Source organism: Falco cherrug, chromosome 18, assembly GCF_023634085.1.
Source record: "Falco cherrug isolate bFalChe1 chromosome 18, bFalChe1.pri, whole genome shotgun sequence".
In the NCBI taxonomy this organism is placed as follows: Eukaryota; Metazoa; Chordata; class Aves; order Falconiformes; family Falconidae; genus Falco; species Falco cherrug.
In genome coordinates, this window is record NC_073714.1 from 5,537,778 (window position 1) to 5,820,677 (window position 282,900).

The 282,900-nt window shown below is 50.9% G+C and overlaps 3 protein-coding genes and 1 long non-coding RNA gene across 4 annotated transcripts; all 4 read left to right on the plus strand.

Annotated features, from left to right (window-relative positions):
* The first annotated feature begins 963 nt into the window (after positions 1–963).
* LOC114015998 (uncharacterized) lies at positions 964–228,721 on the plus strand. Its single transcript, XR_008729814.1, has 5 exons — positions 964–1,610; positions 1,812–1,962; positions 94,278–95,117; positions 149,408–149,562; positions 226,531–228,721. It is a non-coding gene; the product is annotated as an uncharacterized LOC114015998 (long non-coding RNA).
* Positions 228,722–267,276: 38,555 nt separating this feature from the next.
* TGFA (transforming growth factor alpha) lies at positions 267,277–273,688 on the plus strand. Its single transcript, XM_055696383.1, is given in 7 exon segments — positions 267,277–267,380; positions 270,261–270,314; positions 272,126–272,249; positions 272,366–272,471; positions 272,474–272,517; positions 272,647–272,756; positions 272,846–273,688. Coding segments are annotated over 7 exon segments (480 nt in total). The 5' UTR covers positions 267,277–267,346; the 3' UTR covers positions 272,854–273,688.
* A 3,549-nt stretch (positions 273,689–277,237) lies between these two features.
* FAM136A (family with sequence similarity 136 member A) lies at positions 277,238–278,927 on the plus strand. Its single transcript, XM_055696378.1, has 3 exons — positions 277,238–277,504; positions 278,471–278,611; positions 278,739–278,927. The coding sequence occupies exons 1-3, from the start codon at positions 277,418–277,420 to the stop codon at positions 278,925–278,927; spliced, it is 417 nt and encodes a 138-aa protein (XP_055552353.1). The 5' UTR covers positions 277,238–277,417.
* A 956-nt stretch (positions 278,928–279,883) lies between these two features.
* Positions 279,884–281,291, plus strand: SNRPG (small nuclear ribonucleoprotein polypeptide G). Its single transcript, XM_055696379.1, has 4 exons — positions 279,884–279,981; positions 280,202–280,224; positions 280,680–280,804; positions 281,100–281,291. The coding sequence occupies exons 1-4, from the start codon at positions 279,950–279,952 to the stop codon at positions 281,148–281,150; spliced, it is 231 nt and encodes a 76-aa protein (XP_055552354.1). The 5' UTR covers positions 279,884–279,949; the 3' UTR covers positions 281,151–281,291.
* Positions 281,292–282,900: the final 1,609 nt, after the last annotated feature.

The following is a 282,900-nucleotide window of genomic DNA, read 5'->3' on the forward strand; positions in this document are numbered from 1 at the left end:
GGACTCATTCCTGAATGCTGGCGTGTGATGGCATCTTTATGGTTGTAGCACATTGTCTGAGCACCACTCTGCTCCCAGAGAAGGCTGCTGTCTGGCTGCCAGAGCTCGCGGGTGTGCAGTATCCAGACAAGCAAAAAAAAAAAAAATTAAAAAAAAAAATAAAAATTCAGGCTGACCTTGAGACCAAAGCTGTTGAACTTTGTGCTGTGCAAAAGACAACAACTGATGCGACCAAATAACAGGTTCTGGAAGACTTCGGGAAAAATTGACTGCTGCCTGTCTCACTAGCTAATAATTGTCTTGCAAATGTCAGCAGGGCACTGAAATTATACTGTCCTGATAATGCTGTGGGTAGGATCTGCAACCAAGGAGAAAGAGCCTGTAAAAGCAGCCTGCTGCTCGGAATTATTTCCAAGGCTGGCAATATTTTGCTCTGAGATTTAGAAATCTTTTGGAATAAGCTGCCCTTTTCTGTAATGAATTGGATGTCTTCCGAAGATTGATAAACACAATTTTATCTTGACTCTCCATTGGAAAAAGTCCCTGGAGGAATTTGGCACATTGTACATGGGAAAGCTTGTGCTTTTACAGATATTTTTAAGCTGCATGAAGATTTAAGGGTCTAACGTACTGCATATTGAAGGTTATTAATTTTTAGGTCGTTCTTGCCACTGGGCTCCTTTAAATGTCACTAGTCACTTTTTTTAAAACCTATATAAAGGAAAGGGGGTTAAAGATAAGGCTGTAAGTCCATCAAGCTGGAAACTTGCCTTAAATTAAGAAAAAGAAATTACCTGTCTGATACTATTGCCCATGCACAAGCATGCCTTCCTCATAATATTAAGAGCAATAACGAAGGCTCTGACAGACTTTGTTGAGTTCGGGCTTGTTAGAGGACAAGAATTAAATTCTCTCCTTGCTCTGCAGAAAAGAGGAAAGACGGATTTCAGGGATACACAGCACCCTGCGGGAGCAGAGAATCTTCTTCCTGATCACCCCGGAGTCCTCCTCATCCCTGGAACGATGAGATTTGAGTATCATTGTTCCAGCAAGTGTTGTTATCAATGGCAGATCAGAATAAATCAGCAGGTCCCTTAAAAATCTAGCCAGCCTGACTCCGTCCTGGTAAAAAAGTAAAACAGAAAGACTGAAGTGGATGGGTCAAATGCAGAGCAAGGAAACCCAGACCCGCAGCAGTTTTGGGTCCTGAGTGGTGCAGCAGTACCAAATACTCCTTCATCTGTTTCTCATGCGCTTATCTCACCAGTGCTTAATGCCCATTATTTGCTTTGATGCCCTGGTGGCTGGCATTTTAATAATACGGAGGCAGGTTAAAGTAAATTGGGCTACAGAGGAGAATTATATCTGTCATTACTGGAGTCGAGGGATGCATTACACCTTTGCCATTACTATGCTAAGTCATATTCTAGTATGGCAAAAATAAAACTACATTTGAGGCAGACAGATCACAGGGTTCTCTCCCACAAAGTCGCTGCCAAGCAGCCCTCCAGTGCTGGCTCAGCACTTCTGGGGTCTTCAGCGAACCGCAGAGATGGATGTGAACATTATCGCCTGGCATCGAAGACATGATGAGCTTCAGTGGCTTTAAGGTACATCACCCTAGGCAATTATTTAGGTGACTTTAAAAATAAAGCGTGCAATACATATATCTATAATTTCTCGTTTATTTTTGTTGTATGGTTGAGCTACAGGTAAGACAAGTTTTCTAAATAGCGACAGATAAGCTGCTAAATGCGTTCATCCTTTTTTTTTTTTTTTTCCCGGTAATTTTTGTATTTCTTTCCCTCTAGGAAGTATCAAAATTTGGCAGAAAAGGAAGAGAGTCTTTCCAAACTCCATAGTAGCTGAAACACCGTGCATCTGCAAGGCAGCCTTGAGTAACTCAGGAGTTACTGCCTCTCACGGAGGCAAGATGCAGCTGATCAGCTGCCATCTGGCCAGGTAGTAGATCTTATTCCTGTTGCATTGCTATGGAGACGATGGAGAAAATGGGTGGCCTCGGTGGTGGTGAAGCCATGACCTTTAAGACAGCTGATTGCATTAGTGACCGCAGGAGCTCCCGGGGGGGACCTGCTGCCTCAGCTGCGTGGAGTCCAGGTGTTTCTGACTCTGCTCCTGCTTTACTAGAGCACCTTGGGAATACCACTTTACTTTTTTAATTCCTTCCCAGATGTTAGCATGTCTCATTTCAATTGAGAGCTCGCTGGGAATGGAGCCTGCATCTTACGCCCAGCATTTTGCACCGGTGCTGCCTTGGTCGCAGTGATAACTTTTGGTGCAAGTGAAACAGAAATAATGAAGTCAAACAAGCCCTCCGTATCTCCCCCCCTTCCCCATCACCCCCCAGTGATACTTTGCATATTAAAAAGGCAAGTAAAATCAATTTGATAATGCAAGAACTATGGTAGCTCGTGACTTTCAATCAGTGCTTTGGGCTCCCCAGTGATCTGAAGCACTCTTACTTGCTAAAAGTGAATTCTCAGAACAGCAGGAACGGGGGGATCTTGATAGGCTGATGAAGAAGGAAAAAGCATTTTCCTCCAAAGTCCTCGTGGGATTTAGAGCTGAAAAAAGAGAGCAGGCTAACATATACAGTGATGTTAGTGTTCTGCTGAAAAACAAATGCGTGTCCCAACAATTCAGGGCAAAATTTATCTTAAGTCACCATCTTGTGACTTGCTTGTTTACTCAGGCTGAATTTTCAGGGAAAGATTGAATTTAACTGCAAGTGGACATTTCATTCATTAAAAGAAAAGGGCTGGCCAAATTAAATCGTAGAATAGTAGGAAAACATGGGTTGGAAAGGTCTTCTGGAGGTCATCTAGATCAGCGTCCTGCTGAGCACGGAGTTCACTTCGTAACGAGATCGGTGGCTCCCAGCCGGCGTTTCTGGCTGTGCCCGGCTGTGGTTTCGGTGGCCGCGGGATCGCAGGTTGGTGAGCGCTGCTGGCCTGCCTGGGGCGGGAGGTTACTGAGCACAGCAGCACGTTCTGCTCTTAAAACCTTGGGAGTAGTGATTTCTCCACGATACATGCGTACCTACAGGATGCAGGTAGGACCTTCTTGAGGTTATGGTAGACACCAAGAAATTTTGGCTGCTTTAGGCGTATTTCTCTTGTATTCTTTTTAGAGCTGGACAAGTTGGAGCACCGGGCATTTAAAAGATGTAGTAAGAAAATCAGACCTTGTGGTAAAAAGACATTGTAATAATAATTAGACCTTGTTTGAGTTAATATTTGTGTTTACCCCACCCCAGTCCTGGATCCAGGGTCCATAGTCCCAGCTGCTGTAGAGAATTTAAGAAAAAAATAATCCTTGCCTGAAGAACATTTTATCTGAGGATCATCCCAGGGAAAGCAGATGCATGCAGATGTACAAAAGAGCCCGTGAACAGAGTATTGGCTGTAAGAATTGTTGGAAATAGAAATGTTTGGTCCTTAGTAGTTAGTTAAAAAGAAAGCGCCATCCCCGAAGCGCTCTCAGCAATGTCAAGGAGCTTTTTTTCTCTTAAACTCAGGTGGCGGAGCCTATAGATCGTGTGTGTTTATGGGAAACTCCTCCGAGGCTTCGAGAAAGGCACAGCAGGAAGAACAAACACGCTTGGCTGATAACAAGAGCAGAGATGTAGGAGAGACTAGCGCCCGTGAATAATCAGAGGCAAGGCTTGTATTTCATGCATCCCAAGCGTGGGGCCAGATTCCTTTTTAAATTCCTCTTACTGGGCAAAGGAATGAACATTTCTATAAACTGCAGTTGATGGTACACAGGTTGTCATTTATAAACAGCCTACTCAAACATTGCAGTATTTGCAATGTATTTATATCATATTATGAAAGATAAATTGTTGGCAAACATTCATAAAGTATTTATTGGACGTGCCACTGTTTGTTCAGTGATTTATAAATCAATGCTATAAAGTGTAAAGTGGTGACAGACTTTCAGATAAATTCTTTGCAAAATATTTGCTGTGCATCAATAATTCTGATATTAATTAGTTTACAGTTTATCCACAAGTGCTTTGGGGATGATTTATAGTTCACTTTCTCACTAGCCCAAGTCGCAAAGGGTCTGGCTCGGGGTGTGTGCTAGACCTGCTGGTTGGTCGCGTTCGTAGTTCAGCCTAGAGCTGAATCTGGCCCTGTTTGGTGCATCTTCTTTGCAAACTCATTGCCAGGAGGCAACAGCAAATGGAAGCAGCTAGAGGTGCTGAGGAAGGCAGGACAACCCCGAGCCTTTGGCAGCAGCAAGCTGCTTTAGCAGCCTGCCAGCAGCACTGAGCAACCCGGCCTCCGCCAGGAGCTTTCTCCCTGCTCCACTTTTTCTCCACCTTCCCATCTGAGGCAACGTCTTCCACCTTTTATCACCCCTTGGTTGTCAGCCCATTTCCATTAAATACTTAGAAACTTCGTTGGAGTGATGCATTTCCCATTGTTTGGCTGATGTTTGAGACCTAAAAGGTTTCTGGTGCTTTTCATGCAGGGAGGGAAGAAAAACCCAAACCCACAAACCAAAAATCACAACAGGATTCTCACTTTACGAGTTCCTAATAGCCAAGTTGACTTCTGTATCCCCTCCTCCACTCTCCCTGCAAAGCATTAAATGACTCAGAAGAGCTGGAAAAACTTAGGGTGAAACCCTCAAGGTTAAAACAGCAGAGGTGCTAAGCCTTCTGAACAGCATGGGGGGTGGTAAGCCTGTCCTGTGCTCTCTAGAGCACCCAAAAATCTTAGAAAACATTCTGTAGAAACGGTGAGTTATTAATATGTGCTTGAAAGAAAGGTCACTTGTTGCCTTAGCAAAAGGTTTTCACATTGATGAATGGAATGCCCGAATGTGCAGCAGGTGGGAGGCAGGACGGGGCTGAGCGGAGGGCTGGCTTAGCTGGGGTGCTTGATTCCCTTCACCTGGAGGTTGCACATGCTCCTTAATCTGCCTGGGGGGCTTTGCTGGCCACGTTCTCCTTCAGTTGCTCTGTGGGGCTCGGTAACAGCAGATGAACAGCCATGGTGTTCCTTCCACAAGCTTAGAGGTACCTAACTCTTAAAAGACACCAAAATACGAAGGCTTTCGTCTTTAAAGGACCGAAGCTGCACCTGTTGAGATGCAAATGCACGGTAGGTTATATTTATCTATGCAAATGAGTTTTGAAGTAGTGCTTGAAATTCATTCTGGTTAGTGTGCGGTCATCTTTTGCTTAAACTCACTGAGGTTGAAATCTTAGTCGGTTTTAGAACTGTAGAAATTAGAATGACTAGTACTAATAGAGCGTTTGTGAAGTGCGCGTCGCTATCTACTCATGTGCTTGTTTACACAGACAAAACAGCCTTCTTGTGGTATAAGGAGCTATTCTTAAATAAGTGCGGAGTTAGCTTTTGGTGATGGATGTCCTCGCTGAGGTGGTAGAAACGTTTAGACCTGTGTTAATGTCCTAGTGAAGATGAATGAAGAGCAGTTAATATGTTTGTTCCATCAACAAGAGGATAGTAAGAGTACGTAGCTGCATGCCTAGACACTCCAGTATCTTTTGCCTGATGGCAGTTAGTTGGTATGTTTTATTCCCATTTGATGAAGTTTTTGGTGAATAATTACAGCCCACTGAAACAGCTCTGAGTAAAGGCCCCCTAATTGCCCTCCCTTGGGAAGTTTCAGGCAGGATTTTTGTAGCTTTGTTTTGCTCTGACTTTCCTTTTGAAAACAGACTTCTGGGGAACAGCTCTGTAGAGGTGGAACTGCGTTTGAGCTAAATGGGGCTATCTAAATGCATTACAGCTTATTGTGCTTGCACTTCCTTAGCTACATTACTACTAAGAGCAACCTTTAGACAACTGAATGAAGCAGGGATAGCAACGTGCAAGAGTCGTGTGATTGGTGTGCATTATCAGGCTCCTGCTGGCAAGAGCCATCAAAAGAAAATGTGGGAGTGATAGCCCTGGATAGTACACCAGGAAATGTCAGGTATTTCAGGCAAGGAAAATTGGTTTGAAATCTGGATGCACTACCAGGTGAAGCTTCAGGAAGCACTGCAGGGAGCCATCCCTTCTTTGTGAGCATCCCTGACCCTCCCCTCAGATCTCAGGTTATTAGTATGATACATTTAGGCTTATCGATTCAAAGGGAGTGAATTTGTCTTGTCCGGTACCTTTTGAGAGATGTTCCGTGGCACACCTGACTTTCCTCTCGTGTCATACCTTGTACCTTTTAGCTGATAAGCTTATCTGGCCAAGGCCTTGCTGGTTTAGCGTATGTTTTTGGTGGAGCACCATGCATGCTGTCAGACTTTGATAAATACTGTAAATAGCAGGCGGTTAAGATGGGTCAATAGAGATGGAGATGAACTAGCAGAAGTCTGCGCTGTGGCACCTGGAAGTTCGGAGTTAAATTAACTGAAGTACGCGATGGAGAGGGATGCTTGTTAAAGCTGGGCAGAACGTGGTCTCTGTGAACTTCTCATTAAGGTTTCAGCAACGCAGTTCTAGAGACCTGCGCTCAGATCTGCCATGCACAGTAAATTTCTGCCTGTATCTCCACCAGCATTAAATAAAGCTTAATAAAGACATGAAGATACACGCACAGACCTGCGCTTGGCAACCAGATGCAGCGTGCATCAGCTTCTTGCATCTGCTACGGAGAGGAAAGCCGAGCGAGGGCGAGCAGCAACAGTCCGGATCTCTAAAAAAGAAATCCCTGACTGGCTCTGCGTTGAGAGGGCTTTTACGCAGGTGGTGTTTTGGGAGCAAAGTCGGAGGAGGGATGTGAGATCCCACCCTCGCGGGAACCTTATGTGGTGCTTCTGCTCTTCCTTCCTAGACAGAGTTGATTTGAGGTAGCAGGCAAAGCAGGGTGTGCGGTGCTGGGCAGGAACAGGCCCGGGGCTGTGTGGAGGTGTGTCTGTTTAAATGCAAAGTCATGCTTTTCCACGTTATTTTACTCGCCAGGTGAGTAAATTCCTGCTGGGGAGACCAGCAGGTGTTTGGTATCAGCCTTCCACAGGTGCCTGTGATTGCACTGGTAACAAGCAGTGAGCAAGTGCTCTTGAAACTGAACTGGTACCAGTCGTTACCGGTGGCTAAAATAAACCTTCTTAATAGTTGTGGTGGGCTAATTAGGTGGACAAGGTAGAAGGCAGCTGTTAGGTTTGTTGCTTCATCTTCTCTTCCCCCTTTTTCTTCTATAGACTGAACCCATCAAGGTTGCAAGTGGTTTTTTTTTTTCTCTCTGAGTTCTGCCTTTGGCGCTGCCGTTCCAGCCCTCCGTGCCTCGGTTTCCCTTCTGTAGCTGCCTGCCTGGGTGAAATCGCTCTGGAAAACATCACTCTGGTAACATCGAAAGCTTTTACCTCTGGTTTGCGTTAACCCAGCCCGCAGAACCTTCGCGTGTTTTCAGTGTTGCTCTCAAACTGCGTGTAGAAAAGCCTTTAAGAACTACTGATCGGTAATACCGTTGGGCAGAGATTGTCTTTAAATTCAAATGCTTTGTAATTTAATACACTGAGCCTGCTGCTCAGGGGCTCCCCGGCGCTGTGGAGCGCGTGAGCAGTTGGAGCGAGGCCGGGATGTCACAGGGAACCCCCAGGAGAGCTTGTGAGCTCCCCACCCCCACTCTCTGATCTAGATTTGTCTTCTCTCTTGTGAATCTCGACCGTATAATGATGCGGTGTCTGGCTGGGAGGGTAGGGAAGACTGGCACGCTGGCTATGAATATTTATGTTGAAATATTAGTGGTTGGTTTTAGTGTAAATAACAACAGCGCGGTTGAATTCTTCCCAACAAAAACATCTATATCCCTGTCAAGATATGTAAATATTGTAAAAGCCTTTTAGACTCCATAGGGTAGGCTGACTACTTATCTGCGAAAATTATTTCATACTTGTTTATACCAAACTTTCTTCCTGTATTCTCTCAAGTAATTGATTTTTTTGGCTGTAGCAGGAGCAATGTTGCTAAATTAAAACGGCTGCTGGCCTCGTGTGAAAGTTTTTGAACTTGCAAGCGATGACGTTTTGGAAACGAGAACAAATCCGTTTTGAACAAGGAAAAGAAAAAGTAGTTGGGGTTTTTTTTTGTACGGAGAAGCAAAGCACGATGAATGTCAGTTTTTAAAAACCAGAAAGAGCACCCCGTTGATTAAGAAAAATATTTGGGTTTTGCCTTTGTATGGTTAGGCTCCAAGATTTTAGGCTTTGTACATGGAATTGAGGTTTTCAGTAGAGGTTTCAACCTTCTAAAAGGCATCAATATTTCAAAAGCACAAGAAAGTTGGTTTACAGACTGCTCGGTTGTATTAAATAATGTATATATACTTGTGAAGAAAACAAAAAATCAATAGCTATTGCAAATTTAGCTCTGAAAGAATCCTAAGGAAATGTCAACAGTTCTTTTCTGTGCTGTTTCTGCTCATCAAATGGCTTGGGCTCTCCTTTGAAATGATTTTTCAATATTGGCTTTTACTTTGTGGTGAACTTCATGCTGAACATTCTTGGAGAAGCCTAAATTTTCCTCCTCAGTAATGACTTCACAGAGACCCGTAAACATTCCTCAGCGAAGTGGCAACGAGGTGACGGGCAGTGAAGTGTTTTGCCCTCTGTGTGCCACAGGGAGCAGAAATCCCGACCGTTCCCTCACATTGTCCTTATTTGATCTAGGGATGCTGCTTCCCGATAAATGCGTGTGCCGGAGCCTGGTTTCACGTGGTCCCTTAGGATGAGCTCAGGGATGGGTGTGCTAATAGAGGATTATTTCTCCTTGGGTTCCTAGTTCTCTTGCAGAACAGAAGTGTTCCTTTCTCATTTGAGTTCTCTGTTCTGAGTTGCGGTCCACTTTGAGTTGCGGTCTACTTTAGAACTTACGTAGATAGACCCTTACCATGGGGGCGTTGAGTGTGTGCGACGACAGTGATGGCAGGGAGCGTGTGTAGCTTGTGATTCTCTGCTTCGTGCCAGGCTATCCAAAGGTGGCCAAAAGATTAAGTAATAGGTTTAAATGCGTTTCAAAATTCACCTTTGTACAAACCTACATCGGTTTGGTTAAGCAACCGTTAAGATTTTAGGGTGCCGTGTGGTGTACGGTGGCATGACTATTTCTTTTTCTGATGCCAGGTTGCAGGGTTTACAGTTGCTTTTGCATCTAAAAAAGTAGCAATTATTTCAGAAAGAATGGCTAACACTGAGTATTTTATTCAATAATATATTTAAGTCAATAATATTGTTAAAGATCCTCTGACCTTTGGGGATTTAAGAGCATCTGCAATGTTTCATACTGATCCACAGTGGATGCTCTCCTCCTCCCCACCCCCCCACCCCCCACCCCAATAAAACCAGTTTATAAATGAGCAAGGGATACCACTTGTGACTGTACAAGCGCTCTCAGTGAAACTAGTTGGAGTATGTTAGAAGTCAGGAGCTACTTCTGGTGAGCAAGGGCATCCTGACCTTCCTGCAGGAGCGAGTAGATATGGTATCCCTCAAAGTAACATATTCAGGGGCCCTTCTGCAGCATCGTTGGTACTTGAATTCCCTCTGGCATCAGTGTGATTAACACAGACCTACGAGTTTCAATAGCCGTATCTTGCTTGAATGAGACCCACGGTGGGAGTACGCGGCTAGTAGAGGCAGAGCAGCTGGTGGCCCGTGTGCTTGGGCGTAGCTTGGACACTCCGTGGTGGCATATTCATTTGCTTTGCGGTTTGTTGCCTCGGGGTACCCGTTTGTGTGGCCAGGTGGTAAATCCAGCTATAAATGACTCTGCAAAATGGTCAGGAACAGGAAGGAGCAGCTGCTCTTGGAAGGAAAGCAGGGAAGAGCAGCAGTGTAACCGGGAACGATGAGTGCTGCCGGTGGATCTTCATTTTAGTATCGATACCCACCTGCCTTGGGAATTTGAACAAGGAATGACGAATGATGGGGAGCTCCAGCTCCTTTGCTACCCGATAACACCTAATATCACTGTATGAAAAGTGAAGTTGGTGTAAACTGGTAGTTTCCAAATGATTTGTTAAGTATGTAGTCTAATGACTGAGTAAGAGCTTTGTAAATATTTGCAGACAGGGATGTGGAATTAGCTTGTGTAATGCATGCAAGCGATGTAATTTTCAATTTACTTATCAATGTAAACATTAATTTAAACCTGATGCTAGTGCTGGTTCACATAACTTTCTGGGAAAGCCGTGACATTTCTAATTTGCCTGCATCTTCAAAGTGGGGTCTGGGTGCCGGTATCCAAATCGGAGCTGGAGGCTGGAGATGGTGTGGCCAGCTCTGCGGGATCCCGCTGGCCTGCGTGATCCGGGATGAGGGAATAACGCATCAGTACGTTGCTTGATGGCAGAGGGATTGAGGCAGCGTGACCTGTCGGACAGTGCTTTAAACACGAGCTGGGGGAAGCTGGGTGCTCTTCGTACCCCGCTCCAAGCCGTGTGCGCTGACGGTTCCTTCTCCTCGGTGTTTTATCTGTGCAGAGTTTACAACCCAACCACGCCAGAAAGGCAAGGACTTCTGCTGGTCGCATGTATAGCGCCTTACGTAATTCACCGCAGCTTTGCTTGGACTCTTTGGGCATTACTGTCGTACAAATAATATTAACCACTTTATTTTAATGCTTTGTTTTGCTGTGCAGAACTCCGGTCTTTCAGAAATACTAAATCAGGTTCTTGTATCCCAGTGGAAAAAAAATTGACATGTTATTCCAAGCAGTTGTGGTTTTTTTTCTTGTACAGCATCTGCTTTTTCTTGGAGAACAGAAAGAAATCTTTCACAGAGCAAATCTTTTTGTCGCCTTTCTTTTTCTCCATTATTGTTTAGCAGATCACAATCTTATACATAATGTATATGTGACTGAAATATTCAAGGTAGTTAACATTTACCATTGTTGCCAAGGGAAGTAATTCTCTTCCAAAGATACAACTTTAATATAAAAGAGTAATAGCTGATATTACAGTGTTCAGATACAAAAACTGATAATGGAGCCCTGTTGATATTTAATATCAGCTGGATTCAATGAATTTTACATTACGATACTTTTTGAAGGTTGGATTTGTGGTTCTGTGATGAATAGCTAGAATAATTACATCCATATAAAATATAGTGCCCGAGAACTGTATGTCATGAAAATACACCTCTGATAGACTTGCTTTTCAATGTTAATAAAATTGAAGAAATACGACTTAAATTTAACTTAACCTGGCAGAGAAGTTCAGTTTATCCAGAAGTTATTAATGCAGAAGAACAGAAGGATTTGGTGGTTTGTTGGGTTTGTTTGGGTTGGTTTTTTTTTTTTTGATTGCTGCTTAAATCAACATTCCTTCTTTGTATCTCAGTTAATATTCTCCCAGGAAAGAGAAAAAATCGCTCCCATCAAAGTACGTTATCACTTGGGTACCATAGTGTGAAGCCTTTCTGATTGGGCCTGACGGGGAGAGGGGAATTATCTCACGTCTTGCTCTGCAGCGCAGACGCCACCGCACCATTTCTCATCTTATTCCTTGCTGGGTTCCCCATAGCTTTTGTTTTATGGAAGTAACTGGCATGCTGGTGTTACGCCGAATCTCAGCCCTGATTAGATTTTACTCCACACGAGTGCATCAAAATCTGCGGAAATCGTTCCTCCGCACCCTCGCCGTGGGGGTGGACTTAATGGTGGGAGCTGGAGGCTGCGGCGTGCTGCTGGTGGGGACAGTCGTAGGCTCGGGCACAAAGAAGTCCAGAGCCAGAGAAAGGAGGAAAATAACCTTGTTTTTCAAGGTTTTTGCAGTTAACGTGAGAGGTGAAGGGTTCCAGCGATCCCAGGTGAGAAGGCAGGAGAGCAGCAAGCCGTTCCCCTGCCTGGCGCAGACGGGCGAGCCGGGGGAAGGATGCCGGTCTCGGGGGACCAGCTGCTGCAGCAAGGCACTCGAGAAAGTAAGCAGGCATCAGAGTTAAACATCTGTGCAGCATTAAACATCTGCGCGGGGGGGGGGGAAGGAGCTGGCAGCGACCCAAGATCGAGGCACCACTCTGGCAGAAACAACTGTTCCTTTTTGTGCCCACATTCATGTCCGTTCCACGGTGCGAGCGAAGCAGCAGGGGCAGCGGTGGAGGGTTGCGAGTGAGCTGAGCATCAGGTGGCGGAACTTGCCGGCGAAAAAAACGTTTCTGAGAGCAACAGGAGGTGGCTTGCAGGCTGCCAGCCGGTGTGGTAGCGAAGGCTGAAGTTCTTGCCACAGGCTTTGCAGCAGGTTTCTGAAAACATTCTGGAAATGTGCTCTGCAACGTGCTTTTCTGCTCGTCTGATCTAAGAAATCTATTTCTTTTTGTGACTGTGGTTTTTTCCCCCTTCCCAGCAGCCGTGGATGTTTCCCCTTTGCTGTTTCATTCAAGCTGCAAGAGGTCATTTGTCCCCATCTTCAGGTGTGAGACTGTTCCTTGATCTTTAAATCCTTTCCCTGGACTTGATGCTTATCAAGCTGTCTTGAGAGGTTCTCGGCTTGATTTTTGGGAGCAGAGCGGTGGATTGCTGCCTGTTGCTGTTTGATCAGCAAGTCTTAGCTTTATTTCCCTAAAGTATTTGGAACCAAACATATTAAACCGTTGAGGTGTCACCGAGAAAGGGCCCAGCACCCTCTAAAATTGCTTCTAGCGAGACCTTCGGGTACGATGTCCCCAGGCGCACAGCTCGCTGTGTAACCTCAGTGCTGTGAGTCTTCCCTGCTGAGGTGGTTTCCATCCAGGACATGTGAAATATTCCACGTTTGCTTGGAGCAGAGAGGAGTCTGTTGGCTGCCCCAGTGGTGTTGCCCGTTGGGGAGGTTTGTCTGAAAGGCTCTCCCCCACCCAACCCCTACTTTGCTTCCCGCTGGCGCACAGTGATCTCGTTGTAAGGCGATAAACGTGTCCGAGTGATTATTTATTCAAGCGTGTTGCCCACCAGTCCCTTGCGAGATCAGCGTGGGGTGACCAGCTTTGGTTTTTACATGAAGGAGCTGGTTTCATCCTTTATTTCTTCCCTGTGTTTGACAGAGAGACGGGACAGAAAAACCTTTTTTGTTGTCACTCTCCCGTTCTGGCGCTTCTCCAGAGGAGACGCCAGGTGTGCAGCGCGCCGGTGTCAGAGCCTCGGTGGAATAGATGCTGTAGGAGAGACATTGCGGAGTGGAGCTGCTGGAGGAGGGAAGCTCTGCTTGTCACAGGTCACGATGGCAGTCCGATGGCCTCCTGGTGGGTTGTGACAGTGACCTCTGTCACTCACTAAATGAGTCAAACCGAAATGGAGAGACCCGAGCCGTTGCAGAGCATCCGTATCCTGCCCTGGCTGGCTGCGTCGGCTGCGCCGTGGTTAGCTGGTGGCTTCCCTTCCCCTCCCAGGGCACTAGTGAATTTTGATTTCACATTCCATAAATCCGTGGGCTGAGAAGCAGGGCGCAGGATTTTTGTCACAGAAAAGTGAGCCACGCTCCTTGCGACAACGTTATCCCGACGAAAAAGCCTACATCACTTTTCAAAACTCCTTACAGCACTCGGGAACTTCACCCGAGAGCTACAGACACTGAAGGTCCTGCTGTATTTTACAAATCGAAGGTGGCTTCTAAGCCGTGTAGGTGGGCTTGGAAAGTATTGTTCTTTGTTCTTTTTATTTATTTATTTTATTGAAGTCTGTAACTGTGTCTGCAGGTACAGATGGTCCTTTACCAGGAGGCGAAGGGTCATGTGCTCTGTCCAGCTGGTACTCGCTGCAAGATGTGCACTGAAGTTGCGTGATGTAGTGGCAGGTACACAGGCACGTCCGCTTCCCCGTCAGAAGGAATTTAGTGAATCATCCATCTGTGATAAGAGCAGTGGATAAACCCCTCCCTCGCAATACCGGCAATTTTCCAGTTGGGAAAACCAGCCACCGTTGCTGGTTTTGCTTTAGCCGTGTTTGGTCTGAGCTTTTGGGGCATCCCTGGGCAGCACGGACGCTGTTGTCAGATGCTTTCATCGGAGAGGCCGCGCTGCTCTTTTCTGTCTCCTGTAGAAGTTTTGAAGATTCTTCAGTGTTTCTTTAGAGAGAAAACCTTGAGGTTTTCTCCCATCGCTAATTGTATGGCCAAGAAGGGAATAACAAATTAGCTGTTTCAGATTTGTCAATTTTAAAATGCTATTAAGCTGCTCCAGTTTAATTTTGGTTAAGAGCTGTTTCATTATTAATGCGGAGAGGAAGTCATCTCTAATGACCCTTGGGACATGCCAAAGTGCTTTAAGATCAGTTTGGGTAGTCAGAGATGTGTGAGTAATAAAGCGTCTGCTCTTGCAGGGCCTTTGCCCACCTTTGGCAAGGGAAGCTGGCAAGATGGGCTCTGCCACGTTGCTTGCTGATCGCTCCCAACCTGCTGCCTCCTTGAAGAGCCCCCTCCGTCTCTTCATCTCTGCTACTGCTTCCCTGGTTGATATATATAAGTTGTTTTTTTGGTTTTATTGGTTTTTTTGGTTTTTTTTTTTTGCTTTCCCAGCACAGAAACCTGAAAAGTTAAGGCACCACAAGATGCAATATGACATAATCGATACAGTAACTTTTCAAGCTTGCCAAGGCTTTGATTTATTTTTTTTTTTTTCCGAGTGTCTTGCTATCTGTCAGCATGTGCTAATTGAGCCTACATACCCATATGGCATCTGCTCTCTGGAGGAAAGTGTTTCAATAGTCCTGTGGAGTACAGCAAATAGTGGTTGATGTGTAGGGAAGCGTTTGCCTGTGAATATCGTGTTCTGGTAAAACAAACTGGGGCTGCTCTCCGCGAAGCGTACACCCGGGTCCAAGCCTGAGTCGGAGCCGCCAGTGCCGTTGCTGTATTGCAGAGGAGTCTCAGGGCACGGTGCTGGGTGGATTGTGTTAGATACCGCGCCGAGGTAGAAATATTGACGATTTTAGTTGGGAGGAGGGTGGGACAGATGACAGCGGGTGATTGCTGAGAAGCACAAACGTGTGGCCCGTGGAAATGAGGCAGCAGCTCTGTTAGACGTGAGGCATGGTGGTGGTACTTCAGCCGTCGCCCCAGAGCGATGGGAATGCTCCTCGAGTGGCTTGATAACAAATGCGTCTGCTTCACTGGACTGAAGTCCACTGGGATTTTGTGTTCCTATACCCCTCTGTGTGCCGCTATGCGCACGCCGCTTGCGTTTCCCTGAAACCCTTGGAACAGGGTGCAAGTGCTTTTGTGCCCCGTGCTGCTGGCTGCAAAGGGGTGAATTTCACCCTTTGAATTAATTAAGCATCTGTCACGGTGGGGAAGGTAGGTGCTTTCACATTCACAGATGGATAAACAGAGGGAGAATGGGTTGCCTGAAGCTACGCGCTAAGAGGAAGCATTAAAAAAAAAAATACATAGTCGTGTGTTTTGCTTTTTGAAGGGACCGAGAGGTACGCAAGCAGGTTGGGTGTGCCTGGGTGGAACCAGAGCGCTGTGGACCCGGTGACCAGTTTCAGTCAGACACAAGAGTCCTGCAAATGTGGGCATCTGGGTGCCGTGTGCCGCGTGACAAGCACCGAGCGTGCGGTGCTGTTGCAGCCAGAGGTTTGGGCTCGGCGGGGCTGACACGAGGCTGTTCCGCGGGTCCTGGAAGCGGCGAGCGCCGCGACGAGCACTCGCTCCCTCCCCAGCGCCCGGGAGCGCAAGTGCAGCGGCTGAAGGCAGGAAACCAGCTTCGATCGGGGCCCAGTTTCTGGGACTGAATTGCTGTGCCACTTGTGCTGCGTGACGTTGCATAAATCATACCGTGGTTACGGGCTTTCCCTCTACCCGTCTTGCTTTGCAGCCCTAATTTACTCTACTTGAAAGCCATCAGGTGAGGGAGGGGAGTCGCTCCAGCCGGCCTGAGGGCTCGATTCGGGTCTGAGCGGAGGCGCTGGGCGCCATCCCCTCGCCATGTCCTTCCCTGCTCTCTCCGCACAACGGTGTCAGGAGGAAAAAATGCGTGACTGTGATCTGAAAAAGCAAAACCGTGGGGCGTCCGTTGAGAAATGTGGAAGGAAAGGGCTGACAGGGATGCCAACTGCCCCATTTTGGCTACTAATATCCATGATTATCAATATTTAACAGATCATATCCCAACCTCCAGGTACCCTGCAAAGGGGAGAGTTGTGAGTTCTTGGTTTGGGGTTGGTTGGTTTGGTTTTGTGTTGGGTTTTTTTTTTCTTTCTGCCAGGTCTGTTGCTGACTGACTTTGCTGGATGCCATATGGAAGTGTATGGAACATGGGTTATTTCTTGTGTGTCTAGAGAAGCATTTGTGTGTCCAGGGTCATCAAACTGACTTTTGAGGAATCTTGATGACATAACCATATAGATTTGACTCTTAAAATCACTGGGTTCCTCTAAAAAGGAGAGCTTAGACTGGGCCTAGGTCTTTACTTGTTCCTTATACTGCGTTGAATATTTGCTTGGTGCTTATTGAGTGATGCAGAGAAATTATATGGATGTGCCAAAAGCAACGTCTTTGTATAAGAATTGCTGTACTTGCAGTGATTCCAACTGTGCCTTCAGTCCTTCAGGTCCGTTTTGCTGAAGAAATGGCACTTTCTAAAGTGTGTGTAACGATGTGCTTATGTTTGATGCTGTAATTTGAAAGATTAAGGATTATTGCTGGCTTGCGTTGCCCGAAAAGCTCAGGCTTTTTGTTGGCTGAGCACAACGAAGAGCTGCGTGTGAGCAGCAGCGTGCAGGAACCGCTGTGTTTGCCGCGATCCGACATCTGTCTGATCTTTGATGTTGACCAGGGCCAACGCATAAACCTGCAACAGGCAGGTGAAATGAAATAATCCATCCCACGCAACAGAACTCGCTGTAACCAGCCTGAGAATAGCTTAACCCCTGAAGGCGAAGGCTTAATAATGTTATTCTGTAATAACTTCAGATCTACTCAAAATCCATTTAGTTCTCCCATGTCCCATTATATTTTTTGCCGGGCCAATTTGTGTAAGGGCGAGGTCTGCACTTGTAGGTATTGTTCGAAATGAATGTCCGTGGCCGCTGGTTTTCAGTGTGTTTCGACTGTTACTGAGCGGACTGCTGTGGTTTTTAGGTGAGGTTTCCCACAGAAGTTGTGGGTTGACCGTAATAAAATATGCTGTGAAGTATCTATATCGCTTGCTGCAATAATCGAGACCAAAAAAACCCAAACAACCCAGCTGATGAAAAGTATCCGCACATACGTGCGTAAAACACAGATTAATAAAATGCACCCACCGCTCTGTGGAATGGATTGTCATCTGAAAATCTGTCGATCCTGGTGTTGGGGTAGTGAAGTCCTGTGACGCTGCTCTGACATGAGCGCTGATCTCCCTCTGGCTCTGAGGGCGGGTGGAAATAATCTGGCTGCCTGGACGTTTGTATGGTTAGGGCCACGCATTCATATCAAGAGTCTTTGTTTCCCTCCGGAGCTCGATCCTAAAAGGCCCCTGATGCTTGTGCTGGCCCAGCCGAGGGGCTTTAGGGCAGCATTATCCTTTCAGCTTCATCGGGAATATCGACGCCGAGACGTGCGGGGTCCTCGGCTCAACCCCTGCTCTGCCTCCTAGGACCAGGCGCTTTGCTGTGCTGCGCGCGGACTCGCAGGCGATCGATCTGCCTGCTGCCCTTCCCTCGTCCTGCCGCAGCCTCTGGTGTCTGACACGCTGCAGCTGTGACGGGACCCAGCTCTGCAGCCTTTCGGAAGAGGAGGCTTGTGTGTAAAAGAGGAGGGCAAATGTCTTATTGAAACCAGTGGGAGTTTTGTTTGATGATTATTATTCACAGCAGCACTAGGAGCAATCACTGCTTGCTCCTGCAAAGTTGCCGGTTCCTCTTCAGCCTTCTGTAACACTCTGGCTTTCCTCTTCCCCCCCCACTTGCCTGAGCAGCGGAGGAGTTTGCCGTTGGCTTCTTCCCCAGCCTGCTTTCTCATGCAGATACGTAGCCTCTCTTGCATATGCCCTCGACGGGGTTTAATCTATACAAATTCCATCCCCCAAAATCCGTCTGGTTTGAATAGCCCCTCCTGACTCATCACCTTCGCCTTCCCGCGTGCTTTGCGGTCAGCAAAGCCTCACGTACCCCAGAAAGGACCGTTGGGTTAATTGAGTTAGTAGGGACCTGTGTTTTGTCTGCGGGGGATGAGATATGCAGTGTGCTGCACGTGTGATAAGTAGCCTTGTTTAAAGTCATCAATTAACTCATTCTGTGGGGCAAATTTGGACAGACTTGGCGGCTGGAGCATCTTCCCTGGGAAGAGAGTGACCTGAGAGCTGGTGCTGATTTGAAGTGATGCTTCCAGCTGGTGGGGACCGGGGGAAACCCCCCAGGGCGAAGCTGGCATCGCTCTTCACATGGGTCTACTCGCTGCTGCTTGAAACCGAGCTAAGTTTCCTCTCTGCAATTTGGTGGCTTTAAGCATCGTGGCATCTTACCCGGTTCAGATGGCAGCACCGCTCTTTCCAGGCGCCGCTGGCTCTAACTGGGGTAAATCTCCAGGGAGGAGCGATGCGTCAAGGCGAGCCGTGGGTTATGGAACTGAGAGCTGTGTAAACCGAGAGTACGAACTCTGTGCTCAGACGTAGGAGAATCTCTGCTCCTGTAAGGGCTGCACGCACGCGTTGGACCGAAGTGGTGATTCACTGGAGCTGTTGGCTGCCGTCGGCTCGTTGTGTGTATCCTACAGCGCAAAACAGAGGGGCCCAACGCTGCTTCCCTCTGCTCCAGCGTTTGCCGCACCTGGCAGGGTGTATCCAGATGTGCAACACCCATGCTTAGTGGGATATAAGCAGCCGAAGTGCAGAGATGGTAGGAAAAATAAGTAAGTAAGCCCCAGCCCTAGAAACTTTGCTTTGCTCTCGGAAGTTTATTTAGGAAGGCAAACGGCCGTGACCAGATGTGTGTGGGTGCAGGGAGAAGACGCTGTAGGTTTGCAGAACTGATGGCAAACAGAGAGTGGGCCTAATCAGATTGGAGTAACTTGGATGCCTCTGTGCCCAAGGGGGTGTTTGCTTGCGGATAAAGCTTTGGAAAAACCCCGGGACTTGGGATAGGAGCATCCCAAGCGCCTTTGTGGCCAAAGTTCAGCGGTATCTGCTCGGTGTCTGATGTGCTTCGGTTAGGGCACATCCTCCCTACGCAAGAACGGCACTTGGATGGAAGCACGGATGTTTGCTCGCCGCTCCGTGTGGGTGTAACTTGGTAGACGGCGATCCTCAGGTGGGGAAGGGGGAGCAGGCGCCTGGGGTAGAGCGAATGTGCTAAACTCGGGTACTAATGTGGAACCGTGGCCTCAGCCTGGCTATAAATTGCCACCTTGCAAAGCAATTTCAGTTTTTCCTGTCTTCTCACTTGTGATATATTTGCTGGGAGCTGTAGGTGTCTCGCCCGTGATTCCCTGTGCTGCTCTTTGAGTCTTTTCCAGGGTTTGGAGAGGGTATTTGTCTGTTTTCTGTGCACGTGTACCCTGCGCATCTCAGACCCGGGGAGGCGGTTTCCTTAGGAAAATCTGCAGGTTGCAGTGTATTTGTCTTTCAGAAACAAAGCTTTTCGGGGATGCGCGTTGTTTATGCCTTGGAAAGTTTTCTGGACCAAATTTACAGCCTGATGCAGGAGGCAGTCTTGCTGCAGAACAGCCGGTCGTCGTTCGAGTATTCCCTGGACTAGGGAAGAGCCGGGTACCCAAGAGCTGCATCCTCTGGGCTGGGTGGGTGGTTTGTTGGTTTTTTTAAAAAAAAACCTTTCATAAGGTCTTGTTTTGTTCTGCTGTGCTACGAAAACAAGTTGCAAACCATGACTTTTTTTTTTTTTTTTTTTTTTGTGAAATGTAACTTGTTTTTTTCCAGCCAGCCCACAGGGAAGACGTTCAGCACCCCAAAGAGTCGAACTGCCATCCTCACTGCCAGAAAGGCAGGCTATCAGTTTAAGTGACAGCTTTGTTTTGCATTTTAGCATCTCTCCAAGGATGACTGACTATCCTAGGGAGAAAGTGTCACCTGATTTGAAGCCTCCCTGTGCGTGGATGCAGGTAGGCGCGAGATGATATCTGAGCTAGCTATGAAGACATATCCTTTGCAAGGAAAATGTTTGTTCTCGGCTGTAATCAGACATGCTGGTTTCCTTTGCTGATGAGGTTCCTTCAACTATATTAAATAGCAGGGCACTTTATTTTTCTAGGGTCTTGCTGTTTATTTTATTTCGGCACGCTTCCCCGTCTTACAGAGTGGCTGCCTGTGCAGTTGGACTGGAAGATATTGGAAGGGGAATAGGAACAATAAAAGAGCTATGGACGGGCCAGGAGAAACAGCCTTTCCGTGCATCTTTTCTGATGCCGTTGTTCCTGGGTTGGCACATCTCATGACAACTTCAGAGAAACCTCTTTTAGTCCCACTAGTCCTGTCCACTAATGGGCCTGAAAAACTTCCGTGTTGAGTAATGGGAACACCAAAAACAGGCTTACCTTGTTGCTGTTGAGTTTGCCCTTGCACCCGTGTCCCTTGGCTGAGCTGGAACTGTCCTACCCCAGCGTACCGTGAAGATGTCACAGTTCCCGGCCATCCGCCGGGATGTCCTCGGATGCTGGCTGGCTTTAATATGCTGGGCTGAATGGTGGTGCTTGAGGAACTGAGTCAGGAGGAGAGGAGAGGCCCCTGCTCTTCAGAGCTGAAGGCTTTCATCCATGCCACGTGGTGAGGGCAGCGCTACTGGTTTAAGCTGGTGAACTGGAAGTTGATTATAGTGCCGGCTGGAGCGTATTTTCTGCCCGTTGATGGTGTATCTTGGCAGCTGGGTGAATGCAAAGGAGTAAAGCAAGGCTCTGCTCTTGGCTGCTCTCTCTATCTAGTGGGTGGTGTAAGTGCTGCGTGGGTGTTTAAAAATGCTGCTGAACTGGTACAGTCTGGTGCGAAGGGAGAGGTGCAAGGCAATCCGTTGGGCACAGGGTACACGGGCTCTCTCTCCGCGGCGGACCTGTTCTCAGCCACTTTGTTTCTGGTTTTGACAACAAGATTTGTTTCTGGCTCTGAGCAGTAAGCGTGAGCAAGCAGCTCTAGCTGGATAAAGTTTTGGTTTCTTGCTTAGTATCTTTCTTCCAATGCTCTTTGTAGCCTTTGGGTGATGCGTCGCCGATGCACAGGCTCTTTCTGAAGGCTGGCGGAAGCAGCTGGAGAGATGGAACCAGTAGAACTGATGGGCTGATGCAGCAGCAACCCTTGCTCCGACAGCTCCTTACAGCATTTATTCATCAACAACAAAAAAACCTAAAAATTCAATTTTCATACCAGGAATCTGACCCAGTGGCCACTTGAAACCAGTAGATTATCTTGCGAAGTGTCAGGGAGGCTGGGTTAGGATCCAAGTATGTAGGCTCTGCTTAGGAGCCATCACCTAGATGGTAGGTAGGTAGGTAGAACAGAGGGAGCTGGGGAACCAGAGCTTTTAAGGCACAAAAATACAAGCATTAGTAACATTCTACAGTTTGAAGCTGGTTTGTTTTTTCCTAAAGGTCACTGGGTTTGAAAACAAAATCCCTTAAGAAATCGGACAGGATCTTTGGTGCTGTGCTGTTAGCTTGAATCCCCGGCAGGAGTAGCAGGGCACGGAGACGCTGGAGCCTGCGAAGAGAAGCTGCCAGGCAGACACGCAAACATCCGAATACATTCAAGAGGCTGTGGACAAAGCAAACGCCTGCGTTCACCGCAAAACCTTGCAGTGAGAGGTACCAGTCGAGAATTTTAGTTGACAAAATAGCAGCGTTTTGTTTGCAATAGCAAAAGAAAAAAAACAACAACGAAACAAACAAGGGGGCTTGTCACGTTCACCTGAAGCCCACAAGAGGTGAGGACCCCCCGTTGGGGAGTCTTGTGAAGGAGGAGGTAGATGTAATGACTCAGCTCACCGCGCTCCTGGAGCTCGGAATGGCTGATGCCAGTAGAAGCAGATGGTTTTATGCTTAATTGTGGTTCAAATTAAGCACTTGTGTCCGTGATTCAGGCTAAGAGTAGGATGGGCTTCAGAATTAGGCTCTAAGAAATCGGAGAGGAACTGGGAGCAAACAGTTCCCCTTCCCTTCTCGGCTTCACGTCGCCATCTCGATCTACCGATGTGCCTTCCAGCTGCCGTGCCAGGTTTAGTTGTCGGGAAATCTCCTTCAAATCCCAAAGCACGGAAAAGCAACTCGTGAGGCGGCAGCAGCAGCAGCAGATGCCTGGATGTTGGTAGCATCTGCTGAAGGCAGGGCAGGGAAGAGGAGTTGGGTAGAGCATGTGTGATGTGGGTGCTCCCAAGATTTACACGCCCTGTTGAGCATATGGAGAACTCGAATAGCTTTTCTTTAGCGCTTAGTAAGTGCGGAGTTCAGATGTGTCCAGATAAATGTGATGATTCTCCACGCTAAAACAGAAGGGGTTTGGTTGTTTGTTTTTTTCGTTTTGGTGGTTTTTGGTTTGTTTTTTTCCACCAGGCTAACAGGTCTTGATGGAAGAACAGTGAGCAGGTGTGAACTTGGCTTTCAGTGGTAGGAAGAAAAAAATGTAACTCTAAATGCTTGGCTGCTTGGTTTTGTGTTTTCTGGGGGAAGGGTGGGAATCTGTTTTGAAACTACGTAGGAAGTCTCAAAGTAAAGATGGCAGATCTATAAAATATTTTGATTCTAGGACTCATTTGAGACCAAGAGGTTCATAAATCCAGCACCTGGTGCCCAGTTCTCCTTTGAGCTTGACTGGAAACTCTGCTTAAGGAGTGGCAAATATTTTTCTGAATACATTTTGGGAGGAAACCTGAGAAATACTTATTTTTCTGCATTATTCAATATATTTTTGGAAGTATTTGCCTGTCTATATGTTTGGCATTGGAAAGTCCTCTGTATAATCCAAGCAATGTAGATGAAAACTTCTGAAATAAGAGGCTGTGTGCAAATTGATTAGCTCGGTCTCCAAAATCCCGTCTGAAGCCAGCAAGATATCCATCAGCAGCAGAACTGTATGAGTGAAAAGATAAACACGCGCTTTGTTTTGCCAGTAGTTTCAGAAGAGGCACACAGTTGCTTTGATTCAAAAGGTTTATTTTATTTTCACATAGATCAGATTGTTTTTGAATTTCTTAGTGCGCTCTTTTTTTTACATTTGTAATAAAAATATTCGAATAATTAAAATTGAAATGTATTTTGACATTTTGAAGTTATACATTTTACCGTCCCGTTTCCTTGAACCTCCTCACCCCCAACCCATTAAAGAAATGAAATTACAGAAATCAATGGCTCTTTCACCAGTGATAGCTGTTTTTTCAGTCCCCATTTGGCTCTTCTTTCCCTACGCCTTCTGCGCCGAAAGGTTTGAAGGTAAATTTTGCCAAAGTGCTTCATCTTATCCATGATGCCATGATGTTTTAAAATTTTATTATTTTTTTAATGGGGGAAAATAATCCTGCTTTTACGGAGCGCCGTAGGAGGTGTACACGGCGTTCCCACCTAACCCAAGTTGTCGCTTGCCCCGATGCTCGGGGAGAGCTCACCTCCGTGCACGCTGCCGACGGGCTCCGAATCCCCCGCCTGACTCACCTCCTGCTAATTGGCACCCTGATTAGCGCTCTGGAGAGCAGGGAGCTGGATGTGTCGCAGGCAGCTGCCCTCGGGACAGATCATGAGCGGTCCTGGCGAGCCGCGGTCTTGCGCTGTCAGTCCGGGATGCGGCAGCAGCACCGGCCTCGCTAATGCGAGAAGACAGCGCGCGCGGGGAGCCGGGCTCTGGAGTGGCACCAGCTAAAAGTCAATCTGAGTTTTCCAGTGGAACTAAGAAATAGGCTCCTTGGCTTCCCAACAACGCGCGGAGCAGCAGTCAGGGACCCTCTTTGCTTTTTCTTGACTGCCCTGCCCTGACTTGTTTGAAAACTTGTCCCCCCCATCCCGCATCAGGAGACGGGGTCTCAGCATCAGACGGAAATCAGAGCTGGGGTTTGCGGTGTCGTCCTGAGCTGGAAGTGCCACGCGAGGTCCCACGCCTGCTGCGCCCAGAGCTTTTTGCCTTGATCCAACGGGGGATCCGCGTCCCGTGGCAGCCCAGATCTGTGCCCCGCGCTGATAAAGAACGCTTTCGTGACGGATTAATTTTACGTCAACAGAGAAATAGGCTCCTGCTGACGTGGCGACGGCAACACACCGCTTATTTCCTTCTTTACTTCAACCCTTGGGATGCTGCTTTTCCCCCTCCCTCTCCCTCCTTGCTTTTCCTCCTCCCCCTCCCTCTCCCTCCTTGCTTTTCCTCCTCCCCCTCCCTCTCCCTCCTTGCTTTTCCTCCTCCCCCTCCCTCTCCCTCCTTGCTTTTCCTCCTCCCCCTCCCTCTCCCTCCTTGCTTTTCCTCCTTTTTCTTTCAAACTTCTGCCATTTTTTGGCAAAAAGTTTATGCTCCAGCCAGCGCACTCTGGGCTGCCTCACGCTGCGCTCTTTAGAGGTACCGCGTTCCCGCAGGAAGCATCACGCGTGCTCAGACAGTATTGGTGATGCTGTCAAGCTCACTCCTGTCATCTAGCTGCCTCCACCTACGGGAACGCTTCAGTAAGCAGGCAGAAGCGATCTATTAATACACAGCATGGAAAATTGGTGCCTGTTAACGTATCATCTAAATTTAACTCCGAGAGCCATGTTCATCCTTGGGCTGGAAGCTGGGTGACGTCAGTGGTCTTCTAGAAGTCAGGCGTCGGTTCTGCTGCTCTCAGGCCCGATTGAGGTTTATACCAATTCAGAGTACTTTTGAGTATGTGTGTAATGGATTAAATTAAATCACTGATACGCTCTTTTGTTGGCCTGTGGGTTGTGCGCTCCCATAAATAGTGGAGGGGGGGTACCACGGTTTGTGGTGGGATGCTCTGCCGAGGCGGTGTGCTCCGTAATCATGGATCTCTTCCATTTGAGAATGACCATCTACTCTCTTCCTTCTGTTTTGAATTAGAGTTCTCTTGCAAACCGCTCTGATTCTTACAGAGCTGCGTCTTTCACCAGAATGACATTTTCCAGCAACACAATTTACGCCCTGCCCGTCGACTGGCTCTTGGTGTTGCACATCTTCGACCTTGGTCCGTGGGAAGGGACAGACCTCGGGGCTGCGTCAGGTCGTCCGGCAAGCAGATAGGAGATGTTGATCACGTTTCAATTTCCGTGTGGTCAGGTATCTGTGCTTTTCCTACAGGATTAAAATGTGCATACCAGGCGCCCGTTTTATTCCTTTTCTCTATGTATCTGCCTTGCCAGTAGGTGTAAGTGGCTGCAGTCAGTGGGCTCCGTGTGTTGCGAACTGGGGGTCGATAGAATTTTAAAGCCGCGTTCTCTTCTCTGTTGGGTGTTCAGGGCTTGATTTGCCAAATTGCTCCGCCTGTTGCCTGCACTTTGCATTTGGTCCGTGAACAACGTTGTCAAAAGCATTTGGTGTCAACGTGCTGAGCGGTGCTGAAAATCTGGACTTTTATCTGCCCTTACACGGGTTGTGGTTACACATCTTGGAAACAACTATTAGAGAAAATATGTTCCCCATATTCCAGCTGCCTTAAAACTCCTGCTGCCTTAGAGGACGAGCACATTTTTCATTTCCTGAGAGCTTAGTGAAGCTCTTCATGTTTTGGTTTTGACAGAGCAGTAGAAGGCTCTTTGTGGTACCACTGATCCTTTCTTCTCCAAAGAGGTTATTTTGGGTCTTTTCTTTCCCAAACTTGCAAATTAGTACAGGGCTAACAGGATGCTGCTGCTGACACTTCATCAATTTCTTTTTCTTCAAAGTATACATTAAAGGGGATGGGAGCTATAGGAGCCTTTGAAACTTAATTGCATTTGAGAGGAACCACTGAATTTGGAAGTTACTGAGCAACTTCAGGTAACACTAACAAACACTGTAAATAATTTATCCCCATTACCTACCCTCTGGCTGAGGATCTATTCATTTTAATATTGTTTTCCGATGACGCAGAGCTAAGGAGTACAAAAATAAAGGAGGAATACACTTTTAGCATGCTTTGGGATTTTCTGTATAGCTGGATATATTCTGATTTTCTGTATAGCTGGATATATTCTGAAGTTGCCCGTTGGGTTAAGGCTGTGTTCAGCCTTAGGGATCCAAGGACCTCAGCTGCCTGGAGAACGGACTGCATGACAGAAACACCCCGTGTGAGACGTGCCCCCTCTCTGGGGGCTGTCTGTAATGCTGGACATGCAGAAAAGAGCAAGAAAAAAACCCCACAAAAATAGAAAGCAGGAGCAGGGCTGCCCAACAGACCGCAAATAAATATAAATGAGATGCAGAACTCCTGGTTTCTGTGCTTGGCTGTTGTGGTTAGAGCTGTGGTTCATGGGCAGTGGCGGTGCTGGTGGGTGGTTTTTTTCTTTTCCTAGTTGTTTGCAACCTGGGAGAGCAGAGCAAGCGCGATGCCTCCACCAACTGTGCTCCTGGGCACTCTCCTACCATCGGCCTCGCTGTGCCTGGTCCCCCTGTCCGCCGCCCCCCAGAGCCCCAGCTCTTGGCGTTTCGCAGCCCGTGGGCCATCTCCGCCGTGCCGTTGTGTCGCATCCACCGCGCAGCTGTCACGGAGGCAGCGAGCCCTCGCCTCTGCCGCGCTGGCGGAGCAGCCTCTCCACAGGCTCCCGGGTCGCCTCCCCCTCTTCTCATCCCGGCAGGGGGAGGGGGAGGCTTTAAGATGAGAGGGAGGGAGCCAGATGACCTTTACATGGTGGTTATGATGGCGAGCAGCATCTGTCTATTTAAATTTATACATTATGAGTATTGTGCTTTCTCTAACAGTCTGCAAGTGTTGTACAAGCATGTTAAAAAAACAACCCCCAAACAACAAACCCGCTGACCTCAAACGACTTGGCAATTGCTGCAGGGTTTTAGCACAGATTTTTAGACGCCTTTAAAACCACCCCAACGCTCAGCTTTATTAATCGCATTGTACATGGGATGTGCAGATTGGGGGGTTACCTTTTAGGTTGCTTTAATTTAAAGACCATAGCTCTCGTGAAAGGGCCTTTGACAAAGCGGAATCTTTACCTGACCCCGCACTTGATAGATACACGGCGTAATATACGGTGTAGGGTAACACTTTCAAAACCATCTCTGAGTTTTTTAAATGTTGGAAGTTTTACCATATCTAAGGGGAATCCAGACTGTTTTGAATACTTGACCCGTGTGTTCTCCTTTTATACAGCCTGTAGTTGTACCGGTGTAGCGAAAAGCTGCCTCCCGAGGTGGGAGCTGCCCACCTCATAGCGCTGCCCACCTCATAGCAGCAGAGCGTTCAGGGCACTGAGGGGTCCAGCTGGAGTAGTGATCGTGAGGAATTTTGAGTTAGCGTGATATGAAGGCCTGCTCTGTTCTGTGTTCAATCCTAGCTTGTGCTTAAACATCTTTGGACTAGGCAGGTGTGTAAATACAGCCAAACCTCACCTACGTGGTGGTAGTTAGACGTGAGTAAAGGGAGTTCTGTGATTCTTCAGCCTTCTGGAAGTTGAATTCTTGACGAAGTCGTGTCACCTGCTCTGCTGGTGCTGTGGTTCACCCACGTGATGCGCTACTTTTGGGTTTGGCCACATTTGTCTCCTACCGCAGCTGGAGATGTTGTGCCTGGCCCGTTGCTGTTGGCAACTGTTAGAAGCTGGTTATTCCTGAATCGCTGCCCATATCAAAATCCTGATAATTTAATTCAGCCTAATAAGGTCCGTCTGGTTTAGACAGTGGAGGATCTGCACATCTATATTCCTTTTCATGCTTTTGCATCCTTTACCAAACCCATGGTGTTCTTGAGGCTTGTCATTGATGTGGGAACATGCGTACCCCGTTCTGGTACAGCCAGTCCGAGCGTCTCCCTCGTGACCTTTGAATTGAGCACTTTGTAATGCAAGGAGAAGTTAAAAATAAAGCTGTGGCATGGCGACTGCTGCAGATGGTTTCACTCTTGGACAGTGCTAGAAGCAAACGGGTTTTTATCCCCTCCTGTGCTAGTCATGGAGAGAACTTCTGTTAGAGCATGGCCAACAAGGCTAGCAGCAGATGGGTTGACTGTAGCTCCTGTTTATGAACGAACCTTTCTCCTGCCTCCCCGCTTTCGCTATCGCTGGCCATGGGGAGAGAAGCAAATGCCCCACCGTGGCTAAGATTGAAGTTAAACCTGCGAGTAGGATCTTCACAGTGTAATCTGTGTGCTGGTACAGATTGATTTTTTTGCCTCCCCCGCTGCCTACTTGCTCCCCTCCTACCTGCATCTAACATTTCAAAATCCATCTCTGTCGTGCTGCTGATGCAGCGTTGCAAAGGCAAGCAGTGTTCCCTGCTGGACATCGGTGCCTGGGGCGGTCATCCCTGCCGTGCCAGCCTGGGCTCCTCGTCCCTTCCAGAGCAGGAGCTCTTGATCCTTCTCGTTCAGAGTCTCTCCGAAGCCTGCGAGAACCAAGTGTCTGTGAGCATTAACATTCAGCGGAGATGCTGAAGTGACATGAAAAGAATAAAGTGACCTCTTGCCTTCCACAAAACCCTGAAAAGAGGGGATTCTTGCAGGGGCGGTTAAACCAGTTCCAACATGGAACAGCTCTGGCTTGCTGGAGGAGATGAATTCATCTTGATGTTCAAGCCCTTTAGCAACGGTCCTCTCGTGGTGTAACCTGTGCGGAACGTTCAGTCTTTACAAGCGAGGCGCTCCCGTGACCAGATTGCCATAAACGCTGTCCGTTTGCAGTGCAGCCGGAGTTCAACAGAGGGTGGGACAGCCTGTGCCTCAACGGCCACGTTCAGGGAATGTAAATTCTTTCTGATCTGCCCGAGCCACCGACCTCGGGCTTGGGCAAAGCCTGGAGAAACACCTCGGTGCTTCAGGAAGGCACCAGGCAGAGAGCTGCCCAGCGCAAGCTAATAGGAAATAGGAAATAAGTTTCTGCACTTGGTTTGTAGTGATTTTATATTATTTTTTGGTTTTTATTAAGGTGCCTGAACTAATAGCATGCAAGTACAAGGATAGGGATGGTGAAGGAACAAGCTTATTTTAGAGCTGGGGGGCAACGTTCATGCAATTACCGCTGTGGATTTCCAATCTCATTTGGCGCTGTGGACGGTCAGCGTGCTTTTTGCCGCATCCCAACACACAGCATCCTCTGATCTGTTTACGCAGCATCCTCAGGTCTGTTTACGAGGTTCTTGTATTTATATTCTTTTGTGCAGAGCTCTGTTGTTGGAGGTCACATTGGCGGGTTGGGTTACTAACTTTTAGTCCAAACTCCCGCTAATGGTAGGACAAGGATTTGCCTTCTGGTTGTGGAGTGCTAATGCAATTGCAGGTAGTTTCAACGGGCCTCGTACTAAAAAGTTACTGCGACCGCTGGGTAAGTGTAGAGAGTTTTATCCTGTAATGTTTCTTTCCCCCATGCGTCTTTGTGAACACTAATTTCTATCTTGGGGAGGTTAGGGGTTTTTTTTCTTGGACCTTTTTCTTAACCTCCTGACCTGCCTGACAAACCTGGGTGCTGTGCGGCTGTTAAAGCCACAATAAATGAAACGGAGCCGAGGTGCAGAACAACTGAGCTTTGCCTCCTGTTACAACAACGTGTTCAAAGCTACCCAAGAAAGAAGATGTGACTGTGGGACTTGGATGAAAAGGCTTGGCGAGGGGCCTTGAAGAGGCCACTACAGAGAGAACCTAAAAGTCAGCGTTGTGAAAGGCTCAGAAGCCAGCGCTGCAGAGAGTGAGGGCACGGCACGCCCGGCGCCAGGCTCGGGCTGCCTTTGTACCGGTGGAGAAGCTGCGGCAAGCCACAACAAGGAGAACCTGGCTGACCTCGGGAGCCTTGGAGGGCAGGAGATGTGAGCGGCGGGTACAATAATGAGCCTTGACCCGATTGTCAGATCCTGCCCGTCAGCAGCAGGCGGCACGCGCGCGCGGGGCCCTTGGCTGAGGATCAGGTAGTGGCAGAGCAAAGGTTGGCGAGACTGTCGTAACTTGGTAGGACTTCTTCTTTTTTTTTTTTTTTTTTTTTCTTTCCCCCCTCATCACAGTTGTACGGGGAGCTCAAAGCTTTTTGATCCCCTCGAGGGCGAGTCTTGGATCTGATGCATCGGCAGCAACTCACCGCCGAGCTAGCTGAAACGCTTGGACGGCTCGTCTTTAATCCAGCAAAAGGTGGATTTTTTTTTTTTTTTTTTTACTTAAGCCTGCATCAGGATGGAACCGGAGATTAAACATGAGACCAGCAGTATCCTTTAGCCAAATTAACGTAAAATTAGTGAGTTACAGGGCAGTCGTTTTAATATAAAGCTTAATTACCTTGTAGGTGTTGCCTGCTGCTGTGCACTCCAGCAGCATCCTCTCCAGAAAGAGCCCATGGCAGTGCCTGAACGAGAGCAAAGGAGCGGGAGAGGAGATGTTTACCTCATAGGACAGGTTCACCTTGACTTGCTTTTGCTATGTGGGTTTAGGTGGAAACACAGCTGTTAAGCATTAATTTTATATTTAGTGTTTGTGCACTCCATTTGTTTGTGCAGCCAGTTGCAATTTAGCTCAGGTTTTACTTCTGGCTGATGTGCTCCTGGAAGCTCCGGTCTGACCTTTACAATTTTTATGAGCTTGTCGTGTCCCAGCACTACAGCAACAACCGGAGGAGGAACGGGCCTTTGGAGGGAACGCTGAGATCAGTCCCCAGCATTTGACCGGGGCACTGACAAAGGACAGTGTCAGCAGAAGGTAATATTTTACAAAAACACTTTTTACGACCTCCGTAACGGTCATTACGTTTTGTGACAGAATTGCGGCTTAAGATGACTTTTTAAGCCTGGGAACCAGCATAGCTCGGCGGTGATGTCTCCTGGATGTTAATGGACTCGGTGAACTCTTAAATGAGTAAGGCTGATGATGCCAGTCGGTGCTTCACCCTCCTCCTGGGTGTAAGGCGCTCGGGAGCGTGGATTCAGCCCTGGTCTCTCTTGACTTACGCAAGCGAGGGGGTCTCAGTTCTGGTCTCGTTTTTATCCTTAGCGGTTGATATCATGCCCTTTGTAGGATGGCAAAGGAATGACCACAGCCCAGAAGTGGGCCCAAGTGTAGGGAAGCATCTGTTGCTTAAAAAAAATCTCGCATGGGAATTAATGTTGGTCAAAATCTCATGGACCCCAGCCCGAGAGCTTGGTTCATGGGAATGGGTGTGGGAGGTAATTTGTTTTTCTTGGGTGTCTTCTGGAAAGAATGGGTTAGGGACCCATAAGGTAAAAAGTAGTGAAAATCAATTTGACTGTGTTCAGTTTCCTGAAAATTCCTCTGTACTCTCAGGAGCCTGGGCAGCCGGTGATGCTCAGCAGTAAACTTGTAAGGTGATATTTAAAAGGTTCAGTTTACCTAGGGTATTACTCTTTCTTTACACCGTAAACTTCTGAGAGGTGTCTGTCTGTCTTTCAGAGGTGGGTTACACCATGTGTAGCTGGTCTATGGAGCAGTGGATGCGCTTGGTACATCGTCACACCAAACACTGAGGGTTTGTGGAAGGGAAAAGCTCGTGAGCTGCCGGGCAAAATTCTGCTTTTAGTAAAACCAGTGCTTGGTTAAAGTTAGGGTTTAACAAAGTAAACGAAATTGTCCTGAATTTACATTGATGTGACAGTGCAGATGGGTCCGTTATCAGTTTTTCCTTATGGATACGGTACTTGGGGAAAAATTACATCGGTGCAGCTTCATGGTAGCGCTGGTGGAAACAAAGTCTGAACTGAAGCGACTCGAGTGAAGCCTGCGGGTAGGAGGGATGATTTACCACTTATTTCTCTTTCAAACTTAAGAGCATCTGCAGGGTATCCTGCAGCGGTCTTTTAGAATTCATCAGCCGGTTTAAAAAAACAAAAGGAAGTTTTGGGTTTGGTTTCTACCACACCACCACCCCCCCCCCAGCAAGTTATCCAGTGGTGGAACTCGTGGCCATGGGCTGTTTTGGAGGACAGCATTTCGTATGAGGCCGGAGAGAAGAGAAGGTATCCTTACAAAAGAGCAGCCTCTAGGGACCAGTAAACAAAGATAATACTGGAAATACTTCTGGCTTGGAAAATCCCCAAATTGCTGTTCCCGTGGAAATTGGAAGAGTATAGGAAAAGAAGGGATCGTGAGCTGTCAGTGTTTCCTACACGCGTTTACTGAGCATCCCCCAGGATCAGGGAAGGGACCTTGGGACCTCTAGCCCTTCACCCTGGCCCACGACAGCCGTGCTGGTTTGCTGCCATCAGCGAGGCTAAGTAGAAAATTTTAGCGAAAAAATAGAAGACTCAGACCGAGTAAAATCCATGTTTAGGTAACGCTAAATGTTTTTCATGCAAGGGGAAAGAAAATACGTATGTATATAAAAAAATACTAATTTTTTTGTGCACATTATCTGAAGGAAACTACTTGTGTGTGTTGGTGTCCATGTTTAATTTGGACTGGGTGAAATGCTGTAGCATCTTGGAGCTGCAACGTTCTCATTTGGGGAATGGAGGTGACTGATCTTTACTCTTTTTTCTCCAAAACTTTCAGTCAAGCCTTTTTTTTTTTTTTTTTTTTTTTTTTCTTTTACTATCCTTGAGCTTTCAGTGACCTTGGAAGACAATAAGAGGGTGTGGGGAGCTTTTTGTTCTTTGCCTTTTTTCTTTTCTTTCGGAGAAGGCCCGGTGGCTGATACCTTTCCAAACGACGGCCCTCCCTCCGTCTTGGTGCTGCGGCTCCCTCGGTCTCCATATGGCTCAGGATCAGCGGCTGAGCGTCGCTGTAACACACGTCATAAAAACAGGAGCTGAAATGGAAATTTGATTGATTTATTCTTGTGAGTGGCAAGGACTGGTCTCTCAAGAGCCGAAGTTCCCAGCGTTACTCCCTCGTACAGCCCTTAGCTTTTCACTGTTGCTGAACAAACTTACTTATTTTAAATGTAACAATATTGATGGTAACAGAGAACCCGTGTCCTTGGAAGATAAAAATTTTTCTATTTGCTCCTTGTGCTGTAGCTTCTCCTGGGGGTATTGTTCTGTGCCCCTCGCGGCTCGTGCGGTTGAGTCGCCTTTCAAGTTGATGAGTAGGTTCTGGAAGTAAGAAATGGTGCCTTTTGTAACGACTTTAATGCATCCTAATTAGAAATGGAAGCAATACCCCTGTTTCAGAGTGGCTTTTCTGCAAAAGGTTTACATTAAGAATCGAGGTATTTCGTTGTGACAATTTCTTGCTCTTTCTGTCCCTGATGTTCTCTGAACGGTGAGATTAAAGCGTTGGGATCATCGGAATTGTCTCCATTTATTCCGCCTCTATGAGGACTGACTTAATAACTCTCATGTAGCCAACTTGGATAACATGATAAATACCTGCGTTACCGAACTAGTGTTATTTCAGACCATTTATTTTCATTAACCCATCACTCACTTTTATGTTTTGCCTTCTACCAATGTTGCCCTGGAAATGAATTCCCGAGGTTGCTTGCAGCTATTGAAATCGGCAAAACTGCCGTTCTGCCAGGTAGTACGGGATGGGCTCCTCCCGGCACCCTTTTGCTTTTCTTTATCACATCCCTCTTCTCATTACTGCATCCCCACATGGCTTTTTAGTTTTGTAAACAATGCAAATGGAAAAAAGCTGTGAATTACAGAGTACCCTCCCCTCCCAGGGAAGCTTCTCAGCACTACGTAAGATGGGACCAAGTCTTGGCTTGGACGCTGATGTGATTCCGATTTCCATAGTCTGAGCGATTCCCAAAATATCGCATGTAACGACGAAAGCGTTGCTAGTGTTGTCGTCCTTCTAATCTTTATCTCTGTTGACTCTGGTCCCTGCTATTTTGATTTTATGCAAGGACATAACAAAAGCAATCGGCACCTGCGAATTCCCGTGTTTGATGCCAGTCGTGCTGTCCTTAGCGTTATTCTCCTTCCCCACCTTTGGGTTTGGATCCTGCTGGAATCCCTTGACTGTCGGAATCAGTCTGAAGTCTTTTTGCAACTGGAGGAGGCACCGCTTTGAGGTAAAGAATCAAAAGTAATGAAATGTATAAAAACACTTTGTTATCATTTTGACAATTTTGCGATCTTAAAAACGAAGAGAGGAAAGAAAGTCAAATACAGCGTTTGCGCATTTGCTGGAAAGGACAACTGTTTGCACCTAGATCTTACCAGAATTGACCCGTTTCCCGGAACAATTCCGTGCAATGTCATTTTTCTAGAGCAAAGGTATTTCAAAAGTGTTCTGATGAGTTCCGAGGGGGGGGTCATTTCTGAGCACTCTTTGCGTGTTCACCCCTTCGTTCTGTGGCACGTGTGTACCGCCAGGTGCCACCATCCGGGGCACGGTGAGCCCCTGCAGGTTAGGAAAAGCTGGGATCCAGATCGTAAACTCTCTGCAGCAAAAGAGAGACCCGGGAATGCCCAAGAGGTGGGGGCTGGAGTTCGAAAAACAGCAAAACAAAGAAACGGCAGCGCCGAGGATGTGAGCTTTTTTGAGTTCAAACAGCAAGTTGTGAGTGGTACGAGATGATTTTGTGGTCTTTTGTGAGCTGGGGTGATGGAAGGAGGAATTAGTTGGGAATTTCTTTTCATCTTTTATGGTCCTGGTAAAGAAATCATATCCCTAGCTGGTCTAAATCTGTTGTGGCTTTATTGATTTCAGTAGAGCAACTCCACATTGTTCTACCTGAGGTGCGGTCGACCTGCTCCTATTTCTGACCCTTGTAGCTAATTATTCATTGTCATAGTTGAACAAGCAATTCTGTCTAAACTTAAGGAGTTACTGAGGAGCATGTGAATGCTTCAGCAGGTGGAGTCTGATGGGAAGCAGCTCCCTGCCAGTAGGCTCAACTGAATCGGGTGGTTGAAGCATCTTATTGCATGGGCTAGAACCAGCTTGTGAGGTTTGAGCATCCTTCTGAGCGTTCTGTTGCCTAGTTCAGCACAGCAATCTGTTCAAAACAAGCTAATTTTAGCTTTTCGATGATGGAAGCGGGCCATTTTGTTCAGCTCAATTCAAAATTTTACACGTGGGTTGTGTGGAAGTCTGGGGTTGACCTGTCAAACATTTCACAGGATGGAAAATACACACATTTGTAAGATGCTCTTGGGCTTGTCCACTCGGAACTGGGTGGACTTCCACAGCATTGTTTGGTTTTGTTTTAAAACCCAACGGAACAGAGGACTGGCTTTAAAGAAGTACAGAATTGTTTGCACCAGCTGGGGTATTTGACAGCAATGGGGATAACTGGGTGGCTCAATGGGAGTGGCTGTATCATTCTTGAAAGGAACTATTTATTCCCCCCCCCTCCCCCCCACCCCCGTCATGAGCTGTAGGTGGAGCGAGTAGATTAACCTCACTAAGCCGGAGCTGGTGTTTGGGAATACCTCTCACAACAATGCAGGGGATGTTGTGCAAGCAAAATGATTTATTAGAATTTGATTTAAATGAGGGGGGAAAAAAAAAAGATATGTGTGTATTATGAAAAGGTTGGAACGCTCCTGAAGCAGCTGTGTGGTCCGGAGTGGAGTGTGCCTGCTGGGCAGGTATTTCTGCTGATGGTGGGAGATGGAGGGGGGGGGTCAGGTGTGGGAATTACGCAAGGATGCGGTGCCGTCACCTGCCTCCTGCTTCAGGGAGCGACTCCTAACACCGACTGCTCTTTGCTGACCTCCTTAGAGGTGTGAACAGTCCGGCGGCTGAGGAGACCGCGCGCAGTCTGCGATCCCAGGTCATGCATTTCAGTAGGTGGGTGTTCCTAACCAGTAATTATTAAAAAAAATGGAAAAAAAAAGCCTGCCCCCCCCCCCCCCCCCCCAATTTACATACCTTTTTTTCTTTGTCCCCTGCCTACATGCATCCATTTGCATTCCTACCGTCGCAAAAGCTGACACACGTTTCAGTTGCCATGGAGGGGTCATCAAGTCAAACCACATGGTGCATCTGGTCCCTTCTCAGCTAAATTGCAGTGGGCTGGAAATACAGAATGTAAAGGAGGGGGAAACAGTTTGGGTTGTCTTAAATTGATGGAGCTTGTACCTCTCAGGAATTCCAATGATACATAATGGAAACCTTTTGTGCCTGAGGGTCAGAAGTCTCTTCAGACGGGTTGATGCAAGAAACACTGTGAAAAGTAAGCGAAAAAATTTAGGATTTATTGGAATTTTGAGCGGTGGTTTTTTTCTGAGCGTGTGTCTTTTATGTCTGTTTCCCTGTTGCATTTTTCCCTCCAGCGGCTTCCCTAACGGATTTTGCAGGTGGATTTGGAAATTGCAGCATGACCCAAGCTAGATTGCTTGGAAGCTGTTGGGTACTTCCAAATTCCTCTGTGATCGTTGGGACGCGAAGATGCTTAGCGCTTGTGGAAGGCAGGGGGTTGCATTGCCAAGGGACGGTGTTGAAACTGGGCTTGAGAACTCTTCTTCGGTGTGGTGACTAATTAGGTTCCGTGAAGATGGCTTCAAGTGGTAGGTGACCCAGTAAAGGTCGAATCAATTGAGTCATGAATAAACCGGCCGATAAATTCTTGGAGAGGAACACTGCTCCTTCGTAAGATCAAACTTGTTACCCCGAAGGCAATTGAAAAAATGGAAAATAAATTGAAAATAAGAGAAATCGACACTGGCAAAACAAGGCTTTCGTTTTCATCCGTGGAACAGGTTCTGTAGGAATGTCGTTTATTCTCAATCGGTGAAAGTCTGTATGATATTGATGGTTTATGAAATGTTGTACTGCCGGCTGGTATAACCTGAATGGGGGAATGGCTAATTGCTCTCATTTGCATCATGGGGTTATTCCATAATTCGTTTAAAAAAAAAAAAAAAAAAAGGCTTGTCAATTGTTTAGGATCAAATATCCTTCAAAATACCAAGAAGTGGTGTGTAAAGAAACTTTTCATTAATTATGACCTGAAACATTCCTATACCTTTACTCCTCAGCTTAAAACCGGGCAGGAACCGAGACGCGGCTGCGGGGTTTGGTTTGCGGTACGGAGGAAGCCCCGTACGTTGGTTTGCAGCAGGCTTTGTGGTAAGCTCAGCTTACAACCCCTTAAAAAGGATCCCCGTTTCAGGGACGAGCATAGAGTATGAGTGTGAAAACTGGGTATAATTAAAGCGTTTCAGATGGGGGGCTTGAGCCTGGAGGCCCCCCGAAGTCACGTCTTTCTGGGATCCTCAGAAAAGTTCACCCAAACTGGGAAGTTCAGTCAATTTTTAGGTGAACACTTGATCAGTGGGTTCTCTCTGGTTTGTCCCATTTTGGTACATTGAGCATTAACCTCTGTGGTGTCTGGAGCCACGTTGCATATCGTCAGAGTCCCGGAGCACCGGTTCTCTTTCAAGAAAGCTGCTTTTTAGGTGTGTGGGCTGCATTCCGCAACTTCCCCAGTCCTCGGGGAACGATGAGTCCTTCCTTGCATGTTTTATACCCCGTTCATTTGTTGCTTGTCAGGATCCCTGGGGAAGTTGGCTCTTGCACTGCAGCATCGCCGATTCGTTTGAATTGTGACTTTTCAGCTTTATTATGCTTCAGGGGAGAGAAACGGAAGGGATGCGGGTGGGATGCGGGCAGGATGCGCAGGGATGCGGGTGAGCGGGTTGTGCAGGGATGTGGGTGGGCAGGATGCGCAGGGATGTGGGTGGGCGGGGTGCGCAGGGATGCGGGTGGGATGCCCAGGGATGCGGGTGGGCGGGATGCAGGTGGGATGCAGGTGGGCAGGATGCACGGGGATGCAGGTGGGATGCAGGTGGGCAGGGATGCAGGCGGGCGGGATGCGCGGGGATGCAGGTGGGATGCGGGTGGGCGGGATGTATTTGGCTCTTCAGCAGGTGCTGCTGGGTGTGACGGTCAGCATCCATCAGTGATGGTAGGTCAGGTTGTCTGTTTCCAAAAGTGGTTTTGATAGTGAATACGCGTTGTGGTCAAAATTGGGAGGAGCTGTTGTCTTTTCTGAAGCCTGACCCTGCTGTCACTTGCAATGGAAACCAAACCCAAATGACTGCAGGTGCAGCAGCAGATTTTTAAAAAGAGGATTTGGTATCTCGCAGGTCACACAGAAATGTCAGGGGGTTGTTACGGCTTTTGTCATTTTTGGAAGCGCAGGGGTGAGGTGCAAGGAGCCTCGGTGAAGCCTTCAGCATTTAGCAGTTGTTGCAGAATTCAGGGTAAAAAAATTACTGAGAACCGCCAATTTGTATTAAAAGCGACAGATGCAAAATTCTGTCTTTGGCTTAACCTGCCGCCTGGCTGGGCCAGCAGAAGTAACTAACGCCCGATGCAGGTGTTTCTGGAGCCTGGGCTGGGAATCATCTAGAAACCTAAAGGAAAAGCTGCAGTCTGTCCTGGTGATTTGCATGAAGCTTTTATTTTCCATCACGTTAGAGAAAGACTTGTTTCTTCTCTGCCAGCCAGCTGCTGTAAAAATAGCGGTGATGGAATCCCACTGATTCCACCTAAACCTTTGGTGTTCGTTTGTCGGGGTGTGCAGTGATGCTCTTCCTAATAGCAGCTGAACCCAGAAGAGAGAGCATTTAATCTTTGCTAAAAGCGGCAAAATTCACGGAGAATTCTTCTCCCCTCTGTGGTATGCATTAAACTCCATTAGATCCAAACTTCTTTTAACTGTTTGGTACAGCAGAGAGGGCTGTTTTCCTTTTCATCCTGGCTGAGGCTTTTGTTATTCTAGGCACCGTCTAAATCTGCTCCTGCCCTTAGGTGCTCGATTTAATTTTTTCCTTTTTCTGGTAAATACACAAACAGCGTTCTGCCCCCATTGGAAGCGGAAAATGAAGTAGCAGCAGACAAAATCTGTCACATGTCGAGCAACAGCCGTGGCACCTGTCCTTTAAGCACAGTGACAGAGCAGTGTTCTGGGGAGAGGAGAACCAGGGAGGAGAGAGGAGGTCACGGCAAGGTTTTCTCTTCTGGGTATTTATCAAAGGAGATTTGAAATTTGGAGGTATATTTCGGTCAGCGCTGTTTTCTGTGCAGACATCTACTAAATGGGTTGTTGTATTCTTTCAGGAAAACACATTGCTGTCGTTGTCCAAATGATGCTCAACAATCAATATTATCTTTTCGGGGGGGGAATAATAATAACATTTTGTGAATGTCTGGAGTCAAAGTGATTTTCAGCGCTTATCTACACTTTGTTTTCTCTCATCCTGAAGTAAATTCATTCGCTCTTTACAAGTGTACCAAATTGATCCATAAACATTTCATTACCAGTAAACATGTTGCTGCTTCCATCAAGTATTTTATTTCTATGATGTTAATTGCATCCAAAGCCGAACATGGGGATGGCAGATAATGAAACCAAAGCTGCTATTAACAGACAAAAATTGGAAACTGTATTTTCTTGCTAGTTTTTTTTTAATATATATATATATATATATATAAGTAGGTTTTTGCATATCATAGCAGTCTGCTGTGTCACATTTCAGCCCAACAAATCTTGTATAATTTTTGCTACTAAACAGCACAGGTCAGCCATGGGAGGGGGGAGTGCTTCTATCCGGAGGAGCTTAGTTTTATGGCTTTCCCTCTGGCAGACAAGGAAGAGGAGCTTTGATCTCCCACCTCTTTAAGCATGTGCCTTTACTACAAAGCTTTGCATAAAGAGGAGCAATCGCTGCCACTTCTGCCCTATCTTCAAAAGAAAAGGATGTCCACTGTGGCAGTGGAAGGGGAGAGCGTGTCTCGGTTGGTCTGTGCTGGGTTCGCTGCAGGAGCTCCCAGGCAGGTCACCGCTGCCCACCGTCCCGCGCAGACTTGCAGCTCAAAGCCTGCAGAGCTGGAATCCTGCTCCCTGCGGGAGCTGAGCTGGGGTGCAGGGTCACAGCTGTGATCTGGGGACCCGTCTTGGTTCTAAATGTTCTGGTGTGACATAACAGGTCACGTTAAGAGGTGCATAAGAGGTGCCACGTTAAGGCAGGAGGGAAGGAGCAGCCCCCCAGCACCTGAAGGGGCTGCAAGAAAGCTGGAGGGGGGCTGTGTGCAAGGGCGTGGGGGGGACAGGACGGGGGGGAAAGGGCTTTTAACTGGAACAGGGCAGGCTTAGGTGAGATTTTAGGAGAAATTCTGTGCTGTGAGGGCGGCGAGGGGCTGGCCCGGGCTGCCCAGAGCAGCTGTGGGTGCCCCATCCCTGGCAGTGCCCAGGGCCCGGCTGGACGGGGCTGGGGGCACCCTGGGCTGCTGGGAGGGGTCCCTGCCCCTGGCGGGGGGTGGCACTGGGTGGGCTTTAAGGTCCTTCCAACCCAAACCGTTCTGTGGCTCTATAATGATAACACTCAGCCTGCCTTTGAGCTCCACTCCTCTCCTCTGAGGTGCAACATTCAGCATTAACCTCCGCAGACGCTGCGGGGTTGGTTGAGGTGTGGGCGCTGCCGCAGGCGCGGTGCTGGGTGATGGAGCGGGTACCTCGCTTTGGGCGGCGTGGCAGAGGACTCTGAATAAGCTCCTTGAGGAACTGGCTTTGCAGAGCAGAACCAGGGCCCTGCACGGATGGAGAACAGCTCGGGAGCTGTGGAAGTACCCAGCTTTGAGACATAAATGAATAACTACCCTTGGAAAACAAGCTTGCTTTTTTTTTTTTTTTTTTTTAAGGATGGGGAGGGGTCGGGTGTTGCATTCAGCTGCAGTAAATTGTGATAAATGACCCTGGAAGTAACTACTGTGTTAGGCATGACATTATTATTAAGCATATGTTTGGATCAGCAAATTCCCCTTTCTCTTCGAGAGGTAAAGGACAACATGCGTTCGTTTTAGCTGCGTTTTCTGTGTGCTGATCATTAATGTTCTGCTCCCTTTTATTGTAGGTACTTGGCATTGTCCACATAAGAAATAGGAATTTGCATTATAGAACAGCAATGTCTGTTTTGATTAAGGACAACACTTACCCCTGCTATCCTGTTTCCCATGAATATTTAAATTAATTAAGCCCAGCAAAGATTTTATTTCAGCTTAATGACTTATAAATGTGACTTCTTACGTCTGTGGAAATGAGTGAAATGCAACAGACACAGCTCTTAATACACCTAATTACTGAATTGATGCATTCCAAGAAGATGGGGCAGGCAGCTTTTCTCCTTGGATGTTACATCTCTGAGCTTGCGGTCGTTGCTTGTAGCTGCTTGCCTGTCTCCCATCCGCCTCACTATTAGATTTAATATTGAAGAGTCTGCTTTGATATAAAAACTCTCATTTTAGAAAGAAGAGCCCTAAGGGAGGGATGCAGTCTGCGACAAAAGGTGGTTGACCAACTTGGAGCAACGTTACTGTAATCCTGAGGCCAGCCAGGGTTGGTTTTGAGGTGCTGAGCATCGCCTTGGTTAGCTGAATCTGGGGAGGGGGGAAGAGGTCAGAGATGTTCCAGAGATATTCTTATATTTCAATGATTTGTGGCAGAGCGGTTGCAGGTAACGGTATCGGCAGAGAAATTCTGGTTTGTAGCAAATAGGTGGAATTGCTTAGGGGGTTTTTTTGTTTGTTTTGTTTTTTGTTTGGGGTTTTGGGGTTTTTTTGGTCAGATAATTAAACGTCTAGTTTAACTTTCAACACTGACTGTGCATTCAGAATTAGAGCGAGAGCCTGATTTGGGAAATTGTTGGCTAGGCTTGAAAAACCAACCTCTTAAGGCTTCTGTGTTGGGGTACTTTATTTAAGAAAAAAATAAAAATAAACATAGATGTCTTTGTTGAAGGTCTTACTCCCACTTTTAGGCGCATGTGAACCTCAGACATCCATCGTTTAGAGAAGCTGGTCGTACTGGTGGTGTTAAATACAGAGCCTGTATTTATACGAGCGGTCACAGTGGCGTCGGAAGAACGGTACATACGTTCACCGCCCCTAGGAGTAACGAAGCGATGCCGTTAGGGACCGGGCAATCTGTGCTAGGTCCTGCACATACTGTTACATCGGTGTATCGAGACTTACCTGGCCCGGAGAGTTCCCGTTCAGTCGCTCCTGACAAATTCCTGCTGATGCTCTTCCTGGGGAGGACCCGAGTAACACCTGCTGGTGGCTGCCGTGCTGGGAAAGCAGTGGGGAGGTGGCACATACCGGTTCCTCGGCTGCTGTTTGCTTTAGAGGCTGGGAGGGTTTGTGTTTGGAAAATAATAGCTTGGAACGAGAAGTGTGTGGCGTTTTGTGGGCAGCAGGGAATTCGGGGGAATGCCTTTGGGTCTTCCCTTTCCCGCAGGAGCTCGGGCAAGGGTGCCCGTTCAGAACGGCACCAGCAGCGGGGGCTGAAGCAATAAAACCTTGTTCTGTGCTTGGGCGACGCTCGGGTTTGTTGACTGAGGTGGGGGAACGAACCCCTCATGCTCCGAATTGCTGAGCGTTCCCAGGCTGTACTAAAATTTGACCCTTTGGGGTTTTTTATTTCTTTCCCATCCTTATCCTTTCAGGTGCTGGGGGGCGCAGATCCCATTTCTGTCTTAAGCGGATCAGCCTTGACTCAGTTTAAATCCAGCTGAGATGCTAAATTGGCGTGTAAGTAGGTGAGTCAAGTGCTAACAGTCTCTTTCACAACAAGCTGTAGATGTGTTGTGATTCTAATTTATTTCTTTATAACTCTCCTAATGGAATAAAATGTAGGAGAGGGATATAAATACTTGGATGGCTAACAAGAAGGCCATGGGGTTTAGTTTTAAGTGAAGCCAGCATCTCCGGAGGTAAATGACAATGGAAATTAATGAAAGTTTTGCCGGGATGAAGGGTGGGATGGACCTTTGGGATTTACCAATATGTGTAAAAAATAATGGAAGACCTACGTATCATTTTTAGAAATGATGACAAAACATAGATACCCCCCCCCAATTGTTCTTTGGGTAAAGTAGATTTTTATTTCTTTGTGGATGGGTGGCTTAGGAAATAAGTCTTCCGAAGCATCTTCAGTATAAAAAATTAGAATTTGATACTTTGCCCATAAAAAAATCTTTTCAAGAGGCTGACTTTTTTCCCAACTGCTGGTTCTTAAAAATTCTTTATGGTCTCTGTAAGTCATATGTGCAAAATCCTGTCAGGTGTCAGTGAATAGCTGAAATCCCTCCCCCTGCGCGCCCCCCCCCCCCCCCTTTTTTTTTTTTAAAAAAAAAGGTATCTTTCTTTTTTTGGCTTAAAGGTATGAGGAAGATGAAAACCTGAAATATTATAAGCCTTTGTATGGAGAACTGTTTGATGAGGCAGCTTTATCTATAGCATTGAGCGGATTGGTCTGCAAATATACGTAGAAAAAACCTAAAATATGTCATTATTGCTAATCTGGTGTATTTGACCAAGCCAATCTTACAAGGACCGGGACCAATTGATGTATCAGGCTGTCTAGCCCTAATTTTGGCTGCTGTGCTACTATGGTGATGACCTCTGAGCTGGTGAGTTCAATTAACTGATTGAAGTTGTATTCTAGAAGTTCAGCAGAAAATGGTTTTAAGCTCCTATAGATTTTGTACTAATCTTACAGGAGTGCCTCGGATTATAATGAAATAAATGAAGGCTTTAAGAATCTTCTTCGTATTTCAAATTCATTTTACTGCCGGTGGGGAATACCACGTTGCAGACTTTATAGGCTTTCTCTTAAGATTATCTTGACGTGGTTTTAATTGCCTTTTGTAATATGTTTTCTATAACGATGGGGGAAAGGTGAGTGAATGAGACTTAGCTGTCGGCACGATTTATGCGGAGGGGGTGACTGGGGGTTGGGGTCCTGTTGTTAGTTTAAAATAAAGGGGGCGATAGGGGGGGACACTAAAAACAATTAATAAATGTGAGGTGGGTCAGAGGGAGCAGGGATTTACGTTCCTAAGAATGTCCCGCTTCAGTGTGCCATTTAAGCATCCGCAGGTACCGCTGAGCTTGCAGGCAGTGAGTTACACCTCTAAGCCCCTTGGCCCTTTCCTGGCAGCAGGACTGGGGTGTTGGGGACCCGCCGAAGGGGTGGCAGGCCGGAGGTCGGGCCACCGGGGATCTGCTTGAGGCTCTTCCCTGGACTGGGCTCTGCAAGTGCCGCGGTCTGCGCCCGTTTACACACCGCGGCTCCCGCAACGGAGCGGCTGTGACTTGGCGTGAGCTCCGTGCGGGTGTAAGGATGGCCCTGGCCTGGCTTTGTGGTCTGATAGACTGTTAGCGTGTGCGGTCCTGTGACTACAGGGATGAGCGTTACGCGTGTGAGCACCTGTAGGCGTGCAAAAGCTCTTGTGAGAACCTGGCTGGTTTCACCTGGAGCAGGGCGATGGGAAAAGCATCTGTGGGAAAATCACCTTGAGGTGGGCAATTAAAGGAAAATTGGGTCCTCGTAGAAGCATAGTATTACAAGAACCTTTTTAGCCCTTTAATGCAACAGCATCCCTTGTGAGAGAGAGATGCTGTGGCCGAGGCTTTGCTAAAGCTGCCCACACCAGTGTAGGTCAGGTCCATCGTGGTGGCATCTGCTTGTTCCTCCTCCGCTCTGCAGCCACACTGGGCTGGAAGGTGGCAAGAAACGGCCGTGGGAACTAGTATTTAAAAGCAAGTCCACAAGCTATTGCAGTGGGAAGGTGTTTTGGTGTTGGGTTTTTTTTCAGCCGAAGTCAACTGATGTTAAATCAGGTCTTGGTGTGGGAGCTTTTTATTTCTACCTGGTTGTCTGCTCAGAGATCTTCTGTCTGAATGCCATTTCCTTGCCTTTTCGTTATGAAATGTGATTTCTGTGGCTGGCTTTTTGTACTCTCAGTGAGAATAGTTGGATTTCCGTTGTTTGGAGGACACGGAAATACAGGGAAAATGCATTCTTTGGGGCCGACAAGAAAGTACGTTGCCACGTTGCTGTAGTTCTGCTCACAGCCTCGTGTGGCAAAGGCAAGGGCGCTCAGAGTTGTCTTAATGGCTTTTAAAGTAGTTCTATCCGAGTCCCCCTCTGTTTGCTCCCCAGCTGGGAGCTATTTGCTCCATGCTGCAGAAAGTGCGCGTTCCCTAGAGCCAGGCAGTGTGCAAACTCATCAGCTTGGCTCTTTAGATTATTACCTTCTTAGACAAATTCTTTACAAGGAGCTTGTGTATGATCAGACGCTCTTGTTCTGTTAGTTAGCGCTGTCAAAGGAGAGTGGATGGGCATAATTACCAAGTAGTTCTGGGCTGGTGAAGTGGATAATGAAAAGCGCCACTGACATAATCTTTGCATGCCATTAACAACGGTGCAGGTGATGATTCAACGCCCAGAGTTTCACCTGTGCTGCTGGTGGCAGCTCTTTCTTCTTTGCCGTCTTCCCCCAAGTTGACACCGTCCCCTTTGGGACAGCAAAAATACCCTCATCGCGGGGTGCCGTACCCTCAAGGAAGGGGTCACCGCCTCCATCGCTTCGTTAGAGGCGGCAGAAGGCGGGATGGGATTTGGAAAGTGGTTCGTTAGGGGTGGGGGGGGTTAATGCAATAATTCTGGGTGGGTTTGGCAGCCGGGTGGATGCCCGCTCCTGGTGTGACTTGGCTCAACACTTATCCTGGGATGATATCCTCGAGCCACGCGGGATTTGCTGTAGTTTACCAAGCATCCTATGCCAGTGCCCCGGGTATTTTAAAGCAAATTGCGTTCATCTAAGGGTAAAGGCTATTTCTCAGCCACTTCATAAAGTTCTTAACAGCTTGCACTCGCTGCACTTACCGGGGAAGGTATGACACGCTCGATACCTGCTTTCAATTTTGCGCATTAACGGAAAGAAAATGAAAGGGTTTATTTCAGAAGCAAGCCACGCACTGCTTTATGTAGGAAAACCATTTATTTTTTAATGATGCTAAAAATTTCCAGCTTATGTAGTAGCCAGTGGATGACTTGCACTCTTGGAACATTAAAAATTGAACGAGTACTTGGAAGTTATTTGGTCCGGAGTTAATGACACCTTTGCTGTTGACTTCTGCGGAAATGGGTGCAATCGTCTAGGCAATAAAAAAATCACAAACTCCAGTAAGAAATCAAAGGTTGCCTCAGAATCGCCTTTAGGTAGAACAAGATCTTCTCTCATGTTTATCAACTTAATTTACACCGAGAACTTGATTTATAGACTACCTTAGACTTTTCTTTTTTTCCCCCTGTACCTTTAAAAACTCCACAAATTCTTCATTAAATCCACTTCAAATCCAGTTCAAAACACTTAGAAATGCATGATTAATTTCTCTCCGGTTCTGTAGGGCTTTTACTGAATTGTTCATCCTTGACTAGGATGTCCTGGGAGACTTGTGACAGAATTACTCAGAAAATTTCATATTCAGGGAGATTTTATGCTGCATATCTTCTTGCTGTGAAACACTGCTCGGAGAATGATCATAAGGAGGGAGAATTGCACAGGGAGTGTTACACTGCAAACATCTTTTCACTGCTAATGTGATTAAATGCATTTTGTAATAGCTGATGAAGATCCATTGCATTCTGAAAATTAGCGAGGCTATGGATTAGGGTGACCAAAAAATTAAAATCCAGAATATTGCCTTGTAAAACAGCGAAACCACAGCCAAGTCAGAGCCTTTCCTCCTCCATGTGTTCATGTTGAAAGCTGCGCTTAATGAAGACTAAAATAAACCAAACTGACCGCAGGACATAAGTTTGGGAAGACAAAACACCTTCTCTTTCTTCATGGTCACCAAATCTTATTGTCCATCTCTGTGCAGCCGCATCCGTATCTGTCTCCTGGCAGGTTGGTGATGCTTGTTCTGGCCCAGCCAGTCCTCTCCTTATTTTCAGCCCAAGGCAGAGAGACGTGAATTATTTTCAGTGGGGGCAGGTTCTTGCAGCTCTTTCCCCTTCTATAAATCCCAGCCTCGGTGTGTCGGTCACATGAACACACCCTGTGTGCACCAGTTTGGCGTAAAACCGCTTGGTAGACTGGTAGCATGAAAGAACGTATTGGGGATGTGGTGATCGGCTGATATTTAATAAACTAGCTTATTTTATTTCTGGCATGTTGCGAAGATGTCCTCCATGGTTTCTTCATAGTGTTTACCTGTGCGTCTCTTGGGTGGGAGGAAGGGGGTGATGCTGAGGAGGTCTCCCAGTGGAGGGGGGAGATACACGGGTCATTCAAGCGGGTGCTGCAAGCAAGGCATGCCAAATTTTGGCAGCCAGTCTTCTTTGAGAACAGAGGACGTTTGGTTGGGTGTTTTTTTTTTTTCTCCTCTCTAATTAGAAAGCACTATATAATATTATGCATAATGACAAGGGCCAAATAAGTATCTGCAGTCAAGTCTAATAAGATTAAAGACTGCAGCAAGAAAAGCTGTTGTATATGGCGCTCACGTCCATAGCCAAGTACCACAGCATCTATAAAAGATTATGTTTGGTTCATGCAAAACAGTTTGACGTCGTGTTGTTGAATTTTTATACAGAAAACACTTCGGTCAGGTTCGAATTCCCCAAGGAGGCCTGCAACTTGGTGTTACGATGGTGCAGCTGTAAAAAATCCGCAGAAGGACAAGCAGCGCTGCTTCTGCCTTCGCCGCTCCCCCGGCCTCCCCACTCGCGCTGGCTGTCGCACCTGTCGCAGGGATCTCGGGTTTAGCAAACACCTCCAGGTCTTTATCAGCGCCGAGAGATTTATTGGCCTCCGTGTAACTCTTACTGCGTATGCTCTTCCGTAACGTCGGAGGCTGCCGTGCCGTGCGCTGTTTGAAGCAGCAGATTTACTTCTTATCGGAGGGGGATGATGTGCGCATTGTCCTGCTGCTCCGCTGCAGCAAAAGTAACTTCTGTCTGCCATGTGCGGATCAGAATGTGGCGGTGTTGTCAGGGCTCTGAATACCTCTTCAGCTGCTGCCTCTTGTAGGAAAGTTCTCACGTAAACCTCTTTCTCTCAACGCATGCAGTGAGTAAAAATTAATTATGAGGAAGCTGGGTTTTCCCGTAGCTGAAAGTTTGGACTGTGTTTGGAGCAAGGGCTGAATTTCAGCATGAAGCCCTCGGCCAGAAAATTTTTATTTAAAAAAGAAAAGGCAAAAAAAAAGCCCAGCCTGCTCGCTGTGCCTCCCATTGTGTTTGGGAGAGGAGGCTGGGGAGTAAATCAGACTGACACAACGGAGACGGTGAGCTTCCTTGATGTATTCATTGTGGAGGTTTAAAATCTGGTTTTTTTAAACAGATTTTAAAGTAGAACACGGCACAAGGTGGCAGTTGCCATGTAGAAAGCGAGACGCCTGTGCTGCTCTGACATCTGCCTGAATCCGGGATGATGGAGCAGCTGCGCAGGAGTTTCAGCCTCCTGAAGCTCAGTGTCCCTGCTCGGTCGTGGTGGTGGGGAGCAGCGCTGGCAGGAGACAGGGGTGGCACTTTGGGTTTCATCTGAACACGCGTGCAGTTACTTACCGGCTTCTTTCTTGGGGCTGGGTTGGGTTTTTGACGGCTTCAGCATCTGCAGTAATTTGCTTCTGTGGCTCAGGTCAAACACTTAAGGAAAGGCAGGTCTCTTGGACAGAAGGCATCTGCACACGCAGCATCAGCACCCTAAGGATCCTTTCTATCCCTTTTGCTAGAGGTTCGTAACAGGTTCCGCGGCCAGCTCGCGTGCCTGGCGAGAGCTTTGCACGCTCCAGGCTCTGCAAAACTCACTCCTTTTCTGTTTTGTGTTATTTGGGTGTCAGGGGCTTGCATACACGGGCCTTTATGGAAGGTGATCGGGGTGTCTGTAAATGAAACTCTGGTTTGGACTGGGATGCTCGCGCCAAAGAGATGGCGACTGATCTGTAAACATTTTCATCTCCATATGGATGCTCACATCTCTCCTTTAGACAGACCCGAATCACACGGATCTTCCAGGAGGGCTGAAGATCTTTGTGTTTCTCCGGTGTCATTAGGGGCTGCTGGTGCTCAGTATCCCTGAAAACCAGCCTGCTTCCACTGGGATTACTAGCTGCAAACCCAGGTGCCGAATTTGCTGAGGATTTTTTTTATCATTATTATTATTATTATCTTTTTTTATGTACCGTCCTTTGCTAGTAGCTCCTTGGCCCTATCCTGTAGATCCTGTATCACTTCTGATAAGTTGTATTTGCCTGCTTTGCTCCAGTGGAGCAAACAGCACTGTGAATGCTGGTGGAGTGTCTTCTCCAAGTGCTGTAGCTCAGAGGGATGTCACTTGAATGGCTCTTAAAATTAGGTCTGTCTGGGAGAGAATCATTGAAATTCCACAGTTAAAACTGGTGATGGAGAGCGGATGAAACGGCTCTGAAGGCTTCGGAAGCTGCTGCTAATGGCCAGAAGGAAGAGGGTCAGGGGTTTGTTGGGAATCACTTGGAAATGATGAGCCCCAAATCACCCAGCATCTCTCAATTGGTGAGACTCCCCCCCGACTTCTGACCGATGGGCGCTGCGTGCCACGCGATCCCGCGCTCCGCCTCGTGCCAGAGCATCTCCTAGGACAGCAATTCTGGCTGAAGAGCTCGCCAGCAGTATTTCTGTGCATGCTGGGAAGTTTTTTTTTCTGAAGAAACCCATTTTGGGACTTCCCGGATTAGAGGTGGGAGCAGCCTTCCAGCTGTAGGTGACCCGGTGTTCCGGCTGAGGGAGATCTCAGCTGCTGGGGCCGGGGTACCCGTGGGTAGGCAGCACCCTGAAAGCGTCAGCAGCGGCACAAAGTGCAGATAATTCAGATGGCATGGCACACGGGTGTGTGAGTTTTTGGTTGAGTCCATTGGAAAGTGATTCCAAGGCTGAGATTATTTGGGAAAGCGTGAGATAAGTGAGCCTGCTTGCACTGTGTTCTCCTTTTGCGCCATTTTTGCGCCCATGTGCCTCGGTGGTACCCAGCACCACAACTTGCCAGCTTCTTAAAGCTCCATCCTCACGGTCCCCGGGCGTACGCAGGGACCTCAGCTGGAGCCTGTAGCTCGAGGGAGCATCACCTTGCAAGGGGTAACCACCGAGTGCATGGTTGTAATTAGCAGAAAGCAAACCAGAAGCACTCGAAAGATACTGGTTTCCTTAGGGAACAATACTTGCAACGCGATGTGGGTTTTCGTAAACATTTATGGTGTTACCTGATAGTCTTTGGCGCGTTTGGAGCGCTGCTTTGGAGTCGTGATGTCTCTGGGTGCTGCGCAAGGGCAGGCGTGACCAGTGCCCCGAGGTGGTGGGAGGGTGGTGGGAGGGCGCAGACGCGCCTGCTGGGGTGCCCAATGGTGTTGGACGTGCCGGGTTTGCAGCCCCCCGTTTCTCACCCCGCTGGCAGAGCCTTGCTCTCACCAGCACACATCGGGATTTCCTGGAGGGGCAGGGTCGGTGGGTTTTGCCTTGAGCGGGTTTTGCGGCACGTGCCAGAGATGGGCTGTGCTCTCCGATGTGAGTGCGTGGAAAAGGGAGGGGAGGAGATTAATTCAGGATAAACCCTTGTCTCAGTGATTCCTGGCAAGCTGTGACTATCGATGTCAGCGGAGCAGTACCGGTTTCCATCTGCCAAGGATCCAGCCCATTAGAAGTGCAGCAAGCCCAATTCTCTGGGTAAAAATATATTCTTATGGAGAAGCTGGAACCCTCTGCAAACGTGCGTGGATTAAGCCTGGGGAATTCTTGCACAAACCAGAACAAGCCTGCGCTGTCTTGCGTCCCTCAAGACTGTGTGCAGCCATCTGCAGGCCTGGGGAATGTCCTTTTTTCCCACCCTCTCCTCTTCAACTGGTTCTAATTTTCTTTTTCCCGAGTGCTGTAGGCGCTTCCCTCATTTGTTACGCAGCTTTGAGCCAGTATTAGAGACGCACCGTGCGCTTTGGAGTAACCCTCAGAAAACCTGGGATAGAGAGGGGTGGGGGGGTGCGTGAGGTTTCACACCTTCATCTCCGCTGCTCCTTTCTCCTTTCCCTTTGGGGTCCAACCGGCTGACGTCAAGCAGCGGTTAAGGCGCTGGAAGGGGCGCAGTTTGGGAAGGTTATTAACGGCAGGGCAGCTGCTGGCGGGGAGGGAGAGCTCCTGACCTGGGCACCGCGGTGAGCCCCCTGGGGCAAGGGGGTGACGGCTCCCTGGTGTAAAGCCGGGAGCGGGTGGCGTTGCAGGAGGCTCAGCGAGCGGCGAAGGTGTTTATTCCCGTTGATGCCTCTTTCAGTGCGTGCCCTGGAGCCTGGCGGCCGGGGGGAACGCCGGGCTGGAAGGGAACATCTTGCCCGAGTCCCTGTTAGCTGTGCGAGGCGTGAGCAGGCGTCTCCCTCTTGCCCATCCCTGAATATCGTTCCCTCCTTACCTAACGAGACAGAGATAATATTTTTTTTTTCTGGAGCTTACCATACCAGCCATCCAGAGCCTTCCAAGCGGGCTGCGGCTGCCAGTCAAAAGACTTTTCTCCTTCCCCTTTTGAACTTGGACTTTATATGAACTTACAGAAGTCGTGTGTAAAGCGTTTGGGGTGATGCCTGTGTGATGGATTCTCCCTTTAGAGGAGATCATTTCGTGATGCTTTATACCCTGCTGTGACAGTTCAGATGTATTTCTGTGCGATGAGCGATATCTTCAGCTATCGAACAAGAATTTGGGACCCAAAATGAGGTTAAAAGCACAGTTTGAATTATTGAAAGTGGAAACGTTTGTCATTTGGGATTCTTATAGATCTCCTCTTTTCTTCTTCTTTTTTTTTTTTTTTTCTTTAATGAATTTGTTTGCTCGCAAATTCCTGCCAAGCCTAGTTCTCTTAAATAAAACTAAAATTTTGGCCACAGCACCACCTTCCTCTGGGTCTGAGCAGAGTACCGGTGGCCTCCGGCAATATTGTTTTATTCTGCTGAGCTGGGTCAGGAGTATTTGGAAATCGGATGGGAGACCTCCAGGGTCCTTCCCAGGGCATGTTGGTAGGTCAGTAAATGCTTCTTCTCCCAAACCTTGTTAATCACATTTATTGCAGCCGGCGAGAAGAGGCCTCCGTTGTGCTAGCTGCTGCGCAAATGAGAACACGCTGCAGGCGCACTGGCGAATTCATGCCGCGTAGGTTCCAGAAAGCTTTTAGAAGGAGAAAGCCGTGGCGTGGCTGATCAAAAAGAGGCGAGCGAGCTCCCTGTGCACGTCACATCCCGGTTAGATGAAGAGATTTGGGCTTCCTGAGAGTGCCACGGTGTCCGTAAGAGATGCGCTTTGCCCAAAGGCTGGAGAACGGCCCGATGAGCAGCAGGAGCGACGATCCTCCTGGTCCAGCAGCCGCAAGAAGGACGAGCTCTATGGGGCTGGAGAGCATCCATCAGTGACGCTCTCTGGCATTCCGCTGGCACCTGAACGCCACCCCCAAAAGGGCGCAGGCTCCTCAAAGGAACACGTAGGGCTGGTGCCCGTGTCCCTGTCAAACGCAGAGTCGTTTGTAGACTGTTTTTAATCAGGAGCTGCGTGTTGTAACCGTGTCTGTCGGTCTCATCTGATGAGCTGAGATCACACCTCTCGGCGTGATGGCGCGAAGCCTTTTTCCTTTGTTTGGATTGCAATGCACTTGTTCCGAAGTGTCGGGTGAAAAAGAATACCTTGATTAGGCTGCTTCGCTTTTGTTCCTAATGACGATGCTCGCTCTTGGCAGAGCCGACTTGATTTGATTCCCATTTAAATTGCAGCTGAGGGCCCAATCATAAAGAATAGCTTCTGAGTCGGTTGGGTTTCTGGGTTCGATCGAAATCAAGATTAAAATTGTGGTGTATGTTATGGAAATGTTAACATTCTGAGGACTGCTTTCGGGAGGAGCTGCCTCAAGTGATAAACCTGCCGACCTAGAAGATCTGCACGTAGTCTAGGTGGCACGTGGGATTTTTGGACTGATTTCTTGTTTCAGAACAGGACACGCGGGGAGGACGTTCCTGGTTTCTTCATGCCTGTCCGGTTTCTTTAGAGCTTGGCGGTCAGGAATTGGGGGTTAGATCCCCCGAATTCTGTGTGTTCTGTTGACTATCAACACATATTTATAGTATGTTTGAATCTGACACGTATGGTGGGACTTGGCATCGTAAGCAGGATTTTTGTCTTCATTTATCCACTTTGTTGTTGCAAAAAACTATTTTTGTGTAGAGGGTTATGCATTTATTCAGGATAGTGTTCGAGTTTGAATCCTTAGCTGATCTCTCTTATTCCCCAAATTCCCCGAGCTATTAGTTTCTTTACAAGGCTAATGAATGCCTTAATTTTTTCTTTATCCTCTGTCAACAGCATAATGTTGTTTGTTGGGTGGTTTTTTTTTTTAAATTAATACTTTGCCTAAAAACCTTTTAACAGTATCTTGTTCTTCTAATCAGTAAATAATTGGAACAATAACTCGGAGCTGTTACTGTAGTCGTCATCATCATCTTACTGCCGTGACTTTTTGAGCCCGTTTCCCACCTAGAGCAGCACGAGCGTTGAGGCAGCGCAGCGAGGAGCAGCGTTTCTGCGGTGTTTGCAGCGTGAGCGAAACCAGGGAGGTTGCTGGCAGAAAATTTGGAAAAACCTGTGCTGATAACACTTTGCTGTCCAGTTGGCAGAAACACGAGGTCTGTTTAGATAAAACGCTGCTGGAAGCACAGGCATTTCAGGGCGTTGATCTACACCGGGCCAAAAAGTCTGCCGCTTTTTTTTGGTTTGGGATGCGTTTTGCATTTCGATTCAAGTACCTATTTTGAAACAACAGCACGGGGCGTGCGTCGGAGTAGGGATTTGTGCTGGGCCAGTGCTTCAGCTGTCATACAACTGGTAAAATACTGCTCTGAATGTTCAGTTTAAAAACAATCGCTGGGAACGTACTTGATTTTTTTATTATTTTTTTTTTCCTTGCAGTTGAGAGGAGCTGTTTCTGGTGATTTTAAGCTTTTCTTTGTGCATGGGCACAGACCTACTGCTTGCCTCCAATGCTGCACGCATAGTAGTGGGGTTCAGGAAAGTTTGTCAGCTTGGAAAGAAACTTCTTCCCCCTGAGAATGCTTTGGGGGATCATGCAATGTGCATATATAGAATAATATTCCAATTTGAAAATAATTGGAACAAGATATACTTGACATCCCAAGTCTAAGAGAATAAAAAAAGAATTTCGATTCATGTGACATAGCGCTTTTAATGCCTGGAAGCTAGTGGAAGCAATAAAGAACTTCAGGGATTTTAATCTTGTTTGTCAAGTAATTTATCACAGTTGTTTTTGTAAATCTCACTGATAATCAGCATCTATAGCAAACGGGGGCTGGATTAAAGACGAGCTAGCGTGTTGCTCTGTTAAACTGTATCTTGTCTCCCAGCGTGTCAGGTTTTAACTGGGCACGGTGCAGAGCGGCACGGGTCCAGGAGCGTGACGCAGCACGACGTAGCAGACATCGAAGAGCGTGTTTGGGAACGTGGTGTCATCTTATAATCCTGAGAACAACCCTGTTTGCGTCGCTCCTGGGCTTACTGAGTAGCTGAATCTAGAAATAAGCGCTTGCCTTGCCATCTGAAGGCCAGCGTGAGCTTCTGCAGAGATTTTTGGGGTTTCTGGGTGCGGATGGTTCTCGTTCAGGTGGTCATTACAGAGCAGTTGCCGCTTTTCTGCAATAGGAACGGCAACTGGTTTCCGTTATTGCTCAGGAAACTTGGGGTTTGGCTGGAAAGTTTCTTCTTGCCTGGAAATTGTTATCCTTTGCACTAATTCGAGATTTGTGGAACTGCATTTGAAGTTCTTTGGAGCAAAACCTCTTTGTGACTTGTTAATACTGCGCACAGCTCTGAAGGCACCTGAGAACTCCTATCTCACCACCGTTACCAGCTGTCACCTTGAATTATTTAGTGTGCCGGTTTGGCCTGGGATAAAATTAATTTTCTTCATAGTAGCTAGCGCGGGCTGCGTTCAGGGGTTGTGCTGGGAAAGGTGTTGATAACACAGGGAAGTTTTCATCGCTTACACAGGGTCAGGGGCTTTTCTGCTCCTCACCCCCGCGGCCAGCAGGCTGGGGGGGACAGCTGGGACAGCTGACCCCAGGGGTGTCCCATACCATATGGTACCATGCTTGGCGTAGAAAGCTGGGGGAGAGGGGGGGGACGCTGGGAATGGGAATGATGGTGTTTGTCTTCCCAAGTCCCCGTTAGGCGTGTGGCTCTCCTGGCGATGGGCTGAGCACCCGCCCGTGGGATGCGGTGGATAAATGCCTGGTTTTGCTTTGCTTGCCTGCGCGGCTTTTGCTTTATTTACTGAATCACCTTTATTTCAAGCCACGAGTTCCCTCACTTGCACCCTTGCGGTTCTCCCCCATCCCACTGCAGGGTGGCGAGCGAGCGGCTGCGGGGGACTCGTTGCCGGCGGGGGTTAAATCCTGATAAAGGCTCGTTGCCCTGGGAATGGGGGTGCTTGGAACCTGAACCCCAGCACAACCACCCTGCTGCGTGCAGCTCTGCAGCTTGGGCTGCAGGGAACACGGTGGGGGTTATGTGCAGCCCCAAGACGGTTAGTAGTCGGCGTTTAGCCGGCGTAATCTTCAATAACCGAGGAGGTCTGGGTCACCGAAGCAGTTGTGCTTGGCTGTGGGTTTCAGAAGCATCACCCCTCGGTGCTTGTGTGGCTCCCAGGTTGAATGGGAGGTGGGCTGAACTGCTGAAAAACTGCCTGGACATCGGCAGCTGGGCTCAGCGCGAAGACTTGTGCGTAAGTTACAACTGGCAGGAATGAATTTTAGATCAGGACGTGAAGTGCTTGCTTCCCCGAATCGGGACCAGATACTGGATTTGGTGAGAAGCACTCATGCTTGGCCGGAGCATGGAGATCTGTCTCTATTAGCGTGTTCTCCGGTTTTCAGTTCAGGGTGCCTTTGGCTTCTGCATCAGCTGTATTTTATCACTTCAGAACACTGTGTAATGCTGCATCAATAAATTCTGTATTAGTGAAATCTGCAAAGAAGCAACAGCCTTATCTTAATTAAGCAAAATATATGACTCCTGCCACAGGCCATACCAGGAGCCAGTCAACCTTGTAACAATCACTTTTTTTCTTTTTCTTTTCCTGGATGCTCCTTTTAGGTTTCAGGGGTTTTTAACTGTAGAAATTGGTTTTAGGGAAGAAAAACATGCATCATAGAAGCACGCCAAGGGGCAGTGACAGAAGGGAAGCAAGCTCTGCTGCTCGATGAAGTGGTGTCTGGCGTGGTCTGTCCTTCAGCCCCTCCATCCCTTTGTGCTGTTCCTGGTACCCTCCGCCTGCCGCCCACCACCGTGGGGCTGGAAGAGACCTGCCGCTGGTTTGGCTGGCACGTTGTCCAAAGGGCCTTCAGTGACCCAGGTGAAAGGGATCTATTTTTCTATTTTCCTACAGATTCTTTCCCCGCCCCCCCCCCCCCCCCCCCAGGGTTGCTCTCGTTTTCCTGAGGCAGAACGCCCAGGCAGCGGCTGGTGCTGGGTACCCTGGGTGGGTGTAAAACCGCATTTGGCTCTGACCCTCGCCGCATCCCTGCAGCTGCCGTGGCCGCTGCCCAGGCCTGGTGACCGTAGCGCCTTAGCGAAGCGTTTGCCACGCTGGTGTTACTCCTCATCTCCAAAACACGGAGAGAGGGATTTTCCCCAGAATTTATTCTGTATTTTCCCTTTTCCAGAAACTGTTGGCTGGCTTCGCAGAGAGCCGCTGCCATGTTCTGCTGCGGCTGGTTTGTCAGAGATGACTGACCTCTATCTATATATAATGGGGAAAGCACTTTCTGTTTTTACCGAATGAAAGGCAGTGTGTAAACGCAAGCTATTACTCAACATACCGCCCTGGGATCATAACTCTCCAGAGAGAGAGAGACCGCATATGCAGTGGTTTTGCGTGGCTGAGGAACTCTGTGCTCCGCCTGGCTTCCTTCGCTCCATCACTTGATTTACAGTAGCTGCGTTGCCTGTACCTGTTTCTGTTTAACTTCTTGATTTATATCGGGAGGTTCAATGACTCCGGGTTTAGGTAGGGAAGCGAACACGCTTCTAAATCAGCCGCAGCGCTCGCTTTCTGCGCTGACCATTTAAAGTCCAGTTAGCTGTCTTTGATTGCTTCCGTGCTTAGAGGCAGAGCAGAGGTGGCAGCTGCCTCTCTCATTCCGCTCGGTGACTTTAACTCTATTTTTAGGTGAATTCCTCACGTCCTCCCCACCTAGCTCTTTCTGTGCCCCTAAACGTGCCGTAAGATCTGTAGACAGGTGACTTCAAGTCAGCCAGAGCTGCTGGCAGGCTCCGGAGAATCGAGGCGGGGATCGCCGCGCGGCACAGGGGAGGGAGGAGCTTTTTCTTCGTCTGTAACGCAGGAGCAGCCCTTCCCCGCTGCCGGGGGTGGGCATCTTACCTGGAGCGGCGGTGGGGAAGGCAGCCTGTGCCCAGCTCTTCTCCCTGGTCCCTTTGCCCAGGCTGCGGGTGCTCCGTCCTGCTCCCGAAGGGTGCCCGGCGATCCGGCTTTTCCGCACAGGTTCTCTCACAGGGATCGATGCTGCTCAGCGACAAAAGGGGAGAGGCAAGAGGGAGTGGGAAGGGTTTGTTAGCTGATAGAAAAAGAATTCTAAGGCTAGACAGTTATCAGGGAAGATAAGGTTCTTGAACAAAAAGCTGGTATTAATGGAAGTGGCCTCAGCTGAATGCATAAGAGAACTGAAGAGCTGGAAACTCTTGTAGCTGGTGGAAGGGAGGAAAACATCTCTTGAATCTATTCTACTTCCAAGTTTTAGTCCAGGTTTTTGCTAGCAAAACTGTGACGAGTGGTTTTTGTGGTGCATGTAGTAATGAATTTTAAAGGATTTGCAGGACCCGAGGCAGGAATGCCTGACACAGGCAGAGGAAAAGGGTCACTCTGTTCTCTACGAAAATTTAGATCCACTCTTACCGCTGTCAGGCTCCTTCCCCTGCAGAGCTACTCAGGCCCTGCGTACCCACAGCAGCTTAATTCCCAGTAGAGATTCTACTGGGCGTCAGTTTATACCCGTGTGCGAGTAGGATCAGCTTGAAACTCCGTGATCGTGATAAAACAATGCGTTTAGTGGTGGAACAGTGTTCGGTCGTCCTCCTCCTCCCAACTCCTACAGGCAATCAGATGCTATTACTCACTGCTGCCTTCTGAAATCGGCAAAGTACAGATGGTATCATATTGTTTGGGGGCTACCACAGATAAGCTGTGATGAAAATCCTTTGTTACTAGTGATTTCTTGCTCAGTTCTTCTACTTTTAAAAATGTTTATTCAGTGAAGGGGAAAGAAACTGTGGGGCTTTTTCATTTTAATTTAGAATCCGCACTGACTCTCTGCTGTTGCCATTTAAAATGTAGTTATGGTCAGAAAAATGATGCTATGAAAAATAAATGACCTGGGGAGTGCCATAAATTTTGCTTGCTCTCTCCAAGACTCCCAGATCAAATTTTCTCTGCTGACGGATCCAAAAGATGCCTGTGCAGATTGCCAGTGCTGCAGAATATGTGAAATTGCATCGGAAACTGTGCTTTCAGCCTTGCTCTGGATGTGTGCGGCGCCTGAATTCCTGCCGTCAGGACCAGCCAGGTTGCTATGGCAGTCAGACCTGACCGCTGACGGACCACAGCCTTCATCCGATTTCCAATAGCAACGAGCATCAGATGCTTCTCAAAAGGCTGCGGGCAGCTTCTCAAAAAGCCACTGTCCGGTACCTTTTGTAAGTGTTCCTGGGTCGCTGGAAATATCTTTTTGGCCTGCAAGTAGCCCGGTGTTCCAGCATTGTTGGGCTTTGCAAGCAGCCCGGGCTGCTAATTTTACAAAAAAAAAAACCAAAAAACAAAAAAAACCAAAAAAACCACCACACGTTGAAATTTGCCCAGGATCCTCTCCCATGGGTTTTGTGCTCTGAGAACAGAAACCAGCTTAGCAAAACAGTATTGCTCGCGAGTCCTGGTTCAGAAACAGATGATGGAGAGCTTTGCTGACAGAGTGGCGGAGGTGGTAGGTACCCACGGACAGGGACTGGAAGCCTGGTGTGAGCAGAGAGCCGGAGCTGTCAGCTCCTTGCGCTGCTCTCCTGCCCGAACCTCCCACCTCAGCTCCGCCGGGACCGCGCCTGTGTAATTCCTTTCCCGGTTGCTACTACAGTTTTACACTGGCGTGGAGTTTTCAGCAAAGAGGTCCGAGGGGCACTGCCCTGTCAACCTTCCAGCAGCAACCGCAGTGCCTGCTGCCTTCCGTGGCCGCTGCTCTTCCTCACCTGCGCTCGGTGTGCATCGTGCAGGCGCGGCAGACAGCCTGGGCGGCGGGTTTGCCCCCCGCATGGAGATATTTTTTTTTTATCGCTCAGGCCTGACTTGGTTGCTGCCGGAGAGGATGGATGGCGTTAAAAGGGAAGGAGCGGGTTTAATGGAGCAGGTGTCGTGGAAAGTCGCAGGGATGATGTAGCTGTGGGTGTACGTCAGGATTTGAGTCCAGATAAATAACCCGATCGCACACCGTGGCTGGGAAGCCCCGCTGGGCATCTCTGCTTTTCCTGAGCTTCTGGCTGCCTCAGCCAGAAAATAGTCGCAGGGATTTTTTGTACCAACCCCCCAGGCAGCCCCCCTGCCGCCCCGCTCCCGGCAGGCTGCAGACACCTTCACATTCGGGCAGAATTCCCGGTTGTGCTCTGCGCTGGAGAGCAGCTTCTCACGGGTTTCAGTGTGAGAGGAGGGAAGGAACGCGCCGGAGCGCTGCCATCGCCAGCCACTTGCGCGTTCAGGTAGAGGGAAAATACAATTCACCAAAGCGACACGAGGAGCCGAGTTATTTCTCCGGAGCAGATCTGCCCGGCCACCAGAGACCAGGAGCTCAGCTGGAGGAAACTGGAATAGCTTCACTTTTTTTTCTGTTTTATTTTTGCAGTCTGGAGTGATGTGCAGGGTGACAGCCTGGTGCCCGGTTTGCCCAGACTGGTTGGTCCTCCCCCTTCACACACCAAAACGCTGGCAGTCAGGTCGGAACACCTTAACCATCTGGGAGAAGTTTTTTGGGTTCCTTTTCTGAGCCTGTCTCCTTGTATTATACAGTAGAACATGAAAATTCTTGCTCTATTCATGCGTTAAGAATGGATCGCTCTATTTTGTTACCAAATAACAGGGGAAAGTGAAGCAGCTGTGACAACTTAAGCATTGAAAAATCATAAATCATCTTCCCTTTCCCTGGTCCCCCAGAAATCATGAAAAATAAATGTGGAGCCCTTTAGGAGATATTTTTTATGCTTTTCATTCTTTGGAGCTGGGAGGCTTGAAAAAATGTGGTGCTTTTGACATCATCATGTGACTTTAGAATTGGGGATTTTAATAAATAATAAGTGCAATTAAAATGGCAAGAGATAACACTAAAGAAGCTTTAGAAATAAAATAGTGTCACAATCGTGTTGCTCCGTAGATAGACACAAATGTTCATAAGCATCTACTCAGCTTCTGATGGAAGCGGCGATAAGAGGTGGGCTGCGGCTGATAAAGGTGTCGGGCTTTTACAAGAACGATGCTTTTTAATAGCTGGGCGGGCAAAAATGCCTTTGTTTTGTTTAGCTTTTTCTGTTCTTCGATTGCAGATGTTCCGGGTTAATTAGTATTGGAGCCACGTGGCTTGAAAGCTCCTATCTACCAATTTTCTCTTGCAGCAGATAAATGGTATCTTTCTCATTTCTGCCTGGCTTCTCTCGTCCTGTGAACCATGCTGCAGCCACGAAGGATATTCTTGGTCACAGAGATTTTCTTAATACTGATTTCACCGCTTGCAGGTGTGAAGGCTCCTGTGTTGGCGTCTCCGCAGTTTGCTTCCGTGGCTGATGGAGGAATGGTGGTTGCTTCAGGGCTGTGCCGTTTGCTTCTGCTTTTGCTGTTTCTTTTCCTCTGGGGAAAACCCATCCGTGTTGTGTACCGAGCAAAGCTCCTGGAGTCTTTCCTGCTGCCTCTGGGATGTCAGACACGGGATGCTGGGTTCAGTGAACGCCTGGTCTGACCTGCTGCGCGTTTCATCCTTTCCCCTGCCCAAGCTTTCCGGAAGGGCCATCTGGGTGACTTCTCCCATGGACTGATGCAGATGAAGGGATGATCCAAATCGGCGGTGGGATCACGTTGATTTGGTAATCCCAGATTCACTGGGAATAGCAGACGTGGGCAACCTTTCTGGGAGAGCATCTGCTGTAGCACATACATTTCGCTATAGGGTGCTAAGCACAAATGTTGGCTCTTCTCCCTCGACCCCTTTATGGGATTAGGGGACACAGGGATGCGGCGCACGAGCCCTTCGCTTGCTGTAGCCTCCCTCGCCGAACCGTAGCAGTCAACTCTTAGCGGTTACCGTATCGCTGCAGAAGGCAGGAAAAACGGCTCGTGTGCTTCGGGTTGAAGAGATTTTTAACCTTTTTTCTTTAAGGTTAATCAGGCCCACTAGCAGAAGTTAATTAGAGTAATTAGGTTAGCATATTCTCCTTAGTCTTTGCTAAAAGTGGGGATTTCAAGACCATGGTAAATATACTGAGATTAATGAGAATATTCTGCTGTTGTTTATTCCCTTCTCTTCTGGAGAGGTGATCAGTGCCCCATCAGTTCTCCTGTGAAGGATTCTTTCTCGGATGACTTTATCATAAATATTGTAAGAAGCCATAGACTGTTCTTTGCTGACTGACTTAATGCATTAAACTTTTATCCTTTTCATTACACCCTCTCTTTGAGAACTGGTGCCCTTAAGAATATGTTGGTGAAAACAGAAGTATTTTTTCTCCCCCCCCCGAGGGAATTACATTGCGCTGGATCCGAGGAAGATGTTTAAAGATCTTCTATGCCATTGCTTCTGTTTAGGCTTACAGCTTGTCTTTAGCTATTTCGACATCTACTTTTTGAGCTGTTATGTTTTGGCTCCTAGCTGTTTTCTCATATACTTGTACTTCAGGCTCTGACATCACCGGACAGTCAGACTGGATACACGTCAGCTCTGATCTTGTCTCGGATGAGGGAGTGTATGCGGGAAAAAGTAGATTTTTCTTTTAGGCATTTTTTCTGTTGCCAGTACAGATCTGATTTCCCACCTGCTGTTTCCCTATCCAGCGTAGCGGAGGGTCAGGGAATGTTCCCATACCTTCTCTCTAAAGGCTTTTTTCTTTGTAAGACCTCCAAACTTCTCCCATCTCGCTCCCTCATTCACTCCCCCAACCTTCTTGGCACCGATGGATGGTGTGACTTCCCCAGTTCCCATCCCGCTGATGGGAAAGTTGTCTGTCAGTACCTGGCTGGTGGCCGTGATCCAGGTTTTCTTGGGCTTTGTCAGGATCCAGGCAGATCATGGAATAACCCCTTTCCCACGGGCATCATAGTCACAGCCAGTGCTGCTTAACCGCCACACCGTCCCAGAGTGCATCTCCTCTTCCTCCTGGATATATTTATTTTGGCAGATTTTTTCCCCCAATTTTTTTTTTTCCCCACAGTGTGCCTCTATATAACTGATAAGGGACTGGAGGTTGTGTAATTTGTCTGCATCTTGCCTTACTCCAGGCAGGGTCTGCGCCAAACACTGAAGGTGGTGCATTCAAATCATCCCTTTTCCATTCCTTAAAAAACTGCTTCTTTTAGTATCTGAGCACAGAAGTTCTTGCCTCACCCAGAAAGGTGTCACTGTGGGGTGAAAGGTAATTTCAAAAAATGCAGATTTTTATTTTTTTTTTCTTTTTTTTATTAAGATGCGAAAAACACCTCTGGTTAAATCTCAAGAGATTCGTGCTGTGGGAGGCTGGGGTTACTCAAAGTGAATTGGAAAAAGATGCAAAGTCGTGGCTGATAACGCTTGCTGATGTGCAGCTCATGCATACCAAAATATGCCCTGAACTGCTTCGCCCGGTGCTGCTGCGCTGCTCCCAAGTTCATGGCAACAGGCAAGTGAGCCTCGGCAATTTCCATTTGCATTGCAGTACGTAGGGAAGGGGAGCCGGCTCCATCTCGAGACATCTTCGGGGTCTAAAGAGAAAAGCCAGACAAAGCGCGGACGGAAAATGGGCGACTTGATTCCATTTTGTAGGTTAAATAAGTCGCCGGCAAGCTGCAGAGATCTTTCCGAGGCTTAAAGCTGGGAGGCTGCCATCCAATTTTCACCCTGGCCTCAATTCACTTTACCCCTTATCAGCCTCGCGTTCTCTGGCTTGAATAGAAATTGAACGTATGTCTCCCGGTGACGGTGTATTTGAGCTTCTGGGCCAGTGTCTTCTAGCTTTTCCCTGGCTTTTTTCCTGCTTGGGGGAGAAATAATCACTGTGCATGTTTTAAAAAGACTGATGCTGAGCTCGGTTACCGCATGGGAGACAGAGCGGCGACAAGAAACTGTCACAGAAACACAGAAAGACCTTTATTCTGGGGGGATTCTGTGCCAGGTAACGTGCAAATCCCAGTTCCACGGAGCAGAACCTTGTGTAGAGTTTTTCCCCAGAAAACTCTGCCAGCCCAGAGTTGTGTCAGCCTGGATCTTGGGATGTCAAAGGCTCTCAAAAGAGGAGTCGCTGGATGAAAAGGGATGGCTGATGCTGCACGGGAGCTGAGAGATGATGTTCCTCCCTGGTCTTAACACGGCGAAGCATCCTGCAGGTTTTCCCCTCTGAGTTACTAGAAATATGGTAAAAAAATTAGTAACAAAAATTATCTTGGATATTTGCTTATCTAAAACGATGCGTAGAGCTCCCGGTGCTTTACAACACAAAGCAAGGGGTGGGGTTCCCACTTTTGTTTTCCTTTTTTTCCTGCCATGAAATGTGGTAGCAGACCTTGCCCCGGGTGATGTGCAAGGTGGAGAACTAAATCCAATATTGGAGTCCGGATTTGACCCTTCCATTGAAGCCGATTTCATCTCCAGATTAAGCCTGACTGGATGGAAGGTGGAGAGCTGAGGTCATCCCATCAGCAGCCCCCGCCGCCGTAAAGGAACGGCGACACTTTCCCCGAAACCATACGAAGGTGCAGTGGAAGCGCTAGGAGTAAAATCCAGGTGGAATAATAATGGAGTCAAGGATAAAGGGACAAAGTTAGTAAATCGCAATCATTATTCAGGGATAATATTTCTTACTGTCCAAGGAGGATATTAAACTGCTGCTGAGGGGGAGGGAAAAAAAAATCACTAAGCAGAAAAAAGTTATTAAGAAAAGATAATGGAGGGAAGAGAATATTATGCTGATTCTCCAAACAGTTATGAATGAATATAGATACGCTCTGTGTGATAAAAGAAACACATTTCCCCAAAGAGAACTAGAAAAAATAGTCATTGCTAAACGCTGATCTGTCTTTCAAATACTCGATACTAAAATAACCCACCTTTTCGAGTTTTCTGTTGATAACTCCTAATCAGAATCTTGGAGTCATAAAAACATTTGGAGATTTCAATCTTGTCGTATAAGAGCAATAAATCAAAAAGATGGGACAGACAGGCACTTCATGAGAAGTCCCTGAATCAGTCATTTAGCACTTAACAAAAAAAAAAAAAGCAAAAGAAAAACCTGTCTTCTCTGTAGTGTTTATAATAGATCAAATGTTTCCATTTTATAACAGTAATCAACAAAATTGTGGAAGCAGCTCCTTTGCAAAAAGCTCTGGAATTAGAAAATCAAATGGTCTCTTAACGCTGCAGTCTGTTTGCAGTAAGTCAAGTGACTGTATTACCGGAATGAATTTAAAAGAAAAATTAAAATAAATAAATAAAAAACTTTAAAAAAAAAATCCGTTACAAAGTTCAACCCCCCACACCCCCCCTTGAAGCTTAGACACGTAGCGTTTCGCATCTGGTTGGTTGATGCAACGCGGGTGAGAGCTGGGTTCCAGTGCCTTCAACCAAGTAACCATCTGATGGTGGCAGCTCCCGAAAAATCAGCTGCCAGTGGGAGCGACGCAGCCGTCGCTGCCGCTCTGTGCTCCTGCGCTTCCTTGGGGTCCCCGCAGAGGCTGATGTCCAACGTGCTGCATGTGGCACTAACGGAACAGCCGGGGAGAGACATAAAGGGTTGGTGATGTCGGGAAAAGCTGAGAATAGGGAGCAGGGCTGTAGAGACCAGCGGTGCTTTGGTGAAGGTCACTGGAAGGTCAGGAGTTAGAGGCTTCGGCTGGGCTGGGTGCTCTGGGCTGGGGCCAGGGTCACGCTGGCATCCTCGGAACGTGTCCTGGTGCAGCAGGAGGGTGAGGATGGTCCTCCCAGACGTGTCGTGGAGCTCCGGGCTTCTTCCCAACCAGGGGCAGCCCTGGTGCCGGGAAGGATGCGCACAGACGGGAGGAGCATCATGCCGCTGGGGGTGTGTGTGTGTGTGCTTGGATTTTAACTTCCGTGGAAGTAAACTTCTGCTGAGGTTTGCTGGAAGGGAATGGTTTGAGTTTCTCAGCTGTGTCTTTGCGATGATGGAAGATAGATTGCTGGCATTTTATTTTTTTTTTGCTTTCCCACTACCCCACCTCAGTTACTGCCCCCTTGGTTTTGAGATTTGCTTAAAAACTAAAGGTTTTGTGGGTATTTACTGTCTATTTCTAGCAGATGGACGTCGCTTTAGACGTACAGGCTCAGTAATTTTTTCTTTTTTTTGAAGGCTTAAAGATGACTGATTGTAGACCAGTTTGGGTTGGAAGGGACCTTAAAGCCCACCCAGTGCCACCCCCTGCCAGGGGCAGGGACCCCTCCCAGCAGCCCAGGGTGCCCCCAGCCCCGTCCAGCCGGGCCCTGGGCACTGCCAGGGATGGGGCACCCACAGCTGCTCTGGGCAGCCCGGGCCAGCCCCTCGCCGCCCTCACAGCACAGAATTTCTCCTAAAATCTCACCTAAGCCTGCCCTGTTCCAGTTAAAAGCCGTTCCCCCCCTGTCCTGTCCCCCCACGCCCTTGGACAAAGCCCCCGATTTGTGCAGAACTCTTAAGGACATTAGTGTCCATGGCTTAAAGATGTGGCTGGTGTATTGCACGCGTATGAATGGGCCAGCCGCCCCCCCCCAAAAAGGACCTTGAGGTGTGTATCCTTGCTTGTGCAGCAAGATACGCGTGCACGTACAACCTGTTAGTAAATGTGCTGCTGCACACATACAAGTTCCTTAGGTATTAGGCTCGGGGAGGAAGCTTGAGTGCGTAGCTACTGTATAAAATTCTCCTAAAAGAGCGTTGTGTTTTAGATTACATCTGTTCTGCTGTCATTCTGACATCTGGCTGAGATCAGCTACTTCTTAATTTCAGTTTCGGATTAAATCTGGAGTATCTCTTGTACCGGTGAGTGATAGGAATAAATCATGCCTTCGCTCTAGGGCAGCACCGTAATGACTTAGACTTGGAGACTAACAGCAGCTGTTCATCTGCTCTGCCCTCAGGGAACTCGGTGTCACTAGGAAAAAGGCAAAAATGTTTCGGTAATCTCTTTTCCTGACCCCTTTGGACCAACTGAGTAGCTAATTAGGTGGTTCATAAACTGTAGCCCTCAACAGGGTGTAGTAACCCATACTTATTTTTCCTCCATTCCCCTATATTTTGGGTATAGCTGTGAGTTATCGCTTCCTTTCTCATATTCTGTTCAGGGCATACCTGGTAGCGTTCAGTGGGTGAAAATCTAGTATAGAAGAAGAATTAGCTTTTTTAATTAATTACCGTCACTCCAACATAAAGCTGGTGTTCTGTTTTGGTTTTGTTTTTTTTTTTTAATTAATTATTGTCTTTGGGGCTATGCTTCTTTACTGTTTTAATTCTGCAGCAGAGCAGGGATCTCTCCCAACACGCCAGCACAAGGGATGGCGTCCCCACCGCTTCCCGTTAAACGGGGTCGGACGGATTGCCGGCTGCGAGACCATTTTGCGGATGTTGGGTTACGGAGACTCTTTGCTGGATGTTGTTGTGCTGCTTGTCTGAAGCCTTTTGGATCACTCCGATACGATCTCGGGGTGTACACCGATAGACGGCTCGATTCCTCTCATCTTCAGAATTCCAGCGTGGTCATTTATTTTCTGGCACCTGAGCTGGTTTTTCACCTGTGTGTTGTGATTCCTGTGTTATTTTGGCTCAGGGCAGCATGGATTTCAGCGTCCTGATTGATGCGCGTGAGAGAGCACAGGGAAGGGTGAACTGGGAAACCTGTTGCTCCTTGCCTGTTGGAAGGATTGGCATGATTTACAGGAGAACCCAGGTTGGTCCTTTTCCTTACCCAGTCTCCTCGCTCTGTGCTGGTACAACAGCAAAACCCATCCCAGGTGGCAGCATTTTTTGTGAAACTTTCAGCCTGTAGCTCGACGTGTCATAGGCAGGATCTGTTTGTTACCTGCCAAACTTGATCGACGTGGTTTCAGCGGCTATCGCATCCATCTATCCTCCAGTGCAGCCATACCAGTAACTTACAGGGATGTGCTGGCGTGAGATGGGAAATGGTTACCTAGCCCAATTTCCTCTCGAGCTATTTTTACCTGCACTCTTTGCCTTTTAAAAAATTCAGGCTGTGCTAATTGCCATTAAAAAGAAATTTGGCAGTTAAAGAGAGAAGCAAGGCTTCATCACAGTAAGAACGAGGGGAGCTCGGTAACTTTTGGCTGAGCTCGAATTATGGTTGATATTGTTGTAAGAATTATGGTTGATATTGTTGTAAGTGATGCTGTGGGTGGACGCGCAGAGAAAAAATAAAGCAATGGCTTCTAAAAGGGAATGGCTGGAAACTCGGATGTGCCCCAGAGTTGCCCGTCTGGCACAGTCTGTAGTAACTTGTGTTCGCAATGTCCCGAGGCTCAGAGGCGGAGGACAGTGTGTTGATGTCGGAGATCCTACAAAGCAGAGTATCGTACAATTTGACTGTCTCCATGTATTGATTAGCTGCTCTTGGGTTAGGCATTTAATTAGTGTCGCCCATCACGGACTTGTGCAAGCAGAAAGACACCCCAGGGCTACGTTGATTTCCACGTGGCAGGACCATGATGCTTAGCTTAGCCATGACCTTTGCCAGTGCATCCACCTAAAGAAAGATGAAAACGTAATAAAGCAGATGCTTGGCTGTACGGATGGGATGTAGCTTCGCGTTGGTTGAGCATCTGGTGCGTTTCCTCCCTGCAACCTGTCGAGAAGCAAGCCTGAGGGAGCGCTTCACGCTGGTCCCTTCTGCTGCTTGCCACGGGCTCTCTTGGCAAAGGCGATGCGCGAGGCCGAGTGTCCGGTTGAGTTGGGCTGAGGGAGGTGAAGCAGGATCTTGGCTCCGTCAGCTGGGATCAGCGTGATCTAAGATGACACTGACGTACGTTGGAAACAGAGTACCGGGCCACCGTGTTCTTGGACCGGTGCCCAGCAGGGCTCCCAGCTCAGCCTTCTGTATCGGCCGAATAGCGACGACTGCCCGTGACCGGGGGCTTCTCCCAGCCCTCTTCGGGGGACCGTTGGCGCTGATCATCTCGGTTGCTTTTTGGATTTGTTGGCCAGGGAGCTGGGGGCAGGGCGGTACCATGAGCAAACCCGACGTGCCGGGGGTTATCTGTCGATACTAAATGGGGATTTCGTCCTACTGGTTATCTGGCAGGTGCAGAGGGTTGTTAGTGCTTTCAGGAATTAAGTAATCCTAAAGGTTAAGCCTGTGGGGTCTTCTCAACCCTGCAAGAATTAATATGGTGACATTTAAGTGCAGTTAAGAAAAAAAAAAAAAAGTTTCCTGTTTTCTGCCTTGCCCCCCACCCCCCTTGGTTTTTATTTGAAAAACTGCGTGAGTAGTTTGCTTTGCCGTGCGGTAGCGACTCTTGAAAATAAACCGAGGGATCCCACAACTGTCCCTGTCGTTGCTGAGGGTAACGTGGGGCGGGTTATGGTTATGGTTATCTCTGCTACCGCAGCGTTGGCGCACGCCAGCTTCGTAATGGCCACGGTGGTAACTCTGCCTCTAGGGTCCCTGCCCCTCCAACGCCAAGAGATGGATCCTCAGCAGATGCCAGCTGGAACCTCCGCTGAGGATGGCAGGGTTCTGTGGTTTGCACTGATTTGGGAGGGTTTCTCTTGCTTTGATCCATTGCCCGTTGGGAAACCTCGGTGTGATTCCTCAAACGGCTCCGGACCCTGCTGCCGGCTTGGCGTATGAGAACCGGGGGCGGTTCCGTGGATTTCCAGTGTTGTTGAATGTACAGAAGGGAGGGGAGAATGGGATATAATGGGTGGCTGGTTCGGAGGGGGGTCCATACACAGGCATCGTTTTGCTGCTCCGGTTCGAGCTGGCTCTGCGCTTTCTGTTAGTTTGTTGGGCAAGAACGACTTCTTATGTTTGGCTCCTTGGGGGGGGGAAAAAAAAAGTCTTTAATTGCTTCCTTTTCAAAGTGCCTCGGTCAGGTGGGTTTGAAAGAAGTTCCCTGCCTCTTTTGCAGGAACGCAGCTACTGATTCCATGCAGGAACGTCACAAAGAAGGGAATAACCCTGGCGTTGGGGCTTGGTCTGTACTACCGTGAAATCTCTTCCCGTTGACTCTACTGGGCTTGGGATCATGACTTGTCTCCTTCTTTCATCCCCCTTTTTCACTCATATTTTTTTTCTCCAAAACAATTAAGTACACGTCTATTAATTTTATTGATATTTTCTGTAAAAAATAAGTCCATTCGTCAGAATAAATAAACGCTTTCTAAAATCACGGTAACAAAAAAATAGCTGAGTTAACACGCATCTGCCTACCCTGTAAGTGGATGACTGTTGTAGGGCAGCATAAAACCAGATTAATAGTCTTTGTTTCCTGTGGTTTTCTTCAGGACTCCAAAAGATTAATTTTTTAAAATTAAATATTGGGAACATACAGCCATTTTATACCCAAGTTATGATCTACTTGTACAGTTTTCTATAGCTAGCAGTTTTGTATGATATTAAAAGAGGATCTTTCTTCCATTTAAATTAATTTAAAACCATTTCAGTTCTATCAAGTCATACGTAAAATAAACAAGCTCTGCAGTACTTAAGGGGGAAATCTGGTGACGTGATGCAGTCGCCTTATTTTGCAGAACTCGGTGTCAAACATGCAGGTCACCTCCGTGGAAAGATCCAGCCCAACAAACTGCCTCAAACATACGTCTACATTTTTTGAAGGATAATCCTACCACCATTTCGGTTGGCTCACTGGCTCCGCAGGGAGAATTAAGATTTGAGGTGGGTCGTTATTGACAGTGGGGTACCAGAGGGGAAAGTCTCGGCAGTGTCTTTGTCAGCCCCTTTTTGGCAAATATCTATCTTGCTTTTGCACTGTTGGGTTGGGTTTTTTTGTTTTTGTTTTCTTTTTTTGGAATTGTCGTAGCTTATTTCATCTTATTATCTAAATCAAGTCTCTGGAGAGTAGCTTATCCCAGCTTTGATCCATTATGTTGTTTACTCTTGTTTCACAAACCATTAGGGATGTTCAAGGATGTAAAATAAGATATCCATCAGGCTAAATCTTATGAGCCATTTGCTGCAGGCGCAGGCTCGTTCCGATCACGGTGGCAGGGTTGCGGTGTCCTAACAGGGTCCTTTTTGTGCTCGCAGAGCTCTGCTTTCACTGCCAGGTATTGGGTAGGGACTGGTGGCTCCTTCCATTACTGCGACCGCCTCCGGTGGCGGGCAGGTCTTGGCGAAGGTCCACGCCACAGCTCCTCACCCCCAAATAAAGAGATGCGCTTGATTGCTGAAGCCCGTAGCAATCAACTGCGTTAAGAGGTGGGTACGGACCCTGTGTAGCTGCTGGGGCTGAGGATACGTCCTTTGTCCTTCTGCCAGGTAGCCCTTGGCTAGGAACTTGGTGTTCCTTCCGATGGCACCCGCTCTGTCCGTCTTTGAGGAAGAACCCCGGCTGCCCTCGGGGTGACGCTTCTGTTGCAGGGTGGTGGCCAGGAAGCACCATCTAGTCATCCAAATGGGAGTGAATGGTGACCTGGGGTTCTCTTGGTTGCCTTGGGAGAGATGCAGCAGGCACAGAAAATGCCGATAATGGCCTGTGGTTATGACATAAGCTGGGTGGAAATTTTTATTATTTTTTTTTTTTTTTTTTAGTTTGTGAGAGCAATAGCTGCTCGACACGCGTCATCTTAAGCAGCTTTTTCACCGGAGGTTTGGTTTTCTCCCATAGATGGGCAGAGAACGAAGTGGTGATGGGTCCCATCCCACGACACACACCCCAATCCTTGGTCCTGCTTTTCAGGCATTGAGAACAGGTTAAGAAATATACAGGAATTCATTGTTTGAGCTTCATATTTTCTGCATTTAGGTGAGTTTTACTCTTCAGTTGCCTTTAAAATAACAGACGGATTAGGGGGATGGAGGAGATGCGTGCTTTTGAACCCGTGGGAATCAAAGGCAAACTGAAGAGCTCATCCTGAGCGTAGGCAGAGAGGGCTCCGAAGGAATTTTCTGTGCCAGATATTTTTTTAAGGGTGGAGAAGCCTTCGGACACGGGCTCAGCAGTCTGTCGCCCCTGGGCTCGCTGCGGGAGGGTCTGTCTTCGCTGCGCGTGGGCTCCCTCCGCAGCAGCTTCGCCTACAGGACCTGATCCCTGGGCACCTCCCCGAGGTGCCGAAGCTCCGCTCCGGGCACTGCTGGGCCTTGGCACATCGCTGGCGTGAAGTCGGGTGGCCCCTGGGACGAGCTGGGATAGCACTGGGGGGTGGGAGCCCCAGCCCCACGTCCTTCCACGCAACGTTATTTAGAACGTACTGAAGAGCGGGGACTGTAGCAAACGCACACTTACGGGAGGGACGTGCTCGTTAGACTGGGGGGTTTGCATTTTTTCCCCTTCTAAAAGCAGAGCATTATTTAAAATGTAAGCCCCCAAACCGCTTGTAAGTAACGGCATATTTGGAGCAAGGGAAGGGCAGAGGCTTTAGCTGTTGTGAGAATTTATACAGCGTTCGCTACGCTCCCAAAGTCCTAAACCAGCTCTTTCCCAAAACATTTGCAACCAAACTGCTCCCTGCAGCACTCGTGAATTCAATGACATAAATTGTTAGAAGTGCTATAATATAATTTGTAAATGATGTTGATTTACTCATTCCAAAGCCTTTTGAAGTAAATAGATTGTGTTAATTTTCTCCAACTAGCTGTACATTCAGCATAACCATTGAAACACTCCATTTAAATATATATGCAATTAAACTAATGATGTTTTAGAACATCCTAAATAACAACACATCCCAAGGACAGCTGTCCATATCCTTTATTTAGGTTTACGTTCCACGCTGTTACACATTTTGCCGGTTTGGTTTTTTCGACAAATGTTAGTGTAGATGACGGACTTGTGGGGAGTGCAAAGGGCAGCGGCTGCCCCTGCCTCGGGACTGGCAATTCGAGGAGGAGAACCTGGAATCCAATGGGAAGTGATCCAGGTGTGATGCTCTGGTGTAAAGCTTGGTGGTGTGGAGAGGCTCTAGGGTAAAGGAGAACCGGGCCCCGTCATATCCAGTGTGATTATGCAAATTGATAGAACAAAAAGGCCTTTTCACTGGGAATGCTAAACAGCATTTTAATAATGCCAGGTCATTAATCTGGGAGGGAGTCAGTTCTGTCAGAAGACTCGTTATGGGCTAAGAAAAACATGCCAAGACCTTTGCTGGAAAGTGCCGACCCACATTTCGTACCAATTCTTTACCAGGAAGGGATTTTCACCACGCAAACACGCAGTTGCGTGAGTGTTTTGGTTTTTTTTCTCTGCTCCACAAGCGGTTTCTAATGACTTTCATCTTCTCAGTAAATAAACCTCCAAGTAAAACTAACTTCCAAGGTAACGATTTCTTTTTTGAACCCGCTGTGAACTCGTATAAACTCCCAACATCGTTGTCACCTTTTAATTTTAATAATTACTGCTTCTGTTTGCCACTAAACCTTCTGAGGTTCTTCCATTTGGTGTAGAAATCCACTAATGTTCAGCTTGTTAGGATATGAGACCCCTCATTAACTCGGAGTATTAAATGAAACAGTTGAGTTAGTAACCAAATCGACAAAGAAACAGCTGACTCTATGATTAGGGACTTTGTCATCTCGTTCATGGATTAATTATATGGTCCATTATACCGAAATGTGTTTTTGATATCAAGACTAGTTTTGTTCTTGAGTTTCTGCACTTGCCAGCTGCTTTAATGTTCTTTATCTTTCTGCGAACAAGCACCAAATTACAGATTTTTGAAGTCGAAGGGCAAATTTAGAACAGAGGTTTGCACATATGAGGTTTAAAATAAGTTCAAGGAGAGAGGTAGACAGGATAACCTTCAGGAGGTGGAGCCTGGCATCGCTCTTCTCTGCTGCCATGCATCCCTGAAAACAAACAAGCGAGCGAGAGCACCCAGGAAAATCCGTTGGGATGCTGCACGCGCCTCCAAGGAGCAGATGTTCTGGGAGGAGAAGCCATGGGGAGAAAGTCGTGATTAACTCCTGTGTAACTGCTCGGGAGGTTAGCCTGCTGTCTCGAACGCGGTCCCCGGTCAGCAGAGTTACTGACAGTTGTATTCTGAGAGTTAATTGGGTTGTAATTTTCCACCCTGATGTCAAACAGATGTCTCGCTGCGTTGGCGTTGTAGGGATCTGGGGAGAAGCGGCCCTCGGCGCAGGAGTGATGGGATCAGGATAGATCAAAGATCAGAATTGCAGAAATGCCACGCGTGTCTTAGGGAGGGCGATCCAGAATGTGGAAGGAAAAGTCTTGGAGGTGAAACCAGAAGCCACTGGTGGGTCCTGGTTGTAGACCAACGGGAATGGAGCCCACAAAGGGGAATTGCATCCCAACTGCAGATTCTAAATGCACGGTGGCTTGCAGCTCGCTGCAGGACGGCGCCTTCTGAAGAGCAGAATTACAGGTGACAGTACCGAAGAGGTAAATAAAACAGGGAAAGTAAATATTTTGACACAAAAAAAGACAATAGCAGGAAACTGGTGTTTTCAAAGCCTCTGTGTTTGCCAACAGTTGTTTTGGACTGCAGGAACTGGGCAACCCTGTACGGGATGAAGTTTGCTCTGAACAAGCAAACCATTTGGAGTTGCTTTGTGCTCGTCTCATTAATTTTCTTTCTGCCTGTTAACTTCCAAGCAACACTGTCTAGAGAGGGTGGAAGAGTCAGCAGAGAGGGGGAAGAAAGTAAAATTCAATAGACTCTTAAAGCCTGCGGGAAAAGAAATTAATTGTGTTAGCAGCGAGAGGGATGTTTGAAGGTTTTTCTTCTAGCGGGTAGCAGCCAGCGGATTTCTGGGTTGAAAGCCTCATCTGGCTTTTAACCCAGGAAATTAATGGCCAAACTCTTTGGCTTGAGACGATAGAACGGCGTTGTGCAAGGGAAGATGCTAGAGATGGATCGCGCGACCACAGGGACTGAGTAAACGGTGCAGCAGCTCCTTCCCTTCAGGCTTCTTCAGGGTTGTAAGCCCCGTTTCACCACGGGGACAAGCTTTTCACAACCAACAGCGTTTGGGGTTTGCAGAGGGCGAAGGGATGCTTGCTGGAAGGCGTCGGGGTGGTGCTCGCGAGCTGGTTTGGGAGGTCACAGCCCCACTGAAGGGTGTGAAGTCTTCGGAGCAGAGCTGGAAGCCAGCTCGTTCCTCAGCCGAAACTGCTACGTGGGCTGAGCCGACACATCATACACGAGAACAATTCGGAATCGCTGCAAAAATCCGTCCTGCTGCTGCAAACCAGTCGCCTGATGCTGGTACAATCAAAAGCATCCTGAGGAAAGCTAAGGTGGGTTTGTCTGTTGGGGAGGGGAAGATGGCTGTGGCATGCCCAGCCTGGAGGTGGGATCGTGTCGGGGTTGTTTTCCCTCTCCGGGGGTCCTGCGTCGGAGCCGGACATCGGTGCTGGTTCCCTGCCTGGCGCTGGGGCACGGGGAGGAGCAGCCCTCTGCTCTCAAGAGGGGTTTTTCAGGCTGACAATCTCCCAGGCTATAAAATACTAAAGTAACACTAACGACAGCAGCTGTGTAAGTACCTAGATAAACTCAGCTGTAGTTGGGCAGTGAATGGGAATTCAGTTTTTGATGAGGATTGTGACACTTAAAAAACAGGGATAAGGAACAAGCACTTGGAAATGAGGTATGTGTTTATCTGCAGCAGCTGCCTAACTAGGGGAATGGGAAAATTAAATTTCTCCCATAATTATCTTTTGTACAAACAGGCAGTGTCCCTCCAGCCAGGCAGCTTCTAAAAAGCCTATAATTATTGCATATAATAACTACCAACATTAATCTTAGCTGTTGCTTGTACAAAAATTATAAATTACTGCACCAAATCCTATTACTGCAAATATTAAAAGTTCTTAGACATGCATTTGAACCTTGATTTTTTTTTTTTTCCCTCTTGTAACTTTGTGTAAATTTTCTCCATATTTCACAACTCCAGCGATTGCTATAATAGAGGTTTGATAGTTTTAAAAATTCATTACTCTGAGATTGGACTAATAGGAAAAAAGAAAAGGTCTGGAAGCCAGGGAGAGCTGTGAATGTCAGTCGGATCTGGCGAGCTCCAGGACTTCGTTCTTGCGCAGAGGGTGTTTCCCAGTAGTTGCTTTCGGACGAATACTCGTAGTAGAAGCCGTTGAGCCCATAAACCATCCCATCCTTTCCTTTCAGTGGTGCCAGCTGCTCTCCGTGGATGCGGTTAAACCGGGGGGTGGATGCACTGGGTGCCTTGCTGGGGCTGTGCTGGGGTGCTGGGTGCTGGTGGACTGGGAAGGAGGCAGAATTAGGCTCGTGCTTATTATTTGGTCTTATATACGTGGATGTAATTCTCAAGGCTTCTATTCAAATACTGCTGGACCAAGGCTTAAATGACCATTTATCGCTTTTATAAATTTTATATATTTTAATATATATTTTATAATATATTATTATATATATTTATATAAGGTCCCAAGGTGCTTGTGTGAAGGCTCGAACTTTTTGAGATCCTTGTGTGCAAGAGGACTCGGTTGTTTCTTGAAGGCCTTACGAGAGCATCTTCCGCGTGCTCGCAAACTGAAGCAGGCGTAGAGTCAGGTTAGGTGGCAGTTGAAGCAAAAGTATTAAACGTTGCGCCCATTATCAGATCTTTGCCCAGGAACAGCGATACCTTTTTTCCTGTTGCTGTTGTGCTGAAAACCAGGAGAAAAGTTTGGGTACCCAGTCACTTCAGTCATTAAGAATTTGAAGTGTAAGACAACGTTCATTTTTAGACTGTGGTGCTGTAGAAACGGTTATTGTTTAAAATTTTCCCTAAGGTATTTATAGTATTCTCTCTGCTCCCTCTAAATAATCTCCTACTACCTTTTTTTTCTTTCTAGTTCTCAAGTTTTGAAGGCCTTTTTGGGTGGTTTTTTATTTATTTATTTATTTTCTTTCCCCTTCTTTTAGGCTCAGGTTTTACCTATTCAGATGTCTCTAATATGCCACACCTAATTTAACGAGCCATCCACCTCCTGCACTCACAGTGGGATGTGGGTGGCAAAGTGCTGCAGGACCGTGACAGACAAGCAGATGCACAGGGCACTTAAAAGTGAAAGCAAAATAATTGTCTGTGAGCCACTCATGGGGGAGTACAAGTTGCGTGGGCTGTGCAGGAGCATCTTTTAGGACGGCACACCTCAGAACGCGTGCAGCCCAGCGCGCGTGTATCCAAGTGCTGCTTTACTGGGGTGATGTGAAACTGGAGCAGGAACCGTGTAACACCACCACGAGGGGAATGGGAAGCGGTGGTGCTGCCAGTTTTGCCCAGGCGCCTGTTTTCGCTCAGTCTCAAGGCTTTATGTTGCTTTGTACCGACGTGTCTGAGCAGCTCCCGTGCGTACGCGATGGCAGTAGCTGGGTGACCTGCGCAGAGGTGCTGGGGGGCTGCTGGTTTGGGGAGGGGAAGCCCCGTTTTGGCTGGTGTTTGGGCTGAGTGCCGTGCATGGGGGGGTAGCACTGGTGTGGAAAGGGGGCGACTTCTCGGTGAAGTCCGGGATCAGTCATCTGTAGGACCAGTAATCATAGAGCCATGGAACAGTTTGGGTTGGAAGGACCTTAAAGCCCACCCAGTGCCACCCCCCGCCAGGGGCAGGGACCCCTCCCACCAGCCCAGGGTGCCCCCAGCCCCGTCCAGCCGGGCCCTGGGCACTGCCAGGGATGGGGCACCCACAGCTGCTCTGGGCAGCCCGGGCCAGCCCCTCGCCGCCCTCACAGCACAGAATTTCTCCTAAAATCTCACCTAAGCCTGCCCTGTTCCAGTTAAAAGCCGTTCCCCCCCGTCCTGTCCCCCCACGCCCTTGCACACAGCCCCCCTCCAGCTTTCTTGCAGCCCCTTCAGGTGCTGGGGGGCTGCTCTAAGGTCCCCCCGGAGCCTCCTCTTCTCCAGGCTGCACCACCCCAGCTCTCCCAGCCTGCCTGCACCGCAGAGGTGTCCAGCCCTCTGAGCATCCTCGTGGTCCCACAGCTCCGTGTCCTCCTGGCGCTGGGACCCCAGAGCTGGACGCAGCGCTGCTGGGGGGGGGGGAGTCCCACCAGAGCAGAGCAGAAGGGGGGCATCGCCTCCACAGTTCCTTGCATTTGCAATGGATGTTTCTTTGGGGAACATGGATTGTCTCAAATATTTTTTATGCCTGTTAGGGAGGAGGAAGCCAAGACACAAAATATTCAAGTTGCTGACTTGGGATCGAGTGGCAGAGCTTGGGGACGCAGCTGCAGAGCCCCAACTCTTCTGGGACAGGGATTTGGTATCCCATAACGTGCATGCTCTTCTGTATTCTTACCCCCATTTGCATTAGCTGACGGTTGGTTTTGCAGCAGCTTTTTATAGCCTTCAATCCCGTTTTGCCAATAGGGAGAGCATCAGGAGGGAACGCGTGCGTGTCTGAATGCACTGCCAGGCATGGGGCCGCCTGCCCGTGCAGCCCACTCGGGGACAGGCTGCTGACAGGTCGCCTTCTCTGCTGCTTTGGCTTCAGGGAGGCTTTTTCCTCCCTGAAACCATGTTGCAAGAGTAAACGATTCAGAAATCTTCCCGAGCCAGTGGAAAGCCTGATTTTAAACCAGTGAGTGATGTTATTCCAGATGTCCCTATTTAGAACTCAGCAAGAGCATCTTTCCGTTCTGTGCAGCAACTTTTGTGTCCACCCTGCTTTTTCCTTTTAAAAAGAGTGATGATGGTTCAATTTAGTGATATTTTTTTTCCCCTTGGACCGTTAATCGTTAATTTATCGCTCTGTCAATGCATAAGGAGTTTCTGTCGGAACCGAATCCTGCTAACCATGTCGCATCCTCTGAGCTGTTATGACTAATTCTTTTCCTAAAATGGAATCGTTCAGACTGCTTCCAAGGCACCATATATCTTCCGATATTTAATAATAATCGTCTGCTTAAGGCAAATATTTTTTTGCCATTCGGATTGCTTTTAAAGTAAATACACTCCGTGCCACCCGGCACCAGATTCCTATCTTGCAGAGCTGATGGAACTGCTTATTTCAGTGTACTTAGCCCAGATTATCTGAAATAACAGCAATCTGGGTAGGTACCTGCGGTCCCCAGCTCAGGGTGATTGCAGGCAGGATTCCCTGCCTGGCCCTGCAGGTCCCGGAGACCTACCAGACATCATTCATGGAATAATCCCTGAACCAGCTAATGTGTCTAACTGTGGATGGAGGGTCATTTTGACAGGACAAGGGGGTATTTAATGTTCCTGAAAAGCAGATGCCTAGAGGTAGATACCCAGAGCCCTCCTGGAAAGATGTTCAGTTCGAGAATTTTCTGCATACCTTGTTTTGCTGCATCGCAGCTTTCTGTGCTCTTGATTCAACCCGGAGAAATCAAGAGTCAAATTCATTCCTCTTTATTTGCATTCTTTGCTTAAAAAGGATAATGACGCTCCAGGGCATCTCAGGCCCACGGCAGAGTTGCGTCTTTTCCTCCCCTGAAGTAATATTCATCCATTAGAACAAAAAGCCACCATGCTGACTTGGTAGCATTCAGCAGTCTTTTTGCTTTAGCAGGAATTACTCCATAAAGTGCAGCAAAGAATGAGGGTCGTAAGTTTAAACTTTATTCAGAGCCGTAACTCTTTTCCTGCAATCCTATATAACTTTACTAGCTCAGATTAGTCCCTGCCCTGGATGCGGGAGCCATGTGCGTCTGCGCGCTCCTCGGTGGGTTTTGCTCTTCAGAACGCCATGTCTGCCCCCAGAAAACGCATCTTTGAACACGTACCCCCAGCCCCAGCGTATCCAGGCTGGGATGAAAGCCTTTCCTCTCACGTACGCGGTTCTGAGCAACGTCAGGAGACGGGGAACTCTTGGCTTTGATAGCTTCAGGGCAGCAGAAGCTAAATGCCTCGGGATGGCTGGGATCTCGTGCATGGTTTATGGATTTTTTTTTATTTTTTTTAATTTTTTGCCAGGCCACAGAAGGTTGCAATGTCCCATGAGATGCTGGGGGGCTTGTTCTGCTTTCCTGTTGTAGCATCCTTTGGCAGGACGGGGTCTCACCCTCCCACGTAAGCTCACTTTTCCTCAACTTGTACAAACAAGGTGTTTTCCTCAAATTCAGTGATTCGATGGCGGAGAGGGGGAACCCAACAATCATTTGTCACTGGCTGAAGACCTGCACCTGTTGCTAAGGAGACATGTTTAATACTGATGGCGATTTATTCTTGAACAGTGTTTTGCCCAACAGTTCCCTGCCTCCGAGTGTGCATGGGAGGAGGATGGGAAGTTCGGAATAATTCTGCCATCTAAGGAGGGACCGCAGTCTTGTTCAGACCAAACTTAATCCTCTCCAAGTCAGACATAACTGCATTGACTTCAGTGTGGCTGATTTTTTTTTTTTTTTTTTCCCCCTGCCTCGCACCTAGCGTAGTCATTTAAGCCTGTGCAAAGTTAGTGCTAAGTGAATGTAAAATGCTGCCAAATTGCAGTAATAGCTTTTCATCCACTTAGATGTTACTTTGCGCATGCCTTACTATGCGTGGCTGTAAGTAGTGGAAAATTGGGCCCATTAAAGTTAGTAGGATCTATTTCAGACTCGGGGAAAGTTTTAAAAATGTCCAGTCTTAAGGGCGGGAGGGCATAATTCGTATCCAGTGGTACGGAGGGATGCTTTTGGCTGCCGAAAAGCCACGCTGAGCTTTGTTTTCAGCTGTGATATTTACTTGCCTTTGAAATCATTCAGCAATAACTTGGACTGGGTTGGAAGCTCACTTTTTGTGAGCATCTTGATGGGAAATATTACCGCAATGCATCTGCCGCCTGGAAAAATGCCGTTCCGTATTGAGGAGCATCCCTCGTGCTCTTGGTGGCACCATCCCAGTCTGTCGCTCTTTACTCCTGAAGGTCCTATTGTTGCACTCGGAGGTTTTTTTTTTTCCTGCATGGAGGATAGATTTTGAGAGCGGAGTGGAAAATTAATCCGGTTGTTGCCACTTTGGAAATACAGCCAGCCAGCCTGCAGCCGGCTTGGCAGGGCACAGCTCCATTGAAATGGGCAGAGCTCAGGTCAGCTGGAGACCCGTGAGCGATGCAGGGGGAGTGGGTTGGATGACTGATTGTTGTTACTAGACCATAATTATCAGACCATAATTATTAGACCAAATTAGACCTGCCTCTCTTGGCAGGAGCGGGGCTTTGGAATTACTTTTGGATTACTGCAGTCGTATTTGCATTCCTGCAAAGCCTCAGGTACCATCTGACGTGGAACTGGGACATGCATTCGGATTGAATTACCAAGCACTGTGGGGTGAACCGAAGGCTGGTGGGAATACAACAACTAACATCTTACCTGACCTCTTTAGCAATGATTTGGAAGAGAAATTGCTGTTTCTGAGGAGTCAGAACGTACAGCTTTAATGCCAGACGCCACGCTGAGGATTTTGTTGTCACCTTGGATCTCGTAGCAGGATTCTAGTTAAAAAAATCTATAGATAATTCTTATCCTACAGCCAGACAAAAGAACTGTTTATTTTGTTAATGGCATCAATTACGCAGAGTAAGTATCATTTATAACCCTGCACCAGTGCTTGGGTCAATGGACCGATGTAACTATAGCTGTGTAGAGACGGCAGATTGAATTGTCTTCCTGAATTTTTAGGTACCAGCTGAAAAGACATGGCTTGTTTTTCATCTTGAGGTGGTATCATCCAGTCCCTGAATTTTTGTCTGGTTTAGTCCTCTCTGGAATTTTTACAAGTGGTATATTTGACCGGTATTTCTCAGGTTTAGCAGCAAAATTCTTGGAAATTATGAAAAACCATTGCTGAAGTGGGACAGTCCGATATGGATGTCAATCTTCAGAAGAATGGAAATGTTCATATTTAGGGGAACTGGAGAAACTTTCTTCTTGGTCACAAATTAGTTGGATTTTTTCTAAAAATATTTTGGAGGGATGGGGGCACGCAGTCCCTACAGTTACATCCCCAGGTCTGATTCCCCTTACCCCCTCACCAGGAGTTCCTGTTGCTTTCAGGTGTCATTAAGTGGCCGCTGATTTTAAAATAATAGTAATCATCATCATCATCATCTGTACTGAAGGCTTCTCCTGATCTTGCTGATACCCGTGGACCTTTTTATCTCAACCGCAGCTTTCTTGTCCTGATTTGTTTCTGAGCTGGCTGGTTGCAGTCCATCATAAATAGTCTCTCTGCTCTGTAAACTCAACTGCTTGTCTAAATTATCTTCCTGGAGCCCCAGTATCTCGTGAAAGACGCTAATGTCTTTTAGAAGCCCTTCCAGTGGTTCCATATGGAAACCCCGAAGCGGTTGTTACCATCTGACGGACGTGACTGCATCTGCCTGGCATTGATCGGAGGGTCTATGGGCTGGCGGGGACGTTACTCCGTTTTGCTGCCCTCCTGGCCGCTGGGCACACGAGTGCTTTAGGCAATGCGATCAACTGTGGTATCCGCGGCCTTTTCCTCCTCCATCACCCTCCCCGGAGACCGCGTCCAGCGCGGCACGGTCGTGTGCTGGGGAGGTTGTAGAGGAAGGGCTGATGTGGTGGTTTTCTACCTTTTGGTTGCCTAATAAAACCATCTGGGGAACGTGTTCTCAATTAGTTAAAGCAAGGTCAGAATTAGCCTCTCCCTTTGATGTTATTTCATTCCCAACATTAGTACTGTTTAGGTGCAGGGGCATCTTTTTAGCGTCTTTTTAAAGTAGTATTTGGCTCAGTCTTTTAATTATCTGATGAAATTGCAGTGTCATCTCCAAGGCCAAATATTACATCGTAAAGGTTCCTGCGTAATATATCCAAATGCCTCCTTCCATGAGACTGAATCTGTTCTCGGCGTAACTTCATTGACTTTGGTATAATTGTGCTCTAATTCCTGGTTTATGCTCATGTGAATGAGGTGCTTGTTCTCCTCCGTCAGCTTCTCTGTCGCTTAGGTGATGAGTGATGCTGATGGTACCCGGGGGCGGGCAGAGAGTGTAGATCTAACTTCTCGGTGGTGTGCTAGGTGTCCTGTGTCTCTTCGCCCTGCACTGTCAGCCGAGGGGTTGATGGACCTCGACGTGGTCCCCAGCGTGCTCTTGGATGGGGTCTGTGCTCTGCCCTCAGATGTTCCCTGCCTGTTTGACTCACCCCTCCTTCAAAGATGCAGTGGCTAGAGATGCAAAGATGCAAAACTTTCCCACATGCCTCAGGCTTGGGAGCAGGGGGGGGGTCCTGCTCTCCCCATCCTCTTACACCTCCTCCCCATCCTCCTCCTTGTGGGAAAGGGATCGGTCCACTAAGGGAGCACGTTGCCGGCTGTTCCAGCAATTAATCTGAGGCTTTTGATCTGAGGCTTCCTGCCTTTTATCCCTGGGGCCGTGTAGAAATAGATCAAGGCAAAGCATTTTTCTTAGCTGGATCTGGCACGACTTGACACCTGGAAGAAAAAAATCCGTTACGCACGTGGCCAGGTTCCAGGGAAGGGGACGGGGCTGCTAAAGGGTTGTATCCTTTGGGAGATGAGCTCTTGGTTTTCGTTAATATCACCTCGTTCTACGCTGCATAACAGCACGCAGAGTAACAGTTGTAACAGGTATGTAGGGACAGTTAATATCCTTTGGGTTGGTGGATCTGCTTAATACTTGAAGTAAATACGAAGGTGGCTCGGAGTTACTGTGTTCCTGAGGCAGAACTGGCCGGGGGGCGTTTGTTACCACAAAGGATGGGAGGAATATCGGAAACGTAGGGATTTTTCATCCATTCTTTTTGCAGGAGCAGCCATAAGGCGCTCTGGAGCGTTTGAAAACCAAGTTCTCTCTGCCAGGGCTGGATCAGAACAGCAGAATTTCTGAGACGCAGAGAAGGAGGCACTGATGCCATGATTATTTGGGGTTCAGGTTTGGGGGGATTTTGTGGTTTTGGGTTTTTGATTGGGGTGAGGGGGTTTTTTGTTTGGTTTTTGTTGGGGTTCTTTTTGGAGGTGGGGGCAACAGAGCCAAGCAGCCTCCCGGGAGCAGGTGGGAGCGATACAAGCAGCACCGAGCTGTGCATGATTGATGCCACCACCTTCCCATGGCCTGACCTTGTTCCGCGGCCGTCTGTGCCGTCCTGCTGTTTGCAGACGAGATAACCGAGGTCGTTTCTCTCTCCAGCGGGATGGCACACATTTTTTTTTTCTCCTGAATGTATCGGCTAATAAACAGACTCATAATTTTGAGGAGGCTGCTGGTGCTGTAGGACCTGATAAACAAGGAGGCGCCTCGCTGCTGGATTCTGTTGCTGTCATTTTTTAATATGTTTCTAATTCTCTCATTAACCTTAGGCTGGTCACTTGGGCCAATAATGTTCTTAGAGTCTTCAGCACCTGCTTTTTGGATTCTCTTCCTAACTTACAGGGCGGAAGGAAATGCTGGATACCGTTGGCTTCACAATGTTTTCCTAAATTTCCAGTTAAAATGGCTCAAATGCTTTCACAATGTTATGAAACGTTTTTGGGTATTTCCTAGTTTTTAGTTGACCAAAATACGTTTAAGACCACTCAAAGACACCTGATTAGCTTGCCATTAATATTTTATTTCAGCAGTTAATTTTGAAATTCACCCTCAGAACCCCAAGATAAAATATCTTAGTTTTTTTTTTTTTGTAAGGAAAATCAATGTTGCGTTCCGGCTCTTGACGGGAGCTGAAGCCTGTGTTATTCAGCAGCCTAAAGGACTGGTCCTTGAGTAAAGAAATTTACTCCTGGCCATTATTTTGTATGCTAAGTAGTAACTACCTGAGAATGTTACAGCTAAGCAAGCAGAAGGGATCTGTTTTTATGCACCTCCATCCAGCGGCACAAGCATCTGCTGAAGAATTAGCGGAACTTTGAGGTGGGAAGGATCATCCATTTGTTGGTGCATTGATGCTTGGCGGTATTAGATCTATCAGCAATGCACCGCTTGGAAAAAAAAAAAATTACTATTGAGAGTTTTAGTCACTCTTATTTACTGCAGAGAAATTCCGGCGGTGGTCTGCCTGTGGTCTGCAGGTAGCGCGGCGCTGAGCGTTGCAAGGGACGGCTGTGCAGGGGGGCAGGGACACAGGCAGAGCAGCAGTCGTTCTCCGGAGCTGAACAATTCCATCTAGCCACCAGGAGATCAGGGGAGCTTCCCAAAGCGTCATTTAATTAATGCCTTGCAAGCCCCTCCAAACAACAGGCAAGTTTTGTGCTGTTTGATTTAAGCCAACAGAAGCAGATACTGAATGTTGCCTTTTTTTTTTTTTTTAAACCACTTTCAGCTATGTCGAATGCAGCTGACTCCTGCTTATTCCACTACTGAGGTTCCGTTGTCTTCATGCTGAGTTATTTCAGATTTACACCGCTGAGACAGGAGATCATAGCCAATGAATCTGTGTAGGGCTATGCTGGGTAGTAAAAATACGTGGTGAGGACAGCGGCTTGGGAAGCCTGGATGCAGTTCTTTGTCCTGCCCTGCCTTTCCCGCACGCCCAGCTGTGCAAAGCTCCTACGCATCCACCGCAGCTCATTATAGGCACTGAAATTGCCCTAAATATACAAGCAGTTCCTGGGACCGATCCATTGCCCTGGAATTGAGTGATCGGCCGGGGACGCCCCGCTGGGTTCTCCCTGGATTTCCCAGACAGAGTGCGAGACAGCCGCCGTTCCGACTGGGATGCCCGGGCTAGTGCCGGTGCTTCGACTGGCTGAGTTCTGGAGTTCTCCGTCTTGACAAATGGCATCAGAGCTGTTCTTTGTCTTACTGCAGGCGCTGGTGGAGAAATCTAATATGATTATTAATTTTGCAGCGCGCTTTCTCATTTACTTGTTGAAAGGCAAACAAGTAAACAGAAAACTCATTAAGTGGTTGGAATGTTAAAAATCGTCAGCCCAAACTGACATTTAGCAAGCACATTGAGTGTTATGTGAGGACTTCATCTTTTATCTAGCCCCGTGGTTTTGAGGGATGATATAGTGGTACCATGGGATTAAAGGTTCAACTGCCTTTTTTTCTCCTGAAATGTGCTGCCCCATCGTCTCTAATAAAGGTGTGTTCCCTGCCAGGGCTGCCCTAGCTTTCACACAGCCCGAAATGGTTTCCCCATCCCAAGGGAGAGAATGTAATTAAGCATTTTGGTTATGTTAGGCTTCATATCAGGGCTGTGCTTTTGCAGGAGAATAATAAACAGATTAGTAACATTGCCAAGAAGGGACTTAGAGTATCATCTCTGATTAAGCTTTTCAGAACCAGCCAGGCAACAATAGAGAGAGGTTAAAGCTGTAGAAAAGCACGGGGGGGGGAAGGCACTTTTATTTAGTTTGGCTGGACTTACTCTCTCGCAAAGGGGTTGTTAAAGGCATCGTCGCAGAAGAGGCGGAGGACTGGGGGTTACGCCTTCTGGGGATCCATCCCTTGCTTCGTTAGCAGGTTGGGGAAATTTATTTCCCTCTTCTTCTGTCCCTGTCTGAAAGTTGGGGAGTACAGAGAACCTTCTCGGTGGTTCTTTTTATAGCATCCCCTGGAAGAACTTCAGATGTCCTCTCTAGGCGATGCTGTAATATTAATACATCCAGCAGAGCCTGCCCAGCCCTGCACCCTGCACCCTCGAGGCTCCTGCCCGTTCTTGCTGACTTTGCCCCAGCTGCGCTTGAAGCCCTTCAGCGCTGGCGCTGGGTCGGCTGCATCCCGAAGCACGCCGAGTGCTCGCCGTTGCCGTAAGTGGAGCTGAGGCTGTGGTGAGGGGGGTTCCTCTCTGGCACAGAACTAAGACAGAGTCGAGCAGGTCCTTTCTCGTGGGCTTTCCGCTTCAGCTAGCCGTCCTGCCAATCTTCTTCCCAGCGGGGCCGGCTGTGTTGCCCGCAGGCGGGGTTGCTGTGCTCGGCTCCCCCCAGGCTCCCTTTGGAGAAGACGTAGATGCTCTGGCCGGTGCCACGTGTGCTCTCCCGGCCACCTCCTGAGCTTCTCCCTTTCTGTTAGAGCAAGTTGTGTCCTTGCTTCGTGTCGCTAGGAAAGGTTATACCTGGTATACCCAGGCTTTGTGAAGACCCCTTCCCATCTGTTCCAGGGACAGAAGAGGGATGGAGAATATTAACTGAGACCTGCCCGGCCCGTCTCGTTGCTGAACAGCAGCAGAGTTGAAGCTTCATGAGCACGGGACTTGCCAACTGATCTCGGGGAGGCAGTTGGGCCCGTGTACGGAATGGTTTCGGTCTGTACGGAAATCTTCTACGGCTTGTCATCGGGTGTTACTAGACTAATTTGTAAGATAAATCTCCTTGAGCGCAGAACTCTCCCCGTCCCGCTCCAGGAGGTGCAGCTCCCCCGCGGCTCCGGTGGCGAGTGCTGTGCCTGGTAGCAAATTACGGTCCCGTTCCCAGCATTTAAGCAAGTCCAACAATGGTTTCTTTGATACAAATATTACTGGAGGAGAAAGGGGAGAAAAAGAAGCCCTTAAAGAAATACTCTGGCCTCTTTCTCCTCTAGTTCCCTGCCCTCTCATCTCAAAAGGAATTTCTTGATTGTTCTTTCCAGCACCGTTATAAAGTTAGCTTAAAGGGAAGGGGAAAAGAGCCTTCTTTTTTGCTTTTTTTTGTCTGCTCCCCTGAGTGCTTCTGTTTTCAGTTATTCAGCCTGATCTCTGTTCTGCAGGACTTCTTGGATGCTGACCACAAAGAGGGGAAAGAAGCGCTTTGAGTTGAAGTTACTTGCTAACTTTTTTTTTTTTTTTTCCATTGCCTCAGAAAATTTCCTAATGGTGGGGGAACATCAGGAGTTCAAGGTTGCATCCATGCAGCTTTGGCTATTTCTCTGGGCTTTGAAATCTCGTTTGAAATCACAGACTTCTCCACAACCATTTACTTCCCAAGGCAGCTCCCCTCGAGGAAGGCAGCAGCACCACGCGTGCGGTGCAGGGCAGCTGCCATGGACCTGGAGGTCTTTCCTCGCTGACTTGAGGACGTAGGAAGCACCATTAGAGGGAACGGGGCCGTGGTGCATTCTGCAGCTAGAGAAGCCCGGTGGTCGCTGCACCGTGTTTGTGTAGGGGCTGCTCAGGCAGTGGGTGTGGTGGTGGTAGATGAAACCTGTTCCTTCACCAAGTGCCCTTTGCCGTGGGTCTGGTGGTGCACGGCAGGTGGGGTGGCAGGGCAGCATCAAGCTCATCTTCGTGATTTCTCAAGAGAATATACACTGCTGTTGGCTTTTTTTTCTTATAGACACACCCCGGCGTTTCTTTTTTCACTTCTATTTTCCATAATACTTCCAGCTTGCCTTCCTCGGTCTCCGCTTTTTCCATTTTCCAAAGCAACAGGGACAAAGCAGCCAAGATGGAAATGCCAGACGCAGTGCTCCGACTGCATTTAAAATCAAACCAAAAAGGTATTTCTGACATCTCAGTCCTCCCAACAGATCCACATTAGGTGTCAGTGCCTTAAAGTGTAAAAATAAATAAACCTGAGTGGACAGCATCAGTTTGGTCCAGCTGAGAATCCAACCCTGAGCGTGGGTGTTCCCAGCCTTTGGGATTCAGGATGCGCGGGCGGCTTGAGGTTTGATGTGGGAGGGGGCGGAACGGGAGGTCAGGGCAGCGCGGGGCTCAGACCCCTTCCACGACGTGATCCGTGCTGGAACAGCAGGAAGCAGCGTGTGCATCTGTGAATAACAAAAGAGCTTTGGGACATTTGAGATCACCTCAGCAGAGAATAACTTATGGCAAGACTATGTGAGGTAATAGAGCAGAGGTATACTGCTGCTCCCGTGACTGTCATTGAAGATCCAGAGTCCGGTTTTATGTGTGTGTACAGTTTGTCTTCTGGACAAGTTTATAAGCCAGACAGTGAGTAAGTGCAGGACTCGCCTCCGTGTTTCCCAGCAGCCTGGCCCTGTAGAGCTCATCATCCTCAGGCCCCCTCCGCTTGCCTCCGATCTCAGGTCTGGCACCGTCCAAACCGGAGATCTGGAAAAGTTGGCTTTTCCTCTGGCTCCTTGACAGGTGCTGAGGTGCTGAGCGAGGAATTAGCAATGACTCGATGCTGTGTGTTGTGACCGTTGCTACGTCTTTAGAATTCTAAGTGGTGAACTCATAGCAAGTTCCAGCCAGGACCCCTGCAGATCAGTTAATCCAGGTTCCTCCTCAAACCAGAGCTCATCTGACAGCTGAGAGCCTCCTCGGTTGCTTTGTGAATCTCCTTGGAGGAGGCAGGTGTAGTAACGTCAACGCGGAACCTGTTCTAGAGCTTTACCAACAGTCAATGCTAAAGGAGCCTTTGCGATCCGGAGCGCGGGTACCTGCGTGCCCGTGCCCTGCGTGTGGGGGTGGGGGGCGTATACACCCAGTTTCACAAGATCACGCCCCCAAAAACAGGGATAAAATCTGTGGGTTTGCAATTTGCTTTTGGCTTGCCACCGGTGTGGCCGAGACGGCAATCTGTCCCGACTGTTAGGGTGGATCAGATGATTGAAAACGTTATTTTTGTTTCCTTCTCTTCTTTATTTGCTTGCTAACGTTGCCGTTTGGCTTTTTGCCTTGCTTGGGGGTATTCTGGTGTAAGCCCCCTGTCTCTGTTGCTGGATTGGGGTCTGAAGGAGTGATTACCTGCCAAGGTTAACTGCCGAAGCAGATAAGCCCTCGTAAAAACCAGTTGTAAGAATGAAGCCAAGAATATATATTTAGAAATCCATTTAGGTCTCACCATCTTGCTTAAAATGGAATTGAATAATAATACCTGGCTGGGCAATACAGTTAATGAAAAGCACCAAATGTAAAAGTTACCAAATGTAGAAGCTGAATTTTTTATGTGAGCTTTGCTTTTCCAGTAAGCTTTTAAAACCCTATTCTCATTTTAAGCAATCTGCTGATACATTTAACAAATGTCAAGATGAAATGCTTCAGCAGAGATCAAAAAGACCGAGGGTTTTATTGTACTACTCTTACCGCACTGATAGCCCCGTATTGAACTTTCACGCGAAGGATCAATAGCTTTATTTGATCAAATACGGTGAAGTATCAAAGCCATCAGGCTCTGCCGAGAGGACACTTCAGATGGAGCTGTCTCCCTCGAGAGCCCTGGGACTCTGGAATTTGGGCTTTGATATTTGCTCGTGTCCCTGCTTATTTGGAAATGATGCTTTATATTTGTTTGTGTGTGTGTGTGTGTGTGTGTATTTATTTGTTTAAAGCACTTTGTCTCGTTGCGTGATCATGAGTGTTCTCGCTGCCCTGGCGGGGCACGCGGGGATCGATGGCGCGGCCGGTGCTGGCCCTGGCGAAGCAGCGGGGTTACCTCGACGGTGCGGGTTTGGGCTCATCTCTTGAAACCCAAACCTGGTGGCGTCAGAAGACTTAGGATGGCGAGAAAATCACGTGAAGGGACACGGCAGGGCTGGGAAAGTTGAAACAAGCCGGGCCGTTGGGATAAGGAGGACGGCAGCCTGGGCTGAGCTGTTTGTGCCGATGGCTGCGGCAGCAGAGGAGGAGGAGGAGGGGGGGGGGGGGGGGGGGAAGCGATGCTTCTCCTGAGGCTGCAAGCTGAACAATTCGCCCCGCCAAACCCGAGTCTTCCTCTCCCTCCCACCTCCGCAATAAAAGGTTAAGAGCTCTCAGCTGCTGAACTTAGAACAGTTGGGTTTGTCAGCAGAGCCGCTGAAAGAGGAAAGTGGTGGGAGCGGCGTGGAGGTGGCTGGGGGGGGGGGGCGGGGAGGAGAACGAGGAGTGGAAGAATGCACAATTAAAAAATACCAGAAATTGAGTTTTCAACCGTACTTTAGACCAGCTTGGCTGAAGCAGTGCGTTAGCCTGAATAAAAGGAATGGCCAAAGCTGGGGCCAGCCGAGGTGCCGAGTGGGGTGCTGCGGTGGCAGGTGCTGGTGCGTGGGGAGGGGGCTCGCTGAAGCCCTCCCTGCTCCTCTTTTCCTCGATGCGCCCTGAATCATGCACCTTATGGCTGCTTCCAGCGGCAAAAAAGCGCTTGAGCTTCTCTACTAAAGGAAGCTGGCACGCTGCTGTTGCGGGACACGCGTGCCCGTGTGTAGCCCGGATGGGGTGAGAAAGCGGGTGAGTAACCCACCCCCGTGGAGGTGCACGGGCCAGAGTAAGCACAGACGGGGGAACCTGTAGTGCTGCTAACTACCTGTGTCTGCTTAGCACACCGGGTTGGAGGTGGGGTGGGTGTTGCTCCGAGCGGGGGATTGCAGCGCAGAGAGGAGCGTTAACACCCCGGCGAGGGACGATGCGAGGAGGAACGTGGCTTTTCTCCTTCCTCCAGCCCCTTCCTTGCTGCTCCCAACCCGGCGGGTTTACTTCAGCACGGTGACGTCAGGCAGGAGGCTGGGAGCATCGCAGGCTGGATGGGAGGGTTCTCCATTGTGCAGGTAGTTTGGGGGGTCCAAGGGGCTGGAGGCAATATTTGAGTAGCGCGTGAAGTCACTCAGCAGTGCACCCGGGTTTATTTCTCTCATCCCAGCGGAGCTTGTTTGGTTTTGGACCGAATAGAAATTGGCAACTAAATAAACGGCCTGCTAGCCAGACCTCGTGTGAAATTGTCTTGGATTTGAGGTAGGTGCGATACAGTGCGTGAAACGCAGCTGCCCTCGCCGTGACTACACTCCCCAAACGCCGCCACGGGGCCGCTGTTCTGAACCCTGGTTTTCAGCCGTTCTTGCAATACTACCAGGGAGACATTAACACGGTTTTACAAGCACATGCAGAGCTGAACGTTTCCAAGCTGTGGGTTGCAGCTGTGCTGTGCTCTGAGATGCGGGGAGCTTGGGGAGCAGAAGTTAACCCCTTCGTGTGAGCCATGGACCAGCCTCTTCCTTCTGGGTGGGCGATGCGCAGAAAGAGCGAGGCAGAAGCCTGAAGCATGGGATCATCTTAACTTCTCCTTTTGTTTCTGAGGGCTGCTGCTCCCAGTTGTGATGTCTGGCTTGCTGGCCTCCTGCTGCAGTCTTGCGCTGAAATGCGGAGGCGGGGGGATGCAACGGCGTTAAGGTGTCTGCATTTGGCTAAGGACCAGCCTGCGGTGCTGAGTGTTCTCGGTGGTCCCGGGAGCAGAAAGTAGCAAGAGGAAAAGTTTTGCGCCTGCTTTTAGTGGAGGAAAAAAAACGTTGCAGAGTCCATCGCTGAGGAGCCGGCTGGTTGGATGGAAGGACAGCTTAACCCTCCTCTTCCTCCCCGTTTTTGGGACACAGCTGAGCGTGGAGGCTGGGTGCTGGCGCTGCGGGTCGGGTGCCCTGGCTGTAGGGTTGTGCTGGCTCCGCAGGGGGCTGGTATGTGGGCAGGCGCTCGTTACAGTCTTCGCTTCTGTTCCCATATCCCTAAGATCTCACTTTACACTGGGCAAGGTGCTTGTCCTGCGGCGTGAAGGGTATGAGGACGCTGCTAGGGCCCTGGAGAAAAGAGTCATCTCCTTCAGGGTGATGAGGGTATCAATTTCTGAGGATGCTGGGTGAGTAGGATGCCGTTTGTTACTGCATCATACGTGTGGGCCTACAAGTTGGGAGGAAAAAGTGCTCTAAAAAAGCTGGATTGCTGGTGTTGGGGTGGAGAGAGCAGAAGAAATGGATAGAAAAGAGCTTCCCGGTTATAGCTCAACGAAGCACTAGATTGCAAAAGTGAGTCTCTCCTACTCATCTGAATAAACTCCGTATTTATGAACAGATACAGAAAATTGTGGAAAATCCTGTGAAGGGAGATGATTTCACAGAGGAAAAAAAAAAAAAAAAAAAGCTGTTTAGTACTGGAACTCAGGGCTGCTATTCTCTCTTGTGCTCATTCTTTGGAATTAGGATGCGTGCGAACAGTAATCTTAAACTGTACAAAAAGGGAGTTTCATACAGATAACTCTTCCCCGCTGACAGTCTGCAAAGGTGCACTCGGCGCAATAGAAATCCATGCTAGGTTGCTTCTGTTGGTCAATATTTGAGGGTCTGAAACTTGACGTTTTCCACGCAGTTCTGGGCAAGTTATTTGGTCGCTCCGTCCCTTTTCTGCAAAACGGGGCCATCGCTCTCTCTGCCCATCTTAGTTCAGGTAAGCGTGTGCCGCTTTGAATGGAGCTTATATCCATTTTGCTCATGCATGTGGTCTTGCATGATGGGATCTGGTTTTGGGGGGATGCTACTGTGCCTGCGGTAACGTCCGGCCGTTGGAAATAACCTTTCTGTTGATGTGGGAGTCTGTGTCTTCAGTCTCAAACGCTGAATCCTCAGAGGGTAATGGTATATTAAGGCAGAAAAGGGAAGGATCGTTCTGGGCCGGCTACCCTGGGAGCAGAAGTAGTCATGCTCTCAAGCAGATTTGCTAATTGTGTGGTGTTATTAAAGCGATTGAGTAACGGCTGCTCGCTTTCTCCAGCCTCTTGGACTTCTGGTTGGTACCTGCGCTGATCACTTTTAGTGCTTTCCTTCCCTTGGCGATGCCGTTATCTGCATATTATCTGTATAACTGCATCCGCCGGTGCCGGTTGGTCTTAACCTGATTATATCCGCTGGGGGGGGCAAACAATTCGGAGGTGGTTGTTTAAATACGCGCTCAAATTAGCGACTGGTTTAAGGACGCTCTCGTTTTGTGCAGAGACACAACAGGGCACACGGTAACGTTGAATGGGAAATAGTATAACAGAGCTCACAAGGTGAAATTCACTGTCTTTAAGTGTCATCACATGGTCTAGGTACCATTTAAAGCCCCAAAATGGGATCTAGATTTCATATAGGAGCTGCCCTCGTATCTCTTTATAGGGATAAATTTCATCTTAGAGCAATGCCCTTTCTGATTGAAATAAATTGTGGTGGGGAGTTGGTGTGCCTGGCAGCGAACGTACTGGTTGGGGGATGACTAGTATTAGGGAGGATTTCCCTCCCAGTGCGCGTAGTTTCATTCATACGCTCACAACTATTGCAATAAAACTGTAACTGGTTTGCATATCCAAAGCACAGAAGAGCTGAGCAGTCGGAGCTGTGCTTGAAAGTGATGGAAAACCCTGATCGGAGCATGTGTTACTGCCTGTATCATATTCTAGGGCACTGGAAATTAAACACCTGAAGTTAGTGGTCTCCCTTGACCATAAAAGCCCTCTTTCCCTCAGTTTGCTGTTTGTCATCTGGACATTATGTCTTTTATCTCTTAGAGATGCTGTGAAAAATAAATTGTTTCTGAAAAACTCAAAAATAGAGTGCTGAGAGCAATAAAAAACCCAGTGAGGAGCTTAATTGTATCTTCAGGGAAGGTTTAGAGTAATACGCTGTAAATAAGGTACAGGACTTCTCGCTGAACAATAAAGGACATGACAAAGTATTGAATAGCTGCTGGTGAAGTGAGGAGAACCTGCTCGGCACATCGCGGACCCTGCGTCTGGCGAGGGTAAGGAAGAGATGAAAGAAGGATGTGATGGTGAAAGACGGAGGTGATCTGTATTCGGGCGGTGTGGCTAGGCTTCAGGACGCGCGGGGCACCAGCAGCGCTGGGATTTCCCAGCTTTCAGTCCTTTGTCTCTGACATGGACTTTCCAAGGAGGAGGCACTGTCACGGCAGCCGTCATCAGCGCAGTGGTCTTTGATGGCATCTCCTTGGGCAAGGATCTCCTGCAGGTTTTTGCTGCAGCAGTTGTGAATCCTGCCCCTTCCAAACCATTAGGCGTAAAGGGAATTCACTGGGCATCATCCCGTGAGTCGAGCAGGCACTAGCGGGAGGTGCAGCACTCCTAAGGCTTGCAACTCAACGCATGGTGCTGACGTGGGCTGCGAGGACCTGTCACAGTGCTGCTTGCCATTAGCTAACGAAGGTGCTCGAGGTGCTTTGGTGTGCACAGGAGGAGTGTAATCTGTCAAGAAATAGGAGCTGATGACGTCAGGGTGTGGGTGGCGAATGATAGACGATGGTATTTCTTGGAGAAACTGTGTTGTGAAGAGCAGAAAAAATGCCGGAAGGTCCTAGTGTTGCGTCTGTCTTAAAACAACTGTGTTGGTGTTTTCTCACAAAACGCTTTCTGCTTTACAGCTGGACGTGACAAAGTTACACTCAAAGATGATGAAGAGATTTTGACTAGCGAAGTCGCTTTACTGCCTTTCCTGATTTGATGTTGTCGTCCACGTGTAAATAAGTGGGACTGTTCTAATGGGCTGCCGGTTGTAGCAACGTACTGAACGTTGTCTTTGGTCTCTGTTTTTCAGGAGCCGTGCAGCAAGATCATCAAAGCAGTTTTAATGTTTGTGGCTTCTCAGTTACCACGGGGAGGACACAGTGCTACTCACCAGGGGAAATTACTACAGGCCGTTTCACGCTATTGTATGGACTTTCCTTACTCGAGCGTAATTGCCTCTATCTTGGTAAGAAGTGAGACGATGACAATAAGAATTTCTGCCCACTTCAGTGTCATCGCTCTGTTCTGACCAAGCCTATAAGAAGGATCTGTCTTCTGGCTGATCCCACACCGTCGGGTCCTGGTGCTCCTGACCAGTTCTGCTCGGCGATGGAATATACAAGCCCTCAGTAGCCACAGGCATGTTTCAGTCTTGACTGTTGTGGGACCTGCTCTGTTCCTGGTCGGTACCTTGACAACCGACTCCTCGGAGAAGCAGCCGGAGATGCATAAAGGCCAGCTTGCGGAATTCTCCTCCCAGCAGAGAAACCTGCTTGCTAGTTGGGAGATGCCTTCTCCCTCTGTGGGAGGGGGAGATGGCCACAACAGCACCAAACGAAGGGACAAACCGGAGCCCACAAGCAGTATTTTCTTTCAATAGGACTGGATTCAGACTTCTGACGCTGGGTCAATCCAGGTGCCTCTGAAAATCGCCTTGTCATGCTTAGAGGGTGCTGAAGGTGACAGGAGCATCACTGCCTCTGCTGGGTCGGAAACAGGTACCACGAGGGTTATGATTAGCAAGAACCCTTGGTGGCTACAGCCAGCGTTTCCTCCTCCACCAGGCGTCCAGCAGCTGGTCTGTCATCTCCTGTCCGTGTCCTGAATGGTCCCGGGCCAGCTGGACTTAGGACGAGCACCACTCCCGGCAGTAAGTGTATGGCTTTACATTTATTTATGATTTTTTGTGTGGGGTTTTTTTTTTTTTTTTTTCCTATCTGAAATTACGTCAGCATGGATACGTCTCTTGAAAGAGAGGAAAGAAGTGCTGTGTTAATGTTTAATGAATGAATGTCTCAACGTACTTTGAAGATTCAGAGCGTGATGGAGATGCTTGGTGTTATGTTTAGATCCCCATATGTCTTCAGGTCGAGAAAGTCCCGTAATGCTCTCAGTGCTGCCTGTTTAACTCCCCAAGTTTGCTTTGACTTAGCACATTTAAAGAGACGTTTAACATGGACCGTTGAGCTTGTGTCTCATCGCCTTCATGTCCAGCGCTTCCTCAGATAAAATAATAATAGCTGGTGAAAAGGGAAGGTATTGCCTGCTTGCCTGATCTTGTCCAGTTCCCGCCGTAACCAAATTACAGAATCAGAGAACTGCTGAGATTGGAAGGGACCTGTCGAGATCACCACCCCCCCTGCTTCAGCAGGGTCAGCTACAGCAGTTTGCCTGGGAACGTGTCCAGTCAATGCGTCCACGGGTGGAGATTCCACAACTGTTCTGTGCAACCTACTCCCGATATTCAACCCCCCTCACGGTAAAAAAGTGTTTTCTTATGTTCAGACCGATTTAATCATTGTGATTTGAGAGTGTGGAAGAGACGTCGGGCTCTGTGTAGAGCTGAGACCACGAATAGCTTGAAGCGTGGACTTGTAGTAACCTACGCTAGAGTGACCTCTGCCTTTGGGAACGATCGTTTGCCAGGTGGTTTGGGGTAGATTTGATCTTCCATCTCTTGTGTAGCAAGGACCTGATACGGACACTTAATTCTGTGTAGATACTCAAGCTGGAGGTAGGGCTTTGCCCACAGAAGGTTTTCAGACGCTTGCCTAGCAGCTGAAAACATCAGATGGTAACGGATCATCATTGTAGCAACGCAGGGTAACGTTGTCCTCCTGGTAAGATTGACAGTGTGAGGTGGAGGACAAAGTAAAGTTGCACTGGTTTGTAGCTGTGATAATCCACCGGTTTGGCAGAGTAAAATTTTGTTGAATAACAGGCACTTAACTGTGACTTTGTTGAGGTGTTATGACCGTGGTAGTCTTGCTCTGTTTTTCTACTGGCTTCCACGTTTTACTAAATTTAAGTATACTCATGGGTTTGGAGATGGCTGGATTGAGCAAACAAGTCCCTTGAAATGTCCCAATCATTGCTGCTCATCCAATGAATGTGACCCCTTCCTTCTGCAAGTTGAAGGCTCGCCGTTGCTGTTGGAAGGTTTGTCGATGGGGTTTCGGTTATTTTGGGGGTCATCAATCAAACCTTCAGAGAGCACAGCGATGGTATCCTGCTGGTGGCAAGAGCGCACAAACCCGCAGAGAATTAGGCGATGTGTTGGGGGTGGAAGGTGTGCTAATGCAAAAATAAATACCAAAGCCGGGGTGTAAAATCCCAGGTTGTGCACACACACGTGTGGTGTTGGTCGGTTGGGTTTTGGAAGAGTGTAAATTACAACGTTCCGTGCCTTTGTAGGTAGTTTGCCTGTCGGATCGAGAACACAAAAACATCATTTCCAAAATTTCATCTAGCTCCTACTTAGGAAGAACTTAGTATCCTAAAGCTTGCTTGCTTCTTTTAGTCCCTGAAACTGTGGTGGCTGTACTGCTAATATTTTACCCCCACTCAACGGCGGTGGAGGGGTGGGCAGGGCTGATTTCAGGATGCTTATTAAAAAGAAAATAGCATTCCAGTCTTCGGTAATGTAACACCGCATAGAGTTATCACTTTTCTGTTAACTGAAAACAACCTGGTATAAACCACGCAGAATATAGAAGCTGCAAATGGAAAATTCTTCTTGCTTCAACCCACTTACTTTTGTTGCATCAGCAAGAGGAGTATTTATACAGAAGATGCAGCTCTCACGGCGAGTGGCAGATTAGCATCTTTTCCCAGGCACATGACTCTTAATATATCTTCAGATACATTCTATTGAGTATGTGGGTGTCAAAATAAAGCAAAATAATACATCGTCCTTCCAAGCAGCTCTACTTTCAGAAAGCTTATTGGTGGTGTCAGTTGTTACATGATGAGATGCACCAACTGCATAGTACGGATCCGCTCTTCTCGGGTCTAAAAGGGAACTGATGTTCAATATTCGATGTGAGTTACAGTCATGATTGTCAGATCAAAGTAACATCCTGTCAGGTCTAATTTGCTGCTATTTTCCTGAAATTTTAAAGGGCTGAATCCTTCAACATTCCTATTCAGGCGTCGGGCTCACATCACGATGAATTCAACCTGTTCCCATTAGACATCCTGATAGATGTAGCCCCCAAATATGCATTGTTAAATGTTATGGAACATACTTAATATACACCACTAAAACTGGCAAATGGAAGTGATCGTAACTCCTAAAATCGTAACTACTGAGCTGATTCTGTTCTTTGTTTGGCTTCGTTTTTGTGTTTCTGTCAGCATAGAAGATAAATAAAAAGCCAAGCTTGAGGCTGACACTCTCAGTTACTTTTAATTAGGTTTAAATTCTGCGTGGTTGAAGTCAGTAGTTGTAAATTGTCTTCATGCTGGTGGTAGACTGTCATGAGTTTGACGATTGGAAGACGACCTTACTAAATATAGGCTAGGTTGTTGGCTGCTGTGAGTTAGTAGGTCCGTACTGAAGTAAACGGAGTTGGCATACAGACAGCGGCGGTGGTTCCTCCATCGGGAGTGTGTGCGTGCGTGCGCGTGTATCTTCTCGCCCCTTTGGTCCAAGTGAGTTGGCAACTCAGAAGCTGACGTGCCCCGTACCGCAGTAACTGAAGAGCGTGTGTGGAAGTCCCAAAAAGGCGGAAGGTGGATTAACCAAGAAATTGGGGTAGCGTTAATTTTGCCGTTCTTGCATGTATTTAATCTTTAAAATGAAATGCAAGTAAGTTAAACTTTTGGAAGTGACTTCAAAACATCACGATGTCACTACAGCGATAGAACGTCTTGATTTTCCTGGTGTCCGCTATCAAGTCCTTAGCCTGCCCATCCTTTCTGAAAAGTAACTCCTGCAGTTCCCCTTTTAACGTGGGATCTTAATGCGGGATCTCACCCGGCACTGGAGTTGCCTACCGGTTGCCTGTCTTAGGTCTCTTCTTGATCTCCAGCTGGGATTTTTTGAGACCAAGGATGTGGATCCAGTGTGGACCCGTGTGGATCCAGTTAGCCTCCGGCCGTGGTCAGTAGCTGCTAATGTGTAACAGCACCAGGGCTGGGGCTCGGTTCTCAGAACCGTGAAGCTTCACACGCTGGCCCCACTGAAACCGGTGGAAGCTCGCTGCTTGCTCGCCTCCCCTCGCGTGCAAGTCCTGAAGGGTCCGCGGCTGGTTGAGGCATTTGTGGTTACAGCGGTGATGGCACTTGGCGATGTCCCAACCTCCTGAGGCTTGCGAGGACCTTGTGGTAGAATCCACGGCCGGAGTTGCGCGCGTGGTGTCTGCCTCCCTACGTGGTTAGGCAACTTAAATAGATTTATTTATTACCACTGGATTAAACAAAGTTAACTGGCTTCTCACTAAACTGTGTAAGTAGCACCTTCAGGTCACGACAGCGAGAAGCAGCAGGGGACAATGACGGTGTGAGCTGCTCCGGGATTATTTTCAAGACGATCTCTAGAAACGACCTTGATGTAGGCACCAAAGCGCCGTCGTATTGCTTCTGAGGTGGCCTGGATTAATGCGGGCATGTGTTTGTCTGCTCTACGTTCCCCCCAGTTTATCTCTTTGCAAGTTGCAGAACTGCAGAACAAATGTTCCAAGTGGAACGCTGAGATCTGGGAAGAATAACAACGTAAGCAGGGGGCACTCGCTGATGCCAGTAAATTCTTCCTAGCTGTAACTTGCTCATAAGAATAAGTAATCAAGGGGAAGAAAGACGAATTTTTAAGCAGTTGAGGTAACATTTCTTTGCGCAACATATCTTATACAGCACTTGTAGGCAAATCTAGTGATAAAATGTTGTTCGAGAAAGAAGGAGTTGACACAAATTGAATGGACGTGGCGAGATCCCAGACCCGCAGCCAATGTTTTTGTTGTTGAAACGGGGGGGGGGGGCGTTCAGGTGGGTCTCCACATCATTTCCCAGGGTTAGTAAAGGTCTCGGTGGCTGACAGGCCAGCCTCCAGCGCTCGGCTGAGGGACCTGGGCTTGGGTAGAGGCCAAGAATCCAGTTCTAGAAAATAGCCCGGAGGGTCGCACTGCCCGCCCCGGCGCGGGAGTATGGCAAAAAAAACCTGTGAGGAAGCGGAGGGGACATAGGAGCAGGAAGATGGTGGCGGATGCGGGCAGCAATGTGAGGTTACAGCACGTGGGGCTCACCCAGGTGTGGGGCTCGATGCCGCTCGAGAGTGGAATCGCCATGGAGCGGCTGGTGTGGTTGTAGGAGACTAATTGCCGTCACATTTCGGTTAAACTCGCATCGGGAGGAGCCGTTCATTCTTTTTACCTCCTGCTCAGAAGATGCTGTGGAAAGGTGGGACACGCAGTAGCGCGCTGAGGGACCAGATCCTCACCGAGGGACACATTTATTGATAAAGCCTTTTTAATGTGGTGGTTTATGTGCTGTAACATCCGAGGCAGATCAAATAGGTGCCGGTGCTTAGGAAGGGCTGTGCTGCCCACGGAGGTGAAAGGGAGCACCACTGTACCCCAGGTTTGGGGGTTCCCAGCAAGCAGGTGGCTCGGCCGTGGCTTTGGCAGAGTTGCGGGTTAGCAAAACCGGTGCCGAGTCCCAGCCCCGGCGTGTGGAGCGAGGACATTCCTCCCCGCTCCTGCTCAGACAGCGATTACTGGAGCAGAGCAGGAAAAGGCGAAGAGGAACCGCGTGCCAAACCTAGGCGTAAATTTGTCAGCAATTTCCTTTCTTATTTAACCGCCTAAATAATCAAATGTGAACATTGGAAAAGCGGAGCTATTTCCCTTGGGAACCTAGACCTGCCTTGCGTGTTTAAAATATTTATATATTTGAGCTGTCAATTTTTCTGACTCTATCAAGGCTGGAGCGACTGTAGGATCTGCAGATGAAAGATGCTGCTTGAAAAGGGAAAGAAAAGCAGTGTGTTAGGCCCATTTAATTTAAACGTGCTGTATTAAATCTAAAGCGCTGTCGCTGCTGTGTCCGTGCGGTTCGGCTCCTTATTAGTATTACTAAGAAAGAAAAGACATTTAAAAGCAGGCATGGTTTCAGATGAAGGTAATTTAAGTTCGCGCCGCGGTTTTAGAATGCCAAGGCGCTTTTGTACAGATCTCATTGTGCTCGTCGGGTGAGCAAAGAGGCTGGATGTGACGGCAGTGCTTTGAAAGGATGGCTCAGCTAGCACGATTCCCGTTATCCCCCGGGAATTCGGGGGGAAGGGGGGACAGGGTGGTGCAGGAGGGGAAGAGCAATGAGGGCAGCGCGGAGGGTTTGCCCGGAGAGCGCGGGAAGTAGGTCGGCTGCAGCCCTGCTCCGGTGAGCGGCCGGCGTTGTGGTCAGGGGTGTACAGACATGGCAAAACAGCTTTGAAAAGCTCATCAGGGGAGAGAATCTTTTATTTGTTGGTGCAGAACTGGCGGATAACAGGGTAGAGTCGCAATTGTGTGAAGGATTTTGAAGTCACCTCCTTTTGGTCCAAAACAGCATCATGTATTAACCCTGATGACAGAGGGTCCTGCTTAGAGGATGCTGGCCTTTATTAAAGGCTAGGATTAAAAAAAAAAATAAAATAAATTAATAATAATAAAAAAGAGATTGCCTCCAGCTTTGTTTCTTTGGGAGGTTTTTTCTTTGTTTTTATGTTTGTGTGGAACCTTTCATTATAGGGTACTGGCCTGTGCTTGGAGTTTCTATGTGACAGTTTAATAAAAGCAACAAGGGCTCATTTAGTGATTTAATAAAATCTCAGAGCCTTGGTATTGTGAAGGTGACAACACAACATAATCCATGGAGCTACTTGCGGTTGGGAGAGCATTTCTGCTCCCATTCCACCAGCCTTTCCATGATTTTACAGTGGCTCCTTTGCTTAAAGTTTTCCTTAGGAAGAAAGGGGCCCTGAACACATGAATGTAATTGAATCTTTTAGATCTTTATAGATTCAGTTACCGAGGGGAAAACAAGTAGATGTGTGTAATACAGTGCTCCCACCCAGGAATCTTTGCTATCCTTGCAGACGGGTTTTCTGCCAGTTTTGTTTCCTTTTATCACTGAAGATTTTTTTTTCTGAAGGAGCTAACGATAAGTTGCACGACAGCTGAGTAAGAGTCTTGCTGATATTTAGCTGGGTCTTGCTGTAGAAGCAACATCGCAGGGAAGGAAAAAAAACCAACCCAAAAACAAAAACAAAAAAAAAAAAGTATTTGCAGGAGTGTTTTTATTTGGATTCTAAAATGGGTGCTCAACAGGCAGCAGCATTTGTTCTCCCAGTATTTGCAGTCCCTGTAGGAAACCTCGGGGAGCTCAGCGGCTCCGTCGCTGCTCGGCTGTAGGCTGCGTCATGCCGAGGGATGGAGGCTCTGCAGAAGATGAATGTCAGCAGTGAAGCTTCCAGAGGCCAGTATCAGCCACGCCGCCGTTCCCCAGGTGTTGTGATGTCCTTGCGTGAAAATATACCCCGCGTCAGATAATGCTCTTTCAATAATTACCTGTAACGGAGGTGGTTTAAGTTAATGAATACCTAGTTCGGGGTTAGTTTGCAGAAGGGTTTGGGTTTCTTTCTCTGCCAGCCTCTCAGTGCTGTCCGTAAAGCACATCTACGGAGCGCTTAATGACAAGAAAATTATTCGATGGAACTATCCTGTGTAATGAGATATTTCAGCAATTTATTCCATACAATATGTTAGCACCAAAAATTGGAACTTTGGGCAGGCTGGTGGGCAGGTGTGAAAACCTGTCGAGTCTCCCTGTAGACAAAAAAATCGATTTAGCATGGAAGATTTTCCTTAAGGATATGTTTGTACGACTGCGTGAAGTGAAAGCAAAGTGATGTGCATTCACAAAAGGTCATTTTAGCAGAAGTTACTCTACAAGATAAATTAAGATTTCCTCTTACCCAGCTTGACATGAGCTACAAACTGGAGCTGGGGGTCTGTCTGGTCAGTTATTTTCATTCAGAGAAGAAAGTGGTTTGGGGATCAGGTACCCTTTGTATTCAGTCCTTATTTGTTCCGTATACCTGAACTCCTGTTTTCCTCCGTACTGGAGGAAGCAAGCGGCAGATGGTGGTTTCTTCGTGCCCTTCTCCAGGTCTTTCTTCAGCCAGCGATTTGCCTGAACCCAGCCTCTCCTGCCCTCCCCAGGGGGCATCTCCTCAAGTGATCCTGCCAGGGCTTTTCTCGGACGATATTTTTTCTTCCTGGTAGCCTAAAAAATTAATTTCATTGCTCACGTACACCTGATATTCTCTTTGGGATGGCGTTCCTTGGTGTTCTAACTGCCTCAGCCAGAAGATGGGGCTTGGTCTCATCTTGTCTGAGTGAAAGAGAGCCCTGACAGCTTTCTGGGCAGTGGGGGATTTTCTGCGCTCCAGCCCCATAAAGATGAATCCCGGTTGGATCGCACAGGGAGGATGTGGCAAGCACTGTACACCTCTGCCGTGCTCCTCGTGCCCCAGTCGTAATGCTTAACTCAGGGGTTTATATATAGATAAATAGATAGAATTTTTTTAATTTGTCTTTTCAATTTCCATCATTTTTCCCCCTCTCAGGTCATTATTAGATGAGACCAAGCCCCATCTTCTGGTTTAGGCAGATAGAACACCAAGGAACGCCATCCCAAAGAGAATATCAGGTGTACGTGAGCAATGGAATTATCTGCCTGACCTGGTCAGCTGTAAAAGGCAGAGACTTAATTTTTAGTTTCGATTCTGTGCTGTATTCCCATGAATCCAGCAGCTGGAGAATAAAGGCAGCGTGTCCCGCAGGACCTGGGGGAGCGGACGGCGCTGGTGGCAGCTGCCTTTGTTCGATGCCTTTCAGCGCACGCAGCGGGAGGACGAGGTAAAAAGCAAACACAGGCCATTGCCAGGAATTAATAGTTACACTGCACTGTCTTGAAAGATGTCTGGCCACTGTCCTTGAGAGCTGCTGTTAAAGAAACGCCTGTTGCTAGCTTGTTAATCCGACCCGGCGCAGAGCGAGAGCGAGCGTGCCTATTGCGTAGAAGAGGCGGACTGCGAGGCACCGCTGAAGGCGTGCGGTTTTGAAGGACGTGACACTTCAGGTTCCTTTATGGTTATTAGACAAAAGAGGGCATAATTAGACTTCAGGGAGGCTCCTGTCGTAAAGAAATCAAAGGGGAGTTTCTTTATACGGCAGGTTAGCGACAGTGTCTCCTATAGCTATAAACCTACTCAAGTGTTTCCAAGAGCTGGTTGGCACACGAGCTTTGTGCATCCACAGCTAGAGGTCTGTCGCTCGAACGGTGCATCCCTTCGCTGGTATTATTCCACCGTCACTTGTGGGGTTTTGTCTATTACCGCCGCAGCCATGTTTTGAAATAAGTCCTCCCCTCCCACGGATCCCTTGGTTTGCTGCGTGCGTTTGGAGTTTGCTCACGCTGCGTATCAATGGGATTTCGGATGAAACCAGAGAAGTCCTGGGATTTTTGTAAGCCAATCCCATCATCTGTCTTTTGTGAGCTTGGAAAGTTGTCAGTCAGCACAGAAAAAAATATTGGCAAGCCCGGCTGTTCCCTCGCTGCTGAACGGGTTTCTGGAAGGATGGCTGAAGTCGTGCAGTGAATCCTTAAACTTAAACAGTGAGTCCATAAAGAAAGATGTGGAGGAGAATGTTGCAGTCCGGGGCGGGGGAGTCCTCCTAGATTTATCTGGGATCCAGCTTCATTTGGAGGGCTGGTGGTTATGGGACCACCCAGCTACAAAGGACAGAGCGGTGATGGATGTCCAAACTCACTTCCTAGGAATCTGGGCAACGTTTTCACCGGGTTCATGCCCTCAGCACTCCTTTAAGACAGTGCAGAGAAGGATGTGGCTACCATCCTACGATCTTTAGCAGTTAAATAACCTGAACAAACCAAGTATAGTGAGGAAGAATTAATTTTAAGGTCAACTCTTAGGCACGAGGTCTCTTGGTGAGGGGAAGGCAGGTGTTGCTGTCAGAGGCTGGGCCGCAAACGCTTCTGGGTCTCAGCAGCTGAAGGTTTTGAGCTTCTTTTGTCAACCCCAGTAGGGTTGCTGTGTCTGGGATGTGAAAAACAGACTGGTACCAGCATCTGTAGGGACCACTAGTGAGCAGTTCTGTTAGGAGGTAGCACGTCCGAACGGCGAGATGGCTGGTACGTTGGTAATGCTACGTGGGATCACCACCAACCTGCAGCAAGAGGAAGACAAATGGTGCTTTGTCAGGTGTTATGTTAATAAACGTTCTTCAAGAGAGGTCTGGCATGTATCCTTCTTAACAGGGAGCCCAGGACCTCGCAAAAACATGTTTGAGAGCTTGAGGCGTAGCTGAGAACCTGCAGGAGCTTTATGGCGTGAAGTCATTCTGCTCCTCCGTAGACCCGCTTTCAAAGGGTTTAATGCATTGAGAAACTGCACAGTTTGTAAAATAGCCCCTTGGACTAATTGAAGTTCACTTGCCACAAATTCTGGCCGTGGACAGCTCTTACAGGCAGATGTAATGCAGAGCCTTGCTTCTAACCTGCCATAATGGCCACAGCGCTAATGATTTCATGGGTCCACTGATTTGAAGAAGAGTGCTTGATCACTTCTACAATATGAGCAAAATGTAGGTAGAAGAGGGGTGGTCTTATTTTTCTTTTCTTTTCTTTTTTTCTTTTTTTTTTTGTTTGCTGCTTGTTGGGATTATTTTTTCTTTGACAAGGAATTTTTGGACAGTTAAGCAGGCAATCAATACCTACCAGAAAAATAAAATACCACGGAGCGTGACTTGCAGCTGAGTGAACCCATCTGGCACCATGGTGGGGTTCAGGAGTCACATAGATGCGAGGAAGACGCGGCCGTTCATTTACAGACAAATCCCTGTTGCTGGATGCTGAGGGAAGCGAGCGGGACCACCGAGACCCTCACACACCGAGGGGTGAGTACGGCGGTGGGGATTTCTGAGCTCATCTTTTACTTCTTCGGTGTGTCGGGGGTTGTAGAAGCTGGCTCGGAGTACACGAACACTTCTTTTGGGATCGTTTCTGCTGGTTTTGAGATGTTTCATGCAACCCAGAATCTGGGCCAGCGCATTCCAGCAACTTCAGCGTTGTCACTTAGAGCAGCGTTTCGAGCCTTCCCTGGAGTCAAACCCTCGTGCTACGTGAGGCGCTGCCAGCTCTTGTCACTATATTTGTCTTTTTCAAAGTCCCCTCTGCTAAGATGAGGAGCCATATGCAAAGATCCCTGGGTTTAGGTATGCTGTGCTCTTTCCTGCAGCACCTGGACCTGAGCGGGGGGGGGGGGAAAGCGTGAAAAGCCTAAATGGTAGAAGGTGGGATTACAAAAAAAACCCAACCAAACAAAAAAAAAAAACCACAAAAAAACCCAAAAAAAACCCAAACCAACCAATCAACCAAAAAAGAAAGAAGAAAAATAAAACAGCCACCCCAACCAATCAACCAAAAAAGAAAGAAGAAAAATAAAACAGCCACCCCAACCAATCAACCAAAAAAGAAAGAAAAAACAAAAGAAAAAAGCCACTCCAACCAATCAACCAAAAAAGAAAAAAAAAGCCACCCCAACCAATCAACCAAAAAAGAAAGAAAAAAAAACAAAACAAAAAAGCCACCCTATCAATCAAAAAAGAAAGAAAAAAAAAAACAAAACAAAAAAGCCACCCTAACCTATCAACCAAAAAAGAAAGAAAAAAAATAAAACAGCCACCCCAACCAATCAACCAAAAAAAGAAAGAGAAAAAAAAAAACCAAAACAAAACAGCCACCCCAACCAATCAACCAAAAAGGAAAGAGGAAAAAAAAAAAAAACCAAAACAAAAAAGCCACCCCAACCAGTCAACCAAAAAAGAAAGAGAAAAAAAAAAAAACCAAAACAAAAAAGCCACCCCAACCAGTCAACCAAAAAAGAAAGAGAAAAAAAAAAAACAAAACAAGCAAAAAAGCCACCCCAACCAGTCAACCAAAAAAGAAAGAGGAAAAAAAAAAAAAAAAACCAAGCAAAAAAGCCACCCCAACCAGTCAACCAAAAAAGAAAGAGGAAAAAAAAAAAAAAAACCAAGCAAAAAAGCCACCCCAACCAGTCAACCAAAAAAGAAAGAGGAAAAAAAAAAAAAAAAAACCAAGCAAAAAAGCCACCCCAACCAGTCAACCAAAAAAGAAAGAGGAAAAAAAAAAAAAAAAACCAAGCAAAAAAGCCACCCCAACCAGTCAACCAAAAAAGAAAGAGGAAAAAAAAAAAAAAAAACCCAAGCAAAAAAGCCACCCCAACCAGTCAACCAAAAAAGAAAGAGGAAAAAAAAAAAAAAAAACCAAGCAAAAAAGCCACCCCAACCAGTCAACCAAAAAAGAAAGAGGAAAAAAAAAAAAAAAAACCAAGCAAAAAAGCCACCCCAACCAGTCAACCAAAAAAGAAAGAGGAAAAAAAAAAAAAAAACCAAGCAAAAAAGCCACCCCAACCAGTCAACCAAAAAAGAAAGAGGAAAAAAAAAAAAAAAAACCAAGCAAAAAAGCCACCCCAACCAGTCAACCAAAAAAGAAAGAGGAAAAAAAAAAAAAAAAACCAAGCAAAAAAGCCACCCCAACCAGTCAACCAAAAAAGAAAGAGGAAAAAAAAAAAAAAAAACCAAGCAAAAAAGCCACCCCAACCAGTCAACCAAAAAAGAAAGAGGAAAAAAACCCAAACAACCAAAAACTAAGGAAAGAAAAAAAAAAAAAACCACAAAACAAACCCAGCAAAGAAGCTCCAGATAACTTTTGATGTCGGCTTGTGTTTTTACTTTATCCCTTGTTCAAGCGTTTTGGAGAGCTGGGGCTGGTTAATAGCAGCGGTGGCCGATCTTTCCTGGAAGGCCGTGCAAATATGCAGGATGCAGAAACGGGGGAGCTGGCCTGTCGTGGTGGGAGCCAGGGCTCTCCCTCCCCTCCCCCCGCAGCAACGTTCAAATGTTTCAGGTTGTGGAGATCCGTATGGGTCACAGATTCTTTCCTTCCAAGTGCCGTGGGCTCCTGTCCGATGGGACCGTAACCTGCTGCCTCCGTGGCGTGTGCCTGGCGACCTCGCCGCGATGACGTCTGCCCTGCGCCTCTTGTCTCAATATTTCTCTTCTTCCCGGTCTGATTATATAGCAGGCATTTGGGGAGCGTTCCGCGGGTGGAGGCGTTACGGCTTGGGCGGCCGCCGTGCATTTTTGGCGTTAAAAACTTTGACTCGCATCCTAAAGACGAGGATAGAGTTTAGGTGATATATGTTAGATTAGGTAACGTATGTAACTACGCTAATGTCAAAGAGAACCCTTGGAAGGGACCACGTCCACCAGGGCACTGCATCAAACACGTGTTCAAAGGCATTTTACAGATTTTTTTTTTCTCCAGTTCCCACAGCAGATGATTGTCGCTGCTTTTCCTTCTGCCCAGGTATACCCTGGGCGAAACCCTAGCTGCTGCGAACTGGTGCAGCTCCAGTAGATGGGGTGGAGCGGCTGATCTCTTTGCCTTGAATATTTTGAAGGACAGAGCAGTGAGATTAATTGAAAAAATAAGAGGAGGAGAGAATGAGAGGAAGGAAAGGGCTTTTCTCGCGATCTTTCACGCAGAGGCAGTTGCAGCAGTGACAATTCAGGCCACTTGGACCATCCTCTAAACTGCCTCCAGCCCGCATCCAGGCTGGTGTGGTTTACGTTGATATTTTCCAGTGTGTTATCCTTTGCTTTTTGTTTAAAACCTTCATCTCATTGTGCAGAGCGTGGAATTTATCTCTGTGCAGCCAGGCCACCTTGAACCCTAGTCTAAATCCTTCAGTGCTACCTTGACCGATTATGCAGTATTGAAGTGATACCAACAAAGACGGTCAGCGTGAAGTAGTGTCCATGTTAACAAAAAAAAAAAAAAAAAAAAAAAAAAAAAGAGAGAGAGAGAAAAAACAACCAAACACCAAAAAAAACCCAAACCAAAAGTGTCTTTGCAACATGCTCCGGTGTTCGTGGCATTGATTCCAGCAGCAATTAGTTCTACTCAGTGCCCATCTGAGATGCCTCCAAATGAGCGGGGTGTCTTCAACAACATGTTGGTGCAAAAATGGGGCTGATATAAGGTGTCTCGTGATCAGAATTGCTAGCTCTGTCCATCTTGTTGACCTCAGCTGGATGTTTGTATTTGGTGCCTGGCAAATGTTTTGGCACCATCAGCTCGAAATGTTTTGGTGATTCTCATTTGGAAATTCCTACTGTTGACTCCGTCCCTGAAAACGGTCTGTTGTAACAGGAACCAAAAAAATCCTCCTCTCGTGCTATTCCTGATTTTAATATTATAACAGCTTTGTTCCAGTAGGATATTTGGCGTGGAAAAATTATTAATGCTTCGATTCCAGAGCTGCGAGATTTCTGAGAAATTTGAATTCCAGCCTTGTGTCCTTTCTCACTTACCAGGGCTCACAGAGATGATTGATGAATTGCAAACACTGAGTAGTGTATGTTCTCTGGGACTCATTAAAACTTTGGACCAAGGTCCTGTTTTTATTTACCTCGCCTCCAAAATCAACAGTGCTTCCGATAAAAAAACCTTTACGACAGGATTGCCAGCAACGCTGAGCATTCTGTCATCCCGGATGAACAGAAATTGCAATTGTTTTGTTATTTTCCATCTAACAAAAAATGAGGTCCGTGTCGTAAATGGGGGCTCGTGCTCGATACACCTTTTCTTTTGCTGCCTGCCCTCGCTGGTGCCGTGCCTGTCGCGTGCTAACGTTGCCCAGACGTACTGCGGCGTTGCAATCGGTCCGCATTTTTCAAAGCCTTGTCAGACTTTTAGCTCATCAGTATTCATGCAGGTGTAATCGCACCTGCGAAATTTGAATTGCCGCCTTGATAAGCCTGTGACAGAAATGGACTGTGACTGCATCTGGTACAAAATTGATAAGCCCTTGCGGGGAAGGATTGAGTAAAAAGGAGAGACATCTGCTAATACACGCTTGTTTTGAACCGGGCAGATATAAAACGTGTCTCCTTGACACCCCCAGTCCTGAGGCGTCGTTGGGAGACGGTTTACATCAAGAAACGGAGCCTCTGGGGGGGTCTAGTGCTGGGCTAAATGATTGAGCCACCGCTGATGAGGTTTGGCCTCTGCCAAGAGGTTGTTTGGAATTACTGAGGGGCTTCGGGTTTGCTGTTTAAACAAACTAAGAGTCTCAGCATCCTGAAACCTCACATATATACCAAGTACAGGATTTTTTTTTTCTTACGGAGCCTTTCTGTTATTTCTGATGCATACTGCTAAGTCTTAGGGTTATAACTGCATCAGTTTAAAAAAACAAAAACAAGAAAAAAAGAAAAAAAAAAGAGAAAACCCAAACAAAAAAAAAAATTAAAAACCAAACCCTTCTGACCTAAACAAGTTAAGGGCATAAAATATACATAGTTCAGACCTAAACTATTACCTATTCGCAATATATTATGCAACATATAAAAAAGGAAATTTTTTTTTTTCCTTGTGGTGAATGTTTAAAAACCTGAAGGTTAGTGCCAATTATAAAAAGGGATTTTAATTTTTAATTAATGCCGGTGTCTTCCAGCTCATGACGATGGGTGCAAATAGTGTTTTCCTCTGGCATCTCAGATACAGCCAAGTGTGCACAAAGAACCCCCAGGTATATGTCTTACTGCTAATTACGCACTTAGTGTTTAATGAAAGGGTCCGGTCTCCTGTCAGAGGGTTTAATGAAATGTTAATTTTTGCAACTAATCAACTTGAAACGAACAAATCGGTGAACTTTGCATTCACCCCGGACTCTTTTGGAAGATTTCCAGGTCTTCGCAGTGCCATTCATCTCCCTTGCAGACTACAGCAAAGCAGCAGCTCAGCAGCACACACATAAATCCGTTCCATCCCGAACAGTGTGTAACCAATTAACTACCCTAAAGTTTGATTTTAGCCTTAGAAATGCGTTTTATCATTGCAGGTTTGCATCTAACTAGCCCTGCAAAGGTTACTCCGTACTCCTGAATTCTCTCCTGCGAAGTAAAGATGATGAAATGCTCTGTCAAATATAATAACTGACCTACCTAAATCCTGCCTCTTTCAAGTCGCGCCGTGTCTCTCTCAACACTGTGCAACGCTTGGAGTTGTTCTGGGCTCCCAAATCTTCCAAGATTATCGAAAATATCGCTGCGAAGGCTGTGTGTTACAGCGAGCTCCAGGCTGTAGAAAAACCCCCGTACGATGCGGTGAACAGAAAACGTGTGCTTAGAGGTCGCGTGGCTGCCTTGGGGTATTTGGGGCTGGTTCAGACCCGTCGCTTGCGACTTGACGCTTGCTTTCAGCGTCCTTCGAAACGGCTGACGTCGAGCCGGTGGTGTTTGGGGAGGGAAGGGTGGAGGAAGGAAAGGCATTGTTGGGTTCCTTTGGTTTCTTTCCTCCACAACGTTGGATCTTACGTTTCTTCCGATGGCTGGAGTAGCTGAGGTATGTTTTCTTGACTAAACGTTTTGTAAGATGATCTTAATGGAGGGGTTCCTGCATGTTTATTTGTCGGACTTGAAGCATCAGCCTGTTGACTTTTAATCTTTCACAAGCTGTGCGGTTCAGGCTTTCCTAAAGGTCTCATGCTCAGCTGCTGGGGGCTGCAGACACCACGTGCAACTCTGTCTTGGCATCTCCACAGCCCCCCTCTTGGATGTGCAAGAGGAAGCAGGCTTCCGTGAGAACACTGGTTTTACACCACGAAAATGCAAAGTAATCTAATATTGGGTTAATAGTCCTTTCTCAGCAGAGCTGCTTATTGCTTTTGCACCGTATCCAAGAAGTTCCCTGCCCCGAGGAACCTGTAGACCGACAGAGTCACCCACGAGCCAGGCTGAGCATCATATGTTCTAGCACGTGTGTCACGTGAAATAACTGTTGAGGATGGGAGCAAGCCACACGTGTGCTGGCAGTACAGCTACACCAAACGCCTGTAAGTGTTAATGATGCCTGGGTTCCTTATCTCTGGCATCACCAAACAGCAGTCTCTTGCCATTGGTGTTATTGGCCAGCTGTTCTCTCCGCCACCGACGTGTTCCTTTTAACATGTTTCTCATTGATTATACCGACCGCCTTTTAAAATCCAAAGGGCTAAATGGGATTTTCACTGGGCAGACCTGGCTTGCTCTCTCTTGACTGAAATGTCAGCTAATCTCTGATGAAGGACTGAGATGAGGTCAGCTTCTCGCCCGTGCAGAACGTCGGGGACGCGCAGGTTGGTTGGATTTTCAAAGCTTATCTTTCTGCGTAGCGTGCTTCTGGCGCAGCGAGTTGCAAACTCTTTGCAATGTTTCGCTCTGTACCTTTCTGCAGGCAGAAACTCACCTGTTCTTGGAGTTTGGGTTTGGTTTGTTGGTTTTTTTTTTGTTTTTTTTTTGGGGGGGTGGGGGGGGGTCCTGGTTTGAGGGAATGCTGAGATTTGCATCCTTCTGGCGGCTGAGGGAGGCTTGAAAATACAGTCCCTCGTATCCTAAGAGCTGCGAGTGATTGCACTTAGGGACTTCTTCGTAGTGGAAGTCTTCAATGATGACGTTTCCCTGGGGCTTTGAAAATTTGTCCATGTGGTCTCAAGGAGGCGGCTTCTTTTGAAGTACTTTGAAGCTCGTAGGTGCGAGCTGAGTTTGACCGAGTCTTACATTTGAAGTGTGGTAGAATTTAAGGCTTTACTCAAATCTGTGGCGTATTCTCTTCACCCCTTCCCCACACATCAAGTTTTTGAATCAAATATTTTTATTTGTTTTGAAAGCAGTTATTACTTTTAATATCTTTTTTTTTTTCCCCTTCCCCTTGGACCTTTAATGAGTCATTACACTGAAACAGAATGCCCCAAAGTACAGGTGAGATTTATTGAATCCAATTGTGTGTTATCTCTGCCAACCGAGCAGGCAGAGGCAAAATAAACCCAGGAAGGTGACAACTGGAGATATTGAGTAGTTGAAGTAGGTGGAATTTAAGGCAAGGAGTAAGAAGAGGGACTGAAAACTCGGGGTTTGAAATGGCAGAGTCTGGAAAGGAAAATTGAAGCCCTAGAGATAATGATGGATTGACCTGACATCATTTAACAAGGAGTACCCAAAACTGTAAGAAGTTGAGAAATTGAATTGATGACCTGGAAAATAAGCCCGGATTAAGTAATATCGTGACGACGGTGAGATTGCTGTGAGCCTGAAGCTGAGTGAAGCTGAGGTGATGCTTGTTTTTTTCCACCTGTCCTTTGTTTTGGCTCGTGCATGATGAAAGAGGCTCAAGGTTGGATAATTCTGAACTCTCTGATGTGCCAAGCTGCCTTTTATCTCTGTAGGAGGGCAGGGGGTGATAAAGGAACATCACCAGGAGTGTCGCGGGTGGCATGTGTGATTGAAAACAAAAAATGGCTTTGTTTGGGGGTTTTGTTTCCTAATTAGCATGTAAATGCAAGTCTATTGTCTACAAGGAAAAGATGATGGTGCTATAGAAACCAGGCCTGTCCTTCAGTGTTAGGAAATCATATTTATTCAGGCAAAGCTGAAAAATATACGCCAGACATCTGCTCCACAACGTATTTCCTGGCTGTGTGTCGGGTGGCTGGTGTCTTAGCTGGCAGCGGACCTGGCCCCATCCTCAGCTGCGGTACCAGTGCGTGTTTGGAAGGAGGGAGCGGGAGGCAAGCATGGTTCGGACACACCTTTGTGCTTCCCAGAGCTCAGGGCTGTGGAATTTCGTGATGAACTCGGGGTGGCGTTGGCCTCAGAAGCCAAGGGATGCGCCTGCCATCCTTCGTAATCGGTTTCCCGGCGTGTCCTTGGTTTGCTCCTCGCTTCGCTTTTGATGCGGAACGGTACGGAGAGGCAAGCCTGGGCATTAGCTGCAGCGGTAACAGCCAGTGCAAAAAGAAGAAATTATTGGGGCGTGTTTTTCTGTCCTTTTAGAGGCTGAGTGTTACAGGGAGATCTCGGTGTCAATGAAAACCAGCCTCATTATCCGTTATCCTCCTCATCCCTTTCATACTGTGTCCCCATCTGATTTTCCCTGGGTTCAGATGGCTGGCCAGACAAGAATTTGCCCTCTCGGTGTGAGCTTTGGGCTTGTTTTCTTTCTTCCCTCTCTCTGCCTGCCTCAGTTATTTCATGTTAAAGTTTGGGGTACAGCGGAGTGTTCGCAGGGGAAAACTGAGCCTTGGCCCTCTTCGGTTCTTCATTATCTCTTCTGCATCTCGCCGTGATGCACTGGATGTCGTTCGCGTGTTGCAAAGTCTGTTTTGGGTAATGCTCCTGTGACCACAAAAACTAGACCAGTCATTCTGCCCTAGAAACCAATTTAAGATTTAATTAATACTTGAGGGCCACGCTGCTTCAGTGAAATTAACAGTAAGGTCTGTTAATTTCAGTAGGTAAGTGTCCTACATTTTGCTACTGATTAAAACACCAATTCGATATTTTAAAAAAAAAAAAAAGGAATTTTTAAAAAAAAAAAAAGAGAGAATAAAAAAAAAAATTAAAAAGGAACCCAGAGTTAAAGTGATGACTAAACAGCCTTCCATATTCCTTGGGTCTCTTTTATAGTTAGCATTAAATGCAAATTGGCGGAGCCTCAGAAATAGAAATAGGTGATGAGAAATCGGATGTATTTTCTTCCCTTGTCACCTAAAAATACCTTTGTGTGGGGAGGGTTTTCTCTGGAATGATTAAATATGTTCGTGGAGGTAATAATAGTTAAGGAAGGTGCTGGAATGAAACGGGTGTTGGTGTGGCTTCTGCGTGAAAGTGGTTATTTATTACCACTTTCTTCCTTTTAAGTTTTTTTGGGTTTTATTTTTTTTTTAAGAACTCATATAAAAACTGTTTAAACCAGTTTAAAAATGGGATGCTTTCCCCTGACACGCTGCTTTTGTTCAGAAGTTCTTTGTTCCTGCTGGATAGGTTTCACAGTGCCTGGTTTGCTTCTGTGAAAAATTTTTTTAGGATTTTTTGGAGCTGGAGCTCTCACCCCCTCGGGAGAGGGCGGATGGCGTGGGGTGTGCCAGAAGGGCTGCGCTCATCGCAGGCTGACCCACCGTGTGTCTTAAAAAGGTTTTGATTTCAAACTTATGCTAGTAATAGATTTTCCACAGCCAAGTCCTCAGAAATTCCCACTACGGCCTCGTTTTCAGATTGCTCGGTTTTGATTGGGTTGAGTTTCATTTTTATTTGGTTGTGGGTTTTTTGGTTTTTTTTTAATATTATGTTTTGAATTTGGCCGTTCTAATGCCTAGCAGGGAATTGACTTCTTTAGTGATGCATTACTCAAAACGTACAAGACATGCTGTTTGTGCTTGTCCCGATTCTCCCATTCCGTTGGGTTGAAGCATCGGGAGAAGCAGCGCCGCCGCCGTTCCCCTTCGGCGCTCGCGGCCACATCCACACAGCGCTTCCTCATTGCCCATAAATCAGGATGTGAACTTCCTATAAAGATTACTTTAAAAACAATCTGAAATATGACATATTTATGGGATCATGACCGTATTACTCTGATATGAGGAGGAGTTAGTTTCCTTCATTTTTTTTCTTGGTAAATGAAGAGTGGGTTCTCCTTTCGGTGCAGTATGCTTTGTGATGTATGGAATAAAGCAGGCCAGTAATTGAGTTAAGATGATTTATAGGAGCCATACATATAACTATTTTTCCTCGTTGTCTTGCAGTGTGGTGCCAGCAAGGCTGTAAACAAATCGTTGACCTTTCTGTGAGTGTGCAGCCGCTGACCTGAGGGCTCTTCTGGCTGAGTGACCCTGTGTTTGCTGGCAGCACGGAGGATGCTTTGAGAGGAGGACAAGTGCTTTTGGGCTCGTACTGTCCCGGCGGGGATGGGGGGCTCTTTACATTTTGTTTGCCCCCTTGCAGCCCTCCTCGCTGCCAATGAGACCCGCCTGTTCTTTCCAAGTGAATTGCTGGAGTTTTAATAAGGGCAAGTCAACTTCCAATTCAGAGGGAAAAGGTTTATTGCCTAAAAGAGGCGGTTACCCTCTCATTAATAATACTTTTCATTTCATACATGGCCTTGAGGCGCTTTACGAGGCGATAGGAATATCGTAATTGCCAGGTTACATAAAGCGGCTCATCTGCGGTGACCCAGCAGATCAAATCGCGGAACAACCCCAGGGCGCTGCCTCCAAACCAGGACCATCGTCGTTCCGGCACGTTGTCCCACCGTTGGCCATCCGCATCCAGCAGCGCAGCCAGCCAGGGACCTTGGCATGGAAAACCAGCGTGAAAACCTGCTGCAGAGGAAGGAAAAGGTGGGTAGTCCTGACCATAGCGAAGCAGCGAGGACTCGTAATCTTTTAATTTAATTTATTTTTTTTAATGCTTATCCTGCTGCTAAGAAAAGGCAGGGAGAGAACCACAGGGAACTGAGAATCTTCTGACAACTGCCGCGTCCGTTGGTTTTGTGGACTCCGTGCAGTCTATCCGTATAGCGTCCGCTGCAAAGGCGCCATCGCATGTGAGTCTGTAGCAGCACCGCGGCTGTTTGGAAGGAATAAAACTTATTCTGTGATGGGCACAAGCAACCGCTGCTTGTAGGAGAGCTTACGGAGAGAGACCAAGCAGTTCTAGAAACGAAGAGCAAACACTTGGCTGCGTGTTGGCTGCGCCGAGAAAGTTGTGAGACCCTCTCCTGCTCGATGGGTAGCCTGCGATAAATTGTTCCCCTCCGTGATCCAAGCCCTTCTCCTCCTTGCTTGACCTTTTGTGTATTATCCTTGCCGCCAACGCTGTGCGTGGTGCCCTGACATCAGCGCACGTGTCACTCGCCCCATCCATGTGCAAGGTCCAGGTTATGCCGGGCGTATCTTTAAGTGGGATTAATTAGTGAAACCCTGTTGGCCAAGAAAGCCATTTAGCCCACCATCTTAAATGGAATAGCACTGCCTACCCCCTGTGAGGGTTTGACCCACCGAGTCTGCAGTACTGGTCGTAGGTGTTTACATCTCTTCTCCAGGCCAAAGCCAGTCTTACACGTGGGTTTCCAATGCTGGGGGAGTCGCAGAGATCACCAGCTCGTTTCAAAATCTCATTGTAGCTTGGCACGTGATTACTTGCAAATAATTTAATACCTATACATTTCTTCCCTAATTAAAGCATGTACCCCGAGTTACCTGCTTTCACCAATTATGTCTCTCTTCTGTGCAGAGCCATTCGCAAAACTCTTCCTCCTAGTCCCCTTCGTCCTGCAGGGTAACTGCAGTCCTGCGTTTGTTTCCAACCCACCGCATCAGGAACTTAATTATAAAACCTATATTCTCTTCCTAATAGACACTGACCACTCCAAGCTTATGGGATAAATTATTTTGCCCCACGTTCCTTCTTGTCAGTAATCCCTGTTTAGGGGTCGGGGGGAGGGATGTGGGGGGCAAAGGGACTTGTGAACCCCCACATCCTACTCCTCTGAGCCAGGCAGGAGGCTCGGGAATGCTTGTGCGGGGTTTGGCTGCCCAGGAGCTGTCTCTCCGGACCGAAAGGGATGCGGGAAGCTCGTAGGAACCAGCCCAGTACTTCTGCCCAGGGTTAACTTCTGAGCGAGCCGCCGATTTTATCGGACAGGATTGACGGCGAGCGAGATCGCGTGAGCCTTTTTCTGTTAATAGATCAGTCTTAACAAATTGACTATTAAAGATGCTGATGGAGGATCCTGTTGGCAAGAAGGGCTGGGCAGCCTGGGCGTTAAGGTAGGAAAAAGAAGGGAAGGCAGAATGCGTTTGGACTGCTGGGTCGTGTCACCGTGTCGGGATGCGCTGTTCCTCCACCGCCTTTGCTGTGTGACCCTGTGCAACGCAATATGTATTTAATTTTTTTTTAAGAATGTGGGACTTAAATATGTACAATCGTGAAGTGTCTGAGAGTATGTTCTGCGGTGCTTCTGATGATCGTTCTTCAAACATCCCCTAGATCTGCAAAACGAACGTGCGCAGATTTTCAAAGGCGCGCGTGGATTCTCCGCCGTTTTGAAAATCATGCCTTGTGCGCCGTAATGATTCCTCAAGCAGCAGTGAAAGCTAAATGTGTGAAAATCTGTCCTTAAAACTGCAAGCGGACTTTTTACTTAACTTTTAATTACAGCGTTTCCTGGTGGTGGTGGTGGTTGTTGTCGTGTTTATTCCTAGGAGCCTCGTTTTGTTGTTTACCTTGCATCAAGAAGCATGCATTAGGAGGAGCAATAAGGGCAAATGTGATGCTGAAATCAGAAAGGGCAAGGTACTGAAGAAGTTTCTGCATTGAAATCAGTGGAAGTAAATGTAGTCCTGTCAAGGTAATTAGTATGATGAGTAAAAGTGACCTTTATAGCAGGGAACATAATTGCATTGTCATGGCCCATTATTTGACCTTCTATAAACCATCCTTCAGTACTGCTAATGAGTACTTCTGCGTGTGTGTGTTGACAGCCAGGACATTGCTGGGAAATAAGTGGCACCTAGAAACCAAGCAAAATATTAAGTACACAGTATGCTTATTATTTGTAAAAGATCCCTATTAATATAGTTCCTCCACGCTGTAGTAATTGGTGAGATCTCTACAGGACTTGTTCCCCCTGTCTCACTTGTGGAGCCTAGGGTTTCTTCTTTGCATCATCCTAAAGCCAGTTATTTTAGTACCTGCTATTTAAAAAAAAAAAAAAAAAAAAAGCCCTTAGCCTACATGTTTTTCAAATTAACGGGAATTCAGTGAGAGTGAGACTTGGCTACACACTGCTGCCTGAAGGATTGGCATTGTGATCTTTTCTTTTTTTTTCTAGCTTGCAAGTTAATGGTTTTGTTCACGGACTTTGAGTAATGTTGTAATTTACTTCAGGACATGAATTTTGATGCCATCTTTCTCACATTCAGAAGCTTCTCTGAGGTTTGGTTTGTGTGGTTTTTTTTTTTTCTTCCACTGTGTCTTATTCAGAATACTCCTTTATTCAGACCAGAAGGAATCATTTTGATAATCAGCTTCTGCATCCCATGAAACGGGGACTAGAAAACCTTTCCTCCCAAACATCTGCCTTACATATACTTAATGTCTCTGACAGCTCTCAAATGTATTTTAGAAAGAAATAAAGCCTTGATTTAGGACTCCAGGTGACAGAGAATTTGCCATTTTCCTAACTATGCTATGTGAATAGTTGAATGCTTTCAGAAACCGTGTATCTTTTGGCTAAATTTATGTAGCGTGGTCTTCCAGGTGTTGGCTTTTGTGTTACAAAACTGGGGGGTCTCTGCTGTCGTAGTAGGTCTCTTATCAGGGTTTCTACCACCTCAGAAGCAGCAGCTATTTAAGTGCCTCCTCAATTGTAAGAACTTTTCTTTCAAGCATTGGAGGAGGCTGCCCAGGGAGCTGATGGAGTCGCCATCCCTGCAGGTGGTCAAAAAAATGCGTCGATGTGGCATTTGGGGACATGGGTTAGCGGTGGCCTTGGCAGCGCTGGGTCAACGGTGGGACTTGATCTGAAAGGTCCTTTCCAACCTCAACGATTCTATAAGTCTATGATTCTTGTTCTCCAACTTGCATGTATTTTGATATGAAACGAGCTCTATCCATCCGTCTGGAAAACATCTCTTCTTTTTTTTTTTTTTTTTTTCAGCAGCAGTTTTTAATATTTATACAAGTGCATAAAATATTTATAATTTTCGTAATGTATTTGGAGGCTGGTTTGCTGCATCCCTTCAAACACAGCTGTGTTCAACTTTTCCGTATGCATCACGGGTTTAGTACTTTTGCTGACTCTGGTGGCCTTTTCCTGAATCGAGTCCGTTGGCCACTAACTTTTTCCAGCTGGTGCCAAAAGATGAATACACAACCCCCAGGTCTGAAGAAAGCTAAGCAGATGTATTCCTTTCAATAAGTCCTTACAAATGGTGATCGAGTCACCAATTAGACTCTCCTTGGACAAAGAGGTTGAACTTCCCAGCTGCCCTTCGGAAAACGGTTCCCTGAAGCTCGGCGCTTTCCACGGGCACAGCTGGTGGTGCCGGCACTGATGTCCGAAACCATTCCCAACTCTGAGTTTTGGTGTCGAAAATCTGGAATTAGAAACAGCCCCTTCCATCTCCCATTTTAGGCACAACCACGTCAGGTGGCTTATGTGTCGTTACGAACTAAGCAGCGAAACGATACTGTCAGCGTAAGCACTTGTCAAATGTTGCAGTTATCCTGTAAAGCATTAAAATTTAATGGCTGTTAGATCTGTCTTGCCAGTGCAGTTATGGCTGTTGTACGTACCAGCCTTCTGTTCTAAAAACCTGCTGAACCTAATTACTGTCAGCAGTCGTCTTCTGTCTTGTCTGTGTTATCACAAGCACCGCTGTGGTCACTCAAAGGGCAAGAGAAGAGGAAATCGGAGGAGTAATTAGAATATGTTGAACAGAGGTTGCAGAAAATCCTCCCCATCTGTTACGAGGTTGTCTTGGTTTTGTTCTGACAGTTTTCATGACTCACTCATCTGGTTCACTTCATGTGTTTCAAAATCGGTCGGCGACCAAGATCTGCGGAGCCTTTGTGGGTACAGCTGAAGGCACCACTCGCCCTCGTTACAGAGGCTGACAAGACAAAAAAAATTGAGGCTACAGAGGCTGACAAGACAAAAAAATTGCATGTAAGATGCAGGACAGAAATTCAAGAGATGTGACTTTGGTCCCTGACTCTGCGGCAGGTCCGTATTACTGCATCCCTTTGTGCTTTATATGCCCCCTGGAAGATCCAGGGCAATGGTCCTCTCGCCAGCCGCTTGCCTGGGGTCACTCATAGCCTGCCATCAGTTTAGGTCTTTTCACCTATAAAAAAATACGAACGTCTTGATACTGGTTTTAATTATCCAGCTCTTGATGACTGTAGATGATATTTGGAGACATGGCTAGCGGGAAGTGGACAGGATAAATGTGTCGCTCCTGCTTGGATTTCATTTCCAACCATTACCTGGGCTCATGCCGCTCTTCATTGAGCACGCCTATTTTATTTTCCAGCACGCTCGTAGAGCAACCGTTCCTCCTCTGCCACTGTTCTAATAAACATTTTAAGCATTTTAATTATGGATTTTCCTCCGTTTCCTCTTTTTCCTTCCCCTCGAGCAGTGAGAGTGCATTTGATTTCACAACGTCGAGTTTTCCAGTATATTATAAGGCTTTAGAGAACGTTGCGTTTTTCCTAGCAACCACCACTGGGAAGAATTTTTTTGTGCTCGGTGCTTCAGCATTTGCAGAACTTAAGCCATGGTGTATATCACGTAGGGGATACAAAAAAATGCAAGTTCCCAGAGTCTTTAGGTGTGTTTTATAGCTGCTAAAATGGAGGAGTTGGCAGAGATTGTCTACACAAATGTGGAATATGCCAGATCTGTTGCTTTCTGGGTGCACTGAGAGCTTTAAGACATTTTGGCCCTACAGAGCTTCCGAAGCATGACTGACGGGTGCCTTCTGCGGTGGCCACCACCCTGCATACCTGAAGCCACACAACGGTTCTGGTATGGTGCTGGGCGTTCTGGCGGACTCGGAGGGCTCTTTCCACCAAGGAGGCCACGGCAGGAGGCTGGGGTGGCCACGGCAGGAGGCTGGGGTGGCCAACCTTCACTGAGCCCCGTGAGGCTGGGGATTCTGCACATCTTCATAGATCTGGGGTTAGGTAACCTGCACGGGGAGGAGGGAGTGAGCACTCAATTAGATGACTCCATTCCTTCATTACATCTGTTTCTTGCGTTACAAACTCTTTATCGACTCCTTTTTATGGACTTTGCCTACCAGGCTAACTACACCCTTCTTGCTGAGTGCACGCCCAAAGGGAAAGAGACTCTCTCTGCTTCTGCCGGTGCTCAGTCCTCGATGGCATGGCTGGATGGGACCACAACACGAGTGTTTGCAGTTGAGCCTAACCCCAAAGCTGTGGTGTCCTAGACCTACTCGTTTATAGCAAGCCTGCTCCATCTGAGAAGGACAATGTAACGTGCGTTGGAAGCCCCTCTCTGTTCTTATTAGCATTAGGTGGCCTGGAAAAGTCATTAATTTTTCAGTGGTACCTGGGACTGTGTGGGTGGCGTACTGGGAATTTCAGTTTTCTCGCCTGGCATTGAAAGTGAAAGCTGGCATTTAAAATGTATTCTAAGAGATTCAACAGTTCTCCCTGTGCAATCACAGATATTAATTATTGAGCCCGTCTTCAGAAAAGCGGGTTTTAATGGCAATTTATAGGGACAGTAAATAAATTCGATTTCGTAGCTGTAGAGGATGACAAAGGATAGGTTGCTGAAGGCTTAAATATTCAGTGTAATGAGGCCCTAGGGGATAGACAGCAACAGTCTGAGCACCCTGGCTGGGAACTCGGGGGGCACAGGACATGCCTGTCGCGAGAACGGCCAAGTCTGATTTATTTGATGTCTCGCGGTCGCTCTGCTGACGGAGCAGTAGCAATATTCTGCATTGATCGTGTGGAAGTTAGTGAGACCCCGTCGGGAAAAGGCAGCCCTGGTGCTCGGGGAACCCTAGCTGTCTGCAGGCGTTGCCTTTCCAGCATCCAGCCTTCTGCCCGTGGTGGGACCGATGGGGTTTTACTAACAAAGCTCCTGCAAAACGTGCTACGACTCCAGCAGGGTGCGAGGGTCCGGAGAAGCTGCCATCACCAAAGTATTTCAGGTGTATCCAGTACTTACAGTGACGATTCCTTACTTAGGATAGGTACCAGCGTGAATGCATAATTGCTTATTTTTTATCTAATTTTAGATTTTTTCTAATTTTTTTATCAAAAAAATATTTATCCAAAAAAAAAAATTATCAAAAAAAAAAAAAGGGGGAATTTTTTTTTTATTTGTATGAGGCAATTAATAATTTGCACAGCAAAGAATTAGGAGAGGAAAATCAGTGTGCATGCCTTTGCGGTAAGGTGCAAACCCGTGGGTGTGCTTAGAGGGCCACATGGCCCAACAGTGCCGTTTGAACCGGTGCCCTCGGACAAATTCTCCTGTTTGGAAGGAGGATGCTCAGTCTGGAGACTGGACTGGAAATACCCGGCATGTGTTACTGGATAAGGATGTAAGTGTGAGCCGTGTGAGGTATGAGCCATATGGGTTATCTGAACCACTGACGTTAGCAGGTTGCAATTAGAGAATTATATTTTTTTAGTTGCTTAGTGAAGGAATAGCTGAGATCTTCCCGCAGCTGGCGTTAACCCTGAGGGAAGGGGAGCTTTAGTGAGATACTGGGAAGGAATTCTGTGCTGTGAGGGCGGCGAGGGGCTGGGCCGGGCTGCCCAGAGCAGCTGTGGGTGCCCCATCCCTGGCAGTGCCCAGGGCCCGGCTGGACGGGGCTGGGGGCACCCTGGGCTGCTGGGGGAGGGGTCCCTGCCCCTGGCAGGGGGTGGCACTGGGTGGGCTTGAAGTCCCTTTGAACCCAAACTGTTCTGTGGCTCTATGAAGAGGGGATGGCTTCTTGCCCCAGTGCCTGGCTTGGGTATCGCTGACAGCCCTACACCCTGACGCTGAAAATTATTTTGCAACAAGGAGCATCTCTTGCTTCTAGAGCCCTTAGCCCAGCAGGCCTCCTCGGAGACTCTATTAACGCAATAATAATGTAAGTAATTCCTCGTTTAGTTGGAGATCTTTTGAGTGATGCAAAACTCCTGCCGTGCTTTTTTATCTGGGATGTTTATATGCTTTTTCTTTCTGAGTTAAAAATTTCCCACGTTTCTTGGCTATACCGATGAGCCCGTATTGCTGATGTGGCTTGTGAATCACCTGAGAATACAGCCCAGAGCAGTCAGAGTGGTTCACCGAGTCAGCTAAAGGAAATAAAACGCTAAAGCCAAGAAGAAAATACATATATATATATCTAAAATGTCAAGTAGGACACATCATGAGACACTCGCTCACCCGAAGAGGGGAGATAACACTGAGGCAAGACGGCAAGACTGGTCTAGGTAGAATTGAAGTCTCTCTGATTCCAGTTATGTGCGTATCATTAGCATGTAGCAAACTTGAATTTGAATGTTATGTTTTCTAATAATTCCTACCCTCTTTCTAGTCATGGCAATAGCAACAGAAATGACTGCTGAGGCTGTGCCGGCTCAATCCACCATCGTTGGGTAAGTGATGAATTAGCATCTCTGGCTGTTAATTATTAGCTGCAGTGTGTGGATCAACAATGACAAAACCTCAACAAGCCTTGGAGATCTCCAGGCTGCCTCCCGTTATTAAAATGATTTAGCAGCCAGGACGACACCGAAAGTCGAGGCGATGCACATTTGTTGACACACACGGCGGGGGGGGGGGGGGGGGGGGGGGCGGAAAGGCACAAAGGCAATACATATACGTGGCAAACTTTGCTTTTGTGGTCTGTAAGGAAAAACATTTTGTGTCAGCACTTGACACTCACCTTTGCACCACGGGCTGTCCTGCCTGCGGCGTCGCAGTGGGCGCTGCAAACGTGGCTCTGCTGTTGCTGCTGGGAGGCTGCTGGGGCTGTTTGAGGCTCGTATGATAATTTGGGGAACGGAATTTGTGGCATCCGGATGGTATAGGGAGAGGCCAGCGTTCCGTAGAACAAAATTCCCCTGCCAACAAAATTTTTGTTTGGTTGGGGTTTTTTTATGGAGCAGCTCAGTTTTGAAAAATCGTCTTTTTCTGCTGGCAGCTGCAGGTTTGGTGTTTCTCCTTTACTCCAGGTAAAATGTCTGTTTTGTAAAATGTTTTGTAAAATGTTACCAACGCTAATGATAACGGGGTTTCCTTTGTCATCAGTCTTCCGTGATTGAAAGCAAAACAGGCTTGTATTCCTCAGGGATATCGCTGCTTCTGAAGATGCGGTTGAGAGAAAAGGGGTGGAAATACCCCTTGCAACTGAAGTATTAAGGAGTTCAATTTATTAAGTTAATCAAAATACTGCTAAAGGAAACTTGATCACAGTCTATCCCCACAGAGGGAAGTTATGTGATTATAAAGGGCTTCTTATGCGGAGAGATAATGAAATAACCAGTTCTGATAGCTGGAAGGTGCCAAGGAAGAAACCCCATCTCATGCTAGAAATGAGGTGCAGACTGTTACAAGGGAGTAAGTCTCTGGGGAAATACTGCAGCCGTGCTTCATCCATCACCTGAGGGATGCCACAAAACCCCGAGCCTCGGCTGTGGCCGATGTGTTTCCTATTTGGCTAGCAACTTCGTGTAGTGACCGGAGCAGAAGGAACCGAGAGGTCTATGTGATGTGTCTCTGTCAATAAGCTACTACATGCTCTTCTGTCTTCATCACTCGCCTGCCTCAGTTTCCCCAGCTGGCAGGAGCGGTCCAAGCCCCCGTTCGCGAGCGCGTGGTGCTGGGCGGACATGAAGCACCACGTGCAGGACCGTTGGTACAGTCATCTCCAGCATCAGCGAGCTGCGGGCTGGCTTTCCAGCTGTGCTTTTGACAATTTAGTGGTGAAGTTCTGCTACCGCAGTTCCTCCTGGACTTATCAGGGATGCCTCATTACCACGAATCTGGAACTCTCGCTGCCGCCAAGTTTCACTACGTACGTTGCCACCGTGACCCACTTTCCTTTCTTAGATAAAAGCCGCCCACAAAGCATCATCGTTTTCATTCTCTCCGCTCCCACGTGTTCTCCTTCCAAAACACTTTTTTCCTCTCGATGAATTCCTCTGTGTGATTGTTGCCTTAAGTTACTGATCTGCTTGAAGAAAAAATAAATATAAAAAGCCTTCGATTGAGATTTGGGAAGAATGAAAAGTCGTAATGAGAAAAAAGAAACCGTAAAGCGAAAGTTAATGGGTGCAGACAGACAACCGCAGGTCTCTCTACAGGTTCTGGAATATGAACTGATGTGAAGATAGAGGCATGCTGTTGCTGTTTGGTCTTTTTTTTTTAAATCTGCTGTTCTCCTTAGTTTCACCTGCGAGCCTGCCATGAGTGGAAGCCCAGAGCACAGGAGCTCGATGTGGCTGAAGAACTTGCTTGGACTTTAGTGCCCGTCTCCCTTCTTGGCACATCATCTTCCAAACTCCTTGGTTTGGAAAGGGGAATGGTAGTGCCGTGCCCCCTGTCCCCCCCAGGGCACGGAGAGCCTTCGCACAGCCCGGCGCGGAACGGTATTGCCGAGCTCAGCAAACCGCGATGGCTACACAGAGATAGTAGCTTGAGTCCCAGCAGCAGCAGCATTATGGTACTTTGCCTGGGATAATTACCTTCTTAACATGGGTAATTAGGCTGGTTGCCATGCCATGCTGACTCAGCTGTGCCGGGCTTTGCCTGTGGATCACGCTGGGCTCAGAGGTAGGCGAGGATCCGAATCCATGTTGCTGGGCTGCTCACCCGTAGGACATCCCCCACCGTGGGGCATCCCCACCGTGGAGGCAGCTTCTTCAAGTAGGTTGACCTGTTTAGGTTGTCCCTAAGATCAGGCTAATCTGGACTGACTTTGTGGGTACTGAATTATTTTTCACGTTTGTAGCATTAATTGCAGGTGGCTACTTTTGTGGCTAAGGTGGCAAACCCAGGGTGCGTTTCTGATGCCTGCCATGGATTTCCTAGCCTGGATGAAGGTATCAGAATCTCAGTCTGATTTTGGAGAGAAATAGCTCTTCTCTTAGCTGTCTGCCTTGGTTTTGTGTGGGGTTTTTTTTGTTGTTAATACGCTGCTGGGGGCTGGGATTTCCCTGATATCAGCTTGTTTTATTTTCCTGAGAAGGGTCCAGAGGCTGCAAAACTTTGCAGTTAGGGCTTCACTTGGCTGCGCCTCAAAAACCAGACGTGGATTTTCCATTAAAAGCTCCTAGTTAGGCAGGAGGTGATAAAGCAAAGTGGAGTTTGGCAAGGATTCCGGGGCTGTTAAATGCCACCGGATCCATCGCTGACTGCGGCTACTCGGACGGCTGGTTTCGCGCCCCATCCGAACCGAAACACGCGTGCAGATGGGAGGGCGTCTGGTACGAACTCCTGGGATCTGTTTTCTCAAGAGTCCATGAAAATCTTACCACGACCTAAATGCACAAACATAGCCGTGTCGGTCCCAACCCTGCTGTGCGCGTGGATGTCTCTAGCTCCTTCGAAAGCGTTTCCTTCAAGCTTGAGGTTCACAGCCCATGCTGAGCTGTGACTGGGGACCGCTGAGGAGCTGGTACTTCTCTACCAGCCTGTGTCCTTTTGCAGCTGAAAGCCCCCGTTCCTTACTGGTTTGGAACTTGCTGGGGGTAAGAAATGCTCATGTTCTGCAGACGTGAGCCAGTTCTACACCTGCCGTTAGTAGCAACTCGGAGTTACCAGCTTTTGGCTGCACATGTTGGACACCGATGGGGAATTAATGGAAGCCAGAGGAAGCAGACAGCTGGCACAATCAGCTGGGAGGGAGTATTCTCTGAACGGTTCGTTTAGATTTCACCTCTACGCCCCGCGCTGGGGGTGGATTCTCAGCTGGTGTAAGCGAATGTGGCTCCGCTCATCCGCAGGAGCGCTGGGTGCTTTGCTTTGCTGAGCATCCCGCCCGCCGTTACGGCCTCTCCACTGAGATGCCACCAGCATGCCAGCTGGATTCTCGTACCTGCTTCATCCTGCTGTTTCTCCCTGCCTTACGATAAGAAAAGAGCTCCATCGGGCTTCGGGAAGAATAACAAAACAAACGGGGACCTTCAGCCCGCTGGGACTGAGCAAGCACAGCCTGCGGGGGGCTCAGCTCCTGTCTCCTGAACGTGCAACTGAAGAAAGGACAGTGCCCTTCCTGCCTGCAGGATCTGGCCACCACTAGCTCACCTCACGTGAGATTTTCAAGCGACACCCTTTAATTAACCTGCTATGAGAAAGTCGCGTCTTTGACGGCCCAATTAGTCAGTGGGTTTATTGACGTGGGACACTCAGGAAAGTGTGACTTGAAGTTGGTCTAGCTTAGCTTGCCTAAAGCTAAATGATACTGAATTAGGAGGCCTTTGTAGCCCCCCTAAATCATAATTAAGTAGCGTAATTTGCTTCTGTAATGGTTTGGACTTTCAAGTGTTTCCGTACTGGTTGTTGCTGCGGCACTTTCTGTGCTGGCGGAGGGGCAGGGACACGGACCCCGACCCTTCAGCCTCCAAGTTCAGCTCCATTGGTGGTGAGGACCTGGAGGGAGGGCAATTATTTATATTATTTATTTACTGTAAATAAAGTATTTCTAGGCTGCAGACAACTACATGTGCGGAAGGAGTCTTTTTTTGCTCCTCAATTTTGCTTAGGTGCAGTCAGCGCTACAAGAAAGCAGGATCTTATTTTTAGGAAGCAACTTCCCAGATTTATAGAGAGTTTAAGCAAGTTTTTCCCTTCTCCTGAATCTTGCAAAAAGGAGGAAAGTGGGGTGGGGAGCCTCCTCCCCCTTTGTAACATTTCTGGCACCGATGCTGGAGTAACGCTACCTACAGACGGCCAACCTGATTCTCCACCACTTTCCCCAGGTTACGCCCTCGTGTCGCACAAGTACGGAAAACCTCTACCCGAGGTGAAAAGCGGGGAGACCTGGGATGCACCACACCTGACAGCTCTTCCTTAATCCTCTAACCGCATCTTTCCTGTCACCTCCGCGTTGGCAGCAGCGGGAGAGAGACCAAATGCCGCAGGCGAAACCCCTCCGTTCCGGGCATAACGCTTTTCTAGCTTTTCTGCTTTTGAAAACTCAATAGAAAAGCAAAGGGCGAAGAAGATTTCTTTCATGTCGGAGAGACTTTCCAAGAGCATGATAAATAGGTCTCGCTTCTCCCGTTCTCTGCTACAAATCAGAAACGACTCCCCCGGAGCTAATGATGTACTAGCAATATACCAGTATGAAAGGGGGATTTGGGGGCTGGGGTTTTTGCTGTTTTTTAATTAATGCAAATGATTTAGACTCCGGCAGGTTTTAACCCTCTCAGTTCAGCTGTGTTTAAGGCACATCACGGCACCCTTGGGTGCGGAACCTGGGTGTGCAAGCGCTTTCAGGGGTCACAGACCTCCCTTTTCAATACTACGGACAAAATCTTGAACTGGTGTGAGATGGTGTCAGCCCGTGGGTGGGGGTGGGCGCTGGTTTACACCCGTCTCATCTCTGAGCTGGCAGTGAGAAATCGTGGGTGCTGTTCCTCGTTTTCTAAAAAATTTTTTTGAATTATTTGTTTATGTGTTATATTTATATTCCTTTGGCGAAAGAGGTCTCTGCCTGGCGTCTCTCTCCAGTTTGAGACTGGTGTACGGTAGCTTTGTAGAAACGAGATTCGGGAAGAGCCGGATGCTTTCTGCTAACGGGATGTGCTGATTACTGCTTATTAATTTGGCAGTTGGTTGTGGGCAGCGGCTGCCGCTGCCGTTCCCTGACCAATTTGGTTAAACTCCTTCGTGAGAAAATATTGTGTACTGAGCCCCGCGGTAGGGACCGGGCAGCACCCAGCGGTGCGGCTGCACTCAGAAACCCATGTTCCTCGCTGTGGCTTTCACGCCTTGAATGATTTCTCAGGTCCTGTCCTAAAGAGAGGCGAGAGGGGAAGGTTTGGTCTGTTGCCGACATCGGTCAGTGGCCCGTGATTTAAAAGGAAACCCAAGAAACCAGTGCGCTTCCACGATGCGAGAAGCCGCTCTGGGATGCTGCACCTCCTTACCCAATGGATTAGACATAGGATACATGGCGGTTTCTACCCCTTTGAAAGACGCCCAGTGTTAATTTTTCGTAACCCTCATCCTCTAACTCCAGATGTTCTTTCTTCTGACTCATTTTCCTGCAATTAGTTGAGCTCTTGTTTTTCGTCATGTCTGAATACGATGCTGAAAGACGCTATTTCTGTCCTAATACTTTATTTCTTAAGGGACATACAGGAATTTTCATTCTCTTTTCTCTAGGGTTTGTTTCATCATATTTTTCCACTGTTACTATGTTTTTACCTCCTTTCTAAGATAAACAGTAGTGATCTTTTCAATATCTAGCATTGGCGTTAAAAAAAAAAAAAAAAAAGGCTTTGAATCATCCTATAAAATGTAATAGAAAATGTTGGCTGTGCTATATAATTCTGCTGGAGAGCTTCTAAAACCCTATAGAAAGGTTATCATTTTCTATAACAAATAGAGACTTTCAATGCACTTTCTACAAAATCCTATTGGGCTTCATTCCTATTAAATTCTATAGGACTGGAGATGCCCCTAAGGATTATCCTGATAACGGCAAGAGACCATTTTGCTGGGTAATGTATCTTTAGCTGGGCTGTTTTCAAGCTTGCTTTTTTGCAATTATCTGGTAAAACTTTATCACCCTCCTTTAATTTCTCAGCTGTCTTTGCCATTCTGAAAAATGCTGATGAGATCTCTCTTCCTGAATTTCAGATTATAAGGCTGTCAGAAGTGTAAATATTTCATAGGTGATGATTTGGCTCTCCAATAAATTAGCGCTTCTGGAAGTTCCCCCAGAACCTTTCGGGCCAGGTTGATGAAATGGTGGTGGTAGTTGCACCAGCACGTTGCTTCCACAGCCGCCGCTCCGCTTCCCTGCCACGTCAAGGTGCGTGGCATCCGACGGCGGTTTGCTGGGATTTGTGTCTCGGCGTGGCGGCCTGAAGGGTCCCTTCCATCGCGTGTTTGCGGAGGTGGGGAAGGCAATGCCGTGCGGTGGCACACGTCGTTTCTCCCTGCTGTGGTGCAAGGTCCCGTCTCTTTGGCTGGCGGAGGGCTTGGTGCACCCTTCTGCTCAACCCCCAAAGCACCCCAAGCTGTGGGGACGGGGGCAAGACCCATCTAGGCTGCTCGCCATCTCGTCTTAAACGCCTTAACTCATTCCTTTAGCAGCATCGCCACCTTCCCCTAGCAAGGGAGCTGAGGTTCTCTGCTCAAACCCACCCAGTTCCACCTGAATGAGGTGCCTGGGGTACCCGCGATGCCAAACCCTTCCCCGGCCATCGCAGCCCGCGGGGAGCGGCAGCTCTGCCCAGGCTCACGCCGCATGGCATCTTCTCAAATGAGCCAAACATCAGGACATAATGGGCCTGGCTGGCAGTCCTCCGCGTGCCATATGTTGAGTGCAGCTGGTACGTGGCACCACCGCTGAAGCAGGTAATTTACTGCAGGAAGAAGAAACAGGCTGCGCGCGCCAATTTATCAAGGTTAAAAACCAGCGGCAGCGAAGACACCGTGGAAAAAAGATGGTGTAGAAAGATCTGGACAATTTGTTGTCTAATATTGCCTTCCGTCGTCCTGGGGGGGCTGGTGTATTCCTCTGAGGATTGCACTAGACAAGCTTCTAGGAGTCCAGCGCCTTTGAGATGGAAATTCCATCTGGCGCTCCAGACCTTCGCATCGTCGCCAGTTTCTTTGGGTTTGGTTTTGTTTATTTTGTTGTGGGTTTTGTTGTTGTAGTTGTCGTTGGGTTTTTGTTGCGGGGGTTTTTTTGGAGGGAACCGTGCATGGAAGAGATGAGATATCGGTGTGAACTTGAAAGGGAGAAGGCAGGTTTGGATGGCAGTCTTGCCTTGGGAAACAAGGGGGTGATGCACTTTTTTGATAACGTGCATGAGAAGATGCAGCACTGTGAGACTGGGAGGACATCCTTCTGCGAGTCACGGTGTTAGTGGTTCCTTCACGTGCTGGGTTCATTGAGCTCGTAGGGTCATTCCAGTGGGGGCTGCCTCTTGCCATGTGCATGTATTTGGCCGGGGGGGGCGGAGGGGGCAGTCTTCCCTGCGATGTCCATGCTCCGCTGAAGACCAGGCTTATTACAGTTGCACAAAATAATGGATTTCACCAAACACCCGGTTTCGTCAGGGTGCTCTGTATTCTCTTCCTAATTTCCACAGCAGTGAATCCTGCTTTGTAGCCTGGTGGTGCCTGGTCGTAGTAGAAAATGAGCAGTTGACCTGGATGTAAAAACATAAGGAACAGCGATGCGTTCTCCGAGTGACCGTGCCTAGCACCTTTCTAAGGGCGAGCATTTCTAGCACGTGCTTACCGTGTATTCCCTGGGGAGGCTGAAATATGTCTGAGCACCTCACGTTGTTATTGAGGCACCAGCAATAACGTTGAGCAGCTGACATAATTAGAATAAATCTGAGTGGAGTGTGATAGGAGAGAAGAATCATAATTTCTCAGAAATATCATTAAAAAAAAAAAAAAAAATCTTATTTCATGCAATATTCTCTTCCAAAGTACCATGCTAGCTCATTTTGGCACATTGGAAATGAATCATTGGCTCTGATTGTCTAGTCTAGGAATTCCCATATATCAGCATCCTTCTAAGAAATTGCAAGAAATACAAGAACGCAAAATTAACTTCCCAGACACCCTTATTCAATCCTCTGTACCTAACTTAGATGAGATTAGGGATTTCGTTTCCCTGGCCAGACCCTAGGATTTTTCCTTGTTATTAAAGATCAGCAAACAACAGCCTACCACAGTATATGCCAGGATCTTTCATAAAGCCTGATTTTTATCTTGCAAGATAATCTTACTTCTTCATTAGGAGCTATGTGGCTATTTTGGGCTGATACCCAAAGGATGAACAGTCACCACTGAAAAGAGCAAACCCGCGGGGCCTGGAACAGAAAATTTGTTAGTTAGCCCTTTTATTTTTTTTATATATATATATTATTATCTACATTTTTATATATATATATATACACATTATCTACATATATATAGCTTATCTACATTCATATTTTCTGTTAGTTAGTCCTTTTATTGGCTTATTTGTGGCAGAAAAATGTTTTGCTTTTTTTTTTAGACAGGACTCCCTTTCTTCCCCCCCCCCCCCCCCCCCCCCCCCCCCTCTTTGAGTCCAAAGCACAGGGTCCACGAGCTAATATCCTGGACCGATGTAAAATTGATTCCACCACATCTAGGGAGGGAAAAAAAAAAATAAATAAAATGCTTCCACAAGGATAAGAGGAAAGCAACTTAACAAAACCAGGTAGGCAATACCAGGCCTTCCCTCCCCAAAGACGGCTCGTGGATGCTGTGGGTTCAATTTAATGTGATTAACTTCATCTGGGAGATGTGCATCCCTTGGCAGCTAGGACGCGAGGCTCCGGCATGGCTCTTCTAATCTAAAAACAAAGACGGAGCTCTGAGCTCTGGCCTCCGGCGGCGATCAGCTGGCAAAGGCCGCAGGACGGAGCCCGCAGCCAGTCGTCGCGTTCCCCCGCACGCTCGGCACCTTTATCCAAAGGGTTCGAGCTCACTTCTGAAACAGCCATTTTGTTCCTTCCTTCAAGACGCTTTGGGTTCTTTTATTCCCCTTTTCTCCCCCACTGACTAAATCATATTGGACGTTTCACACTGAACACACTGATAGTCTCTAAAATATCAAATGCTTTATCCCTAGGAGCCCCCTAGGAGTTGCTTTTTTTAATGGATTAACTATGACAGGGACTGCACTCCCACAGTTTTTAAAATATACAATAAGTATATTACATACTTTTAAAGCTATAAATAAGATTTATACACAACCCATGGGGATTTTCCATTAAAACTTCATAAATCACATTGTACATTATCCTTTTTAATCCTCAGCCTTGCAGTGTTAGTCACCAGCAAATATATTTAACCCTGTATAAAATTCATGATAAGCACGTATAAGGAATGTTAATGAGGACTTTCATGCGCTCTGTATATTCTTACCCTAATGCTGATTTTTTTTATTTATTTATTTGTTGTAGTAGCAGCAGTTAAGTCTAGGCCTGGCTTTAGGAATGGAAAACTGGGATGCTCTGCCTAGAGTAGGTGCAGCGCGGAGCAGCAGGAGCAGCTTTTCCTGCGTTACCCTCCCAGCTAGAGGGGTCCCCGTCATTTGGCACTAGGAGAAGGCGACTTCCCGATTCCAGCCCTCGTTTGCTCTCGCCCCACTGATTAAGCTCTCCCTTCCTCATGGCTGGCATCGGAAGAGGAGCGCGGATCTGATGAATTGTGCCGTACCGAGCTGCCTTCAGCGATTTGGCCAGTTCAGGATGCGCAACCGTGGAGGCTGCCGCGTTCCCCAGGGGCTGTTCCGTTCACTCCTGTGCCCTTTTCACATTTCGGGAACAGAACACAGAGGAGGCTCTAGGAGGTAGGATCTTGTCTCCTGGACCACTGCAGTGAAAAGCTCTGCTGCATCCGTGTCCACGTCCGTGTCCTCCTCCGTTTGGTTCTCGTGGCAGGGAGGTGCCAGAGCACAGGGAAGGATGCTCCTACCCCTAACACCTTCAACACGTCGAGGATTCCCCAAAGTGGGAATTTTTTTTTTTTTTTTTTTTTTTTTTGTGCTGTTACCGAGAAAGTGCGACGGTGTAAGAACCAACCTGTACTTGGGATTTGCAGTTTATATAGGTGCTTGGCAGTTGAAAGCTTCAAAGGGCTTCGTTAGAGGAGGATTCGTTAAGACGCAGCTGTTTGTACGTGGGGTGGGATTTTTTTAGCTCGCATATGTGGGTTTTCCTCTCTTAACTAGAAGTTGAAGGAGATGTGTTTATTCCCATCATATATACACATAATTTAAAAATTCACAGCAATTTCACTAAGAGAAAACTGGAATTGCCTGTGCCCTGGTGTCAGCTTCAGCAGACGAACCGAAAGCAATGGATCCTGACGAAGTGCTCTAGGAGATCTGTGGTTATCTCTGTGATGATGGAGATGTTAAGTGAACCTGGGGTTTGTCTTTTTAGCAGCTGAGCAGGCGTGTCTTGCCATTACTGGCAGAAAACAGAGCGATCGAGCTTCCCCTCCGGACGGTGGATCCCCTGGGAAGGGACCTACCTGTCCTTATTTTAAAAGGTCTTCAGGGCTTGGTCCTGCTTGCGCCATCATCTCTTACGCTCTGCCTGCTCGCCCACCCTTCCCACCCCACGCGCTGCCCTTTCTCAGCAGCCCGATTTCTCCATAAATCCTTCTGTTCTCTCTGCAAAACACCCTTGCAGTGATCTACAAAAATCCACTGCACCTTCTGCCTCCTGCTCCCTCCCCAGCTGCGGGACAGCACCTGGGTCGTCGCTGTCACCGCTGGAATCCCCAGGTGAGCGAGGAAAACTTCGCACCCAACTTTGCACCGCTCAGGTTTCGGGCGCTGAGGCAACCTGAGCTGGGATCTGCGCTCCAGCCACCCGAGCTGGCTCTGACTCCGGAGCCGGGACAGGGATAGCAGCGCATCCAGAGGCAAGGTCGTCGCCGGAGCGCTTGGCCCCTCCGTGCCTCCCACACCGGGCTCGGAGCAGCCTAGCTGAGGTGCTGGCACGCTCTAGGTGCAGCACAGCTAAACTTGCTCAGCCAGAGGGTGAGGAGCAGTATTCAGACCCTGTGGGGCTTTGCTGCTGAGAACTGCTGTGGTATTGCAACCCCTGAGCCTCCCCCAGAACCCTAAAGCCCGGCCAGAATTGTGAAATCTTTTCCTTCCCGCAGACCACGGCTCTTTTCCACGAGGACAATGGTGGCAATGCTTCTGCAGCTGGAGCTGGTGGCTTCAGGGTCTTTTTTTTTTTGGGGGGGGGGGGTGGGGGTTGACCTTTTCATGCATCAGCAAAGGGGATGGAGCCGTGGTGAGAATCTCGGTGCGAGTGATGGTGGAGCAGCTCACTGGCTGCATCTGCCTGGAACGCTGACAACACATTTTTTTCCAGCGTGTTGTTACCTCGTACTTCTCAGCCCAACTCTCCGTTGGTTGCTTGTAGCGGTTGCCTCCTCTTTCCATCCATTTAGGCTGCAAGCCCTGCAAAGCCAGGGCCAGCTCTTCCCGCGTGGAAGAGCAGAAGGGAAGGATGCGTGCCGTCGTGGTCTTCCCGTGGAACCCTGATCACCTGCAACGTGATATACGAGCAAACGCGTCGCTCCAGTGTGTTTGGTGGTGTTCGGGAGGATGCTACACGGAAAATAACGACAATATTCCCAGACACCAGGATGCTTTTAAAACACTGGAACATGCAGTGCAGCTGCCTCCCCACCAGGAGCCACTGGCAATCTGACTTAATTAACAAATCCCTTCATGTTTTACAGCAGGGATGTTGTTTTGTGGAAAAGCATCGTCCTTGGCGCTGGGAGGAGCGGTGCCTCAGCACCGCGGAGACAAGCAGCAAATCTGGATTTTGCTTCCGAGGCTTTTAGGAACAAGCAGCTCTGATTAGCTTGTTGCCGGCCCAGCCAAAAGAGCAATTCCTCAGGCTTGGAAAGCTCCATGACGGAGGCAGGGTTGTGGTTTTACAGGTGCGTCGGAGGACGGGCAATGGTTTTGTAACCGAGCGTGGCAGCCCAGACGCCGCGGTGATGGGCGGGGGGGGATCCTGCCCTGGGGTGGGCGCGCATCGCTCCCCGGGGCTGGGTGGCAGCTCCTGGTGTGGCTGGTGCTGTCAGGAAAGATTGTCACCATCTGGTCCTGTCAATGAGTGCTTTTCTCACCACATGCAAATGAGATGGAGGCGGTAACGATAAAGTTCAGTCGGAACTAAAGAGCAGAAGGGTGCTGGTGGGGACCGTGCCGAAACCTGCCCAAGCCCACCCGTCTAAAGATGAGGTGCGGTCCCGAGATGAAGGAAAGGGCAGAGTTGTGGGGTGGCGGGGTTTTTTAGTTGAAAGAGAGGAACGAAGGTAAGAATAGAACCAGTTTGTGCCTGTGTTTGGGTTGGAGCTCTGACGTACCGATGTGCAGTGCTGGTTTGGTCAGTGTGGCACAGGCTGGGGGCAGGGAGCCAAAACTACAGCGTGAGCAGCTCCTCGCGGGTGTCTGGGGGTGCTGCCGGCGTAGGTGAGGGGTGGGATTCCAGTGCAGTGGGGGAGACGGCAGAGAAAATGAGAAGGTGATACTGGGAGGTGTTGGCCCCTCGTGAGGTGCCAGGGGCTGCCTGTGCAATCACGGCTTCGCGGGTTTGGCGGTTGCGTCCTACAGTTTGAGATGTTGGGAGGGCATGATCCCACGCTGCTGAGCAGAAACTCCACTCAGCTGGGTCAGCTCTGCCTGCAAGCGCCTTGTTCTGATCCCTGGGAAACTCTCCCCATCTACAGAGCGACCTGAGATTCCCGACGTCGCATCGCGATTGGCATGGCCTCAGCGTGTTGGACCAGGGAGGGAAGGGAATTACCGTTTGTTTCGTAGATCTTGCACACAGGGAAGTCCAGCGCTAATTAAAGAGGGACAATCATCGCAAGGCTACGCAATGGTACCCGACTTGGGGTTTCAGTTGCCTTGGTGAAGGGAGGGGGCACCAGTTTGCCCGCTCTTTTCTTTCCCACAGTCCACGAATAAATATACCTGAAACATATAAACTTGCGTAAGATGGAAAAGAACGGATCCGCATCAAAGTGTTCTGTTAAGCAAGATCGGTGTCTTCCACCCATTGTAAAGATCAGGAGGACGGAGGTATGTCCATCGTGGATTTTTAGTTTACCCTATGGAAAAGTGTATGTACTGTACACAAACCACGGGAGTATTGCCTCCACTTAAAGGGCATAGAGCAAAAACGTTTGGGTTTGTCCACTGCCATCCCAAAGGTCAGAAAACTCGGGAGTGAGCGTAATATTTGACTGTGCTGGGCAAGGAGTTGCCCTTCGGGATCTGATGCGGGAAACTAATATGGCTAATGAAGGACTTAGAGGGCTAATAAGCCCTAAATCAGGCTCCCCAGCCTTTTAATTACGCTGCGTAATTATTGGAGATTTGCCATCATCTTTTTAATCTGATTGATTAGTAGGCAGCTTAGCCAATCTACATAGCGACCTATTTACACTTCGCTGGTGATTGACTATCAGTTGAATAATTAGGGCGGCGTGGGCTAAGCAGAGTAAAACATCGGTCGCTTGTTTGTATGAAGCACTTTTATCACGTGTGTCAAACCTCAGCAGAGGTGAAGGTGGGTTTCTTGCTTTTAGGAGGTCGGGAGGTGGTCTCTGTCAACCCAGGCTCTTCAAAGAGAGTCCGAGACACCCAAAGTACCCACAGAAGGGGCGAGATGCTGGAGAAAGAGGCAGCCGGCGTCCCAGACAAGGGAAATAGAGCTGAGGGAAGCCCAAAAGCCTGGGCAGGGTGGGGGGAGGGGAGAAGGATGGGGCTGCCTGGCTGTGGGGCTGCTGCCACGCCGGTGAAGGTACCGGTGGTGCAAAGGGTGGAACTGCTGCTCCTCCGGCTTCTCTGTCTTCTCCTCACCTCGCTCCGTGCCTGCTGCTGAGCCGCTGGAGCCCCTGCCTGCCAGCCTGGTGCAGAACTGGGGTTTAACCGGCCTTTAGGCCAGTCCTCATCCCCCTAAGGCGAGGAGCTGGACTTGGTGATCCTTGTGAATCCCTTCCAGCCTGAGATACTCCGTGATGTTGGGGGTGCGGGAGCTTGTCCGTGCTGCTGGGGGGGGGGGGGGGGAGCCTCTGCCGAGCATCCTGCTGCTCCACGGAGGTGGCGGAGGGTCCCGGTGGATCCCTCTGCTGCTCTTAGCCCACGGCACGTGCGTGGCTCAGAAACAACCTGGAAATTACCCTGGAAATAAATTACCCTTTACTCTTTCCAACGACCAGGTTTTCCTACTTCTTTTTTTTTACACAAACGGACACGCAGTTTGGAAGAATCCAGAGCAGGTATTGAATGAACCCGCTTTTCTCTGATCCTGAGCGCTGCGAGGAGGGACCGCTTTTGTTGTTATACGAAAATCCAAATGTGTTATTAGATGCAAAGCCCGTTACAGACCTGTATCTTCTAGCAGCAGAGCTCACTACAACTGATGCCTGATCCTTGGCTGATACCCGCTTTGATACTTGTGAATTCATTTGAGCTGGGCTGCTCCGAGCAGATCTGGCCCATCTTTTTTAATGGCACTGCCTGATTTCTTATTTCTGTATATATTGGATTCAGCTTTGGCATCACCTGTGTTTAAACCTGTTACGTGAGCTCTTTAGGGATCGTGAGAGAGCAGCACGTTGTGATCAAAGAGATTAGGATTTTGATACCTTCTCCACCTGTATCCCTCTTTGAACAAAGTGTGCCGAGGTGATTACATCTTGGAAAATATTTTTGTGCTGAATAATTCAGTCGAAGCGGGACGTATTCTGGGTGCAGTTTGCTGAGCTCTCTGCACCGCTTGGATCCTGGTGGGGCTGGAATAACGCTTTGGGGCTTTGCAGGGGGGTGGAATTCAGCCTCACTACTGCTAGGAGCAGCTTCGTTGCATGAGCGCGTTGCACTTTTCTGCAGGGGGTTAGTTACTCCCATCGTCCTCAGTCGCTGGAGGAGCTGGAAGCCTCGGCACAAGCTCTGTCGTTCCCAGCCTGGGAAAGCACTCGGCGTTATTTTTGACTACCCATCACACAACCTATTCTGGAGCAAAAACTTCAGCAGCGCGCCTATGTTTTAAAACATTGCCGCTGTGCATATGCACAGACGCCGTTTGAAAATTCCCCTCCCCGAGACATTTTTGGCAGCGAAAAGCCGACGGCAGAAACGTTTGTAGGCAGCAAAACACAAGATGTGAGCAGGCAGGCAGGGCTGCAATGTTACCCGTGGCAGTGAGAAAGGAGGAAAAGTTATTTTGGTGTTATCTCCTCAGCTCTGCCCGTCTCCAGGCTCTCCCTCTTGCTCTCCGAGCCTTTCTGTTGTGTTTTCCCCCGCGGCTGAGTATCGGTGGTGGTCCCAGTCCCAGGACCAGCCTTCCCAACTGGCCGTTCCCTCTAAACGCAGCGCTCTGTATACGTAGATTTACTAGCAGCAGTAAGACCGAGGGTTTGATGTAGATCACGGTCATTTTAACTACTCTTTCAGGATGCTTTGGGGTTTTTTTTTGCTCGGAGCTGGTCTTCTGCCATTTATTAGGGTGCGGATCCTCTGATAATTGTGTGCTGAGCCCCTGGATAAGGGATGGAGCAAGGCAGCGGTGCCCGGACCCGCAGAGCTAACGATCAAGCAAGGCATCGTTTTCTTTTTCAAGCGTGGTTTGGGGTTGTGGTTCTGGTCCCCGGCTCAGTCCCTGGGTTTCACAGCACTTTGGATAACAGGTAAGACTCGAGGCTCTCTATTCAGACAGAACCCAAATTCTAAATAAATAAAATAGGTCCCCGTAATGAAAATGCCTGTCAAATGTCAGCCAAAATTATTAGGGGTTTTTAATGTCTCTATTATAAACCTTGGATATAAGAGGTTGTAGCAGAACTGCTGACAGGCTCTTAACTGCAGTGGCACAAGAACAACAGTATAATATAGTGTGACAGAGAAATAGATTTTTCCATGTACAGGATGTGTATGTTGGTAGAATAGGTTGGACCAAAATTACCACACAAAATTGATTAGATCATCATGTAATGAGAATCATAATTTTAGCGGTGGCTTTTTGACATGATCTTGACAACATAATTAACCTGGGAGATGTTGAGGCAATGAAAATAGAAAAGAAACCTATGTAATTATTGGCAATAAAATGTAAAAAATGTTGCAGAATAATAAAAAGCTTAATCTTTTGCCTTTCTAGCATATTATCGTAATTGCACCTTTTAGACCGTTGCCCCGAATCCCATTGCTGTCCTAAATTTGAAACCTTTTTTTGAAGAATCATATTCTGTATATTGCTCTGCATGTTCAGAATTGCAGGCGGGCTAATCAGTGGATTTTTACCACGCCTAGTTAAATTACACAGCTGTTTGGAGAATTAAGTAATGTGTATTATTAAGGAAAAGGTGAAATTAGGTAAGCAATGCTCAGTGAAGAGGAAATTATATTACTCATAACTGATGCTCTTAATGGAAATGTGTCCGTAAAGTTGCAGTACGACTCAAATTACCGCTTTTGGCAGCTGAAATATGTAGCTTTTAATTACCCTGATTTAAGTGAGATAAGGGATTCACGTATGTTACGTTTTTATTATTGTTGTTTATCTCTGCTCAACATTGTAATTTTATTGAGTATCTTCATAAACCTGCCTTCTGGCTGAATAAATACGTATTAATTCTCTCTCAACATACTATACACAGGGTGTTTGATCTACGGAGGGGTGAGTGAGTGATTCTCCCAAATGCCTGTTTTCTCCATCCTTCCCTCCGTGCGTGTGTTTTCTCCTCTGGGACAGCTTTGGGCACGGGAGGGACTCCACGGGGACGGATTCTGCTTCTCTGCCCGTCCTGTGCTCTCTAGTCACGGACACCGGTACGGAGGAGGGAATTTACCATCTCCTCCGCCGGGTTTACCCAACTCTGAGGGCAAAGACCGCAGCATCTTTGAGGTTGTTAGAGCATGTCACACAATAAGACCCAACTTCTTGTTACTGGTGGGCTTGTTGAGTAAAAATCAGTGGGTGAAGCGGCATCATGTGATGCTGTTAGCAGATGATGTGCTCTGTCCAGGAAACACCAGCAGATACAGGTCAGTCGGGCAGGATTGTTGCATGGTCCAGGCAAACGTCAGAGTTTGGATTCAGAGAGATTTGGCATCAGGTTCCCAGAGACTTCCCTGAGGCGCCGGACTCTTGCAGCATTTTCCGCTCTCAGGTGTGGAGTAAACGGGGCAACGTCTGCTAAAGCCGGTGCTGAGCACTACCACAGATGAGCCCCATCTCCTCTGTCTGTGGAAAAGAGAATTTCAGTCCTGCAGATCCCTCCCTTGGCTGGGGCCAGAGCCGCCGGGCTCCCCCTTAAACCCACAGCCCCGTCCTACTGAGGAACCCAGCGGTGGTTCCCCGGAGTAAGGATGGTGACCCTTCCTCCTCGGCTTGCCAGGTCAAAGTAGAGCCTTCAACAGCCACGAGGAGCTTGGATGACGTGAGGCTGGATCAGCGAGGTCGTTGCAAGGTGGATCTCCTGAGCTGGTCCCTCCTAGATCCTTCTGATGTACATGCCAGGTTAAAGAGGGTCTTCCTCCCTTTCAAGTGGCACCCCAGCTACCCCGTGTTCTCAGTGGCCTTTGGGGAAGGGGGGAGGAAAGCCTGACGCAGTTCGGGTTGGCGTTTGACAGGGTGTGAAATGTTTAACCTGTAAGAACAGCCAGGTGTCCGCAGACCTCACCAGCCACAGAGTTGTAACCCAAACTTCATCAGCCTGGAAAGTGCTGCTAGCACAATACATGCCACCTCCTCAGCCTATAAATAATTGCGGATGACTGGGCCAGCTACTTTTTAATCATGAGCACGGGGTGAGGTTAACCCCTGCATGGAGGAGCCAGCGTAAGGGCGACTTGCACAACAGGGTTTGCGGGTCACTCGCGCCCCGGTCCATGGCGCAGCGTCAGGATGCTCCGAATTGCCCTTTTCACGCCTCTCGCTGCCCCCTGGCTGGCCACCCCAGCTCCCCGCTGCGGGGATCCACCAAGGCTCACCAAGTGCCCAGGAGGACCAGGAACATCCGTTCGGCTGATGCTGAGTGGAAAAGTCACCGCTGCCCAGTAGGAGTGTGCAGGCAGGAGGGGTGGTTCTGCCCCAGGACCAGGGGGTACGGTCTCAGGACCGGGGGTACGGCCCCAGGACCGGGGTATGGCCCCAGGACCCGAGGGCACGGCCCCAGGACCAGGGTACAGCCTCAGGACCAGGGGTGCTGCCCCAGCACCGGGGGGGTACGGCCCCAGGACTGGGGGGTACGGTCTCAGGACCAGGGGTGCGGCCCCAGGACCAGGGTACGGCCTCAGGACCGGGGGTATGGCCCCAGTAGCACTTCTGCTAACGAGCTGCTCCGTGCAATTGGTGTGGGTTGTGGCAATCAGGGAGGAGGATGCGGGGGCAAAGTGATTAAACCTGTGATTAACACTAATGACTGACTAAAACAGTGTGCATATCTACTTTATGCATATATTTTCTTTAACCATCTCATCGCTTCCCACACTCCGCTGCCGCGAAAAGGTGGTTGTTCAGCTTGAGAACCATTGGTGGAAAAGGCTGATGGGCGCCCAGAGGTTTTTGGAGCATCTCACACAGTAAGACCCAACTTCTCGCTCCTGTTGGGCTGGTGGAATAAAAATCAGTGGGTGAAGAGGCATCGTGTGATGCCGTTAGCAGATGATGTGCTTTGTGTAGGAAATATCAGGAATTGTTGGCTTTTAAGGGAGTGAAAGTGGGAGAAGAAGTTGAAGCTGCTGGGAAACAGGCTGGTCTGTGCATCCTTCCATTTTCCCGTGAAGGATCCGGCCTTTCTCCTTTTCTTCCAGCATTCATGGTATGAATCCAGAAGGAAAAGCGCGTCTTTTCCTTTCAATTTTAAGGAAAGCTGTTCCATTTCATGTCTAGTCTCCTTCTAGCACAGCGGGGAGAAGTAAGCCAGGGTGGGGGGTGGAGGACAAGCAGGATCAATCCCGCAGCCTCAGCAAGGGGACGGGATGAAGGATGCAATTCCTTAGGCTGCTTCTGCAATTGTGCGGGTCCGGGCTCTCGTGCTGGGATGTGGCCTCTGCACCTTTTGCAGCAGCAGCGGGAGTAAGAGGCGCCTGGGGAGCTGGAAACGGAACTTGAAGTTTGAGTTTTAGCAGGAATGATAAGATGAGGGGGTGGAGGGGAGGCATCGCAGAGCCACTCGTTACATACTGACACGGTACCTGATCTTACCATCAAAAATGTGGTTACGGAGAGAAGGATTTAATATACATCTGCGAGAGATATACACATATATGCATTTACACGTGTATGAATACGTGCATAACTTTTGGGTGGGTGAGCTGCGTATATTATTATTAGGGGGAGTGATCTATAAATATGTTTTGTAGTCTATCCGCACACATTTTGCAATCCATAAATTAGATTTTCAGTGATGTGCAATAAGCTGAATATTCGAGATAAATACAACTTTCAAGCAATGATTTCTAAATCAAAACGAAGCGTTTAAAATTTGCTGGCAGCTTTTATAAATCAGTGACCCAAGATGTAAAACCCCAGGCACTGGGATGTGTGTATTTTTAATTTCACCTTGTAAATCACGGTGGTAGGATGCGAGAGAAGGGGAGAAAGACTGTGTTTCTTCAATGTTTATTTGTAGAGGTGCCCTGTGCAGAGCAACACAAGGAGAAAGGCTGCATCGGTCCTTCAGCTGAGCTACAGTTTAAGTAGGAAAAGCTTTGCAGCGTGGCTGTGATGCCTAAACCTTCTGGGTTTACTTTTTCTGTTCCGTTCCCAGCTTGCAAATACGTTTTGATAGTGGTTCAACAAACCAGCGTTTTCATATTTGAGAAGGGAAATGTTCCCAAGATCCCAGGTTTGGCTCACCCGTGGAGAGGAGCGCAGCCTTGGCTCCCCGTTCCCCCAGTTAGGGCGGTGGAGACGCAGCTTTCCCTGGGATCTGGGGATTCGTGGGGCAGGAGGGATGGTTTGGTGAAAAAGCAATCGTTTGTACGCTGGTTTGGGATTAGCACAACGGTTTAGGTGTACACCTCGAGCGCCCGTGGGCCACAGGAGGTCTCAAAACCAAAAAAATGGTCCGGCGCGTGGAGTTTCTCTCTCATCCAGAAGATAAACGGCCCGGCTGGCATCACACGTTAATTTTTCCATGGCAAAATTCGTTGATTCCACCAGCATTAAGTGGAAGTGGGATTAGGTACAACTCAACACCCTCCAGCTTCTGCAGGCAGTATTGCAAATTAGCGTTTAGCGGTTTAAACAGCTGAGATGCACAACTGAAAGACAAATCAGTGTCGCTATTATTTAATTGAGCAAATAGATGCCGTGGCCAGCTTTGGGAAAACTGGGAGGAAATTCTTCTGGTGTAACCGATATTTAGTCACAGAATATGGAACTCAGGCTTCAGCTGAATGGTAGCAAGGCTCTGTTACGAAATAGTTACTATGTATTTCTGAAAGGCAGTGTAACTAGATGTACACTGAGATTGGCAGCTGCCCGCCTTGCATATGTTAGGGAAAATTCCAAAGGTTTGGAGGTTCATTTCAGATATTCAAGTTTGTCCTTGGCTTATTTGAAGTGTGAGAATTTTTTGCGGTGTGTAAAACTGAGCTGTAAATTTACCCGAAGACAGATTTTATCAGAAGATGCTGCAGTTTCCACCTCTTCCCTCGTTCGGCACTAATTGGCAGGAAGAAATGACCAAAGATGAAAAGAAGAAACTTTTCACAAAAGTCTGGTTTGGTTTTGGTTTGGCTGATGAGCCTGGGAATGGATTCGTTTAACTTGGCCTCAGTATGAGCAACTCCACAGCATGTCACGCTGGGGGGGCTAATAAATCCTTTTTATCCTAAATTCTGTTAATTTAGCACGAGGCAGAGTCCAGCTGACTTTGGGCAGGGCTTTTTGTCTTGAAATATGTTGGGCTCAGTTATCCATGGCTGAGAAAAGCAGAGGTGGGACGGTACCAGCCCGTTACACCACTTTGTACCGTGCATTTATTTTCACGTGCCCGGCTCCACGGAGGAGTAGCGGTTCAGGTTGCCTCCTGGAAAGATGCAGATTTCCAGAACGTTCGTGGAATTAGGAAAGCGAAGGCTCTTTGAAGCACAGGGGGGGCTTAACCAGAGCTTCGGAGTGGCCGCTGCTGAGGTGGGATGCGGGCAAAGCATCCCCGAATGCGGCGGTGGCGGGGAAAGCGTGCGTCCCGCTCTGCCTGCGGCTCCTTGTAGTGCTGTGCCGCCGCTCGGACAGGGCTGGGGGGACCCTCAGACCCGATCCAGCCCTTTCAAGAGCCCCCTAAAGCGCTGAACTTCCAGTGAGCGTGGCTGCTGCGAGGGAGGGCAGTCATATCACCGCTCAGCGTTATCTCTCCTGATTTTGAGCAAATCCACCCTGCGATGCGGGATATCCAGATGGTGCCTTTGACACCTCCTCTTCACCAGCTCGGGTGTATCTTAGCACGTCCTCCCCGGCTTTGACAGGACTCAAACCCTGTTTTCTCTGTGTTGAGGTCTTCCCAGTGCAGATAGATGGGTGAGATATGCTTTGAAAGGCCAAAAGATGGCAATTAGTGCTATTTAAAATTCATGACCTAGGTGATTAAGCGGAGCAAAGCAGGCAACAGGAGAGGGCGAAAAATACCTGCTTCGTAAATAATCAGGTTGCTTAATTATGGGTTTAACCATAAATATATATATTATTTATATACATAACCAAATATATTATTTTATTATATATATATATACACACATAACAAAAAATAAATGGGTTTAACCATCTCTGATTAAATATTTATGTTTATATATGTGTATATGTGTGTGTGTGTATATATATATATATATTAAAAAAAAAAAAATCAAGAGGCAGATAAAGGTCAAGGTGGAAAACGAGGGGAATTACAGTGTTTGTAGCAGCTGGTAGTCCGCATGCATTAGGGGGCTACTGAAGGATACTGGAAAACTGAGAAATGACATTTCTTGCTGGTTCGAGGTGCTGGCATGACTGTGACGAGCAACATTGTTCGGGTTACGGAATCCTCACAGTCGCGTTCCCTGGTGGCTGTGCCCTTGGCCATGCTCTTGGAGCAGCGATGCCCTGCGAGAGCGAGCGCTGAGCAGACCCTGGGGTGGAGGCAGTATTGAGGAGCTGGCGATGATGGATCACAGCTTCCATCTCCTACACTAGTGGGAATCCAGCGTCTAGAAAGATCGCGTGCTTGCTTTCAGGTCCCGAGAGGGTATCCACGGGAGAAACGGAGATTCAGTTTTCTGTTTCCAAAGCTTTCCTCAAATTCTTTCTTTTACCCAAGACAATTTTGTCATCTGAAACGTTCCTGCTGAGAGCCTCCTAGCCTCCTTTGTTTCAGGGTGAATTCAAACGAGACTAAATTACAGAGGGAAGAACTGGAAACCTCAGTCAGGGCCAGCTCCTGGAGAGGAGCTTCGTCACTAAATGTCGCTCGCTCTGTCCCAGCTTGGGTAGCAAGGGGAGCTGCTCGCTGGCCCCGAGGAGCATGGCACGGTGCATTTTATAACACGTGCTGGGATGTGTATAAAAAGTTTGTGCAGCGAACTAGCCTTTGTGAGGCCAGAGGAGCATCCTGCAGCCAGATACACGAGCAGTGTGCATTGAATTGACACAAAGGCAGAGCTGGAGATTTCAAATTCTCCCTGTGCATTCCTGGGAGTGCTTACTGCTGTCATCTTGAAGAAAACAACACCCAAGCAATTCCAGGAGGCAGGAATCCTGTGTTCACCACCTCCCTGTAGCTCTGCAGGTGTTGCACAGCAAGCAGGCTGCTCCACGGTGCCTGCGGATGCTCCGATAAATCTGGAAGGTTCTGCCTGGTCGTTTCCCACGGGCTGTTCCTCGCCCCTGCGTGCAGCCCTCGGTCCCTGCCGAGCTCCCGCAGGAGCAGGTGGGGCCACTTGTTGGGAAAATCTCGTGCCAGCCTTGTCACCCTCAGCTGCAAAGCATCCGACAGCGTTACCGGCTCTGAATCCTCACGAAGCTGGAAGCAGGTGTGCTAAACCAGGAGGGAGCAGGGGTAGAGAAATGGTGCCTTTGTCCTGGTTTTTTGAGGCTTTAAGGTAAACTTAAATCATGTGTTCAGACCCTCCTCTGAAGACTTAGAGGCTGTCATTTCTTTAAAAAGAAAAAGGCGGGGGGGGGGGGGGGAATCTTCTGCAGTGCTTTCTTAGGCACCAAAGCACGGCTGTATGGAATCGGCGAGGCAGCTGCTGGATTTTAGGAGGTCTCAGGAGGCAATCAAGAATAGCATGGTGGCCTTTGCCCCCAGCTAGTTCACTACATCTTCAGAATGCCTGCCACCGGGGCTGAAATTGTGCCGCAACTTAGAAAGTCTCTCTCAGGGGTCCGTTCCTGATGCATTCGCTTGTCCTTTGTCCTTGGCTAAAAGTGCACCATTGACGTTTCCTCTCTCCGACAAAGAAATAGCATATTAGGAAGAAAGAGTTGCAAAAGCAGTTAATCAAGATGAGGGTCAGCTGCAAGGGCCGGGTAGGAGGGAGAGCCCCGTTGTAAGCGCTGGCCTAGGCCACAGCTCCGCGAGCACTGCGGAGGGGCAGCCAGCGAACGTGCAGCCGGAGTGGGCGCTTGGTGCAGCTGGAGCAGGCACTTGGTGCAACCGCAATGCATGCTTAGTGCAGCGGGAGTGGGCGCTTGGTGCAGTGGGGGTCGGTGCTTGGTGCATGCATGCTTGGTGCAGTGGGAGTGGGCGCTTGGCGCGGCTGGAATGCGTGCTTGGCGCGGCTGGAATGCGTGCTTGGTGCAGCGGGAGTGGGCGCTTGGTGCATGCATGCTTGGTGCAGTGGGAGTGGGTGCTTGGCGCGGCTGGAATGCGTGCTTGGTGCAGCGGGAGTGGGCGCTTGGTGCAGCCGGAATGGGTGCTTGGTGCAGTGGGAGCTGGCATTCGGCACAGCCGGAGTATGCGCTTGGTGCAGCCGGAATGGGTGCTTGGTGCAGCTCTAATGCATGTTTGGTGCAGTGGGAGCGGGTGCTTGGTGCAGACTGAATGGGTGCTTGGTGCAGCGGGAGCGGGTGCTTGGTGCATGCATGCTTGGTGCAGCTGGAACACGTGTTTGGCGCAGCGGGAGTGGGTGCTTGGCGCAGCTGGAACACGTGTTTGGCGCAGCGGGAGTGGGCGCTTGGTGCAGTGGGGGTCGGTGCTTGGTGCATGCATGCTTGGTGCAGTGGGAGTGGGCGCTTGGCGCAGCTGGAGTGGGCACTTGGCACAGCTGGAATGCGTGCTTGGTGCAGCGGGAATGGGCACTTGGCGCAGCTGGAGTGGGTGCTTGGCACAGCTGGAATGGGTGCTTGGTGCAGCGGGAGTGGGCGCTTGGTGCAGCCAGAATGGGTGCTTGGTGCAGTGGGAGTGTGCGCTTGGCGCAGCTGGAGTGGGCACTTGGCACAGCTGGAACGGGTGCTTGGTGCAGTGGGGGTCGGTGCTTGGTGCAGCGGGAGTGGGCGCTTGGTGCAGCGGGAGTGGGCGCTTGGTGCAGCGGGAGTGGGCGCTTGGTGCAGCTGGAATGGGTGCTTGGTGCAGTGGGAGTGTGCGCTTGGTGCAGTGGGAGCTGGCATTCGCCACAGCCAGAGTATGCGCTTGGTGCAGCCGGAATGGGTGCTTGGTGCAGCTCTAATGCATGTTTGGTGCAGCGGGAGCGGGTGCTTGGTGCAGACTGAATGGGTGCTTGGTGCAGCTGTAATGCATGTTTGGTGCAGCGGGAGCGGGTGCTTGGTGCAGACTGAATGGGTGCTTGGTGCAGCGGGAGCGGGTGCTTGGTGCAGACTGAATGGGTGCTTGGTGCAGCGGGAGCGGGTGCTTGGCGCAGACTGAATGGGTGCTTGGTGCAGCGGGAGCGGGTGCTTGGTGCAGACTGAATGGGTGCTTGGTGCAGCGGGAGCGGGTGCTTGGTGCATGCATGCTTGGTGCAGCTGGAACACGTGTTTGGCGCAGCGGGAGCGGGCGCCCGGTGCAGCAGGAGCAGCCAGAGGCCAGGGTGCTGGGCGGCTCCCAGAGCGAGGTGCAGGAGCAGGGCTGGGAGCCCCTCTGAGGACACCCCCGCATGCTCCGCGGTGGCGGTGACACCGGCATGGGCTGGTGCCAGCTGCCCCTCCCCACCAGGACCCTCGCTGCGGGCTGCAGGAGGAGCCCCAGGCATGGGGCTGGGGGCGAGCAGAGCTGCCCGCGCTGGGGCTGGCAGGGGCCGGGACCCCCACCCCGCGGAGGGGCTGCTCTGTCGCGTCGGGGAGCCGCAGGAGACCAGCAGGCTGCGTGTGTGGGAGATGGTGGGCAGAGCTCCCAGACCCCGCGCCACCAGGCTGGCCCGCAGCCCCCGCGGTGCTGGAGGTGCCATGGGCAGAATTGGTGCTCAGCCAGTGGGGAAACGGAGACTCCCCTTGGGATGACGTGAAGCTCGTGACTTCTGGCGCTGAAACCTTCGGGTGTGACCGTGCAGGTGGCCAAATTCTGGCGGAGGTGGCCCGGAAAGGTCTTGCAGGTCTCCATGAGAGGTTCTGCCGAGTCTCCATCCTTGGAGATGCTGAGATCCCAACGGAACAGGCTCGTGAGCAGCCTGCTTTGAGCAGGACTAGGCTGTCCCACCTCAGCCACGGACATCGGCCACCGCGGTGCTGCGGGGCTCGGTGCCCTCGGGTGGTTATTGGCGCTCAGAACCCCTTTGTGCGTTATATTTAGCGCATTTCGATTATCTGAGCCGGGTTGACCTGCTCTGCTAAAAGAGTCCAGGCATTGAGGGGAGAGGAAATGCTTTTTATCAGCTTAATTTCGGTAATAAATTTCCCGTGATTTTTTTTTTTTTTTTTTGCTTGCTGCTTTTAGGGTGGGGGCTCGGTTGGAAATAGTGGTTGGCTTTGAATTGCAAGTAACGCTAGTCTTTTGTGGATTTTGTTTTTCATACAGATTGCAAAGAAGGAAGGAAGAAAGAAATGCATCTGGGCTTATATCCAATTGGATTACTGTCAACCACATCCAGCTGAGAAGGGACAAGACAGATGCATTGATGGTCACCGAAATGAGATGGAACAAAAGACGACAACCTGAGCGGGGAAGAAAAGGTACTCTTTTTAAGAGGGCTCCGTTTTGATGGCACATTATTCTGCTCTTTCAGAGCTTCCTGCACACCCCTGTATGCCAAGTAATCCCCCCTCCTTTTTTTTTTTTTTTTCATTTCTTTTTTTTTTTTTTTTCCCCCCTCCTTTTTGCCTCAAGGACCTTCCTTTTTTAAATTTTTTTTTTAATTAAAATTGAACCGCACTCCTTTCTTCTCAGCTGTCCTTCATCCACTAGCAACGTGGCACATTTTTAGACCTTTCTAACCTGCCAAAGCCTGCTGCTCGACCCCTTTTCATGATCTGGAAGATGCAAAGCCCTGGAACCCAGGGGATTTTTGGTTCCATTGAAGAAAAGGCCTCTTGGTTGTCTTTTGGTTGCTTCCATTTGTCTGTTACGTCACGTTTTCTGTATGCACTTTGCTTTTGGGTATTTTTTCTGCCATTGTACAATCTGAGCTCACATCCTAGAGGGAAACTGTAGCTTTTCCGCTCCACGAGTCACCAACCCCACGCAATTTTGGCTGTTGCTGACTTAGCTGCCTGTGCTGGTGGAGCTGGTTCAATGTGGTGTTGAGGGGCCTCGTGGAGCCCGAGCCCCCCCGTACGGCGGTCGGTTCAGTCATTTCCATCCAGGCAATCACAACTATTTTGGTACCTAATTTCTATCATGGTGGCAGGAACTAGTTGACTAAACACCTTGAGGATCTGCCAGGTGCCCTTCCTTGTTTTCCTGTCCAGATCTTCCGAAAGAGCCTGCTTTCTGGGATGAGATACACTCCCGATTCCTCTCTCTATCCATTCCTATTTCTGTCCGTCCGTCAACCAACAACCCGTCACGGTGCAACAAAAGCACATCTCCAAAGCACACAAACTGCAATGCATTGGTCTGGGCATCCCGTTAGCTCTGGTGGGATGTCCCTTGGGTTTGAGTGGGTGACGCAAACACCAAAGCACTCCAGTCCACAGGGGTCCGCGCGGAAATTTGTCTCCTGTGGTTTTAACCAAGTTGGATGGTTTATTAGTTTTTGCCTTGATTTACCTAATTTTCTGTAATGGAGAAACCGATGTCTGCCTGATTAAAATTCAGTATTTTATTTATGGAAGTTTCCCTACTGAAAGGTGCTGTACAGAAGTGTAAACTATTATTATTATTTCCCTAAAGCGTGTTGTCCATAACTCACAGCAAATACAGTTTATGAAACATGTTAGCTATGCAGTTTTCATTTTTCAATCTTATTTATTAATGCCTTTTCAGAGCACTTTAGATAAGTATTTGGAAACCTAGTTACAGGAAAGTCGTATTTTGCACATTTCACTTTAACTGGGAAGAACATTGTTTTCTGATTTTAATCATAAAAATGAAATGCTCCTAATAGAGCGGAGAAACCCAATTTCCTCAAGAAGCATTTGCAGGCTGATCTGGCTCAGATATTCCTGCAATCACAGGAGAGTAATATCTTGGGCATGAGAAAATGTTCTGCGGTCTACCTGAAACAAATATAGCTGTACTGGACAATTATGGGTTTAGCATCATTGGCTTTTGACTAGATGGCGAAGATACTCTTTCCTGTCCATTGTCAATTATTAACCTTCACAGCCACGGTGCTTTTTAATTGGGGGTGTAAGGTGTGCGTCAGATGGAGCACAGCGAAAGGAGGCAGCTGGAAAAACACCCCGCCGAGAGCGCCGCAGCACGTACGAGGTTTCATGGTGATCCGCTGCCTTGGTGCAGTGTTTGCACCTTGCTCCTTCTCCTCCTCCTCCTCCTCCTGGTTATTCCCCCCATGAGCAGCCTGGTGGCTCAGAGGGGACGAACCGTGTACGTGTTTGTGAGAGTTGAAACTCGGTGATGAACGTGGGACCAAGTCCCACCGTTGCAGTCCATCGCCAGGACCGCTCCTCCATAGCAAATAAACCCCGCTGGGTGCGGAGGGGTTACCTCTCTGGGTTCAGCTCCATCCGAGCGTGAGGAAGAACTTCTGTGGGGGTGGCTCCGCGTGGGGTGGGGCTGCCCAGGGAGGCGGTGGGGTCTCCTTCTACCGGAGACATCCCAACCCGCCTGGACTGCTGGAGGAGAGCCTGCGTCGGCGGGGGCTGGGCGGTCCCCAGAGGGACCCCGGAGGAAATTTTACACTTATTATAAATAGAGTTGACTGGAAACAATTTCTTAAGTCTTTATCCACTCGACATGCCCAGTTCTTTCTTGACTGACTAGAAACCCGTGATAAAACTCACTATCCAAGATACTTTCTCTTGAATTTGAGTACTATTTCCGTGAATGAGCTTACTGGCCCTTACCTCTACAACATTTTGACTCAGGCTAACATCTGATGCCTTTAAAAGCATCTTTACAGTATCTCCCTCACTAGCAGTTAATGAAAGAAAATTCAAAAATTTGAGACAAAAAAGTAAACATAAAAAAAGTTTTGACCCCATCCTACACATAATGCTTTAAATATGCTTTCTTGCTCTTCTGTGTGCATCATTCATTATTGACGAACAGAAGCACTACAACTTTGAAAAGAAAATTTAAGTAAGTCTCTAAACGTAGTAAGCTAGAAAAACCTGGCATTCGCAATCCAGCAGAAGTGCCGAGGCCAGAATTTCTTGGAGCGATCGGCTGGGGGAGGCAAGAGGCGCTGGAATGAAGAAATACCGACTGCTGGGGTTTCCTCCGGGATTGAATCCTGTGGTTCTCCATCGCGCTTGGGATTCCTGCCCTCGCGTTACTCAGCTGGGATCATCCTGCGCTCGTCAGCGCAGCGATGCTGATTTACACCAGCCGTCGTCTGGACCCTTTGTGTAGAAAAACACCCCGTGACAGAGGGGGACGCTCTGTGACCGGGGGTCGGGCACAAGAGCATCAGCATCTCGTGCGTTTGGTGGCTTTAGGCTGAGGTGCCGTGATGCCATTCATTGTGTTTCTTTGATTTTTTTTTTTATTTATTTCGTGTCTCTAAAATAGGAGGGTTTATGGTTAAGGTATTTTAGGTTTAAGGGGTTTTTAGGTTTAAGGTATTTTAGGTTTAAGGGGTTTTTAGGATTTTTAGGGATTTTACGTTTAAGGGGGTTTAGGTTTAAGGGGGTTAAAGGGTTTTTAACATTTTTAGGGTAAAGGGGTTTAGGGGTAAAGGGGTTTAGGGGTAAAGGGGTTTAGGGTTAAAGGGGTTTTAGGGTTAAGGGGGTTTAGGGTTAAAGGGGTTTTAGGTTAAAGGGGTTTAGGGTTAAAGGGGTTTTAGGGTTAAGGGGGTTTAGGGTTAAAGGGGTTTTAGGTTAAAGGGGTTTAGGGTTAAAGGGGTTTTAGGTTAAAGGGGTTTAGGGTTAAAGGGGTTTTAGGGTTAAAGGGGTTTTAGGGTTAAAGGGGTTTTAGGGTTAAAGGGGTTCTAGGGTTAAAGGGGTTCTAGGGTTAAAGGTTTTTAGCGGTTTTAGGGTTAAAGGGGTTCTAGGGTTAAAGGTTTTTAGCAGTTTTAGGGTTAAAGGGTTTTGGATTTAAGGGATTTTAGGGGGGGGGGGTTAGGGTTTTAAGTGTTAAGAGTTTTGTAGTTTTTTAGGGTATTTAGGGTTTTTAGTGTTAAGGGGGTTTAGGGTTATGAGTTTTCACGGTTAAGGGGTTTCAGGGTTTTGACGCTTAATATAAAGTCACGATAATAATCTCTGACCACAATGTTTATACCCGTAATAAACTCGCTGCTGCGTTAACTCAGAGTTAACCTTGTTTTACTGGGTATTGCCAGGTCAACCAGACACAGGTATGAGGTATGGAGAAGGCACGTGAGCCCCTCGCTGGCTTCAGCAGCGGGTTGTTCAGCTTACGCTTTGTAGGCAACTGAGATTTTTTATTTTTTTTTCCTTTCTCTGCCCCCCCCCCCCCCCCCCCCTTCTTCCCCAATCTGGACTAACCATCAGTTGATTTTTCAATATACATGCAAACAAGTCGCAGCCAGCAGCGGTTTCGTGGTCAGTGCTGCCGGAGGTGGTTCGGGGTGGCACGTCCTGAGAGCAGGGGGATCAAACACGGAATTGCGTCGGCATCTTGGAGCTGGAAGTGCCGAGGGATTGGGATGCTTACGGGAGGGCTGGAAGGTGCGTGATGGGAGCAGCAGCGAGCAGGAAGGACTTCAGGCAATGCTTTCAAAAAAATGTGTAACTTTAGGAGCCTTTGACTTTCAATTAAGAGTTCTGGAAGGTTTTCCAACCTGGGATTTTCTTCTGGCAAGGAGAACAAGTTTGCAGGCAGTGAGGTACTCTTGAATTCATCTCAGCTTGACTGCATTTTTCTGTTTCGGTCGTTTTGAGGGGGATGCTGTATCTGGATAACTACCTAATTGCTTGGGAAAACTTCCCACTGATGTGGGAATTGCCTAGAGTTCTTTTTTTTTTGTTTTCTTTTCTCATCTTGGGAGATTCCGGTTCCTCCGTGTGCATTCCAAGCGCTTCTGTATTGAGGTTCGCTCTCGATAAATTTGCCCTGGGTTTGGATGCTTCAGTGTTCCTTTATAACTTCCCATGCTTAATATCATAAAGTCCATAAAGATCGTGTCTCTTCCCAAATGTTCAGCTTCGAAAGTGGCAGCATTTTTTAAATTGCCGGTATTGGCGAGTTTTTTATTCCTTTGCAGAAGTCTGACCGCAGGGTACTGGGCAGGGTCCATCTGGCTCCGACTTGGGACTTTTTTTTTCCCCCCCCCCCCAATATTTTTAGATTCTTTTGGATTCATCACTGGCATTTTCATACTTGGGTCATAAGGTCTTTGAGATGGGAATTGGCTCTTGCCCCTGGTTGGTTTGTAGGCTGCCTACCATGAAGACTTGTTATTGATCAGTCTTAACGCCTTCTTCCAACAAAATTGTTATTACCAATTATGATGATTAGTTCTATACGTGCCTGGGTAACTTTCACCCAAAAAATGGATTATTTCAATCTATCGTTAAGAACCCCGGGGATAAAATAAAACAGTGATTTGTCACTGCAGGGTTTTAGTATTTCCACGTATATTAGCGTACATCTTTTGCAGTAGTCACAGAAATTGTATTTGGCCTCTCCCCCACGCAACTGTGAGTGCTAATGAAGCAAGCATATGTTCAATTATGGGATGGTGTCTTGTTGGAAAACTACACTGAGAAGATGAAATTTGGCTAAAAATAGCACACAGCGTAGTTATTGGTGCGCGTTGAGCGCAGTAAATATTTCTCCTCTGGTTTTAAGGGAGCAGAGGCCCAAAGGACAGGCAGGTGCACGGCGTCGGTGCGTGCCGGAGCATGAATTTGGTGCTTGTTATGGGTCCATCACGTGTTGTCCCCTCCTGCCCTCGTAAGCCTGGCTTTACCTGGAACACAGCCATTTCATTTGACTTGAGTTACTGAATTCCGTGTTGGTGCTCCTGTCTCATACTGGGGTTTTTTTCCCTCAAACCTTCCCCATCACACTTTGGTCGCAGTTTGTGTCGGCACCACGTGCGAGTTCCAGCTGTATGCTTCCCTGTCGGTTTTCAGTTCTCTGCCTGAAATGACACAAGTAGCAACAATTAATCTTTAAAATGCTTGCAGGGTATTTGTCTTATTGGGTATGATTAAAAGAAAGCTGTATAATTGACTTGGTGGAATAAAAGCTTGACTCTGCTTATACCCTCGCTCTTCATCGACGGCTCCGGTCGCGTGCGGAGCTCACAGCAAGCCGTCTGAAAATCCGAATACTTGGGGTGCAACTTCAGCGCTAGATAAAATCAGGAGATTGATTTAAAGCAGCTAATAGTTCCTTACTCCGAGGGCGGTGATGTTGTGGCACTTGCTGTCGCGGGAGGTTGCAGAGGCAAGCGGCATTGACGTTCCAACAGGGATTGCATACATCCGTAGACAGCGGGTGCATGGACGGGTGCTGGAAGGGCTGGTTGGTGTGACAGTTCTGGGTGCTGAGGGCGCACGAGGGGCACAGACCAAAGCAGCAGCTTGATTGGGATGTTCTGCCTAAATAGCATCTCTCATCGCGGCTCAGAGGCAGAACTGGACCGCTTGCACTGGACCAGGAGTCGGAGCCCATACGGTGGGTTCTCAGCTTTTACGTCTAGGGTATAGCTCAGTGTAAAGGTTTTGGTGCATCAAATGCATTTAAAAAAAAACCCAAAAACAAAAAAAAAACCAAAAAAAAACTGTGCATAGCAAAACATTGTGGAAAAAACCGTCGTAGAGGCAAATAATCAGTTGAATAAAATTGTATTGTTTTCTGTGGGAGGGGGCAATTTGATTCTAAAGGGAAAATAATGAACCCATATCTCCCCCAACCAACCATTTAAGGTATATGTTATCATCGCTATTATGCTCAGTAAAGTCATCAAAATGACGATTTTCAGATTGTAAAAAAAATGTCATTGTAATGTACAGCACCAGACAGGTGTGAGGCAGGACACACACCACGCAGGGATGACGGCTTCCCGAAAAATAAGAAGGGAAGGGCAGGGCTGGGAAGCTGAAGAAAGGCACTGTTGGGGTGGCAGTCCGGGGAGAAGGGAGCAGGACATATCCTGTAATATTCCAGCCTAGGAATTAGTGGAAACGCCGGGTTCTACTCTCTGATCACCTCGGAAAGCCCCAAACGCCCAGGCTGTGGGGCAGGGAGCGCTCTGCGTGGTGGCCAGGGCATCCTGCTCGGGAGGGACGACCACTGGTTCCGGCACGTTCTTCACATTATTTTTGTTTTTTCCTGCTTTCTGCTGCTTGACAGCTTACACAAAAGGCTGAGTCATGCTTCCTTGTGCAGCTTTTTGTTCCCTGACAGGATATAAAACCCACCGAATACATCACCGTAAGCCATTAGGGTGAAGCAGTATGGAGATCCTTACGTATCCAGCACCGCTGAGTAACGCAAATTTTCCAGCTGAGCATCACTTGGTGCTACCACACGTGAGATGGAGGATGCTAATTTGACATAATCGTGACTTTTTTTAAGCTCTCTCAGATATTATTTAATATGCAAGTTGGATCGGTTTTGTCTTTGCCGGTGTTCCAAGCATAATAAAATGGGATAGGTTCTAGGTTTTTTACAGAGGGAGTTATTTACTGTACCATGGTGACATGCATTAAATGTTAACAGACAATATCTTGCAAGATTTACTGTAGGACTCTCGGTGCTTCTCCATTTTGAGCTATTGAGTAAAAATGAGAATTATTGCTAGGTATGATGAACAGCAACAGTATCTTGTGATAAGTTTGGCCATAACTCAACATTTACAGCAGGTCACCACTGCAATGATAATGCAAAGGAAATTAATCTCTGGCCCTGGTTAAATGAATGCAAGCATGAAAAGGCTAGCACGGAGCTGCCTAGCACGCAGACGGGATCAGCCATTAATAAACGTATTTAGAAAGAGATTCTGTAGTCAATAAATGCTGTACACATCATCTTCGGCTCAGGTGTGAGCAGAAGGTGCAGAATGTAACTCCTGCCTAAGACCCCAGGGGTCTAATCGGGGTGGGGGGGGGGTGGGGGGGAAATCACACAATCCATGGAGAGGATGGAGAAGGCTCCTAAGTCACGTGAAGTCTTCGCTTTATATGAAGCAAAGCCACGGAAATCTGTAGTAAATCCCCGTAGCAAGAAATTGTCAGCTTAAGCAATGAAGTCAACGTGGTGGAGGAATTAAGAGCTGGGGAGTTACTTGTAGGCATCTAGACAGGGATGGTGATAGACAGTCTCCTGCTCCAGAGGAATGTCCTCCCGGGTGTAAAGGAGTTGCAGAGGGTCCGGGGTGCTCCTTGCTGGCTGTGTTAGGCTTTCAAGTTCGAGTGGTATGAGCAGGCTGTTGGTACGTCTGAGTTTATCAATGAATAAGCCAGGAGCAGGTTCTGGGTCCGGTTCTCGTGGATAACGCTTCACACCACCCTCATCCGATGTGTTGCCTTCAGACAGACTCAAGGAGGTTCACTCACCGAAACGAGCACGGCCAAGGCTTACCTGGTGCTTCCCAGAGGAGTTTGCCACCCTGGTTTGGAAAACTTTGCTGCAACACCCTGGCCCTGTTTCGGGTTTTGCCGCACAGCCCACAGGGATGCAGGTGATCACACTCCAGGTTCCACCGCCAGGGTTCCTCTTCTGTCTATCCATGCCCATGGGTAAGATCCAAAATTAACGTTCATCTTCCCCATATTATCTTTCCATCCTTTTTTCCTCAGTCTTCTGTGTTTGCAATGTTTCTGAATGTGCAGAAAAATCAGCCAGGGCATCATTTCGTCTTTTTCTTTTTTTCTGAAATAGAAATCAACATGCTCCTCCATAGTTTCCAGGCAGGCGTTCCACCACGTGAAATTTGTTTTGAAAGAAATAGTTCTGGGGATCATGTATAATAAGGTTCGCAAACACGCCTGTCTCCTGCAAACCAGCAAGCCGGGCTGCTGTGATTGGCATATAATCAGTTATCAACGACGCGGGTTTTATCAGCAAAGCGTGCGTGAGATGGTTCCTTAGGTGGAAATGTACTTGTTCGGCTGAGACGGATTTTATGGACCGTGAAAAATGTAAGTTAGACTTTTCAGGAGAGGGTGAAGGAGAGAAAGGGCAAGCAACCATCAGTAATTCTTTTCGTAGTCTTTTTTTGTATAGCACTAAATACCAACTGTGAAATATCAAAACAAGAACTTGGCCATAGAATGATCTGTTGCTCGTAGAGAAGAATTTTTATTTTTTTTTCCATCTGGCTTTCATTGGACCTCAGAATGTGTTTAATTTCAGGATTTGCCACCGAGTGAATTCAGGACCGGGTGTCAATCTTTGTCTCTTTTGGCCTCATTGCTTCATCTACACAACGCAGATGACGGCTGGTTTGGGGTGTTGGGGGTGTACAATCAAACGGCATGGTGCGTGGAGCAAAGCCTGCCTCTTATTTCATAGATGATTCAGCTTGGAAAGCTGGTGGTGGTGGGGGGGGAGTCCTGATCCTGCTTGGAATGGGTGAACTTTGGGGGGGAGAAGTCTTTTGAAGTGTCATTCTGAAGCACAGCTTTTTTTGAAGGCAGAGGGTATGGTTAATACGTTAGAGAATCATCGTCGTACTTCCCCCCCCCCGTAAATACAATAAATGGAAATAGTTAAATAAGACCAAAAAAAAATAATCTGAGTTATCTAAGGAATTATCAGATTTTTCCTATTCCCAGTATTCTCTGAAACCTATCCTATTTGAAGTCTTTAATAAATTTAGCAAGGAAGAGCTGTGCCTGAAATCATGTTCTTTTTTTTTTTTTTTTCTTTTTTCCTTTGCATCAAGAAGCACAAATATAACTGTGGCTGCTTATAGGCGATCAAATATAGTAATAATTAGTGTTTAAGTGCTGATTTACATTTATAGACAGTCATTATGTAGGCCTGTTCCTGAAAGTGGGGAAAGAAGTGTCGGAGGGAGTACAGCTGGTGAAAATCTGAGCAGCCTGGCTGATTTCACTGGAGTTGCGCAGGTTTACACCGAAGTGTGTCCCAGGTGCAGAAAGAGCAGCTGGTCGTGAGTAGCCATCGGAGGGGTGAGGGCTGGATCCTGGCGAGCGCCGCGTGGCTGCCGCTGGAGATGCTCACAAGGGACAGTGATGCCAAGAGCTGGAGCCAGGCTTCGGACCTCCCTGGAGTTAAGATCGGACACGTTTTCTGATTCAGGCGAGAAGAAATGGAACATCTTGATTCGTAGCATCTTCCCTCTGAAGTTGGTGGTCCTTACTGATGGCTTCGGTGGTCCTTACTGATGGTTTTGTGGTCCTTATTGATGGTTTTGTGGTCCTTATTGATGGTTTTGTGGTCCTTACTGATGGCTTCGGTGGTCCCGATTGATGGCTTCGGTGGTCCCGATTGATGGCTTCGGTGGTCCCGATTGATGGCTTTGGTGGTCCAGCCAGCCAAGCTGTGCCCCCAGTGCAGCTCTGCGGCTGGTTCTTCCCTACCGCAGCCCTTGGGAGCAGCCACATGTTGGGTGGTCAGTTCCTGGTCATAGCAGCAGGGTGAGCTCGCTCATCTGAGGTTTCTTTTTCTCAAGCAACTGGTGGTTTCGCTCCACCCGTTCTGCCAGGACCCCTTGCCAGCACCACGGGGGCTGGCAGAGACCCCTAAAGCAGCGAGGCTCTGAGCTCTACCCTTGGCTCCCCCACACAGCCTTCACCGGCGCCTCTCCATCCCCCTTTGAGTCCCCTCAAGTGAGGAGAATCCTTTTTCCCACTATTTAGCTGTCTTATTTATTTAGCTTTTTGGAACAGGGACCGCCTCGGCCCTTTACCCCAGCTGAGCCCCCCGGCTGTGGGAGCGTACGGATGAACCGGAGGAGCAGCCGCCGTTCCAGGCACTTGAGCTGAAGCTATAAAAGCCCTGAAATCCATCTCCGTGTCCTGTGGAAAACGGCAGCACCGCGGGTGACCGAGACCATTGCAACAGGGGGTCTCTCAGCACTCGAACAAGTGCCAGGAGGCGAGAGCGGTGCCAGCGCGTCTGACCGAGGGCATCGTGCACCCGGACAAGTGGGGTCGGCACCCTGGTGGGGCTGGTGCTCCGGCGTTACACCGGCACAGCTTTCCTCGGAAAGTTGGAGCCGAGGTCAGCCGGGTGAGACTGCGCTTTGAACAAATTGCCAGCCAGCAAAGACCCGGAGATGGAAAGCCAGCTCTCAGGCACGTTGGTAAAGACAGACACTCATGTTCTTTTTAATGGGCTTCTCTAGACTACCCATCTCGTAAAGATCACCTGCAAAACATCTTCTTTAGCTTATTACTTTATTTTCTGCCAGGGGTACTCGTTTTTCCTGGCGCCAGGTCTTTTCCTGAGAGTTATTATCTGAATTACGGAGTATTGCAGCTATAAACCTGCCGGTCGGGATGCTCTCGCAGTAGAGGGGACCCTATCCTGCGGCGGCGCGGGAGGGCTCGCCCGGCTGCCGGGACCAACGCAGCAATTAGCTGAGAAGGGGGATGGCTGAGCACATAGGGAAGGAAAATAGGGGCCAGGATTTGGGTTTGTGGCTGCCGGCAGGGGAAGCTTTCCTCCCCCGGAGGAGATGCACGGCTCAGCGAGCTCCTCCGGAGGACTCGGTGGAGTCCAAGCTCATCAGAGTCCTCAAGCAGGACAGAAGATGGGCTTAGTTCTCAAAAAGGTACCCCTGGGTGCTCCCAAAGGGAGCCGTTACGAAAAGTTTCTTAGTTTGTTTCCTTTTCATTTGTTTTCTGCATTCATGTTACAAAGCAAAGGCATTTGGGGGCTCCCCTAAATTCGAGGCGCTGTTTCAAGCTTCCCTGCAGATTCCTTCTGTGCCGCTGGGTCATTTAGTTCTTTCCTTGCACGCCTTAAAAGAGAGATGAGAAGATTCCCCGTTCCCAGGAGGATTTGGGTCCTGTGGGTCACGCTAAGGACGAGGAGCATCTCAAATTCTTACTTGTTTATTGGGAGCAACCAAGGACGGAGCTGGCGGATGCAGGTTTGTCACTGGCAGCTGCAGCGGCAGCATCTCCTTCCATCCCCCCTCAATCCGAGGGGCTGTGCCTGATGAGTGCACGAGGAAACGAGAGGCAGTCTTGCACCTAAAACCTGAGGAACTGTTAAATACTTGAAACAAAACGGGTGGCCTGGAGTAACATATATGTAAAGGCTGCCGCGGAAGCGCTTTGCAACATCGTATGAATAGTTTAAGAGCTCTTCAGAGCACAGGCAGCGTGACAGGGCTTTCTGGAGCTCTTTTCTTCGGAGGCATTTGTCGTGAACCGCGGAATAATGCATGATGCACTTGAAGAACAAAGGGACTTATCTACCGAGTTGCAAAGGAGAGGTTTTTACAATTACGGCTGCTGGTAGGGCAGCCTGGTGGCAGCGTCTGCGTGCGTGCCTGATGGACCGCTCTCCCGCCGGCTTCTCCTGGGAGAACCTGTTGAGAACAGGAGAGTTGTAGGTACACCGATGGCAAGGCTCCAACAATGAGTTAGGTGCCCCCTTTCCCACTGGGTGCACGCTCTCCCAGTCTGCAAAACTGCTTGCTTTTACTCTTTTCGTCCTTGAATGAAAATTTCAGCAGCCTTGGGCGAGGGGGTGTAGCAGGGTATGAATATTACAGAGGGGTCCTTTCAGCTCTTGCGCGTGTTGTGATGCTCTGATGAAACAAGACTCGAGGATTAGTCCGGGAGATGTTTTAAACATGTAGATTCGTGGGGTTTGGATGGGGTTTGTGCCACCTGGGCTAACGCACGCTCAGGCAGCCTTACGGCAGAAGCAGAGGCCTAAATGGTGACTAACCACATCTTTGTAACATTTTAATAGGAAACGGAGAAACTTGCATTTAATTTTTTTCAAAGCCAGCATCCCGTGTTTGTGCCCGGGTGCAGATAGGTACCCGTGGGTCTGCCAAACCTGGAAACCCATTTATCCCCCGCTCGGTGGTTCCCGGCAGGATGCCTGGCACGCTCCAGCGTTTCGGCGCTGTTGGTCGGTACCTGCAGCAGGGAGGGCGATGGCTGTGCGCCCTCGCACCCCGCACCCGGTCATCGTCCTTCAAAGCCTTTTTGAAGTTGGGGCGGCTGGTGCCAACCGGCGCGGTGCTGAGCCAGAGCTGACCCTGCGGGCTGCGCCTGCGAGGCGCTTGCACCCTTTTCTGTACCTTGGGAAGAGGAAGTGGCATAAGTACCTAAATACTGAAAGTACCTAAATCTACGGAAAAACAGCTGAGGATCTTGGGAAAGGTGTGCTTTGGAGATACTTATTTTTTTGTTATTATTATTTTGTTACTCAAGGAGAATAGTGAACTGATGTTTCTTGCAGATTCTTTTTTTAAACCCTGTTTGGTTCCGTGTACAAAGACCAGCCCATGTGGCAACCAAAGATGCTCTGTATGTCTTCCAGACCAGCAATTAACCCAGCTGTTATCGTCCAGGCTTTCCCCATTTAGCACCAATGCAAACCATGCATTTCTCTAAATCCCTCTCCGTTCCCTTTTCCTCTCTGTTCTGTTTGTATCTTGACTTTGCTGCAGATTTTTCTTCTTCATGCTCCTAGCTTTGCAGAGTCCTCTGGAGGTCAGCTCTGCGCCCAAGAGCGCGGGGGAAAAGTGACCTCAGTAAAAGCTGTTCAGCCAGGAGCAAAAAGTGGTGGCTTTGGGGAACCACCATCTCTCCTGTAGCGTTTTCCTTAGAGGGGGGGTAATTTTCTTGCCACCATTATCTTTGTGCCATCTGACGTGTCATTTTAGCTTAAATAAGGGGGGGGGGGGGGGGGGAAATGCTAAAATGATCCAGAAACTCTAGTTCAGAACCTGGGGAGAGGCAAAAGGAGAGGAGATACCTCCAGAGGAATCCGTAGTGGAAGGGGTCGGAGGTTCTCAGAGCCAGGAGAAGGTTGTTGGAAGCACGTGGCGGAGCTGGAAGCGATGCCCAGGATCTCCGGCTCCCCGTCAGCATCCCACTCCCGCCTGGCCATCTCAGCCCCGTTGGGTATTCGCTCGGTCCACCCCGTAGCAGCCCAGCGGTGGGAATCACCGTCTCATTTTTCAAACAACCTTGCCTGCATCTGCGTACAACTTAACGATGTGAAACAGCCCCGCCAAGGCCCTCGATAGCCGCGGGAAGGCTATTTATTAACATCACGCTATGTGTGCAGTCCATGTATAGCATACACACTGTATGTAATTAAAAGTCTGGGAGCTGTGGCACTCCATGATTAATGCCTTAGGTAGGCACTTCGGCTCCTAATACTAATAGGAAGTGACTTACTCTAAACCGTGAGTGGTGCTGGGGTACCTCAGGAGTAATAAAGGTTGCTCTAGGCATGTCGCATGATTCCTTGACTCATTAATTATAGTTGCTCAAAGTGGAAAGTTTATAATTAAACATATAGTTTACTCTTCTACTTTTGGATGGAGTAAATGAAGGTAATTAGATTTCTTTTCGATTAAGCATATGGAGCCGCTTGCAAAGCACGCAGGTGCGCGGAGTGAGGAGGTTACTCCGCGAGGGATTTTTTCTGGAAATCCAGTGTGGAATGATGTCATGTTTATAATCAAACTCATTTGGTTTAATTACCTTGATGGGCAGGTTTTGACTCTTAAAAAGGAGAGGTATGGAGTTTGGCAGGAGCTCCTGTTGGCATGAAGCCAGCCCCGTTCCCTTCACTGATCGACTGAGTTGCAGGTAAGAGGTTTTGAACTGAAAATATCAGAACGTGCAGCTTAAAAAAAAAAAAAAAAAAAAAAAAAAAGTTGGCTGTTCCGATGCAGGCATGTGTAGTTAAAAGGAGAAAGGTTACTAGTAGGATATGTTAGGCATATTGTAACGGTTCGTAGCCACTACCATGGTGCCAAAGTGGTCACGATCTCTGCGTGTGGCAGGAAAATATTAGCTCAGCTTTACAAGGAAACTGAGGCACGCGGACTTAAGTCACTTCTGCAGCGAGGAATTGATCCCGAATCCTAGGCTGGTGCCCTTAACTTTGGGAAGCACCTTTTACCGGCTGAGGGGAGCATTTGTTGATTTGAATAAAACACGGGTAGAGGGACTAGGTGGAGTTGCAACCCCACCTTATCATTGTAGGCTTCCTCCTTGCTCTGGAAGAGCCAACCTGCAGCCAACAAGGCGGTGTTACTAACAGCTGGGCGGGTTTGTGCCGGAACTGACGTTACAAAATGAAGAATTATGTAGGCATACGCGTGTGTTTGTGCTTGTAGCCACCCTCCGCTGGCGGGGAGCTTTGTGGTTGAGGCTTCTGTGAGTTGTTCCAAGGTGCGAACGAAAGCGCAGAGAGCTGTCGGCGCCGGGTCACGCCGCCAGTTGGTGAGAAACAGAAATAAATGATGGGGCCCTCGGTAGCTCCTGTCTCTTGGTGGGTCTGGTCCTCTCCTTCGTTGCCAACAGCTTTTATTTGTATGTTGTCTGCAACTTGGACGGCTGTAGCTGCAGCATGGCTGATCTGGGTGCAATTGAGCCGGTAGAAGTCAGACTCATTAATCCTGGCCGGCGGCGAGTCTTCGTGGCTGAGAACAGCGTGAAAAGTCTCCTAATGACTCAAGTAGGGACAGCATGGAGATAAAGGAGCCCGAGTACTCAGACTTCATGAATGTGCGCGGCGATTTGTTTAGTGTCATCCCCCCCCATTGGTTTTTGCTCCCTGTTGTAGGCAGATATGAGGTGCGTATTGATTACTCGGAGAACACAAGCGGCACTTGTTTCTTTGCAGGATTAAACTTGACATATCCATAATAATGCCTTCGCTGGGCTCTGCCTTTAATGAGCTTTTCCAGGCCCTGTTTGCAACTCTGTTGAGGGTCTTTCCTGCGCTTATGTTTATGAAGACCAAAGGCAAAGCACGCTGAGCAGGATTGTTCGAGCGGTGCTTTCAGTGCCTGCATTGCTCCGAGCCCGTCTCTGGAGGACACCCCAGGTGGAGTCAAGGGAAGCTGGGACTGTGGTCCCCCGTTGCTGTGAGGACTTTTCTCTGTGGCAGCGATTGCTTCTCCGAGGTGGTCGTGGTGCGCTGAGGTCCCCATGCTGGTGGCTGCTCCTCCGCCTCAGGAGGGGTGACAGGTCCCTCCTCTCTGCCAGGGCTTCGTTCCTCCAACGTTCCCTGGCTCTGGCTGACACAGTCATCGTCACCTGCTTTGCAAGAGCACAAAATGAGGGCAGAGTGCGTTTCGCCCTTCCTTCCCTGCTTCTGCACCACGCTGAGCCCCTTCTGGTACTGGGCGGGCTGGTGCGGGAGGCCAGAGCTGAAGACGTTGCTGCACCAGGGGGTGTTTGTCCTCCCGGTCGTGCCAGCAAAGCCCTGTGTAAAGGAGCGGGTGCTGACGTGGGCTGGAGCATCCATCAAGAGCTTTGTTCCAACACCTGTCCTCCTGGAGTGGAAATCAAAGGCGCTTTTTTTTATCCGAAGGTCTCTGAAAGGGGTCTGAAACATCGATTTCTGTTTTCGAGTGAAGCAGGAGTGGCACTTGGGCTTTGTGCACAGACCTCAGTTTCCTCATTGAGCAGGGGGAAAGAAAAAAAAAAACAAAAAAACCAAACAACAAACCAGCTCCCTATATTTGATTTGATTTCCTTGAGGCAGGGAAGGAGAGCGGCTTTGTTGCAACTGGCTCGTCTCAGGGCTGGACGAGCACTCCCTGATGGTGTTTTGCCCGGTATCGTTAGCACTGAGGCTTTTTTCTTTTCTTATCTGGGCACACAGACCCCCGCCGCCAGCCTCTTCGTGCTGCCCCCCGCTGCCCTCCTCCTCCTCCTCCCTGTGCCAGATGCCACCTCTCCCCCTACCCGCGCATCCCTCGCATCAGGGGGATTCTCCTGGACCACGAGCTGGCATCCGTGTTGATACTTTTAACAGCAGTACCTGGGCTGGGAATTGGGACTTTTGAATTACTTTCAACTTCCTTACCTCTAGGCCAGGTGATTTCACTGAAAACGCTCAGAAACTGGCCACAGGTGCTAAAATAAGACCTGGTTCGGCAGACACTGAAGCTGCAAAAGGAGTCCCGATGATTTCAGCAGGATTTCTTTGCACGACGTCAAAAGCGTCGCTTTTCCGCGCATTTCCGTTTCGCTTCCTGATGCAGTTCGAGACACCGTCTTTACTCAGTGGATCCGGTAGATGCATTTCCGTTCTTGTGCTCAGCCCAGCCTGCGGCACGTCTCAGGACAGTGTCTGTTGGAATCGCCTTTCGATCCGAGAGGCGTTACTAGCTTAGTTCACCTTGCGTCGTGCTGAAAGGTGCCAAGCAGGGAGCGTGAAGATTCCCGTAGCGGCGCCTGGGCGAGCGAGGCGGTGACAAGCACCTGATGGACTTGTCGAATACTTCAAGGTGTCACAGGCAGGAGAACTGCAGGGAGCGGCAGGGCTGTTCCAGCCTGTGGGAAGAAAGGAGCAGGGTCGGAGCTCGCATGCGGGAAGAGCACAAGGTGATGCCCCGGTGCTCCGAGGACCGTGCTGCAAAACCCACCACCCAGCAAACGCCTGACTGTCACACCAGCTCCATCCTCTTAGAAAACAAAGATGATTAAATGTTGGGTTGGTTTTTTTTTTTAGGCTGGAGCATCTGCCAGGCCAAGCTGTGGCACAGACCGTGGCTTTTGAAGGCGGCTGTGCAGGAGCTGCCATCCACCCTGCAAAAAATGGATGGGGGTTGGGTTTTCATTAAATGCCCTGTGAAGGAGGTGATGGCCAAAGAGTCTGAAGGTCTGAAACACTTTCCCTTTTGCTCCGTGCAGCCTCCCTGACACGAGGGAGCTGTGCAGGAGACATCTGCCTGCCACTGGCGTGATACCTGGCAATATTTCGGGGTCGAATCGAAGCAAGGCTGCTTCTTAGCCAAAGAAAAGTGTCTGCGGTTGGGTTTTTGCGTCAGTAACTCCGATCATGCTCCGTGTCGGCTAAACACGTAGTAGCTTCTTTATTTAAAGGCCATCTGGAAGTGAAACTGAAGTAGAAACCAGGATGAAAAATTTCCAGAGCACGAGTGGAAGGCCGTCACGTGAGAAGCTAAAATGTCACATTTGTTGCTCAACTTCAGTAATATTACATGTGGAAAAATGTGGCCCTTCAGTTCTGCCGCTGGAAATAAGCTGAAGTCAAACAGAAGTCCTTGAGTGCAAACACAGATCAGAATTAAATTCCCTTCTAACTCCTGGGTAATAGAGTTCTGTCAGAGCCAGGAGTCAATTAAGTGGATAAATACGCACATAGTTCACTAACACTTAGCATTTCAGTGGTATTTTGCTGAAGTAAGCACTTAATGTGATTATTGCGTTTCAGCCTGATTTAAGATGACAAGTTTTGCATTTCCTAAATATTAATTAGCCCTGAATTTCTATTTATTTAAACTCTGAGGCAGCAAGCGGGTAGTTGTGTGATTTACCTCTACCTCCTGGCACTTATCTCATCTGGGACATTTGAAATGCAATTCTAAACAATTAGCCTTCGTGCCTGTCAGCATAAAGAATGAAGACCAGAGCTTGTTTTGTTTGTTTGGGGGAGGGATTGGGGAAAAGCCGTGGATGTTGGAGTGGATTTTTTGTTGGGTGGCTTTTAGGGACACCGCTGAAGGCACGCAGGGCTGCGTTGCTTGTGTTGTGCTGCAGGTGTAAAGCGCTGGGGTGTCAACCCAGCAGGAAATACCGTAGCCGAGTGCGTTACCTGTGAGGTTGGTTGTTCGTTTTTTTGGGGTTTTTTATGGGATATTTTTATTATTATTACCATGTTATATTATGGGAATGGGGAATGAGCAGGATGGGTGTGCAGCCGTCATCATGTCTGGGATGAGAACGGGTGGCTTGTGAGATGAGCTACTTTCCACCAGAGGAGGAGAGTCCTGGCTACAGAGACGGCACATTTTCCACTTCAGACCCCTTCAGAGCATCTTGGGGTGGTCTGAATTCCTTTAACGTCTCTGAAATCTTCGCCCCGTGGTACCTAAGAACTCAGAGGCCAGCTGTGAAAAGGCGTCATTGAACTCACCGGCGGCGGGGAGCAGAGATGGGTATTTAAAACTTCAAATGGGCTGAGATTAAAAGACGCTGGGCACCCAAAGCGCCTTTCGAATCTGATGGGAATTTGTGTACTTGGCAGCAAAAATAGAGATATTTTTATAGAGCAGCACCGAGTGGAGCATTGCAAACCTCCCCACAGGACTCCTGCACCATTTCTCCAGGCCAGTTACGGCCCTCGTTGCACTCTCTTTGCTATTACTCTATATGTAATGAGGTGATGGTTGAAGTATTTCAGCTGTAACGGACGAATGGCCACTAATTTGCCTTGAAACATGCCTTTCCCTTTCAAATACTTCCTCTTATTGTTTTGGACAAAGAGATGCCGAAATACTTACATTTCCGTGGAAGCTGTTTGTGATCGTCGCAGGAGTATGTCACCAAGCGGTCATCTGTCTTGCCGCCGCGTATGAGAAGCTTCTGGATCATCTTCTGTTTCGGAGACTTATTTTTAGATCTGTACTTTTTGCATGTGTTCTTGGCCACCCGTCAGAGAACAGCGGGGTTAATATAGCGCTTGGTGGAGCTCGCCCATCTGTTGCCGTTTCCATCCAGCCATGGAGTTTTACGAGAGCTCTCTAGGAGGGGGGTGAGTTATCCAATTTGTAGGATTCGCTAATATAATCAGCTCGGTAGCACTGGTCGGCTCACCGTGCCAGCCAGGAGGGTAGGAGCTTTGCGGAGAGACAAAGCAGCTTGGAACTCTGAGACGTTTCTTAACGTTTTCAGGAATGATGTGTATTTTGATTCATATTGAAATCAGAGGCTGCAACAGATGGAGCGATTGTACAGTAAGATGAGATTAGCCGAGGCTTTGACACTCTGTCTAATGAGGAATTCGAAGGCAGACACTACTGATTGGCTCTGTTTATGTTTTATTTGCCCCGTTGTTGATGTCAGTGGTAACACATCCCTGAACAGTCTGAGCCGACCCTATGGACAAGATGGATCATCGAGACTTGTTGAATTGTATACATGCGATCTCCTGAAATTCAGGGGTGAAATACACCGTCTGTTTTGTGGCGCCGTCTAGGTGGTGGTAGAATGCAGATGTTTTACATGGAGGGGATTTAGGAAGGCGTGTTGGGCGGGGGGGTTGAAGTCAAGAATAGGAGATGCCACAAGCTCTTGGCTGGCCTTTTCCTTAGCTTGCAGTCTTCAGTTGTCTCAACGGATCTATGCATCAGGATGCTCCTTCCCTCAGGGTTGTGTTTCTAGTGACGAGCTCGACCCAGCGGCGTTGCTGCCGATACAAACGTTTGCAGTGATCAGGCAGGGACATGGATTTTGCACTGATCAGGTAAGGACACCGAGTTTCTTGTCTAGTTTATGATGTCAGTCTTTTCTCGGTTTCCATCAGCAGTAAAGTCACCGTATTAAAGGAAACAGAGTAATTGAGATCCTTCCGTGCTAATACCTCCGTGCAGCCATTTGGAAATTGAGGTGTTGTTACAGAACCCTAATTAAATCGTTGTTCACCACTTGCCACCCCACCCCGGCTATCCAGCTATGAAATAACCATGAAGCGTGGTGACTTCTCTCCAAGCAGCCACCATGAAATCAGCACAGATTTTTCCACCAAAAATGGGCAACTGTGAAGATTAAACCCAAGAGCGCTGGAGGCTTTAGATCTGTGCTACAGGATTAAGTGCCTCCACCACCCCCCCTTTTTTTTTTTTTTTTTTTTTTTGTGGAGTGGAAGGGTTTTTTCCCTTTGTTAACTGACACTGGGCCTGGCCCTTAGATGTCCTATGGAGGGAAAAAAAAACAAACAACTAGAAAGAAAGGTTTCCTCTTCTCAGGGAAGTTGCAGGCAGCTGGAGCCGTTCAGGTACAAGCCTTTTCATTGGAGCGGAGCAAAGCTGGTCTTGAAAAGTTCACGTGTGCTTCTCTCCTGACACACGCCTGTTGGAGGTCAGCTAACCAGACCCAAAGAGGTACAAGAACCAGCTGGAAAGGGATACAGTCACACGCATAAATGAGAGAGGAGGCCAGCAAGCATCTGAGCAATGCCATCGAACCCTTCCACGATTCCCTCTCCGGGCTTGCTGCAGTTCCTGCCGCTGAGCATCCTTGGAAACGGAAGGCTCAGAGCGAACAGCCCTTGTTTAAACTGTTTCCTAGGGTGGCCTGAGCTTTGAGATAATTGTGTTTTGCATGATTAATTAGTGGTTCGGCTCCTCGGGTGAGGGCAGTGAGGAGCTGCTGCCTTGCGACGTTGGGTGCTGCGGTGGCGGGGAGTGGGGCAGCGCACGGGGGGTGCAGGGCTCTGGCTCCCCAAAGTGGCATTTGTAGCCGTCTGCTTTGTCCTGGGAGGCTTCCAGTGAGTGGCTCCGTGGCTAGCTAAGGGGGTGGAGGGAGCCCGAGGGAAATGTGTGGTTGTGCCTGTGTATCTCTACAGCAGTTGCCAGCAAAGCCCTGGGCAAGCGCCTGGTCACTGAGAGAGTTTTAAATTCAAGTTCCATCATAGGTAGTTCTGAGGTTCCTATTGTCTGGTCTTAAAATTTAAAAAAAAAAAAAAATGCTCTTTAATCCGTGGTATAAATGGGAATCCTAGGCATGCAGACGTGACGTACCCAAGGTTGTAGAAGGCGAATTTCCCAAGCTGCGGTGACCCCGTGCTCCTCGGCTCCTTCCCTTGCTGCAGCACCTCTTGGCCAAGCCCAGCCCCGGGTCTGGGCTGTGTTCCCCAAACCCCCTCTCAGACCTGAAAGTTCCACATTCACAACATGGGAAATATCAAAGCCGCTTTACTTAACATGCGTAACAACAGGAATCCTCCTTTTTGATTCCTACAATTAACCAGCATCCCTGCCCACGGGTTGGAGCTGGATGATCTTTAAGGTCCCTTTCCAACCCAAACCGTTCTACCGCTCTAATACTGGCACTGAGCGAATGAGCCGCATCCAGAAAGACTTAAAATGCACCTGAGCGGGTAGGGCTGTCGTGGCAGCTAAGCGGTGTCCCCCCGCCAGCCTCTAAAATCAGGATTTGTTTTATTCGGTGCACCTGTGATATATCACGTTCAGCATTTGCTTGGTTTTCCTGCAGTGTCTGTTGCTCCTTGGCAGGTTGTGGTAGGCGCTATCGGTTCCTGACAGCCATCCCCTAGGAATAGCTGGCGCGGAGGAGACCAGGTGCGTTCTCTTCTTTGCTTTTCCCTCTATTAAGCGTGTTTGCTGCGGCATGGCCAAGGGGTCCTGACATCCTGCATCAGCCGCTCCGCCTCGTGCCGAAGAGCTGGGATGTCCTGCCGTGCCCTTCTGTCCCCCTTCCCCTTCCTCGCTCTCCCTTGCTGAGCAGTTTTCTCCCTGGTAGAGATGGGAAGAGCCCTCAAAATGGCTCATCGGAGGGAAGAACCATCCCGGCATAATTGAAGGGAATGGGAAGGGGTGGGTTTGTGTTTCTTTTCCTTCTAATTTACTGACGGCTGCGGCAGCTGGGGCTGGTAGTTGAATCACCTCTCTGAGACTCCATGCTTAAATTATATTTTTTTACTCTTCTCCATTAAATGCTGTCCAAGATGGGGGAGGAGACTTTCAAAGTTTTACAGATGGGGTAAGACAGCTGGGAGCCTGCGATTTTCAGTGGGAAATGAGCATTTATTGGGTCCTTTGTGCCTTTGAAAACCTTCTCTTGTTAAGGTTAGCTTCATGGTGGAAGAAGCCTTAGTGTAGTTGAGTCCCTGTTACCTTAATTTGAAGAAGAAAATCCTTCTGAGGGTAACTGGATCGCAGTTTATCGCTGTCCGTGTGGGGAGGATGTGTCTGATCCCAGTAGACTATTTAATCTATCCGACAAAAGCGTGGCAAGACCCAAGAGTGGGAACCTGAAAGCAGCCGAGTTCAGGCTAGGCAGGAAATTTATATTTTAAACAGTCTGAGTTGTTCGTGCTGGAAACAACTTGCCAGGTTCTCTATCGCCAGGCTGTATCGAGACCGCCTGATGCAGGCGGCACGGGGATGCCGCAGCCAGCATTGCGCTCATTATCCCAAACCGGCGCCGGAGGGTTGTAGCTGCCAGGCTTCTGGGACAGGAGCTGCATCTTCCACAGGGATATGTGCTGTTCTTTTGGATGTTTCAGATTTTTCAGAGCTAATTAGGCCGTGTCCAAGACGGCTCTTAATTGCTCTGTGCAGCTGGTTGGAGTTGGGGTCAAGAGCTGCAGATCAACAAGAAGTTGCAGGCACGACTTGAGAGTTTCTTGGTGCAGTTCTGTGCTGACTGTTACGAACACTAGAAAAGGGAGTATTATGACCAGATGATTTTTTAAATTTTTTTTTTACATTTTTATGTGCCTCTTGACAGCCCATGTTCTTTTTTTGATGCCCTAAAAAGCGGCAAACTTTGCCGAAACCCCTCCCGTGCCAGAGTCCTCGAGCAGCAGTTCCAGTCCAACAGCACTTGTTACTCTGTGTATTTAGTGTAATCTCATCCTAATTTCTTCCCTCCGCCTGCAGCCCTTCTCCAGGGATGTCTGTTCTGAAAAGTCACATTGTTTTCTTATGTGTGAGGCTCCAAGCTTGCAACCCCCGCGGCCAGATTGGTGGCACTGTGTATTTCAAAGCCGAGGAGGGGCTGAAGCTAGCCCCTTGTTAAAGACTCGCTGCTGCGATTTCACTGACATCCTTGTTCTTCGATAGGAACTTATCAGTGTGCGACCCAAGATTTTAATTGAATTCATGTCAGGGCAATAATAGCGAGCGGCTCAGCCTGTCCCAGCATTGCCACCGAGGTTTTGTTTGTTTATTTTTATTTTCACGGCTACCAAAGCCTTAAATTCTGCTTATCTGATACTACTTCAATGGGGAAGGTGATAGGGCTTCTGAAAGAGAAACTCAAGGCAGGTGCCCACAAGGAAACTCTTGCTACAGTGCTCTGCTCGCTGCCAGCCTCAGCAGAAGGCTGGGAGCTTGGGAGCAGAGTTCCAGTAAAACACGGGTAGGGCTGGATGCTGCGAGTCGGAGTAGTCTGCCGCGAGGGCTTCACCCCAGCGGTGGAGGCTGCGGCTAGTTAGTGGAGCGACGCAGCGCGAGCCATTTGAGTGTCCCGATGGAGCTACCTGCTGGAGGATTTGTTACTTCGGCTCCTCCAAGGACCTTGGAGAGAACAGCATCAGCCCCGTTGTGCGCTGCGGAGAAGCTGTCCCGCTGGTGCCGCTTGGGTGCGAGGAGAAGGGAGCTGATCCCCGTGCCGCCTTCTGTCTCCTGCACCCCCGCTCCATACCCTGCCCTCCTTTTTTTTTATTGAGCCCTTCTGCTCGCCGGAGGCAACAAAGCCATCCTCTTCCTGCAGCGGTCGAGATGCTTGGTTTCCCTCTCCTTAACGCCAGCATCACCGATGGCTCCGGAGCCCTGCCGCCTGGGCACGGATGCTGCAGGAGGAGCAGCTGAGAGGTGCTAGAGAGATGGGAATAGGTGGAAGGGGTGGTAATGGGAAAAGAGAGCGGGAGAGGGTCGTTGTGATCTGGCAAACGAGCTCTTGACCTGTCCTGTGGAGTCATGAATGCAGAGTGCCTCCTGGCTCGCGCCTGCAGGAGACGGAGCTGAGAGGGTTGGCCGCTGAACATGCCAAGTGGCCGTATCAAAATCAGGTCTCGCTGCCTCCATTTATCACCCTAACGCTGGCAAGAGGTCGTGGGCAGCATCACAGTTCACGCCAGCAGTTGACTCCTGACCGCTGGCATCCCCAAGGCCACTCTCATTCTCCTTGAGACCCCGAACGAAGTACTTGAGGACGCGTTTTATTTTGACCACATGAATGGTCCTATTGAAATGACTAAGAACCACGCGCTCCCAAGTTAAGGGCAGTAAGGCAGTGCTACTGCACATTTCTTTTTTTTTTCCCCCCCTCCTCCCTTTATATTTCTTATTTTTCTCAGTTATTCAACAAAGCCTATTTCTTAAAGCACAATGCTATGGAACACCCGTGAAAAGAAATGACATTTGGCCATTTTTCCAGTTTTCTTCGAGTGTTATTATCTTCAGATGTTTTTATCGCTCTGGGTTTTTTTTTTTTTTGGTGTAGCCGTCTCAAGATTGTCGGCGTCTATTAATACATTTTGCATGGCTGGCCTGAGGCCAACAAATGTGCAGGAGCAAGGTTCTGGGCCCTCCCAGGTTCATATCTTTACATTTGCAAGGAGGAACAAATCCTCCCAGGAATCAACACAAGGTCCTTGGGTGCAACAGATTGCCTTGGGCTGTTTACTGTAGCAAATATATTTGTACCAGCGCATTCTGGCAGCTGGCTCTCTACGGACACTGCGGCAGCAAAGGGGAAGAAACCATTTACTGGTTCTCAAATATGCCCTGCTCAAGGGTTTTCTTTTGAAAGGCAAAGACGCACGATAGGTATTGAGCTGCTGCAGCTTGGTAGGAGGTGTTTTTTCAAGTTGGTCCAAGGCGATGTTTCAGATCTGCACCGTCAGGAGAGGACAGTCCGATCAGAAGCCGGGTGTCGGTACCCCTAACGCTTTGTGGACGTTCGCAGGATCGGGCCCGCCGTTTTGCGGTTTGTTGGGTAGCGTCAGCAAGGGTGCGGAGTGGATTTCCTAAGGGGTGTGGAGCCCCGTGGTCCTGAGCCGCGAGATGTTCAGGTTTAGCTTATCTTCACGTAGCTGGTTCGGAAGAGTCACCTTGAGATGAAGGCGGCGTCAGGGACGTGGGGGAATCTCAGGGAAGGGACAATCCGCTGTCCCTCCCGGTGTGCAGGGTCAAGGCGTGATGTCTTTGCGGTGATAACGCCGTGGTGTATCCGTCCTCCTATCAAAGCTTCATCTCCCACCTTCACCCCCTGAACCCCTTCAAACTCTGCCAGGCTTTGTGAGCAAGAAGCTCTTCATTTCGTGAAACCCACGTGAAGCTTGGTGGGATGCCAAGACAGAACGCAAGACACGTCATTAGTTGTGTTTGCCTGGCAGAAGATTCTCGGTGGGCTTTTATTAATAATAATACTTTGTACAACTGGTATCTTTCATCCAATTATATGCAAATATTAAATGATTTGAGAAATTCCCTGCCCTCAGCTTGATGGCATTTCTGTGTTTGGTTTTGTGCGATGCAATAACTTCTGAATGTCACATCTCATCAGTACACAACTTGGGGGGAATGTTTTATCCCTCAGCAAGCAGAGCCTTACTGGCTGGAAGAGAGAAACACCGGCCTGTAAATGCCAAAATGTCCTCACAGGAGCACTGAGAGTAAAGGAGGTGAAGGAATAGCAACAAGGACAGAGGGGAAGCCGTTGTAGTGAGGAAGATGAAGGAGCGGACAAGAGCCTTCGGAATGTGTTGAGAAGCGTGCTGCCAAAAGCAACGCGAGCAGGTAGACTGATAGGGAAAAAAAAAAATAATCGGGTGAAGATTTCATGGAAAGTTGGTGGCGGCGCTGGGGCGCGTTCTCATCTAGGACACCCGTGGTTTTTAAGCACAAGAGCGACCTTTTAGGGCCAGTCTCAGCTGGTCCGAGCTGGCGTTGTACGTGAAGCCACGTCAATTTATGCTACTGCAGATCTAGCCTTGGCTATCTTGATTGGAATCTATGGCGGTAATTATTCACGCTCGCCATTTGTATTTGGGGACTAATTAACTATTCTAGGTTCCTATAAAGAATATTGTCAACTATTTAATGGCTCATTGAGTTTAGCAGGATTTCTAGCTTCTCTTTTTGCAATTTCAACAGAATAGTTATTGTGATTTGTGACTTGGAGTAACAGCTAGTGAGCTGTGAGCAGACCATGCGTATTATGATGTTAGTTCTACCCTTTGACAAATAGGTTTTAATTGGCTTTACATGGATTCCACTTGACAATACAAGGCATCCGAAGATAGGAGATATAATAGTAGATTTTTTCTCAAAACATAAGAAAGTAGCGCGTGTTCCACAGACTGTTTCCGTCTTTAGACAATGAGGATGACTATTTAAAATTAATTCCTGTGTGCGTTAAGGCCGTTGGTCTTGCATCTGCCTTCATAAAGATGTTCGAGCCGAGGTCTTCAGCCTAATTTTGTGCTAACAGAAGAACTTTAGATTTCTAACTAGCTCCATGCATTGGCTGTCGAGTACTTTGAAAACGTCTATTTATCCCCTGAAAACTGTGTCCTGTGCAGAATACGTAGTCCTAATTTTGGTTGCAGATTTTTTAAAAAAAAAACATTGCCTGGCGTACTCCTCAAACGATTCCTTGTTCAAATAAACCTTTGTAACTCGCTTCTCCGCGTTTTCCGAAGGAAACGCCTTTGTTGTGGTCCCAGAACTGCGTTTCTCAAGGTAAGAGGTTCCCATGCCGCAGCATCCCCTCTGAAATGACTCCGTGTGAGGACCCGAGCATGTCTGTCGGCAGGATGCTCCCAAAGTACGGAGCTGCCACCTCTGTTCCCGTAGGAGGAGGCAGCTTGATCCCACGGTGGCCAGGGCTTTTTAGCTGGAGCCCGAGCCCGTGCCTTTCCTCAGAAGGCGAACAGGTGAGCAGCGAAGCTGAGCGAGCAGGCGAGTGCGGCGGTTTGACCTGATCGTGCCCCTGCCCTTACTGATGCTTTCGCGTAAGTTTCGTGTGTGGATGACAAGGTGCTGATGGCTGAGGTGACCAGCGTAAGAGAAAGAGGGAGCAAGTGACGGAGATTCATTCTACTTCCACAATTTGGACTTTTTGCCACTCGCACACAGTTAAGAGGACAAATCTTGACACCTTGCCAGTCCATCCTCCCAGCTGCTCCATCACTGCGGTTTCTTTTTCCATTTAGCTGAACCCTGCGCCGTGGGATCTCCAATCCCTGAAGGAACGGGGGCAACAGGACAATTCCTGTTTACTTTATGCATGGACATTGTTGTGCTGGGGGGTTATCTGCCTGAAGGGTGAGTTTGGGAGGGTCCCGAGTGTGTTGTCAAAAGCCAACCAAACCTTTAGTTCAACTTTTAATTATTTTGCAAAAGAGCCAGCGAGTGAAGACCACAGGCTTGTTGCACATGGAGCAGGGGCAGGACATTGACCATTCCAGGTGGTTGTGGGTCATTGACGGTTCCAGGGGTTGTGGGACATTGACCGTTCCAGGGGGTTGTGGGACATTGACCGTTCCAGGGGGTTGTGGGACATTGACCGTTCCAGGGATTGTGGGACATTGACCGTTCCAGGTGGTTGTGGGACATTGACCATTCCAGGTGGTTGTGGGTCATTGACGGTTCCAGGGGGTTGTGGGACATTGACGGTTCCAGGGGTTGTGGGACATTGACGGTTCCAGGGGTTGTGGGTCATTGACGGTTCCAGGGGTTGTGGGACATTGACCGTTCCAGGGGGTTGTGGGACATTGACCGTTCCAGGGGGTTGTGGGACATTGACCGTTCCAGGGATTGTGGGACATTGACCGTTCCAGGTGGTTGTGGGACATTGACCATTCCAGGTGGTTGTGGGTCATTGACGGTTCCAGGGGTTGTGGGACATTGACCGTTCCAGGGGGTTGTGGGACATTGACGGTTCCAGGGGTTGTGGGTCATTGACGGTTCCAGGGGTTGTGGGACATTGACCGTTCCAGGGGTTGTGGGACATTGACCGTTCCGGGGGGTTGTGGGACATTGAACGTTCCAGGGATTGTGGGACATTGACCGTTCCAGGTGGCTGTGGGACATTGACCGTTCCAGGGGGTTGTGGGACATTGACCGTTCCAGGTGGTTGTGGGACATTGACCGTTCCAGGTGGTTGTGGGACATTGACCATTCCAGGTGGTTGTGGGTCATTGACGGTTCCAGGGGTTGTGGGACATTGACCGTTCCAGGGGTTGTGGGACATTGACCGTTCCAGGTGGCTGTGGGACATTGACCGTTCCAGGTGGTTGTGGGACATTGACCGTTCCAGGGGGTTGTGGGACATTGACCGTTCCAGGGGGTTGTGGGACATTGACCGTTCCAGGGGTTGTGGGACATTGACCGTTCCGGTGGTTGTGGGACATTGACCGTTCCGGTGGTTGTGGGACATTGACCGTTCCAGGTGGTTGTGGGACATTGACCGTTCCAGGGGGTTGTGGGACATTGACCGTTCCAGGGGGTTGTGGGACATTGACCGTTCCAGGTGGCTGTGGGACATTGACCGTTCCAGGGGGTTGTGGGACATTGACCGTTCCAGGGGGTTGTGGGACATTGACCGTTCCAGGGGTTGTGGGACATTGACCGTTCCAGTGGTTGTGGGACATTGACCGTTCCAGGGGTTGTGGGACATTGACCGTTCCAGGGGTTGTGGGACATTGACCGTTCCAGGTGGCTGTGGGACATTGACCGTTCCAGGGGGTTGTGGGACATTGACCGTTCCAGGGGGTTGTGGGACATTGACCGTTCCAGGGGTTGTGGGACATTGACCGTTCCAGGGGTTGTGGGACATTGACCGTTCCAGTGGTTGTGGGACATTGACCGTTCCAGGGGTTGTGGGACATTGACCGTTCCAGGGGTTGTGGGACATTGACCGTTCCAGGGGGTTGTGGGACATTGACCGTTCCAGGGGTTGTGGGACATTGACCGTTCCAGGGGTTGTGGGACATTGACCGTTCCAGGTGGTTGTCAGGCTGAAGGAAACGGAGGCCAGTGACCCACGGGCAAAGTTCTGCCTCTTACTCTTTAAATCATCTGCTCGCCTGAGCCAGGGGAGCAGACAGGGCCCTTGTGTTTGCATTGCAGATAACCCTTCTCGGCTGCTGTTCTTGCAAAAGAAGTAAACACCAAAACACGTGAGGGCTTGAGCAGGAATAATATTGACACCAGTGGGTGAACGGAGAGCCTGCGTGTTCACCGACTGACCGTGTTACCAGGGCACGGCAAAGCTGGGCACCAGGTGTCTGGACTGCCAAAAAGAATTTATACCAATTTTTTAATACACGGTTCCCGTAACCTTCTCCAGTGCCTGTCATGTCACCATCTATCGTGTAGAAAGAAGCTGCACTCAACCAAAGTAAACATTTTCTTTTGCTTTGCAAAATTTCATGTAAGATAGGTGTGTAGCATTAAATAATTCAGTGTCGTCGACGTCTGTGATGTGTGTTAACAGCATTCGGACGAGACTTTATGGAAGACGGATTTGATCAAAGAAAAAAAAAAAAAGTAGTACAATCTCCTGAAGTTGTTTTTTGGCAATAGGTCTGCTAAATCTTTAACAACCTTCTCTCCTACTAAGTAGCAAAGCCAATTTGCAAATTCCTAAGTGATGGATTGCGTGTGCAGGCTTGTACGCCACAGCACAGCCTGCGCCTCTCACCTACAAGATAATAAAGAAATCCAAGGGGGGTGGGGGGGTGGGGAAGGGAAACATGGGTGGAAAAATTTTTATTGACATTTCAGCTTTGCTGAAGGAAAAGATCAGCGCCGGTAGAGGTGGGCAGTTTGACTGAAAAGGCGGGGAGGGATGTTCTTGATCCCATTTTTCAGACTGATACTGTGCACGGGGGTTGTGTGATGCTGGGATTGTAGAACCAAGGCTTTACGGTGGATTTACCATAGGCTCTGCACTTTCTCTTATCCCCACAGTAACGGCATCATCCTGCTTTGCTGGTGCCTTTAAACACCAGAGGACTTGGAATAATAAAACAAGTAAGCACAACAGCTTAACCGCAGGAGGTGTGATGGTTGCCCTGCTGGTAAAGGGTTAATGTTTATCTTCCGTAGCTACCAAAAATATGCCCAAATCCTCAAGGGAAATGTGTCTTCATCTGTGTTGCGGGTCTCTTATCCAGGCTGCGGGTTTACTGAGTGTCTTAAACCGGTGCCCATGTCTCTTGTGCGTAAGAACCTGCTGGGTGCCAGAATAATCTCTCCATTCTCGGTCCCTGCCAGGAATAGGCAGGTTTCAGCTTTAGTTTTATTTATTTTCCCTGCTTTGTTCTCCTCCTCTCCCCCTGCCCCCCGCCTTAATTTCCCCCTCCTTCTCTGCTGCCCTTTGTTGTGAAAATATCAAGTCAGATCCTCAGGAGCTGTAAGTCGCTGCGGAGGCAGTGATGGGAGCAGCGCTGACATGGACCTCTTGCTTTATGCTGTGTCGCTGGAGGGTGTAGAAGGGCACTAAAGACCAGTTGCCCCAGCATATCTAAAAGCCTCTTCACCCCAAAGGCGTGGAGCCCTGTGGTGGGGACATCTATGGATGAGGTGGGGGGCAGAAGGCCCCTTCCAGCTGGCCAGAACTGAACCTTAAGGTCTTTTTCATCTTCAAGTCATCATCATCATCATCATCATAAAGTCTTTACTTTATGGTGTTTACTTTGCTTGCTTTCAGTGAGTGAGCAAGTAGGGCTCCTGGTCTCAAACTGGCTCACCAAAAAAAAAATATATATATATATATATAAATATAAAAAAAATCAATAATTTGGGTTGCATGGTGGCTTGTATATAAACTTATAAATTAAGCTTTCCAGTTTGGGCTTCATCGGTACGTCTCAGTGCATATATGGTTTCAATGTCCCCCCAAATATTAACCAGTGTTATTAGATAATTGCCACTGTTGTGCGTGGAGATGGCATGCGTTTCCTTCCCCTTGCCCCAGGTGTGCAGTTTGACTCTAATAACGTAGGAATCATGAGTTTTTAAAGCACAGTAAATTATTTTTTGTCTGGTTGAATTCGATGGACATCACCGAGCTGAGAGAAGAAAATACAATCCATCTTCTGTGAAATGAACTCAGTCATCCTTCAGTTTATTGAGTGAGAGGGAATACAAAACAAATCCACAAATGTCAAAAGCAGTCTACAAGGGATCGTTACATTTCTTTTTCCATTTGTTTCCTTGATTAAAATGATTTTTAACTGATTCCTCTCTTAATTTAATACAACAAAATATAATTCCCTAGAACATCCTCCCCGACCCCCCTGCCAAAGTTCGTGCTCGGCCAAATTTGCTGGGAACAGGGTGGCGATGGGGAGGGATTTTGCTGAATCATGCTGATGCACTTCAGTAATCTCTTTGCTCTAACTGGAAACGTGACAAGACAAATTCTAGACCCGTTAAATTCAGTGGTAGGTTCCTCCCGATCCACGCGGGCTGGCCCAGTGCCCTGGTGGTGATCAACCGGTTTCTTGCAAGAATTCTTTTAGCGATTTTTTTTTTATTATTATTTATTTTTCCTGCTTGTGAGCTGCTTCTGCTGGCTGCCCGCAGTCCCTCTGCAAGCACGGCGCTCGTGATTTCGGTGGTAAAACTTCATCCCGGAGATCGTTGGCGATAGACCTCGCCGTGCCATCCTGCGCACGCATCTCAGCAGCCACGCTCTGCCTGCCCTGTCCGCTCCGCCGTCGGTCCTTCCGAGGCTCCTGTACTCGCCGTGTGTGTCAGGTTGGGTGAACCAAAACACGTGGGTCATTTTGGCATGAGTCCGACGGGATACAGAACGTATCTAGCGCGGGGCGCTGGCTTGGGCAGTAGCGTGGTAGGAAGAGGCAGGGACGTGTAGTTCCCTGTTGCAAACCTGTTCCATTAGGTCACGCGCTGTCTCTTCTGTTTCCTGATGGAATCAATAATTTTTTATGTAGGAGGTAAAATATTTCCAGCGTTCCACGGGGATTATGAATGGATCCTCTCAGCAGTCACTGGGGGCTCGATGCTGTTACTCCACTCTTGCAAGAAACGCGTGAAATGGCTTGTCCAGCATCATCCAGGGAGAGCAGGGCAGGGAGAGGGTTACAATCTGGATTGCCCAGCCCAATTTTCTGCCTTACCCGCAGCAAGGTCCTAATTCCCTAAAAGCTTCTAAGTGAGAGGACAGCCGAGGTCTTTCCGTACTTCTGTGTAGCTGTGGCTATTCTTTGAACTCTGTAGAAACGAGCAATGGAATGGAGCGCGCGGTGAAAATGAAGATGGTGAAGAGCCCTTTCTGACACGGTACAAGATTATTTAGGGTAAAGTTGTTTTTTTCCTCTGCTAAGGCCATTGTTGCTAAATCTAATATCCTGAAATGAAAAGAAAGTCTTAAAATGTTGAAATAGAGGAGTAATGAATGAAAAGCCGCCAGATACTGTTAGTTTAATATTACGTTTTAAAGAGCTGAGTTTGAGTGTGAGATAATTTGACTAAGGCACCGTTAGTAATTTTTCTGCATTAATTTTAGAGCCAGGTCTGAAACAGGAGTAAATCTGGGCATCTGCAGAGGTTCAGGCTAGCGGAGGACCAGGACGCTTGCGTTCGGGTATCATCCGGCTCATCAGGGGCCGGATGAGCATCCCTGGTGATGTCGGTCCCCCGCTGTGGAAGTGCCCGCATCCCTCGGCCGCTTCCCAGGCTTGGCGCTGGCAACGCTCCGTAGGATGCCACGGATTCCGTGGCAATGCCATGCAATCCCCAAAGCCAACACAGGAGGGAAAGTTAGTGCTTAATTAAAAGCTGACATAGGAAGGGAAATTAAATTAATGTCCTAATTAATGCTTCGGATTTAGTCCAAATAGGAAACTTAATGATTCTCCGTTCCCTTTTCGAGCACTATGCTTACCTCTGAGCAGTGATGAATTTCGGCTCATTTGGCCCCGATCCTGGAAAACATCCTCGTTGTTAAGAAATGTATCAAAGCCCACGCTTAACTCTGTTCCTGCCGTGTTTAACAGCTGGCTGGGACAGGCGTGGAGTTAAATATTAGACGAAACGAGATGGGGCGGTAGGGAAGTTTTTGCATCGTGGTCTGCGGTCCACCACACTGATTCGACTCTCGGTAGACTTCCCTTAACATCCCCCGTTGGAGCGAACAGCACCCGTCAGGATCGCTGTGTTTCTTTTGTTACAGTAGTTTTAGCGGCGTTGGTGTTTCTGTAAACGTCGCTGCTTTATGATCGGGGAGAACTGAGAGCTACTAGAGCAGCAAGTGTTCTGTGAAGGGAAATGAGAGCAGGAGAAGTATTTGAAGGATGGAGACGGCACATTCCCCCTACCGAGCTTCATTTCCTTTAACAAATCTCGGCTTATTCGTGACCAAGGCTTCCATTTGACAGCGTGTGAAGTACAACAAAGTGTCAAACTAAAAATGCTTAGATATTTAGGTTGCTCCACTGGCTGGAAAATCAGCTTCCCAGAATGGTTTCTGGATCCACCCTATCACTTGGGAAGCGCCAGCAGCCCCCGGCTGGCAGCACGGAGGCTGTGCCCGCGTCGGGCGGGCGGCTGAGATCCCACGCTGGTCTGGAGGGAGAGGAGGAGAGACAGTGGTGGGCTCGGGTAACACATGTATAGCAGGAGATTAGTTGCCGAAAGGTTTATTTTTTTATGTCAAGGGCTTGATAAAGAAAGCAGAGGATGAAATGCCTGTGCCGTGCAGGTTGGTGAGAAGACCTGTAATATTGCCTTGCGACTTTACGTTTTGTGAATCGATGCATTCGGCACAAGAGGCATTAGCATCAGCATTACAATACACACTTTTTCAGTTATGCGAGTCAGTCTGGCAGCGAAGCAAGAAAAATTGTTTCCCTGGCTTTATACTCTTGGGTTTTTGGGTGAGGTGGTTTTTTTTTTTTCCTTTTCCTAGATGAGGAAAGCTGCAGGTTGACTTGATTGCCGCCTCTTCCCGTGCATCACTTAAACCGTGGCAATTAAGTGTGTTGTGTGTTCAGCTGGGAAGCCACCGTTGGTAGGCAGGTATTAAACCTCCCCAGCGCTCTCAGGAGGTCAAACCGGAGACTTAAGTTGCTGTAACTGTACAGAAATATTTGCATCATCAACTGCTGATGTTTGCAACATCAGCTGCTGATCAAGCTCCCGTCCTTGCCTTCCCCTCCGACCACTTATTTCTACGCGGTGCGGCTGTTTGTGCAGCTGCCCAGGGGGTGGGGCTGGCTGAAAAATAAACAAGTAAAAAATAGATAGATTAGATAGATAGATAGATAGATAGATAGATAGATAGATAAAAAAATAAAAGTCCAAAGGAGATGCTTAATCCAAAGGAGATGCTTAAGTACACACCAAACCACGATCTGCATTTCCTATGATGTGCCAAACCAGTTTACTTCTGCTCTTTTTATGACGTGAGGTGCCACATGAATCAAATTACTGGTTTCTTGCGTACGGTAGAGGGAAGGAATGCGGTATTCCTGGCACGCCCGGCGTTGGAGTCGCCACACCTTCGTGTTGAACCTGTCTGGGTTCATATTGTGTGCGGCATGGCAGGAGTCAACATTGGGCAGAGGAGCTCATAGGGTAAAAAATGCATGTATCAAAAAAAAAAAAAAAACCACCAAAAAAAAAAAAAACCCCTAACATTACAGCTCTTTGTTATATCGTTCGCCTTCTGGGTTGAGCCCTGTGATGTTTTGGTCAGAGTCCTCTGAGGTTTTTCTCGGCAACCACAGGCGCTGGAAGAGCAGGCACAAAAAGCTGCTCGCCTCACCTCCGCGTTTTGGCAGACTGGCTTTGAAAAGAAGGGAAGATGTTTTAATTAAGAAAAAAATGCCACAAGTCTTGAGAAATCATCACAATAGGTGGCACCGAGTCTCTTTGAATAAGATTCCTGTTGGAATCAATGAGAGTTTTGCGAGTGGTTCTGCTCGGGCGTTATTGATCGGTGGCTGATGGATGATTCCGGTGGCTTTCAGCAGCGGCAGCTCCCGTTTTGGCTAGGCAGTTTGCTCTCTCCAGTCGGTTTCTCAGCCTTTCAGCTTGAAAAAAAAAAATTGGTTTGGAAGTTGAGGAGTATGGGCGCGTTCCGTAAGACGTGGTCTGGTGTGGGGTCTCTGGGTTTCTTCGGCCACGCTCAGGTCTGGGTTTGAGTGCTGAGAATCGGACCTGGCGTGGCCGTGCCCTGCTGCGGGCAGGGGTAAATTCCCCCCTACAGAAACCCTCTCCTCCGTTCCCACATCAAAAGAAAGTTCCTATAAACCGATGGAGGTCGCTCATCCCATGGAACAACTGTTCGTCTGGAGGGCTGCACACCGGGATCAAATCCAGCTCGCAAAAAAACGAGCACATTGGAGCGTGCGTGTGTTCAGCATCAGGGCACGGGGGGGGGGGGGGGGGGGGGGGGGGAGCGGGGAAAGCCATCCGATTCTGAATCCAGCTCACGATGCCTGGATGTCTGCAACGTCGGAGCATTTCTCATCCAGATACTCTGGCTCTAAATGTTAAATGTTTTTTTTATTAGCAGCCCTTCCATTGTGTGCACTGAAAGATGAGTCACTGCCCTTCAGAGCAAAGCTGGGAATCAATAGACCTCTGTGAATTAGATAATGCGCTAAAATATGGATATCTACGAAGGCATGGGAATTGTGATGGTGACTAATGGGTTGGTGGAAATATACAGTGAAAACAGCCCAAGCAGGCAGCAGTCTTTCCAGAACCTTCTCAGAGACCCAATCCACTCGTGATGGTTAAGCATCTTGTGCACCGTGGTCACGCAGCGGATGAGCGGCTCTGAAATTGGGCTCCCGAGCCCTGATGTGCAGAAAATGAATCTTCTGCAAGACTTTCCCTTAATGACAGAAACTGCCTCAGGATTGTTTGCTGGGGAAAGCAGCTGCAGCCACTGCACCCTGAAGCCTGATTAGAGAGGCATAGGTGGGCGACAGATGATTATTCCCCTTTCCTCAGCACCGACGAGGCTCATCCGGAGCGCTGTGTTCGGTCCTGTGCTTCCCAGTACGAGACACAGATGTAGCAGAGCGAAGGCAGCGCAGGGACGCAGAGATGATGAAAGGATTGGAGCGGTTGACCCTGCTTTGAGCCAGGGGGTTGGACGGAGGCGATCTCCAGAGGGTCCCATCCAGCCTCAGCCCTTCTGTGTGATTCCATGAAAATCCAGTCCCATGCCAGCTCGATAAACCCTTGCACAGCACGCTCCGTGAAATGGGAAAATCTATTAAGTCAGAATAAATTCAAGCTTTGTGTTAGCTATCCAGGAATAGCCTGATGGTTGTCTGAGATGTTCTTTCCCCTCTCCAAATGTTGCATGAGCAGCCTCCAAATCTTTATTACAGTTGTCCATTTTATCTAATGAACCGTGCTAGCTTCTGAAAATAATTAGTCAGTGGGCTCCTTAAAACTGGGTTAGCTGCAAGCGCCGTGAGCTCCCAGACCGTCCTCATCTATACCATTTAAGTTTGCATTGGGGATTTTTATTGTTGTTTCTCTAAACAGAGAGGGTCGCCTCGGGCAGATCGGAAAATTGTATCTCCAGCCAGTTGGGGGAAGTGAAAGTCAGAAACAATCATCAACAAAATAAATTTTTCCTCTTGGCACAGGGCGCTCTGAACTTCTCAACGCCAGGTGCTGACTCCCCGTGCCCCCCAGACTCCCACTCTGGACTGGGAAAGGAAACGAGACATAAAATACAGTGAGATAAAAGGCCACACTGAGTCCCTCGTGTAACTCTGTGGCCAAGCTGGAATACAAAGATTCATGGCTCTTGGTTGTACGCTAGGTTAATCCAGTGGGTCGTGTTCAAATCACTGAGCAGAACCAAAACCACCACCCGAATCTGATGTCGGTGTTTATGTCGCCGTTATCTGCCTCCAGCCTTCCACTGGGCATGTTGCTTCGGTGCACTTTCCTTCCAAAAACCCAAAAACCTTCACCCCCGCGCTGGAGGGGAGGGCAGGTCTGGTTTTAGGTACCGTTTGAAGACTTCCCTAGGTTGGCAGGGGAAGTTCTTGGCGTGGCAGTAACCAAACCTCAACTTTTCTCAAGTCCCAGGCTCGCGTTTTAACCATCAAGATGTAGTTCTGAGATGTGTTCATGGGTAATTGGGTATAAAGATGCAAACCCGGCAGATCCAGCCTTTGGAAAGAGCGCAGAGCTCCATCGTGGCAATGGGAGGTGCAGCCACACGGTACGATCTGGGTAGCAACTCCAGAGTTTTTATTTTGCAAGTGTTTTGATAGGGCAGATGGCGGGGGGGGGAGTGGTGTGGCTGGTTTTTGTTTGTTTTTTTCTTTTAAAGGTAAGGTTTTGTCTGGATGGAGCGGGGCTCTTAGGGACCAAGGCACTCCTCTTAGCATCTTCCCCATCCGACAGTCTGTGCGTTTCAAAGATGCTGCAGTTAATTCCGCATTTCTTTCTCCCACGAGGCAAATATGTTAGATGTGAGAGCAGGAGCAAGCAGGAGGTGAGTGACGGATCAGAAGGGAAGGATGCCCTATGGATTTGTGGCGGTCCCGGTTGTCTCTGGCGGTGGGTTGCGTTCTGTGGAACTCTTCCTGGCGCGTCCCATTCCGTGTGAATAAACTTGACCCTGTGGAGAAGAAAAGGAAAAGAAATGAACTTTGCTTTCTTAATTTAGTTGTTATGGCAATGCTGGGCAAAAGTAACCAAGGCTTGACTACCTTTGTAGTATAATACAATAATTATATTTTACTTATCCACTGGTTGCCTTGGGGGAATGAGAGGTAATTATCACGCAGGCTGTGATATATGTCTGTATATATCTAGCTGACAGGTCTATACTTAATGCTTGAGGTCTTTGACCCAAAGCCAGCTGATATTGATTTAGATTTTCTGTAGATCAGATCCTCTTCCCGGAAAAATCTACAGATTAAAGAGTGACTTAAAAAAATTACTTGAGGTTTACATCAGTGTGAGAGAAGAAACCAGCCCCCAAAGACCCGCCTTGTAGCAGGGAGAAGAAAAGCCGACGATTTCTCTCTTTTCTCCTTAAAATGGGTCAGAAACCCTGCTGTATTTTTATTTTTTAATTCCTGGTGCTGCTATCGCTGAAATCAGTAGCGTCTCACGCAGCTTGTTTCATGGAAACGGGATCTGTAGTGAGATGCTTCCCCCCACCCTGTACCTCATCTCGCAAGCAGAGATCTTTCGGGAGATGTCTGGTTCCCCGTAAAACGTGAGCAGCCGTTGGTGTTGGGATGTGCGTGCAGCTGGCTTGGCTGGTCCCTCGCTGGTACGCACCAGTGACTTTATGGCGGGGCCGTCTTCTTCCCAGGAATGTTCAATTCCTCCATTCATCATGGAGGATCAGGGCAAATAAATCCAGATAAATCCAGAGCAACTGCGCTGAAGTCTCCGGAGCCTTTACAGTAGCTGGCGTGGGAGTAGGAATCGGTCCAGAAGAGTTATTTTTGCTTAGACAAAAACAGTCGCTCCTGGAGGGAAAGCTCAATATAAATGTTAGCTTTCTTGCAGAAGAGAAACTTTTATTTGGGGAAGAAAAAAAAAAAAAAAAAAAAAAAAGAGGTGTGCAAATTGTGCTCAAATTGTGCTTTTAGCTGCCATGGTGTAAACTGGGAGTAACTCACTGACTTCCAAATCCTGGCTTATTCAGAAATATTCCTAACCTTATTTCTGTGCATTAACTGCAAGCTATTCTTTCCTTACATGACATGCAAATCCAGCATAACACAGGGATTTTTGCAGAAACCTAAGGAATTTAGGAACCCAAATCCCACTGACACCCAAAAGAGTTTAGGCGTGTAAACTTTCTGTGAAAATCCCAAACTAGGATTTAAAAAAAGAAAATATATTTTTTTTTAAAAAAAAAAAAGGTGCTGGCAGCTCCTTTCCCTTACTGAACATCTTATAGAGAGTGTTTTATGTGATTGAGTGTTGAAGAGCTGTCATAAACCTTTTCATTTAGCAGCATCCCCAGACAGATAGCAAGAGGAGATTGCAATAACGGAGAAGAATGAGAAACCGAGGATTTGCTCTTCTGCCTCCAAACATTCCTCCCCAAATCCCAGGTCCTACTCTCAGAAATGGAAAGCGTCTTAATTATTCAGAGGAAGAAGGATGCCCTCCTGGAACTTGCTGGGGAAATACACTGTGCCTGCAGCACCCTGACGTATTTCCCTCGTCCCTGTGCCTTGGAGTCAGCCGAAATGTTCGGGTGCTTGTAGATCCCAGAGGCTTTTCTGAGGAGGGCAGGGATTAGAAGAGGGAAGATGACATGGAATGAAGAAAAAGATATCTAGTGGCCAGAGACGGTGGTAAAGCCCGCTGCGCTCCTGCCTGGTGTACCAGCGTGCTTTCTGCGTCAGAGACCTGCCTGATTAGTAAAGGGGGAGGAAATAAAAATATAAAACCCCACAATGAACAATAATCATAAAATTATATAGGTTCTGCTGCTGGGTACTGCAAGTATTTTCTTCCACAAAGAAAATGACTATTTTCAAGTAAATTGATATCTTAAGTGACATGCCATTTTTTAGCTCCCTAATTTAAGATGCTCTAAGACAACCCGGTACGTCAGCGGTGAATGCTTATTGCTCCCTCCCACCAGCCCCTCTGCGGCGTCTCCGTTTCAGCATCCAGGGCGATGCTTTGAAAACTTGGCCAAGTCCTTTGTACCGGCGTTTGTGATGTTGTAGATCAGGATAAGCAGAGCTGGTGAGGGTCGGTGCTGCCCTGGAAGATCTAGGGTAATGGAGGGATACAGGCGCATGCACCTCCCTAAGCAGTGATTTTATGATATCTCAGGTGGGGTCTGGAGGCGCTCACCAAGCGTAATCTTGGAGCAATCTGGGAAGAAGGAGATACCGGATTTAGTGCGACATGTGCAAGTCCACAGAGGAAGCCAGAGGACCTTCCAAGGTGGTGTAGGAACCCTTCCAAGTCGGTGTAGGAGCCCTTCCCTTCCAAGGCGGTGTAGGAGCCCTTCCCTTCCAAGGCGGTGTAGGAGCCTTCCAAGGTGATGTAGGAGCCTTCCAAGGCGGTGCAGGAGCCCTTCCCTTCCAAGGTGGTGTAGGAACCCTTCCCTTCCAAGGTGGTGTAGGAGCCCTTCCAAGGTGGTGTAGGAACCCTTCCAAGGTGGTGCAGGAGCCCTTCCCTTCCAAGGTGGTGTAGGAACCCTTCCAAGTCAGTGTAGGAGCCCTTCCCTTCCAAGGCGGTGTAGGAGCCTTCCAAGGCGGTGTAGGAGCCTTCCAAGGTGGTGCAGGAGCCCTTCCCTTCCAAGGTGGTGTAGGAGCCCTTCCCTTCCAAGGTGGTGTAGGAGCCCTTCCCTTCCAAGGTGGTGTAGGAACCCTTCCAAGTCGGTGTAGGAACCCTTCCAAGTCGGTGTAGGAGCCCTTCCCTTCCAAGGTGGTGTAGGAACCCTTCCCTTCCAAGGCGGTGTAGGAGCCTTCCAAGGCGGTGCAGGAGCCCTTCCAAGGCGGTATAGGAGCCTTCCAAGGTGGTGTATGAGCCCTTCCACCACGGCGTAGGAGCCCTTCCAAAGTGGTACAGGAGCCCCTCCAAGGCGGTGTAGGAGCCCTTCCTCAGTGCCGCTCTCACCCATTTGTGTGCTCTGGTGAGACCTTTGTCAATGGGATCCACTGGCATCGGCTGTGCCCCCCTTAAATGAGATGAGCTGCAGTTTAGGGACCTAGGTTTTAATGTGGGATTTCTGTTGCTGGGTGGCACGATTTGTCGTTGTATGACTTGTGTCGGTAAGAGAAAATAGCTCCATCCCCGCCTTTGGGTAATTTGGGAGGTGCAGGGTGCCTTTTGAGGTGCTCTGGAAGTCCAGGTCTCCTTTTAGAATACCCATCATCTGAGCATGGATCTTTTGTGCTTCTGGAGGCCTCTTTGATTTTTATTTATTTCACTTCCCAGGAATTTCTTCCTTTGGGAAGAGTTGAAACAGCCCTCTTTTTCTTTACTGTTTCACCAGAGTAAAAAGAAAATATTTTTCATGAACTCTCTTTTCCCTTTTTTTTTTTTCTTTCTTTATTCTTTTAAGGTTTGATAGTTTTTATGCCAGTGAAACCATGCACTTCAAATTCTTATCCCAAGGTTTTGAGTTGATTTTCATGGCAGATACAAGCAGTGATGCCTGCACTGATCTCAGACATGGTTTATTTTTATTCTTATATATCAGCAGCTATTTGTCACGCTACCTTGCAATGTGGGACTCACATTTATATGGTTTGGGGAGATGTAACTCATTTTCTGTTTAATCCACTGTCTGTCAAAGGGAGAGATTTAAGATAGAATACTGTGGGCTTTCTGACATGGTTCACAATTTTTTTTTTTTTTATATGTGTATTTATTTATTCTCCGTGCGCACTCTGTCATTCGTTAGGTTGAGTGCAAAAGAAAGTTGGTTTTCCAATAGGGGTAATTTGAGAAAAACTCTCAGCGTTGAATGGAGTGTAGATGGGATTCTGCCGGGATTTCTGGAATATTAAAAATGACCGAGCGAACAGATTGCGCTATGGCTCCAGCTCTGCAGCGGGCGTAGTGAGTTCCTCCCCTCTTGTTTGTTCCGTGGTGAAAAGAAGAGAGTAGCATTGATGCTCTCCTTGGCGAAGTGCTTTGAGATCCAGGGAGCTGAAGTTTGGTTCTGGTGAGGAACCGGGTGGTTTTTCTCGGGGGGTGATAGCGAGAGCCCAGGGGAGCTCCGGTGCGGAGAGGCAAGGTGCTTTGCTGAGCGGTGGCTGAAATCCCGGGTCCCCCGGCTGTGCTGGCTCCTTGTAAGAAGTAGGTGCTGCTACCGGGTAGTAAAGTGGATCGCATGATACCCTGAGCTGGAAGGGACCCAGGAGGCTGAGGGATGCTGTCAATCTCCCGTCACACGGAGCGGCAGGGAGTGCTGGCGCTCAGAAAGCACCCAACAGCTCCGCGTCCTCACCTCGTCGCGTCTGGCACCCGCGGGGAGGGAAGAGTTCCTGTCCTGAACAGCTCGGGCTGAACGCGGCAGGCAGACAAGAGGCAGAAGGAGGCACTGAGCCGCAGGCAGTTGGCATCGGCACTCCGAGGTGGAGCTGAGAGCTGGCCCTGGCCCCCAGGCTGGCGCTGGGGCTGGCACTGGGGCTGGCACTGGGGCTGGCACTCGTTCGCCCAAGCTGTCACCGCGCCGGGGGTGGCACGTCAGACCCGCCGAGATGACTCACACCCATCCCACGTGACGAAAAGCTAGGGGCGGCATCGTGCAGAACCAAAAAATCACTGTCGACCTTGCTCAAAAAACCAAAAAAAACAACAATAATCTGCATGAGCGTAGGTGTGATTCCTTCATCGAAGGCAAAAGCCATCGGAGGACAGTGGTGGGGTGTCGGCTGGGAAGGGCTCAGCTCCGCAGCCCCAACGCGGAGCTTTGCTCCAACCGAGAACCTTAGCGGGCGGCTATTTTCAGCAGCCTCCTTCTGTCTGCCGCCTCTCTGACTCTACATAGGACTTTTGTCTTGCTGGAATAAAGTATGGGAAGAAAAAAAAGACAAAAAAAAAAAAATTAAAAAAAAAAACCTGCCCTGCTTGCTTGGTACAACAACAGACTTGCGGTTTCCTGAAAGGGATCTGGCTTGGGAAACAGCCCTTCCCGAGGGATGCGGGATGCGACTGGGGAGGAACACATGCTGCCTCGTGCAGTGGGTTAGGCAAGCAAGCACGGGTCCCTGGGTCGATCTGGATCGGCAGCTGCCGCAGGCGTAATGCAGCAAGAGGGAGGGAGCTGTCTTAAAAGAGTTAAAATGGGGTGAAATTTAATCAGATGTAAAACCCGTAGCATCCCTGGGGTCCGGTGCTGAGGCCAGCAGTCGGGGCTCGGGTGTCCTGTCTGGTCAGCGTGGCTCAGTCGATGCTGTTGTGATAAACCAATCGTGAAGCGGAGCCCTTAAAGCTATCGCGGATACTATGGGAGGTTCGTGCAGGAAAATAAATATCTTGGAATGAACGTTATGTTATTGCTTTTCCTTGAGATTCTGGTTCCATATCGCCCGACAGCAGCCTATAAATTTGAAGGCTCCCAACACCACAAAAGGCAACTTTCGGGCAGAAGAGCGTGCGGAGCGTTGATGAGATGACAGTAAACAAAAGAATGAGGTTGTATTACCAGGAAGATCTCAAAGAAACGAGGTCTGAAATGGCCTCCCATGAGATTTGGCCCAGACAATGATATAAAGAATGCTCTTGAGAGCTTTCTCCCGTTGTCAGAAGGCTAGAAAGGATAGACTATAGAAAGCCAGCTCCGAGAGATCTTCTCCATCATTTCTATGAGTCAGTATGGTTAGGTGCTGTCAAAAGTACGTCGGAGGAGCATTTCTTTTGGATTAGACACTTGTTATCAGTCTGGAGTACTGGGCAATTGATGATGTGAATTCATTGATGCACCGGACAAGGTACATGAAGGCTGAGAACATTTGTCAGTCTTGGATGAGCCTCTTCCCAGACAAAACTCCAGCACCCTTGTCGCTTTAAGGGAGTTTATTACTTCTTAGTGAAAAGCAAAGGAAGAAATATAACAGGTGGAAGGAGACCCGTGAGGCATTGCAAGCCCAGCTGCATAAACCAGGTGAAAATGGAGCAGGTGAACTTCAAAACTGGGGCTCGAAGTCATTTCTGCTGTGTGTGCGGAGAAAGCCGGTGGAATTCTTAAATCGCTCCGTGCCCCTGACCAGCCTCTCTCAGATTGCTGAAACTCCAGCATGGCTGATCTGAAACTCCGTAATAATTATTCAATATTGTTTATTTACCTTTTGGTACCATCCGGGGAACAAGTTGCATGTCGGCCCCTGGCAAACGCGGTGGTCCAAATCAGCGTGGAGCTGTGCAGATGGGCGCAGCGGCGGGGGCGCAGCACAGCTGGCTGGGGATCCACATGTCGCTGTGCTTTGCAGCTGGGAATTGCCAGCGGGAAGCCTGGTTCCCTCCAGCATCGACCCACGGGGGTCCCTAGCAAAAGCTAGACCTCCGGTCTGCCTTCAGGGTTCATCTCTGGCTCCTGCTGTCTAATGCGAGCCATGCAAAACCTGAGCTTAAACTTTGGAAAGGCCGAGGGGGGGTTAATTCTATAGGTTTGGCTACGTATGGCTGCTAGTAAACAGCTACCGCAAAAGTTGCCTTTTGTGGTGTTGGGAGCCTTCAAATTTACAGGCTGCCGTCGGGCGATATGGAACCAGAATCTCAAGGAAAAGCAATAACATAAGGTTCATTCTTGGAAACAAGAAATGCTTGTGGCAGGACACACGGTCCTTCAGCTTCTGCGCCCTCTGTAATTGACCTCAGACTGGTTGGTTTTGAAAATCAGGATCTGCCAGAGCATAACATCCCAACCGAGAGCGGTCCAGGGGGTTCCGGCCATGCCCGCACGAGTGAGCCAGCCGGAGGAGGTGGAACAATGATTGGGGAGCACCAGCATCAAACAAATAAAGGCCAAGAGCAATAACGACAGCCAGGAAGATAAAACCTAGTAGTTGTAAGGAGGAAGGAAAACAGTTTAGGTGTTAAGGCATTAAAAGGGGGGTTGGGGTCTGTGTCTTGCTTGCTCTAGAGCCCCGCACGCTGAGCTGACCCCAAGTCTCCTGCTAGTTCCCCGTCGCTCCCACGGGACACGGTGCTTGGGTTCGGTAGGGAGCGTTGGCTCTTTGCTCTCTTTACCACGTTCTGTTACGACACGTGTGGGCACCACACACAGGCTTGAGACCCTGAAGAGCAGCGTCGGTGCGGAGCGCAGACCCTCAGCGCTCGGTGGGCGGCGCTGCACTTGGCCGGTAGGTGCCACAAGGAGATCGATACTGGTGGTGTTACTGGTGATGGCTACAGCTGGTGTGTTAGAACTGGGAGACTCACCAGAGAGCTGGTGACCCCCAAAGCCGGCTCAACTGACCTCACTCACTGGCAATGTTTTTAGGTTTAGGCTGTAGTTTACGTGTCCAAACCACGTTGAGCTGACACATCTGATACGCGGGAAGGGCTGGGGGCGCACGCGCCATCCGTGCCAGTGGCTCAGCCACCAAGTGTTAGCTCGCCACATGGCACTTGGCTGCTTGTCGTTATCTACTCATGTTTTTGTGGGTATTTCCAAGTGGAAAAGAGACAAAAACCTGAATGGGAGTTTGGGCAGTCTTCTCAGAACCTGACTTGAGGAACCTGACTGGTGCCTCCATACTTCATCCTTGGAGTCACCTAGAGGAGGCATCTCCATTAGATGCTGGAAGTCGAAGGTAGTTGGGAGATGGGCGAGGAGAAGGTTCCTAAGAGCTTCCCGCGGGCTGTGCCTGCAAGGCGGAGCAGCCTCTCACCCTGAACCAAAGAGCTCCTTGCTGCCACGAGGAGGAGGAGGTGTTGCAGGAGCATGGCTTGCGGGGTTAGGGAAGGTGCCCTGCTGCAAGCACCGAGGGGGAGCCAGCGGAGGGAGAGGAAGACAACGGGCTGCGGGATTTGTAGGAAGGAGAACTTGAGTGAAAGGGATTGCTCCTCAGCGAGCAGATCTCATGTTGGATGTCATAAGGAAGATGGAAACGAGCACAGGGATCACAATGTGTCGTGTGAGTCTACGAGAACGTGTAAAGGGTTTGGGTGGCAGGGAAGGGAGAGGAGGAGGGTCACCAGGCGGGAGGGCAGAAGCAGCTGGTGCTGGAGGTCGCCTGCCCCTCGGTCCTGCAGAGCAGCAAGGGGGGGGGCGGTCGAGGGAGGGCAGAGGTTTGCTGCCTGGGCATCTGCTGCCTTCTGAAGGGGGACTAGAGATTCTTGCCTCGCGCGGCTGGTGTCAGCCTCAATTCACGGTATTTGCAAAGGGCTTGGAAGGGAAGTGCCAGACCCTGCGGCAGAACCCTGGGTTATCGGCGGATCCCGGTGCCCGCGCTCCATCCAGCGGGGCATCAGCCCACATAAATCAGATGCCGCTGCAGTTGCCTGTGGCTGCAGAGGCTGAAGATAAAAAGTTTATTCAAAGCTAAAACTGTGGTTTTAGGCACGTATGAAGCTGGTGGGGCGTTATTAATTCAGCTGTGAAATGGAGAAATAAGATGGATATCTCTCCAGACTTCTGTAAGTGACATGCATCCCTTTTTGGCTGGTACAATAGGTTTCTTAATGTCACCTGTCATTTAAATTCATTCTTCTCTAGTCCCATGATCTTGACTGTCCTCTCTGACGGGGAGTTAGGGATTAAAATTGTATATACCGCTTGCGTCGCACGAACCCTGGGGTATACTGGTCCTGCTTTGGGTTTTCTGTCCTGACGTCAGAGGAGTTTCACCACCACCCGGTTCCTAGGTCTTGCCGCGGGCAGGGCGCAGGAGCTGGGGGAGGCTGGGGCACCGGGGCATCCAGCTGTTGCCCACAAAACTTGGCCGGTGGGCGAGAAAGCGTGGTTGTAAAATCGCATCCTGGGGGTGGTGAAGCTACGTCGTTCAGCTACAAATGTGCCTGAACTTCGAGCTGGGAAGCCTTGGCCTCGGTTGTTTTATCTGACTGAACTTCCTACCGTTCCCTTAGAAAGAAAATCCAGACTCCTTTTGGTTGGAATGGTGTTAAAATCGCCAACTTCTAGAGTCGGGAGCGAGTCGGAGGAAGCTGTGACAAGGTTCCAGTGTCACGAAGGTTTGAATTTGGAACATATGCTCAGCATCTTCCTTGAGCCCCTGCTTCAGCAAGCAGCAGTGAGTCACTCCGCTGGGGAAAGGCTTGGGATTTTTTTTTTTTATTTTCTTGTAACAACGCCTGTTCCTTAGCATAAATTTAGGCTGTTTGATTTCAAGGGGTGCCCAAAATGCCGCCAGCCAGGCGGACCAGCAGGCGGGTGCCAGGGGGTCAGTCGCTTTTCTGTGTGGGGAAGGGGCTCGGAAGTCCGCAGGCAAGCTCCGGCTGCTCTAAGTGCCGAGTAATTACCACTTGGAGTAGAAGCTTGCTCTTGGCTGGGACTGCAGTTTTGCATACTCCTTCCATGCCTGCTCACAAAACAGAAGCCTTGGTTTTGGAAATAAAAATTAATGTGCTACATCATCTGCTAAAGTGGTAGAATAATTTTGATATGCAGAAATACCAGGCTTATTACGAGTGCCGTTAGTTAACCATAAAAAACTGAAATTGTGAAACCCAAAAGACATCTGCCTTGTGTCTAGATCTATCTCTTTATGTTCCAAGGACGGTACGCCCGTATCGTAGTCCTCCGGTTTGTCTCCGGTGCATGCTGTAACCCTCATATAAATATACGACACCACGTATATCTTCAGGGTTAGCTTTGACAAGACGAGATTGTGGTAATGGTCAAAGGCAAAAGCATTAATACGATAAATAACATTTCACATTTCAGTGCGGCAGCTCGAAGCTTTTAATTCACATCAGATCCTTGTGGGAGAATATACAATCTGGGGGGGAATGAGGCATTCAGAGGGAAAACCAATTGCCCAAAATCTTTAGTTTAGGCAGTAGCGCAGTCCTGAACTCCTGCCCTGCTCTTAATCGCCAACAGACATTTCCTTTCCTTGTGGATAGAGTAGTCTGTATAAGTATAAAATATTAATATTCTCTCACTCCCTTGAATGCCTCATGTATGAATTCTTTAAAGCAAGGGTGATCTCGCACCGCGTTTTTAAGCAGCACAAAGTCACGCAGAAGAAATCAAGGGTTGGAAAGGCTGACATAATAAATGTTTGTGACATTCTCAGACACTTCAGTAATACAAGTCCTCTAGCTGGAGAAATTTGGACATTTTTAAAGCAAGCACGGATTTCATCTCGGATGTTTCTCTGCTGCCCTCGATAACTTCAGGGCCCCCTCCAGACTGGGGGAAGCTCCAAGTAATTCACGGGGGGCAGCACCGGCGTCTGTGTGCGGGTGTCAGGCATGAACGTGTCTTTCCTCCTACTGCTGTGGCAAGCTGGGCTTCTGGATCTGGGACCCGTACTTGAGATTATCCTTGAGAGGTACAGGGGGCAACAGCCTTGGCGTAGTATTGGGCTAAAACGATCTGTCTTGGGTCGTTCCTTAGCCTAGCTCGGCACAGCGGGTGGTGCGTGAGGGCAGCCAGCCCGGGGGCGGTGCTCAGGCTCTGCTTCTATCCCAGATTTACATTGGGTGGGAGCTTCTATCCCAAATTTATCTTGGGTGGGAGCTTCTGTCCCGAATGTATGTTGGGTGGGAGCTTCTATCCCGACTTTATGTTGGGTGGAGCTTCTACCCTGACTTTATGTTGGTGGGAGCCTCTATCCTGACTTTATGTTGGGTGGGAGCTTCTACCCTGACTTTATGTTGGGTGGGAGCTTCTATCCTGACTTTATGTTGGGTGGGAGCTTCTACCCTGACTTTATGTTGGGTGGGAGCTTCTATCCTGACTTTATGTTGGGTGGGAGCTTCTACCCTGACTTTACGTTGGGTGGGAGCTTCTATCCTGACTTTATGTTGGGTGGGAGCTTCTATCCCGAATTTATGTTGGTGGGAGCTTCTACCCTGACTTTACGTTGGGTGGGAGCTTCTATCCCAGATTTATGTTGGTGGGAGCTTCTATCCCAGATTTATGTTGGGTGGGAGCTTCTATCCCAGATTTATGTTGGTGGGAGCTTCTATCTCGACTTTATGTTGGGTGGGAGCTTCTGTCCCAGATTTATGTTGGGTGGGAGCTTCTATCCCAAATTTATGTTAGTGGGAGCTTCTGTCCCAGATTTATGTTGGGTGGGAGCTTCTATCCCAGATTTATGTTGGTGGGAGCTTCTATCTCGACTTTATGTTGGGTGGGAGCTTCTGTCCCAGATTTATGTTGGGTGGGAGCTTCTGTCCCAGATTTATGTTGGGTGGGAGCTTCTATCCCAGATTTATGTTGGTGGGAGCTTCTATCCCAGATTTATGTTGGGTGGGAGCTTCTATCTCGACTTTATGTTGGGTGGGAGCTTCTATCATGAATTTATGTTGGGTGGGAGCTTCTATCCTGACTTTATGTTGGTGGGAGCTTCTATCCCGAATTTATGTTGGATGCTGAGGAGCCTCTGCGCCTCTCTGAGCCTGCGTTGCCCCAGCTGTGAAGTGATGCCCAAGGCCACCATAAAGCTGTGCAGAAAAGCCAAGTGTTCTGCTGATGAAATCCAGAGCTAAGGACAAACACGACTGGTGGTGATGGTTTGCCTTAGGTTGGTGTCTTCCCCTTCACAACTGCTTTGCAGATTGTCAACGGTACGGCCGTGTCGGAGCTCAGGGTATCTCTGGGTGAATTTTAGCTTTTTCAGTCCCTGCTCTGAAGAGCTTTGATGCAAATCAGTGAGAAATCACCTTCTGCCTTGCAAACTGAGGCACAGCGTGATCAAGGTGTTTGCCAGAGTTCCTCCAGAGCGTTGGCGGCAGAGCCACAGGCTGCCCCCAGATCCCTTCTGCCCTCGCTTTCCCCACACCTCGGCCGCAAGATGATTCTTCCAGACGTTTGTCCATGGAGACATTGATACGACGTGAATGCCACAGCGTGTCCTTTACACAGGCTCCTTCCATCCGCGGAGCTACACTTAGCCCTATCTTAAATCAAGCCCCAAAGCCTTGAGAATTCCGCTAGCGCATCATCCATCAGAGGTCTTTCTACTCGAATAAATTTGCGTACACCCCGAGTGCACCCAGGGAAGGATCAAATTAATTGACTTCTCCTTCTAACAAAACATTTGTCGGGACGGGACATCAAAGCGATCATTTGACACAAATCATCTGTTTCCTTTCTGTTTTCCTGCCTCCCCGCCCTTGTCACGGAAGGGAAAACAAAGGCGTCCTTTAGGATGGTATTTACAGTGCCGTCGTCTCCAGTGCAGTCATGACATTTCATCACAGAGCAACACCTCCTGCCTTTCCAATTACATTAAATTTTCAAGATGTCTCCGAGTCAGCCTGGAGCAAACTAGATCAGATGGATGCCTAGCTGCAAATATTTCCAGGCCCCCTTAAAGAACTGTGAAAGATTTAGGTGTCCTTAGTCCACGCGGAGGTAGGCGATACATTTATTCTGTTCTCTCTGTGCCAGTAAAGTCCCAGGGACCAGACTGGAACGGAGGAGAGGCAGATGGAAGCGAAGTGGTGATGAAATGCAGCCATCCGTAGGTCAGCTATGGTTGAAAACACTAAATGCTTAATTGCACGATAAAGCCTCCCCCTTTCCACTGAAAATAGGTTGGTGAAAGCCAGCATCAAGGATGTCTATCTCAGATTTCTCTTCCCACTATATTTCTTCCAATTTTCCCATTTGGCTTTTCAGGTTTTTGCAAACCGACACAGAAAACCAGGTTTTCTGGCCATGTTTTAGGAGAGCACGAGCTAAGGTGGGCTCCTCTTGCACGCCGGTGGCCGGGCACCTCCAAAGCAAGTATGCCTAGGAATTCTGGAGCAAAGGCATCACACCTTTGGGGTGCACATCCCCACTCCAACTCCAGAGTCTGTTTGCTGACTGATCTGGAGATGCACAGGGCAGGAGAGAGCAGGCGGAGAGCATCTCTGCCAGTTGCCTGTATTTGGGGTCTCTACAGATGTGGTCTGCCGCAAACCTCGCCTCAGCAGCCTGCGATGCTTCCGAGGCATTTGGCATCCCCTCTGCCTTAGAACTTGGACTTCAAGTTCAACTTCGAGGCTGCGTTCAGCCGCCTTCCCAAACGCTTCCGGAGCGTGTTGTATTTAATGGCTTTGATGAACAACGCAAGACTGGCAATGAGATTACGAAAAACATTGATGGGACAAATTCATTTAGTAAGACAAACCTGCTCGAGGACTTGGGGCTCCCCTGGGCTTGGCTCTCCTAGCTGTAATTATTATTACATAAACAGCCGGTGAGTTTGGATCTATTCATTCTAATATTAAGCAATAGCTTTTCTTTTAATCTCTTAATGTTTTCCCCGGGCATTTTGGAGGTGGTAGGGAAGGATCCTGAGTAATAACGCGCAAATCTAATGCGCTAGCGGGAATGGGAAGTATCTACGCAATGTCAACATCGCTTTGTCTCAGATGTTTAACAATAATGGGACATATAAAAGCTTTCTTTGGGCTAATGGGCTGCTGCCGCTCATTGGAGTGAGAGAACAGATACCCACTCTGAGCTCTTTACTCTGTCCCCTGTGCTGCTCTCTGTGGTTCCCCCCACCCCCACCCCCAAGCACCCTCCAGGGCAGAAGTCCCCACAGAGTATGTGATTTTTGTAAATTTTTTTCTTTTTTTTTTTTTTTTTTTCCCCCTGGTGGAAAAACTGGCACCTTTTCACGTGGAGTTCGTTTCTGCATTTGGCCTTTGGGAGGGGCAAATTTTTGCAGCGCCTGGTAGAGTCTTCCCAATTATCATGAATTAAAATTGGGTTGCTGTAGCCAGCTGAACGAGCACGGGCATGCTCGTGTCAGCCTGTCTTCACGTCCAAAGCTGTTTGCATCTGCAGATCAGAGCTCCTGGGCTGCCCAGCACCAGGTCCTGCAGCTCAGCTGCCGGGGGGGCTGCGCTCCCCGTGCAAGCTCACGTCAGCCCCGTGTGTGCATGTGGGGGTTCTGCTCAGTACCGTATGCTTGAACGAGAAAACCGCTTTAAAACTTCTCTAGACCTGTGGAAGCAGCTGCAAACGGCCGGGGGACTTGGGGCTGGGCTCCCCTTGCCTTGCTCGGGGTTGATGCGGTGGCGGCTCAGCCTGCTGCCGGGGCGATTTGCAGATCCAGCTGGGATGCTGCGAACTGTGGCCGTCAGTGCTGCAGAGCAGCGCGGGGAAGGGACATGCTGGGAATCCAATCTGCCTGACAGGTGAAGAGATTTGTATTTGCAGAAGCCAGCTCAGAGCCAAGCAAACGAGCCAGCTGGCCTTTCAGCCGTGGCCGAGGGTAAGCCAGAGCTCCGCGTGGAGCAGCGCGGGCACCCGCAGTCTTGGTCTGGGGCTCGCCATCCAGGATTAGGACTTGGAAAGCCACTGGCCTCCAGCGGTGGTGGGTCAGAGCTGTGAGGGACAGGCTGAGGTCTGGCCCCTGGCACTCGCTTCCAGTCGGAACCATTGGAGTCAATGGCCTTGCTCTTGGTGGGCTCCTCTCGTCGGGGGTGGGCGCTGATGGAGTCCTGCCGAGGACATTCTGTTTGGGTGTGAGTTACGGCTCCCTGCAGCGGTTTCCACTCCAGGACTCTACCACGATTTTCCATGGATGACCTGAGTAGCGCTCTCATTTTCCCATGGATTTCCTTCAGAGGCTGTTCAGCATTGCCTGCACTGAAGCAGGGCGATGGCAACAAGAAGAAGGTCAATAGCAGGAAGGGAGTCCACGCTGCCTTTCCTTGCAGAGATTTTCTTTGTGCTGATTAAGCTTCCCTTAATAAATCCACCTGGGAGAAGTGATAGAGGTACAGGATTTTTAAAACGAGCCTGTCGCCACCACACTGGCTGCTGTTCCTCGGTGACCGCGTCCATAAAGTCAGCGAGAACGAACGAGCAAAGGGAGCGCGACTCGAATAAATATTTCAAGTGAAAGCAACTTCAGTGTTGTAAACAAGAACGAAGATTTCTCTCCGGCTTCAGCGCGGCGGAGGGTTAGAAGCCACGTGTGCAAGGGCAAAGGGGTGGAACGGGTGGCGTTGGCTTGAAAGCGGGCGCGGGGCAGGTGGGCACAGGGGGCTGCCAGCAGAAGGAAGCCCTTGCCCAGGTCCGGGTAGGATTGTAGCATGGCAAAGGAGCCTTCCAAGGAAAATCGAGGCTGTGCCGGGAGCTGGAGTATAGGGCTTGTCTCTGAAGACACCACCTGGATTGATCGAACAGAGTTAATGCATATTTTAAGTGAAAATCATGGAGTTTTCCTTGCATTCTTCTAAAACGAGGTGACTTCTGGAACGGAGCAAAATAATGTTGCAGAGAGTGATTGAAGAAGAAAATCTCTGCTTTCCAAGAGCTGGTGAGGGGTTATGTTCCTTCGGACCTGAGGGAAACATGTTTTATCAATGTTGAACACTTCGCTCAAGAGAAACTTTTGCCTACCTGTTTTCTTCCCTATTTCCACCTACCAGAGGAAAAGGAAAAAAAAAAAAAAACCCAAACCAAAAACCATTTCAAGCAGAAACATTTTCCCCAGAAGGGCAGAGCCACAGGAGTCTCTCAGGTATCCTCTGAAGACTTTGTTGTTGTCGTTGATTTTGTGCAAGAAAACATTCAAAAAGTCTAGCAAGGAAGCAGTGAAAAAAAACCCAGGTGGACATTAATGGTTCCTGACCAAGAATGTCGGAGCAACCAGGTTTGGGTTTACTGGTCCTCATGGAGTTTGGCACAGTCAGAGGCAATTTGGGGTGGAAATTTGGGAAATGAGTTAAATAGCATTTTCTTTTAATAGGAATTTATAGGTCATTTGAGGCTTAATGATCTCTATCCAGAGCTATTGGCTTTGGATCCCTGAGGCAGAAAACACACGCAGGGCAGCAGCCTGGCTCGCTGGCCAGGGAGAAGGATGAAGTGGCCCGCGGATGCCTGCTTAGGAGGGAAACCATGTCCTGGGAGATGTGCTTCAGGGAGGCGAAGGGCAAGCAGTGCTGGAAGACGAGGATGCACCAGGAATCCAGCTCCCTTGGGTCCCGGTGGGGAAGAAGCACTAAAGGCCACTGAGGTTAAGCCGAGAATTGATGTTAATTTTGGAATACCCGTCTTAAAAGCACCGGCAGCCCTGTGGGGCGGTGAAGTGGGAGGCATCTGCGGGTAGTAGCGCTGTCAAGCTGGAAGCCAGGACAGAACACCACGTCTGGAATCGTGCCAAGGATTTCAGCTCCCAAGAAATGGCTCGTTACACCTCCGGACTCTGGGAAGAAATGAGAAAGGAGGGATGGGAATGCAAGATGGAGAGAATGATTACAACGTCTCTCTTTTGTTGCTTTCTACTGGTGGAAATGGAGGGGGAAGGATTTTCCGAAGGCAAAGCTCGGATGGCCATTGATGCTGCTAGGAGAGACCTTGAGCATCGGCGCTTGCAGGCGGGATGCCATGTCACATTAAGTTCTCCAAATGCAAAGGGAGAGCCAGTTATATATTTTTCAGGAGGAGGACCTGGATGTTGCAGAGGTTCAGCCCCAGTGGGATAAATGGGAGCACAGGGGGTTTTTTTAAGAGCTTCTCTCCAAAACTAGCATCAGGAATGGGAAGGAAATGGAATGCAACCAGAGGTTTGTCGGCATTTTTGGTAGAAACTAAGATCGCACGTGTCAGTGCTTCATTGAGATCTTATATGGTTTGGGCTGTATGTTGGGGGTTTTTTGATGGTAGTCTGCAAAACGCGGTGTTCTTAATCCGAAATTAAGGGTCAGAAACCCAGAGCTGAAATCAAACGTGTAGTTTGCCCTCACCTGGGATAGTGTGGCTGATTTGACCTTTCTAATGCTATTCTTATTATTGCAGTTTGACACATTAATTATATTTTTAATAATATTTTTTTTTTTGCTTTGCTATATGGTGGAACATAGAAGGAAGCAAAGCTGGGTATCGTAAAACAATGAGTTTAGACTGGCTTTGGCCACTGCCACCTCTTCCTAAATGGGAATGGAAAGCATAAAATCTGTCTCTCCAAAATTTTTGCCCAGCACTGTTCTGGATATCTTAATTAAAAAAGATTTTGGGGTACAACAGGTGACCGACAGGGTGGAGCTGGAGTGAAGGTTTGTGACGACAACTTCTGCGTGCATCCTTTAAAACTGTTAATTGGATGGCTTTTGATAACAGCCTGGACTTTTCCAGAGACAAATACCTTAAGAGATGTAATATCCCGCGTGAGGTTCCTGACATGGTGGTCTAGTGCGTATAGGTATGGGCAGGCTGTAAAATGATTTTCTTTGAGAGAAAGGTTCAATGTTTTATTATTCCGTTTTGCTTCAGGCACTGTATCTCCCACAATGCAATGTGGACGACAAAAAGTGACCCTTTTTTTTTTTTTTTTTTTTCCCACCTTTAGATTAATCATTTTTACCAAAGCCTGATGTTAAGGATGAATTACCGTTCCCGGAGCGCTGTATTTATCAGGAGCGGCAGAGGAGTTGGTTGCGTAGCCAGGGAGCTGTGCGTTAAACAACGCCTGGCGATCTGTCTGGGGGGTGGTTTATTGTTCCTACTCTGATCAGGCGCTGCTGGGCTTCCCTTCACGCCGTTCCAGCTTCTCCTCCGCTTCATAAAAATAGCAAACAGACCACCGAACGATAGCATCAAGGGATTCTTTCCCCCCACCCCACTAAGAGCTGGTTTCTGTAAAGAAATATTGCTTCTTAATTAATCCTTTACCCACTTCATTAGGTATTGTCAGCAACGGAATAAGAAATAGGGCTGCTCAGGTGACGCACGTTGGGATTTACTTGGTTTTCTGGGGAGCTGGAGATCCTTTAAACAAGCAGGTGCGTGGCAAACGCTAAAAGCAGTGTTTTTGGGTGGGTCGGGGCAGGCTGGCTTCATTCCTGGGTTTGTCCCTCCGGAGCGTGTCCGCATGGTGCCCCGGGATGGCTCTGCCACTTCCCACCCCGCTTCCTCCGGCGCTTCCCACCGCGCAGGCAGGCGGCACCTTGGGTCTTGTAGGGGTCTGCAGGCATTGCCAGCTGCAAAGCACAGCTGGGGTAGAGCTGATGTGGGAGTGACGCCTCGGATTTGGAAGGATGGGAAGGTGCTGGGCTCCCTCCGCTGTCCTGGGCTTCGAGAGGTGCCTGGTCTGGGGGTGGGCACAGCCGCGTGGCTCGCTCTTCGTTAGCAATGACTTAAGACGTGATGAAGAAGCGTGAGGAACATGGTGCAGCCATGACTAACCTGGAAAAGTGATAGCCATAGGTATCCTCTGGAGTTACTGGGATTCCGTACGGATGGATTTGCCAGGTATTAACTCTTTGTCCTCTGCGTTTTCGATGCTTCATCTCACCTGCCCTTTAGAACAAGCTGAACCCGCCAGACCGTTACCGCTTCCTGAATAACGTGGAAGGAAAAAGATGGGAACAGGGAAAGGAGCTACGCGTTGGTCAGGCTTCCCAGCGCCCCGGTAGGTGGCTCTGCCACAGGACCCGGGGCGATGGGTGCCGGGGGTGCAGCATGGCGTTTGGGGGGAGTCGGGGCTGTGCAAGGACAGGCGCTGCCACGTGCCAGTTTCCCTCCTGGTGGGAAAGGTGGAATAACCACAGAGGAGGGAGAGAGCTTTCCCACCTCTGTTGAGTGCGATACCTGAGGGCGGCAGCGCAGGAATGGCAGGGCGAGGGGGGCGTTTCTCCCACTCAGGGTTTACCTGGCAGAAACTCTGTAGCTCTCCGCTGGGGCGCTACAGTAAATCCATTTTGATCGGTTTGGCGAACGGGTCTGGCGCCTGGAACCCGAAGCACCTGCTCTGCTGGTGGCGTGGGGGTTGCCCGGCGTGGGCGGTTGAGAAGCAGGGGGGGTGGCTCAGAGGCTGGGATGGGGAGGAGGCAGGATGGCTGGTGTCACCAAGGACCTTGGATGCTCGTCCCGGTGGGCACTGCTGGCCTGTACGTCACCATCACTTGGTGATCTTCATCTCCCTCAGACTGGCCGAAGAGCTGCTCCTTCTCCCCTCTCCCTCCTTCTGCCCGTGGGCCGTATCCGAGCTCCATCTCTTTGCTCCCACTTGCTGTGCCCACCTGGACCAGCAGTCTAATGGGCTGTGGGTGGAAAACTCCCCAGCAGGAGCCACAGGGAGGAGGAATGGTAGTTCCAGTCCTTTGCTGGCCACCAAACCCCTGTCAGATGTTAACGTGGGGCTGTTGCAACTCTCCAAGCCCCCACCAGCAGCCGGTCCAGCCCACAGCGGACCTGTCAACCTCTGCACCGACTTCCATCGAGAACAGTCGTGTTTGTATAGTCACCTCATGCCTTGTCCCCATTAAATGAATAAGCATCGCTGCTTCTTACTAATGCATCCTTTTTTTTTTTTTTTTTTTTTTTTACTTTCTGCTGCTGTCACTCAGTCTGGTGGCAGTGATGGACATGAGATCCATCTGACTAAACAGAAAAGCAAAGGTAAGATGGCCCAAAGGACAAACTCGGGGAGAAAGGAGAGAAAATGAACATCCAGTGCAGAGAGTCCGTTCAGTGGGGTTTATGTTTCTTTAATGATCATCTAGTTTCATAATGTTTTGTGCAAATATAAAGGACGTGGTACAAATGAAACACGGGCCAGCTTTTTATATATTCAGCAGCAGCAATTACACTTTGCTCCGTATGTTCCAGGCTTACATCTAATGACAGTAGCTGAACACACTGAACTGATAATAATCAATTAGGAGCCCTTTTTACCTAAATAGAGTATTCTTGTTCGTTACGGGGTTTTATAATCTCCAAAGTCCTTATTTGAAATTCAAAACCAAGAAACTTTGACCCAGAAGAACGTGGGATACGTCTGAAAGAAAACCCAAACCAGAAAACCCAGAGAGATGACTTAGAGCAAACCAAATAATCGAGCAATTTAATCGTCGCGCTGCCCATCGATCTCCGCTCCTGCCCTCACGCTCTCCCACCTTATGGAGGAGCGTAGCTGAGGGTGGGATGCGCGTTCCTGATGGATCGTGAGCCACGGTGACAGTGTTGCTCCTTGGAAAGACCTTGGCAGGATCGGTCGCGCGGAGGGAAGAGCCAGGCACTTGCAGGTCACATTCCCCATCCTGCTGGATGCTCTGCCTGACCCTTGCAGGCCAGCTGGGGAGCGAACGCTGCTTCAAACTGGGAAGCGTGAGGTTCCTGCAGCCCCATCACTGCTGCCAGGGGCACACACCCGGCACCGCGCTCTGCTTTCCCTGCCAGCCCTTCGGGGTGTCCGTGGAGCCAAGGCTGGTGTGCCTGAGCGTATCCACGGGCAGCAGGAGCCAGATCCCAGCAGGTCCCTGCCACCCCAGCAGAGGCAGCGTTATGGATCCAACCCGGAGGCTGGGGGGGCTGGAAGGTGCGGGCTGTGGTTGTTCCCACATCTGCCTTCACGGAAACTCTCTCCTCCTCCTCCCCTCTTTGCTCGTTGAGTTCCCTGTGCCTGCATGTGACCTCAGAGGACGGTCCCTGTAGCCGGCACCCGCGGGTTCGAGGCATGGACCTTGGGAATGGCAATCCCGGCTCGCCCACAGACCAGCCCTTGGCGCTCCATCCAGTCCATGATGTGATGGGGATGTGTAGTTGCGTTCGAGTCCTTGTGGGAAGGTTCCTGTGTAGGGTTCACACTGATGTTGGCTATATTTAAAACCTGACATTAACCTGGAACGTCCCTGAGACACCATTCCCGTGCCCTGAAGCACGGAAGCAGCAGCAGCGACCAGCAGACCCTTTCAGAGACCTACTTTAAAAGCGACACCCAAAAGATCTAATTATTTCCCTGGATCTCGTGCATGACAGTTCCCAGTGCCACTCTGGCTGCTGGCGTACTGGTTTCACTCAGGATTGCTGGCACGCAGCCGGAGTGAGAAGCTGCTTCACCTGCGCAGGCGCTCCCAGTTTGCAACTGGTTTGGGGTCAGTGGGCTCCATCCTGCCTGATGATGGAAAGGGAAGCAGGTTTGTACAACGTGGCTTTCACCGGCGTGATGAATTCTGCACGCTCCGCCCGATACTCGGCAAAGGAGGCTGGAAATTCAAAAGTAGATTTTGCTCGGTAAAGCCGTTGACGTTTCTGGGATGGAGGAGGGGAGAAGGGATTCCGTCCCACTCAGCCCCTTCGCGCTCCCTTTCCCCTGGGCTGAGGTGACTTAGGGAAGGAGCAGGATGCTTTGGGGTGGAACAGGGGTGGGAGGTGGCCGCAGTTCAGGGGAATTTGCAGGTTTTCCAGGTGTTTCCAGATAAAGCGAGGCCAGCCGTCACAGGCAGCTCTGCTTGTCCAGGCACTTTTCCTCGTCGCCTGCTGCCGCCCCCCGTGCCGGGCTGGCGTGGGCTGGGGGACTGAAGCGGCACTTTCGGGTGATGCTTTGGTTGCCTGCTCTGTGTCTTCTCACAGCTTTTTTTATCAGGACACTGAGTTATTTTCCCGTTCTGAAGGGAAAACGGCGCGGTAGTTCCCGTTCCTCCTCCGGTGCTCCATCTTTTGTGGCACTTCAGTTGTGAGCTCCCTGGGGTCGTGAGGGTTCTGGCTGTGCCGGCATGGAGAGCTGACAAATGTGCTGTAATCGCATCCTGGGCTTCTCGACCCGGCTGCAGTGGAAATAGTGCAGTGATGGAGAGTCTGGACAGCCCTTGGGATGTGGCGATGACCACGGGCATACGTGTGCTCCCTGTACCACACCGCAGGGGATGTGTCAGTCAAAGAACAAGCTGTGAGCAGCGAAGGAGGCTCAGCAAGGTCCCTCACCTTAACCTCCAGGGAAGGAAAAGCAGGAGAGACAATCCTTTTTCCCTCCTACTACAGGATAACGCGGTTGTTTTCCATGGTAAATGGGATAAGGTTCCTTTTCCCCGCTGTGTTTGTGTCCCCAGCCCTGCTAACTGCCTGAGGCATCTACTGGAGCCAACGGCCACCATCAGTCTCCAGTAGATGAAGAGCCCATCGTGAGGGTGGCTGCTCTCCACCGTCTGGTCCCGTCTCCGTTAAAATAAACTGAGCCATTGACTGTCAGGGATGTGTGATGGGCTAATAGATGATTTACGGATGATGTTTTGCTTGGGAGTACCGAACCAGTACCAGAGAGACGATGCTGGGGGTAGCACTGGGTCCCATAACAGGCAGGTAGAAAAATCCAGGCTGCTCCAGAGAAGGACCTGAAAGTTTGATCCTTCTCCCACCTGCAAAACATCTACCCTGCTGTAGCTTCACTGCTGCAGAGCCGCTTGCTTACGGTCCTGGGTAGGAAAAGGGCAGCAGCTTGCAGCGGACGCTCACACACTGCACGTTCTGCACAGCGTGTGGGCTGAGCAGGGAGGAATCGCTCCTGAAGGTGCTTCATTACCCAGAGATTTAAAATTTCTTCAGGCTTTGCTAGTTGCAGCTCTCTAAAATGGGCTCTAACGGAAAACAAACCACGGTTGTACAAACCCTGGGTGAAAAAGCGCCGTTTCTCTGTGTGCAGGTGAATCAGAAGGGCTCTGCCCTAGTTCTAAAGAGAATAGAGAAGAAAGGTGCTGGAGCCTGTTGTCCAAAACAAAATTTAATTAAGCTTTCTGCTGCTTTGTGGCAGCCTGGTGTTTGTTTAACCCAGTATCTGAAAAATCATTATTAGGCCAATAATTTCTGATGAACATGTTCTCGGAAATGGTGTCAATTATAACTGTGTAGGACTTTGTTATTTCAGTCTATTACCTGTAAATGAGTTATTCAGGAACAAGAAGTTCAATTGATAAAAGGCAAAAAATCAATAGGTAAGATGGTTGAGATTAATTATGAGTTCGTAATGGATTTCCCCCCTATTGAGGTTTCCAAAAGCTTTTGTAGACTCTGTCTTAGACCGAAATTTAAGTTTCTCGGAGCCAAATGAGTGACTGGAGCGAAACTTTCGTAAATCCTTATTGTTGCATTAAGTTTGTTAATCATTTCAAAATTACGGCCATTGGGGATAAATGATGAGAGCTATAAAACCACACTGGACCTTTTTTAGCAGAAGTTGCAGGAAGTTTTCTGGATGCTTAATGAAGGAAGGGATAATTTCGTATTGATGTTGTTGTGTCAAAGATGAGGCTGCCGTACCGACTCCGGGAGACTCAGGCAAGTAGAGAGATTCTCATCTCAACAGAGAAGAGAAAAATCATATTATCCTGCGTTTCTAACTGGGCACGAGGAGCCTCAGTGCTTTGCCAAGGGGATGCTGCGGCAGATTGGGACTCGGAGCCTCCAGCATCCCAGCCGGGCAGCCGTGCGAGCGGGATGCGTGAGGAGCAGGTACCACCATAGGGCTTCAGTCCCCACCGGGCGTCTCTGGGCACCGCTGCGTTAAAAGCAAAGGGGCAAAAAGAGTTTCGTTGTACCGGGTCGTTGTGATCCGATGTGGAGAGGGCTAGGAAAAACCGTTCCAGGTGGCGGGTTTGTGGAAGTTGTGCAGGGATGGTGAAGGATGCCAGGTGTAATTCCTGTGCGCTGGGGCTCAGACGCCGGGTCGTTAGACAGTTGGAGCAATTACCGCACCGTAAGGAAACGTGCTGGATTTCTTTGGAAATCCATTTTCTCCTCAGAGGTGTGAAGCAAGGTGGGCAGAGGAGCCTTTTCAGGCTTAGCCTTGGCTGTCACTTGTCCCAAACCCCCCAACACCCTTGGCATGCTGAAAGGCAGCACATGGCAGGGCAGGCTGCCCCCTGTCCCCCCTCTTACTGCCCCCCGTCACCCTCTTACTAACCCGCATCCCCCTCTTCCCCTCCACATCCCCCTCTTCCCCCTCTTACTAACCCCCATTCCCCTCTTCCCACCGCAGTCCCCCTCTCCCCCCACATCCCCCTCTCCCCCCACATCCCCCTCTTCCCCCTCTTACTGCCCCCCATACCCCTCTTCCCTCTCTTACTGCCCCCCGCCCCGCTGTTACTGACCCCCCTCCTTCCTCTTACTGACCTCTTGCCCACCAGTCTGGGAATTCTGGTGACCTGAGGACTGGCGGAGCATTGAGCATCCTTGAAGAGACCTTGTTTGGTCTTTCCCCAGGACCAGCCCAGGTCCCTCGGGATGTCTGGGGGAAGTGCTGCTGGCTCCAGTCTTCTCCTGCTGGCGTTTGGCACCAGGGACGCCCAAGCTTCTTTTTTCCTTTTTCTGCTGAGCCAGCGTTTCCCGGCTCTCCATCCACCCACCTTTCATTGCTGCTGGTCGGAAGCTTGGAGCCATCATCTGCATCCCCAAGCCCATCAATTAGTTTCTGTTTTAATCAAGGAATCGTATCTTTCTCTTCGGGCCCATCAATCATCTCCAGCTCTCTCAGAAGCTGCAGTCATCCATCCTTCACCTGCCTCATTACTCAGAGGAAGGCTCTGCGGTGACGGTGGCTGTGCCAGCACTCCCCGCAGCACAGGGAGATGGCAGCCCGCCAGGTGTTCCTCTCCAGCGGGCAGGACCTTGATAGTTCTTCCTCCTCTCTTTCTTCAGAGCTCTGGGACGGCTTGGGATGAGCTGCTCGCTGCTGCAGCTGTAGCTTGGTCCTGCTCCAGCTGGGCAGGGAGCCCCATCAACCCCGGCACCGCACGGTCTCGTTGGGCATCACGTAGGCTTTGCCAGCGGCTCTGCCTCTGCAACGGGGAGCAGCACGTGAGAGAAGCCCTCTCTGAACAGGCAGCGTCATCCGTCAGATCCTAAACGGTGGGTCTCTAATTAATTAAGGCTATAGTAGACCTAATTCACATGGGAAACAACCCCCAAAGGCAACGGCATCGCTTCTGTCCCTTGTTAGTGGCGTGCTCCGTGATGAAGTGTTACTGCAGGGTTACGTGCAGGTAAATCCCTTCCTGGGGTTGCGGAGAGCATGAGTAGACACTGCCAAATGTCATCTCCTGGCTGGAAGTCACAGTCTGGTGGCCTGCCCTGTGATTTATGAAGAAAAAAACCCTTCTCAGCTGCAGAGCAGCGTCCCCAGAGCCTGCGCCCCACGCGAGGCTCTCCTCAAGCAGGGGTCCTGCTGCGTCGGGAACAAGGGACAGAAGTGACAGCGTTGCCTTTGGGGGTTGTTTCCCATGTGAATTAGGTCTACTATAGCCTTAATTAATTAGAGACCCACCATTTAGGATCTGAGGGGCCAACGGGGGCGGGGGGGGGCAGCAACCACGTTCTTCCCCTTGCCTGCAGACACGCAAGCTGAGCGAAGAAGGAAATCAGGCAAGTGTAGCGAGGCGTATTTCTCATTAAATATAGCAAGTGGAAACGCAGCTCCTGGAAAAGGGAGCTCATTTATCATATCGTGCGGATGACACTGTGGTTTATTACCTCTGGGGCTGTAGGTAAACTTCTGCCTTAGTGGGTAACACAAGGCATCGGAGCGTTGTCATTGCTAGGGTTTCGGCTCCTGCTTTAATATTTCTGTTCCATCGCAGCTCTTGTTAATCGCGTAGCGTTGTTTTGTGCATCATCACCGGCGCCCTGCGGTGCCTCGGTTCCCTCTGTTGCCTACGCAGACTTAACATTTGCTTTTTGACGCTTCGCAGGCTGGCGCCGCCACTCTCCCCACCTCCCCTGCTCCCTCGCGTTAGGGCCAGCCCCACAGAAAGGGATTTTTTCAGCATAGCTCCTGATGGTAATTTAGCCTGTTAAATTTGCGGGTGCATTTTGTATCAAAAAGTTATCATTTGATGACTAAACGTTCCGCTAACATCTCATTTACATCGGCCGCTGGGGTGTGCAGGCGTTAGTATGCCTGCAGGGTTGCGCAGCCGGCAAAAATGTGTGAAAACCAGCTGCATGGAATAAACTGCTGCGAAAACAGCTCATCTTTTGTTTTAATTTTTGCTGTGGTTTGCAGCTGGGTGGTTCCCATCCCTGCACGTCCTTCAGAGTGGTGGCAGCTCGGTTGGCCGTGCTCCTTGGAGGCACCTCTGCAGACTGGGAATGCCGGAGCTCCTCGGGGTTCAGCTCTGGCGTCTGTTCCATCGTGTCCTTTGGCTTGGTAAGGGGTCAAAGCTGCAGCAGGCGCAGTGACTGCTGTCCCACGGGGCAGTCTAGGGGAGCTTGCGCTGCGATGGTTCCGAGTCAAGCCTTTCATTGCAGTGCCAGAGGCAAGATGCTGGGATCCCTGATCCAATTTTGAGGCCAACTGGAGGTCCGTGATGCAGCGTTGCTTCGCTGCGGCGTTGCTGTGGGTACCCAAGGGGTGCTGATGGGCAGGAGAGGGGGGTTGCAAGTGACAGGTGCAGAGGTGCCATAGGTGGCAAGACCTGCCTGTGTCGAAACATTCCGGGAAAACCTGAGCAGGGATCTCGACTGCGTCAGCAGGACACCCAAATGGCATCCTGGCAGTACGTAAAGCACATAGGGTGTATTTTAAAGCCTCGTCTATGAACGTGTGTTTCGGTCGATGTGATGCCAGTGGAAAAGCTTGTCGGCATCAAAGGCTGGCACAGGGCCACCTCTCTGCATGTTAATGCCTGGAGGTGCATTAATTTGCTTGATGTGGTTTTTAACCTTATGTTTTTATCAGTCTTCCCTGATTTGTGTATCAAATGCGTAGCTTTGATGTCCGCGGTGCTTCGCCTCAGACATCTTACAGCGCCGATATATTCTGGCAGGTAGGAAGCACCCGCTTCCTTCCTCCCTACCAGCGGTGGGACTCCTTGCTCCTGCTAACAGGGCAGGGAGCCCTTCCTCCTACACGTTAAACCTCAGGCAGGTCCCAGCTTCATCATCCTAATTGCTTCCTAAGCATACACTGAAGAAATTGCAGTTTAAATGACGGCCACACCAAAGCAGTACCAGATTAGGATCCTGGACCCCCTAGAGCTTCACATGCCGTTTCCTCTCTAAAGCCCGACCTTTTCTTACCGACGTTCAAGATGACAATTATCTGAAGAGTAACTCCTGCCTGGTACTTCCCCCTTCATTTTGCATCTGTGCCAGCAGGGTGGGTGTGCACCTCATGGCACCAGTGGGGTGGGGGTTCCAGTGGGGGGGGGGACGGCGGTGATGCTGCTCCATGGCTCGTTTCACCCGCGTCTCCAGCTTCCCGGTGAGGCTGAGTTACACCGGCGGAACAGATCCTCGTGCATCAGCCACAGCCCACTCAGGAGAGGGAAACCTGTAGGTGCTGACGGTAAATCTCAGGAGGAAAAATGTCAAACGCTAGTGAGCATTCTAGTGAAAACATTGCTACTCCTAAGTGTCAGGTGGAAGGGAATCGCTCTTTGCATGTGCTATAAACTCATAGATACGAGAAAGCGAGGCAAACCAGGCAGAAAAATCTATCTTTGCATTCAGCGTGATTAAGCAGAAGTCGGTTCTGCTGGTACGAAATGCCTGCTGAAAAGAGTTACGCGAGCCAGGTGATAATAGCTGTGGGAGATGAATTTTAAAACACCGGGACGTCACGTATGAGTAGTGGGTGGACTATTCATTAAGCCGTAGTTTTATTGCAGAGACAGAACTTGTCCATGAGTTTCAGAGGAGAAGAGAAAACGGGGTGGGATGGATAACAGAATAATTAGCCGTGCTGTTGCTTACCCTTATTGCGGCGGGTCACGAGGAGGACATCACGGGCTGGGTACCGTAAAGGTCGTATTTCTCATTTTAATGGCTTGGGTTTGCTCTCTAGACTGAGGTCAAAGACGGCAGTTAATCTTCGTGAACAGTTTTGGTGTATAAACTAGTTTAAACTTCCTTTTGGTAAGGATACGCGTACTTTAGATTGGGTATAAAAATACACAAATTTTTGTTTGTTTGTTTATTATCACATCCCTGCAGCGAATGCCCAAGTTATTGGTAGCGGTTACAGAAAGCTGGATTTCTTCCTTGGCTGGCTCAGGCTAGGTACAATGTTGAGACTGGAACAGAGCTTATATAATTTAAAAATATTGTATGAATAGAACGTGGAAGTGGCTTTCTCTCTAAGCTGTTGGTTTGCCAGTCTCAGCCAGAGAGGGGATAAACGATTTTTACAGATTAGGTGCCTTTCTAGTGTAAAAAAAGACGTAGAGTAGAGCCTGAAGAAGAAATTTCTTGTCATCTTCTTCTGTCCTTGAAGGTTTTGCTGAATCCTCCCGGGAATAAAGACCCGGCCGTTAGAGCGGAGGGGGGACCTGAGCTGCTGTCCTCAAAATCCCTTGCCTGCCAGGTTGAGGGGTGATTTTAAAAAAAAATATTTTATTTTTTTGCAGTTCGTACCATTGTTCATGATTCAGGATCATTTTCAGCCTCGCTACCCCAGCAGCTTGCTGTGGAAAAAATCCCTTTTTCACTTCTCCCTAAGTCTGTTCTTTGACTTGAAAGCTGCCTTCTCCCCGACCCCCCGCAAGTGGCTCCGGGAAGCCCAGGCAGCCCTTTTTGTCCTAGGAGCGGTCTTTTAAATGGAAATTAAACCATGTTACCAAAGGCAAATGGCGTACGAGTGTTTAAATAAATATAGGCAGGAAAAGCGTATTTTCCGTTTGAGGAAACAGTGAAAACACACGATGCTTCCCCTGGGTTTTATTCTCATACTCTGTCTCTCTGTGATAAATATATTTTTGCCCTGCTACGGTTGCTTTGCTCGGCTTTGCCACTTCGGACCTGGCTCCATGGCCTCTTCCCGTTGCTATACCTGCGTCTTCTTCCACACAGCGTTCTCTGCCAGCAGCTCCAGCACTGCCCACCATGTTTCCCCCCGATTCAGCATTCCTGAAGGAGCCCAAGACCTCTTAGCGACTGGCCTTGGCGCGGTGTAATGGCGGCCACTTGTGGCTGGTAGTCTGTTGGCCAACACGTAGGTCTGGGACGTGTGGGCCAACACATAGGTCTGGGGTGCGTAGACCAACACGTAGGTCTGGGGTGTGTAGACCAACGCGTAGGTCTGGGATGTGTAGACCAACGCGTAGGTCTGGGATGCGTAGACCAACACGTAGGTCTGGGACGTGTGGGCCAACACGTAGGTCTGGGACATGTGGGCCAACACATAGGTCTGGGGTGCGTAGACCAACGCGTAGGTCTGGGGTGTGTAGACCAACGCGTAGGTCTGGGATGTGTAGACCAACGCGTAGGTCTGGGATGCGTAGACCAACACGTAGGTCTGGGACGTGTGGGCCAACACGTAGGTCTGGGACGTGTGGGCCAACACATAGGTCTGGGGTGCGTAGACCAACACGTAGGTCTGGGGTGTGTAGACCAACGCGTAGGTCTGGGATGTGTAGACCAACGCGTAGGTCTGGGATGCGTAGACCAACACGTAGGTCTGGGACGTGTGGGCCAACACGTAGGTCTGGGACGTGTGGGCCAACACATAGGTCTGGGGTGCGTAGACCAACACGTAGGTCTGGGGTGTGTAGACCAACGCGTAGGTCTGGGATGTGTAGACCAACGCGTAGGTCTGGGATGTGTAGACCAACGTGTAGGTCTGGGATGCGTAGACCAACATGTAGGTCTGGGACATGTAGGTCAACGCGCAGGTCTGGGATGTGTAGACCAACGCATAGGTCTGGGATACATAGACCAACGCGTAGGTCTGGGACATGTAGGCCAACGTCTAGGTCTGGGACACATAGACCAACGCATAGGTCTGGGATGCGTAGACCAACGCATAGGTCTGGGACGCGTAGGTGTGTGCATCGTTCTTCATTTGACCCAGCATGTGCCAGGAGACAAAAAAAATCCCTCTGCTCTAGCCTCAAGTTTCCCCCTCTGGAGCAATGATTCATCTCCTCTCCAGGAGGAAAAAAATATCGATGTTCCACAGCTGAGCCTACGACCTGAAAACCCACGAACATCTCTGAAGGCTTGGGCATGGAAATCCCAAATATCCAGCACCATCCACGTTCTCTAGATAGTCCAGGGATACTGCAGCGGGGTCAGCCAGGATTTACAAGCACCTCCTTGCGCACCCAGGGAAACACGTTGTCAGCAAGTTCCCTCTTAATTTGCATTCTTCCAATCTAATCAAACCTTTGTAAACAGCAGCTCTCTGAAAATAATAATCAACAGCAAGAGACACATTGGCAGGCTAAGGGAAGGTGAATTAAAATGCTTTTCTTTCTCCTATGCTAATCTTTTGGCTAATTATGTTTTATTAATATTATGATGCAGGCGCTCCTGTTCTTGTTTTCACTCATCTCGTCCGTAGTTAAAATCAAATTGCAAATGAATGAGCTATATATTTGGCTTAATCACTTAAGCCTCTGACTTTCGTCATTTTCATAAGCAACCCCTGCAGTCGTACCAAGACTGGGCGCGTGTCTTTCTCCCCCCACCCCCCGTTTCTGAAGTGTTCTTGCTTGATTATTCTATGGGTGACATTGACATTTTGTTATGATAAATTGGCTGAGTCATTATCATCAGGAGACGGTTGGGTTTTCTTTTATTTATAATAAGGTGCTTTTCATTCCAGAATAGGGGGAAGGGGGGGGTGGGGGGTGACCCCTTTTTGTTTTAAACAGTCTGATATTGCAGCTTTTATGTCAGAATTTCCATAGAATATTATATTCTTCCCTTTTGATTCTTGGGGGATGCTTTGAAAAGCCTAATCAAAAAGAAATTGGAGTCTTGAAGTTGGTTGTCCTCTGTAGACGAGCAAGTCTTTGAAGTCGAATGGTTGGCAATCCTGGCTGTTCCAGACGGATGAAGACCTGGAGCAGCTCCTTGGGTTGATGGGAGGGGTTGGCCAGAGCTGGGCAGGATGGTACCCCACCCCTACGTTATTTAGCGTCTAAGCCCTTGTCTTGGTTCGGGGCAGGGTGAGCGGTGCCCATCACCTTGCAGGGTACGGCTGTGGCTGGGGAAGGATACGGTTTCGTTTCTTTCTGCGTTATTGTTCAGGTGCAGCAATGGAGTGGGGGGAGGAAAAAACGGTAAAAGACATGTAAATTTATGTCACGCTGAATTTAGAAGCTTTTGCTCAAGATCTGTTTTAATAGAAGAGCCAAATTCTATCAGCTGAGTTTATTTCAGGTGGCTCTTGCAGATCCTCCCGCTGGCTCGTCCATCTGTTGGTGCTGATGTTTTTTATTTTCTGGGTCATTCTTTTTTTTTTTTTTTTAATGGCTAAATGAGGATACCCTTCACTGCTACGGACAATTTTGAAAATACTGCTGGCGCTTTGTAGCTTATCAAAGAAACGTCAGCCCGTGAGTTTGTTTCTTTCCCAGAAGAAGCAAAATAATGCCTTGAGAAGAGAAAATATTTCTTGGCTGACAGAAACTATTTAAATACATAATTATCACTGGGAGGGAATCATTAAGATGATGCTCTTTTTTTTACTCTGATGAATGTATTGAATTATTAGTTGCATCGGAACCGCTTATAGATCTAGCTTCAAGACAGATAATGCAATTAACACTCAAGCCTAAAGGGCTGGGTTCTGATCCGGCAGCTCCTCACAACGGATGCAAATCCATTTTTCTCCCGACGGCTGTCCCAGGTCAGCACGAGGCTCTGAGGGTGCTCTCGGTATTAGGGGGTGAGGTTCAGGTTTGGGTGGAGGGTCAGTTCGAGCCCTGCGTGTGCTTAACACGCCGCTGGGGGCTGGAGAGGGAATGCCAGCTCCTTGGAGAACATGGCTTTTGGGGCGAAGGGGAGCAGGGAGCACGGAGCCCTCCCACGAAGGACTCGCTCTTCACCCTGATGGCAGGGAGGAGGAGAGCATCCTCACTGCCGGGCGCTCCGCCAGGCTGGCATCCTCTTCCATTGCACAAATCTGGCGTTTGCTGGAGACTCAAGGAGATGGGCCAGCTGCCGAGAACGGAGCCACTCTGCAAGGTTTGTTCATGGCCAAGGAGCAAATATTCACATGAATGTAGAAGGAAAAGGATTGACGGTAAGGAAGTGCCACGGCCAGGGCCATGCTGCACCGCGGCGCGGGGAACCCGGTCCTCACCCGGTGCCCACCGATACGGTCGGCAGGTTGCACGAGTTGACCCTGGAGTATTTTTGTGCAAACAAATGGCTTTATTCATCCTTTCCCGCTGCGTGTTTTTCTTTATCTTATCCAGAGATATGTGGGGTTTTGGCTTTTAGATCCAGCTTTTATCTAATCACAAGAGTGCTCGGGTTTTTATCTACACTGAGCTGCGGTCACAGAAGGAGAGAGAACAGCCACTAACAAAGTTAGAGAGACGGGGGCTCAAAGAGGTATTTAATGGAATTGTGCTCCAGAAAGTGCCCCAGAGAAGGTGTCTATTGCAATAAATGCCTGATATTCTTGATTAAATTGCATCCATTGATGGAATGCAGCGTGCGTGTCTTGCCAGAGAACTTTGCAAGGTGGTTTTTTTTCTCCTGCTATGCACAATATATTTGCTTTCAAAGATGCAAATATTTTCAAGAGGAGCAATTGAATATGCAGCCTGTCACACCGGTCTAGGGACATTCTCAGGCTGAACACTGTGATCTATAGCGTAACATGTTGGAACTGGGAACCTGTTCCTGTTACTCATTAATCTTGAAGTGCCGAGGAGAGATGCCCTATGTAGTGTGACAGAGTGCATCAGGCAGGTGCAGGTAAAGAGCAGTAATTAAGAGTTGCCCCCAGCTCTCCAGCCACCCCCCCAGAACTTCCCTGCACACAGCAGCTCCCCCCGAGCGTTTTCCCCCCCCATCCCGCCGCTGACAGACCAAGTGACCCAGTCATTTGGCTCGACGACATCTCTGATCATTTCTTAAATCAAGCCACACGTGCAGTTCCAGTAGCAGTTGAGCGCGTGTGGGAAAAAGATTTTAAGAAAAAAAGACGGTCAAGGGGGCTGCAATGTGTTTTTCAACCAACCTTTAAGCAAGCAGGTTGCAATACTCATCTTAATTGCAATTATTCTTAATTGGAGAATTCTTCTTTGGTTTATAGATAGCAAGAGTGAGTCATTCCCAGCCCAGAAATGACTACCGGCTGTAAAACAGTTGATGGATGTCCAGGGCCAGCGTGAGATGTTTTGGTCTCAGTCCAGTTCCCAGTAGACGTGTAGCCACGTTACAAAAATAGGACGTTATTAACCGGCCGTTGGATCGATGGAGTCAGAGCAAGGACTCAGCAGGGGTGCTGAGCACCTCTGCGTGCAGGGTGCAGCTCGGGCACCCCTGCGTGACTCCGGCTGGGTCACCTCTGCTTTCCCCGTCTGTAAAATACGGACTGCTGCTCTTTCGGGCAGAGATGATCGTCCAAAGGTTGAGATGCACGCTCGACACGGAGGAAGCTGTGAAAACAGAAGCATGGAACCATGGAATTTTTTCGGTTGGAAAAGAGCTTTGAGACCACTGAGTCCAACCATTAACCCAGCACCGCCGAGCCCACCACTAGCCCACTGCTAGCCCACCGCGTCAACGTGGGTTTTAAACACCTCCGGGGATGGTGGCTCCACCACCTCCCTAGCAGCCTGCCCCAGTGCTGCAGTTAGCTCCTTATTTCTCATTACTGCAATAACCGCGCTTTTGGTCACTAAATGGGCAACATCCACGTCCTTGGTCACGCCGTCGCTTTACAGCGCTGTAGAAACCCGAAGGAACACCTTCCCTGAGATACACCCGGTGCTTTCTTACTTTCTGGCTGTGCTTGAGAGTGTTGGAGCAGGGCTGGTAAAGGTGGATGTCAGCAGTCTTTTTCCCTGAATTCAGAATTCCATGATTTCTGAAATCCAGGTGAGCGCTGGAAGATCAGGCAGCCGGAGCGGCGGCCAGGAAGCCGTGCGGAGGAGCTCCCACAGGCGCCCTGATTGCGTGTTGCTCGGCGTTGGCAGTTTGACACGCTGACATTTGGAGAGATTGAGCATCTCCTTGGCAAAGCCCGGACAGTGACCATCAATTGTGCCGCTGGGAATCATCTTCCACTATTGTTGCATGAACACCCACTCTGAATTAAAAGAAAGAACTCTAGTACTGAGCAGCCAAAAAGGGCTCACGTCTTCTTCTGAGGACACATGTTCTTCTTTGTAGGCGCGTCGCCAAAACATGGGGGCAACTGTCTTATTTTTGTCCCTTCGGTTCCGGCCGGCGCGGCACGGTTCAGGGGTTGAAAGCCTGGTCGCTCGCCGTTACAGCTCCACGAGTTCCCCTTCATCTTTAGCAAAGCCACAGAGGGAAAGCGGAGATAAGAATAAAAACCCGGTGAGAAGAAAGGTCACCAGGAGAGACGGGGATCGGGGATGAAGAGCCTCCGGAGAAAAGAATCGGGAGCAGCTCTCCAGGTGTCGGAGTGGGGAGGAGGGAGCTTTGTGCCCACAGCCTCTGCTAATTAGCTGCCTGAAACGAAGCGGTGCTGCTTGGGAGCGTTTGCTCTTCTGCTTTCAGATCGAAAGGTGACCTGCAGCAGCGGCGTTGACGGGACAGCGTGACAGCGGCAGAGGATACGTGACGAAACATCTGTTTGTGCAGAACCCGCTGGAAAAGCCATAAGCTGAGGGAAAGGGGTAGAGGAGCGTGATGTTACTGATTTGATTGGCTTCCATCGTTGCCGATTTTCCATTGTATTGGGAAGTGCCAGATGGTTTTGCTTTTCATTTCCTTTTTTATCTGGCTTAGATAATAAGGAAAAGTCTGTGAGGGATGGGAGGAGAACGAATTACCAGCCCAGATCATATCGGGGTCTTGGCTCTTGGGTTCTGGCCACTGCCAGGCATGGAGGAGGAAGGTGGGCTGGGAGGAACTCGGCCAGCACGGGATGAAGCAGCCCCCTCGTCATAGCTTCATCCCTCTTTCTTCATGGCAAGGGAGGACTTCGGGGCCAAAATCACGAGGGTCTGCATCCCACGGAGCGGAGTTAAGAACCACAGTGGTACCCCAGGCCAACTTTTATCTTTTCCCCACGTATCCAAGAACCAGAGTTTGGGTTTAGGTGTGGCAGTACGGACTGTTGGGGAACTTTTTTGGTAGAGGAGAAGGTCTAACGTGCCGAATGAAAAAGTCAAAATGCCATCCTGAGGTGGAAACCTGGATCTGAAACCTCTGTGGTGGATGCACCTCCGCGTTCTGCGTCTACTGTGGGCTGAGCCCAAAACACCCGTAGCTCCTCCGTGACACCTCTTGACTCCGTGAAGCTCCATCAAAGCCCAATTGGGGCTGCCCGGAGCCCTTGTTGGCCTCAGACAGGTCCCTGCTTGTGCGGAGCCTGACCCTTCCCAAAGGGGCACATCCCAACTGGAGTCCTACCTCGGCCACCCAGGACCTGGATCCTCCCCCTGGATCTCCGGGCAATAGCTGCCAGCCTGTTCCCTTGTCTGTTTACTCTTTTCTTGTCTCTTAGGTTCATGAATATTTATGTGAAGCTCCAAAATAGCCAAGAGCACTTTAATCAGAGGACTATCTGCCGCCTAATCAGGGATAATACTAATCAGGATGTTCAGAGCACGCTTTAATACTTACCGTGGGAGGGGAAAGTTGACTCCCAACTCCAGAACAGTTTGGCGATGATGCGTCTTTTGCGTTTGCCCCAGCTACCAGAAGAGAAAAACCGAGATTTACTGTTTACATCTGGTGGTTTAAAGCTTCGCGGCAGGAGCAACGACTGCTGGATGTGCCACGGGAGCTGGCGGCGTCACGAGGAAACGATGCCAACAGCGTGATGCTGATTTAGATCCAGCATCCCTCGTGTTCCCAGCCATAGGGATCTCGCTTTCCGAGCCCATCTCTCAAAACCCCATCTTTCGGCTGGTCACGTGGCTGGGGTTGAATACATGCTCTAGCTTGCCGGAGGAAGATTTTAATGCAGAAAAGCTGGTGTGCTCCTTCTGTGCAAGTTTTAGGTGGGTTTGGTTGGGTTTTTTTTTCTAAATTATTAGCTTCGCAATCTCAATAACTAGGATTTTCTGACAGAGATTGTATTCAAAAGGGAGGAAAGAAAGCTCTGATATAAATAAAGGGAAAACTTTTTAAGGTTTAGCAAACTTAAAATTAGAGCTCATGAGGGTTTTAGACCTGCCAGGTAATGTTGTACAACTCTTTAACATGGTGCCCTTTCTGGAGTTGAGATATATATTTTTTTTTATTATTATTCTCACTCAGACACAGTTTTGCAGAAAATCCTTTTACATGATTCACATGAAAGTCTTCGCTTCCTGAAGTCTCCTCAGATAGAAATGACAAAAGCTCACATTATCTGCCCATTTTTCAATTGCATCTTTATGGGATAAGGAACCACAATGCTACTGGCTTATATCTTTAATGCAGATTTGCCACTAAGGTTTTTATTTTTAAAGCCTTCATCTTTAGAAATAGGGGGATTTAAATATAAATAAATCATCTCTTGGGTCACAATCCTGCTTCAAATGAAGCCGAAGGGAGCAGCGTTAGGCGGTAATTCCTGCCTTGTTAGCGCGCGTCTCGGCTTGCTGGATGTCTTTCTTCCCTTTCCCGTGGATAACGAGTGGCCGGGGGCCTGATCCCACCGGTCGCACCGCCGGGGCTCTGAGGCAGGCGTGGGGTGGGCAGGGTGCTGAGCCGTAGGAGGGTGCTTGGTTTACAACTAGCGGTGAGGCTGGATGGTTGAACGGGTGGTTGCTCCGGTTCGGTGCCCGAATCTGGTTTGGTGTCGGTGTAAATGCGGCGCTGCCCGTGGCTGTCGAGCATCGCTTCGCCGGGGGAGGCAGACTGCGGGAGGAAGGCTTTTCCCCACGGTCTGCAGCGAGCAGAGCCGAGGGCTCCTGGGTCACCATGCCCGGGTGCCCTGCAGCCCATTCCTCTCCAGTTCGGCTAGTGGCAAGGTTAATATAGGGCAAAATGTTATAAATCATCAAAATCATAAGTCTTGCTGTGGCTCCGGCAGCCCAGCCCCCCGTCAGCCACAGCACATAGCTGGTCTTGAGCTTGCAGGGGGCAGGTGGGCCCTATAAAAACCCAAAAAAATCTGAGCTGGCTACCAGCGCTGCTCCTCTTGGATAATTATCCCATCCTCTCTCCCGCTTTAATACTGCCGCAGTGGTATGAGCAAATCCAGAGTCGCAGTGGTGGTGGATGTAAAGCCGTTGCAGCCCTGATGAGCTGATGGTTTATAGCCCTACCACAAAGGGATTCTTTTTTTCTGTTGTTTTAATCGCTAGCACAAAATAATTACATCCCTCCCTTTCCCCCCCCCCCCCCCCCCCCCCCCCCGCCTGTGAAGCAACAAAATGACAAAACAGCAAAATGAAAATTTGTGTGATTGTCTTCACGGAGCAAGCAAAATGGGGTTGGCAAAATAAAATAAAGGAATCAATCACTTCCCGTACACAAAGGCTAGTTGTAAGTAATTCTTGAAGGAGGAGATGGTTTAGGATCAGGGAAGCGGCTGTAATGAAAACGCTGGAAGAAAACAGGGATTCGTTCAGAAAACTAAGCACCTCATTAAAAACCAATCCCTTTTCTCCTTAATCAGATGGTGTATTGATTATCATACTTCAGCAGATCTCCTTCTGGTGGGGGGGAGGGAGGGAGGCCCACGCCGTGTCGTAGCTACTAAAGCATCTCCCCATCTGGAGGCGAAACCCCGTGCTCAGGAGTTCGGAGGAGGAGGTTGGGTACCAGCCGCCACGGCAGCTCGCGGGGAAGGTTGGTTACACGAGGATTTGGCGGTGCCAGATTCCTGGTTGCCATCCCAACCCTCAAGGATGGGTTCCCAGCCACCCGGCGCTGCTCCCTCTCCAGCACCAGGGCTCTCCCAGGAAAACGCGGCATCCTTCTGTCCTTGCTGAGCGTGTGGCGTGAGATTTGTAAGCGAAAACAGGGAAACCAGCAGCGGCAGGAGGATGGTTTATTATCCAGATGCCATTCCTGGTGGCCACCATGGCTTAGTTTCCAAGCAGGCAGCTCCATGCTCATCAATTATTTTTCTCCTCTAACCCAGCAGGTATGAGCAGGGGCTTCAGAGTTCATTAGCAACATCACGCTCCTCCTTTTTTTACTGGAAAAGCCTCTGAGTGTAACCTCAGTGTGATTCCAGATTATGGTGTGTACGTCCACACCTGAGATCGACCTGAAATTGTGCTTCTGAATGTACGGAATCATGGAATCGTTGAGGTTGGGAAGGACCTTTAAGACCATCGAGTCCCACCGTTAGCCCAGCACTGCCACGGCCCCCACTAACCCACGTCCCCAGGCGCCACATCGACACGGCTTTCGGACACCTCCAGGGTGGTGACTCCACCACGTCCCTGGGCAGCCCGTCCCGGTGCCGGACAACCCTGTGGGGCAGGAATTGTTCCCGACATCCAGCCTGAACCTCCCCTGGCACAACCTGGGGCCGCTTCCTCATCCTTCCACTTGTAACCTGGGAGCAGAGACCGCCCCCCCCCCCTGCCTCCACCCCCCTTTCAGGGAGCTGTAGGGAGCGAGAAGGTCCCCCCTGAGCCCCCTTTTCCCCAGGCTGACCCCCCCCAGCCGCCCCCCATCAGGCTGGTGCTCCAGCCCCTGCCCCAGCACCGCTGCCCGGCTCTGGCCGCGCTCCAGCACCTCCGTGTCTTGGTGCGGAGCCCAAACCTGAACCCAGGGTTCGAGGGGCGGCCACACCAGTGCCAGGTACTGGGGGACGGTCACTGCCCTGGTCCTGCTGGCCACGCTATTGCTGACGCAGCCAGGATGCTGCTGGTCACCTGGGCCACCTGGGTTCATGTCCAGCTGGCCATCAGCCAGCACCCCCAGGTCCTTCCCCTCCGGGCAGGGGATCGCTGTGAGCTGTATATAGGGGGGAGCCTCAACAGGGGACCATCCAGGCGGCCACCCCTCCTCCTGTCCCGGTGCCAGGCAAGGCGACATGTGCGGCTTGAGCGATTGCGCTGCTCTTGTGCGTAGCAGGCGCGTTCTTGGCTTGCATTTACCGTTCATCAGTAATTACAGCTGACAAGAGCTCCCAGTAATGCTCAGTCCTCTCGAAAACCCTTTTCTCATTTCCCCGTCCGCTGTCAGCTGCTGGAGACTGGACAAACCGACGGAGCGGATGGCGTAACCTGCTATCGATCTGCACGCACGGATCTAATCCGGAGTAATCTCAAACTGCCTTTACGCTGGGGAGCGTGTTATTCGGATGCAGTTGCCTCGCTGAAAACCATGCTGGCAAAGCCGCTCCAGTGCCACCCGGTCCCTATCCTGCGCGGGGCTGAGCTGGGGATCGCCAGCCGACAGCATCACCAGCTGACAGCATCACCTGCAGCGCGTTTCTGGTACCAGGGCAAGGGCAGGCGCAGCTCCCCGCTGCCCTGCCTGAGAAGCGATGGCAGGCACTGATTTTCATAAGGCACAGGTGCTAATTACTGGGAAACAGTTTCCTGAGAGATACCAGTCCCCCGGGGGATGTGTTGGGGGAGGCATTACTTTCCATCTAATCTGTTAAATTTAGACACTAGGCTGGCTGCCACCTGGGAGACCCCTGTGATTACTGCCTTGTGCAAGCACGCTAATTTCCACTGCTACCTTGTCTCCGCTCTCCTCCCACTGCATTTTCTCCATTTATATGTCAGCTGCACGCTACCAAAATTGTCATTTTATTTTTTTTTTTAGTTTAATACCCCACAAACACCCAGGGAGCCCTGGCCAAGATGGGATTTTTGCTCTGACGAGCTGCACTGAGGACAAAGCCTCTTATCTGCCTAGGACATGCAAATAGGCAGCCAGGTAGGAAAGAAGAATAAAAACCAGCTTAGTGTCTCAGTCTTACAGCTCTGAAAATAGTGCCAGGTGTGCCGGGCTGTGCGTGCGGCAAGGTGCTGTGTGTGCGGCAAGGTGCTGTGTGTGCAGCAAGGTGCTGTGTGTGCAGCGAGGTGCTGTGCCCGCAGCCGGCGCTGCTCCGGGGGCGGCATGCCGGCAGCACCCAGCAAAGAAGGATGCTTCGTGTGGAATCTCACTCGCAGACCTGAGTCATCTCCAGGCTTCTCGCTCTTGGCTTAAAAAGGATGATAAAATCAAACAATTAAAAATAAAAACAAAAAGCGACTGTCTAGTTCGTCTTCCTAAACATTACACCAAGGTGCAGAAGGTTTGTACGGTTCTTGGTTTTACTGTGTCGCAAGTACTTGAAAGAAGCATCGGTGAGCAGAACTTTGTATGAAGAAGAAAATCGGTGTTAAAGAACCTTATTTTTAAGTCAGAGGTGTGGTCAGGGCCACGTTCAGCGCCGACCGAGCGGCGTACAACGGCTACCACAGCACCCTGGGGACAAGAGGCAGCACCCCGAGGACAGGAGGCAGCACCCCGAGGACAGGAGGAGGCAGCACCCCGAGGACAGGAGGCAGCCGCGGCGGAGGAGGTGGCCCCAGGACCTGCCGCTGGAGGAGCAGTGCCCTTCCCTGTCACCCAGGGCTCAGGAGACACCTCACCATGGCCGAGCCTCCGCAAAGCTTGCGACATCCTCGGGGACCCCCCCGGTCACCGTGACATCCCTCATCTGCCATCGCCCTCCTGCGCCGGCGCATACCCTCCCCACGCGCTCTCCCACCCAAGGTGTCTCCCCCCACGGCGGTACGTATACCCTATACGTGCTGTGCGGCACCGTATGGCCCAGCCGGGGCTCCCGCGGCTCCACTCCGTCTCTGGCCGTGCCGTTGATCCCCATGGCCCTGGGGACGGATGCCAAGCCTTCACCACGCCTTTGACTTCTCCCTTCCTAGCTCCTTGCTTTTTTTGGTTTAATGCGGGCCTTTCCACGTTACTTTAACAAAGTTTTATGTGTTTTAATTTTCTTTTATTACTTTGTAGCCGATTTCCAACTGCTTCACAAGACAAGTCAATGAGACAGAGCTCCTAATAAACCTGCATTCATCAATGCCTTGTTTTACTCCCTTTCATCTCTAACTACTCTCCAATCACTTGGACAACTGATGCTTCTGAGCTTGCAATTAGATCCATGCTTTCTGCTCGTGATGAAGGAAGATTAATTAAATCAGTGCTTTTCAAGACTAGAACAAGTGCAGGAGCATTTTTGGCAATTTTCTCCTTCCTTTAAACCTGTAGCCTATTAATTTAAGACACCTGGCATAAAACGAACGTTTTGCCCTGATAGAAAACAATAAACTGAGATTTATACACTGGAGCCTTACGGAAAGGCTTCTTTTTCCTTCCCAAAATGCAAATGATGGAATAAAACAACAGGAGATCAGGGGAAAAGTTTCTAACTTCCCATCCGAAGAAGACGACAGACTTGTGCAGCGAAGCTTTCCATTTTTCCCTGCACCTGGGAGAGGGAGGGAGGGTGACGCGGCGGTGACCAGCAGCAGTATTTCTCTCATGGAGCGTTCAGGACGCTCTGTCATCTGAAAACTCCCCGTTACGCCAGGGCTGTGTGTGTCCACATGCATTTAAGAGCAGATCTCGGAGAGGCTACAGCCTAAGTGGACACGGCAAAATGGGTAAGAGAAAGAAATCAGCGTGATCCCTACGGTATAGAAGAAGGATGGAGGTGCATCAAGGTTTTAGATATAGAGAATGGAGGACCTGGCCAAGCGATGGAAGCGCAGCAGCGGAGCAGGATCCCGGCGCTCTCCACACCTTCGATTTCCCTTCGCGAGGGCGATGGGCAGCTTGGCATCGAGCCGTAAGAGCTGCTGCATCCCCTGGGATGAGCTCCTGGGAGCGCCGGCTCTTCCCGCGGGGTCTCGCCCATCAGCCCTCGATGCAGATAAACGGAGCGCGATTCCGACCCACCACAGGCTCCGCTGCCACCACCGCAGGTAACACCGAACGCGCCCCTCTCTGACCGCTGCGGAAGGGTTTCGGGGTTGGTGTGCGCTCTGGGGACGGGGGGCGGGGGGGTTGTAAGTGACTTGGGGGGATTTGCAAGAGAGCGATTCCCCTCAGCTGAGCCTGAGAGCAGTCGGTGCCTTCTGGTGTGTCGCGCTTCTCTGCATCGCCAGGGCAGGTTTTGGAGATCAATTGATCTTTTTGTACAGTCTATTTGCGTGAAGGAACATCAGAGATAACAAAAGACTCATTATTTCCCTACATTGGCAGTTGCTAAGAGGAAAGTTCCAGACAGCGCAATTAGCTTGTGACAGGTACCCGCCGTTTACTAATTGAGATATATTTAAGACCCTTGTTCAGGGTTGGTTGTCCATGTCCCAGCTGCTGATCCCGTGTGGAATTCTTCGTCTCCTTCGGTCGCTGTTACAGGTTCAGTGAGTCTTTGCTGAAGCCAAAAAGAAACGTGTGACTGAAAAAATCTGGATGGGAGTCATCACGCCGGGTGGGATTCACCGGGGAGGGGCTTGGTAGATTTTCCTCTGCGTTGTTAAGTTGCCTCGATGGGAATGGTGTAAATCCTCCTGTTCTTCTGTTTTCTGGGAACCGGTGCTTACGGACCATCCAGAGTCGGGTTAAATCCTCCGGTTCTCCTCGTGTTTGCTGGGAACTGGTGCTTACGGACCATCCGAAGCCGGGTATTAATGGGACAGGTTTGGCTGTTGGGTTTAGGTGGCACGCTCCAACAGGGCTCCTCAGGAGCTGCAGCATCGCTCCGATAGCCTGGGCTGGGCCCTTCCTCGGGAGACATCACTGTATTTTTAAGGATCCTACACAGAAAAATACATTCCTAACATCATCTCTTTGAGGACCAGTGACCGGGCACCTGTAACGAACCACAGGCAAGGGGCTGCAGATAATCATCTTTGGTTTAAGTACCTTAAGAACAACACAATAAGGTATAAACGCTGCACGGAGCCTTGCGCGATGCTCCCCCCCTGCCTCCCCGCACCCATTACCAAGCCCGCCCAGCACTTGCCCCCTCTTCAGCATCGACCCCTTGGGTGATGCGGGTGCAGTTCGCACGATTCTGCGGGCTTGTACCCCCTGCTGCCACCTGTCCCCTCGCCGGGCGAGCGGTGTCAGCGTGGCTCTCAGCCAGGGTTGCCTTTTGGGAGCTCGGGAATACTTTGGGCACCGGTGAGCCCATCTGAAAACACAGAGTTGCTGTTGGCATCTTGTCCACCCGTAACCGGTGCATGGCAAGGGCTGGCTCCCAGCGCCGCGTGACGGTGGCCCGCGAGCCACGTTTGCTGGCCGAGGCAGTGTTTGCGGGGCAGAAGCTGTTGGCATTGATGCCCTTGCTTTTTGGAGCAGGCGAGATGATAAGCACATTTGTCGCTGTCGGGCGTTGCGTTTTCAGAGGCGCGGGTGGCACGTGAATCCCTGCCATCTCCGAAGGTTTGTTGAAGCCTTCCCTGCTTGTCCACGCTGCAGGAACAGTTTACAGAAGATTTAGGGCTCCTTTCTTCACAGTGAAAGCTACAAGAAGGAAAAAAATTTAATAAAAAAAAAATAAAATTAAAAAAAAAAAACCACAAGGCAAGCGGTGCGCTGCATGTGTCGGTTCCAAAGCAACGTGCTATTTTATTACCGTCAGCAAATTTTCCGTGGATCTGCATTCCAGCTCCCCGCTGCAGTTGGTGAGATCTGCCAGTGCTGGACCTGAGGCAGAGCACAGATACCTGTTTTTTCAGCAGTGAGGGGTGGTCGTTTTTATTTTTTCATTTATCTCTTCGTACCTGTGTTTTAAGGCATGGAGAGTGCTGGTAAAATACCGTGCGCGGCTGTGTCCTGTATCTGGGATGCTTTGGGATGCTCAGGTTCCTCACAGCAACTTTTGATTAGCTAGGAGAAGGGCTCCCCAGATCTTAGTTAATTGAAACACGCATCAATTAACTGCATTCATAAATGAGTCATTTATAAATAAGACGGCGAGAAAGGAGCTGAGGGGGTAGCAGCAAGAACTGCTAATGTGCACCCGGGCTCCTCCAAGGGTGCAATGTGCAGGGGCACGCATCAGAAATTCTCTGGCGCCGTGCAAAGAAGAGCAGTGGTAGCAGATGGATAAACACAACTAATACGTTGTAATCCAATTTTGAGTTCGGTGGCAATCTCGGAAAATTTCGTAGCGTATCAGAAGGCTCGGCTAATTGATAGCGCTCGGTTTGGGCCAGGCGTTGCCACCTGAAGGCTGGTGGGCTGTAAGCAGGAAGATCCTACAGCGAGGAAGGCTCGCGTAGGATGCTGTTTGGTCGTTTACATCTCTGAGCATGAAAAAATTCATTTCGGTCTCTGATGCTTTGCCCCATCCATGTTAACCTGTAACCTCTCCAAGGTCAGACGGCGCCTCCGTGCACACGCAGAGTTTGAAGTCTGCTGTAGCCTTGCTGCAGGCTAAATACAGACCTAACAAAGCCTGTCAGTGTTGTAAACCCTCATTATCTGTAAGTAAAAATGTTTTCCAATCCACAGATGAAAGAGCTTTCCAAGGCAAAGCATTGCTATTACTGGAAGTTACTTCTTGTTGGGTTTTATTGGTGTTTTTTTAAAATAATTTTGAATATCTTCTCCGCTTTTCCGGGTAATGTTTCATGGGTACCTAGACACGTAGATAACACGCACGCTAACTCTTGCCACAGTCTGTGATTTATAAAAGAGCATAATAAGAGTCAGTGTTTTCCTTAAAAATCATCTCCGTGAAGTCTTGCACTACTCATGCACGACACCGAGGTTTATTTTGCAACTACACCAGCGTTGCAGCTGGGAAAGCCCATGTGCTAACCCCAGAGAAGTGCCAGCTCTGTCTGTGGCTCGCGAAGCGTTCGGAAAAGCTTTTTATGTGGGGAAACTGAGGCAGGAACGGCCAAAACGATTCGTTTCTGAACGTCACTACCACCGCGTTGCAGCGGGCTTGCGTGGCAAGGCGTGGGCAGCGGGGGCTGCGGCGGGGGCTTCTGTCAGATGCTGCCAGCAGCTTCCCCCGGCCTGACGGAGCCAAGACGGACCCGCTGCTGGCCAGGGCTGAGCCCACCGGCGACGGTGGCAGCACCTCAGGCATAACGGATTTAAGAAGGGGACGAAGTTCCTGCAAGACAGCAATCGCAGCGGGAGAGAGGAGCGAGAACGGGTGAGAGCAGCCGCCCCGCAGGCACCCGGGGCAGGGCAGGGGGCAGGGGTGCCCTGGTGAAGCCCCCGGCGAGACAGGCTGTGCCCCCAAGCCCGTGATGAAGCCCACAGGGGAGCAGATCCCCCCCCCAGCCCGTGATGAAGCCCCCAGCAAGACAGGCTGTGCCCCCAGCCCGTGATGAAGCCCAGAGTGGGTCAGGCTGTGCCCCCAGCCCGTGATGAAGCCCCCAGCAAGACAGGCTGTGCCCCCAGCCCGTGATGAAGCCCAGAGTGGGTCAGGCTGTGCCCCCAGCCCGTGATGAAGCCCCCGGTGAGGCAGGCTGTGCCCCCAGCCCACGATGAAGCCCACAGAGGGTCAGGCTGTGCCCCCAGACCATAGTGAACCCCCCAGTGAGGCAGGCTGTGGCCCCAGACCATGGAGCCCAGGGCGGAGCAGAACCCCCCCCAGCCCATGATGAAGCCCCCGGTGAGACAGGCTGTGCCCCCAGCCCATGGAGCCCATGAGGGAGCAGATCCCCCCCCCCCAGCCCGTGATGAAGCCCACAGAGGGTCAGGCTGTGCCCCCAGCCCACGATGAAGCCCCCGGTGAGGCAGGCTGTGCCCCCAGCCCGTGGAGCCCACCAGGGATCCCACCCCACACCAGGGCAGGGGGTGCCCGGAGGGGCCATGACCCATGGGGAGAGGAGCCCGGGCTGGGGCAGGGCTGCTGCGGGGCTGGGGACCCCGCAGGGACCCCCCACCGGGGCCATTCAGGAAGAACTGCAGCCCCCACGTCGGAGTGGTTTGTGCGGGGCTGTCTCCCGTGGGGGGGACCCCGCGCTGGAGCGGGGAGGGTGGGGGGGGCCCTCCCCGTGAGGAGGGAGCGGCAGAGACAGCGTGTGATGGACGGAGGGACCACAGCCCCGTGCCCCGTCCCTGCGCCGCTGGTGGGGAGGAGATGGAGAAACTGGGAAGAAGGGAGGGGCAGGGGGAAGGTGTTTCAAGGTTTGGGTTTATTCCTCGTTTTTCTACTCTGATTTGACTGCTTATAAATTACATCATTTTTTCCCCAAGTTGGGTTTGTTTTGCCTGTGACAGTAACTACCGAGTGATCTCCCCATCCTTACCTCGACCCACGAGCCTGGTGATGTATTTTCTCCCCCCTCCCCAGCCAAGGGGGCAGGGATGGAGGCGGTGGCTTTGGTGGGTGCCCAGGGCTCACCCACCACACACACCCCCACTAAACACTTCGGGTTTTCCTTCTTGGCACCCAAAACGTTGGCCCTGTTGTTACCTTCTTGGCATCTCCTCTTGTGCTTTCCCATCGGAGGTGTCCCCACGGGCTCACCTCCCGTGAGGTGACCAGGGCTCTTCCGCGTCGGCATCACGTTGCCACCAGCAGCAGCTAGATGTTTGCGGGTACCATTTAGGGATGCGGGCAAACGTACGGGCACCTTTAAGCGCTCTCAGTCCCTACCTGTAAAAGTCAAGTCATATTTGTGTGTGGAGTAGGAATTTTTTTCTTTTTTTTAACTGTAATAGGAACTAACCAGCGAGGTTGTCCATCTCCAGCAAAATCGCCGAGGGGTTGCTTTGATTTACATCCACTTGATTGAGTGGATTGTATGTGGAAATGAAGTGGAATTAAACCCACTTAAATTGACTCGATATTGGGGGACGGGGAGCAAAGGGTCGTGCTGGTTCACAGGGTCCGACCCTGCTTGCGCTGCTCCACTCCAGCCAACTGAAGCCCCCCTGTGTCAAGGGAGCCCCTTAGAGCTGCTTCTGCTCAGCTGAGGTGGGAGGTTATGAACGCAAATAAAACAAGGCGGCATCAGCATCCATCCAAGTGGGATGTGGTGGAACCAGCCCGGTGCCCGCGGGCGGTCAGCGAGGTCTCCCAACCCAGGGGACGGGGGGTCCGTGCCCCCCGTCCAGGATGGCGCACATATGTTGTCCCTCCTGCTGGGGTAACCCCATAAACCCACCGACTCTGGCTGCCCTCGGTACATCTCCTCCGCGATCCATAGGGAAGTTCAGGCTCCAGAACTGCCGGTCCAGCGCGGAATTCCCATCCGAACCTCTCCGGTTCAGGGCTGGGAGAGCCAGCGGCTGTGAGCCCTGTAACCGGGCAGGTTAGACTTGACGCTGAGGTTTAACGGTAATTTAAATCTCTCTCGTGCTATTAACGCTTTGATCAAGGCTTTCCAGTCTTGCAGCTCCTTTCCAAGTGCCGGTTCTCCCGGAATGAACCAGGGGACCCAAGTTTTTCAGACATCAAAACCAGGCAAATGGCTTTTTTCTTTCATTTTAAACCCTCCGATCTGCTAGTCAAACCTGCCTTTTTCAGGCTTCTTCACCGATCTTGTTATGAATGAATAAAGCAATTAGGGATATTGTGCTTGTAAGGGTAATAATAGTAATTAATGCATTGATTAAAAATAAGAAATTATGCAACCAGAGCGGAGAAGAAACCCAAACCCTTTTCTACAGGAGACGGTTTCCTAGGAGGTTTCCTTCTGTTACGGAAATATTTACTTGCAGTCAGGAAAACATTTCTTTCTAGTGGAAGAATAAAAAATCATTTTCTCCACAGCCTAATGGGCAGAGGCATATGTTTTTAATAAACATACGGAAGGATATTTTTTCTGCAGTCAGGAATTGGTATTCAGGAGCTTTACGATGCTTATAAATCTCCGTGCCTTTTCTTCCTTTTTATTCAATTAAGGCAATTTTCAGTCTGCGTCCTCTGAAGTCCTGGTAGTTTCACTGAGGCTTTCCGTGATCGTTTAGGCTCAGCATCTGAGCTTTAATTATGACGGGGTTCCCCGGCTCTGCTGGATTTCCCTCTTTCCCCGTTGCGGCAGGGGTTTGGTCCACGCTTTTTTCGGACGTTACCTTTGATGGAGGGAACCCGCTGCAATCGTGCAAGCTCTTGTCTTCCCACGGTGGCTTTGCCTGCGCCGTAGAGCCCCATCACCAAAAGAGACATCACCACCCCCACCATAACACCCTTGGTTCCTCACCCCCCTTGCAGGTGGTTTTCCAGGGGTGTCTTTTAATTTTTTTGAAGGGTGTGATGCTAGGTCGGTGGCGTTATAAAGAGGCTGGAAGTTGGATCAGCATCGTGAGGCACCAGGGTAACGTCTCCTTGACAAATGCGGAACCAAACGACGGGTTTTGGCGTAAAGACCGGGCAGCCCACCCACTTCCTCGCACCTTTCAGCCCCCCGAGGCGCCCGTAAGCAACCTCGGAGCGGGCAGTTCCCAGCTGGAGAAGGTGCTGGGAGCGGGGGGTGGGAGTTGGCTGTCGCTTTTCCTCCTCGTTCCTTTCCATTCAGAGCACAGCATCGTTATTAGCAATGAAGTTTTTATACTTTACAGTTCGCCCAGCCAGGTCACGATGGGTTATAAATCTTTGACAAGTCAAGCAGTGCTTCTTGCTGGGTACAGTGTATGCCTGGCCCCATTAAGAATAATAGCGTGAATAACCATAAACCATTAATTTTGACGAGATCAGGCCCGTGTCACCTTAAAAAGAGCGCACTGATACCAGGGGAGACATTTGGCCATCTCCACTGTTCACTCCCTTAACGAATAAAAATAGGAAAAGAGCCTGACGGAGCAGCACCCGGGGAGCCGGGGTCGGTTCGCCCTCCTGGCACATGCTGGGGCGAAGCACCGAGGAATTGCTGCGGGGAGGCGGAAGCGGCACGACGCGCGTCCTCCGGGAACAGCCTTTTCCCAGGTGAGCAGATGGAATTCCTGCAGGAATAAGGAAGAAAAACCCCAGCTTTCTCATTTAAAATCAGCCAAAGATCAATCCACCCAGATGCCCAGATTTTGAGGATCTTTAAGGAGAACCAGCTGCCCCACGCCGGGATGCCACCCCCTGTACCACGCAGTTTGCCAGCGCCTTGCTTTTACCTGCGGGTGGGTTTGGATGCTTGTAGCTATTTTCGGCCATCCCTTAAAGAAAAGATCCCTTCTGTGATTTTTCTTTGGGGGGAAAAAAAAAAAAAAAAAAAATTGGGCTGGGCCACTTTGTTCCCTTCACTTTCAAATGCTCAGAGTTGGGGGGGGAAGGAAAATAAAAGGTGGAGGGAGGGCAGGAGAGTGGCTGTCAGAGTGCCACGTGTAGGCAGAGATCTTTGTGAGGCTGTGGGTGTCGTAGCTGCTGCTGCCCTTTAAAGCCCTGGCATTGTTTTCGTTTAAAAGCAGCATCTTCCCTTGTTTTAAGCCTCTCCCTTCACTGGAGACACCGGCTTCCTCATCAAAGGCACCACCGTCATGCCAGCACCGAGGGAAGCGATGCGCAATGATGAGGTTTTCTTATCCCTTTTCTCATCCCACCTCTTCTTGTTGCCAGGGCTCCCCTGGGATCGGCGCTGGAAATAAGGAGGGCAGGAATGGCACAGATGTATATATGTATATAAATATATATATATATATAGTGTGGTGGGAAGGGAGCCTTTGTGCTCAGCGGAGGGGATGCTCCTGGAGCACGTGTGCCGATGCCTCTTATATGGGTGTTATATTATATGGGTGTTATATTATATGGGTATTATATTATATGGGTATTATTGTATGGGTAAACCCGGCTGAGGGTGCACAGCCCCATTCTGCCAGGTGCAGGGCTTTTCGGAGGGGTCCCGCATCTCTCTGTGTGCAAACCTCTACGCGGTCACGCCGCGGTACCCGGATTTTTTAGGGGGCCATACCCACACGCAGCCTCCAGACCAACCGGTGCCACGGTCGTTACAAGGGACCGAGAGGACCGCAGCCCGTGGTGTGAAGGCAAGCAGGAGGCATGCCAACCGGGCGCCCACTTTTCCTCTCTTATCTCTTGTTTCTGCACAAGATAAAGGCATAAATATTTGGGGCACGGCTCGCTCCGTGTGTGTTTTCCCACGAGTGGTGTTTCCTATTGTTAAGGAGCCAGGCTTAAGGCAAAGGGGGAAGGATGGACGGGATTTAACCGATGGAATTATTTCATAACGAGCTTCTCTGGGCCTCGCTATGCATTTGTTCCTGGTATTCTTACGCACGCCTTCGGCAGTGGAGGTGGTCTCGGGTGGGCTCCTTGCGTGGCCGGCTGCTCGCCCCCCAGCTCCCGGCAGAGACGCGGCGGCTTCCCCAGTGGTTTCTGCCAGAGGGTTTGGCCAGCGGCCGCTCTCAGCTCAGACAAAAAGCGCCGCTCTGCCCCCAGCCTGGCTGTCATCCAGCCATTTCAGTACGTAGTTCCTGCTCATTTGCAGAACTTTTAATTACGTGGAAGATTTACTTGGAGCTGCCCCTTCTGTAACGTTCTTCATGCCTACGCTAACCCCGCTGCTTCTTGTTTGTAGTTCTGGGTCACTCAGCAAGACGATGGAGCCGATGCCCTCTGCTTGCTCGGAAGATACCGTGCCCAGCACCCACCGTGTCTCCCAGCTGCCCTCCCTGAGGCCATCAAGTCCCCGTGAGATGAGTTGAGCAAACCTCTTGTTGCGGGGAGGCAAGGGCTCTGCAAACCGCCATCCGACACCTCCTGCGAGTACCCAGCCTCCTGCACCGCTCATCTTGGGAGCCTCAACCTTCCTCATCGCAGCCTGTCTTTTATTTTATTCTTTCTTTCTCAAAGCGCGATAAACCACTGCCCTTTATGCCCATTTTTGGGGGACTCTTGCTCCCATTCATAATTTTTCCACTGAATTAATAGCCTAGCGTTGCTCAGAGCATCCCTATGAGATGCCAATCACTGTATCCCACCCTGCGCGTCGCAGGTCCTGTACCAGACGCTGGGGCGGTGGATGCTCTCTGTCGGGCAGGCTTTGCCAGGGCTCCCAGACTTGGGATTGATAACTTAGGGAAGGAAAAAAAAAATCTTCCTCCTGTATCTTACACTCAGCCGCAGGGTGCTGCAGCCAGTTTCCTCGCCATCGGTGGGAAATGACCAGGAGTTCAGCAGGAAGAAGCTGCGGGATGGGGGGAGCGGGCAGGGCACGGGCAATGGCATTGCTCCGGCTCCACTCCGCAGTGCCCGCCTCAGGCGAGTTGGTCCGGCTGCAATTTCACACTCAATTTCAGTAATTGCTTGGCATAATTTCTGTCAGGTGAAGAGTAGGAAGATGGTTGTGCTTAGTCAGAATCCAGCTATTCATCACGAGCGCCGCCTGATTTCTTCCTGGCTCCCATAGGGCAGGCAGCACGAGAGGGACAGCAGAAAAAAAAAAAAAAGAAACAAAATTCCATTACTCGGTAGATTCCCGGCTCCGTGCTCCTTTTCAAAATGATTTATTTATGCTCGCACCCACCCTGGGCCAGCTGGTGGGCTGAGAGACGGGATCTGCTCCAGGGAGCTCGTGGTCTGCGACGGGGGCCGTCGGAGCAGGCAAAGCAGGACTGTCCCACTCGGAGCTCCCGCTCATCGTGGCAAACGCGCCCGGCGGCGTGGGTTTTCTCTGCAGGGAACCAGCAGGCAGGTTGACCCAGACCCGCTGGTTTAGACGCGGCTGCCTTGTTGTCAGGTTGTGTTAGTGTTCAAATGAAAAGGCACGACGCGGCCAAAGGCAGGCGTGTCCAGGTGCCAAAAAAAAGAAGGAAAAAAAACTAAAAACGAAAAGGTGAAAGCTCATCCGGACTCATCAATAACCTGACGCGCATCCTTGCCCATGCTCCGAGTTGAGAAAACACAGCGACGCTCAGCACGCGGGCCAGGATTTCACCGAGCTGGCCAAGGAGAATTTACTCTGGCTTCTTCCTGACAAGAGACAGAGGTATAAAAAACAATCCAGCGACTTCTGTTCAAGCAATAGCTGCATAAAATATTGTTCATCAGAGCTGTAAAGGTTACCTCAGCAGGGAAATAATGCATGGGGTTGAGATTCCTTTGGGCGATGCGTGCACAGGGTGGATGGAAGGCAAGGAGAAAGAGCTGGCGAAGGGCAGGAGGGGACGCGGCACCTCCATTCAGCATCAGCATTTTTCATCGGCTTCGCGTCGCACCTGGTTGATGGGGGGTTGTAGAAGAACCGACGGCCATCACCAGAGCTTTTCCCTTCTATCTATGCGGAAAAAAATTCCCTTCTATCTATTTAGGAAAAAACATGTAAGAAAGAAGCGTGATGCTCAGCGCTCGATGGGCCAGCCGAAGGGTGAAGGGGGACTAAGCGACAAGACCTGATGGTCCTACGGCTCGCTTCTGGCTGCCACCAGGTGGTTGAGAAGGTCAAGCCTGGAATAGTTTGGATTGGATATTAGGAACAATTCCTGCCCCACAGGGTTGTCCGGCACCGGGACGGGCTGCCCAGGGACGTGGTGGAGTCACCACCCTGGAGGTGTCCGAAAGCCGTGTCGATGTGGCGCCTGGGGACGTGGGTTAGTGGGGGCCGTGGCAGCGCTGGGCTAACGGTGGGACTCGATGGTCTTAAAGGTCCTTCCCAACCTCAACGATTCCATGATTGTTTGCTCTACAACAACCTGATGGCAGGGCAAGCTTCCTAGTGCTGATTATTTCTCCATCATTCCTGTTTCTCCGTCATTCCTACAGTAGGCCAGGAGATCTTGACCTGTGTGCATGCAACCCATGGATCCCAGCTCTTATTTATAGGCTGCACAAATGGCTCAAAGCTCCCAGATTCCTGAGGGCACCCAATATTCTCTCTCAGTCACCCACTCTCACCTCTCCAAAATATATCGGTTCTGTCCTGAAAAATCCAGGCGGGTGCTGGGAAAGGAGACCGGTGAGTAATTGACATAACAAACCAGATTTTTATTTCATTTAGAGCTTGTTAGGTGACATCTGCATAGCTACAATGTCAGATTCATTATTCATGAGCATCAACCGCAGTGACCCCCGCCTCCCCCCGCTCGCACAGACGCTGGCGAACACCAGCTCCCCGAGTCCCAAGATCAGACATCTTTCTTGCTGCTTTAAGCAATTTCTCTTTAAAAGGAGCACGGCAGAGTGACAGCCTGATTTTTTATTCATGTGTGGGTCTTTTCAAGGCATAACATTTACCACAGGACATAAATACCGGGCTCGCGGGTCAGGGGGAGAAATGACTTTAGCAAATTGTGTTGAAGAGGAGGTTGGGGGGGGCGGTTTTAGGGTTTTTCGCCCACGCCGAGGCAGGTCATCGCCCACCGGGTGACACACCAGGGTCCTCAAGAGGGGACCAGTGCCCCAGGCAACGCGGCTGAGCTGTGTTTGTGTCTCCTGAGCAGGGGGGTTGGAGCGCCCGGCCCAGATGTTGCCTTTGGAGGCCAGCCCGATGACTCCGACAGATCCTGTTCTCTGGAAAACTGGTCTGGAGTGGAGAGGACAAAGGCAGGTGGGTGCAGAGACACGAAATCCTCTCTGGATAGGCACTGGCAGCGCAGAAAGGGATCGGGGGGTGACGGCGCAGCCCGCAGAATTAAGCCAATGCCATGAGGCTTGCGCAGCACCAAAAAAAAAGCAACGGCAGCACCCAGGCCGGAGGGTGCTGAGCAGCACGATGTGTGCCGGGCGTGGGGGATCGCCGTCCTGCTCAGCGCTGCTGAGGGCTCGGGGTCGCCGGGTGGCTGGGAACCAGCTGGGGAGGAGGCAGAGCTGTGCCGTGAAGGGGAAGGCAGCGAGAGCACAGCGGGAGGGCAGGCTGCAGCTTGCAATATCTCCATACTGCAGTATCTCCATATTGCAATATTTCATATTGCAGTATCTCCATATTGCAATATCTCCATACTGCAGTATCTCCATATTGAAATATTTCATACTGCAATATCTCCATATTGCAATATTTTCAGACTGCAGTAACTCCATATTGCAGTATTTCTATACTGCAGTAACTCCATGTTGCAATACTTCCATATTGCAGTAACTCGATATTGCAATATCTACGTATTGCAATATTTCCATATTGTAGTATCTCTGTATTGCAGTATCTCTGCATTGCAATACCTCCAAGTATTGCAATATCTCTGTGTAATATCTCAAGTATTGTAATATCTCTGTGTAGTATCTCCATGCGTTGCAGTAACTCCATGCGTTGCAGTATCTCCATGCGTTGCAGCATCTCCATGCGTTGCAGTAACTCCATGCGTTGCAGTAACTCCATGCGTTGCAGTAACTCCATGCGTTGCAGTATCTCCATGCGTTGCAGTAACTCCATGCGTTGCAGTATCTCCATGCGTTGCAGTATCTCCATGCATTGCAGTAACTCCATGCGTTGCAGTATCTCCATGCGTTGCAGTAACTCCATGCGTTGCAGTATCTCCATGCGTTGCAGTAACTCCATGCGTTGCAGTATCTCCATGCGTTGCAGTATCTCCGTGCGTTGCAGTATCTCCGTGCGTTGCAGTATCTCCGTGCGTTGCAGTATCTCGATGCGTTGCAGTAACTCCATGCGTTGCAGTATCTCCATGCGTTGCAGTAACTCCATGCGTTGCAGTAACTCCATGCGTTGCAGTAACTCCATGCGTTGCAGTATCTCCATGCGTTGCAGTAACTCCATGCGTTGCAGTATCTCCATGCGTTGCAGTAACTCCATGCGTTGCAGTAACTCCATGCGTTGCAGTATCTCCATGCGTTGCAGTAACTCCATGCGTTGCAGTAACTCCATGCGTTGCAGTAACTCCATGCGTTGCAATATCTCCATGCGTTGCAGTATCTCCATGCGTTGCAGTAACTCCATGCGTTGCAATATCTCCATGCGTTGCAGTAACTCCATGCGTTGCAGTAACTCCATGCATTGCAATATCTCCATGCGTTGCAGTAACTCCAAGTATTGCAAAGCCGGTGCCCAGATGCACTGCATGGCCGCAGAGACAACGACAGCCTTGATTTAATTTGCACTTTGCGTTCCCGTAGCTTTAGGAAAATCCCCCTGGGAAGGGATGCTGGAGCCCTTGGACAAACATCTCCCCGGAGGGGGGCCAGGGCTGAGCCTCCCCAAACGACCTTGGGGTCTGGCCGCCAGCACCGAAGGGACCAGCGTGGGAACAGCTCCCTCTGTCAGTGTGTGACCTGCAGCAGAGAAGGAAAAAAGGGATTTTTGAAGGAGCCTCATATGGTTTCGGGGCACCGTTAGCATTCCTAGCACTGGGAGGGGGGGATCCGAAGCCGTTCCGGAAAGTGCTGCCAATCAAACAGTGGTTTGCTTTCGGTGTGAGGCACTCTCCTGCTCTCTTACCCAAAGGGAAAAACTTTAATCAACACAAATGATGCTAAGAAAAGTAATTAAACGTCTCCAAAATGCTGGAGATTGCATGTAGCGGGTGACGGGCACAAAAGAAGGATGCTGAAAGGGAGCGTTTCCAGTCGGCAGATGCGAGGTGGTGCTGGGATGCTAATTGCTGGTACCCTGACCTTGTCTTGCCGTTAGGTGACAAAGGGGGACGGGAGGTGTCACCTCTCCATGTCCCCTCACAAGGGGGGCAAAAGGCGGTGGCAGAGCCTCACCACTGTCCTCACCCCCTCCCCCCACGGCCACTTCCCTCCCCGAGAAACTCAGCACAGCATCCGGCAAAGGCAGAATTACAGGAGAAAACGGCGCAGGCGTAGGGCTGGGCGGTTGCTTGCGGGTCTGGCTCAGCATTGCTCCGAATTCAGCCCACAGTGGCCAACCCGAGCTCCCCCCTCGGTGGGGGGCAACAACGCCGTCGCACCAGGGTGGGGGGAAAACACGGTGCCTTGGGTGCCTGATGGCCAAGGGAATATAGTCCGGAGGGCGCGCGGTGCCTTGGCGGGAGCAGAAGGGGTTTTTTACCTTAAAGCCTTTTTCTGCTCCAGCATCAAGCAGGTAACTCCACGCCGGGGGTCTCCCCCCATCCAGGGCCAGGCTGTCCTCCCCTGACCCACCGCAGCCCTTCCCTGCTCGCCCGGTGTCTACTTGCCATCTGGTGGCCAAGCTCAGCAAAGAAAATATGTTTCTAGTGATTTTTTTTTTTTTTTTTTTTTTGGCCAGACTATTAAAGGGAAGGGGCCGGGGGACCGCTCACCTTCAATTTGGTGGCTTCCAGGACAGCAGGCTCCATCCTCCGTCACCAGCCTGATTGCTGGTCAATATTGGGCCGGGAGCTTGGCTTCTGCTGGAAGCAGCAATTTGGAGAGAGAGAGAGAGAGAGAGAGAGAGACATATTCTGATTTCTCATCAGGAGAGTGGAAAAATAAGACAACCTGTGAGGGCTGGCTTTTAAACCTGCCCCTCTTTTCTTTTTCAATTGCAATTTTATCCCTTGGTCCCCAGGCTTTTTTTTCGCCATGCCATCCCCTCGGTGGATAAATGACCTAAAGAGAAAGAGGAGAAACAATCAAAACTGGAAATCAAAGTTAACAGCCAGAAAATGTCCTTATATTTTGTGTCTCTGGGTATTTTTTTTTTTCTTTCTGACACAGAAAGGAAGAAGGGAAATGGGTATTGGGGTGACTTGGCTGTTTCATTTATCACGTATTGATTGTGACATCGTCATATTTAAGCTCAGAATGATCTATGTACTTGATGGGGTGGTTTGGTTTTTTTAGTGCACAAAGTTGGCTGGTGACACCCAGCTACGAGCTGTCTTTCTGGAAATACGGCGACGGGAGAGAGAGGGGGAAAAAAACCTGCCCCCGATGATTCTCCGCTGGGAATGGAATGGGATTACAAGAAGGGACACGCAGAGGCAAGGATTTCACCAGGCTACACTTCACCCCCACGGAAAGGAGCAGTGCGAGGCCATGCATCACTTATGCCTTATTTATAGGTGTTAAATAAGACTTTGCTAGAACACAGCTCTTGTGCTGACCCTCTGCAGAGGGGTGAATTGCACCCTAAAGCAAATATAGGAAACGTGTATTATTCATCAGCCTCTGTTAATAGGGTTATCGCGGGCTGGGATGTTGCCTGTCTTGACTGAAGAGCAGACGCTGGCCTTGGTGACTTATGTTTGCATAATTATCCTGTAAATTCTGTCCCGCTGTGTCTGTCTAATTACATTTTAAATAAGAAAAAAATATTATATATACGTGTAGGGCTTTTTGCTGATGCTTTCAAGGCCGGATTTTGGAGTATTCAAGAGGAAGGGTGGTGGCAAAAGAAGAGAAAAGTCGTGATGCGCATCGCTCTGGGTTACTAGCAGAAGGGGACCAGGCACTTCTCCTGCCTGCCGGGGGGTGGGATGTTCCATTGGGATGTTCCGTTGGGATGAAGCAGGCTCCCTCCCTGCCAGGGGGGTCAGCCTTTGTGGTCGACCTGGTGCACTGGACCGTCATCCTTCGAAGCTCCCTTGGGAAGGAGGCAGGGTCAGGGATGCCGGGCGGCGTTTGTCCATGATGTGCCGTCAGCGACGCTGGAAAGAGGTTTGGGAAAGCTCCGCCGACAAACCCTGCTCGGCTTTGTGCTTCTGTTGATGACTTTGGGCACTGAAACAGGAGTGAGGATCCAGATCAGGTTTTCCCATCGTAGAAACAAAACCCGGGAGAAACCGTACGCCCGGCGGAGCGCCCTTCCAAACCGGAATACGGTAAAGAGGGATCAGACGGTGCCAGGGCTGCGCACGAGCTGGTTTCCCTGTGGGTGTGCTCAGCAGCCGGAGAGGACCGAGAAGGAAAGCGCCTCCCTGCAGCGCAGGGGACAAGGCAGGACCCCCGCTAGCCACCAGCGGGGCGAGGGGCTGCATCGACGGGGGCAGCTGGAGCAGAATGAATGTGGAGGAACCAGGCGACCGCTTTCCCTCGAGCCCTGGGCACCCTGGAGGGAGGGACGGCATCCATCCTGACCGCGCCTGCGCTGCCACGTGTGGGCATGGATGCTGGAAGGGGGACAGAGCCCGCGGAGCAAAGTGCCTGGGGTCACTCTCGCAGGCTTACAGCGCCCTTTCTAACCCATCTCCCTGTTGTAACATGCAAGTTTTTCCTCTTTTAATTAAATATACAGCATCAGCCTTTAGCGCAGTGGCCTTGTAACCAAAGCGCGGCTCTCACCAGAGGCAGGGAACAGCGCTGGGCTCTTCTCAAGGGCAAGGACCAGAGGCAGTGGGCACAAACTGAGACCCGGCAATCCCATTTAGGCACAAGAAAAAAACTTTCTCCTTTTATCTTTCCTTAAACGTGAGAGCTGCCAAACGCTGTAGCAGGTTGCCCAGAGGGGCTGCGGTGTCTCTGCCCCCGGTGATGCCCAGAACCCTACGGGATGCGGCGCTGAGCGGGCTTGGAGCAGAGGGGCTGGGCTGGGGACCAACCTGGAATATTTTGTGGGGGTTGGAGCAGAACCTCCGCTCCCTGGCTCGCCTCCCAGGCTGTGAGCCATGGCCAGCACCGCTTCACCACCGCCTGCATCTCAGCATCCCAGTCTCTCCAGGTGAGGAACGCCAAACCGCCGCATCTCCGCATCCTTCCTGTGGTCCGTGGTCCTCTGAGGACCAGTGGCAGCCAAGGGCTAGAGCCTTCACAGCAGCATCTGCAGCACAAAAGTGGTTCTCTGCAGCCCTCTAGTGCTTATGAAATACAGAGAAAAAACTGAATTTTGCAACAGCCGTGGGGAAAAAGGGCAGGGACGGCTCAGGCTGCGTGTCCTTCCCCTCCTGCCCAGCCCGGCCGCGGTGGGTGCACAGCCCAGCCAGTGCCAGGGCAGCCTCCAGCAGGTGGGGGGCTGAGCTGGGGGGTCCCACCACTTCTGCCCCGAGCTGGGAGGGATGAGCAGCCAGCCTATACTGCGTTCCGATCCCTGCCGCTGGGTAAAACATTTTTCCATGCCTCCTTTCACTAACTGGAGTCGTTCTCCTCGTTCCCACAGCTGAGCAATGGTGCTGAGCTCCTGGGGGCTGCGGCAGTTTAGCTGGAGCCTTTGCCCCAGGAGGTCACCGTGCCGCTGGCATTCAAGTTATCCATTTTCTAGGGAAAGATAACGTCACTGTTTAACCATTGTTGTTCTTTGCAACATTAATTTAAAATAGAGGCTGGTATTTGCTGGCGGGGCAGAGCACCCACGGGCAGGCTCCCGATCCACAGGATGCATTCCCACCGGAGAAGCTGCGCCAGTGTACCAAAAGAGCATGATGGCCACACAAGGATGAGTTGTTTTTGCAGCACCGGCATCTGGGATGGAAATGATTTCATGCCTTCATCCTACGGAGCATCACTGGGGGGTCCCTCACAGGCCCCCTCCCAGTGGGTGTCCCCGCTCCCCTTCTCCGCTCAGCTCCCTGCAGCCCTTTTCTTTGCCTTCAGCCTGCAGTTCCCCACATCCAGCAGAACCCAAGGATGCACACCTTGCTCGGGAGGCCCCGGGAAGGGAACGGATCGGGAAGAAGGTCCCATTTCCTAGTCCCTTTCCTGGCAGCTTTTGCCAGTTGGTGTTAGGGCTCATGCCGTACCATCTCGGGGACAAAAACGCACATGGAGCCAAGCTGGAAAACTTCTTCTGGCAAAAACTTACCCTGGAGAACAAATAAAACCAACCCCTTTTGCCAAATAACAGATACAAAAAAACCCTAAAAGTTAATTAAATGAAACACAGGCGCTTTCCAGGCCTCTTCTGATAAAAATCCTGAAAAGCTTCTTTACAATTGGATTTCTCCCACGAATCTCCACTTCAACAAAAGAAGTCATCTGCATAGAAAATCCTTGGAATGCTCGATTCCCTGGAGCTGTGGAGACAGAGGTACCGATACCAACTGCGTGGAACCAGGTCAGCCGTGGTACAGCTGCAGGATTAAGCTCTTCCCCATCCCCACGCTGAGGTCCTGGTCCCCCCGTTGCAATTCCCAGTTTTTCCCCAGCCAGATGGAACAGGATTGCTTCCAGATGAGCCTTTTGCCGTTAGGGATCTGGAGGTTTATCCCTGGCAGGGCTCAGGAGGAGGGAGCTGTGTTTGCCTGCGGGAGCCAGGGCTCGGGATGCTCTGGCTGTGCCAGCACTGCCTTGGGACCGGTGCATCGATGGGACAAGCAGAAAAAGTCCAGGAACAACCACCTCCCCCATGAAGGTGACAGCAAGGGCTTTACAAGGGCCAAGGACCTGGAGGCAGGGGTAAGGAACGAGGTAAAAAGCAGCTAGCGGGCAGGGGGGTGCCCCCGAAACTTGGGATTTGGTCCGTAAATTCAAAGTGCTTTGGGATTTCAGTAGGAGACGGTGCAGAAATCCCTCTCAGCAGAAGAGGAATCTCAGCTGTTCTCCTTCACCACCTATCTGGGCTGAAGCTGCCTTTAAAGAAACAACCTGAATAACCTTGTCATTTCAATTTTTCACACATTTCTCTGTGCTCTGTGTTCTCCAGATCTGGGGAGTTTTAATTTTCCCAGCACGACTGCCAGAGGCTGCGGGTCCCTATCAGGGCTGGCTCAGCCACATCAAAGGGAACTGGACATGTCAGAGGGGAGCGGAGGGGCTGCGGTCCCATCCCAGGGGGGGCGAGGGGATGCTGCAGGCTCCGAAGCATCCCTCGCCTGCTGGGAGCAGGGCTGTTGGCATTGCCTGAGCCGGAACAACTGAGATGCTGTCGCATCTCCCTGGTTGCATCTGGGCGATGCTGGTTTGGGGGGGTCGCAGCCAGACCCTCGCCAAGGTGGGATCGGATGATGTTTTTCCAAAAAAACATCCCTCGTCCAAAAAGCAACGGGAAGACACCTATGGGATGGCAGCCTTCACCGTAGTGCAAAGTGCAAATTGAGCCAAGCCTGTCACTGCCTCAGTGGCTACGGCAGCACATCTGGGCACTGGCTTTGCAATACGTGGAGGTATTGGAATACATGGAGATACTACACGCAGATATTGCAATACATGGAGATATTGCAATACTTTGAGGTACTGCAATGTGGAAATATTGCAATATGGAGATACTGCAATACAGAGATACTACAATATGGAAATATTGCAATATGGAGATCCTGCAGTATGGAAATATTGCAATATGGAGATACTGCAGTGTGGAAATATTGCAATATGGAGTTACTGCAATACAGAGATACTACAATATGGAAATATTGCAATATGGAGTTACTGCAGTATGGAGATATTGCAATGTGGAGATACTGCAATACAGAGATACTACAATATGGAAATATTGCAATATGGAGTTACTGCAGTATGGAGATACTGCAATATGGAGATACTGCAATGTGGAAATATTGCAATATGGAGTTACTGCAATACAGAGATACTACAATATGGAGATATTGCAATATGGAGATACTGCAATGTGGAAATATTGCAATATGGAGTTACTGCAATACAGAGATACTACAATATGGAGATATTGCAATATGGAGATACTGCAATGTGGAAATATTGCAATATGGAGTTACTGCAGTATGGAAATATTGCAATATGGAGATACTGCAATGTGGAAATATTGCAATATGGAGTTACTGCAATATGGAAATACTGCAATATGGAGTTACTGCAATGTGGAAATACTGCAATATGGAGATACTGCAATATGGAAATTTTGCAATATGGAGATACTGCAATGTGGAAATATTGCAATATGGAGTTACTGAAGTATGGAAATATTGCAATATGTAGATATTGCAATATGGAGTTACTGCAATACAGAGGTACTACAATATGGAAATATTGCAATATTGAGTTACTGCAGTATGGAGATATTGCAATGTGGAGATACTGCAATGTGGGAGTATTGCAATATGGAGATACTGCAGTATGGAGATATTGCAATATGGAGATACTGCAATGTGGAAATATTGCAATATGGAGTTACTGCAATACAGAGATACTACAATATGGAAATATTGCAATATGGAGTTACTGCAGTATGGAAATATTGCAATATGTAGATATTGCAATATGGAGTTACTGCAATGTGGAAATTTTGCAATATGGAGATACTGCAGTATGGAGATATTGCAACCTGGCGTTTGCCCGAGGGGAGCACGGGAAGGAGCCCCAGGGCCGGACCCAGAAGTGGAGCAGCCTTGGCACGGAGCTGCCTGGCCTTCAGCTGGGCTGAGGCATTGGGAAGGGGGGTCGCAGGACCCCCGGGGGCCAGCGCCTTGGGACAGGGGACTGGGTGCCCGGGGGAAACCCGCATCCCCTGGTTCATCCCAGCTGTGTCTTCCCAGAGCCTCGCGCCGTCGGCAGCGGCGGTTCCCTTTGGGAATGAACTTCGGGATTCCTGTTGAATTTGCAGCGGGGTGTAGGTGGTGCTGGTGGCGTTTCCCGAAGCTCCCGAGCGCTGTTTGTTCGGATCCTTCACACGCCTGTGCGATGTGATCATACCGAGCGGTGGGTGGAAGGAACAGCACCAACGCATCCCTCCAGGAGCCGGGGGGAGGTTCAGAACTGCTCTGCCTGTGGAGACAGCTCCCTGCATCACCAGCTGCCACACCGCTGCCACCAAGGTCCCTGCACACGCAGAGCATCTTGCCAGGGAAGCGGCACGCAGCGGTGGGATGCGCCGCCGTGTTTTGCTCCAGCTCCACAACAGCCAAAGGGGCCTCTGTGACGGTTTGCTTCTCCACATTCCTCACTTTTTTAAAAAAGGCAAAAATCAGGTTTTGCCTTTCCAGCCCGGTGCAGTGAGAACTGGAATATTATCACTCGGAAGGCAAAAAAAAAAAAAAAAAAAAAACCAAAAAACAAACAAACAAAAAAAACCCAACAGGGTGGTGGAATTGCACCGTCAGGAGCAGCACAGCATTCGTCGAAGTTGCTCAGTGCCCTTGTTAATGCGCAGGCTCTGGGGTCAGGTCTCGGCGACGTCACTGCACGTCCAGCTCCACGTCAAGCGCCAGCTCCCAGGGCCGGGTGACGACGCGGCACCGCGCTGGGACGGGCAGCGGCTCGTGGTGCCAGCGCTGGGCTGAGACGTCACCGGTGCCATTTAAGACACATCGGTGGCCTTTCCACATGGGTGGCCAGACTGAGGTCCTGTGACAGCCTCGGCCTTAAGGCTTGCAGCGCCCTTGGGAAAGCACTCAGCATCCTGCAGGATCGTGGCCCTACGCTGCAAAACCGGGCAGCTGACGAGCAGCCGGGTTTTGGTTTGGGTTTTTTTTTTTGTTTCTGCACGATGGCAGCATTAGAAATTCAGTGTCTGGATGTTGCAGCGCTCATCACAGTTGTAGATCTTGGCTGTTTGTGCTGGCCACGTCTGACTCCTGTCCTGTTTTGCTGCACGCTCTAAATTCACCACCACCCCCCCGTTGGGTCGGTGTGTTGTGACCCTCTTGGAGCTGCTCCCTGCAAACACCTTCTTCTTCACTTCCAGGTGCTTGGGAGCTGCTCGTCGGACACAGCGGCTCCCCTGCAGCACTTGCCCAGAGCAGGCTCTTTGCGGTCCTCCTGACGGCCACGCAGCTGGGCTAACCGGGCTGCTGGACCCCCAGGAGCTGCTGGACCCCCAGGAGCTGTGAGACCCCCCCAGGAGGTGCAGGACTCCCAGGAGCTGCAGGACCCCCCAGGAGCTGTGGGGCTGCAGGGACCCCCAGGAGCTGCGGGACCCCCTGGGAGCTGCAGGACCCCTCAGGAGCTGTGGGACCCGCAAGACCCCCAGGGGCTGTGGGAGCCCCCTGGAGCTGCGGGAGCCCCCTGGAGCTGCTGGACCCCCCAGGAGCTGCGAGACCCCCCAGGAGGTGCAGGACTCCCAGGAGCTGCAGGACCCCCCAGGAGCTGTGGGGCTGCAGGGACCCCCAGGAGCTGCGGGACCCCCTGGGAGCTGCAGGACCCCCCAGGAGCTGTGGGGCTGCAGGGACCCCCAGGAGCTGCGGGACCCCCTGGGAGCTGCAGGACCCCTCAGGAGCTGTGGGACCCGCAAGACCCCCAGGGGCTGTGGGACCCCCCTGGAGCTGCAGAACCCCCCAGGAGCTGCGGGACCCCCCAGGAGCTGCGGGACCCCCAGGAGCTGCGGGACCCTCCAAGAGCTGCAGGACCCCCAGGAGCTGGAGGACCCCCCATGAGCTGCAGGATCCCCATGACCTTTGGGACTGCCAGGAGCTGCGGGACCCCCTGGGAGCTGCAGGACTCCCCAGGAGCTGCGGGACCCGCAGGACCCCCAGGGGTTGCAAGACCCCCCCCAGGGGCTGCGGGACCCCCCTGGAGCTGCAGGACCCCCGTGAGCTGCAGGATCCCCATGACCTGTGGGACCCCCAGGAGCTGCGGGACCCCCCAGGAGCTGCATGACAGCAAGGTGCAGGGGGTTTGCCGCCTGCCCCTCCCCCCCCCCCCAGAGCAACCCCAGCTCCCCAAAATCCCGTCCTGGTGCTGAGGGCACAGTGACATCTCACGGCATTCCCTGCCGCTGCCCAGCGTTTCCCAGGAGAAGGGAACAGCGCCCGCACCTCATCCAGCGGGACGCTGCCACGCGGTGCTGCTAGAGCAGGGACCCGGAGGGATGTTCATCCCTGGAGGAGCTTCTGGCCTGACATCCTCGTTACAGACATTTGCACAGGATGAATTGATTTCTGAAGAAATAATTTTTAAAAGTAGGGCAGGAAGGTCTGGCGGCCAGAGCCCTCAAACACCAACGTCACCCAAGTCCCTTCTTGTGTCCCTCAGGACACCACATCCAGGCTTGTGCCTCTCCCGCGCCGGCAGGATAAAGCAGGGAAGCGGCAGATGTTCCTTGATGGTGATGTGGTGATGTGATGGATTCACCCCCCGTAGCTGATGGCATCAACGCCACGTCCTGCTCCACCGTGGAGCCTCCACACGCTGCTCGTCCTAGCGATGGCCAGGCACCAGCCCTCCAGCCACGTCCCTCAGGGCTCTCTGATGGTCACCGGGGCTGGCAGACCTGCTGGTGACACCAGGGGGGTCCCAGGGGGGGCTGGGACAAGGAGCCGCGGTGCCAGGGGAGGTGACACCAGAGGGGTCTGAGGTGGGATTGGGACAAGGAGCCACGGTGCCAGGGGAGGTGACACCAGGAGGGTCCGAGGTGGGGCTGGGACAAGGAGCCACGGTGCCAGGGGAGGTGACACCGTCAGGGCGGCCTGGTGACACCAGGGGGGTCTGAGGTGGGACTGGGACAAGGAGCAGCAGTGCCAGGGGAGGTGACACCAGAGGGGTCTGAGGTGGGGCTGGGACAAGGAGCCGCGGAGCCAGGGGAGGTGACACCAGGAGGGTCCGAGGTGGGGCTGGGACAAGGAGCGGCGGTGCCAGGGGAAGGTGACACCATCAGGGTGGGCTGGTGACACCAGGAGGGTCCCAGGTGGGACTGGGACAAGGAGTGGCAGTGCCAGGGGAGGTGACACCATCGGGGTGGGCTGGTGACACCAGGAGGGTCCCAGGTGGGGCTGGGACAAGAAGTGGCAGTGCCAGGGGAGGTGACACCATCAGGGTGGGCTGGTGACACCAGGAGGGTCCCAGGTGGGGCTGGGACAAGGAGTGGCAGTGCCAGGGGAGGTGACACCATCAGGGTGGGCTGGTGACACCAGGAGGGTCCCAGGTGGGGCTGGGACAAGGAGTGGCAGTGCCAGGGGAAGGTGACACCATCAGGGTGGGCTGGTGACACCAGGAGGGTCCGAGGTGGGATTGGGACAAGGAGTGGCAGTGCCAGGGGAGGTGACACCATCAGGGTGGGCTGGTGACACCAGGAGGGTCCCAGGTGGGACTGGGACAAGGAGCAGCAGTACCAGGGGAGGTGACACCAGGAGGGTCTGAGGTGGGGCTGGGACAAGGAGCCGCGGTGCCAGGGCTCCAACGGAACGGCCCAACGCTGCAGATGAAGCTTCCCTGGCAGCAGGACGGGGTCTCTCAGGGGTCTCCCCAGCGTGCAGAAGGGCTCTGCTGCTCCTGGGACAAGCTCCCTCCCAGCACCCTGCAGGATGAGAGCCAGGCTCCCCTTGCACAGAGCCTCTGGGCTGTGGGTGGGGGGGCTGGCACAGGGGCTCGGGTTGGTTCTCAGGGTCTCATCCTGCCCCCAGGGGCTGGGGGCTGCTGGTTGGGGGTGCCTGGTTGGTGCGTGGTGGGCGCTCTCGGCTTCTCTCTTGGCCTCAGGACGTGGAGTTGAAGCCGCTGGGCTTGTCCTGGTGCCCCGCGGTGTTGCCAGCCCCGGCGTCTGCGGGGGGGTCCCCGCTGCGCATCACGCTGCCGCTCAGGCCATCGCCCTGTAACACCGGGGTGGGGGGTTTCCCCCTGTATAAGCTTTTTTTTTGTTGTTGTTGGTAGCTGCTAAGTATGGCTGCAGCTTTTCTTTAGCTGTTACAGCAAGAATTTAATTTGGATGTGGCGATGGGGAGGATAATCAAATGTTGCTCCTGCTGTGCTCTCGCTTTTACCGGGGCTGAGGATTATTGTTTGCCAGCAGTGCTGGTGCGGGCGTTCGCTACCCAGTTTACAATCTGGGTCACAAGCAGAGATTTAATAAGGGGGAAGTGATTTCGTTGTGTAGAGACAGATAGAACAGAAGCTCGGAGCCCCTTGGAGGGATGAAACCTCTGGATTAAGCCTCGTCAGGCGCGATAAACCAGCCCTTCCCGGTACCCACCAGAGCTGCGTGAGCATCTCACATCTGTGATCCCCGTCCCGCATCCCTGGCTCGGGCAGCTCGGCGCTGGGGCTGCCCATCCTGCCTGGCTGCCAGCAGCAGGGCCGGAGCGGCAAAAGAAATTGGGAAAAGTCTCCTGAACCGCGTCATCACGGGATGCACGGGCACTTAAAACCTTTATGCGCAGCGTGTCTGCCTTTTCCCATTTAGTTACCGGCAAACGGAGGGAGCGCTCTGTAAACTTTAATAGAAACACTCATTCCATCCCCTTTTCCTTCCGCATCCCAACCTGCACGTATCCATCTGGGGTCTGTTTGCTGACCTGACTCGTTTATTCAGGCTAATTGCTCCCCGAGATCATTATAGCTGGAGCACAGGCATCTCCTAGCTGGCCGTCAGCGCCCTCCGCGCGGGCTGGAGACCCCCAGTGCCCACAGGTACTCCGAGGTGACAAGGTATAGCTGCCCTTGAGCCAATCAGTTGGTGTCCTCCTGCACCACCCCTGCCTTCGCCCTGGCTCTGCAGCACAGGACGGCCGGACGCTGTGTCGGGGAGCAAGCTCCTCACCCATCGTTCATACCTGTGGCACCCATCGGGGTGCACCCTGGGGGCGTAGGGGGGGAGGGGAGGGGATTTAAGGTCCCGCAGCGCTGGAGGGCATCGTGCCGGGGTGGCCACTGCAGGCGTTGGCCATGGTGGCCCGTGCCATGGTGGGAAATGCCCGCGGCTAAACTGCGCCGTGGGGAGCTGGGTCCTGGCGAGCCGGCGCGGTGTCCGCTAAGGGGGCTGCCACCCACGGGGGTCAGCACCCAGGGCCCGAGCTGCCGTTGGCCCCGACCCCCGGCTCAGTGGGTGTCGTTGTTCTTCGTCTTTTCCTTAGAAAAGTGGAGAGCTGGCTGCAGGGTGGGAGAGCTGCCGGGGGCGAGAGAGCTCCTTGGAAAACTCCTTCCCATTTTAGCTGTGCCACCGCCTGCTAGAACAGGTCAGGTACAAACTTTGTCACCTCTGGACCCTTTGGGGTCAGTATTTAATGGTATGGGGGTAATTTGTTGGAATGGCAGAAAGCAGTTCAGTGGGAAAAGCTGGGGGGGTGGTCGGGAAACACACGGAGGCGACAGCTAATCCTTTTAAAACCGCTACGGGAATATTCCAGGGAGTTTTAGGCAGGAGGGAGGGTGGCTTGGTGGTTCGGCCCGTGATGTACCCGCCGGTGACTTCAGCAGTTTCCCCTTCTTGCCCCGTGAAGCCACCGAAGAAGCGTGACATGGAGCCGTCCCCAAAAGGTCGGCATGCGGCATCTGCACGGGATCGCTCCTGGGTGATCCAGGCCAGGACGGCAGCACTTAGAGAATCCACTTGGGAGGGGAGAGGGAATTCCTGGCCGGCCGGGCAGAGCTGGGTCCCCCAAAGGGTCAGCCCTCGCAGCTGGTGATGGACCCAGAGGAAGAAATCCCTGAACAGCAGCCGTGTGACACGAGCAACTTTCTCGATCTCCTCTAAATAGGAAACATTCCGGTTCTGTGGAGGCTTGCCAGCTCCTCTGAACTCTACGTCGAGTTTGGGAGCAAAGCAGAAAGAAGAAAAAAAAAAAAAGAAAAAAAAAAAATCGCTATTGCATTATTCATGCGTGAAAACAATTCCTTACAAGTGCTCCCCGGGGATCTATCCTACCTCCGAGCCCTCTTACATCCCTGGCAATTTATAGGTATTAGGAGAGCGCCTAAGCGGACAGATCCTCGTGTTGTTTTAAATCAGGGCAGAGATTAATCGTTTGGGTCTGGACTGTAATTATTCCCTTTCCACATGAGGTACGTTCCTAAAAAAAAAAAAAAAGGGGGACCGAAATTTTTAGTGAAGCTGGATTTAACTCAACGGATCGTCTTGGCCGAAGAGGGGGGAAAATGTGCAAACGTCCAAACGTTCCAGTGGGACAATTAAAAATATGCATTTTGGAAATGCTCCAGTGTTTCAGGCGGAGTGAAGCGCTCGGATTGCTTGGAAGCAGATCTTTTCCACTTGGAAATTCCCCCGAAGCAAAGAACCGGGGAGGTTGAGTGGGGGGGGGACAGAACCTGTGGGTGACGCTCGGTGCCAGCGTCCCTTTTCTGGGCTGACCGGTGGCTCTTGGCGCCCGCAAGGGTTTTCCCTTTCCCTGACGGCCCAGAAGCTGCCTCTTTCTTTCATCCCAGCCCAAACGGAGAAGCTTGGTCCTTCCGTCGCTTTTCCTGCAGTCCGGCTGTCACGCCGTGACGCTGCGGTGACGCCGCTGGAGATGGGGATTTCTTCCCCGATGTGGATGTAAACGGGAACATGCCGGGGGGGACGGTCTCGTTCCTGGTGCCCCTTTGGCTTCGGAGAGCTGGAGGAGTTCCTTTCTGGGTTTAACTGAGGCAGAAGCCATCCCTTCCCGGCCTTGTGCCACCCTGTGCCAGGGGACACCCTGCCGCTCCCCGGCTTGTGCGCCGCCACCGCTCCCTGCCTCAGTTTCCCTGCCCGCGCAGAGGGAGATGGGCTCGAGCATCCTTGGTCCGTGCTGCTCTGAGGTGTGACTGTGGGGTGGGAAAAGCCTGGGGATGCCAGGAGATGGCACCATCCTCCCAGCTGGGGCTGCCAGCCTGGAACTGGGGTGCCCCGCTCCCCCCGCTGGGGATGTGCTGGCCTTTGGCAGGGTGGTGAGCCCTCCGAGCCGCCCCTCGGGACGGCTGCCCACGCCATGCCCTCGTGCACCCTGCTGCACCCCCTAAAATACTGGCGCACCCCATAAAAACCTCATGCACCCCCTAAAAACCGGGTGCACCCCGTAAAAACCTCATGCACCCCCTAAAATCCTGCTGCATGCCGTAAAAACCTCATGCACCCTGTAAAAACCTGCTGCACCCCCGAAAAACCTGGTGCACCCCGTAAAAAAACTCATGCACCCTGTAAAAACCTCATGCACCCCCTAAAATCCTGGTGCACCCCGTAAAAACCTCATGCACCCCGTAAAAACCTGCTGCACCCCCGAAAAACCTGCTGCACCCCGTAAAAACCTCATGCACCCCCTAAAATCCTGCTGCATGCCGTAAAAACCTCATGCACCCTGTAAAAACCTGCTGCACCCCCGAAAAAACTGGTGCACCCCGTAAAAACCTGCTGCACCCCCGAAAAACCTGGTGCACCCCGTAAAAAAACTCATGCACCCTGTAAAAACCTCATGCACCCCCTAAAATCCTGGTGCACCCCGTAAAAACCTCATGCACCCCGTAAAAACCTGCTGCACCCCCTAAAACCTGCTGCACCCCATAAAAACCTGGTGTACCCCATAAAACCTGGTGCACCCCATAAAACCTCGTCCCCCACTAAACCACCACCAGCCCTGCGCTGCTGCCCAGCTTTGCAGGGCGAGGGCAGAGCGCTCACTCTCGGCCGTGGTAGTGCCCCGTTTTGGGATCATTTGGTTCCTTTTTCGGCAAAAACAGGAATTATAAAGTGCTGGGCAGCAGCGTTTTGCTTCCTGCCCCCCACTCCGGCTGAGGGAGACAGATTTTTTTTTTTTTTTTTTTTTTTTTTTTTTTTGCCCTGCGTTCTGCTCAGCAGCCCGGCACAGAGGTGGCTGGGCAACCTGCCAGGTTGTCTTTTCTCTTCTATAAAATTTCTGGGTCTTTTACCAGTGTTTGGGGGGACAAACGTGGGAGACAAAAAGGAGAAGGGTGAAAGCTGGGGCGGGTGGACCCCGGGCTCTGGGCCACCCAGCGCGGGCAGGCGTCGGGTGGTCTTTGCTGTTCCCCAGCCCCGTTTCGGTGGCTTCTCCGTGTTGGCATCGGGCAAAAGACCCTCGCCCAGGCGGGTGGGCTCCGCCGAGCTGGGATGCGCCACGCATGGTCCCAGCATCTCTTACCTCAGTGCATCGTTGCTGCCTGGCTCAGCAGCGACTCTGGTTTTAATAGATTGGTCAGTTCTGGGTGCATCAGCAGGTGCCTGTCGGGTGCAGGGCAAACCTTCCCAAACCACCGGCCAAAGGAGCGTGTGGTCAAGTGGGAATTTTTCCCTTCTTTCCCTTTTTTTTTTTTTTTTTCATTTTTCTCCGGTTCTTTCCATACAGCTGCCGCCGTTGCCCCTGGGGTGCCCACCCTGACCTTGCTGCCACCCCCATCGCCAGCAGCGACCACCAGCGGGTTGGGAAAACCGGAGCATTTTGCCCGGACCCCACCTCCCCACCGAAGGAGCTCGCCCCCCAGCCCCGCCAGCCCTGCTGGGATGTCTCCCCAGCTTCCCCATGGATTTTTCCGCCGGGCTCGGTGCGGGGCTGGCTGGCAGCCTGCCTGGCAGCTTTACCCGGCCGTTCAAAGGCTTTTCTTGTTCTGCGCCCGGGCTCCTGGGGCGCCCCGAAGAAGGGCTCCTTTCACAGCCCGGCCTTTCCTAGACAGAAATTGTCATTTTTTGTCAAACACAGCTTCCCTTCTCCTGGCCCGCAGCCTTTCGCCCCCCTGCGCCCTGACGTCAGGCCGCCTCGGTGATGCTCTGGGCGGCATCTGATCCTCCCAGTTCTTTTCAGTGGGTTGCGACGATGGGCGAGAGGGGCAGCCACCGCGTGCTCCCGAAGGAGCCCACTGGGTTTGCACCTTGTCTCAGCCCCACCTGGGACCCTCCTGGTGTCACCAGCCCACCCTGACGGTGTCACCTCCCCTGGCACTGCCACTTCTTGTCCCAATCCCACCTCGGACCCTCCTGGTGTCACCAGCCCACCCTGATGGTGTCACCTCTCCTGGCACTGCCACTTCTTGTCCCAGCCCCACCTGGGACCCTCCTGGTGTCACCAGCCCACCCTGATGGTGTCACCTCCCCTGGCACTGCCACTTCTTGTCCCAATCCCATCTGGGACCCTCCTGGTGTCACCAGCCCACCCTGATGGTGTCACCTTCCCCTGGCACTGCCACTCCTTGTCCCAGCCCCACCTGGGACCCTCCTGGTGTCACCAGCCCACCCTGACGGTGTCACCTCCCCTGGCACTGCCACTTCTTGTCCCAATCCCACCTGGGACCCTCCTGGTGTCACCAGCCCACCCTGATGGTGTCACCTCCCCTGGCACTGCCACTCCTTGTCCCAGCCCCACCTGGGACCCTCCTGGTGTCACCAGCCCACCCTGACGGTGTCACCTCCCCTGGCACTGCCACTCCTTGTCCCAGCCCCACCTGGGACCCTCCTGGTGTCACCAACAGGGCTGCCAGCCCTGGTGACCATCAGAGAGCCCTGAGGGATGCGGTGAACCTTGTTACCCAGTTTGTTGATGCAACAGGGGGATAAAAAGAGTTATTTAATTTTTTTAATTTTTTTTCTGGTTTGTAATGCTGCCTGGGCTTTCAGGGCTGCCTGTGAGGGAGGTTTGCAGCGTGGGCGTGCAAACCGTGTTGCACGCCGGAGGGACCACAGCTCAGCATCGCCAGAGAGCTGCGGGCACGCTCAGCACCGCTGCGTCCTCCGAGGGGACCGAGGGCTCCCAGCACCTTTTCTACGACAGGGAAACGATGGCGAGGAGCCAGCGCAGCCCCGGCAGGGCTGTCGGGAGGGGAAGCTGGAGCAGGCATTGCGGAGGGTGTTTTCCTTGGGGCAGCTCTTGTGAAACCAGGCAAGGCAGCGCGCCGTCACCGAGCTGAGGTGCGATGTCACAGCTCAGGAAACCGTTGCAACACAACCCCCCAAAATAGAAACCATCCCCTGAAAACTAATCCCCCTTCTCCCTGCCTGAATTCCCCTCCTTGCATCACCCACGGCTCCCGGCTCTGTTGTAACACCCGAAGGGCAGAACCGCGACGGCCGGGGCCACCGCGGGCCATGGGCTCTGTGCCGCTCCGTGCGCGCGGCCACGCCACCGCCCTCGGTGACTCTCGACTTTGCCCGCGCTGCTCCTTGCGCTCGAAATTTTCCAGGCCTGGCACGAGCCCAAGGGGCGAAGTTTGTTTTGCAACCGAGCAAAATCGGCTCAGTGTTGTCGAGCCGGAGCGGCCGCCTGAGCAAAGTGCGGCTCTGCCTGACTCGTCCCCGTCAAACGGCTGCGTCTTATCTGGGTCCCACCGCAGCTCTGCACAGGGTTGTCCCCTGGCCAGGTCCCCTTGGCCACAGGGTCCTGTCCCCACCGGGTTACACTTGCAGTGGGTCTCAGAGGTCCCTCCGTATGGGGACCGGGCAGGCTGGGCAAGCTGGCACCGCTGCTCCTTGTCCCAGCCCCACCTGGGACCCCCCTGGTGTCACCAGCCCACCCTAACAGTGTCACCTCCCCTGGCACCGCCGCTCCTTGTCCCAGCCCCACCTGAGACCCCCCTGGTGTCACCAGCCCACCCTAACAGTGTCACCTCCCCTGGCACCGCCGCTCCTTGTCCCAGCCCCACCTGGGACCCTCCTGGTGTCACCAGCCCACCCTAACAGTGTCACCTCCCCTGGCACCGCCGCTCCTTGTCCCAGCCCCACCTGGGACCCTCCTGGTGTCACCTCCCCTGGCACCACCGCTCCTTGTCCCAGCCCCACCTGGGACCCCCCTGGTGTCACCAGCCCACCCTAACAGTGTCACCTCCCCTGGCACCGCCGCTCCTTGTCCCAGCCCCACCTGGGACCCTCCTGGTGTCACCAGCCCACCCTGATGGTGTCACCTCCCCTGGCACTGCCACTCTTTGTCCCAGCCCCACCTGGGACCCTCCTGGTGCCACCCAGCCCACCCTGACGGTGTCACCTCACACTGGGTCTCCCCTAATGGGGTGCATGGCCCCATGGTGGTCCCAGGGGCATGGGGACACAGTGAGCCTCCCCCTGGGTGGCAGACGGGGAGGGCGAAGGCAGAACTGCCGCCGAGGGTGGTGGCACCCAGCTCTTGTCCCCCCCGTCTGTCAGTCCATCGGGAGCTGAATCCCGAGTGTTTGGGGGCGCCGCTGCGGGTGCGGAGGCAGCGTGGCGGCGCGGTGCTGAGCCTTCCCCTCCCTGGGTTTGTCTCGCTTGGGAAACGCAGGTGCGAGATGCTGCAAGATCTCGGAGGATCTCCAAGCGCTTGGGAAGATCCGATCCCTCCAGGGTCTCTCCCTCCTTCCCGGAGGAGTTACGGCAGCAGAGGACGCCTGGACCTGTTCTACCTGTGTGCCATTTCCCTGGGCAGGTCCGGATTCCTGCCGTTCCTGCCGGGCTGAGTCACGCGTGTCTCCTGCGGGCTCCAGCACCGTCCCCACAGCTCCCAACCCCTGCGATCCTTCACCTCCATCTCCGCTTCCGAAGGTGGCGGCTGAGTCATTCCCATGGGAGTGGGAGGGTTGCCTATCGCGGCCGGGCGCTCTCAGCCCCCGCGGGGGGACACACACACACAACCCTTTGCTTTCCCACGTTCCCGGGGGATCTTTCCCCGGCGCTTGCGGGGGCTCCGGCGGTGCCGATGCTTTGCCAAAGCTCCCGGTTCGGCTGGCGCTGGATGCCCGGGAGGTCGCTGCGTGGGGACACGGGGCCGCGGGTGCTGAGTCAGCGCTGGCGGCGCGGGGTGCTGAGCCTGCCAGGCAGGCACAATGCACACGGCAGATAAACAAGCAGAACAAGGGCAAATACATCAAGCTGGGGCATGTGCCGCACATTGTGACCTGCCGCTGCGCCCGCTGCGGCGGCCGGATTAATGGCCCGAGACTGAGCGCCTCTGTTCAGCCGCCGGCTGCGATCCCGACGGGATCGGCTGCTTTCTCCCAGCCGTGCGCTGGCTTCCCACCGCAGCTCTGCACAGGGTTGTCCCCTGGCCAGGTCCCCTTGGCCGCAGGGTCCTGTCACCATGGGGTTACACTTGCAGTGGGTCTCAGAGGTTCCTCCGTATGGGGACCGGGCAGGCTGGCACTGCTGCTCCTTGTCCCAGCCCCACCTGGGACCCTCCTGGTGTCACCAGCCCACCCTGATGGTGTCACCTCCCCTGGCACTGCCACTCCTTGTCCCAGCCCCACCTGGGACCCTCCTGGTGTCACCAGCCCACCCTGATGGTGTCACCTCCCCTGGTACTGCAGCTCCTTGTCCCAGTCCCACCTCGGACCCTCCTGGTGTCACCAGCCCACCCCGATGGTGTCACCTCCCCTGGCACTGCCACTCCTTGTCCCAGCCCCACCTGGGACCCTCCTGGTGTCACCAGCCCACCCTGACGGTGTCACCTCCCCTGGCACTGCCGCTCCTTGTCCCAGCCCCACCTGGGACCCTCCTGGTGTCACCAGCCCACCCTGATGGTGTCACCTTCCCCTGGCACTGCCACTCCTTGTCCCAGCCCCACCTGGGACCCTCCTGGTGTCACCAGCCCACCCTGATGGTGTCACCTTCCCCTGGCACTGCCACTCCTTGTCCCAGCCCCACCTGGGACCCTCCTGGTGTCACCAGCCCACCCTGATGGTGTCACCTTCCCCTGGCACTGCCACTCCTTGTCCCAGCCCCACCTGGGACCCTCCTGGTGTCACCAGCCCACCCTGATGGTGTCACCTTCCCCTGGCACTGCCACTCCTTGTCCCAGCCCCACCTGGGACCCTCCTGGTGTCACCAGCCCACCCTGATGGTGTCACCTCCCCTGGCTGGTGGCACCTCCGTTTGCCCCACTCCGATGGCTCCGGAGAACGGAAGGGCACGGCGAGGCTCCCGGAGCGGGAATACCTTCCCTAGGGAATTTTTCCTGAGGTACCTCAGACATCTCGCCTGGTGGGTCCCCAAGGTCACCCCGAGCATCCCACCCCCTTCCCCCCGCATCCCGCAGCCCCCTGGGGGGCTGCTCCCCTGAAAGCCCCCTGCATCCCACCCCACCGCTGCAAAGCCCCGGAGGGAAGCTGGAGGAGGGGGAAAATCCGCGCCTGGCCTCGGGATGTCTGAGGGCACGGCCAGACGTGCAGCCACTCGAGTGCTCCGCGGGCAGCGGGCGGCCGCGGCTCAATGCCCCCTGTGTCCAGCACGAGGACCTGTGGCTTCTGGTGACCGCAGTCACTTGCCCAGCTTGGCCAAACCCCACGGTGGCCAAAACACCTGACGCAGGGACCTGGCACCCACCGCCGGCATCGGCCCCTCTGCCCCCCCGGGAGGGTTCCTGCTGCCCCTGGCCACGCTGGGGTCCCCTCCCCCAGCTGGATAAAGATAAAAATATATATAGAATAGATTCTTGGGCTACCCAGCCCGCTATTGACATTAGCCCCAGAGGTGCCAGCCGCGGTGCCGCGGCCAACAAAGCCCTTTTTAGTGGCCAGGCTTGAGCCGGGGGAGCCCGTGGGTCAGAAATCCTTTATTTATAGAGGCGTTCTGCAAAGAAAAGGTGTAAACAGAAGTGGGGGAGCTAAAGAAAATGTCTGGGAAGGAACAAAACCCCAAGGAGTTATTTAGGAAAAGGGGGGGGGGGGGGGGGGAGAGAAAGAAAAGAGAAAAAAAAAAAAACCTCGAATAAAATGTACATTCACGGGGGAAAAGCCCGTCTATGAAAGAGCCTTTTAAGCTGGCAGAAAAACAGAACCGGTGCTGCAAGATAAAGCCAGGAAAAAAAAAAAAAAATCCAATAAGGCCCCGTTTTAGAGGGCAGGAGGGGACGTTGGAGGCGCTTTTCCCTGGATCCCCCCCTGGATGGGTCGAAGCCCCCCACCCAGGGTCCAAATCCAGGCTGGGGGAGCCCCGGGATGCTGCCAGGTCCAGCATCCCCGAGCTCACGCGTCCCGGCGCCGGGATGCTGGGACCTGGCAGCATCCAGCGGTTGCTGCCTGCCCCTGGGCATAATATTTAATTTATCCCAAGCACATACATTAAGAAAATAAACGGGGGGGGGGGTGGGGTATGGGGGACGACGGGACACGACCAAGCCCCCCTCCCCACAGTTGCCACAGCCTGATTGATTTTGGTGTTCAACAGAGAAGCCAAAAACATCCCGGCGGCTACAACTGGGGTTTGTGTGAGCCATCGGGGAGGAGGCGGGGGGGGGCCGAGGGCGATGTTTTCCCTTTCCCTAATTTTTCATGTTCACCATCCAAAATAAACAGGCGGCCGGAGGCTTTTTTGCCGGACACCAGCACACAGCCCCCTTGTTACACGCCACGGCGGGGCGGGATATCAGTGGGGCTTCGGCGGTTGGGGGTTTGGGTTTGTTGGGGGGGTTGGGTGGTTTTTTTTTTTATTTTCCTTTTTTTTTTTTTTTTCACCGCCACGTCCAAGTATTTTAAGTGGAGATTAAAGGAATCTCTGTGGCGAGCGGGACGAGCGGGTAAAGCATCCTCGGCGCGTGATGGCTGCGGATGGTGGCAGCGCCGGCGACGTTCGCGATGCATCCATCCATCACGGGGGCTGGGGTCACCCCCTCGCACCAGTGGGGCACGGAGGGTGCTGGGCGGCGGGGGGTGGCCTCAAGCACCTGCAGCAAGGTTTTCCCTAAATTCATCCCTTTCCCAGGGTGGGATCCAGTTCACCCCCAAATTCATCCGTTTGTCAGGGTGGGATTCAGTTCCCCCACCGCTAAATTAATCCGTTTCCCAAGGTGGGATTCAGTTTGCCCCCAGATTAATCCCTTTGCCAGGGTGGGATTCAGTTCGCCCCCAGCCCGGCTGTGCCGTGGTGCTGAGCGTGGCAGGATCTGGCCCGGCCTCACTTGGCTTGGCTGGGGAGGAATAACCCCTTTAATCGCCAAACGGAGAATAAGCCGCGGACAAAGAGCGATTGGAAAAGGGAGGAAATAACCCCCCTCCCCCCGCCGAGCTGCGGGGCGCACCTTGCCAGCAGCGGGGCCGGACAATTCACTAATTGTTTTTGTGGTTTTATAACAGCAGGAAAAGCACGAAACCCTCGAGCGGCGCTGGGAGGGCGGCTGCAGCGGCGCTGGGCGATGCTCGGCCCGTGCTTCCGAAACAGCGCCCGGCTGGCGAGCAGCCGGAGGGTGCTGGTGGGTGCTGGGGATGCTGGTGGGTGCCAATGGTACCTAATGGGTGCTGGTGGGTACTAATGGGTGCCAGGGATGATGGTGGGTGCCACTGGGTGCCGGTGGGTGCTGGTGGGTGCCACTGGGTGCTGGGGATGCTGGTGGGTGCTGGGGATGCCGTTTGGTGCGGGGGATGCTGGTGGGTGCTGGGGATGCTGGTGTGTGCCAAGGGTGCCTAATGGGTGCTGGTGGGTGCCAAGGGTACCAATGGGTGCTGAGGATGCTGGTGGGTGCTGGGGATGCTGGTGGGTGCCAATGGGTACTGGGATGCCGGTGGGTGCCAGGGATGCTGGTGGGTGCCAATGGGTACCGGGATGCCGGTGGGTGCCGGGGCTGCCGGTGGGTGCCAATGGGTACCGGGATGCCGGTGGGTGCCGGGGCTGCCGGTGGGTAGCAATGGGTACTGGGATGCCGGTGGGTGCCGGGGCTGCCGGTGGGTGCCAATGGGTACCGGGATGCCGGTGGGTGCCGGGGCTGCCGGTGGGTGCCAATGGGTACCAGGATGCCGGTGGGTGCCGGGGCTGCCTGCACGCAGCCATCCCAAGGCCTGCGGGCAAAGCGCACCAGGCGGTGACCTCGTCCGGGTTTCTTTGACCACATCCAAGATACCCCCTGCGGGATGGCTCCTGCTCCTCAAGGCAGCTGGGTACCAATAAAAAAAGAAAAGGAAAAGACCAATAAAGCGGGTTTTTTTCCTTTCTCTCCGCCCCGTTACCCCGTGCGCCACGCGGCCCCGCAGCCAGGCTGTTGCCCCCTGGTAGCGTCGCGCTGCCCCGGTTGAGCATCCCCGCTCCGGGTGGGAAGAGCCACCCTCGGGTGAGCTCCCGGCTGGTTTTCTGGGTACCCGCGAGCATCCCCTCCCGCTGCGAAGGAGGAAACTTATTTATAAATAAATATCCCGGTTATCGGCCCGCAGCGGGGGTTGGAGGCAAGAACCGAGGGGACGCCCCCGCCCTGCCCGTGCCGGGGTTGCCGGCTCTTGGCGTGGCTGGGGTGCGGGCGAGTAGCCACGGCGGGGGGGGTTGGTGGCCCTTTGCGGGAGGGTGGGAGCCCTGCCTGGCACCGTGGCCACCCCGCGCTGGATCCACTTGGGGGGTGCCGGGTTGGGGTGCTGGGGCTGAGCCCTGACGGGTGGGAGCACCCTGGGGGGCTGCGCAGCCCCCCATAGCCCCACGCTCCGGCGTGGGGTGTCCGGATGGTTCCTGTGCCGGAATGTTGGGGCTTTTGGGGGTGAAATTCCAGGGCTGGGGATGGGATGGGCAGCGATGGGAACAACCGGCTCCTTCAAAGAGCCGCTTTCATGTGCTGGGGGAGATGGTATCACCTGGGAACGCTCCAGCTCCCACCGCAGGGCTGGGAGCAGCTCCCCGGAGATGCTGCCTGAGCACCCCCACTGCGACGGGGGGGAGGGGTTGGGGGGTGTCCCTGCACCGGGGGTGGGGGGTCCCACAGGCCCCCTGCACCCCGGGAGGCTTCAGCATGGTCATCCCGTGGGGGGATGCTCCGAAGGCCGCCGGGATGGCGGGTGGATGTGGGCCATGCCCGGCCTTTCGGAGCCCGTGGGAATGCGCAGCCCCCTCCCCCCCCATCGCCCCGGAGCCCCCCACACACAGTGTCCCCCACCCCGGAGGAAACGGGGGGGTCGGCCCTGGTGGTTTGAGGGGGGGGGGGGGCGGGGAGCCGCAGGGGGGGAGGGGGCGTAGGGGCCCTGTGAAGGAATGAGGTTGGGGTCTGCGAGGTGATGGGGGTGTGGGGGGCGCAGGGGGGGTCCCCGCTCCTGCCTTCCTCCCAGCCCCCACCCCCCGCTGGCTGAGAGCTGGGGAGGGGGCCGTGGGGTGGGTGCACTGAGGGGGTGCCTGGGAGCCGTGACTCGCCCCACAGGTGTCACCCCACTCGGCACTCGCGCTGGTGACACGGGGTGACACCCCCCACCCCCCCCCCAAATGTCAGCTCGTGGAGGGGGGACACACACGAAGAGCCGGGTGGGACCCGCTCCCCGGGTCGGGGGGTGGGCAGTGACCCAGCCCCCACCCCACAGCACAGGGGGGATGCCCGGGAAGGTGGGCGGTGGGGCTGGTCGGGGGGCACAGCCCAGCCCCACAGTGTGGGGGGACCCCGGGGGCCGGTCGGGGGGCACAGCCCCAGCCCCACAGCACAGGGGGATCCTGCACCACCTGGGGGGCAGCACCCCAGCCCCACAGCACCCCAGCCCCCACAGCACCCCAGCCCCACAGCACCCCAGCCCCACAGCACCCCAGCCCCCGCAGCATCCCAGCCCCGCAGCATCCCAGCCCCACAGCACCCCAGCCCCGCAGCATCCCAGCCCCGCAGCACCCCAGCCCCGCAGCATCCCACCCCACAGCACCCCAGCCCCACAGCATCCCACCCCACAGCACCCCAGCCCCACAGCACCCCAGCCCCGCAGCATCCCAGCCCCACAGCACCCCAGCCCCACAGCATCCCACCCCGCAGCATCCCAGCCCCACAGCATCCCAGCCCCGCAGCATCCCCAGCCCCAGAGCACCCCAGCCCCACAGCACCCCAGCCCCGCAGCATCCCAGCCCCAGAGCACCCCAGCCCCACAGCATCCCACCCCGCAGCATCCCAGCCCCACAGCACCCCAGCCCCACAGCACCCCAGCCCCGCAGCATCCCAGCCCCACAGCATCCCACCCCGCAGCACCCCAGCCCCACAGCATCCCAGCCCCACAGCACCCCAGCCCCACAGCATCCCAGCCCCGCAGCATCCCAGCCCCACAGCACAGGGGGACCCGGGTCCACTTGGGGGACCCCGGTAGCGCTTGGGGGGGCAGCACCCCAGCCCCACCGCACAGGGGGACCCCGCCCCACCGGGTTGGGGGTCAAGGCAGCACCCCAGCCCCACAGCACCCCGGGACCCCGGGACCCGTCCCCACCGGGGGGGGCGCAGCGCAGCCCCCCAGCCCCGCCGCACACCCGTACCCCGCCCCACCGGGGGGGGCAGCGCAGCCCCCGCCCCCCGCGCTGCGGAGCCCCCGCGAGCAGCCGGGGGGGGGGCAGCACCCCGGGCCCGGCCGCGGGGGCGGGGGGGCGGGGGGGGGGGCGGTGCTGGCCCCGCCCCGGGGCCGCGGTGGCGGGCGGCCCGTCCGCGCCCATTTCCGCCGGCGCGGAGCCCGGCCCCGCTCCAGCCCACCGCCAGCATGCCGGGCCAGGCGGCGGCCGCGCTGGCCGTGGGTAGGTGCGGGGGGTTGGGGCGGGGGGGACCCCCGGCGCCGCGGGGCAAACAGCGCCGCATCCCCCGGCGGGGCTGGGGAAGGGGTGGCGGGGGGGGGGCTGCGCCTTGCGGGGAGGGGGGGGTGTCTCCCCGCGGGGGGGGTGGGCTGCGCCCCGCTGGCTCCTCGCCCCTTCCCCCCCCCGCAAACACTTCGCTTGGCTGCAAGTTCGCCGCTTCCAGGGCTCCTCGCCTGCGGGAACGCCCCCCCCCCCCCCCAACCGTCGGGACTAACCCCCCCCCCCCCCCCAGGTTAGTTTTGTGTTGAGTTAATTAACCGCAGGGGTCGTAATGAAGAGGAAGGGGACGCTCATCATGGGCTGCTTTAGCTGCGGGGGGGGGCTGGTCCCGGCGATGCTCAGCGCGGGATGGGGGGGGGGGGGGCTCGGGGGTGCCCCCCGTGCCCCGGGGGATGCTCGGTACCCGGCCCCGGGCAGGCGGTGCCGGGGGGTGGGCAGCATCGGTCGGATTTTCCCTGCCATCCCAAAGGAAAGCGGCGTGTTCTGGGGGGCGGGGGGGGCCGTGGCAGCGCCAGCCCCGGGGCGGGGGGCTCTTTGCAGCACTTGGGGTGGAGCCCCCACCCCTCCACCCCCCCCAGCCTTGGCCTGGGGACGGTCCCCCGATCCGCCTCTCCGGCGCGTCCCGGCCGAGCATTCCCTCGCCAGGCTGTGGGACCTGCATCCCACCGGCCCGCACGGGGACACCCCGGTCCCCTCTCGCTGCTCCTTGGTGGCTCCGGGCCCCACCGGCCCCGGGGGGCGCCCACTCGGGGGGGGGGCTGAGCCCTGGGTATCCCACCCGGCCGGGCACCCCTTCGCTCCCCATCCAGGAGCGATGGCTCATCCCGGGTGAGGATCCCTCGCCAGTAGCTGCATCCACCGCATCCCACTGGCCCAGACTGGGACACCCCGGTCCCCTCTCGCTGCTCCTTGGTGGCTCTGGACCCCACCGGCCGGGTGGGATACCCAGGGCTCAGCCCCCCTGGGTGGGCGCCCCCCACTCCCCACCCGGGAGCGATGGCAGATCCCAGTGTCCCGGGCCAGGATCCCTGTACCATCCGCATCGGACCCGAAGGTTGGAGCGTGGGGTTAAAATCCCGGGGGAAAGGGGGCGGCACGATGCCCACGAGGGGAAAATCCCAGCCTGGATTAGGAGAGAAAACTCGGGGCAGGGAACAAACCCCAGCGATAACCGGAGCCGATAACCGGGAATTCCTGGGAGCGAGGGGAGCTGAGCCCTTGGCTGCTGGTGGCGGAGAAGCGGAGGCTGCTAATTAATTAATGTCGTGTTGGGATGGAGTGAAGCTCGTGTTTGTCCCTCGGAAAGGCTGAGGGGTCCCTCGGGCAGCTGCCAGGAGTCTGGGGGGCTTTGCTGGCTGGGGGCGATGCCAAGGAGCCCTTCCCGCAGGATGGGGATGGGGGTGGGGGGGCGGCAGCCTGGCTGAGTGCCAGCTTTGGGATAAAACCACAGGAATTGAACTTTTTGGGTCTGGGGAGAGAAGAAGCCGAGCGTAGCGCTGGGCTGGGGTTGCCAAAAATGAAGCTGGGGGGGGCTGGTGGGCGCAGCCCCCCTGCTGGGGGTCCCAGGTTGGCTGGGCAAACACAGGGGCACGGATGCTCCAGGTGTCTGTCCGGTGCCCAGCGTTCCCCCACCAGCTCTGGGGGAGCCCCCAGCCCACACCAGCGATGTACGAGCATCACTGAGGTGAGGGTGGGGGGTGAGGGGGTGGCACGGGCGAGCCGGGCTCCTGCGGTCCAGCGGCTGGGAGGGGGACAGAGAAATGGGGAAAAGGCACCGCGGGGTCCTGGCAGGAGGGTGGCCAAGCCGGAATGCCGGGGGGGGGGGGGGGGGGGGGGGGGGGCGGTACGACCACCCCGTGGCACAGGGATGAGCCACTTCCCAAACACTGCGCGTTCTCCTCGGCGTGCAGAGGCGCGAGGGGCGGCACAGGTGGGGCGAGCGAAGCATCTTCCAGCACCGAGCTGCTGGCGGCAGCAAAAAAAACCCAAACCCACCCAAAAAAAACCCAAAAATATGGGAGGAGATGGGACACCTCGGATTAAATTTCCACAGGAGGAAAAACCCCGGGGTCTGCGGTGGTGGGTGTTGATGGGGTGAAGCTGCTGTGATAACCAAAGCAGCAGGATGTGCTGGGTGCTGGTCTCTCACCCATCTGCGGTTTAATTAAACCCGTGGAGGAAATTGGGGTCAAAATCAGCGGAGGGGCCGCTGGCCTTGTCTGGCTTCGCACCCCAGGGTCGTGCTGCTGGGGGGGGGGGGGTCCCCGATCGGTCCCCTCCATCTGTTCAAAGGGGCAGCTTGGAGGGGGGGGGAGGTGTTATAAGCCTGCCTGGTCCTGCAGCCCCGTGTGCTCGGGGTTGCTTGGGGGGGGGTCCTGCCTGCACGGGGGTCCTGCCTACACGGAGCATTTGGCCCCGGGGAGCCCCGCTGGTGTGCGGGGGGGCAACCTGTGCGTCCCTGGGGGGGCAGCGGCGGGGGCAGCAGGGCAGGGGGCTGGGCAGGGCAATTGCAACAGCTGAGCTTGCATGGGGGCCAGATCCTGCCCCGCCACTAGGGTGAGCCCAGGGGTGCTGCGGTGCGGTGCAGGGGATGCTGAGCCTGCAGTAAGGGGCTGGTCTCAGGCTCCATCCAGCCTTTTAAAACACCCCGGCAAACACCGTTGCGTTCCCCCCCATTTTTTTTTTTTTTTTTTTTTTTTTTAAAAAAAAAAAAAAAGAGAAATCATAAATCTTTGCGGCATTTTGGTAAGGCTCCCCCCAACCAGCCCTCCCGGCTCAGGGGGCACGGTGCGGCTGACCCCCGTCTCTCTGGCCTCCCCGCAGGTGTGCTGCTCGCCGCGTGCCACGCGCTGGAGAACACCACAGCAGCCCGCAGCGGTGAGTTTGGCACCGGAGCAGATCCGGACACGATCCCGGGGGGGGGGGGGGGGGGGGGGGAGCGGTTTATGGAGGGGGCTGCATCACCAACCCACCCGGGAACTGGGCCAAAGCATCCTCGTCCCAAGCGTGATGGATGCTCCGGCATCCCATCCTCCTTTCCAACAGGATAACGGGTCCCCAGGTGGGATCCCGACCCCGCGGTGCGTTCTCCCCGCGGGAAATCCGGGAAGCGGGGCTCCGCGGTGGGTATTTCTCATGCCCCTTGTTTTGGGGAAGAGGGGGGCCGAATCCTGGCGCACAGCTGCTCGGCGCGGGGGTCCCGTTAACCGTGCTGCGGCTCCCGCCGGAAAGCTGCCGGTGCCTGCCGCCGGCCGAGCTGGTGGCTCCCGATAAATCGCCTCATTCATCAAACCAGCACAATGGGCTGAGCCCTTCGCGTCCCCCTGCCCGGCACGGCGCGGGGGGCTTTGGCGTGGGGGGCTTTGCCATCGGTCGGGATGCGCCGGCTGTGGGAAGGGCTGTTTGCCGGCAGGAATGGGGGGGAAAAAAAACCCCAAAACCTCCTTTTGGGGGTGGAAAATGGGATGTTTCAACAGCATCGGTTGGGAAACGGGGCTCCCGCAGTGCCGGGGGGGCTTCGGAGCGGAGCCCCGCGGTGGCACCGCTGAGGATGCTCGCAGCCCCGTTCCCGCTGGATGCGTGCCTTGGGGGGGGCGGGGCGGGGGCTGGAGGCAAGGCGGGGGCTCCAAGAGGCGCAGTGCCAGCTGGGGACACCCCAGGGATGGGGACGGGGTCCGTGGGGGCTGCGGGAGGATGCGGTGGCTGCAATGTGGCCGGCAGCTGCGAGCGCACCAAGGCTTAATGCAAGCCAGGACGCCCCGGGAGCGAGGGGGGGTGGGGGGGCGCAGAGCAGGGGCACGGCTGTGCTGGGGGGCTCAGAGCCCCCCGGGGGGGGGGTGGGCACTGGCAGCAGGGATGTGCAAAGCCGCGTTTGGGGCTTGGCTTTGCGGGTTCAAACCCTAAAAAAGGGTTATTTTGGTAGGGGTATTCCAGCCAGGGGCCAGCCCCGGGGAGGGGGGCGTCGGGATTTTCCTGGCTGCGCCCCGGTGGGATTTGGGTGGTGGCAGGATGCGTGCCGCCAAGCCCAGATCCCGGCTCCTGGCTCCCTGAGGATGCTGCCACCAGCTCCCGCATCCCCAAACCCAACCCTGCCTCTCTTCCCCCCCGGCCCCGCCACCCGGGATGGGGACGTGGGGCCACCGCTCCGGCACATCCCTGCTCCCGCTCCATCTTTCCTCGCTTCGCCTCCCCGAGGACCCGGAAGCATTCAGCAGACGTGGGTTTAATTACCCCCGCGTGCCATAAATTGACGGCAACAGGAACTTGAGGTGGCTTTGAAACGACAGCGATCGGATGTGCTCAATGCCCGGGCTAATCCGAAAGCAGGATATTTGTTTTCCGTCTCGGCTGCGGAGGATAATTTAAACCAGCGCGGGATGTAATGGGAAACAGCATCCCCGGCAAAGCCAGCAGGCCGAGGCTGCCGCCGGCTCCGCCGTCATTTCACTCCTTTTTCCTCCATTTTAAGCTTTAAGCTCTTTAGGAAATTCCTTTAGTGCCGGCGAGGTTGTGGTTGTAAAGTAGGACCCATCTGGGCGCCTCCGGGTGGTCCTGGCCGGGATGCGGGCGCTGGACCACCTCCCGCGCGGCAGCCCCGCCGTAAGTGCCTGCAAGAGCTACCGAGCCGCCGGCCAACAAAATAAATTAAAAAAATATTTTTTTTTTTCCTCTTTTCTTTTCACCGCCAGCTCCGGGCCCGCCGGTGGCAGCCGCGGTCAGGTCCCACTTCAACGACTGCCCCGACTCCCACCGGCAGTTCTGCTTCCACGGCACCTGCCGGTTCCTGGTGCAGGAGGACAAGCCGGCGTGCGTGTAAGTGCCGGCAAACCCCTCCCCCGGTTCCCGGTAATTCCTCCCCGGGGAACGGGCAAACAGCGGGATGGGGGCGGCTGGGCGCTGATGCCGGTGCCGTTGCCGCCCCGGCGCAGGTGCCACTCGGGGTACGTGGGGACGCGGTGCGAGCACGCCGACCTGCTGGCCGTGGTGGCCGCCAACCAGAAGAAGCAAACCATCACCGCCTTGGTGGCGGGTGGCGGGTGGTGGCCTCGGCGCTGCTGGTGGCGGCGTGCGTCCTGGTGCAGTAAGTACAGGGGGCTCAGGGGACCCTCCCAGCCTGGGCAGGGGCAGGATGCGGCCCTGAGGAGGGGGCTCAGGACCCCATCACCGCCAGCCCTGACTCCCCCCCACCCCTGTCCCCGTTGCCTTGCAGCTGCTGCCGGCTGCGGAAGCGGTGCCGGTGGTGCCGGGAGCCCGGCGGTGGGCAGGAGAAGCCGGGTGGGCTCCTGAAAGGTGCCACGTCCTGCTGCCGTGCCGAGACGGGTAAGGGGGCTGGGGGGCGGCACGGGGGGGCGCCGGCCGCTGGCGCTGCCGGGGTGTAACCGCGCGCCCCCCTGTCCCCTTCCCCGCAGGGGTCTGACGCAGCGGGGGTCCCGCCACCCCCACCCAGGACACCCGCGCCACCAGGGACCAGCGCCGCATCTCTCCTCTGGTTTTTGCTCTTTTCTGATTTTCCTTTTTTTTTTTTTTTTTTTTTTTTTTTTTTTTTTTTTTAAATTATTTTTTCTTTATTCCCACCCCGGCAGGAGATGCGCTCAGCAGCACCATGACCGTGTGCCGGCATCACCCCGCCGCGGTGCCAAACCCCAGCCCGGCAATGCACAATTGGGATTTTGTTGTTGTTGTTGTTGTTGGTTTTTTTTCTTTTAGGTTATTTGGGGGGGGGTTGGGGTTTTATTTTTTTCTTTCCTTTTTCCCAGATTATTTTTCGGAAGCCAGAACCCCCCACCCCGGCAGGATGGGGGTTATTTTTCTATGGAGCCGGGAGCGCCGGCGAGCCCGCTGCCTCGGCGGTTGCATGGACCGTGCTCGCTTTGGGGACAGATCCGAGCTTTTTATTAATAATAAAATAAACCTTAATCCTAGAAAACCTCCTGGAGCCGGGGCTCTAACCTCCCGGCACAACATTAATCTTTTCCGTAGCCTTTATCATAACCCACCCCACTTTTCTTTTTCTTTTTCATTTGTTTTGGGGGTTTTTTTGTTTTGTTTTTGTTTTTTTTTCAAGTCATGGTTACTCTCATGTCTTCTGTATATGTTGCACTGAAAGTTAATATTTAATGTTTTAATTTATTTTGCGTGGTTAAATTAATTTTGATTTCTATAATATGTTATTGTGATCGGCTGTTCTTTTTTTTTTTTCCCCTAATACCTGGATTATAGTTATTTAAGTGATATAAAGGACATGTTTTTTCAGAAAACTCGTCTCGAGGGGCCTTTGTTGTTGGGTTGTTGTTTTTTTTTTTGGGGGGGGGGGGAGGGGGGAGATGTTATTGGTGGCCCCCATGCCCTCTGGTGATGGGCTCAGCACCATTGCCCATTTCCAGCCCAAACACAGCCCCGATGACAGGCTCAGCACCGGTGATGGGCTCAGCACCGATCCCCATTTCCAGCCCAAATGCAGCCCCGATGCCCCGGTGATGGGCTCAGCCCAAAGGGTGAAGCGAAGCGGGCAGGAGGGAGGGAAGAAGCGGGGGGGATGGGGTTGATCCTGCTGGTGGGGAGTGGGCTTGTGGGGGTCCAGCATTGCCCCGTGCACAGGAGCTGGAAATGGGGACCCCCAGCATGGGGGTGGGGGTGGGGACGACGACACCAGCAGGGCCCAGCAGCAGCAACGTGGGGCCGAATGCTGCCGTTGTACTGGGGGGCTCAGGCCGCTCGGTTTGTGTTTCACCATTAACGGCAGCGCAGCAAGCCCCCAAGGCAGCCCCAGCAGCAGCGGGTGCTGTGCCAGGGTGCTGTGCTGTGCCCAGGTGCTGTGCGTGGGTGCTGTACTGTGCTGGGGTGCTGTGCCTGGGTGCTGTGCCGTGCCCAGGTGCTGTGCACGGGTGCTGTGCTGTGCCCAGGTGCTGTGCGTGGGTGCTGTACTGTGCTGGGGTGCTGTGGCTGGGTGCTGTGCCGTGCCCAGGTGCTGTGCACGGGTGCTGTGCCGCGCCTGGGTGCTGTGCTGTGCCTGGTGCCAGGGCAGGTGAATGTGCTGTGCTAAGGTGCCGTGCCCGGGTGCTGTGCCGTGCCCAGGTGCTGTGCACGGGTGTTGTGCCGCGCCTGGGTGCTGTGCTGTGCCCGGGTGCTGTGCCCAGGTGCTATACTGTGCCTGGGTGCTGTGCCATGCCCAGGTGCTGTGCCCGGGTGCTGTGCTGTGCCCGGGTGCTGTGCCCAGGTGCTATACTGTGCCTGGGTGCTGTGCCATGCCCAGGTGCTGTGCCCGGGTGCTGTGCTGTGCCCGGGTGCTGTGCCCAGATGCTATACTGTGCCTGGGTGCTGTGCTGTGCCCAGGTGCTGTGCCTGGGTGCTGTGCTGTGCCCGGGTGCTGTGCCCAGGTGCTATACTGTGCCTGGGTGCTGTGCTGTGCCCAGGTGCTGTGCCTGGGTGCTGTGCTGTGCCCGGGTGCTGTGCCCAGGTGCTGTGCATGGGTGCTGTGCCTGGTGCCAGGGCAGGTGAATGTGCTGTGCTAAGGTGCCGTGCCTGGGTGCTGTGCCAGGTGCTGTGCTGTGCCCAGGTGCTGTGCGTGGGTGCTGTACTGTGCTGGGGTGCTGTGCCTGGGTGCTGTACTGTGCTGGGGTGCTGTGCCATGCCCGGGTGCTGTGCCCGGGTGCTGTGCACGGGTGCTGTGCTGTGCCCAGGTGCTGTGCCCAGGTGCTATACTGTGCCTGGGTGCTGTGCCATGCCCAGGTGCTGTGCCCGGGTGCTGTGCTGTGCCCGGGTGCTGTGCCCAGGTGCTATACTGTGCCTGGGTGCTGTGCCGTTCCCAGGTGCTGTGCACGGGTGCTGTGCTGTGCCCGGGTGCTGTGCCCAGGTGCTATACTGTGCCTGGGTGCTGTGCCGTGCCCAGGTGCTGTGCACGGGTGCTGTGCCCAGGTGCTATACTGTGCCCGGGTGCTGTGCCGTGCCCAGGTGCTGTGCCCGGGTGCTGTGCTGTGCCCGGGTGCTGTGCCCAGGTGCTATACTGTGCCTGGGTGCTGTGCCATGCCCAGGTGCTGTGCCCGGGTGCTGTGCTGTGCCCGGGTGCTGTGCCCAGGTGCTATACTGTGCCTGGGTGCTGTGCCATGCCCAGGTGCTGTGCCCGGGTGCTGTGCTGTGCCCGGGTGCTGTGCCCGGGTGCTGTGCTGTGCCCGGGTGCTGTGCCCAGGTGCTATACTGTGCCTGGGTGCTGTGCCATGCCCAGGTGCTGTGCCATGCCCAGGTGCTGTGCATGGGTGCTGTGCTGTGCCCGGGTGCTGTGCCCAGGTGCTATACTGTGCCTGGGTGCTGTGCCATGCCCAGGTGCTGTGCCCGGGTGCTGTGCTGTGCCCGGGTGCTGTGCCCGGGTGCTGTGCTGTGCCCGGGTGCTGTGCCCAGGTGCTATACTGTGCCTGGGTGCTGTGCCATGCCCAGGTGCTGTGCCATGCCCAGGTGCTGTGCACGGGTGCTGTGCTGTGCCCGGGTGCTGTGCCCAGGTGCTATACTGTGCCTGGGTGCTGTGCCGTGCCCAGGTGCTGTGCCCGGGTGCTGTGCTGTGCCCGGGTGCTGTGCCCGGGTGCTATACTGTGCCTGGGTGCTGTGCCGTGCCCAGGTGCTGTGCACGGGTGCTGTGCCTGGTGCCAGGGCAGGTGAATGTGCTGTGCTAAGGTGCCGTGCCTGGGTGCTGTGCCAGGTGCTGTGCTGGGTGCTGGGTGCTGTGCCGGTACTGGGTGCTGTGCATGCTGGGGTGCGTGCACCCCCTCTCCCCCACGCCGTCGCAGCTGCCATGCAGGTGCCACAGCAGGCCTGGCCTCACCGGGCGGGGGAGGGATGGGCAGGCAGTGCCCCCCCCCCCCATCACAGACCCAGGGGCCTCATCCTGCCCTGCGACCCTCCACAGACCCCCCAGCCCTGTGCTGGGCTGGGAAATGGGTGCTGGGCGGGGGGGGCGGAAGGGTCTGAGGCGGCCTGGAGCAAACCTGCTGCTGCGGAGCATGGCCGCATCCTGCCCCTGTGACCCCCACGGGGTGGGGAGGGGGGGGGGAGCTGCTTGGGGACCCCCTGAGGCTGCGGGCACCGGGGGGCATGGGGCCTGCATTGCAGCACTGCCGTGCGGACGGTGCATTGCTGTGAACTGCCGTGCAGTCGGTGCATTATTGCAGCGCAGTCGGTGCATTATTGCAGCGCAGTCGGTGCATTGCCGTGCGTTACCGCCATGCAGCCAGTGCAATACTCTGTGCAGCTGGTGCATTGCCGTGCAGTCGGTGCGATATTGCCCTGTGGGCAGGCAGTGCAATGTCGCGTGCAGTCGTTGCATTGCTGTGCATTGCTGCCATGCAGGCAGTGCAATGTCGCGTGCAGTCGGTGCATTGCTGTGCATTGCTGCCATGCAGGCAGTGCAATGTCGCGTGCAGTCAGTGCAATAGTGCGGTGCAGCCGGTGCATGGCCGTGCATTACTGCCATACACTCGGTGCACTGCTGTGCATCACTGCTGGCCACTCGGTGCAATATTGCATGCAGTCGGTGCATGGCCGTGTAGCACCGTGCGGGGCCGTGTGTGCCGTGCATTGCCGTACCGTGCAGGGCCCTGCATTGCCGTGCATGGCCGTGAACTGCCGTGCAGGGCCGTGCCGTGCCATGCCGCGCATGGCCGTGCATTGCCGTGCGGGGCCGTGCCGTGCCGTGCATGGCCGTGCGGGGCCGTGCCGTGCCGTGCCGTGCATGGCCGTGCATTGCCGTGAACTGCCGTGCATTGCCGTGCATTGCCGTGCCGTGCCGTGCCGTGCCGTGCACTGCCGTGAACTGCCGTGCATTGCCGTGCAGCGCCGTGCGGTGCCGTGCTAGGGGGAGCAGGGCCCGCGGCGGCGGCCGAGCCCAGCCGAGCCCAGCCGAGCGGTGCCGAGCCCAGCCGAGCGGTGCCGAGCCCAGCCGAGCGGTGCCGAGCCCAGCCGAGCGGTGCCGAGCCCAGCCGAACCGCGCCGGGATGGCGGAGGCGGCGCAGGGCCGGGTGCAGGCGGCCGTGGAGGGCGCGGTGCAGGCGCTGGAGCGGGAGCGGATCCGCGGCATGCAGGTACGGGGGCGGGGGGGCAGGGGCGGGGGCGGGGGGGCAGGGGCGGGGGCGGGGGGCGGCCGGGCCCCGGGGCAGCCGCTGCCGCCCCCCCCGTGCGTGTGCCCGGCGTGACTCACGTGTGTGCCCCGGGCAGCCCTGCCCCCCCTACAGCCCTGCCCCCCCCCCCGGGCAGCCCTGTGCCCCCCCCCCCGCCCTGTGCAGGGCCTCTGTCCCCTTTTGCAAACTATTTGCCCCCCCGAGCATGCCCTGGGCCCCACGCCCCCTGCCCCTGGACATGTCCCAGCCCCCCCCATGCCCTGTGCCCCCCCTTGCCCTGTGTGTCCCCCCCAAGCCATGCCCTGTCCGCCCCCCCCATGGCCTGTGCCCCTCCTCCCTGTGCCCTGTGCCCCCCCAGGCCATGCCCCATGACCCCTATGCCCTGTGTTCCCCCTCCAAGCCATGCCCCGTGCTCCCCCCATGCCCCATGTCCCCCTCCAAGCCATGCCCTGTGCCCCCCCCATGGCCTGTGCCCCCCCCTCCCGCCCTGTGCTCCCCCAGGCCATGCCCCGTGCTCCCCCCATGCCCTGTGCCCCCCCCAGGCCATACTCCATGCCCCTCCATCCCATGCCCTGTGCCCCCCTGACCGTGCCCCTCCATGCCCCTGCCCTGGCCATGCCCCGTGTCCCCCCCGAGCCATGCCCAGTGCCCCCCCAGCCCTATGCTCCCCCATGCCCCCCCCATGCCCCGTGTCCCCCCAAGCCATGCCCAGTGCCCCCCCAGCCCTATGCTCCCCCATGCCCCCCCCATGCCCCGTGTCCCCCCCGAGCCATGCCCAGTGCCCCCCATGCCATGCACACACCCCCCCACACCCCCACAGTCTCACGCTGCCACCAGCTCCCTGCAAGCTGCACCCACAAAAGGAGGAGCGGTGGTGGGGGTGTCCCTACGTGCCCCCCCTCCCCCTGACACCCCCCTCCTGCCCCCCAGGGCGCCATGTTCCGCTGCAGCGCACGGTGCTGCGAGGACAGCGCGGCCTCCATGCAGCAGGTGCAGCGCTGCATCGAGCGCTGCCACGCGCCGCTGGCCCAGGCGCAGGCCATTGTCACCGCCGAGCTCGAGCACTTCCAGGTGACACTGGGGGGGGGGTGTGGGGTGTGCAGCACCCACCCGGGGCAGGGGGGTGCACTGGGTGCACCCAGACCCCAACACCCCACCTCTTCATGTGTGCCACCCCCCCCTCCCTTTACCCGCACAGGACCGGCTGAGCCGCTGCACGCTGCATTGCAACGACAAGGCCAGGGACGCGCTGGAGGCGGGGGGCACGGAGGTGCGGGTGCGTGGCCAGCTGGATGCCTGCCTGGCTACCTGCGGCGACGACCACCTGCGCCTGGTGCCCGCCATGGCCAAGAAGATGCAGGAGGGGCTGGCGGCCCTGCAGCAGTAGGGGGGCGCCGGGGGGGCCCCACGCGCTCATTAAAGGCGAGGTGCCATGCTCCCACCGCCCGTGGGTGCTGTGGGGGGGGGGGAGGGAGGCTTCTGCGGGATGGGGGTGCGTGTGCGTGCATGCATGTGTGCACACGTATGTGTGCAAAGGGGGGGGGGCTGGTTATGGGCTGCATACAGAGTGATGCTTGTGCATGCCGGGGCGGGGGGGGGGCATCTGGGTGTGTGCACAGGGTGCAGCACACCCCTGGGTGTGTGCACAGGGTGCACGGGGGTGACCCCTGGGTGCCTGCAGGCCATGGGTGCAGCTGCTGCATGTGTTTAGTGCACAGGGTGACCCCAGGTGCATGCACAGCATGCAGGGACTCCTGCACCGTGCAGTGCACAGGGTGCATGCAGGACATGGGTGCAGTTGCTGCACGTGTGCAATGCACAGGGTGACGCCCGGGCGCATGCACAACATGCAGCAATCCTTGTCCACGTGCAATGCACGGGGTCACCCCCCCAGGTACCTGCACGGCATAGGGGCAGCCCCTGCAGGTATGCAACGCACAGGGTGACCCCCGGGGTGCGTGCACAGCGTGCAGCAACCCCTGCGCCGTGCAATGCACAGGGTGACCCCCGGCTGCGTGCAGAGCACGTGCTGGACGGCCCCCACGCGCGTGCAAGGCACGGGGTGACGCCAGCCGTGCACCCACCCCCACCCCCGGTGCAGGCGGCCCCCGGCGCCGTGCGGCCGTTGCGGCGCGGCCGTGCCGCCGTACACCCCGGTGTAGCCGCGCAGCAGCGGGAGCGCCGCGCCACGCCCGCCCCGCCGGCGCGCGGCTGCTCGGGGGAGTACGGTAGCGGCGGACGCCAGCGGTGATTGGCTGCCGGGGAAGCGCGGGGGGGCGCCGGGAAGGGGAGTAGAAGGGGGAGGGGGGAAGGGGAGCGCGGCTGCTATTGGCTGGCGGCGGGGGGGGGACGTGAGCGGCGCGGTGACGTCAGGGCGCGGCGCGAGCGGCAGAGTGCGGTGCGGACGCCATGAGCAAGGCGCACCCGCCCGAGCTGAAGAAGTGAGGCCGGGACCGGGGATGGCGGGCGATGGGGGGTCGGGGTGGCGGTGGGGGTGCTGGGCGGGACGGCCGAAGGTAGCCCGGTGCCATCCAGCGCCCGCCGGTGTCCCGGCATGCAGCGCGGGCCCACTGGTGTCATGGCGGCGGTGGGAGGGGGAGGGGTGCGGGTGTTTGTCCCCCTCCCCGCCGCCGGCGCTGACCCACCGCCATCTCGTTGCAGGTTCATGGACAAGAAGCTGTCATGTGAGTGCCGGCCGCCCGGAGCTGCTCTCGGCCCCGCGTTCGCTTGGCCGCGTGTGTCTGCCCCGGGGCGCGGGGTATAACGGCTGCGCGGCCACGGGGGAGCCCCCAGCCCGCCCCTCCCCCCACCACAGCACCCACCAGCGGCGGGGGCGGGCTGGCTGCTGGCTAGCACTCCCGCTTCCCGCAGGGCAGGCCACCCAGTGCAGTCCCTGATAGCTTCACCCTTCCAAATCCATTCATTGGGGTCAATATTAATTCAAAATTTTCGCCTCCTAAACCCTCGGACTGGCCATTTCTCACTGTGTTGGACACGATGCTCTAAACGCTTCCACTTCACAAAAGCGCGTCTGTCCTCAAGGCCCCGCTCCATTTCAGAGTGGCAGTTCTGGTGAGGAAGCGTCGGACGCGCGCGTCCAGCCCTTCCCTTTCTTTAAACGTCCTCGGGTTTCTTGTAGTGAAATTGAATGGCGGCAGACACGTCCAGGGGATTTTGCGGGGGTTTGATCCCTTCATGAACCTCGTCATCGATGAGTGCGTGGAGATGGCGCCGGGAGGGCAACAGAACAACATCGGCATGGTGGTGAGTTTCAGCCCACGAGCGGAAGGTAACCGCTTGTGCACCGGCCTGCTGACATAGCCGGTGTGCATAAAACAAGCTGAATTTTAAGCAATGGGATGGGTGTGTTTATTGTGGCGGCACAGAACAGTCCGGGGGGGTTTAGAGTTAAAATCGGCCGTCATTCATCTCTGGGTGGGGAGTTTGCATGAATCTTAGCTTTTCAGGGAAATAAATGGGAGGGAGGGGACCCGCAGCACTGCGGAGCGGTGGGCAACCTCGTGCTGCGTCTCATTGGCCACCCAACTTCCACTTCCAGGTAATACGAGGGAACAGCATCATCATGCTGGAAGCCTTGGAACGAGTATAGCACCAGAGAGACCTGCATCGTTACTGGCTCTGACTCCTCCTAACCCACCTGTTTTGTTACTGAATCTGCCACCAAGCATCCCTGAGCGTAAACTTTTATTTTTTTCATTTTGTTAAATAAATTTTGTAATGGTTGATGTAACCTGGTGGAAGCCGTACTTGCTTTTTGTGGGTAGCGGGGCTGGCTTTTCAGCGCAGCGGGGGCGGGGGTTGCTCATTCTGCCCCCAGTTAGCTTTAAAACTCGGGGAGGAGGCTTAATTTTATGAAGTGGATGTTAAATTGGGGCTGCCTGTGGTGTCCTTCCCCTGGGAAAGAATGAGCTGAAGTCCTGAGCCAAAGCTGACCCCTAGATAAACCTCCTCGCCAAATGATATGTGATATTAGGATTTGATCACTAGTGAAATACATACGGTCGTTAGCGAAAGATGCAGCTTAGATAAAATACAACCATTAGCGAAGATAAAATGTCATGAGGATGTGTTTACCCGTCCTTGTATGGAGGCAGGTAGTCAAGGCCACGAAAGCAGATGTCTGGCCTTGTTTGGAAATACGTGGCCAGAACCAAGCAGGTGAAGAAGCTCCGGTGGCTCCTGAGCCTTGGGCAGGCTTTGGGTAGGATCCTGAGAGGGAATCCAGATGTTTCTGCATTTGAAGTTAATGTGAGTTTATGGATTCAGCGATATAAAAGCTGGATGCGGCTTTGGAGACGTCGCCTGCAAGCGGATGCGCTGTGCTGGGAAAGGTTCCATGAATCCTCACTGCAACCGGGGCACCCCGGGGGCTGCGGGTGGGGATAACAGTAAAGTATCAGGGCAGTTGGTGGTGTCTCTCTTAACCACTGTAATTAGCCGTAGGTAGTAACGATGAGGTGCGTTACCTTTTGTTTTATTCTTGCTGTATTATTTCACTTACCATTTTATTGCTTCAAACTTAAGTAAAGGTAAGGTCACTTCTTTAACTCGGTGTCCTTTGGGCTGGCTGTTGGTGTCACGGACAGAACAAGAACAAAATGTTGGGTTTTAAATCTAAATGTAATGAATCAATCCCGTCCAAAATTCCCGGATGGGAAAACCTTCCCCGTAGTTCGCTGGCTTCCGAGCAGCCTAAGGCTGGAGGAGCGAGCGAACATTGGGAAAGTTGATTGAAAGAAGCCAGATCTGCTGGATGTGTTAAAATGCATCCCAAAATCCATGAAAAAAGGGAAGAAGTTAAGAGGATTCTGCTCTCTGTGAAATTCATGAATTTCATGACCCCCCCTGGGGGGGTCTTTGCTCGCTGGGGTGGCGTGGCCGTGTGATTTCGGAGCACCTGGAATCGCACTGGATACAGCCTGTATGGACACGGATACAGCATATACACGTGGAGATGTGTTGATTTTTTTTGTGCAAGGTTTTTAAAACCCTGATCGGGGAGATACTAATTTGTTCAGTCTGGCAGCTGCGGGCTGGAGTGGGCAGCACCCCATGGGGGAGGTCTGGCCGGGGGGGAGATCACCCCAGCGTGCACCGTGACATCGCGTGTGGCATCTTAAGAGAGGAAGGGGTGAGACCTGCTGTGTTTATAGGTGATACAGACCGGGTGAACCATACTCATCGGGAGTAAAACCTTTAAAACTGCTCCGCCTGCGTGTAAGAACGTTATTAACGCTGCTTTTAATCAAGGAAAAGGGGGAACATCACAGCAGAAGCGATTAAGGTACAACAGGGAGATTAAGGAGAGTGGGGTCTGGAGCAAAACGCAGGGCGTGGTG

Bases quoted from the DNA above. Each gene is read 5' to 3' on its own strand.
- SNRPG (XM_055696379.1), top strand. From the start codon at position 279,950: ATGAGCAAGGCGCACCCGCCCGAGCTGAAGAA. The intron at 280,225-280,679 runs GTGAGTGCCGGC...GGTTTCTTGTAG, and splicing joins CATGGACAAGAAGCTGTCAT to TGAAATTGAATGGCGGCAGA. The intron at 280,805-281,099 runs GTGAGTTTCAGC...TTCCACTTCCAG, and splicing joins AGAACAACATCGGCATGGTG to GTAATACGAGGGAACAGCAT.
- FAM136A (XM_055696378.1), top strand. From the start codon at position 277,418: ATGGCGGAGGCGGCGCAGGGCCGGGTGCAGGCGGCCGTGGAGGGCGCG. The intron at 277,505-278,470 runs GTACGGGGGCGG...CCTGCCCCCCAG, and splicing joins AGCGGATCCGCGGCATGCAG to GGCGCCATGTTCCGCTGCAG. The intron at 278,612-278,738 runs GTGACACTGGGG...TTACCCGCACAG, and splicing joins CCGAGCTCGAGCACTTCCAG to GACCGGCTGAGCCGCTGCAC.